General features: G+C 38.9%; 2 protein-coding genes and 1 pseudogene across 7 annotated transcripts; all 3 read left to right on the plus strand.

Moving 5' to 3' along the window:
• The first annotated feature begins 43,761 nt into the window (after window positions 1-43,761).
• On the plus strand, window positions 43,762-51,095 carry HMGN5 (high mobility group nucleosome binding domain 5). 4 transcript variants are annotated; one of them, XM_036439846.2, is made up of 6 exons: window positions 43,765-43,945; window positions 45,680-45,709; window positions 46,251-46,280; window positions 46,571-46,624; window positions 48,522-48,653; window positions 49,918-51,095. In XM_036439846.2, exons 1-6 carry the CDS (start codon window positions 43,931-43,933, stop codon window positions 50,578-50,580), a joined length of 924 nt encoding a protein of 307 aa, XP_036295739.1. In that variant the 5' UTR covers window positions 43,765-43,930; the 3' UTR covers window positions 50,581-51,095. The 4 variants fall into 4 exon arrangements, with proteins under 4 accessions (XP_045438329.1, XP_045438330.1, XP_045438328.1 ...); XM_045582373.1 differs by lacking the exon at window positions 46,571-46,624 and having other exon boundaries at window positions 43,762-43,945; XM_045582372.1 differs by lacking the exon at window positions 45,680-45,709 and having other exon boundaries at window positions 43,764-43,945.
• A 35,107-nt stretch (window positions 51,096-86,202) lies between these two features.
• LOC118719962 lies at window positions 86,203-87,262 on the plus strand (annotated as a pseudogene).
• A 17,733-nt stretch (window positions 87,263-104,995) lies between these two features.
• On the plus strand, window positions 104,996-240,118 carry BRWD3 (bromodomain and WD repeat domain containing 3). 3 transcript variants are annotated; one of them, XM_036439828.2, is made up of 41 exons: window positions 104,996-105,252; window positions 105,379-105,437; window positions 105,630-105,659; window positions 106,083-106,142; window positions 126,793-126,943; window positions 128,967-129,065; window positions 149,613-149,773; window positions 151,787-152,008; window positions 168,532-168,632; window positions 169,140-169,210; window positions 170,561-170,661; window positions 172,017-172,057; window positions 176,250-176,354; window positions 177,426-177,579; window positions 181,784-181,918; window positions 183,722-183,850; window positions 184,746-184,971; window positions 187,778-187,945; window positions 191,670-191,850; window positions 195,592-195,685; window positions 199,706-199,855; window positions 201,139-201,215; window positions 201,900-202,068; window positions 203,935-204,048; window positions 206,050-206,157; window positions 209,288-209,412; window positions 210,819-210,901; window positions 212,463-212,574; window positions 213,528-213,589; window positions 215,122-215,277; window positions 216,171-216,291; window positions 217,488-217,613; window positions 217,700-217,778; window positions 227,197-227,253; window positions 228,632-228,772; window positions 231,064-231,138; window positions 232,493-232,645; window positions 234,561-234,724; window positions 235,068-235,165; window positions 236,026-236,184; window positions 238,620-240,118. In XM_036439828.2, exons 1-41 carry the CDS (start codon window positions 105,222-105,224, stop codon window positions 239,372-239,374), a joined length of 5,403 nt encoding a protein of 1,800 aa, XP_036295721.1. In that variant the 5' UTR covers window positions 104,996-105,221; the 3' UTR covers window positions 239,375-240,118. The 3 variants fall into 3 exon arrangements, with proteins under 3 accessions (XP_036295721.1, XP_036295722.1, XP_045438332.1); XM_036439829.2 differs by having other exon boundaries at window positions 105,000-105,252; window positions 236,032-236,184; XM_045582376.1 differs by lacking the exons at window positions 231,064-231,138; window positions 232,493-232,645 and having other exon boundaries at window positions 105,000-105,252.
• The last annotated feature ends 12,391 nt before the right edge of the window (window positions 240,119-252,509 follow it).

The raw sequence follows: 252,509 nt of genomic DNA on the forward strand, positions 1-252,509 counted from the left end.
AATTGGAAAAGTGAAAGGCTAAACAACTGGCCAGCAAACTGGGCTAAGTGTACATTGTTGAGTTTACTGTACATAAAAGTAATAAAAATTACCCTTGAAATAAACAAAACAAAAAAAGAAAACTAAACTAGAACCATATTTTCAAAACTATCCTATCTAATAAAAGAGTAATATACAAATTGACCGTCACTCCAACACATAAGATGGTTGCCCCCATGTGGTCAAAGATAGCTGCCCTCATATGGACACAAGATGGCCACCACAAGATAGCTAGCAGGGGAGGGCAATTAGTAGGGATCAGGCCTGCAGAGGAGGGCAGTTGTAGGCAATTAGGCCAACAGGGAAGGGCAGTTGGGAGGGACCAGGCCTGCAAGAAAGGACAGTTGAAGGCAATCAAGCCTGTAGGGGAGGGCAGTTGGGGTGACCAGGCCAGCAGAAGAGGGAAGTTGAGGGCGACCAGACCTGCAGGGAAGGGCATTGTGGGGAGGGGACCCAGGCCTGCAGGGGAGGGCAGTTAGGGGTGACCAGGCCTATAGGGGAGGACAGTTAGGGGAAATCAGGCTGGCAGGAGAGCAGTTAGACATCAATTAGGCTGGCAGGGGAGTGGTTAGGGGGTGATTAAGCTGGCAGGCAGAAGTGATTAGGGGAAATCAGGAAAGCAGTACTAAATTGTGGAAGGGATGGCCTGCTGCCCACTTAAGCCTGATCCTGGTATCGGGCTTAAACAGGCAGCCTGACATCCCTTAAGGGGTCCCAGATTGGAGAGGGTGCAGGTTGGGCTGAGGGACATACACCCCGTGCATGAATTTCGTGCACCTGGCCTCTAGTATTTTATAAAACATTAGTTTGTTTGGAGTACTGTTGATAAGTAATGCACGGGCATACATGCAAATATACACAACCTTCACAATATAGGGTAGAGCAAAAGTACATTTGCAGTTTCAAGTATGCAAAACAGAGTTTATTCTTGTGCTATTATTTAGTAATCATTGTATTTTCCATATGAACAACCGTAAACATACTTTTGCCTGACCTTGTAGTTATGCTGACATTTGGAGAAACTACATACTATGTTTACTTATTGGAAATATGTAACACAATATAGTGTATTAAAACTCTGAAAAGTCCTACGGTGACTTTAAGTGAATACATGTAAAGACATATTTTTTAACTTTGCTTAATCTCCTGTGTCTTAGACTTATTTGGTCATAGAAATATATATATAATTTTGGCAGCAGTATCCTATTAGCATTCATTGTTCTGAAGGACACCAGTTTAGGTAACACTAGTATACTGGTCTAGCATAGTATATTATTAGTGAACCCATACTGACATTTAATAGTCTCCATTTTCATTTCAAAATACTTTTAAATGCATTTAGAATCTTCGTTAGAATTCCCTTTTATCATTCAAATAAATAACGTGTTCTCTAATCATCAGTTTTCTTTTATTTTTCTTATTAAGAGTGCCAATAATTATCAATTTCATTTAATAATATCCTCACTTCTCTAAGAAGTTGTTCTCTCATGCCTCATAGAGCCTGAGAATTAGGATAAAAGTACCATGTGTGGTAGCAAGTAAATATTTAGAATGATGTCACTTTCTACAATAAAGCATAGAATGCTACTCTTATTAAAAAAAAAAGCAGACTGCATAAAATAACAATTCTATTTTTAGACAATAAGAATGCAAATAAATACTTTTGGAGTGGTTCTTATATGCCAAGCATGTGTACAATCTATATGCACATTATTTCATCTAAATCTTCATAAAAAGCCTGTGAAATAGGCTTTCATTGCCCTATTTGTCAGAAGACAAAATTAAGGCACAGTATTTAATTAATTTGCTCATGGTCATGTAGAGAAGCGGTATTTCAAAAGTAGGTTTACTTAATTATATTCTTAACCACTATGCTATACTGCCTCCCTGAGGACAAAGACCGTATTTCACTCATATCTTAATACTTCAGAATGCCTAGCATAACAGTTGCTCAAAAAATATTTGCTGAATGAATGAATGAATAAACAAACAAAGAAACAAACAAAGAAATAAATTTCGGCTAGGAACTTTCATGCATTCAAAGAATCTGCCTGCTCTAGGAAAATATTTCCTCAGTCTTGGAACTTCAAGTCTCATTTATTAATGTTCTTCTGCCCCATAGTCTATAGCAGTCTGTCTAAATATATTTAATGACTTTCAAAATTAATTATTAAAATTATTACAACCTAAGCCAAAAGGAGATTTTAAAAACAGCTTAATAGATGTTTGTATACCCTTATGTGTGGGGTCTTCATAAATAAGTGCATCAGTGTAATGAACAAAGATTTCTTAAAGGTCTGTTTCTTATTTTCCACTAGTGAGACTCCATTATTTTACTAGAGAGTGATCATTTTACATATTATTAAGTATTGTGATAGTGTTTGCATAGTTTAACTTATAAATTATATAGCAATTATTTATAAATTGTCAAGGCCTCTCAGTTCATTATTTTAATTGAATACCTAATAAATCACTAAGAGTTCACCATCTGATAAAAACAAACAAAACTAAGTAAATAATTTTAATGTGATCTAGTGGCAAAATACAACAAAGAGGACAAAAGTAAGATGCTACAGGAAAATATTAATTAAGACAAGTTGGACCTGAAAAGAATTAATGGCAAATGTGAGGCATGGTGCACATTATGAAAGAGACAGAAATGCATTAACACAAGACTCCTACACTTAAGAAGTTCATAGATTTGTAGGAATGACTGACAAGAAAGAAAAATTATGGAAGTGACTAAGGAGTATTATAGAAAACTGCATTTAAAATAGTGTGGGAAAACAGTAAAAAACACACACAAAAAAAAAAAAACAAGAAACTAACTAAATCTGCTTGTATGAAATGTGCAAGACTTGTGGAGCAATTACCTTTTTTCTTTTAAAATACTTCTTATTTCTGTTGTTTCAGATAACATAATATATTCAAGTGATTCAAAATTAAAGCAATAACCAAGGTTTATAATCAGAAGTTCCATTTATATCCCTTCCCCTTCTGCATCTCTATTCCCTATATCCAACAACTAGTGCTTTTATTAAGTTTTGTGGATACTTCCAGTGTTTTTATATGTAAATAAAGAAAATGATGATATATGTGCCATTATCACTTCCATCCTTTATTCAAAAGGTATAACACTATAGATATTCTTCTTTTTCTAACTCTCTTTCACTTATTTATATATCCTAGAGATCTTCCCATATCAATATATACAGAGAGGATCCCCATTGTTTTTTATGTTGTTTCATTTTAATTTGTTGTTGTTTTTATTAATCCTCACCTGAAAATATTTTTCCATTGATTTTTGCAAGAGGGTGCAGGCTGAGCTAAGGAACCCCCTCCCCACTCCCTGTGCACACATTTTGTGCACCGGGCCTCTAGTCTAGTGGAAGAGAGAGGGAAACAGAGAGAAACATCAATGTGAGATAAACACATCAGGCAGGCAGAGGCAGTTAGGGGCTATCAGGTAGGCAGAGAGAGGCAATTAGGGGTGATCAGGCAGGCAGACGAGTGGTTAGAGCAATCAGGAAGGCAGGCAGATTGGTTAGGGGCAATCAGGAAGGCAGGCAAGCAGTTAGGGCATCAGGCAGGCAAGTGGTTAGGGGCGATCAGGCAGGCAGGTGAGCATTTAGGGTACAGGCAGGCAGGAAGAGTGGTTAGGGGAGATCAGGCAGATAGGCAGGCCAGCGGTTAGGAGCCAGAAGTACCAGATTGCAAGAGGGATGTCAGACTGCCGGTTTAGGCCTGATCCTGCAGGGGTCCAAGATTTCGAGAAGGTGAAGGCTGGGCTGAGGAATCCACCCCCCTCTGTGCACAAATTTCATGCACCAGGCCTCTAATCTATATATAGAAAAGCCTAAGCAACTGAACAACCAAATGACCAGTCAACCAGTCACTATGACGTGCACTTAACTTGGACAGTCAAAAAGAGAAACAGGCAATTTAGTCTATGAAAGATTGCAACAGGTGGGGCTAAGCTGCAGTTCACATTGGGAGGCTGGGCCATTGGCACAAATTTCATTGCTCCCCAGGTACAGCTCCAGACTGAAGGATAAAAGAAGGGAAAAAAGATATCATGAAATCCGTCCCTAGCTCCTGCCTCCTTCTATCAGACTGCAGCCATCCCAGGACTTGCAAAAAGGCACTTGAAGTGAGAGGCCTCACCATGCAGCTACCATGACTCCCCAGTCTTCCCTGAGTACCCCTCGGGCACTCACCCCACTCCTCTGAGCCTCAATCTGCACCCCTACTGAGGATACGGGAACTCCGCCCTAGGGACCCACTTCTCCATAGCTGGGTATGGCAGGCCAGGAGATGTGAGGGGTGGCAGTGAAAGATGGGGGGGGGGGGGGGGAAACAGTTGCTCAGCTGACCTGGATGAGCATGGGCAAGGATGAGTGGGAACAGCTCCTCTCCAGCCACTTTCTGCTTTGTGCACTTCTACATCCCTCGGGTGATGTCAGATACTGGTTGCAGCTTGATCCCCACAGGCCATGCTGAGGGACCCCACTGGCACATAATCCATGCACTGAGCCTCTAGTTATTAATATAAGAATAAACTCTTTGTTTCATGTACTCACATTTGTAAACATACTTTTTAGAAAAATTATTTATGATCTAAAGTATTACATATAATATTACATATATCCTTTTCCCCCCATTGATTCCTCCCCAGCCACCCCACTCCCCAGCACATGCCCTCACCCCCCTAGTATCTGTATCCATAGGTTATGTTTATAGGCACATATGAAAGTCCCTTGGTGGATCTCTTACCCCCAGTCTCCTGCCTTCCTTTTGAAGGTTAAAGGTCTGTTCAATGTCTCTCTGTCTCTGGGAATATTTTTGTTTATCAATTTATCTTTTTCTTTAATATTGGGAGTTTACTCTCTTGTTTAACTTGGATATTCAGGGTACATTGTGACCTTTTTTTGCATCTATTCTTTCCTTTGATTTTTGCTGGCATATTTTAAAGCAAATTTCAGGCATCATGTCTTTTTTTTTTAAATAAATCTTTATTGTTCATATTATTACAAATGTTCCTCATTTTTTTCCCCCTCCGTTGCTCCCCTCCAACAGGTTCCCACCCCACCCTCTGCCCTTTCCCCACCCCCCATTGTCCTCATCCATAGGTGCACAGTTTATGTTTAGTCTCTTCCCACACCCCCACTCCCCTTTCCCCGAAAAATGTCAGTTCACTCCCCTTCCATACCTATGATTCTATTATATTCACCAGTTAATATTGTTCATCAGGTTTTTTAATTCCCTTGGATTTTAGTTTCACTTGTTGATAGTTACGTATTTGTTGATCATAATTTTTATCTATATCTTCTTCCTTTTCCTAAAGAACCCCTTTCGGCAATTCATATAATTCTGGTTTGGCGGTGATGAACTCCTTTAGCTTTTTTTTTTTTTATTAGTGAAGCTCTTTATCTGGCCTTCGATTCTGAGTGATAGCTTTGCTGGGTAGAGTATTTTTGGCTGTAGGTTTTTGCTATTCATCACCTTGAATATTTCTTGCCATTCCCATGTGGCCTGCATGGCTTCTGTTGAGAAATCAGCTGACAATCGTATAGGTGTTCCTTTATAGGTAACTACCTGCTTTGCTCTTGCTGCTTTGAATATTCTCTCTTTGTCTTTTGCTCTTGGAATTTTAATTATGATGTGTCTTGGTGTGGTCCTCTTTGGATTCCTTTTGTTTGGGGTTCTGGACTTGTAAGTCTATTTCTTTCCCCAGTTGGGGGAAGTTTTCTGTCACTATTTCTTTCAGTATGTTTTCGATATCTTGCTCTCTCTCATCTTCTGGGACCCCCATAATTCTGATGTTGGTTTGCTTGAAGTTGTCCCAGAGGTTTCTTACACTATCTTCAACTTTCTGGATTCTCTTATCTTCTTGCTCCTGTGGAGGAGTGTCCTCTGACTCTTTGTGTTCCAAATCTTTGACTTGATTCTTGCGATCTTCCATTCTGTTTTTAGGACTCCGTATGATATTTTTTATTTCAGACAATGTATTCTTTATTTCTAGTTGATCCCTTTTCATATCCTCATAGGTCTCATTTATTTTATCGGCCTTTTCTAGGAAACTCTTGAAAAACCTTATAAGCGTGGTTTTGAACTCTATATCCAGTCACTTCCTGTCCTCCATTTCTTTTGTTTGTGATGTTTCCTTGTCTCCGCATTTTCACAGCTTCCCTGAGTTGGTAGGGTGGCTTTGTGTGTTAAGGTGTCCTATATTATTCAGTGGGTCAGCCTTCCAGTTACCTGAGGTGGACAGTCTTTGTGTAGCCCTTTGTGGGCTGTGTGTGCAGTCTTGTTGTTAAGCCTTGCTTGTTGTTGGTATCACTGGGAAGTGTTGATCTGCAAGCCAATTGGCTATGAGGATCAGAAGTGTCTCAGCTAGGAGGACTTCTGTGCTCCACTTGGATGGGGTAGAGTCTCGGGGTGGCACAGCCAAGCTTTGGTGAATCCCGTTGCAAGTGTGCGCACCTCTTTGGTATAGGCACAGACAAACTTTGGATTCCTGTCTGCCCCTCCCTAAGAGATTCCTATTTGCAGCAAACAAGAAAGCTAGCCACTGGAAGGGCTTCTGTGCTCCACTTGGGTGGGGCAGAGTCTCGAGGTGGTGCAAATAAGCTTTATTCAGCCCCTCCCTACAAGGGTCTTGTTTCTGAGTCCCGCAGTAATGGCTGCTGGCTTCACACACCTCCAAGAGATCTCTGCCCATTGCCTGACAGTCTGGCCTCTTTCTGTCTGGGGTCGTCTATCAGAGCAATAGGGTGATTCTGTTTTCCTCCAGAACAAGAAAGCCAGCCGCACATTAGCTGTCTGCCCTCTCCGCGCACAGGAAGTAAGCCAGCAGCGAACTCAGCCCGCCCTCTGTGTATTCCACAAGCAAGCCAGCAGCAAAGTCTGGCAGCAGCCTTTTCGTGCGCACAGTTCTCCACAACTTCACAGTTCCTGAGGTTCAGTGCATCTTCTCTCTCCTTCCCAGATGGTAGAGCCTCCTCTCAGCCAGCCATCCGGTGCTTCAGGATGATGTTTCCCCTGTTTTCCAGTTCTAAATTCAAATTTGTTGTTATAGGCTGCACTCAGGTGTCTACCCTATGCCGCCATCTTGGTTTCTCTTCAGGAATCATGTCTTTTCCCTCCCTAACCACTTCAAATCTAATTTATAGGGCTTATTTTTTTTTTTCATATTTACTGTCATGAAATTATTGATATTATACCTAACAAAATTAACAGTAATTCCTTAACACCATCCAATACCCAGGCTACATTAATTTCTTCCTGATTACCTTCAAGGTGTATTTTACAACCATTTATTTTTCTCTTATCACCATACAAATAAGATCTATGTGTTATATTTGACTGTTTGTTTTATTCTATATCCTTCTGTTTCCCCTCTATTATGTATATGCATTTAATGTGTAGAGAGAGGAGAACCAGAAGAATCGCAGTGTCACTCTTTAAAACTAGCTTTAGAGCCTCCTCAAAATGTTTCAAGAAAGAAATAGGATTTAAGCAAATAACATTTAGTTTTGCCCAGCATATTTAGTTTTATCAAGACATGTGATTCATAAAAAGTAATTTGCTTTTGATAAATCCAAACTTTACTAAATTAATGTAGAATTTTTCAAATAGTTCCTGTGAGCATACTTATCAGTTCTCATTTTATATATTTATTGTAATATTTGAAAAAAATTCAGTAATGTATCATAATTTGGGTACAGAATGCACAATGGCCTTGAAGCAGTGTGACCAGACTGTAATGAGCAAGGGTTTGAGTGACTTGAGATGAGGTGCAGAGAAAGAGGCTGATGTCAAACAATGCAAGGCTTTCTAGGGCCATAAGGATTTTGGTTTTTATCCTGAGAACAATAGAAAATCATTCAAAAATTTTAAAGTTTTATACCTTCAACTCAGGAATGTTCTGAATACTTCTATGTTGATTAATTATCTCATATAAAAATACATGAGGAAATGCAAACTGTTTAGTTTTCATCTACCAACATGAAAGTTAAAACTGAGTAAATTATTTTGTTAAGCTTGGAAATATGCCATTATGTTTCAGTTAACATTTCTACCAACTCCTGAAGTTTATGCAGAACTAGAACTGACCTTCTATCTGACATATAAGAATTTAATGTTGAAAAGTTTATACGTATAAAGAAAATAAATTATATTTGTGTAAAAAAAAATACCTTTTCAGCTATTACTTTATTGCCATTGATTTTTCTTTCCATTTGCCTAACTGTACGGGTGGTTTTTTCCCCTCTGTAATGAAAGCTGTAATTTCATCACTATTGGATGGCCATATATAAAATCCTATTCTCTTTTTCATTTTTTGTTGATGGCTTCTTTTACTGTGCAGAAGCTTTTCAGTTTGATGTAGTCCCATTTGTTTATTTTCTCCTTAGTTTCCATTGTCCTAGGAGATACATCGGTAAACTTACCTGTCCTATGGCTTCTGGGAGCAGCTATCTCCTCTCAAGAAAAATAGCCATTTTGGTTTGGGCACTTATGAAAAAACAAATACTCCTGGCTGTTGCTTTCCCATGTCTCCCTGCAATGTTCCTACCCCAGCTTCTCCTTAAGCACCTCAAGTCCAGGCCTCCCTTCCCCAAAGTCTCAGGTGAATAGCTGCAAATGAAAACTCCTGCATTCTGGTTTTAGAATAAAAAAAACAACAAAGTGCCAATTTTTTTCCAATCAGCTCTGGGCTATAGGATCCAGCCTCCACTGCAGCCAACAGCCCTGCCACCTTTCACTGCCGGATGTTACATAAGCCGCTCGTCTTGGCTCTGGTGTTCCAGGCTCTGGGTACCAGCCTGGGTTCTGGGCCTCTATCTTCTGATGGAACAGGCCCTGGTTTCTCAAACTGCCAGCCTGCTGCCCCTCGGCCCTAGAAGTTGGGTCAGCTCCTCTCGAGACCTCCCCCTTCTGACAAATATCCAGGTATTTTCTCTTTCCTTTATATAAATTTCCTTCTCAGCTGGACTTCAGTTGTTAATTCTAGGTGAATATTCTTTAATTTATTTGTATTTGCAATCTGACCCTGAGATGAGTTACATGACAGGTCTGCCTATTTGGCTGCCATTTACTTCCCCTGGTGATGGTTTCTTTTGTTGTGCAAAAGCTTTTCATTTTTATATAGCCTCATTTGTTTATTTTTTGTTTTAACATAATTAAAATGTCCATACTGCCCAAAGCAATCTACAGATTCAATGCAATCTCTATTGAAATACTAACATCATATTTCACAGATCTAAAACAAATATTTCAAAAATTTATTTGGAACCAAAAATACCCTGAGTAGCTGCAGCAATCTTGAGAAAGAAGAACAAAGTTAGAGGGATCATAATACCGGATATGAAGTTATACTACAAAATCACTGTAATCAAAACAGCCTCGTATTGTCATAAGAACAAGCATATAGACCAATGGAATAGAACAAAGAACCCAGAAATTGCCCCAAGCCATTACACTCAATTAATATTTGATAAAGGAAGCAAGAGCATACAATGGAGTCAAGACAGTCTCTTCAATAAATGATGTTGGGAAATTTGGACAGGTACTTGCAAAAAAAAAAATGAAACTAGATTACCAACTTACATGATACATAAGCATAAACTCAAAATGGATAAAAGACTTAAATGTAAGCCATCCTATATAATAAAATGGTAATATGCAAATTGACCCTAATGGCAGAACAACCAGTTGCTATGATGTGCATTGATTACCAGGGAGCAGATGTTCAACACTGGAGCTTCCCCCTGGTGGTCAGGGTACTTCCACAGGGGGAGCACCACTTAGCAGAAACTGGCTCATGGCTGGCCAACACAGTGGTGGTGACAGGAGCTTCTCCTGACTCCATGACAGTGCTAAGGATGTCCAACAAATGGCTTAGGCCTGCTCCTATTAGTCAGACATAACCTAAGGGCTCCCAGGCTGCTAGAGGGATGTCTGACTGCCAGCTTAGGCCCAATCCCCCAGGGAGCGGGCCTAAATCATCAGTCAGACATCCCCCAAGGGGTCCAGGACTGCGAGAGGGTGCAAGCTGGGCTGAAGGATTCCTCTCCACCCCCTCCCTGGTGCACAAATTTTCATGCACCAGGCCTCTAGTGACATTATAAAAAGCCTAGAAGAAACCATAGGCTGCAAAATTTTAGACATCTCTCATAGCAATGTGCTTGCTGATATATCTCTTAGGACAAGGGAAACAATAAAAAATATTTAATACACTCTTAATGATAAATTTTGGCTATTTGAGATTTATTAGCTTTTCTCAGTATATATTATCAGCTGATAGTCTCTCACTCATAACTAATGCATTTTATCATTGATATCTTTTTATTAATTTTTGAAGTATCATTTAATTCATTATTTATGCCTGTAGTGCATCCATGTATAAATTAGGCCATTAACATTACCAGAAAAACTGATTTTACCTCATTTTGCTTTATTTTCTTAATATACTAGTACAGGATTGGGCAAAAGCAGGTTTACAATTGTTCGTGTGGAAAATAATACAATAATTAATAACTAATAATACAAGAATAAACTGTTTCATATAATCAAAACTGTGAACCTACTTTTGTCCCCACCCTGTACTCAGTTTTTCTGTTATACATTTATTTTCTTACTAGAAATATAATATAATCATAAATGACTTTCGTTTCTCAGTCCACATTATCATGGATGTAAAATAGATTTATTCCAACAAATAGTTTCTATGACTCTGGATTTACTTACTTTAAAAAATGTAGTGCCTTCTCTACCTTACTCGTGGTCTTAGTGAAACACAAATAGTTTTGAGAGTCCTTAGGGTACATCTCTCAGATGCTCTGTGAATCAGTCAGTCCTTTGGCTGCTACTTAATGCCACCCATTTTCTTACTCTTTGCTGTGGTAATGCCTCATCCTTCTCCATTAAAAAAAAAAAAAAAAAAAAAAAAAAAAAAGCTATGGAATCCATTGCCTCTTAAGATACCACTCATTACGAATGGCTTTTGAAGGTTCTTGCTGCTGATGGTACTCTTGGAAAATTTTGCACTAAGGTTGCTGATACCTACTGCCTTTGCCTGAGAGGGATGTGGACTGAGATTGCCATCTCTCATCTAATGTTGCTCACGTTAATGCTCCTGATATCTCACTGTAAGGATTTAAAAATGTATTATGAAAAATGGCATAGCTCTAGTAAAACAGTTGTATAATTTTATATAATAGGCAAAATAGCTTGTGACATTTTTCATTCTTTTTCTGTTTGGGTACTGCTCTAGAACTGAAATGTGAATGCCCGTGAGTGACCTAAGTCAGTGACTAATCCAACTGAGTGACATATACCTGTACTGTAATTAAATCAATGTTTCTAATAGGGCTGGCACATCTTGAATTCTGTCACTTTTTGTTCTCTGAGGATGTTATTTTCCAATAGGTTCTTTGGGCCCTCAGGTAACTAGGTTCTTGGCACTGCTTTTCCACAAGTTCTCCAAGTATATGTAGACATGTCAAAACCTAAATGGAACAAAGCTTGGGTGCATTCTGAGACTCCCTACAATAAGCAAGTCAAACTCAAAGGCTAATATGGACCCAATAAACAAGGTTTAAGTTTATGTGAGCCGCAAAAAAAACAAAAGCTTTTCATAGAAATGCAGGTTTATTTCGATAGAGACATGCTGAATAGATAGGGCAGAAATAAATGAGTAATTGTTAACATAAAATAATAAAAATTAATATTTTTTTCTTGAACATTAACTTACCAGACACTGAATAATTGCACAAATCAATAAGCGTAACACAAATAAACTTATTTTCTTGTTCTCCGAAAGCGAAATATTTCCTATTGCACACACAAAACAAGTCCAAGACTAATGACATGGCAATCAGCTGCTAAAATATTCCCTGCTAGTATCAGTGGAGAGAAATGGTGCAACTGCACATAAGGCACGTAAGGGAAATGAATGCAACATGATTACAGTAATCAGTCATTAGCGAATTTTGTAGTTCATTATAAATAATATGTATAACAGGATATTGTAAAAATTAAGTTACAAAATTTTTATTAAAACATTTCTTACATGCCATTATATTGCCTGGGCCACGAAAATATTTGTTGTGGGCTGCATGTGGCCACAGGATGCGAGTTTGACATGCTTGACCTACAACTTCCTCTTCCTAGTCAAAACTTTGTAGTACAAGCTACCAGTATGAATCTTTATGCAAGAATTATCAAATCTTGCAAAAAAAAAAAAAAAAAAAAAAAAGGGAAAATAAGCAATCTTTTATCTTGACACTCAAAGATTGGTTCACATGCCCAGGCTTTCACATACCAAACAACCTTGGGGTTTTTTTGTCACAATTTCCCTTGGCACAACCAGAGTGATAGAATAAAGCTGGCCTATAATCCAGATTTCAAATTACCTCCGCTGTGAATTAATACTCTTTTACAAGATGAGCATTTTCCTTTCTGATTCTGATCCCTTTTCCCCTAGAGAAGTAAGCCTCCAGGCCCTTTGTGTTTTCTAGAACTTCGTGAGGCCTCTCTGAAGGAGCCTTATGCTAAAAAAAGAAAGAAAGAAAGAAAATCACCATCCATTAGAAAGTCTATGGGTATCGATAGTAGACTCTTTAGCTTATGATGACAACCACTCCAGACTCAACCTCGCATTCACTCTCTACCTCTCTTTCTCATGGAAGTCAAACACAAACTTTAATTTAAGTGAACTGTAAACTTTTCTTAAGCCAAGGACAGATAATTCATCTCCCTGCCTTGGTTCCCAAGTGCTGGGCATACTAATGTAGGAAAAGTATATTTCCCTAATTCATCTTCAGGTGATCGATAACGTTTATAGATTCCCCCTTTTTTGATCCATCCCATTTTATGCCAGCTCTTTTTACACAGGCCTCAAAATTTAATCCCACTAGATTGGGTGTAATGTTCACCTGTTATTCAATTTATACTGGACAGGGGTACCCAAAGTCTGTAACAGCACTCATTGCCTAACTTGGTATCTCTGGCACCAAACTTGAGCATTAACACCATTGCTATGAGCCACAGTGATTTTTCATCTGGGAATGTCCAGTTGTTCTTCATTTTATCTAGCCACATAATAGTGCAGGCTTATTCAATTGCCATTCTGAAAATCCACTACAAGTTAGGGGTTTGGGAAAAGGCAGGATTCTCTATAAATATATATTTTTAAAAAATGAAGGGCAAAGAAAGTGGCTTTTTAAAGAGTCTTTATAGTCAACATCTAAGAATGTCATATGTCAACCCTTTTTGCTCTGTTCACACTCCCTGTTTCCTGGCAAGTTCAGCAACGTCCAATCAAATATTTTAGTTTGTGAATTTCCTTGAGAATCATGATATTGTGTGTTTTTTTGTGTGGATTTTTATGTGCCCATCACCTGGACTACTTTGCATAATAGCCTAGAGCAGTAGTCATCAAATTCATTAGTCAACAGAGTCAAATATCAACAATACAATGATTGAAATTTCTTTTGAGAGCCAAATTTTTTAAACTTAAACTTCTTCTAAGGTCACTTCCTCAAAATAGACTCACCCAGGCTGTGGTCTTTTGTGGAAGAGCCACACTCAAGGGGCCAATGAGCCGAATGTGGCTTTCGAGCCGCAATTTGCCGACCACTGGCCTAGAGAGAGAGAAAAGCATTTCTTCCACAAAACCTAAGCAACTATAATTAGATCCCTTTAATTTGGGGCATGATGGGTAAAAAATATATAAATTTTCCAAGAGTTTGCTGCTCCCAAAATTTTGTTATCTGGTTTAAAAACAAGATATCTTTATTCATTAACACTATGAGTTTGTCATTATGGATTGTTTCCAGAGAGGCTGCCAAATTTGGACATATTTTGCCTCGTGCAGCAGTTTCATAGTGTATGTACTTAATGTCTTCACTCACTCTTGGCAAACAAAACAAATAAAAATTCAGTTCCAGGGAGGATCCAAGATGGCTGCTCGGGTAGACATCTAACCGCAGCAGCATACAACAATTTCAATGGAATACAACTAAAATGTAGAGTGGACATTGCCCAGAGCTACAAGTAGTTGACTGACTGAAAACTCTACAATAGGAAGGAGGGAGAAAACCAGAAGGAAAATCAGAGGAGCTGAAAAAAAGCCTACGGTATGGAGAGATGCTGCACGCTCGCACGCACGCGCAAGCGGAAAGGTCGCAGCCGGAGAGGAGGAGAGGGCTGGGTGCTGCCTGGCGTTCCCTAGCAGGAAGGAAATAGAACCCCCAGCATGGGCTGAACCCCCGAACCGGCAGCGCTGAGCCCCAGTTATGGGCCAGACCCTGGGGACCCAGGTTCCGGCAGGAGGAGACAGGGCTGTGAGGCGGAATCCCGGGGGAGCAGCGAAAGGCAGGGCCCCCGGAGTCGCACGCACATTGTGCACAGAGGACTGAATGTTAACTCTGATGCTGGATTACCCTAGCAGGAAGAAACAAAGTCTCAGGTGGCACGGAGCCTCAGTCCAGACCGCCCCGATCTCCAGGTCTGGGCCAGTCCCTGGGGACCCAAGCTCAAGCAGAGGAAGACGGGGCTGTGAGGTGGAGTCCTGGGAGAGCGGCGAAAGGCCGAGCCCCCGGAGTCACGCACACTGCACGCAGAGGACAGTCTGTTGACTCTGATCCTGGAATCCCCTAGTGGGAGGGAGAAAGAAAGCTCCAGACTGGAGGAACACGACGAGGAGCAGGAGCCCCTGCCGGACACCGGCCAGCTGGGCACCAGCAAGGAGCCGGGCGACGGGGCCCCCAGGTGGGGGGTGCCCCTGAGCCTTCGACCTCTGAGCGCGGGCAACGGAGCCAAGGCCAGGAGCTGCTTCCTGGGCGGCGCCGACCCCGGCAACAGGCTGAAGCAGCGCAGGAGCCCGCGGAGAACTAAGGGGTGCCACAGGCCAACCTGCTGAGCTCCCAGGACAAGGAGGAAGAAACCAAAGAAGTTCTCAATGTGAAGAAATCAAGTGAGAGCAAAAGATAGTAAAATTACTTAAGAAAGAATACAAATAAGATCTTGAAAAATCAAAGATTAAGTCAGAACTCAACTCACCAGCCAACATTGCAACATAAATGAGTTTTTTTAAAAAAAGAAAAAGGGACAGAATGTTGGAACAGCAGCGGCCAGGCCTAGAGTGGCCAGGCACAAGGCAGTGGCAGCCGGACCCGGAGCAGCAGTGGCCAGGCCCCAGAGCAGCAGCGGCCAGAACCAGAGCATCAACGGCCAGCACTGGAGCAGCCAGACCTGGGGCAGTGGCAGCCAGGCCTGAGGCAGAGGCGGCCAAGACCAGGGTGGCCAGTCCAGGAACACCCAGACCCGGAGTGGCCGGGCCCAGAGCAGCCGGATTGGGAGCAGCCAGGCCCAGAACAGCAGTAGCCAAGCCCAAAGCATCCAGGCCGGGAGTGGCCAGGCTCGGAGCGGCCAGGCCCGGAGCAGCCGGGCCTGGTGCATCCAGGCCAGGAGCAGCGGCTGCCAGGCTGGGAGCAGCCAGGCCCGGAGCGTCCGGGCCTGGAGCAACTGGGCCCAGAGCAGCTGGGTCGGGTGCGGCCAGGCCTGGAGCAGCAACAGCCAAGTCCAGAGCAACTAGGTCGGGAGCGGCAGTGACCAGACCCGGAGCAGCTGGTTGTGGAACGAACCAGGGCAACAGAGGCCAGGCCCGGAGCAGCCAGGCCTGGAACAGCTCGCTCCTCGCCTGCCCCTCCCCCACAACTGCCTCTCAGACATGGCTGGAAACTTTTGCGGGAACTTGAGGGTCTGCTGAATCAAATGATGAAGGCTTAGATCTGGATGTGTTGAGTTAGTATAGCACTGGGGTGTTGATCTGTGAGTGCCTTGGGTGGGGCCTGGATGAGGCTGGTTGACCTATTTGGAAGTGTTTTTTGTGTGAAATGTATCATTGGGCATGTGGAGGTATTATTGATATGAGAAAGTGCTAAGTAACTGATTTACTATCTGAAAAGGGATTTACTATCAGGGAAAGGGAGGGAGAAAGAGACTGAACATAAACTGTGCACCTATGGATGAGGACAATGGGGTATGGGGAGGGGGCGGAGGGTGGGGTGGGAACCTGGTGGAGGGGGGAAGAAATGAGGAACCTTTGTAATAATATGAATAATAAAGATTGATTTAAAAAAATAAAATTAAATTAAATTAAATTAAATTAAAAAATTAAAAAAATAAATAAATAAAAAATTCAGTTCCAAACAGTTTTAGGGTCTTTTCTGTTTTAATGGCACAGTAATTGATAATAATATTATAAGTATATGCTGATATACTTCGAGGAAAACCAAATGTGTAAAATTAATCAAACGTTTCCATTTCCCTTGCACATACCAGTGCAAAAGTTGGTATAATACCTGATTGACTACTTCCAAATTATGTAATTCTTAAAGTAAAATATTAGTCACCCTAGAAAAATATTTTTCAAACTGCAGATCATAACCCATTATGTAGTGAAGTCAAGTCAGTGGGTTGCTAACAACATTTTTATAAAGTGAATTATAATAGGACAGAGTAAGAACTAAGAATGTATGGCATTTCAAAAAAATATTTTGTGAAACTTTTATTTCTGTTAAATATGTATGTGAATGTATATATATATATGTTTATAGAGACATAATATTTAATACTGTGGATAGTAGTTGGAAAAAATTGAAATGTATTTTCATAGTCACCAGTCCTATTGATTTGGAAGGCTTTTTTTCTCTTAGTTCTTAATGCTCTGTATCTATCCTTTACCACATAAATTGAGACAGCTACTACAGATTTTGTCTGGAGGCAGATATAAATTATCAGACATGTTTGCTAAAACAGAGTACCATATACTTTGGGAATTCCAAATAGACCCAATTTCCTTCTTGGGAATAGTTTCTATTTTCTATAGATTGAGTACCTAAAATGGCATATCTTTTCTGCTAAACCTATCCCTATAGCATAGGTTAAAGCCTTTAAATTTTAAGCTGGAAAATCTACCCCTCACATATGCCTTGTCACATCTAATTTGAAAATGTTATTCAATACCTTCTGCAATACAAGCAAGATGTCAGGGACAGTGGAGACCAAGGCATAATATGGCATCCTAGGAATTTGTTCCAGCAATAATACAGAAATGATTATTGGGATCTTGTTGCTCATGCAACTGGTTAGTTGTGGCCAAAAATGTATAAGCCTTTGCTTCAACTTACCTGAGGTTCTTTGTCTGATTCCCTCTTTAATAGTATCTTGACATAATATTTTCTAGAGGTCTATTCAAATTGGCTGTAGTCGGGGGGCTTGGGACATTAAATAGCCGACATCCATGTCCTTTTAGTGTCCTGTTAATGGCAATGCTGTCATTTAGAACTCCCAATACTTCTAGATAGTTTATGTAATCCATTACCTTTCAATTTGGTGTTTTGAGGTGGCAAAAACTATTGTTTTTCTCTAAAGTAGCGTCTTAAACTGATCTATACTATCAATAATAAAAGAGTAAGATGCAAATTGACCATAGCTTCACTATGCCCACCAGCCAATCAGGAGTGAGTATGAAAATTAACCAAACAAAGATGGCTGGTTAATTGCATACGCAGGTGCTGAGTGGCGGAGGCAGGGCCTCTGGGCAGCATGGGAAGGAGGAAAAGCGGTCAAAAGGTGCTAGCAGCCAGGGGAAGGAAGGCCCATTCTTGCACGAGTCTTCATGTATCGGGACTCTGTAAAGATATATTTTCTCTGCATCAATTATTAAAATTTTATCTTTCTTTTTTTTTTCTTTTTTAAAAAATATATTTTTATTGATTTTTCACAGAGAGGAAGAAAGATGGATAGAGAGTTAGAAACATGGATGAGAGAGAAACATCCATCGGCTGCCTCTTGCACACACTCCACTGGGGATGTGCCCGCAACTAAGGTACATGCCCTTGACCGGAATCAAACCTAGGGCCCTTCAGTCCGCAGGCTGATGCTTTATTAAAATTTTATCTTTCATACAAATATAATTGAGTAATTTTATTAGCTTCCTAATAAGCCATTCTATACATCTTGTATCTTGTCATATTGCCTGTGAGTATGATAATCATGCCCATTCAAAAATGTTCAGATTTTGTCTCATTACCACAACAGTAAGGTGTATGTACAGAATGCATTGGTAATAAAGTTCTTTATTATGATTTCTCAGGTTATTAACCTCCAGTAAAGCAATCTTCTTAGATCAATGGCTATAAAACTGGGGCAATTTTTGCTATCCGGGTTATTTCACAACACCTGAGGACATTTTGGTTGTCAAAACTTTGGGGGAAGTGTGCTAGGCATACGGCTAAACATAACACAATGCACAAGGCAGCCCTCTCACCCCAATGCACGCACAGAATTATTTTATCCAAAACGTCAATAGTGCTGATGCTGATGTTAAAAACTCCTGTCCTGACCCTGAAGTTTAACCTTAATATTTCCTTGAATCATTCAAAGATAAGTTGATCTATTCCCTTAAGCAACTATCATTTATATAGAGACTATACCATGTCCCTAACCCTGCTACTCCTTCTCAACCTCTTATTCTATGTCTCAAAACTGGACTATATCTCAAACTCAAAATTAAATTAGCTCAGATCTTAAACAATGAATGTTCTAGGATTTTAACCAGCAGGAATAAATAGAGATTGAAAGTTGGTTTTGTTTTCATTTATCTCTAATTCTGGTGAACTAGTGTGTATAAAGTAAGTAAAGGGAGTTTGTTATGGATATATTATCTGCCACTGGAAATAATATTTTAGGACGTAAAAAGGCTAAAATTAGGCTCAATCAATGTCATTTACACTACAGAAGGTTTGATTTAACTCATCTTAATGGGAGAAGATAATGAATTCAATTTGGAATATGATGAGATTGAGATGCCTGTAAATTAATTCAAGTAGAGTTGTAAAGCAGGTAATTGAACATATGAAATTGTTGGTAAAAATTAAAATGTGGGCATCATCAGCTATATATGGCAAACGAAGTATTGGGAGTGGATGATAACAGCTGAGAAAATAATATAGATTTAGAAGAGAAAGTAGACCACAACTGAACTCTTATGTAACTCCAACATTTTTTAAAAAATATATTTTTATTGATTTTTTACAGAGAGGAAGAGAGAGGGATAGAGAGTTAGAAACATCAATGAGAGAGAATCATCCATCAGCTGCCTCTTGCACACCCCCTACTGGGGATGTGCCCGCAACCAAGATACATGTCCTTGATAGGAATCGAACCCAGGACCTTTCAGTCTGCAGGCTGATGATCTATCCACTGAGCCAAACCGGTTTTGGCGGTAACTCCAACATTTGATGTCAAATAAAGGATCAATTCAGATTCAATATCTTTCTACTATATCAGTCTGTCTCCTAGACAGAAGGGGAATTGCATTTAATCATTCAATAAAATTTTATATTTATCACCTATTATATGCCAGAAACTATTGTAAGTACTTGGATATATTAGTAAACCAAACTGACAAAAACACCAGACCTTAGGTAAGCTTATGCATAGCAAGCTCCTTTATCATAAAACAGGGGTTTCAGAGGTGTTCCCTGTTCTAAATCCTCTGGTTTTCTGAAAACCTCAATTCCCACCTTCAATATTAAAGAGAAATTTTCATGCAATTCTATTCACCCTTTCTCCCCACTTCAGTATCTTTGTTCAATATTACATGTGACTTTATAGGTTTCTTATAAATTTGCTGGTTGCTTTAAATAAGTTACATGGATAATACAGCGATACAGAAATTAGACAAAAGCAAAGAGAAAAAAAGTTACATAAAAAGAATGAGAGGCCTTCATAATGAAATAAATTACATTATAAATACAAGTTAAGAAATGTAGACAAAGAAATCTCAATTTCAAGTGTGAGAAAATATAACAAAGATGGGACAACATAGCTACACAGTATTGGAGGGAGTTAGGGTAAAGGGGTGGGCCTGGTTTGAAAATGCATTAGGAAAAGAATATTTAGAGAAAACAGAGATAAACTCAAACAATCATCTTTCTGATTTTGTATCTTTGCTCTTGTTTATCTCAGACTGAGTTTTACTCCCATCAAGCAACAAATGGATGAGTCAGACCACATAATGAATGCATTAAACTACAATTTTATGATAATACTTTAGACTTTCTCGGCACTTTTGAAATAGTCCTGTTATTGTAGGGGAGGGGAAATCACTCACTGATAGAAAAAAAAAAGTTATTATTATTTTTTTCATTTAAGGCTTGTATGTTTATTTGACTATGAAATTATAGTTTAGAAACACATTTATTTTATTTTATATTTTATTTTATTTTATTTTATTTTATTTTATTTTTAATCACCTATCATCTCCCCTACACCCTCTTTCACATCCACCCCTCACCCCTCCCACAATCACCACACTTGTTGTCCTTGATCATGAGTTCTTCCTCTTTTTTTTCATTTTTGATCAATCCTTCCATCCTCCCCAATAGCTTTCCCCCTCCCCCGATCACCAGAACTATCTTCCTGCTCTCCATGAATCTGTCTCTGTTTTGCTTGCTATTTTCATTTGTTCATTAAATTCTACATATGAGTTAGATCATATAGTACTTGTATTTCTCTGACTGGCTTATTTCACTTAGCATACTGTTCTCCAGGTCCATCCATGCTGTCACAAAGGGTAAAATTTTCTTCCTTTTTCAGCCAAGTGTATTCCATTAATACCATATCTATTTTATCCACTTATCTACTGATGGACACTCACAGCCCAGTACTTAATGACAGCTTTTCTACTTCACCTTTAAATAACCTTATTACTACTGTGAGTCCCCTTTCTACTTTTGTATACCCCTGAAATTATATATCAATGAAAGGGCCATGCTTAGAAAAATATTAAACTTCAGAGTCTTATGTTGCATCTCAAAGACACTTTAAAAAATTTTTTATTGATTTCAGAGAGAGAGAAAAAAAAGAGTGATTTGTTGTTCACCCACTTATGCATTCATTGGTTTCTTCTTGTATGTGCCTTAACTGGGTATCAAAACCAAAACCCTGGTATAATAGGGCAATACTTTAACCAACAGAGATACCTGGCCAAGGCAACTCAAGGACACTTGTAAAATAATTTCAGTTCCTAATGATTCCCTTTGTCTTTTTCAATGCCTCTGACTGCTGAAAAATTGACAATTGCTAATATTCCCCTGAGACCTACCCATTATCTTGTCTCAGGTCTCAGGGGCATATTAGTGTATCAATCATAGAAGCTCAAATGGAGAAAACATAAGAATTTCCAGGATTTAGGGGCTTTTTTGCACTACATATTTCCTCTTATTACCCCCTATAGATTATAATATATACTTCCTATCCTTATACTTAAATACCACTGTTTTAGTGAAACACTGTTACTTATGAGAATGGGATTCATTCTTTATGTGTGTTACGAGATTAGAAAGGTTAGTGGACTGACCAGTTTGATATATTTAATATAATCCACAGATATATCTCTCATACAAACTCCTAATCTAGCCAAAACCGGTTTGGCTCAGTGGATAGAGCATCGGCCTGAGGACTAAAAGGTCCCAGGTTTGATTCCTGTCAAGGGCATGTACCTTGGTTGTGGGCACATCCCCTATATTAAAAAAATAATAATCATAATCTAAGCAACAATGAGTTTTCTGTACTATTCAGGTTAAATTTTTAAAAATGCAGGTTCAGCCTTAGTCACTTTGGCTCAGTGGATAAAGTGTAGGCCTGAGGACTGAAGGGTCCCAGGTTTGATTCCATTCAAGGGCTTGTAGATTGCAGATTTTTCCCCGGCCTGAGCCCTGATCTGGGCACATGCAAGAGGCAACCAATTGATCTGTCTTTCTCACAACAATATTTCTCTCAGTCATTATCTCTCTCTTCCATTGTCTCTAAAAATCAATGGAAAAATATCCTCAGATGAGTATATATATCTTATCTAATGAAAGAGTAATATGCAAATTGGCCATACCTCCACTACACCCACAAGCCATGCCCACCAGCCAATCAGAGCAAGTATACAAATAAACTTAACCAAGATGGCTACGGCCACAGAGAGCAGGAGGGAGGCATGGGTTTCCCCGGCAACAGAGGAAGCCAAGCTTTCTGTCTGCCCTTGTAGGCCTAGGCCTCCACTCAATGCTCAAAGTTTCAATTATAGAAGGTAAACAAATTCCAACAGAAATGGCTGCAGCCCTGGAGCAAGCAGGAGGCTTGGCTCCGCTCCAGGCTACAAAGTTTTAATTGTAGAAGATACATAAATTCTAGATACCAGGGCCTCTGCTTGGGTCAATAGGGGGCGGGCCTGCCTGCAAACCACCACAGGCCCCTCACCCAGGCCACCCCACACCCCAAGGGAATGCCCACCCTGATCCAGGATACCCTTCAGGACAAACCAGCCGGCCCGCACCCATGCACTAGGCCTCTATCCTATCTAATAAAAGAGTAATATGCAGATTGACCATCACTCTAACACGCAAGATGGCTGCCCTCATGTGGTCAAAGATCTTGCCCCCATGTGAACACAAGATGGCCACCACAAGATGGCCAGCAGGGGAGGGCAGTTGAGAGGGACCAGGCCTGCAAAGGAGGGCAGTTGTGGGCAATCAGGCCAGCAGGGGAGAGCAGTTGGGAAGGACCAAACCTGCAGTGGAGAACAGTTGGGGGCAATCAAGCCTGCAGGGGAGGGCAGTTAGGGGTGACCAGGCTGGCAGAGGAGGGAAGTTGGGGGTGACTGGGCCTACAGGGAAGGGCAGTTGGGCGGGACCCAGGCCTACAGGGGAGAGCAGTTGCAGGGGGACCAAGCCTGCAGAGGATGGCAGTTAGGGGTGACCAGGCCTGTAAGGGAGGGCAGTTAGGGGCAAACAGGCCGGCAGGGGAGCAGTTAGGCATCAATCAAGCTGGCAGCAGAGTGGTTAGGGTGTGATCAGGCTGGCAGGCAGAAGTGGTTAGGGGCAATTAGAAAGGCAGGAAGAAGAGCAGTTGGGAGCCAGCAGTCCTGGATTGTGAGATGGATGTCCTACTGCCTATTTAGGCCCAATCCCACCAGGATCAGGCCTAAATGGACAGTCGGACATCCCTTGAGGTGTCCCAGATTGGAGAGGGTGTAGTCTGGGCTAAGGGACACCCCCCTTCCGAGCATGAATTTCGTGCACCGGGCCTAGTATATATACATACTAGAGGCCCAGTGCATGAAACACGAAATTTGTGCATGGGAGAGGAGGATCCCCTCAGCCCAGCCTGCACCCTCTCCAATCTGGGACCCCTTGGAGGATATCTGACTGCCGGTTTAGGCCCAATCCCCAGACCACCCTCTCACAATCTTGGGTTGCTGGCTTCTAATTGCTCAGTTCCCTGCCTGCCTGGTCACCCCTAACTTCCCCCCTACTAGCCTGGTCACCTCTTACTGCTCCCCCCCTGCCAGCCTGGTCACCCCTAACTGCCCCCCCTACTGGCCTGATCACCCCCAACTGCCCCCCCCCCCCTGCTTGCCTGGTCATCCCCAACTGCCCTCATGCCAAACTGGTCACTCCTCATGGCTCCCCTGCCAGCCTAGTCACCCCATTCAGCTGCTGTTCAGTTGTTTGATCGTCCCTCACTAACCCCCCTGCCAGCCTGGTTGCCCCATGCAGCCTGCTTGTTCAGTCATTTGTTCATCCCTCACTAACCCCCCTGCCAGCCTGATCATAGGCAGCCATCTTGTGAGGGTGTGAGAGTTAATTTACATATTACCTCTTTATTATGTAGGATATATATATAAAAGGGTAATATGCTAATTATACCAGATGTCTTCCAGACATCCATCTGGACATCCTTCCAGACAAAGCAACGGTGGGCAGGGGCCAAGGCAGAGGCAGTTAAGGGTGACCAGGCCAGCAGGGGAGGGCAGTTAGGGGCCACCTGGCCAGCAGCGGAGGGTGGTTAGGGGCAACCAGGCCTGCAGGGGAGGATAGTTAAGGGTGATCAGGCCAGCAAGGGAGCAGTTAGGGGTGATCAGGCTGGCAGGTAGTTGAGTGGTTAGGAGCCAGTGGTCCCAGATTGTGAGAGAGATGTCTAACTGCCATCCCCTGAGGAGTCCCAAATTGGAAAGGGTGCAGGCTGGGCTGAGGGACACCCCCCACACCTTGCATGAATTTATTTATTTTATATATATATATATATATATATACATACATACATACATACATACATATATATATTAGAAGCCTGGTGCACAACATTGTGCACTGGGTGGGGGCGGAGGGGGGGCGGAGGGCGCAGGTTCCCTTAGCCCGGACTACTCCTTCTCGCAGTCTGAGAGCCTTAGAAGATTTTCAACTAATGGTTTAGGCCTGCTCCCTGCCAGGCCTAAGCTATCAGTCAGACATCCTTAGTACTGCTGCAGAGGCTGGAGAGGCTCCTGCCACCACCACTGTGCTCACCAGCTGTGAGCCTGGCTTCTGTATGAGTGATGCTCCTCCTGTGATAGTGCAATGACCAACAGGGGACAGCTCCTGTGTTAAACACCTGCCCCTCGGTGGTCAATGAGTGTCATAGCAACTGGTCATTCTGCCGTTCAGTCTATTTGCATATTTATTATATAGGATAATGGGTTACAGCCTTTTATTATATAGTATAATGGGTTACAGTTACTTGGAAAATTTGGGGAAGGTTATTATAAGAATTTGAATCTGAGGGGAGAAACCAAGATGGCGACATAGGTAAACGCCTAACTGCAGCCTCACACAACAATTTCAAAAAATACAACTAAAATATAAAGTGGACATCATCCAGAACTACAGGAAAGTTGACTGAGTGGAAATTCTACAACTAGAAGGAAAGAGAAAACCAGAAGGAAAATCAGAGGAGCTGTAAATGCCTAAGGTACAGAGACACGGTGCACACGTGGGGAGAGGATGGAGCCAGAGAGGAAGGGGAGGCTGAGTGCCTGGATGGCGTTCCCTAGCGGGAAGAAGACAAAAGCTCTGGACTGTGCTGAACTCCAGTTCTGACTACACTGAACCCCAGTTCTAGACCCTGACCCTGGGGACCCAAGCTCATATGGAGGGAGGACGGACTGTTGACTGTGCTGCTGGATTGCCCTGGCAGGAAGTAGACAAAAGCTCCGGACTGCACTGAACCCCACTTCCAACTGCATTGAAGCCCAGTTCCGGGCTCATTGGGGAAGAGACTAGACTGTCTGGTAGTGGGCAAAACTTGAGGGCACCTTTCTCTCAGAGTATGTTGTTCATTATAATCTACAAATGAGTGAGATCATGTGATATTTATCCTTCTCTGAGGGGCTTATTTTGCTTAGCATAACACTCTCCGGGTCCATCCATGCTTTGCAAACGATAAAAGTTCTTTCTTTCTTACAGTAGTATAGCATTCCACCCTGTAGATGTACCACAGTTTTCTAACCCATTAGCTAATGGGTATTTTGCTCAATTGATATTTATAGAGTGAATATGCTTGCAAATCTTAGAAATTGTAAATTGTACTGCTATGAAAATAGGAATGCATTTTTTTTTCTGATTGGTGGTTCTTATTTCTTGTGATATATTCCTAAGAGTGGAATACTGGGTCAAATGGGAATTCCATTTTTAGTTTTTTGAGGGAACTCCATACTGTTTTCCACAGAGGCTTCACCAGTTTGCATTCCCACCAGCAGTGTATGAGAGTTCCCTTTTCTTCACATCCTCACCAGCACTTGTCCTTTGTTGATTTGTTGATGATAGCCATTCTGACAGTTGTGAGATGGTATCTCATTTTTTTAAATTTAAATATTGAAGAGAATTCACAACAAAAACAAAATCAAATTTATTAAATTAAAAATATAATAGTTTTAATTTTTCATCTGTCAGTCCAATTATAAGCTATACATGTCATATGTTTGCTAGCCTTGTCAAGTTCACATCTTATACAAGGAGGCTGACCTTTTCCACAAATCAGTGGGCTGTTTTACACCAGCTCCTGTTTCCTAAAGTGGCAGCTGGTCAATATAAAATTTTCTGTTTTGGCTGTGCACAATCATATTTCTCCTGAATTCCAGCACAGTTCTTTGTGAGGGTTTACCTGTCTCTATTCAAGGCAGAGTTCTACTTTTATCTAGTGAAGCAAGAAAAAAGAAATGTTACCTATTCAGCACTGCCTGAGAAATACCAGATGCTCATTGAATTGTCTAATTACATTTAAAAAATCAGGCAGTTGCACTGAGTCCTGGGAACATTGCCAGTACCTCTAATAAAAGGATGCTTCTCAAGGTGTGAACATACAACCACAGGTGCTCCACAAGATAATTTGAGGAGGGGGGATAAATGGATAAATTGGCAAGTTTTCTGATACATATGTATTTGTTATTATGTCTATTACAACAATAAGTAACTAGCATAAGTTGGTATTTTAACAACTATTATTTCTTTAGAATGAATAAAAGTGTCTATAATTATTTTTTACTTGAAATGCCCATTTCTCTTCTTTTGTTTTTTTATCTTCAGTAAAATCTTTCTTGACCTCCTCACTTTCAGACAGTGTTAGTTGCTTCTTACTCTGATTCCTATACTTTTTGCACATATATTGGTTACATCACATCTCAGATTTCACTGCAATTTTATTAGGCCCTCCTACCTCTGTACTAGATTATGAGTTCCTTAAAAACCAGAGTCATATATTTGTATTCTCAGTGCCTAATGCAATAGCTAGGCTACCCTGGGAAATGCTTGATAATATTTATGGGCTGAATAAATGTGAATTATAATTTTGGCAACAATAATTATATTTATAAGCATAGATCTAGTATTACAGTTGGAGGGTTGGAGGCAAGATGACATCTTGTCTGTCCAAGGAGAACTGAAAATATAAAACTGCAAGACAGGAAATCAAACATAATTCTCTAATTAATTACATTAGCACTTTCAATTTTTTTTACTTGTAATAATAGATTTTTGAACTAAAATTCAAAAGCAAAATTACTGGATAAAATAAAAACGTATTTTTATGCTCATTACATGTTGGAAGAACTGAAATGTAATTTTAAAAGTCCAGTTGCCTTATCTTACTCCCATTCTCACCTCAATCCTTTTCATGATAACATTGTGATCATTACTTTTCAAATTATGCCAAGCTCCAGTCTAAAACACAGCAGGTCTCTCTCCCTGAAGTTTCTGGTATAGATGTTCCAATATAAGGAAATAAATCATTTTTTAATTCACACTTTCCTGGTAGCAAACAGATAATTGTTTATAATTAAAAAGTTTTTTTCATTCAATTTCTACTGTGTTAGACTAAATCACAGTATTGTCAAGCCAGGAAAGTACTTAATTAAACAGAGAAGGTCACAATGAATCGGTGCAATTTGCTGGAAAAGGTTGAAGTAGAAAACCTGATTTCTATTCTCAACTTTACTAATAGCTTATTTAGAAATACTAATATTAGGTGAGTTGTTTCATTTTTCTAGGCGTCAACTTCACCACTTATATATATTAGATTTATCAGAGACAACTGACTCATTCTTAGAAAAAGATTAAAGCTACATATTCTCTTGTGCCTTAAAGAAATAAAGCCCAGAGGACTTAAAAATATTTAACTATAAAAAGTAAACTATATAATTTCTAAACAGAAGTATGGATGGTTATTTTTATAATTTTTTAATATATTTCTTTTTAATATATTTTATTGATTTTTTATAGAGAGGAATAGAGTTAGAAACATCGATCAGCTGTTTCCTGCACACCCCCTTCTGGATATGTGCCCACACCCATGGCACATGCTCTTGACCAGAACTGAACCTGGGACCCTTCAGTCTGCAAGCCAACACTCTATCCACTAAGCCAAAAACAGTTAGGGCTATTTTTATAATTTTGAAATGGGCAAATTCTTCTAAAAGAAACAGAATCAAGATATCATAAAGAAAGATGACTGCAGGCAGGACGGAGGTGAAGGAGAGGGTGTGAGTGAGTGAGGGGGTGAAAGAAAGGTGTGGATGTGTGGTGTGTGTGAGAGAGAATGAGGGACAGTTAAATCTGGCAGGAGTAGCAGGAGCTGTCAGACCAGGCTCTCCTAGACAGGGATCATCTACCACCTCTGCGGGGACTCCCTGGGCTGTGGGGCTAGGCACAGAGTCCACGCCATCTTGAAGGGGAGAGCAGCCTTTTCTAGGAATTCATCAACACCACCACCCAGACAGGCCTTGGACACTGCCTGTGACACTGTAGCTACTCCATCCAAAACCCTGCTGCCCTACCTACAGACCTGCAGAGCCTAGGACCTCCACCTCCAAGGGTGCACACTCCCGCAGCAGTAAGTGCGACTCCCTCCTCCCCAGCAGCTGACCACCACAGCTGTGCTTTTCCGGTGCCACAGTCTTGCTTTTCAAACACACAGGCCTCCTGAGCTCACCACCCCACAGGCCACTTTGGGTGCTGCCACTAGGCACGCTCCTATCCAAACAAGGTATCACTGCCCCTGTAGTAGAAATTCTGAATTCCCTCTTCCTGGATACCTGCCCACAGACACCTGGGTCACTCGGCTTCTGTGCCAGGGCCCCTCTGAATGCATGAGCTTGCCAGCACAGGGCTCCAGAGAACCCAACCAAGGGCACAAGGCCCCAGGCAGTAGAAATTCGGACTTTTCCACCTCCTGGTTACCTGCCCACAGACACCTCAGTCATGCAGCTTCAAAATGCAAGGACCATGCTGAGTGCACCACCCTAGCAAATGGCTCCCTGGTGCCTCTGTGAGCCACCATTGGGTACACGCAAATCCAACCCAAGATATAAGGCCCCGGCAGCAAAAACTGAGTTTTCCCACTCCACATCTGCCAACCTCTGAACACCGTAAGTCACACCTTTCTGGAGCGTAGACCTCCTGAGACCCACCATGCTGAGAGATGGCTCCTGGGTGCCTCCTTGAGCCCTGGCTGGGCATGCTCATGTCAAAACAAGGGCACACAGCCCAGACAGTAGAAATCTGGACTCCCACCCTCCCAGCTGCCTACCCAAAGACACCACAGTCTTGTGGTTTGCGCATGCAGGCCCCCAGAGGACACCACCCCAGCAGGCAACTCCTCAGTGCGTCTGTGAGCTGCCCCTAGGCTCACTCATTTCCAACCAAGGGTGCAAGGCCCTGGCAGCAAAAACTTGGACTTCCCTGTCATCAACTGCCAAACTCTGGTCACTGCAGTCGCACTGATTCAGTGCACAAGCCCCCTGAGCCTGCTGGCCTGGCAGGTGGCCCCTGGGTGCTTCTCTGAATTACCGCAAGGCACAACCTCATCCACTGGCATCCAGTCCCCCCCCCCCATAGTACTGCTCTGGCACAAGAGCCCCCTAAGCCCACTGCTCCAGCAGAGGGCTTCAGGGCGCCTCTGTAAGCAGCCATTGGGCATGCATAGCCAACCAAGGGGGCACATCCTCTGAAGCAGAAACTGGGACTTCTCCCTCCACAGGGCGGTGGCACACCACAATTGCTCTGATCCAGCCTGTGGGCCCTATGAGCACACACTCCTTGCAGACAGCTCCTGGGCCCCTCTGTGTGCTGCCACTGGGTGTGTGCCTCTCCAACCAAGGGCTCATGGCTGCCCCAGCAGGATCTACAGCATCCCTCTCCCAGTTGCCTACCTCTGGACAGCCTGGTGAGTTACTGAGGACTTACCTCCATGGACAAGGTCACATTGTTTCAGCCACAGACCCCGAGATTCCCCACATCCCAGCTGCTGGATCCTGAACACCCTCGTGATTCAGAGAAAAATCACTTTGGCCAAAGTCCCATTGCCTCAACCAATGACTATGAGACACCCATCCCCTACTGTCATGGGCTCTGGGCACCTCATAGTGAGTTGCAGAGCAACACTAATCCAGCAGGAGTCACACCACACTATCCAAAGTCACAGTACCTGAGCCTCAAGGGCCAAGACTCCTTCCTCCCAGACTGTAAATTCTGGAAACCCACAGTGATAACACACCAGCAAGACCTCAAACAACCTTTGCCACAAGAGCCAGAACCACAATGAAATCCAAAACAGTTTGCACAATGAAGCCAGGGGTGAATCACATTGCCAATCCAAGATGAGAATTCATCTGTGAATAAGAAACTAACATTCGCCAAAACCGGTTTGGCTCAGTGGTAGAGCGTCTGCCTGCAGACTGAAAGGTCCCGGGTTCAATTCCGGTCAAGGGCAGGTACCTTGGTTGCGGGCATGTCCCCGGCGGGGGGTGTGCAGGAGGCAGCTGATCGATGACTCTCTCTCATCGATGTTTCTAACTCTGTATCTCTCTCCCTTCCTCTCTGTACAAAATCAATAAAATATATTTAAAAAAAGAAAAAAGAAACTAACATTCAAGATCCAACTACATTAAGAGAACCCAGATAGCTCAAGTAGGGAACTCCGCTGGATCACCAAGCCCAGGAGACCTTAGAGACCCCACCTTCAGCACCCCACTCCCCAAAAGAACTTGGGTAGCAAAGCAGTTGGATCTAAGAAACAGAAACAAAACTTTACAGCAAAGAATGGGAGAGAGGGGGAAAAAATCCCCAAAGGAAAGAAAAGGAGGAAGTAAAACAAATCCTTCTCAGACATTTCTAAAAAATTCAAGAGGAAGGCACACTTCCAAATTCTTTCTATGAAGCTAGCATAGCCCTAATCACAAAACCATATAAAGATACCACAAACAAAGAGAATTACAGACCAATATCCCTGATGAATATAGATGCTAAAATCCTCAAAAAAATTCTAGCAAATAAAATTCAGCATTACATTAGAAAGATCATACACCATGAAACAAGTGGGATTTATTCCAGAAATAAAAAGGCTGGTACAATATCTGCAAATCAATAAACGTAATACATCACATAAGCAAACTGAGAGACAAAAATCACACTATCATATCAATTGATGCAGGAAAGACATTTGACAAAGTCCAACACCATTTTCTGCTAAAAACGTTCAGCAAAATGGAAATGGAGGGATCATACTTCAACATAATAAAATTCTTTATAACAAACCTACAGCTGAAATCATACTCAATGGACAAAAACTAAGATTAATTCCCATAAGAACAGGAACAAGACAGGGCTGCCTGCTTTTACACTGGAAGTGCTAACCACACCTATTAGACAAGAAGAAAAATTAAAAGGCATCCAAATTGGAAAAGAAGAAATAAAGTTGTGATCATTCACAGATGACATGATACTGTACATAGAAAAACCTAAAGACTCCATAAAAATTATTTGGCTTAATGAATGAATTCGGCAATGTAGCAGGATACAAAATTAACACCAAGAAATATATGGCATATTTATACACAGATAGTGAACTTAAAGAGAGATTAAAGAAACAATCCCATTTACCATTGCACCAAAAAAATTAAGATACCTAAGAATAAACTTAAGTAATGATGTAAAAGACATGTTCTCGCAAAACTATAAGACACTGAAAAAAGATAGAAGAAGACACAAACAAATGGATTGGTAGGATCAACATCATTAAAATGTTTATGCTACCCAGAACAATCTATAGATTCAATGCACTCCCCATTAAAATACCAATGGCAAATTTCACAGACCTAGAACCAACTCTCCAAAAATTCATTTGGAATAAAAAAAGACCCCGAATAGCTGCAGCGAACCTGAGAATGAGGGACAAAGTAGGAGGGATCTCAATCCAAGATATCTGGCTATATTACAAAGCCACTGTTCTCAAAACTGCCTGGTACTGGCACAAGAACAGACATATAGACCAATGGAATAGAATGAAGAACCCAGAAATCGCCCCAAATCACCATGCACAATTATTATTTGACAAAAAAGGCAAGAGCATACAATGGAGTCAAGACAGTCTCTTCAATAAATGGTGTTGGGAAAATTGGACAGATACATGCAAAAAAATGAAACTACACCACAAACTTACAACATACACACAAAAAAATCTCAAAATGGCAAAAGGACTTAAACATAAGATGGGAAATCATAAAAATATTAGAGGGATCCAAAGGCAGCAAAATCTCATGCATATGTCGAAACAATATCTTCACAGATACAGCTCCTAGAAACTAAAGAGAAAATAAACAAATGGGACTACATCAAAATAAAAAGCTTCTGCACAGCAAAAGAAACCATCCACAAAACAAGAAAGCCCATTGCATGGGAGAACATATTTGCCAATGTTATCTCCAATAAGCATTTAATCTCCAACATTTACAGGGAACTCTTACAACTTAACAAAAGGAAGGTAAACAACCCAATCCAAAAAAAAATGGAAAAGGACTTAAATAGATACTTTTTGAAAGAGGACATAAGAAAGGTCAAGAGACCTATGAAAACATGCTCAGAGTCCCTAATCATCTAAGAGATGCAAATCAAAACAGCAATGAGGTACCATCTCACACCTTTCAGAATAGCTATCATCAACAAGTCTACAAATGACAAGTGCTGGCCAGGATGTGGAGAAAAAAGAACCCTCGTACACTGCTGGTGAGAATGCAGACTGGTGGGTGCAGCCACTGTGGAGAATTATATGGAGTTTCCTCAAAAAATTAAAAATGGAACTCCCATTTGACCCAGTGATCCCAATTCTAGGAATATATCCCAAGAAATCAGAAACACCAATCAGAAAGAATGTGTGCAGCCCTATGTTCATAGCAGCATAATTTACCATAGCTAATATTTGCAAACAGCCTATATGCCTATCAGCAGATGAGTGGATTAGAAAACCGTGGTACATCTACACAATGGAATACTATGCTGCTGTGAAAAGGAGGGAACTCCTACCATTTTCAACAGCATAATGGAGCATTATGCTAAGTGAAATAAGTCAGTCTGAGAAAGATAAATATCACAAGATCTCACCCATTTGTGGATTATAATGAACAACATAAACTGATGAACAAAAACAGATCCAGAGACAGAGAAGCATATATCAGATTTTCAAACCTCAGAGGGAAGGTAGGGGAGTAAGGAGTAGAGGTCAACCAAAAGATTTGTATGCATGAATGTAAACAAAACCAATGGACATAGACACTATGGGGGGAAGGGCATTAATGGGAGAGCAGTGGAGGGTAATCAGGGGATAAGGACACATATGCAATACTTTAATCAATAAAATAATTATCAATAAGACAAATAAAAACTTTGAAAACGTTTTTTTTTAAAAAAGATGTCATAAAAAAAAGTGATGAGATTACTTAAAACTTAAATCTTCTGTCTGAAAAAATATACCAGTAAAAAAAAAAAAAAACTTCAAAAGATGAAAGAGAACATCAAGTAGGAAAGTAAAACATACAGTCAAATAACTAACAGGAAATAAAAGCAAAACAAAAACAAATGGCCATCATTATAAAAAGACTAGAGGCCCAGTGCACGAAACTTATGCACAGGGGTGTGTGTCCCGCAGCCCAGCCTGTACCCACTTCAATCTGGGACCCCTTGAGGGATGTCCGACTGCCCTTTTAGGCTCGATCCTGGTAGGATCTGGCCTAAACGGGCAGGCGGACATCGCTCTCACAATCCAGGACTGCTGGCTCCCAACTGCTCGCCTGCCTGCCTTCCTGATGGCCCCTAACTGCTTCTGCTTGCCAATATGATCACCCCCTAACCACTCCCCTGCCAGTCTGATTGCCCCTAACTGCCCTCCCTTGCAGGCCTGGTCACCCCTAACTGCCTACCACTCAAAGTCAAATCTTCTGCCACCACTGCCGCACTTGTCAGATGTGAGCCCAGCTTCTGGCACAGAGGTACTCCCTCTGTGGGAATGCACTGACCACCAGGAGGCAGCTCCTGCATTGAGCATCTGCCCCCTGGTGGTCAGTGTGCATCATAGCAACTGGTCATCCATTGTTCGGTCAATTTGCATATTTTACCTTTATTATATAGGATATGAGTGAAATCATATGTTATGGTTCTTAACCTTTCCTATCTGACTTATTTTGCTTAACATAATATTCTTAAAGCCATCCATGTTGTAGCAAATGTCAGTATTTTTCCTTTTTCTATGTCTGAGTAGTATTCATTACATATATGTACCACACCTTTTTTTAAATATATTTTTATTGATTTAAGAAATGAAAGAAGGGTGGAAAGATAGAAATATCAATGAAGAGAGAGTCTCATTGATTGGCTGCCTCCTGCACACCCCCAACTGGGGATTGAGCCCACAACCTGGGCATGTGCCCTGACCGGGAATTGAACCTTGACCTCCTAGTTCATAGGTAGATGTTTAACCACTGAGACACGTTCAATTGGAAGGGATGTACCACATATTCTTTATCCAGTCATCTATCAAAGCACACTTGGGTTGTTTCCATGTCTTGCCCACTATGAATAATGCTGCTATGAACAATGGAGTGGATATATATTTTCCAATATACATTTTCAAAATTTTGGGGTAAATCCCCAGAAGAGCGGTTGCTGGGTCATATGGTAACTCTATTCTTAATTTGTTGAGGCCTCTCCATACAGTTTTCCATAGTGGCTGTACCAGTGTACATTCCCACCAGCAGTGAATGAGGGCTCCTTTTTCTCCACAACCTCTCCAACACTAATTATTATTTGTCTTATTGATAACTAGAGGCTCAGTTCACAAATTTGTGCATGGTTGGAGTCCGGCCAGACTGGCTCCAATTGGGGCAGATCAAGGCTGGGCCTGTCAGAAGGAGACAGAGGGAGGTTAGTGGCTGGCCTGCCCCATTTGGGACCAATCAGGGCTGAGCTAGCTGTGGGGAAGGGCTGTGGGCTATTGGCCAGCAGGCCCCAGCCCCAATTGGGATAGGGGGGCCGATCAGCAACAGGGAGAGGAGCCATGGGAGGCTTGCCAGCCAGCCCCACCCCTGATTGGTGTGGGGAGGCAATTGGGGGCAGAGCTGGCTGGGGGGGCTATGGGCTGATTGGGATGTTGGGGGCCCATCAGAGATGGGGACAGTTGGGGGGAGGAGCTACAGGAGGTTGGCTGGTTGGCCATGCCCCCTATTGGGGTAAGGGTGTGATTAGGGGTAAGGCTAGCAGGAGGGGCTATGGACTGATCAGGATGGTGGGGCCCCATTGGGGAGGGGCTGGCCAGGGAGAGGGGCTTCAGGCAGTTGGCCGGGCAGCCCTGTTCCTGATCAGGGGTGGGGCCAGGTGGAGGAGAGGCTGCAGGAGTTTGGCCTGCCGGCCCTGACCCCTATTGGAATAGGGGGTCGATCAGGGATGGGACTGGCTGAGGGTAGGGGCTGCAGGACAATTGAGGTGGGGTCCCATTGCAGCTGGAGAATCTGGGTGGGAGAGGCTGTGGGAGGTTGGCTGGCCAGCCCCACCCCCAGATTGGGCCAGTTTGGTGGCCTCAATGGGAGTCATAGCAATCAGTCGTTCTGGTCATTACAGCGTACCTATCTCTGGCTTTTTATATATATATATAGATAGTCATTTTAACAGGTGTAAAGTGATATGTTGTTATAGTTTTGATTTGCATTTCCTTAATAGCTAGTGAAGTTGAGGATTTTTTTTCCATAAATCTGTTGGCCATTCTTGAGAGAAATGTCTATTCATGTCCTCTGCTCATTTTTCAATTGAATCATTTGTTTGGTATTGAGTTGGAGGAGTTCTTTATATATTTTAGATATTAATCCCGTCAGAGTTGTTGTTTAAAATCCCAATGACATTTTCTAAAGAAATAGAACAAAAAAATCATCAGATCTACATGGAATCTAAAAAAAAAAAACCCGAATCGACAAAGCAATCCTGAATGCATGAATGATCACAGAGGCAGCACATCCACACAGTTCAATTTATACTACGAAGTTATAATAATTAAAATAGCATGGTGTTGGCAGAAAAACAAACATACAGACCAATAGGACAGAAATGAGAGTCCAGAAATAAAACCACATGTATATGGGGAAATAATTTTTTATAAAGGATCCAAAAGCATACAATGGAGAAAAGGAAACCTATTTAATACATGGTGTTGGGAAAATTGGAAAGCTACATGCAAAAGAATGAAATTAGACTAATTATATATACACTAGAGGCCCGGTGCATGGATTCTTACACTTGGGGGGGGGGTGGCCTATGGGGATTGACCTGCTCTGTGAGCGTTGCTCATCGCAATCAGCCAACCGGGTGTGGATCAGTCCTCTGAGTGGCTGTTGAATGAAGAAATTAGTCTGAGCTGATATTTCAGGGTAATTTCTTGGGTAAAGGCATGTTCTGTGTCCCAGAGGAACCTGGTGGAGAGCTTTGCACCCCAAAGCCGCTTGGTAAATGTCCTTGATGTGTGATGCCAGGTTGGTGACACCATCAGGGATGTTCAGAGAGCTGTGAACAGCAGCTCCAGAATCCAGTACAGCCTCCCCATGGGGTCCACAGTCACGTCCCCTCTTGCCATACACCTATGCCAGCTCCCCACACTCTTTCTTTCTAGAACATACCTTAAAGGGCCTGCATCAGCTGCTGAGTCAGATCAGAGTATGGATTATCTTAGGTTTAGATAGGTGCAGAGACTCGACCTCACCCTGGGCCTGCTAGTGGCTTCTCCTTTTGTAGGAGAAGCCACTCATCCCAATCAGCCCAGTGGCACACCAACTATGGAAACACACTGACCACCAGAAGCCAGCTCCTCCATTAAGCATCTGCCCCCTGGTGGTCAGTGTGCATCATAGTGACTGGTCGACTGGTTGTTCTGGTCATTTTGCTATTTGGTTTCTGGGCTTTTATATAAATGCTAGAGGCCTGATGCACAAAATTTGTGCACTGGGGAGTGTGCCTCAGCCCAGCCTGCACCCTCTCCAATCTGGGAACCCTCTGGGGATCAGGCCTAAACCAGCAGTCTGACATCCCTCTCACAACCCGGGAACACTGGCTCCTAACCACTTGCCTGCCTAATTGCCCCTAACTGCTTCTTCCTGCCAGCCTGATTGCCCCCTAACTGCTCCCCTGCAGGCCTGATTGATGCCTAACTGCTCACCTGCTGGCCCAATCACCACCAACTGCCCTCTCCTGCCAGCCTGATTGCCCCCAACTGCCCTCCCCTACTGGTCTGATCTTGCCCCCAATTGCCCTCCCCTGTGGACCTGATCTCACTTTGGCCTGGTCACCCCCAACTGTCCTCTCCTGCAGACCTGGTTTTTCCCAACTGTCCTCCCCTGATGGACCAATCACCCCCAACTGCCCTCCCCTGCTGGCCTGTTCACCTCAAACTGCCCTCCCCTGCTGGCCATCTTGTGATGGCCATCTTGTGATTTTGTGGAAGCCAACTTGTGTCACCCAACTTGTGATGACATGGGGGTGGCCATCTTGTGACGACATGGGGTGGCCATCTTGTGATGACGTGAGGGCATCATGCAAGGGTGCAAGGGCCACCTAGACTTTTATTAGTATAAATAGATGTGAATCTCTGAGAAATTTTAGGAAGGTTTGCAGCATGGGATGGAGCTGCCTGGCCAATTGGGAAGATTAGCTCCTAAAAGAGGTTTGGTCTTGTGTGGGTTTTGTGTGGCAGGGTTCAGAGAATTACCAGGGGTAGGTGAAAGGTGTTAGGTTGGTGGAGACTCAGATACAGTGCCCACCTGTGCCTACAAGAGGAGGGTGCAGCAAAGGAACCATGGCACCTCCTGAAGAAAGCTGCCCTGCTGCCCGCAGCCCTTGCCCTGAAGCCAGACAATGCAGTTTCTCCCTGTATGTCCTTGGTGATTTTTTTTAAAATATATTTTATTGATTTTTTACAGAGAGGAAGGGAGAGAGATAGAGAGCTAGAAATGTTGATGAGTGAGAAACATCGACCAGCTGCCTCTTGCACACCCCTACTGGGGATGTGCCCGCAACCAATGCACATGCCCTTGACCGGAATCGAACCTGGGACCTTTCAGTCCGTAGACCGACGCTCTACCACTAAGCCAAACCGGCTCCGGCTGTCCTTGGTGATTTTAAGCTGATGTCCCTTTACTGGATCTTGAAGCGAATGTTTTTAAGAGCCCTTTAAGATGACACCTGGGATTCCAGACTTGTGCTCTGGACTGAGGAGCCAGGTGTGTGACTGGAACCTCTCACTCCTCAGGGGGAACATCCACAGTCAATATATACTTCCTGTTTCTTAACTGCCACACGTGGGTGAAGGACCAGCCAATTCTGCTCCTTCTACTAGTTTCAATGTGGCTTCTTTTTATCCTTAGTTATAGGTCTTCTTGTTCAACTAGTCCTCAGGTGGCTCTCAAGAATAATTTTTCTATAATTCAGTTGTAATTTTGATGTGGTCATAGGAGGAGGTGAGCATAACATTTACCTACTCAACTATCTCCTAAATATGACCCTTAAGTGATAATTTATTAATGACTAGAGGCCCGGTGCATGGGGTGAGGGGGTGTCCCTCAGCCCAGCCTGCACCCTCTCCAATCTGGGACCCCTTGAGGGATGTTAAACTGCCCACCGGTATCGGGTCTAAACGGGCAGTCGGACATCCCTCTCCCAATCCAGGACTGCTGGCTCCCAACTGCTCACCTGCCTGCCTTCCTGATTGCCCCTAACAGCTTCTGCCTGCCAGCCTGATCACCCCCTAACCACTCCCCTGCCAGCCTGATTAATGCCTAACTGCTCCCCTGCCAGCATGTTTGCCCCCAACTTCCCTCCTCTGCTGGCCTAGTCACCCCTAACTGCCTTCTCCTGAAGGGTTGATAGCCTCCAATTGCCCTTCCTTGCAGGCCTGGTGCCTCCAACTGCCCTCCCCTGCTGGCCATCTTGTGGTGACCATCTTGTGTCCACATGGGGGCAGGATTTTGGCCACATGGGGGCAGCCATCTTGTGTGTTGGAGTGATGGTCAATCTGTATATTACTCTTTTATTAGATAGGATAGAGGCCTGGTGCATGGGCAGTAGCCAGCTGGTTTGCCCTGAAGGGTGTTCCGGGTCAGGGTGGGGGTTCCCTTGGGACATGGGACTGCCTGAGCAAGGGGCCTGTGATGGTTAGCAGGCCAGCCACACCCCCTGGCAACCCAAGTGGAGGCCCTGGTATCTGGGATTTATTTACCTTCTACAATTGAAACTTTGTAGCCTGGAGTGGAGCCTAGGCCCGGCTAGGGCAGGCAGAAAGCTTGGCTTCTTCCGTTGCCTGGGAAACCCAAGTCTCCCTCCTGCTCTCTGTGGCTGTAGCCATCTTGGTTGGGTTTATTTGCATACTTGCTCTGATTGGCTGGTGAGCATGGCTTGTGAGTATAGTGGAGTGATAGTTAATTTGCATATTACTCTTTTATTAGGTAGGATGATTACTTTAAGAGTAGGTAAAAATTTTCCAGTTAAAAACGTAAAATTGTATTATATTCCTTTTCCCCCTTAAAAACATACTTTCCAGATCCTTCATATCAGAGGCCACTCATTAATTCAATATTTTATTAGTCTCAGGCCTGCTATGAATAAACATAGAATATGGGAGGCTTTGAGTCCCAAGGTTATATTTTTTCCAGAGTTTCAGCTAAGTGCTGTCATCAATCTAAGCAAATTCCTCAAACAAATCTTAAACAAAGCTCAAAAATAAGTACATTGATAAAAAAATAATTAAAAAATAAGTACATTGATATATTTGGCTCATTATACTGAACCAGTATTGATACATTTATTTTGCCTGCTAAAACCAACAACTAACAATACAGGGTATGCACAGTTTGAATAATTATAAAAATAGTGTTCATTAAAATACATTTCATTTTCATAATGTAATAGAACAGCTGTTGGAGTATACAACATTTTTTGGGACACTCTACATATTTAAAATATAGTATTTTAATTATATGGTTGAAGTCTTACATTATTATTTCCTAACAATAGTAAATAGATTTTTTTATATTTTCCATTTTTTGTTAATATAATAAGGATAATAATGGTAATGAATGAGGCCAAAATTAAAGATAATTTAATAAGGAAAAGAAAATATTTATTATTATCAATCAGTATTTTTGAGATCCCATTTCATGCAAAGCAGTTTTAAATATTAAAAACTTTTAATATGCATTATTAATATATTTTAAACTATGATTACACAGAAAACTTGAAGATCTCATTTATCTTTACTATCTAGCATCTTTTTATTAATAAACACATATTTTCTTTTGGATTTTCTGTCTCAAGCATGATAATGTTAATGGTGTCTTTCCTCTATAATATTTTAAATCATCCCATGTCACTTCTCAATGGTTAGTAAAATAGACATGCTCCTATAAGTTTTCAGTGTGGAAGTAGGCATACTTAATGCCCAGTAAAAATTAGAGGGTCCTGCAGAGAAGTGTCTGGCAATCAACTTTCATAGTCATTAAAAAATATTCTAAAAAGATAAACAAACTGATGTAATTTTAGGGAGAAAATGAACCAATAAAAAGGCTCACTTCAACAATTGTACAAAAGTAAAAAACTTTACTAAGAAATAATTTATAAAGTTAAAAAAATAGTTTTTAAAGTTAGTAAATTCTATAGGATGTATATAGTGTGATGTACTGAGAAAATATTCAAACAAGAGAAAGTAAGTATATAAAATTTCAACTAATGTCAAGTAGGACTGAGTTGTAGGGGAGGTAGTGGAAAATATCAAGTTTTCTTGTATCATATAAGTGGTACAATCTAAATTCTATAGTATAACAATAAGGTAGGATCTTTTAGTGCTAAGATTATTGGAGAAGGCTTTTTTTTTTTTTTTCCTCAGAGGTAATATTTGACTGGGGTATGCACAGTTTGGTAGATATTTGATATAAGAGAATGGGACTTCAGTGGATAGTAATAATATAGCAAAAGCAAAGAGCCTAGGGCAGGTTGAGTTGTACAAAAGACCACCTGGTTAATGGTAGAAAAGAAGAACATGGAGGGTGGAGGTCAAGAATTAAAGAAATGCTTCACACAGAAAAATTTCTTATGCATGCATGACTATTTTTGCATTCTGATAAGACATAAATCACAGTTGCAACAGGTAGACTGCATGGAAGAAAAACTGACTAAAAAAGAAAATTGCTGACAAACTTAGGAATCTTAGAGCTCAGTGACCTGAAACATTTTGCTTTGCCTCCAAACTGTTTTATCTCCCAAAGCTCCTCATAATCATTTGTTTCAACTCACTTTGGGCAAGGCATTCTGTTCTCTGAATAAGAACAAACTTTTCCTACCTCTGCATTTGATATAATATAACAATCTACTCAACAATTCAGAGCAAATTGTACTTACATTGCACAACTTACAAGCAACCTCAATTTATAAATATGTATGCATCTGTTTGCTCTATCCTACAAACATAAAAAGCATTGAAGTCAGAAACCACGCAATGCAAGTTTTCATGCCCCAGGGTTTTATGTTTTCTTAGACTAGCCTACAAAATCAAAATCCAACTCACAAAATAATGCTAAATACATATTTGTTGAATAAATGTGTTTCAATATTGATACTGTTTTCACTCCCTTCATGTTCTTTATATTTCTCTTTATCCTTATGAGGCAATCCTTATATTGAACCCAACTTTTATGTTTACCTTCTAGCTCTTAGAAAATAAAATGATTAAAACATAGCTAGTCTCATCCATTAATGCTTTCACCATAAAGGTAAAAAGAAGCATCTAAGGTATCTAGATATGAGCCTAATAATGATGGGCAAAGGAAAGAATTTCAAATGTCTTTCTGATTTACCTACTGGAATTAGAATGCAATATGAAGTTGGAGGAGGGAAATTGAGCTGAACTCAAATAGTGTTATACTTCCTTATCTGTTTAATTACACACTGTAGGTGCTGCAGAATAATGAGTAAAAATAAAAATAATGTTTCTTTTTTTTTGGTAGGCTGTATTTTATTTTATTTTTAAAATATATTTTTATTGATTTCAGAGAGGGAGAGGAAGAGAGAGAGAAACATCAATTATGAGATAGAATCATTGATTGGCTGACTCCTGCACTCCCCACAATGGGGATCAAGCCCACAACCTGGGTATAAGCCCTGACTGGGAATCAAAACATGACCTCCTGATTCATAGGTCAACTCTCAACCACTGAGCCACACTGGCTGGGCAGTTAGAGTGTATTTTAATTTGAAGGGATGGTTTGGTATTCTGTAACAGCTGTGAATATTTGTTTTTATACTCACAATTCCAATTTTATTGAATCCACCTGAATAGAATGAAATTTTTCTCTTAAATAATGTTCAAAAGGTTTATTTCCTTTAAACACACACACACACACACACACACACACACACACACACACACACACAGAAAAAACCTTCCAGAATAAAGATTTGAGCTGTTATTGGAGCACTTTTAAGTCCAATTAGCTGTTACAACAACCAAAGCAAGGCACTGTGACAAAGAGCTTCAAAGACTTGTATTCTATGTTTTACACATAATTATATTCAAGTACCTTATTTGCCAATTCCCTCCCCCACTCCAACGACCTTTAGGTCTCAGAAAATAACTTTGAAAGGCAGATAGAAGCCTCCTTTACAGTAGAAATCCACTTAAATGGCTAGGACTAGGCAGATGAGTCGAGGGAAGCCCTCTCCTTGGGCACAAACTATAAAGGGTTCCCCAAAACTCAATAATGAAGATAAATTTTAATACACTAGTTTAAAGATGTAAATTAATGTAGAGTCCATGATGGACAAAATATCAAATTTTAAATAATCACAGGATCCTACCCTGCACTTGCATGGCTTACCTCGGTGGTCAGCAAACTGTGGCTCGCGAGCCACATGCGGCTCTTTGGCTCTTTGAGTGTGGCTCTTCCACAAAATACCACGGTCTGGGCAAGTCTATTTTGAAGAAGTGGCATTAGGAGAAGTTTAAGTTTAAAAAAATGTGGCTCTCAAAAATAATTTCAATCGTTGTACTGTTGATATTTGGCTCTTGACTAATGAGTTTGCCGACCAGTGGCTTACCTCAATCACTTCACTTTCGTCTCCTGCGTTTGGGGGCATCCTTAATTTTGCGCCAGAGGTGAGTGCCTTATACACTTAATCCTAGTCTAGAATTGAGTCCTAAACACTTTCATATGTGGGCCTTCCTTTGGATTCAAAATACATTGCATCAGCACTTTTCCTTTGGATAGACCTCTGTTATTACAAACCTCACGCGGGATCCTGTTGAATTCTCGGTGGACTCCCACCAAGTGGGATAATAGTACTTTTCAGGTGTCCCTGCCTTCAGGCACCTCCTGCTCTTCCAGCTCCCAGTTTTGTTGCTCCTCTCCACTGGCAGAAGACAGGCCATTTGGGCGCTTTCCTAGAGTAGGGGCCACAATTCTGCTTTGGCGGAAAGTACTCACCACCAGAGAAACAACTTCACTCTTTTCTACTTTTTAAGGAGCGCTCAGTTCATCTCAGCAAAGGTAGAATGCAAATACTGGTGCCTACAGTCAACCAGTTGTCAAAAGCACCTCCCAAGCCCCGCCCCCGGGAAGAAGTAAAAGTGGAGGTTTTGGAGACGGTGGAGAAAACTGCAGTGACTTCCGCCTGTCATTACAACATAAAGGGGGGGGGGGGGGAGGGATGATCTAGGCAGCTCCGGCTTTCCCACTGGTTTTATGCTTTAGCACTTTGCGTCTTCCAAGTCCACGCGCTCCTCTCCCCCACCCGCGGGCCAAGCTGGTAGCACAGGAGTGCTCAGGGCGAGTCCGTGGACCACGCCTCCTAGGCTGGTCACCTCCCCTCATTGGCCTGACGACCTGTCACTCCAACTGGCTCCCACTCCAGCTAACCATTCAGGTAGTTCGGTTTTCGTCTTGGTGTGTTTAATGTTGCCAATAACGAGAGATTTTTTTTTTTTTTTTTTTTTTTTGGAGGAAGGGGGGAGGAGGGGAACGGGGAAGGAGGCGAGGCGAGTACAGGTCGTGCCGCAATTAGTTCATTGAAAACTCAGTTGCTCTCGGAGCGGTCGAGCGGAGAGTGCTTTCAGCTTTTTTTTTTCTGCCGACTGTTAAAATCTCCTGTAGAGAACTGCAACAATGCCCAAAAGAAAGGTAAGTTAAAAGGAAAGATAGGAGGTGGATTAGCTACTAAAATACATATTTCCTAATTGGCAAATATTTTTAAAAAAACAAACACATTCGGCTTCTAGTTCAATTTTGTGAATGGAAGGGGAGGGAAGGGCAGAGAATGGTCGGTGTAACGTTTAGGCTCGTCTCACCTGCAACTAGTAGTTCACTTTTGGCTTGTTTTGTTCAAGGGAAAGAATTGCCTAAGAAGTGTCTCCATGCTGAATTACAAACAGCCATAGCGCTGTGCTGTCGCTTCCTACCCCACCCCCCTTCCTCCGCTTACCCTATTGGAGAACGCTTCTCCCAACCATTCTTCCCGGCACCCGTGTCCTCCTCAGCCTCCAGTTTTTCTCAGAGAACCGTCCTGTGGGGGAGTAAGAAAGCCGTGGCTTTCTCCCATATTTGTCTTTGTTCTTCCCGTTTTCTTTTTCCATTTTTCCCCTTCCCTCCTCCACTTCTTGTCATGCCAGATGGCTATGCAATGTTAATCCTGTGCCATTAGGCGGCGCAGACTTCAAACTGTCCGAGCGGAGGGAGAGATTCGCCGCTGTAATTAGCAACTTCAGGGCTGAGAGATCTGGAGCTCTCCAAGTTCTCTCTCTCTCTCTGAAGGTAGAAAGATAAAAGAGAACTGCATCAGATAAACAGCTGTAGATGTTGAGATAGCATCGATTTGTTCACATAAGTCATGCAGGATTGATCTGAGCTACTCAAGGTCTACAGGTCTCCTGAAAACCCTCACTTCAAAATCCGTGGCTCCTCTCTTGGACAGGAAAAAAATTATGCTTGGTGTTTGTTCCTTTTAGGAGGAGGGGTCCCTTAGAAGTGAAATCGAACGCAGTTTCATGCTTGGTAAAATTGTAAAACACTGTCCTAACACAAGGCATTGTGATTTTTTAAATATTATTTCTACTTATCCATCTGCTTTCCGTTTCTGTAACCTAGGAATAAAATCGAAATCCCCCTGGGCTCTGGGACTGTGGTGTGAATCTTGCAATAGCTTGATAATTCCCAGGCTAGAGCGCTGCTCAGGCACAGGAAGCAATGGTTTGTAATCACCACCCCCTTTTCTGAGATCCCCGCCGCTGCACTTTCCTAGGCCTGAATGGGTCTTGCTATTTTACAGAGCTGACAGCAACCTTGTCCAGCAGGTAGTGGCGGGAAGTTTTAAAAATGCGGCTGGCTCCTCAGAAAAACGCATTGACGTGGTAACAAAGAGCCCCCCCGCTCCAAAGCATTGTGGGGGTTGTAGTTCTTGTATGCAGAACTTGGAGAGGAGGATAATCCAGCCTTTGGAGAGGTTCAGATAAGTAATTACATCTCAAATATAAGGCAAAACAGGGAAATTGTATGAAGCTTCATCTTCATTCTGACTGCCCCCACACTTTTTTGGTTTTAACACTGGCTACAGCAGGTGGATATTAAAATTTAAAATATTTGTTTCTTAGGAAATAAAATATACACAAAAAGATGAAATTGATTATCATTTGTGTAAACTTAAGTCTTGTGAATGCATTCGCATCTTGGTGCACATTTGCACATTTATGCACAGAAGTATGTAGCATGCTACTAGGAAATAACACGCAGCTACTTGAGCAGAAATCCAGGAAAAAATCATAAACAGTTATGTTGCAATTGTAATCCATAAGTAATGTTTTCTCATCTACATGTTTATATCGATGACCTTATTTCTGTATGGTTTTCTCCTCTCATTAGGCTGGAGGTCAAGGTGATATGAGGCAGGAGGTAAGTTTCTTTAGTTTTGGAATCTATGAAAAAATACACTCGTTTTGAAACTTGAGGCTCATAAGCAGCTAACCAAATAGATGCTGGTTAGTATATTTTACCATAAGAGTACTTATGGAATGTCAGTGAGCTCCCTCAAAAATATAGTAGATATTGAAAACTCCAAACTTCTTGGGATTTACAGCATTATTATGCTTGTCAATATCTGGAGGGAGCTTCTTCCTTTTAAGCAAAACAATTGCTTTGTCAGTTTACAAAAAGGGACTATATTGTCATTTCTAAATACGCTCCTTGTTACTAGTGATTGTGTCCATTTAGCCTAGCAATTGAAGTTTAATTTGGGATTTTTCCCCCCACTTAGCTATATGAAGAGTCTACAGGAGGGAGAAATCAAAACATATATATTTCTACTATGACATTTTATAATCAACTTCATAACTGCTTCTGTAATGACAATATTTATGTATTTTCTCTGCAATATAAATAATTCTAATTTTATGTATCCATAATTCTCTAAACTGATATTTTTTTTTACTCATAGCCAAAGAGAAGATCAGCCAGACTGTCTGCTGTAAGTAGTCTTTTTAAAAAGCTGCCCACATATTATGAAATATAATTTTAAAATTAAGGCAATCCTGAACAATATTATATTTAATACAAGATTTATTTTTAATGTTTTAAGAAAAAACTCTCACACTAAGGAATTTTCCCTGGTGCTCATTTTGAACTCTCCCATTTTTTTTAAATTAAGAAATTGGATTTTATTGTTAGTGATCATTCTTTAATTCTGATTTCTTCCATCCTGCCCCTCGCCCCAGTCCGTGACTTGTGTTTTTTGTGTTGTGTTTTTCCCCCCTGCAGTTGCCTGTGCCCATTATACCAGAGTTGAAGCCAAAAAGAACACCAACTCCAAGGGTAACTATTCAACATGCAATGTTGAGGAAAAATCGCTTTTCTTCAGAAATAAATTTTTGGAAAAGCATACAGCTGATCATTTTGTTTTCTTTGTTTTCTGCCCATTTAATAATATATTACTTTAAACCATATGGTATTTGTTCATGTTCTGTAAATGTGGTTGTCCACTGTGTTTTGGCAGTTTCATTAGGAAAAAAACAAAACAAAATTTTAGTTTGGTAGACTCATAATATGTATATGCCTTTGGCTTCATATAGTTACAATTCCTTTATTCCTGGAAAAACAAAAGGTGTAAACTATAGTAACCAAAGTAATGCTTTTTTAATTGTTGTAGTAACTAATATTTGATAGTAATTTTCAGTTTTCAAAGTGCTTTCAGGTACTTTATTTTTAAATGGGCACAGTTGATTTAATATAGGCTTCTAAATTTGTTGTGGCTAAAGACACTGGAAAAGGAATAACCTCAATATTAAGTTCACTTTCGTCCCTTTTATTTATATTTGTTTAGCTGAAAGTGTGTGAATATAATTCAATTTTATTTATTTTGTTAACTGTTTTTATTGAGATCATTGATTAAAGATTAGTTGAATTGTTAGAGTAATATGAGAATATTAGAGTTATGTAATCCCATTGTTTTGTAGTTGAAGAAAGTGTGTTGTAGTCATATTTGTAAAATGCTTTGATATTGTTGATTTAAAAATATTGTTAAAACTAAAGCAAGTGAAGTTTTAATATTAATAGTGACAACAGAAAAGAAATTTTCTTTTATTTTTTTCTATTTCACATTTGAAGGTCACTATTGTCTAAAATTAGGTACTTACTTTATAGATTATGAAAATAGCTAACACTATATATTTCCTTTAAAAATATAAGATATTGCTAGAATAAAACAAGTTACATTTAATCATGGACTTTAAAATATACTTCTTGGCCCTCGATTTCAATGTTAAAATCCTGTCTATATTGTATTTTACAGTTTCTAAAACAATTTCACATACATTTTATCATTTTCTCCTTATAACATTTCTATGTGGTATCATGACTTTATTTTACATAGGAATGAATAAGCTCAGAAATCTATGCTTTTGCCCAAGGTCACATCAATTAAGTAGCAGATCCAGAATTTAAACACAGATTTTTCTGGCCCCTTTACCCAGTGCTTTTTCTACTACATACATACGTGGGCAAAGAGCTTTCTTGGTAAAGCAATCATGATTCAAGCTATTCTAAAAACTTGTAGACATAAAAATGGAATCCACTTTGTCCCCAGATGATCTCTTTCAAATATATCTAAATTGATAATCTCACTAGTATTTCTACGTCTAACCTGATGCTGTCAGTTGGCCTTGAGTGTTCATCATTTAACTTGTTGTTTCACCTTGAAAAGAAAATTTATTTGATTTGTACCAGAAGAACATTATTCATTTTTAATATATATAAAGGGACTTATTTATTTATCTTTAATTTTAATTTTTCAGTTATAGTTGACATTCTATATTATATTAGTTTCATGTATATAGCTTAGTAGTTACACATTTATATAATTTATGAAGTGATTTCCCCCCTTAAGTTTAGTACCGATCTGATACCATACATAGTAATTTTAATATTATTGACTATATTCTCTATGTTGTACTTTACATTCCCATTAATGTTTTGTACTTCTTAATCCCTTCACCTTTTTCACCCAGCCCCCCAATCCCTCTTTTTTGATACTGCATCAGTTTACAATGAAAGTGAATGTATCTAGTGATAATTATATTGATAAAAAGTTTGTATGGGTATTTTAAACATTTTTCACAAATTATTACAACAACTGATAGAATAACTTGGGCCATTTAATCAATATACCAGGTAAATTTTATATTTATTTTTAATGTTGTGTGTTACTGGACAGAAAATGAAAAAAGATGATATGATGGAAAATAACGCAGATACAAGTGCCCAAACAATAGCTGAAACCAAACAAGAAGTTATTAAAGAAGAATACAAGGAAAATGCTGAAAATGGAGAAGGCAAAATTATAAAGGTATCTTACAATATTAACAGATTTGTCTTTAAAAGTTTAATAATTGGTATGACTGAAAGAAATCTTATTGTGTTGTAGTTTAAAAGGAAAATTTGAGACACGTTAATTGAGTAGTGGTTCTATAGAGTCATAATCCATTCAGGTTGCTATAACAAAATACCACAAACTGGGTGGTTTATAAACAACAGAAATTTGTTTTTCACTGTCTGGAAGCTGGGAAGTTCAAGATCAAGGCTACAGCATTTTTGGTGTCTGGTGAGGACCTCCTTCCTGATTTTTAGGTGGCAGTCTTTTCTCTATGTCCCGACATGATAGAAGAGATAATCAGATAGCTCTCTAGGGACTCTGTTATACAGACACTGATTCCATTCATGAGGGCTCTTCCCTTATAACCTAATCACCTCCAATACCACCAAATGGGTGATTAGATTTTTATCATATTAATTTTGGGGGATACAAACATTCACTCTATAGCAAGTAGTATAATAGTATAATAGTATCTAAAGGGAAAATAAAGAAAATGAATTTAAATGTGAGATTTACAGGCATGGATAGTAGGAGCAGTGGCTTAGCATGATCATGATTCAGTAATATAACAACTCTCTTATTAAATTCAAGCTAATTTTCTATTCCTTTTATCAGCACATTGTATTATTTGTAAATCATTTTCCCAGATCAGGATTCTTTGCTCCCCTATAGAAATTATTGTGTAATGTTTCTAATAGCTCTTGTGTTGCATATTTAATGCATACCATATTTTTAGATATTAGTAAAACATTGAAAATGGAATAAAGTGCCAAATTTACAAACCAAACCTAGACATAGAGGGAACGTATTTTTATAAGTGATCCTATGATATAAGGTAAAAAAATCTATATCTATTATAGAAACAAAACATACTATTTCTTTAAGGAATGTATTTTATTTACAGGTATGCTACTTATTAAGAACAGCTGATAAAAATATGCCATTTTAAAATATGTATTTTTTGTTCATATTTTAATGAAATTATTTATTTGAATATTTTTTCCCAAAGTTATATGCCAAATGTGTTTGTATATGTTTGTGTGGAGATATAGTTAATCCTATTTCTTAGAATGTTTTCCTTGTGTGATATTTAGGAGGCCTTTCCTCAGGAAAATTACCTTTTTGTAAATGAAGTGTTATTATTTTTATAAAATATATACAATTTTATCTAAATATTTAGGGGAAACAATTCTAAATTTATAAATATAATCGTGATTTTTTTCTCTTACACATATAGGCACCAGCTCCTGAAAAAGAACCTGAGGAAATAAAAGAAAAAAAAATGGAAGATGTTGGAAAAGAAGGATTAGAAAAGAAAGAAGCAGTGCCATCAGGAGAAAATAAAAATGAGAAAAAAGATAAGGAAGGAGATGGAAAAGAACAAAACAAGGAAGAAGAGAAAAGAGAAGGTGGAAAAGAGGATGAAAATGGAAAAGTGGAAGAAGACCAGAAAGACAAAGGAGATGAAAAAGCAGGTGAAGATGGAAAAGGGAAAGAAAATGGCAAAGAGGAAGAAGATGAAAAAGAGGGTAAAAATGGGAAGGGGAAAGTAGAAGATGGCAAAGAATGTGAAAATGAAAAAGATAAAGGTAAAGATGAAAAACAAAAAGACAGAAAAGAGGAAGAAGATAAAAAATATGATGAAGATGAGAAAGGTGATAAAGTTGGAATAAAGGGTAAAGATGGAAAAGAGAGTGAAGATGGGAATGAGGATGAAGGTGGAAATGATGAGAAAGATGGAAAAGAGAAAGGAGAAGCTGAGAAAGAGGATGGAGAAAAAGAGGAGGAAAATGGAAATGGAAATGGGAAAGATGGAAAGGAAAAGGAAAATAAGGCTGAAGTTGAAAAAGAAATAGCTGAAAAAGATGTCAAAAAAGAAGCGTCTCAGAGTATTGTTTAAAGCTGCCCTATGTAGTTTCATAATTTGGTAATATGTACCTTCATGTTGTAATGTTAATAGAGATAAATATTTTTATCAAATATTTTATAAATGTGGTTTTTCTTTAGTATTTTCTGAATTTCAGAATATATTCATATTGATCATTAGCCACAAATTTCCTAACATGAAAACTTTATAAATCTTGTGATTGTAATAGGGGAATATATAAAAAAAAAAAAAGCTTGAAACTTTGTCGGTAAATTTCCTTTTGGGTAAGTTATATGTTAAATCTTTGAATTTTACTTCTGTATGTGATAATTTCATAAAGAGAGATCTCAAAAGAAAAATAGTATGTGGTTCTCTAAGTTGCTTTTATGAAGAAGGTGACCTATTTTCACGTAATGCTGATGAGTTAGAATTATCTTTTCCCAATGTGACTTTAGTTTTAGTTTGGGAAAAAATAAAATTGTAATTTCATTTTAAAAGAAATGAAAATGTTTCTTTCAGAAGGGCAGTTCTGATTATATGTGTATACACAAAAATTTACTGGATTTATCAATAAAAACTTTTTTCAAAGATTACTGTAGTTTGTTATATATACAAAATAATAGTTAATGAAATATAATGCTTGACTTTTTTCTATTGCTATATTCATAAAATCATTAAACTGTTAACCGGGGAGTTCCCTTTTTAATTATGCAACCTGTAACGGGCGCGTACTCTTTCACTAGGACGTATCAGTACATCACACCTGGAGGACGTATTTTCATATTATTATTATTTTTTATTTATACTTAATTAAAATAAATGAAATATATTTTTTTCCATTTATTTATATATAAAGCACAAAGGAAAATATAAAATTACAAACAAATAGAAAAGAATACAAAAAAAATTATAAATTTTACAAACAATTATAAAGATTACAAAAAATATATACTGTCCCTCTCAGGGCGCAACATATATTTCAAGGACGTATTCATATGTCCTACCCGTTCCCGATATTGTTTATGTTTGACGTATTTATAGGTCCCACTCAGTTAACAGGTTAAAATTTTTTTTCACTTAGATAAAATTAACAACATAAAAGTCAACACTTTAATTTTTTCAAAGTGTGCAATTCAGTGGTTTTTAGTATATTCACAATGTTGTACAACCATTACCACAACTCCACACCCACTGTTCCCTGGCAACCACTAATTTATTTTCCATCTCTATAGATTTGCCTATTCTAGATATTTCATATAAATGGAATCACGTAATATATGCCAATTTGTGAATATTGTACAATCTGCATTCCTGGGATAAATCCTACTTGGTCATGGTGTATGGCCTTTCTCATGTACTACTGGATCCTCAACAAAATTGCTAGAATTTTCTTGAGGATTTCGGCATCTTGAGGAAATAGGACTGTAATTCTCTTTCACTGTGTTGTCTTTATCTGGTTTTGTTATTAGGGTGAAGCTGGCTTCATAAAAGGAGCTTGGAAGTGTTCCTTTCTCTTGAATTGTTTGGAACAGTCTGAGGAGGATAGGTTTTATTTATTCACTGAATGTTTGATAAAGCTCCTCTGTGAAGCGGTATGGTCCTAGGCTTTTGTTTACTGGAAGCTTTTTAATGATTGCTTTCATTTTCCTCATAGTTATTGGCCTATTGAGCTGTTTGGATTCTTCCTGATTGAGTTTTGGAAGGTTATATTTTTCTCAGAATATATCCATTTCCTCCAGGTTGTCCAGTTTGTTGGAATAGAGTTATTCATAGTATTTTTAACAATCCTCTGTATTTTGATGAGGGCTGTTGTTATTTCACCACTTTCATTTCTGATTTTGTTTATTTGGGTCCTCTCTATTTGCTTCTCGGTGAGCCTGGCTAGAGGTTCATCAATCTTGTTTATCATTTCAAAGAACCAGCTCTTGGTTTTGTTAATTTTTTTATTTGTTTCTTTGGTCTCTATGTTGTTTATCTCTCCTCTGATCTTTATTATTTCCTTCCTTCTGCTTACACTTGGCTTTTATTGTTGCTCTCTTTCTAACTCTTTGAATTGTAGGGATAGGTAATTTATTACCATTGTTTCTTGTTTGTTTGTTTGTTTGTTTGCATTAGGCTTGTAGAGCTATGAAATTATGAAATTCCCTCTCAGGACTGCTTTCGCTGTGTCCCGTAGATTTTGGATTGTTGTGTTTTCATTATCATTTGTTGCCAAGATGTTTTTTATTTCTTCCTTAATCTCTCTGGTAAACCAGTCATTAGCATGCTGTTTAGTCTCCATATGTTTGATTCTTTTGGATTATTTTCATTGTACTTGATTTCCAGTTTTATACCACAGTGATCTGAGAAGATTCTTAATATGATTTCTATCTTCTTGAATTTGAAGAGACTTTGCCTATGACCCCAACATCTGGTCTATCTTTGAAAATGACCCGTGTGCATTTGAGAAGTATGTATATTCTGTGGCTTTGGGGTGAAATGTTCTGAAGAAGTCAATTAATTCCATCTGGTCTAGTGAGTCATTTAAGATTGATGTTTCTTTGCTTATTTTTTGTTTAGAGGATTTGTCCAATGATGATAGTGGTGTATTAAAGTCTCCTACTATGACTGTACTGTTGTCAATCTCTCCGTTGATATCATCCATTTTGGGGTTTTTTGCTTTTGTTTTTGTTTTATGTATTTGGGTGCTCCTGTATTTGGGTGTGTATATGTTTACCATAGTTATTTCTTCTTGTTAGATTGTTCCCTTTAGTATTATGATGTGGCCTTTCTTATCTCTTATTATGTCCTTTACTTTGCGATATAATTATTAGTCAGATGTAAGTATTGCTAGCCCAGCTTTTCTTTTTCATTTCATTTCACCTGAAAAACCTTTTTCCATACTTTCATCCTCAGTCTCTGTGAGTGCTTTTTTCTGAGGTGGGTTTCTTATAGACAGCAGATATATGGGTCATGTTTTCTTATCCAATCCTATGTCTTTTGATTGCGGCATTTAATCCATTTACATTTAAAGTTATTATTGACAGGCACTTATTTGTCACCATTTTTATTATTTACCCCTCTTTTCCTTCTTTGTTTCCTATTTCTTTTTTTCGTTTTTTTTACAGCAGACCCTTTAGCATTTCTTGCATTTTTGATTTGGTAGTAATAAAATCCCTTAGTTCTTTTTTGTCTGTGAAGCTCCTGATTTCACTTTCAATTCTGATTAATAGCCTTGCTGGGTACAGTATTCTTGAATTCAGATATTCCTTTGCATGACTTTGTATATTTCATTCCATTCCCTTCTGGCCTGATGAGTTTTTGTTGAGAAATCAGTTGCTAATTTGATGGGGGTTCTTTGTATGTAACTTTCTGTCTCATTCTGGCCACTTTTAAGATTCTTACTTTGTCATTGATGTTTGCAAATTTAATTATAATGTGCATTTGATTTGTTTTTTTGGGGTTCATTTTTTTTTTTTTTTTTTTTTTTTTTTTTTTTTTTTTTTTTTAGAAAATAGGAATAGTAACATATTTATTTTCATGCTGTTTACCACAACGGAGAAATCCAATATCCAATTGATTCCTGGATTTGGAGAAGGAATATGAGTTCAATCCAAATAATTGAGGGGGAAATAATTAAATATAAACCGTCAATATGTGGCTATCACAAACCATCTCTGCTCACACAGCAGTGCAGTATCCCAATGGGCAGACCCCAAATTCTGAGGGATGCTGAAATGAAAGAAGCAAGCGCTTCCACAGGAAAAGCAAATCCTACATCCGGAAGGGGGGGACTGGCACTCTTTTGTGAGGTGATTCACTGGCCTTGGTACTTCCATGTGAGAAGCAATGAAAAAGTTTAGTTTTGCCCAAGAATGCCTCTCTTTCAGAAAACTTAAAATTGACGATTCTGGCTTTAGATAAAAGAAAAGAATGAGACAAGGTGAGTAAAGTATGGCCAGTGAGCCAAATTCTACCTGTGGTCTGGGACTGTTGGTGTAAAGAACATTTAATTAGAACACAGCCTCACTGGGTCATATATATATGTTTTCCATGGCTGTAATAAGGGTAAAGTTTATTAACTGTAGAAGAGTATATGATTCTTTACAGAAAATGAGTGCCGATCCCTACCTTGGGATATCAAGTACAAGAGCGAAACCTGCATCATCAAAGACATCTGAAAAGCTCTGAACTAACAAGCCTTGGCAAGGCTTACTATGTACAGATCTTGACTTTAGAACTGAATCATTAGATTCTGAGAAACTCAATTCCTGGATGACCTCATAGTGAATCCGAGCTTACCCCACCAGGTACCAGAAAGTCCCCTTGCTTTTTTTTCTACTGTAGATCAGGTATTTCTTGCTATTGCTGTTTCTACTTAAATCCATTTGAATTAGGGGAAAGGCTATTATTCTGGAAATTATATTAGTTTGGGGTTCATTTTGCTTGGAACTCTGTGAGTTTCTTGGATTTGTGTGGTCTTTTTTTTTTTTCCTATATCAGGGGAAGTTTTCTGCCATTATTTCTTCAAAGAGGATTTCTATTCCTTCCTCAGTTTCATCTCCTTCTGGAACCCCTATTATGTGGATGTTGTTTTGTTTCGTGTTGTCCCAAAGTTCCCTTATGCTCTCCTCCTGCTTTTTAATTTTTTTCTGGAAAATGCCATACTTGGGTATTATTTCTACCTTGTCTTCTAGCTCACTGATGCAGTCCTCTGCTTCTTCTAGTCTATGCTTGATGCTTTCTATTGTGTTCTTTACAGCAGTGATGTCATTTTTCATTTCTTTTTAATTCTTCTTCATTTCCTCTTGGTTCTTACTCATATTGTTCAAATTTCTATTTCATTCTTTTTAGACACCTTATGACCATTTATCTGAATTCTTTTTTTGACAGTTTTCTTGCCTCCATTTTGTTAACTTCTTTTTCTGATTATGCCTGTTTTTCTTTCATTTGTGGGCTGTTCCTTTGTCTCCCCATGTTTTCTCTTCTCCTGGTATCTGGTTATGTAGTTCTTTCTCTCCTGCATTGATTTAAAGGCACAGAATACAACACAACCAAGTACATTACACAAGGCACTAAACACTAATGTATTCATGATATTAATAACCCCAAATAAAAGTCATCACCAGAGAAAGCAAAATTAGGGGATAGGAGAGAAAGAAGAGAGAGAGAGGAAAAAAAGTAAGGAGTGCCAAGATGAAATTGAGAAAAAGGAAAAAAAAGTAAGAGACAGCCGGGACCGGTTTGGCTCAATGGATAGAGCGTCGGCTTGGGGACTGAAGGGTCCCGGGTTCGATTCCTGTCAAGGGCATGTACCTTGGTTGTGGGCATATCTCCAGTAGGGGGTGTGCAAGAGGCAGCTTATTGATGACTCTCTCATCGATGTTTCTAACTCTCTATCCCTCTCCCTTCCTCTCTGTATAAAATCAATAAAAAATATATTTAAAAAAAAGAAAAAAAAGTAAGAGACAAAGAAAGAGAATAAGAAAGAAAAAGGGAACAAATTTTATATATATATATATATATATATATATATATATATATATATATATATGGAGAAAACTCTAATAGAAGAGCCACTAATCCCAAAAAATGCCAGCATAAAGTACCTGGATATTAATATAAACTACAAACAACAACTAATATCAAGCAAGGCAAGGGAAAACAGAAGCAAAGAAACAAACAAAAACAAAGCAAACAGCCGAAACCGGTTTGGCTCAATGGATAGAGCGTCGGCTTGGGGACTGAAAGGTCCCGGGTTCAATTCCGGTCAAGGGCATGTACCTTGGTTGCAGGCATATCCCCAGTAGGGGGTGTGCAAGAGGCAGCTGATCGATGACTCTCTCTCATCGATGTTTCTAGCTCTCTATCTCTCTCCCTTTCTCTCTGTACAAAATCAATAAAATATATTTTAAAAAAAAGCAAACAAAACAAAAGTATAAGCAAAACAATCTCACAAAAAAGCATAAAAATTGATATAATCAACATTCAAGCAAACAACAACAAAAGGACAGAGAGAAAAACAATTTTTTGGTATGGACTTGGAGCATGGGATTGGAAATTAGATATATAAGTAGGGTAAAATTTTAACAGCAGAAAAGAAAAGAATAGTGAAAATCTAAAGCAGGAAAAGAGTAAGAGAAACAGGACAACAAAATGGGGAAAATTAGGAAGAGAGTGATGGCATAAAGGTAGAATTAAAATAGAATAAAAAGATGCTAAAGAAAAGATGAAAATAGAATGTAGAACACTAATCCCCAAAGTAAAATAAAGTGAAAATAAAATGACACTTTATTTTTATAAAAAAGGTACAATAGTAGTAGTAATAATACTGATTGAAAATTAAAATGTAATAATTAAAAAGGTAAAATCAAGTGAGGAAAAAAGAAAACAATTAGTTTCTTAAGAAAACAATGAAAAAAATTTAAAAATAAAGTAAAAAAATAAAATGTGCAGTAGTGAAGGTCATTCACTTCCTTTGTTGTTCTGTTTGGCACACCTATTTCCCAGTCAGGACAGTATTGCACTTCCCTTCATTCCACTGATCCTCAGTGTTGTAAGCCATTCCTGATTTTTAAGCAGGCATTGTGTCTTAATTTCTTATATTCCTTTATTTGTGATTACACAAGAGTCAATTTGTGATTTAATCCCCGGGTGGCAGTGTTTCTGAATTGACCTCGGGTCTATAGGTGCTCTCTAGCCTGTGCTTAGATCCTGCTTTCCCTGTGGCACTCAATACCAGTTTGTGGGAGTGGGCTGCCCCAGAGTTGGTTCTCCGATGATCACTCCCTGTTCTGATCCCCAGGTTCCAGAAAAACAACTTTCACCTGCAATCTCTGTCCCCAACTGGGTGATCCTATGTATTGGGCTTAGTAATCAGAAGCAAGGATTTGAAGAGGAAAAAGCACAAGTGTGTAAACTCTAGTGCTGCACGCAAGTTTGCACAGTCCCTTTTCCCTTGGGTCTATGCAGTTGGCACACTTTTAAAATTTTTAGGCTGTTCTTTTGCATAAGATCAAAATGGGTTGCTTTTTAGATATCCCTTCTGTTATCAGCTCTGAGAAACATTCACGGATCACACTAGCCCCAACAGCCATGGATTTTTCTAGGCACATAATTCCCTCAGTCCTCCAGCTCCCACAATGTGCACGTTTGTCTCTCCTGCTGGGACCAGAGACCTCACCTTATCCCAGGCGAAAGCTGACCTTTCCATGGTGTAGTGTAGAGCCCCTCCTGAGTCTGCCTGTTTACGCCAATTGGGACCAGTGTTCTGGGGTTTGCAGATGTTTGATGAGTGCTGCAGTTGTAGATTTTCAGTCTTCCAATAACATCCACTTTCGCCTTCAAGATGGTGCAGTCTCTGCGTACAAGCCGGTGACTCTGGGAGGGATTCCAGAAGCAGTGAGGGCTGCCCAGTCAGGGAACCCCCATCAGCAGTCCTTCACATTCTCCTAGAGTATAGCTATCTCTTAACTCACCAACAAACACTCCCCGTGCAACTCTCAGCTATTCTTTATATCTGCTCTAGGACAAGGCTTGGGACACTGTTTATTCTGCCACCATTTTTTTCTCTCCTCCCCATGCCACAATATTTTGAATTTAATTTAAAAAAAATAATTTTGCAATAAAAATACATATATTACAATTCGGATATTCTTGAAAATTTTTAGTTGAAAATTATCACGAAAAAATTATTTTAAAGCACCTATAGATGTTTTTGGTGTATAAAGTGTTAAGGAAGCATCCAACTTTTGATTTATAATATGGTAAATATTAGCAGTTATATTCCTCGGAGTCCCCAATACATTTGAAAAATATAAAAATTTTTGAGACATAGACAAGACAAAAGAAACAAAAACCCTCTGAGATATACTTCTTTATAATAAAACAACTCTTGGCTTTGAGAAACAAATGGAAGCCCAAATTCCTGTTTATCTGAAGCTATTTCTCTGAAGAACAGTTTCAAACATTTATAGTAACTATAATTTTTAACCAAAGTAATTTTTGTTTCACAAGTATAACTGAAGGGTAGTTAATTGAAATTGTCTGTCACACCAGCATTTAGCAGACTAGCAGAACTCATGAATACACATAATCAAGCGCTTACAATCATACAGTCTCTCAAAGTGGCAAAAATGAACATTTTTCCATAATCCAGAGCTATAACTTTGTAAATAAAAATCAGAAGCAGAATCCTGAGGGGCAGCAAAGGGGTGGCAGAGTCTCCTGTTGTCAGAGTGCAGAATATTATTAAATGACAAAAATAAAGAATGTTGGGGAAGACAAAATGGCGGTCAAATAAGCAGACGTGTTCTGAGACTCTTCCCAGAGCATATAGAATGAGCATCTAAATAGAATAACATCCACCTAAAATTGGTGAGGTAGACACAGCTGGTGAGACAATTTGCAGCCCAGAAGGGCAGAGGTCACCTGGAGAATGATACGATGGGGGATCTGAGCTGGAAAGAGTTGTGAGATCTCTGAGCCAAGATTGTCAGAAGGAAGCTGCATGGCACCAAGTCTGCCTCCCTTGGAAAGAGGCATAACATCGAACTGTGGAAAGGAGGTCCACAGAGCTGCTGGCAGCAGGGGATTCTAGATCTAAGTACACAGCTGTGAGAGGCTAAACCCAGAGGGGGTGGCCTGAAGAACTGCCCAAGCCATGCAGTGCCTGGAGAAGAGAAACTTATAGGGGTGCAGTTGTTTCCTCTCTTTTTGGTCTTTGTTTTATTTGTTAAACCCAGTTCATAGAATCTTAATTATACAAACACTCACCTGTGGCTGATGTGCAGGTGGAGGTTCTGACTTCTGAGTCTGGAGAGAGACTGTGGAGAAGAGCAGGTCAGGAAAAAATGACTGGGAGTTCAGCACTGGGACATTCCTGACACTCCAGACCTAACCAGCCATTTTCTCCTAAAGAGTTAGCTCCTCCAAGCAGCTTCAAGACAATTAATAGAGCCAAACACAGACTGTACCCTGAGTGGTACAAAGAACACAAAAAATTTTAATAGCCTCCAAGAGCCCTCAGGGAGTGGGTTGAAGAGAGGTTGTGGAGTCCCAGAAAGCAATACAGCAACCTCCGTAAGTATAAGCCTGTCAGAAACAGCTGCTTGAAAGAATAAGATTGACAATGGGCAGACAGGCTAAGTCGGCAGATTGGTCCTGCCTACTGGCGTTCAAGGTGGTGAAGATAGACACAAACAGGAGCAGTGGATCACATGGAACTCAACATGGTGCTGACAGGAGACTGAGAAATGGAAGACAGTACTGAAGAGTGGGATCTTAAACCAGCCTCCATGGGGCATTAGAACTCAGCTGAAACAAACACTTCACTTATTTATTTTATTTTTTTATCTTTTATTTAATATTTTTATTTTCTTTGTGTGTTTTTTTGTTTGTTTTTTGTTTTTGTTTTTTCACATTATTTTTTCTTTATTCTATTTTTATTTTTTATTATTATTTTATCTTATTTTTATATTTTAATTTTTAAATATTTTTGACTTTATCTTTTCTTATTATCCACCCATCCTCTTCATACCTCCTCTTTACTGAGCCAAGGCCTCTCCATATTCATTCAATTCCTTAACCTTACTTTCTGTCTATAAACTCTGCTGATACAGATTCTGCCCTCATGCTCTCTTCTGGGTGTTTGTTGTCCTCCCACTCTCCTCTTTTTTGTTTTTTGGTTTGTTTTGTTTTGTTTATCTGTTTGTTCTGCGATGTATTCTCCATATATATTTCTTTTTTCTTCCTTTTTATTCTTTTGATTTTCTCTCACCATTTTTTTTTTTTTTTTTTTTTTTTTTTTTTGTCCTTGATATCATTTTTACTCTCTTTTCTCTCTCCTAATTCTCTTTTCTATGGTGGTCACTTCTATTGGGGTTATTGGTATCATGAGTACATTTGTGTTTTGTTCTCTTTGTGCCATGCCTTATCAAGTTGTATTTGGTTCTGATTGGTCAACGTTGTAGAGAGCAAGCCACAAAACCAGACGCCCTGAAAGGAGACTCTATCTACAAATGGGGCAATAATACTCAAGACCCTACTATACCAAGAGAACACACACATCCCAAGTAGGGAGCATCCCTAGATTGCCCAGCCCAGAATACCAGAGAGATTGCACCACTGGGTCCCATAAAACATTTACTATATAACACAAACTCAAGAAATTTGGGTGGCAAATCATTTGATCTAATATGTAGAAACAATCACAAATGAACAGCAAAAATGGAAAGACAAAGAAACAAACCTCATTCAAAAGAAAAGGAGGAATCACCAGAAAAGATAATAAATGAAATGGAGACAAACCATTTGTCAGGGAAGGAATTCAGAGGAATGGTTATAAGGACACTGAAAAAGATGGAAGACAAATTCAACAACATGTGTAAGAATCAAGAGGAAATGCTGGGGAGGGAGGGCATGTATGGGGCAGCAATGGTAAGATATGTACAGATATAATACCTTAATTAAAAAAATACAAAAAAAAATAGGAAATGAAGAAGAGTCAAGTGGAAGGAAAAAAATGACATAGCTACAATAAAGAATACAATGGAAAGTTTCAATAGTACACTAGGAGAAGCTGAGGACCACATCAGTGAGTTAGAACATAAAGTAGGAAAAAAAACAACCAAGCACAGCAGCAACTGGAAAGAAAACATAAAAAGCATGAGGGGACCCTAAGGGAGCTTTTGGACACAGGAAACGAAGCAACATTCATGTAATAGGGGTTAAAGAAGGAGAATGTGTGTAACAAGGAATAGAAAACATGTTTGAAGAAATAATGACAGAAAACTTCCCTGAAGTTGGGAAGTAAAAAGCTACACAAGACCAAGAAGCACATAGTTCCAAACAACATGAATCCAAAAATACTGACACCAAGACATATCATAATTAAATAGGCAAATAGCAACATCATGTAATAATCTTAAAGGCTGCCACAGAGAGACAGAAAGTTACCTAGGGAGATCAAAGATGGCACCAGACAAGATGGCAGTCAGCAAGATAGTATGAGTGAGTGAGAGAGCAAAAGGAGAGTGTGTGGATGTGTGAGGAGTGTATTTGTAACTGAGGGACAGTCATGTTCCACAGGTGTGTCAGGGACTGGCAGACCAGGCTCCCGTGGCCAGGTAGCCTTTACTACTGCTGAAATCTATCCTGGGGCAGCCGGCTCTGCCATAGAGACCACACCCACTTGAAGGGGAGAGTGGCTGTGATGGGAAGCCCAGACTTATCTTCACCTAAGGAGACCTCAGGTACCTTCTGGGACCCTATGCCCACATTGCCCAAGGACCAGCTGCCTCGGATATGAACCCACAAACACCAAGACTTCAGCCTCCCCAGCCATGGGTGCCTAAAAAGTTTGTCCAGGGGGAGACAAGGTAACGGCTGAATAGATGGACCAGTCCTGTGCCTTCTCACAGAGCAGATAGAAGAAACAGCTGAATAGAATGAAATCCACCTGGAACTGGCAAATGAAACACAGTTGGTGAGGCAGTCAATGGACAGAAAGGTCAGATTGCCTGGAGAGGGGTGGGATTGGGGATCTGGGCTGGAGGGAGAAATGCATACAGTGGGGACTAGAGTCTCAGAGGGAGACTGTGCCGTACCAAATCCATGGCCCTTGGGTTTAGTGTAGTCCTCAAATGTGAAAGGGGGCCAAAAGGGCTGCTGGCAGTGGGGGACTCTAGATCTAAGCCCACAGCCATGGGGGACTGCACCCAGAAAGGCAGTCTGAAGTTATATACCGGCCACCCAGTGCCGGGGGAATAAAGAAGTGAGGTGTCATTATTGCTTTGTCTTTAAAACTTCCTTGCTTTTACTTGCCAAACCCAGTGCATAGAATCAATTAAAAACACCGAGACTTCAGGGGAAGGTGGTTTTTGTGGAAACTGGGGAGCAGACTAGGGAGAGACAAGCAGGAAGCCAGCTCTGAGACAGTCTGTCCCTCGAACCCTTAACAGACCTTTTTCTCCTGAAGATGAGGCTTCTTGTAGGAGCACAGCCACAGCCAGTCTTGAGCATGGCAGGGAAAGGAAGATTCTAAATAGAATCCCTGGGGGCCTGGCTTGAGGGTCCATTTGGTCCCAGAAACTAATACAGAAATACCACCACCTAGGGGCCATGTCAGAAATAGATGCTAATGTAAATACAACTGAAAGCAGGCAAAAAAAAAAAGAGGACAGAAGGCTCCTACCTGCTTGAAACCAAGGTTGCGGCTCATGAGACAGGAGTGGTGGATTGCTGAGAACTTCAACACTGTGCTGACTACCTGACAGGAAAGTGAAATGTGCCAGGCAGAACAGTGAAGAAGGGTCTTAAACCAGCATCCATGGGTCACTGAAGCTCTACTGAAGTGAACTAACTTCACTACATTTTTTAATTTTTTATCTTTTACTTAAGAAAATAAATTTTTTTTCTCACTTTATTTTATTTATTATTATTTCTTAACCACTTTTTAAAGTTTTATTTTATTTTTTATTTTTTGGATTAGTGTTCTACATTCTGTTTTTATTTTTTATCATTATTTTACGCTATCTCCATTTTTCCTTTATGCCAACATTTTCTTCCTCACTTTTCCCCATTTTTATCCTATTTCTCTTCCCCTGTTCCTGCTTTAGTTTTTTCCTCTATCCTTTCTTTTTCTTCGTATTAAAAATTGATCTTACTCATATATCTAATTTCCTCTCCCCTGCTCCAAGTCCATGCACACTTTTCTTTTCTCTTTCTTCACTAGCCAAATATTTTTTCTTTCTTTCTTTCTTATTGTTCTTTGTTTGTTTGTCAGGATTTTTCTAGTTTTGTTTTTTTCTTTTATACTTCTGTTTTTCCTCTCCTTGCTTGTTCTTCTTCTACTACCGTGTTTCCCCGAAAATAAGACCTAACGCATGGAAAGATAAGACATCCCCTGAAAATAAGACCTAGCGCAACTTTGGGAAAAAAATTAATATAAGACACTGTCTTATTTTCGGGGAAACAGGGTAATAGCTTAATTCATTTCAATCACCAACTCAGGGCTTTTGGCTCTATATTCTAATTTTTTAAAAATAGATGAATATATAGGTAAATAGGTTTTTAAAGGAAATTTTCATATATATATACACACACACACACACACACATATATATATATATATATATATATATATATATATATATTTAAATTTTCATTTATAGGTATTTTAAAACTATTTTTTTTTTTTAGTATTTTTGCTTTTTTTTAGTATTCTTTTTATTATACACTCATTCTCCTTCTACCTCCTCTATACTTAATCATGGCCATTTCAACATTCATTCAATTCCTTGACCTTACCTTCTGGAAATAAGCACTGCCTCTTTAGAATCAGCTTCTCTACTTCTTTCCTGGGTGATTGTTGTTTGCATTTTTTGGATTAGTTGTTGGTTTTTTGGAGTTTTATCCTGATATACAAATATTTTTCCCTTTATTTTTTTCTTTTTTGTCTTTCTATTTTTTCATTTTCTCAATATAATTTTTTTGCTCTTTTATCTCCCCTAATTTTCTTTTCTCTGGTGGTCACCTTTATTTGGAGTTATTGTTATTGTGAATACATTCATGTTTGGTGCCCTCTGTGTTGTTTCTTGTGGAGTTTCATTTTGTGCCCTTAAGTCAATGTGGTAGAGAGTGAACTTCATAACCAGACACCCTGAGAGGAGCAAAAATGGGGAGACAAAAAAACTGCCCCCATTCAAAAGAAAAGGAGGAATCGCCAGAAAGAAAGCAAATGAAGTGGAGGCAAGAAATTTGTCAGAAAAAGATTTCAGAGCAATGGTTATAAGGATGTTGAAAAGGATGGAAGACAAATTCAACAACATGTGTACGAACCAAGAGGAAATTAAGAACCAAGAAGAAATGAAGAATGACATAGATGCAATAAAAAACACAATAGAAAGCATCAATAGTAGACTAGAAGAAACTGAAGGCAGCATCAGTGAGCTAGAAGACAAGGTAGGAAAAATTCCCAAGCAGAGCAGCTACTAGAAAAAAAACTACCCCAGCTTTCTTGTGGTGGCCATCTTGTGTCCACATGGGGGCAAGATCTTTGACCACATGGGGGCAGCCATCTTATGTGTTAGAATGATGGTCAATCTGCATATTACTCTTTTATTAGATAGGATAGAGGCCTGGTGCAAGGGTGGGGGCCAATTGGTTTGCCCTGAAGGGTGTCCTGGATCAGAGTGGAGGTTCCCTTGGGGAATGGGGTATCTTGGGCGAGGGGCTTGGTGTAGTTTGCAGGCCAGCCATGCCCCCTGGAGAATCAAGCAGAGGACCTGGTATCTGGAATTTATTTATCTTCTACAACTGAAACTTTGTAGCCTGGAGCAGAGCCAAGCCTCCATCTCACTCCATGAAGGCAGCCATTTCTGTTGGAATTTATGTATCTTCTATAATTGAAACTTTGTACCCTGGAGTGGAGGCCTAGGCTGGCCAGAGCTGCAGAAACTTGGCTTCCACCATCACCTGGGGCAACCCTAGCCTCCTGCTCTTCCAGCTCAGTGGCTGCCACCATTTATGTTGGAATTTATTTACCTTCTATAATTGAAACTTTGTACCCTTGAGTGGAGGCCAGGGCCCACCAGGGTATGTGGAAAGCTTGGCTTCCTCCATTGCCAGGGAAACCCAAGCCTCCCTCTGGCTCTCTGAGGCTGCAGCCATCTTGGTTGGTGTTAATTTGCATACTCACTCTGATTGGATGGTGGGCGTGGCTTGTGGGTGTAGCAGAGTGATGGTTAATTTGCATATTACTCTTTTATTAGATAGGCGATATATATATATATATATATATAGAGAGAGAGAGAGAGAGAGAGAGAGAGAGAGAGAGAGAGATTTTACAGAGAGGAAGGAAGAGGGATAGAGTGTTAGAAACGTTGATGAGAAACATCAATCAATCAACTGCCTCCTGCCATTGCTGTTTGCTCCACCCTGAGACTCCACCCCACCCAAGCTTTGCACACAGGCTTTTGCATATGAATGGCCTGGTACCTTGAATTCTAAACTTACCTATCAAACTGCAGCTGAATCAGAGAGACCCAGAACCTCCAAGAGAAGGCCCAAGGCCCCATAGTAGCTTGCATTGCTTCACACTGGGGCCTCATCTGGGCACCTCCAAAACCCATACAAAGAAAAGGAATCTGCAGATTTCCCTATAGCTCCTGCTGGGTGGCCTCAGGCAGAGGCTAAATTAGCACCTCTCTGGAGATCGAAGAGCCAGTGTACCCAGGGGTCAAATCAAGACCATCCAGATTACAACTCCTCAGATCCATAAAGGACACACTCAGGGGGCAGACTCAGTGAGCACCAGAGACCCACTGAAACAAGTCTTACATTAGGGAGTAATGAAAGGGTGTCTCCAGCACAGAAGTTCTCCCATCATAGACACAGCAGATTCTCACAGCCAATTGGCCTGGAAATCAATTCCTCCCAGTGATACCAAAAACAATAAAGACTTAACTACAACAAGACTGCACAAAGCCCACAAAGGGGTGCAGCAAAAGTTTTCACCACAGGTAAATGGGGAAGCTGAGTCGCTGGTCCCTATAGAACACCTAGTACACAAAGCCACTCTATCAACTAAGGGAAGAAGCAAAAATGCAAAGACAAAGAAACATATCACAAATGAAAGAAATGGAGGAAAGCAAATGACTGTATATACTATATGTATATAGGGGTGTCGAACTCAATCAGAGAAGGGGCCAAAATCTAAAATCCAGCCTAAATCGCGGGCCGAATGGTTTACTGAACAGTCATAAACTGTCATTGTGATGGAAACACAGTGGAGTGCAGTGATGACAGCGCGGTGCAGGCCACATTGCAAGGCCTGGCGGGACGGATTTGGCCCGCGGGCCTTGTGTTTGACACATGTGGTATATAGAGTTCAAAACCACAGTTATAAGGTTTTTCAAGAATTTTCTAGAAAAGAAAGGTAAATTTAGTGAGACCCTCGAGGATATGAAAAAGGACCAACTATAAATTAAGCATACACTGACTGAAATAAAGAATAATATACAGAGTGAGAAACCAAGATGGCAGGTAAACACCTAAACTGCTGCTTCACACAACAATTTCAAAACTACAACTAAAAGACAAAATGAACATCATCCAGAACCACAAGAAAGCAGGCTGAGTAGAAATTCTACAACTAGAAGGAAAGAGGAAAGCACACGGAGAATCAGAGGAGCTGCAAAAGCTTGAGGTACAGAGACACGTGCGTGGGCGGCTGAGTGCCTGGCTGGCTTTCTCTAGCAGGAAGGAGACAAGAGTTCCAAAATGCACTAAACCCCAGTTCTGATTGCACTGAACCCCAGTTATGAGTGAAACCCTGAGGACCATGGGTTATACAGGGTTGGGGGAAATCTGGACTGTCAGGCAGAAACTTCATGGAGCCACAAAAGGCTGAGGTCTGGAGATCCCGCAAGTGTGCGAAGAGTGGACTAACTGGAGAATGTGCTGCTGGCTTTCTCTAATGGGTGGGAAATGAAAGCTCCCACTGCACTGGACTACAGTTCTGGGCAAGAATCTGGGAATCCAGTTTCATTGAGGGAGAAACTGGACTGTCTTGCAGTGGGTGAAACTTGAGGGATGCTTACTCTTAGAGGTGCTTGCAGTGATCACCAAGAGACACTGAGATCCAGGGATCTATTAAGGTAGGGCTGACAAGAGAGCCTAGGTTGTCTGCTCAGCCCTTAGACTCTGCCCCATCCAACATGAGCACAGAGGCTTTTATAATTTTGCAAGACTTGTCTCATAAGGGTGTCTCCAGCACAGAAGTTCTCCTGGTGTAGACACAGCTGATCCTCACAGCCAATTGACCTGGAGGTCAATTCCTCCCAGTGATACCAAAAAAAAAGAAGACTTAACTACAACAAGACTGTACACACAGTCCACAAGGGGTGCACCAAGAGTGTCCACCTCAGGTAACTGGGGAGGCTGAGCCACTGGGCCATATAGGACACCTAGCACACAAAGCTACCCTAAGAACTCAGGGAAGCAGCAAAAATTCGGAGACAAAGAAACAGATAAAAAATGAAAAAAAATGGAGGAAAACAAACAATTGGATATATAGTTCAAAACTACAGTTATAAGGTTTTTCAAGGATTTCCAAGAAAAGGCTGATAAATTTAGTGAGATTCTCAAGGATATGAAAAAGGACTAACTAGAAATTAAACATACACTTACTGAAATAAAAAATATTATACAGAGACCCAACAGCAGTCTAGAGGACCACAAGAATCAAGTCAAAGTTTTGAAATACAAAGAAGCAAAAAACACTCAACTATAAAAGCAAAAAGAAAAGAGAATCCAAAAATTTGAAGATAGTGTAAGAAGTCTGGGACATTGCAAGCGTACCAACATCAGAATAATAAGGGTGCCAGAAGAAGAGAGAGAAGGAGATACTGAAAACCTATTTGAAGAAACAATGACTGAAAACTTCCCCCACTGGTGAAAGAAATAGACTTACAAGTCCAGGAAGTGCAGAGAACACCCCCCCCAAAAAAAAAAATCCAAAAAGGACCACACCAAGTGCAGAGAACACCCCCCCCCAAAAAAAAAAAAAATCCAAAGAGGACCACACCAAGACATATCATAATTAAAATGCCAATAGCAAAATACAAAGAGAGAATATTAAAAGCAGCAAGAAAAGAACAGTTAATTACCTACAAGGGAGCACCTATACAATTGTCAGCTGATTTCTCAAGAGAAACTATGCAGACCAGACAGGAGTGGCAAGAAATAGTCAAAGTGATGAATAGCAATAATCTACAACCAAGATTATTCTACCCAGCAAAGCTATCATTCAGAATTGAAGAGCAGATAAAGAGCTTCACAGATTAGAAAAAGCTAAAGGAGTTCAATACCAAACCAATATTATATGAAATGTTGAAAGAAGAGGAAGAAGAAAAAGGTAAAGATAAAAATTATGAACAACAAATACATATCTATCAACAAGTGAATATGAAAATCAAGTGAATAAAAAATTTGATGAACAGAATAATCTGGTGAATATAATAGAATCAGGGCCATAGAAAGGGAGTGGACTGACAATCCTCAGTGGGAAAGGAGTTTTGGGGGTGCGGGGAGTAAGGGCATGGGGTTGGGTGGGAACTGGGTGGAGGGGAGCTATGCGGGGGGGGGGGGGGTAAGTGGAACAACTGTAAAAATCTAAACAATAAAGATTTTTAAAATAGGAATTTGAATAAATAAACAAGTTTGTAAAAAAGAAAAAAGAAACCCTCCTTTACTGCTGGTGGGAATGGAGGCTGGTGCAGCCACTGTGGAAAACAATATGGAGCTTCCAAAAATTAAAAAATAAAAATGGAATTGCATTTGACCCAGTAAAATCACTTCTAGAAATATATTCCATGAAAACAGACACACCTATCAGAAAGGATATATGCAACCCTATGTTCATAGTAGCACAATTTACAATAGCTAAGATCTAAAAATAGCCTAAATGCCCATCAGTAGATGAGTGGATTAGAAAACTGTGGTATATCTACACAGTGGAACACTATGCTGCTATAAATAAGAAGGAATTTTTACCATTTGCAACAACATGGATGGAACTGGAGAGCATTATGCTAAGTTAAATGAGCCAGTCAATGACAGATAAATACCACATGATCTCACTCATTTGTGGAATATAAAGAACATTATAAACTTTTGAACAAAAATATATACAGAGGCAAAGAAACGTCAAACAGACTGCCAAACTATAGCAGAAAGACAGTGAAGGGTTGGGAGGGGGTAAGAGATTAACTGGAGGACTTGTATGCATGCATATAAGCACAACCAATGGATGGAAGATACTGAGGGGAGGGGGAGAGCAAGTACTAAGGGGTAGAGGAGTCCGGACGGGGGAGAGGGTAATGGGGGGGGGGGGAGATTTATGTACATCTCTTTGTAATACCTTAAACAATAAAATAAAAAATATATAAAATTAAAAAAATATACTGTATTTTTCGGACCATAAGACGCTCCGGACCATAAGACGCACCAGTTTTTAGAGAAAGGAAATGAAGAAAAAAAGATTCTGAAACAAATAGTGTCCTAAAATATTTTATGTGCATTAAAACCCAACATCACAGTCATAAACACATGTAATCAACCCTGTAAAGTAAACAGCAGCATTTAGAACCATTTTAGAGCCGGGCAAGCACACAGAGACCACACAGAGCCGGGCAAGTAAAAAAGCTTTTTTTTTTTAAGTATATGTGTAGGCTATATTTGGACCATAAGACGCAGGGACTTTTTCCCCCCACTTCTGGGGGGAAAAAAGTGCGTCTTATGGTCCGAAAAATACGGTATATCGTCCTTTAAAAAAAAATACTGTTGTTGAAAGAATTACTTATGTCCCCTTTTTTTCTCCCACCAACCCCTTATAGCCCACCCCCATCCCAGACCTCCACCACTCTATTATCTGTTTCCATGGGTTATGCATATTAGTATATACATACAAGTACTTTGGGTGATCTCTTCTCACCCAACCACCCAATTACCACACTTTCCCTCCGAGATTCCAGTCTTTTCTATGCTTCTATGTCTCTGGATCAAAACACAATTGTAGTTGGAAACCTTAATAGTTCATTGACAGCTCTTGACAGAACAACCAAAAAAAAAACCAATAAAGATATATCAGCCTTGCCGAAACCGGTTTGGCTCAGAGCATTGGCCTGCAGACTGAAGGGTCCCGGATTTTATTCCAGTCAAGGGCATGTACCTTGGTTGCGGGCATATCCCCAGTAGGGAGTGTGCAAGAGGCAGCTGATCGATGATTCTCTCTCATCAATGTTTCTAACTCTCTATCCCTCTCTCTTACTATCTGTAAAAAAATCAATAAAATATATTTTTTAAAAGATTTATCAGCCTTAAATGAAACACTAGAACAAATGGACATAACTGACATTACAGAACCTTTTCATCCCAGAACATACAATTGTACTGGTACATTCTTCCCCAGTACACATTGTTCTGGGCTGCAAACATTGTACAGCTCTTCTGTTGCCTGAAGGCAGGATGCCTTGGGGCAGAGGGAGGTAGAGTAGGTCACTGAACAATGGGTTGGTTGGAGTTTAGAGGGAGATGGAGGTTCAAGCTCTGGCCAAGCGTGCCCAGGCGTTGCACCTGTGCCCTGAGTTCCTTGGAAACGGCTGAAATCACTTTTGTAGCCTTTGGGTTGTCATTGTAACTGTCCTAACTCTCTCTTGTGGATTCTGAGTATAAATTTGCTGTAACACCTGTGGTCTGCACTGCAGTTCGTCCTTTACCACGGTGAAGTGCTACAACTGTAGTTGCTAGCCAGCTTAATGAAGGCTCGTAAATTTTTATCTCTGTCCCTGGTGGTCATCTCTTGCGGGTTGTCCCATAACAAAATGGAACATTTTCAAGGATAGATAATGCATTAGGTCACAAAACCAACATCAACAAATTCAAGATTGAAATTATACCAAGCATATTTTCCAACCATGATGCCTTGACATTAGAAATCAAAAAGGAAGTAAAGGAAGCCACAAATACATGGAGATTAAGCAACATACTACTTTAAAATAACTGGGTCAAAGAATAAATAAAATATGAAATCAAAAGATATAGAGAGAAATGAGAATGACAATATAATATATCAACATTTCTGAGAAGCAGCAAAAACAGTAGTAAGAGGGAAGTTTATCATCACAGGGCTATCTCAAGAAACAAGAGAAATCCCAAGTAAACTACCTAACATCACATCATAAAGTAGAAAAAAATAAGAACAAAATCAACCCAAAGTCAACAGAAGAAAGGAAACAAACAAAAAAATTAGAGCTGAATTTAATGAAATAGAGAACAAGAATACTATACAAAAAAATTAATAAGGAGAGACAAAATGGTGTTAGAATAGATGGTCGTGTCCCAAGTCTTGTCCCACAGCAAATAGAATGAGCAGCTGAAATGAATAACATCCAACCCGAATTGGTGAAGGAAACTTAGCTGGTGAGACAGTTTGCAGTCAGAAAGGGCAGAGAACCCTCACAGACTGCAGGGGAGGAGAGTTTGCCAGACCTCTGAGCCCAGTGGGTCAGAGGGAATCCACACAGCACCGAACCCTGTCCCTGGGGACAAACACAGTGTCTGACTGTGGAAAGAAGGTCCACAGGACTGCTGGAGGCAGGGGATTCTAGATCTGGGTACACAGTCACGAAAAACTTAGCCCAGAGGGTGCAGCCTTAAGGGATGACCAGATCTCACAGTGCAGGCAGGAGAGGAGCTCAAAAAGGTGCAGTCTTTCCCCTCTCTATGGCCTGTGATTTTCCTCATGGAACCTATTTCATAGGACCTTTTGGATATAGACACTTACCCATGGCTGAGGTGAGGGAGAAGGTGAGGACTTGTGGAATCTGGGGAGAGAAGGGGATTCAGGAGAAGTGGCAGTGAATCTGGTGCTGAGTCATACTTGAGGCCAGGACCTGGATAGCCATTTTGTCCTGAAAAGAGAGCCCCTCCCTCCAGTCTCCAGGCAACCAATACAGCCACACCCAAATTCCACCCTGAATGGTACAAAGGATTAAAAAACTCTGAATAGTCTTGGAGAGTCCAAAGGGACTAGCCTAACGAGAGCTCTTCAGTACCAGCAACAGAAAACTGAGAAACAGTACAGTATAGAAGACTGGGATCTTAAGCCAGCCAAAGAAATGACACTTCACTTTTTCATTTTTATTGTTTTTATTGTTATTTTGTTATCTATTTCTTCTTTTTTCTTTGTTTCCATTTTTGTTTGTTGCTTTAATTTCTATTTCTTTTCGCATTATTTTTCCATCACTCTATTTTATTTTTATACAATTTTTAAATCAATTTTTTGTAAATTTATTATTATTATTATTATTATTATTATTATTATTATTTTCTTATTGTTCTCTTTCTTCTTATCCACCCATCCCCTTTCTACTTCCTCTATACTGAATGGAGGTTTTCATAATATTCATCCAATTCTTAACCTTATTTTCTGTATATAAGCTCAGCCTCTACAGATTCTGCCCCCACCCTCTTTTGCCCCCACCTTCATTGCTGGGTGTTTGGTATTTGTATTTTTTATTTATTTATCTATTGGTTCTATAGTGTTCTCCATATATATATATATATATATTCTCCTGTTGCTTCTTTTTTCTTTGCTCTCTTATCTTTTTCTCTCTCTTCAATATCATTTGTGCTCTCTTTTCTCCCCCCTAATTCTCTATTCTCAGGTGATCACTTATATTGGGTTTATTGGCATCATAAGTACATTTGTGCTTTGTTCCTTTTGTGTTGTGTCTTGTCAAGGTGAATTTTATCCTGTCTAGACAAAGTGCTAGAGAGTGAGCCACATAACCAGATACCAGGAGAGGAAACTCGATCCAAAAATGGTCAATAACACCTCAGACCCAACTACAGAGACAGGAAGAAGGCAGAAGTGAAAGAGAGAGCATGAGTGAGGAAGGGAGCAAAAGAGGAGTGTGTGGTTGGGTGGGGTGTGTGCGTTTGTGAGTGAGGCACAGTTAGATCCCACAGGACTTTCAGGGGCAGGCTAACTGAGCTTGCCTAACTAGGCAGCCTCTGCTACTATTGCAAAGAGTTCCAGGAGGCTGGCTCTTCCTCAGAGGCCTCAACTTTTCGAAGAGGAGAGCTGCTGGAACTGGGAGCCCAGCCTCCCCTACACCTCAGAGAATACCTGGGACTCTATAGCCACCCCTGTCAGGGACCTGATACCTCAGCTGTGGTGTCACAGTCAATGAGTCTCCAGCCGCCCTGGGCACAGGATACTGTGAGTTCTGAAGCACACTCCCCTCTGACCTGTCCAATACTGTATAGCCCAGGGTACTGCAAACATGTGAGCAGCAGACATGTGAGCAGCAGACATGTTAGCAACCCGCTCCTGTCCAAGCTGCAGCAACACTGTGAGCTTCCCATGCCTAAGAGCAGCAGCCTCATGTTGCCTTCCCCTATCCAAGGAGCAGCAGCTGTGTGAGTGGACTGCTCCTCTGTCTGAGGAACAGCAACAATGCAAGCAGCCTGCCCTGTCCAAGGAACAGCAGCCACATGAGCAGCCTGCTCACAACTGAGGAGCATCAGCCCCACAAAGCCCACCTCTGTCTGAAGAGCAAAAACTGTGCACAGCCTGCACCCTACACCTGTCCAAGCTGCAGCAGATGAGCGAGCAACCTGCCCCTATCCAAGGAGCAGCAGCTGCACAAGCATCCAGCACCCTTCTGAGAAGCAACAGCTTGCCCCTGTCCAAGGAGTAGAAGCTCTGTGAGCAGCCTTCCCCCATACAAGGAGCAGCAGCTGTGTGAACAGCCAATCCCCATATGAGAAGCAGAAGTTGTGTGAGTAGCTAGCCCCTTTCAGAGGAGGAGTACCCGCACAAGCAGCCTGCCCCTATCTGAGGAGCAACAACTGTGTGAGATGTCCACCCCCGTATAAGAAACAGTAGCGCCGTGAGCAGCCTGCTCACATTCGAGGAGCAGGAGCAGCCTGACCAACTCGGCCCAGTCTGAGGAGCAGCAGCCACACACAGTCTTCACCTGTCTAGTGAGTAGCAGCTGGGTGAGTTGCCAGACCCCATCCAAGGAACATCAGCTGCAACAGAGGACTGACTTCTGAGTGCAAGACTAACTTTCTCAAGTGGGAGGGAGACAAGATCCTGACTGCACTGAACTCCAGTTCTGGATAAGACTCTGGGAACTCAGGCTCATTTGGGGAGCAACTGGACTGTCTGGCAGCACGTGAAACTCTACGGCAGCTTTCTCTCAGAGGTGCTTGCATTGAATACCAAGGGACACTGAGACCCAGGTGCCTATTAGGGTAGGGCTGATGGGAAGCCTAGGCTGTCTGCTCCGCCCTGAGACTCTGCCCCATCTAATGTGAGCACAGAGGCTTTTGCAATTTTGCAAGTTTTCTCTCATAAGGGTGTCTTCAGCACAGAAGTTCTCCCATTATAGACACAGTGGATTCACACATCCAATTGGCCTGGATGTCAGTTCCTCCCAGTGATACCAACAACAATCAAGACTTAACTACAACAAGGCTGTGCACACAGTCCACAAAGGGGTGCACCAAGTGTGTAACTTGGGGAGGCTGAGCCACTGGACCATATAGGACACTTAGCACACAAAGCTACCCTACTAACTCAGGGAAACCGCCAAAATGTGGAGACAAAGAAACAGATCACAAATGAAAAGAATGGAGGAAAACAAAAGACTGGTTATAGTGTTCAAAACCATGGTTATAATGTTTTTCAAGAATTTCCTAGAAAAGGTCGATAAATTTAGCAAGACTCTCAAGGATATGAAAAAGGACCAACTAGAAATTAAAATACACTTACTGAAATAAAAAATATTATAGAGACCTAACAGCAGACTAGAGGACCACAAGAATCAAGTCAAAGATTTGAAATACAAAGAAGCAAAAAACTCTCAACCTGAAAAGAAAAAAGAAAAAAAGAATCCAAAAATGTGAAGATAGTCTAAGGAGCCTCTTGGACAACTTCAAGCATACCAACGTCAGAATAATGGGGGTGCCAAAAGAAGAGACCGAGCAAGATTCTGAAAAACTATTTGAAGAAACAGTGACTGAAAAGTTCCCTCCCCTAGTGAAAGAAATAGACTTACAAGTCCAGGAAGCACCCAGAACCCCAAACAAAAGGAATCCAAAGAGGACCTCACCAAGACACATCATAATTAAAATGCCAAGAGCAAAAGACAAAGAGAATATTAAAAGCAGCAAGAGAAAAACAGTTAATTACCTACAAGGGAGCACCCATACAATTATCAGCTGATTTCTCAACAGAAACTATGCAGGCCAGAAGGGAGTGGCAAGAAATATTCAACGTGATGAACAGCAAGAACCTACAGCCAAGATTACTCTACCCAGCAAAGCTATCATTCAGAATTGAAGGGCAGATAAAGAGCTTCACAGATAAGAAAAAGCTAAAGGAGTTCATCAACACCAAACCAATATTATATGAAATGCTGAAAGGTATTCCTCTTTAAGAAGAGGAAGAAGAAGTAAAAGGTAAATATAAAAATTATAAACAACAAATACATATCTATCAACAAGTGAATCTAAAAATCAAGTGAATAAAAAAATCTGATGAACAGAATAAACTGGTGAATATAATAGAATCAGGTGCATAGAAAGGAGTGCACTCACAATTCTCAGGGGGGAAATGGTGTTGGGTATGCTGGAAGAGACTGGACAATAATTGTACATCTACGGATGAGTATAGTGGGAGGAGTTAAGGACAGAGGGTGGGTTGAGAACCAGGTGAAGGGGAGCTATGAAGGAAAAAAGGGAACAATTGTAATAATCTGAACAATAAAGATTTATTAAATTTATTAAATTTTTTAAAAAGAAAGAAAGAAAGAAGGAAGGAAGGAAGGAAGGAAGGAAGGAAGGAAGGAAGGAAGGAAGGAAGGAAGGAAGGAAAAAATATAGTGTCTTTAATAAATGGTGTTGGAAAAATTTGACAGAAACATGCAAAAAAAATGAAACTAGACCACCAATTTACACCATACACAAAAATATACTCAAAATGGATAAAGAACTTAAACGTAAGATGGGAAACCATAAAAATACTAGAGGAATCCACAGGCAGAGAAATCTCAGACATATGCATAATTTCTGATTGGTCCTTTTTCATATCCTTGAGGTTCTCACTAAATTTCTTGGAAGTTTCTAACTGATTACTTTTTAAAAATATATATGCTAAGTGAAAATAAGCCAGCCAGGGAAAGATAAATATCACATGATCTCACTCATTTATGGAATATAATGAACAACATAAACTAATGAACAAAACAAATCCACAGACAGAGAAACATTGATCAGAATGTGAAACCTCATAGGGAAGGTAGGGGAAGATGGGGGAAGGCGGACAGATCAACCAAAGGACTTGTATGCATGCAAATAAGCCTAACCAATGGACACAGACAACAGAGGGATAAGGGCAAGAGTGCGGGGGGTGGGGGGACAGAGAATGGTGGTAATAGAGTCATAAGGAAAACACTAAAAAATATATTGTAATAACTTTTCATGGTGACAGATGGTTACTAGACTTAGTGTGGTATGCATATAGTAAGGTATATAAATGGTGAATCACTATGTTGTATACCTCAAACTAATATTGTATGCCAACTATGTTTTAATAAAAATGTTTTAAAACAAAGTAAATAAAATTAATAAAAACCTATGAACATAAAAAAAATATATTACTTGACTCCAAATAAAACCCAAGTAGGAGGACTGTTTAGTAATTTATAAATACTCTGAAAATTTCCTTATATTGCTGAAATATATGGACCTACAAGGCTGCTGAATATTACACTAGCACTGCATAAACTATGTAAACTTGAATAGAGCAGATTTGAAATGAGTAAAAAGAGCAAATATCATTGGCTTTTTAAAGAAAATCTTACTTTTTGACAAAACAGGATACAAACTCCAAAAATCATGTTTGGAAAAATTGGATCTATTCCTCCTGGATTACATTTCTATATTGGAATCAGAGAATTTATCCATTGAAATTTTAGAGACATATCAGCACCTAACTCAGTTTCAAGTTAGTGGATAAGTAAATCAACCAATGGCAATTGAAGCTTCTAATAGCAAACTGCACACATTTTAAGGAATAAACTATCCTTGAATTTTAAGCTCAAGTGGTACCCTTAGTTACTGAGAGGTAAAATAGTATTTAATAAAATTAAGTTCAAAGTTTTCTGATTTTGAAATATTTACAGTATGAATTTAACATAATCATTATCTTAAAGCTTTATTTTTCATAAGAACATTTCAACATTTTTATTAAAATGTGCACCAGTTAAATATATTATACTAGAGGCCCAGTGCATGAAATTCGTGCATGGGGTGGGAGGGGTGAGGGGGGGGGTGTCCTTCAGCCCAGCCTGCACTCTTTCCAATCTGGGACATCCCTCTCACAATCCAGGACTTTTGGCTCCCAACTGTTCGCCTGCCTGCCTTCCTGATTGCCCCTGACTGCTTCTGTCTGCCAGCCTGATCACCCCATAACCACTCCCCTGCCAGGCTGATTGACACCTAACTGCTCCACTGCCAGCCTTTTTGCCCCTAACTGCCCTCCTCTGCAGACCTGGATCCCCTCAACTGCTCTCCCCTGCAGGCCTGGGTCCTTCCCAAATGCCCACTCCTGCTGGCCATCTTGTGGTGGCCATCTTTTGTCCACATGGGGGCAGGATCTTATGTCCATATGGGGGTGGCCATCTTCTGTGTTGGAGTGATGGTGAATCTGCATATTACTTTTTTAGATAGGATAGAGGCCTGGTGCACAGGTGGGGGCCAGCTGATTTTCCCTGAAGGATGCCCCAGATCAGGGTGGGGGTTCTCTTTGGGCATGGGGTGGCCTGGGCGAGGGCCCTGTGGTGGTTTGCAGGCCTCACACGCTTCCCAGTGATCCAAGTAGAGGCCCTCGTTTTTTGGGTTTATTTTTCTTCTACAACTGAAACTTTGTAGCATGGAGCAGAGCCAAGCCTTCTGCTTGATCCATGGCTGCAACCATTTCTGTTGGGATTTATGCATCTTCTATAATTGAAACTTCGTAGCATGAAGCAAAGGCCTGGGCTGGCCAGGGTGTGTGGAAAGCTTGGCTTCTTCCATCTGTGAGGGCAACCTTAGCCTCCTGCTCTTTCCAGCTCTGTGGCTGCCGCCATTTCTGTTTGGATTTATGTATCTTTTACCATTGAAAATTTGTAGCCTTGAGTGGAGACCTAGGCAGGCAATGGCAGGTGGAAAACTTGGCTTCCTCCATTGCTGGGGAAACCCAAGCCTCCTTCTTGCTCTCCTTCTTGCTGTCCTCCTTCTTATAGGCATCTTGGTTGGGTTTATTTGCATATTTGCTCCTGATTGTTGGTCGTGGCTTGTGGGTATAGCAGAGTGATGGTTAATTTGCGTATTACTCTTTTTTAAAAAAATTATATTTTCTTGATTTTTTACAGAGAGGAAGGGAGAGGAAGAGAGAGGTAGAAACATCGATGAGAGAGAAACATCGACCAGCTGCCTCTTGCACACCCCCTACCAGGGATGTGCCCACAACCAATGTACATGCCCTTGACCGGAATCGAATCCAGGACCTTTCGGTCCGCAGGCCTACGCTCTATCCATTGAGCTAAACTGGTTTTGGATGCATATTACTCTTTTGTTAGATAGGATGTTTTTCATAATTTACACTCACAAATACTTTTTACTAGAGTCCAGTATACAAGTTCCCTCAGGGTGGCCTGTAGAGAGTTGGCCCCAGCTCGCTCCCAGAGCCTTGGCAGCCCCAGCTGGCACCCCCAGCCTCATAGCCCCACAGCCCTGCCTGGTACCCCACTTTGGTCTTCCACTGCCCCCTCACCTGCTCCACTATCCCACCTGTAGGATGATTGCTGTCTGCAGGGTAATCGGTAGGGTGATAGGAACCTGCACACCCGCCTTGGCCTGTCACCACCCATTCACCTGCTCCACCATCCCACTGTGGTCCTACTCTCATCAGAGCCCATCAGGGCTGGCAGTGACTCCAATGCTGCCCACTGTCAGAGCCGCCAACACCTGACATGTTCTGCACCACCCCTGGTGGTCACCACACATTATAGCAATTTGAATTTCCGGTGTCCAGTCAAACTCTTGGTAAAACGACTGCCTGAGGGGACAATTTGCATATTAGGCTTTTATTATATGAGATATTCTGAACATTTTTAATTTATGGATATTTTAATGGATGTATTAGTGGTTATTAACCAATTTGATAGCTTTTGAAAAATCATTTTGCATTAATTACAATGGATATTGTCAGTTATTCCTAATACAGTATGACAATTATAGGTCTAAAAACTATTCATCTGAATAAACTAAATTAAAAGTTTCTAGGTTCTTTTGATATACTGCTCTTTAATTACATATTAGTCTTATTTTCTCCTCAAAATAAAACTTTAATTCTGTATAAAAAATTCCCACATAAATAAAATCAGAAATGAGAGAGGAAAAGTCATCAGAGAAATCACAGGCATACAAAGAATCACACTAGAATGTTATGAGGGAGTATATACCACAAAATTCAATAACCTAGAAGAAATGGATAAGTTCCTAGAAATATAACTTTGTGAGACTAAAGCATGAATAATTGGAAGGTCTAAACATAATGATACACAGTGAAGAAATTGAAACAGCCATCAAAAATCTCCCAAATAATAAAAGCCCAGGACCAGATGGCTCACCAGTGAATTCTGCCAAATGATCAAAGATTTAAACCCTATCCTTCTCAAACTCTTCCCAAACAAAAATGAATAAGAGGCAATACTTTCTACATTTCATGAGGCCAATATAACCCTGATATTAAAACCTAGCAAGAATAACACAAAAAAAGAAAACTAGAGACCAATATCTCTGATGAATACATATGCAAATATTCTAAACAAAATACTAGCAACTCAATTACAATAGTACATCCAAAAAAATAATACATCACGATCAAGTGGGGTTCATTCCAGGGGCACAAGGATGGTTCAAAGTATGCAAATCAATCAATGTAATACAGCACAAATTACATTAACAAAAGAAATGATAAAAATTATATGATCTTACCTCTACATGAAGAAAAGCATTTGATAAGATACAACATTCATTTATGATTAAAATACTCAATAAAATAGGAATGTAAGGAAAGTACCTCAACATAACAAATGCTACCTATGATAAATGCTCAGCTAAAGTCATACTCAATGGTGAAAAACTGAAAGCTTTTCTTCTATGATCAGGAACAAGACAAGGATGTCCACTCTCACCACACATACTCAAAATAGTGCTGGAAGTTCTAGCAATAGCAGTAAGGCAAGAAAAATAAATAAAAGGCATCCAAATAGGGAAGGGAGAAATAATATTATCACTTTTTGCAAACAACATATTCTGTATATAGAAAAACCCTAAAGACTCCACACACAAAAAAAAACTATTAGTAACAATAAACAGATATAGTAAAGTTGCAGGATACAAGATCAATGTGCAAAATCCATTCCCTTCCAGTATACTAACAACAGAACTTCAGAAAAAGAAATGGAAAAAAAAAAACAAACTTCACACAATTCTTTTTGCAATTTCAACCAAAAGAACAAAATACCTAGGAATAAACTTACCAAAGAATGTGAACGACCTATATACTGAAAACTTCAAGGGATTATGAAAAGAGATTAAAAAAGACATAACAGAATGAAAACAATATCCCTGATCATGGATTGGAAGAATCAAGATAGGTGAAATGGCCATATTAATCAAAGCAATATATAGATTTAATGCAATCCCCATCAAAACTTCAATGCTATTTTTTAAAGAAATAGAATAAGAAATCATCCGATTTGTATGGAACCACAAAAGACCACACACTGCCAAAGAAATCCTGAGGAAAAAAAATTAATGAAATTGGAGGTATCAGCTATCTGAGTTCAAATTATACCACAGAGCTACAATAATCAAAACAACATGGTATTGGCAGAGTAACAGACACACACTTCAATGCAACAGAATAGAGAGCCTAGCTATAAAACTACATGTATACGGACAGATAATTTTTGACAAAGGAGCCAGATACACACAATGGAGTAAAAATAGTCTCTTCAATGAATGGTGTTGGGAAAACTGGAAAGCCACATGTAAACAATTGAAACTGTATTACAATTTGTCCCCATATACAAAATTTAATTCAAAATGGATCAACAACCTAAATAAAAGACCTGAAATAATAAGTTACATAGAAGAAAATATAGGTACCAAACGAATGGACCTCGATCATAGAGTACATTTTATGAACTTGTCCCCAAAATCAAGGTAAATAAATACAAAAATAAATAAATGGGACTATATAAACTAAAATTCTTCTGCACAGCAAAAGAAACTGACAAGAAAGTATTAAAAATAGCAGCAGAGTAAGTGGTTGCTGCAAGAACATGTTCCCAGGAACAAACAGGTATTACAACTAAAATACAGGAAAACTTCCTGAATAATCAATGGAAAACTCCCAGGAGAGACCCCTGATACCTGAGGACCAAAAGTGGGGACTGCATAGTAGGGTAGGAGGGGCAGAGGTGAGAAAAGGCTTGCTGGGTGCCCACAGACAGCAACTGAAGTCCAGGAGAGATATCTCAGCTGCTGGGGGTGCCACTGAGAAATCTGGGATCTAATCCCCCAGCTGGGCTTCCCAGCAGAGAGCACCAAAATTTAGGAGGGTACTCACATAGAATCTGGCTGTGTAAAGCAGAAGGGTGCTGTCTGCCAGGTAGTAACAGCTGAAAATTCAGGCACCCCATTAAAGCGACAATGCACAAAATTCCCTATGGAGCCATCACCTTGTGCTCTGGCAGAAGTAGGTTGAAATGGACTGGAACTGTGAGAGCAGAAGCTAGGAATGGGACTCAGGGGATAGAGCTCAGAAGGCAGACACCCCAAGTCTCCTGGGCTGAGTCATTCCCTCACATAGGAGGACATCTTTCCTACATAGACATTTGCCTTGCCCAGGGGGAAGACAGTTGGCACACTCTATTGGAAAACACCTTGCCCTGAGGAAACTTAAGAGATTAAAAATAACAATTAGCTTCAGGCAGAAGCAACTGCACCACTCGGTTGAAAATAACTCTCACCATACCAGAAGACAATTGCCTGGGGAGCAATTCAAGTCTGAATCTTATCAGTCTGTAAGCAGAGGCAGGTCTCTGTAGGCTTTGAGTCTCTGCATGATCTAATTTGTCATAAATAGCCTTTAACACTGTCCTGCACTAGAGATTCAAAGTTTTAGAGGATCTACCTAATACATAGTGACAAACCTAAAGAGAAAGCCCAAATGAGGAGATGAAGAAACAACCCCCAAATGAAAGAACTAGAGAATTCTCTAGAAGAAGAGGTAAATGAAGCAGAGATAAGAATTTTATCTGTAACAGAGTTCAGAGTAATGATGTTAAAGATGTTCAACAGCATTAAAAAAAGATATAGTAACTATGAAAAAAGGACAGTGTGAGATGAAGAATTATATAACACAAATAAAGAACACATTGGAAGGAATACACAATACAAATCAGATTAGGGGAATCTGAAGGTAGAATCACTGAATTAGAAGACAGAGTTGAAAATATTACTCAATCATAGAACCAAAAGAAAAAAAAAAACACAATTGAAAAACAGGAGGACAGTTTAAGGGAGCTGTGGGTCAATGTGAAATGTAACAATATTAGAATATCAGGTGTGCCAGAGGAGACAGAAAGGGAGAAAGGAATAGAGAAGGTGTTTGAAGAAATAATGGTAGAAAACTTCCCTAACCCGATAAAGGAGAAAGTTGCACAAGTTCAAAAGGCACACAGAACCCCAAACAAGAAGAACCCAAACAGACACATATCCAGACATATCATAATTAAAAGGCCAAAAAATAAAGACATAGTGGGAATCTTAAAGGCAGCAAGAAAAAAGAAAACTGTTACCTACACAAGAGTTCCCATAAGGTTGACACCAGATTTCTCATCAGAAACTCTATAGGCCAGAAGGGAATGGCATGAAGTGCTCAAGGTAATAGAAAGCAAGAATCTGAGACCAAGATTACTATGTCCCTGGCTTAGTGGATAGAGCATCAGCCTGCGGACTGAAAGGTCATGGGTTCGATTCCGGTCAAGCACATGTACCTTGGTTGTGGGCACATCCCCAGTAGGGGACATGCAAGAGGCAGCTGATCGGTGACTCTCTCTCATCGATGTTTCTAATTCTCTATCTCTTTCCCTTCCTCTCTGTAAAAAAATAAATAATATATATATATATATATATATATATATATATATATATATATGAAGCAAGACAAAAAAAAAAAAGATTATTATGTCCAGCAAGGCTATCATTCAAAATAGACAGTCAAATAAAGTGCTTCCCAGACCAACATGTCTAAAGGAGTACACCACCACCAAACTGGCATTATAAGAAATGCTAAGGGGATGTTGAAATGAGAAGAAACACAGAGAGAAACCTAGGCATACAGAATTAAAATGGCAATCAACAAGTACCTATCCTACCTAATAAAAGAGTAATATGCAAATTAACCATCACTCCACTATACTCATAAGCTAAGACCACCAGCCACACCCTCCAGCCAATCAAAGCAAGTATGCAAATAAACTCAACCAAAATGGCTACAGAGAGCAGGAGGGAGGCTTGGGTTTCCCAAGCAACAGGAGAAGCCAAGCTTTCCACCTGCCCTTGCTGGCTTAAGCCTCCACTGAAGGCTAAAAGTTTCAATAATAGAAGGTAAATAAATCCAAACAGAAATGGCGGCAGCCACAGAGCAAGCAGAAGGCTTGGCTCACTCCAGGCTACACAGTTTCAATTGCACAAGAAAAATAAACCCCAAATACCAGGGCCTCCGCTTGGGTTGCTAAGGGGCGTGGCTGGCCTGCAAACCACCATAGGCCCCTTGCCCAGGCCACCCCATGCCCCAAGGGAACTCCCACCCTGATCCAGGACACCCTTCAGGGCAAACCAGCTGGCTACCACCCATGCACCAGGCCTCTATCCTGTCTAATAAAAGAGTAATATGCAGATTGGCAATCACTCCAACACACAATATGGCTGCCCCCATGTGGTCAAAGATCCTGCCCCTATGTGGACACAAGATAGCCACCACAAGATGGCCAGCAGGGGAGGGTAGTAGGGAGCACCAGAACTGCAAGGTAGGGCAGTTGTGGGTGATCAACCCTGCAGGGGAGGGCAATGAGGGGTGACCAGGCCTGCAGAGGAGGGAAGTTGGGGGCAAACAGATTTTATAATCTCCATCAAAACTGGGGAGCAGTTAGGCATCAATCAGTCTGGCAGGGGAGTGGTTAGGGGGTGATTAGGCTGGCAGGCAGAAGCAGTTAGGGGCAATCAGGAAGGCAGGCAGGCGAGCAGTTGGGAGCCAGCAGTCCTAGATTGTGAGAGGGATGTCCAACTGCCCGTCTAGGCCTGATCCCACCAGGCAGTCAGACATCCCTCGAGGGGTCCCAGATTGGAGAGGGTGCAGGCTGGGCTGAGGGAAACCCCCATCCATGCACAAATTTCATGCACTGGGCCTCTAGTAAATAATAAAACTAAATATAATTGATTAAATGCTCCAATCAAAAGGCATAGGGTAGCTGAATGGATACAAAAACATGATCCAACTATACGCTGACTACAAGAGACCCATCTCAAAACAAAATACACACAGGATGATAGTGAATAGATGGGGAATTTTTTTCCATGCAAATGGGGGGGCGAGGAAAGCTGGAGTAGCAATATTCATATCTGAAAATAGACTTTAAAATGAAGGCCATAACAAGAGACAACAAAGGCCACTATAGAATACTAAAGGGATTGATCCAACAAGAGGATATAACCATTGGAAACATATATGCATCCAATATAGAAGCACCTACATATATATAAAAACTTTTAGAGGACTAAATGAAAAGATTAAATACAGTCATAGTAGGAATTTTAACAGCCTACTGATTTCACTGAGTCCCAATTTCATTATCAAACAGCTCCTTATGTGTCCATGTCAGCAATGATATTTCAGTTCTGGATGGTGGACAAATGGTGGTAACGCAGGTCTGACTCTCTCTGATTTGGTCCTGGGCAACCTGCAGTGATGCACAGCTGCTGACTGCTAGCATGGCAAGGCACCGTTAGCATCTTCCCTCTCTAGACTGTTTCTCTTCTGTCTTAGTAGCTGGAGCAGTCCTGTTAATTCCTCTCTGTTGCAGGAATCTGTATGGCATTGGAGTTGACTTATGAAAATATACAAACATATTCTTGACCAAAAGTTAATGAAGGAATATTTTCTATAAATTTGACTTGGGATCCTTTTTTTTTGCCCAAACGATTTTCCTTTGACTTGTTTTGACACCATGTGTTTTTTTATGGGTGTGTTGCTGTTACAAATGAAAGTTAATTTTCTAAATTTTCTAGATGTAATTTACTTACAGAATATTTTTCTTTACATGATATTCTTCTACTAACCCCCTTTTTATTTAAATTGCATAACATGTAATGAACCTAAAGCAGTCATATTTTAGTGCAAAAAATAAATAAAATTTAAAAGCTACCAAGACTACATTATAAAATTTCCAAAAGCCTCCTCATAGTTAAATCAAACACAAAAACTTTCAATCCGCAGGCCAATGCTCTATCCACTGAGCCAAACCCGCTAAGGCTTGTTTTTTATTTTTTTATTATCATTTTATTCTTTATTGATTAGAGTATTACATATGCACTTTATCTCCTCATTGCTCCCCCTCCCTCCCCTGACTTCCCTCTGAGATTTGACACTCTGATCATGCTTCTCTGTCTCTGGATCTGTTTTTGTTCATCAGTTTATGTTGTTCATTATCTTCCACAAATGAATGAGATAATGTAATTTATTTTTAAGACCTAAATAATATATATGATTTGCTTAAGATCACACCATTAATGAAGGATTTGGAATTAGTGCAAAATTTTGGTGATGCTCACACAATTCATTCTTTTTTCTACTGCATCATACTGGAAAGAAATATTTTGAGAGAAGTAAAACCACTAGCAAATTAGTCTGAATTTCAAAGGACACACATTGAAAATATATAAAATAAAAAATAAAATAAATAAAATGCATGTTGACCTTTCTCCCTCCCCAAACCCACCCCTACAGCCATGGCCGCCATCGCTGCTGCCCTCGGTCCAGGTGCTCCCCTGCCCCCGGACAAATTGCTTCAGAAAGGCTATTCGGAGAAGACTGAGGAGGAGCTGGAAGAGGATGACTACAACAAGCCAGATGAGACCCTCTCTGAGAGACTCTGGGGTCTGACGGAGAAGTTTCTGTAGAGGATCGGGTCCAAGGCTGGAGCCACTTTTGATCTCTCTCTCTTTGTGATTCAAAAAAATGTACAAGTTTTCCAGGGCAGCTTGTGGATTGGGACAACTTCCTTTATGATCCTGGTTCTTCTGTTGTCTTTGAGATTGAGAAGTTGCTAATGGAGCAACAGCAGCAACTGCAGCAGCGACAGATACTCTTAGGGCCTAACACAAGGCTGTAAGGAGGAATGCCAGGGGCTTTACCTTCATCCACTTCCTGGAAAGATCTATACCGTTACTGCTATATTCAACCTGTCTTGGTGGAAGAAGTTTGAAAATTCAATAGTATTTGAACTGCTGATTTTTTTTTTTCTTTTTGGCACCAAAAAATCCTAGTTGGGAAAATTTCCCCTTCATTGTCTCTTGGAGAGGTTCCCAACTTGCAACTGTGCCCCCCAAGCTTTCCTGACTGATTTCTCTCCTCACTCTGACACCAGAGTGCATCCATGCAGATGGTCACTCCAACTCCAGCCATCCCACCTCTCACTAAATTACTCCTAACCAGAAGATCTTTTTAGTGTCTGATTGTGGATTAGGAACTGATGCCATTGGGGAAGGTTGTACCCCTGACCATTAACGAGTGTTTTGTTTTGACATGCATACTATATGAAATACAGAATGCATTACAGCTGTAGTGTAAAAACAGCCACTGTGAACTTCTATGTATGTTGGAAAAGAGGGAGGGCCGGCAGCAGTTTTAACCACAGGATAGGTGCTGTGGAGGGCAGAGCAGGAACTCACTTCCTCTGCACATTTTGGCCATTAGACCTGTGTGTAAAAGAGAAAAAAAAAAGTTAGTGCTCACTTTTGTAATTAAATATTTAAAATAATTTTTAAAAATGCATGCTGATGTTAGCTCAGGTGAAAAGCCAGTTTACTCACACTAAGAAATTCCCATCAGTCATTTTTGCAAGGGGTTTTTGTTTGTAGCAGACTTTAAAGGAAAAGTGGATATTTTAGGACTAGGTGATTTAACTTCATATGTACTATTTAAAAAATGTGAAACAATATACTGAATGGGAAATATGGACTTTAATATATTTTATTGATTTTTACAGAGAGGAAGAGATAGTTAGAAACATCGATGAGAGAGAATCATCGATCAGCTGCCTCTTGCACACCCCCTACTGGGGATGTGCCCGCAACCAAGGTACATGCCCTAGACCGGAATCAAACCCGGGACCTTTCAGTCCGCAGGCCGACGCTCTATCCACTGAGCCAAACCGGTCCCGGCAGAGAAATATGGACTTTAATACATCTAAAACTTAGTTATAGTAAAATTTTTATTTTAATCAGTGAGCTGAGGGAATGAGGAATTATGGTTTATACTACCTAATTAATTCCAAAAATTTACTGTGAAAAATATTTCTTACATTATAAGAATGCTAAAATAAGAATGCTAAAATCAACAATATTTCCTTGAAGACTACATATTCTGTAGTGGGCTCTTGGATTATTCCTGTGTTTAGTGAAATATCATTCTACAGACTCATAACATATACAGAGTTTGGACTGTATATGTCCTGATCCTCAGATATTCTTTAAAATGTAAAACAAAATTTTTCTTTAACATTTTTGCTGAGTAAATGGTGTTATAAATATTTTTTTAATATAATGAAGGTTCTCAATTAGTTGGCTAGGAATGTGACTTTAGTATATCTTGTTCTATTTGTATTTGTAGACATCAAGTAATAGTTACACAATTTTTAATTTTAACTTAAGAGGGACATCCTTAAATTGTGACTATTAAATTTGTGAATGATGCTATATAATTTTTTCTAAAGTAAAGGAAAAAATAGCCAAAATTCAAAAAAGAAAACATCTACTTCAGAGATGAAAAACTGGCAGTCATAGACCAGATCCAGCTCTCAGATGCTGTGGGACTTTGTGTTTATTTAGTTTTTGGTTTTTTTTCAGTTGTCCATATGGGGTTTGTTTTTTTGTTAGTTCTCATCAAAGACTTTTTTTCCACTGATATTTAAAGAGTGGGAGGGAAAAGGAAGGAGAAAGAGAGAGAGAGAAATATGAGAGAGACACACAGATTGGTTTAGATTGGTTGGTTGCCTGAAAGTGCCCCGTGGCTAGAGATCACACCTGCAACCCAGGTACCTGCCCTTGACTAAAGATTGAAACCAGTCAAAACCGGTTTGGCTCAGTGGTAGAGCATCGGTCTGCAGACTGAAAGGTCCCAGGTTCAATTCCAGTCAAGGGCATGTACATTGGTTGCGGGCACATCCCCGGTAGGGGGTGTGCAAGAGGCAGCTGGTCGGTGTTTCTCTCTCATCGACGTTTCTAACTCTCTCTCTCCCTCTCCCTTCCTCTCTGTAAAAAAAAAAAAAAAAAAAATCAATAAAATGTTTTAAAAAAAAAGATTGAAACCATAAGCCTTGTGTGCAGGCAATGCTCTAACCACTGACCCACACCAGCCAGGGCAGCCCAAATCAGTTTTTAAAACAATTAGAATTAGTTCTGGCTGGTTGCAGGTTCTATTTCCAGTCAGGGTACCCATACCAATGTTTTGGCTTCAATTCCCAGTTGGGGTGCATACAGGAGGCAAACAATGGACGATTCTCTCTCACATCTATGTTTCTCTCACCCCCTCTCAAAAATAAATAAATAAATAAATAAATATCCTCAAATGATGAATATATATAACTAGATGGCAGCATTTAAAACCTGATAGATTTAGCATAAATTTATGGCTTTTCAAAAAATTAGATCTGGCCACACTGGCTCTATAGTCCCACTTTACAACAATCAGCTGGCACTGAACTATTTCATTTGCCACAGTCCCAGCACTTTATTTGGAGTTAAAACCTCCATGCTTTTTATAATCATTTGAGTTTAGAACCCTCACAACAGACAAACCTTATTCACAAATACAGGCACAAAAATACTAATTCAACAATACATTAAAATACTAATAGGACATCTACAGATGATGTTTAATACAAAAATGGAAGGGTTGTTTTGTATTAGGAAATCTATTAATATAATACATGATATCTATATTATTCATACAGTATCACATTCAAGAAAGTCTTTAATGTGGCTCAAAAGAATACATAAAATACAGCTGTTATTATACAAAGAGTGAGTAGTAAAAAGAGTAAAACCAGAAATATAAAATGAAATCAACATGATTATTTTAATAAGTACTAAAAAGTTATCCTATAGCCGAAACCGGTTTGGCTCAGTGGATAGAGCGTACGCCTGCAGACTGAAGGGTCTCGGGTTCGATTCCGGTCAAGGGCATGTACGTGAGTTGCGGGCACATCCCCAGTGGGGGGTGTGCAAGAGGCAGCTGATCAATGACTCTCTCTCATCGATGTTTCTAACTCTCTCACCCTTTTTCTCTGTAAAAAAATTCAATAAAATATATATTTTTAAAAGTTATCTGATCTAATAATCCTACCTAATAAAAGAATAATATGCAAATTAACCATCACACCACTATGCCCACAAGCCACGCCGACAAGCCAATCAGGAGTGAATAAGCAAATAAACCCAACCAAGATGGCTAGGCCACAGAGAGCAGGAAGGAGGCTTGGGTTTCCCCAGCAATGGAGGAAGTCAAGCTTTCTGCCTGCCCTTGCTGGCCTAGGCCTCCACTCAAGGCTACAAAGTTTCAATGATAGAAGATACATAAATCCAAACAGAAATGGCTGCAACCATGGAACAAGCAGAAGGCTTGGCTCCGCTCCAGGCTAAAAGTTTCAATTGCAGAAGAGAAATAAACCCCCCAGATACCAGGGCCTCCACTTGGGTTGCCAAGGTGGGGGGGGGGCATGGCTCACCTGAAAACCACCACAGGCCCCTTGCCCAGGCCACCCCATGCCCCAAGGGAACTCCCACCTTAATCTGGGACATCCTTTAGGGCAAACCAGCTGGCCCTGCACCAAGCCTCTATCCTATCTAATAAAAGAGTAATATGCAAATTGACCATCACTCTAACACACAAGATGGCTGCCCCCATGTGGACACAAGATGGCTGCCACAGATGGCCAGTAGAGGAGGGCAGTTGGGAGGGACCAGGCCTGCAAGGGAGGGCAGTTAGGGGTGACCAAGCCAGCAAAAAAGGAAGTTGGGGGCGACCAGGCCTGCAGGGAAAGGCAGTTGGGAGGGACCCCAGCCTGCAGGGGAGAGCTGTTAGGGGGGATCAGGCCTGCAGGGGAGGGCAGTTAGGGGCAAACAGGCTGGCAGGGGAGCAGTTAGTTATCAATTAGGCTGGCAGGGGAGTGGTTAGGGGGTGATCAGGCTGGCAGGCAGAAGCGATTAGGGGCAATCAGGAAGGCAGGCAGGCGAGCAGTTGGGAGCCAGCAGTCCTGGATTGTGAGAGGGATGTCCCAAATTGGAGAGGGTGCAGGCTGAGCTGAGGAACACCCTCCTCCCGTGTGTGTGCACCAGGCCTCTAGTATAATAAAAAATGAATGAAAAACCAAAATATTTTTGTAGGAATAGCTTGGATTAAATGAACTACCTCTCATTAATGCATATTGATGGAGAGCCTCCAAGAAAATTTTTTTGTTTGGATGCCTTGAATTTACTAAGGATTGTCCTTTATCAGGATAAAATGATATCAAGCCACTCTTGCCATAAAATTTAGAATATTTTGACATAGTCCCATAAGCAAGTGAAGCCTTGAATATATATAAATATGCATGAGAAATTAACCTATAAAATTTTATTTTAAAATTACATTTTATCCTAGCCTGCCTGGCTCAGTGGATAGAGCGTCAAACCTCAGACTAAATGAAGGGTCCTGGGTTTGATTCTGGTCAAGAGCATGTACCTTGACTGGTCCTGGTGGGGTGCCTGTGGGAGGAAACCAATTGATGTTTCTATCTCACATTGATGTTTCTCTCTCTCTGTCTCTCCCCCTCCCTTTCACTCTCTCTAAAAATCAATGAAAAAATATCCTAGGGTGATGATTAACAACAACAACAAAATTACTTTTCATGATGTCTTCTGGGTTCATTCCTATTATTGTTTAGAACAGTGGTCGACAAACAATGGCTCAAAATCCACATGTCGCTCACGAGCCGCAATTTGCCGCTCTGTTGACTAATGAGTTTGCCGACCATTACATAAGGCATTACCCTTATCCAGGAGTTCTGACTTCAGGCTAAAGACATTAGTGCATTATTAAAATGGTTTTTAAGTGTTTTTCCCTAGCATGGTCAGAAAACTCATTAGTCAACAGAGAAGAAAACCGTGGCTTACTAGCCTCATGTGGCTCATGAGCTGCAGTTTGCAGAACATAAGTAAACATATGTTACTGAGAGACTTAAGAATATAGTAAAGAAACAATACTGATAAAAATGTCAGCAACAGCGAATGAAAACATCCTATATAATAAAAGGCTAATATGCAAATTGTTCCCTCGACCAGGAGTTTGACCAGAGGGTGGGGCTGGCCCAACAAATGCCTGGGGCTCCTCTCCCCAGCCAGACCTGCCCCCACATCAGTCCCACCCCACCCTGATCAGGGGTGGGCCAGCAGGCCAACCACCCTCGGCCCCTCCCCTGGGCCAGCCCTGCCCCAAATTGGCCTCTACCACCCCAATTGGGAGCAGGGCTGGCCACTCAACCTCTGGCATCCTCTTTCCCCTGACTGGCCAGCTCATTGGCCCCGACTGGGTTGGCCAGCCAGATCCCACCAGTGCACAAACTTGTGTACCGGGCCACTATTTTAAACAAAAACCTCTTGGAAAAAAGTTATTTTTTTATTGTTGACAGTATTACAGGTGTCTCCTATTGTCTCCCATTCCCGCCCCCCTCCACCCAACCCCTGCTTTCCCACCAGCAGTGTACTAGGTTTCTCTTTTCTTCACATCCTTGCCAGCAATTGTTTCTTGATTTACTGAATAGTGGCCTGCTGCACGGATTCTTGCACCAGTGGGGTCCGTCAGCCTGGCCTCTGGGAATCGGGCTGAAACCAGTGTTCCAACATCCCCCAAGGGGTCCCAGATTGTGAGAGGGTGCATACCAGGCTGAGGGACCTCACTGGTGCAGAATCAGGGCTGGGAGAGAAGGTGAGAAGGTGAGAAGGCTCCTGACTAGCCCAGTCCCCATTGGCCAGTCCCCAGCAGCAAGCTAACCTACCAGTTAGAGCATCTGCCCCCTGGTGGTCAGTGTGTATCATAGCAACTTGTCATTCAAACATGGGACACTTAGCATATTAGGTTTTTTTGTTTGTTTGTTTCTTTGTTTTAATATATTTTATTGAATTTTTACAGAGAAGAAGGGAGAGGGATAGAGAGCTAGAAACATCAATGAGAGGAGAGAGAAACATTGACCAGCTGCCTCCTGCACACCCCCTACTGGGGATGTGCCCGCAACCAAGGTACATGCCCTGGACCTGAATCAAACCTGGGACCTTTCAGTCTGCAGGCCGATGCTCTATCCACTGAGCCAAACCGGTTTCAGCCAACACCCATTTTTCAGTAAATCTCTCAGGAAAGTGGGAAGAGATGGATAATACTTCAACTTCAACATAATAAAGGTCACATATGACAATTCTACAGCTAACATTATATTCAGGGGACAAAAATTAAAACCATTTCCCATAACAACAGAAACAAGACAGTGATACTCACTTTCAGCACTCTTATTCAACATAATACTAGAAGTCTTAGCCATAGCAATCAGACAAAAATAAATAAATAAATAAATAAATAAATAGCTGCCAAACTGGAAAGGAGGATATAAAACTGTCATTATTTGTGGATGACATGATATTGAACATAGAAAGCCCTAAGGACTCCACTACAAAACTATTAAATTTAATAAATTCTTTTGGCAGGATACAAAATTAACACTGAGGAATTGATAATATTTTTATACACCAACAATGAATTCTCAGAAAGAGAAACAAAACAATTCAATATATTATTGCCACAAAAATGTTAAAATACTTAGGAATAAACTTAACACAGGAGGTAAAAGATCTGTCTCAGAAAACTTCATGTTGAAAAAAGAGATAGAGGAAGATATAAACAAGTGGAAAAATATACTGTGTTCATGGATTGATAGAAATAACATCATTAAAATGTCCATACTCCCCAAGGCAATCTATAGATTCATTGCAATCCCTGTTAAAATACCAATGGCAGCCGAAAGTGGTTTGCCTCAGTGGATAGAGCATTGGTCTGCAGACTGAAAGGTCCCAGGTTCAATTCCAGTTGCAGGCATGTACATTGGTTGCAGGCACATCCGCAGTAGGGGGTGTGCAGGAGGCGGCTGGTCAATGTTTCTCTCTCATCGATGTTTCTGACTCTCTATCCCTCTCCCTTCCTCTCTGTGAAAAATAAATTAAATATATCTTTAAAAAAAATACCAATGGCATAGTTCACAGATTTATAACAAATACTCCACAAATTTGTATGGAATAATAATAATAAATTTAAAAAAGCTCAAATACCCCCAGCAATCTTGAGGAAGAACAAAGCTGGAGGTATCACAATACCAGATATCAAGTTATACTTCAAAGTCACTGTAATCAAAATATTTAATAGCTTGGTACTGGCATAAGAATAAGCAAGTAGATCAAGGGAAAAAAATACAAAATCCAGATATTGAACTAAGACACTATGTGCAATTCATATTTGACAAAGGAGGCAATAGTACACAATGGAGTAAAGACAGTTCACTTCAATAAATGGTGTTGGGAAAATTGGACAGGTACATGCAAAAAAATGAAACTAGCCCACCAACTTACACCAGTCACAAGAATAAACTCAAAAAGGATAAAAGACTTAAATGTAAGTTATGAAACCATAAAAATCATAGAATAAAATGTAGGCAGCTAAATCTCAGATATTTCTTATAGCAATACGTTTGCTGATACATATTCTAGGACAAAGGTAACAAAGGAGAAAATAAAGGGGACTACATGAAAATAAAAAGCTTCTGTACAGCAAGAGAAACCACTGACAAAATGAAAAGGGAGTCCACTGTATGGGAGAACATATTTGCTTATGATATATCTGATAAGGGGTTAATATCCAAAGTATATAACTTAACAAAAGGAAGACAAACAATCAAATTTAAAACTGGGCAAAAACAAATAGACATTTCTCCAAAGTGGACATAGAGATGGCAAAGAGACATGTGAAAAAAAAAATGCTCAAGTCACTAATCATCAGAGAGTTGCAACTTAAAATGACAATGAGGTATCACCCCACAGCAGCCAGAATGACTACCATCAACAATTCAAGAAATGACAATGCTGGCGAGGATGTGGAGAAAAGGGAACCCTAGTACTCTGCTGGTGGGAATATGGACTGCTGCAGCCACAGTAGAAAATAGTATGAAGTTTCATCAAAAAATTAAATATAGATCTGCCATTTGACCCAGTGATTCCCCGCCCCAGGAATATATCTTAAGAAACCCCAAACATGAATCAGAAAGAATATATGTAGCCCTATGTTGATTGTAAATAGCAGCACAATTTACAATAGCTAATAACTGGCAACAGTCCAAGTGCCTATCAGTAAATGAGTGGATAAGAAAGCTGCAGTACATTTATACCATGGAATTCTACGTAGCTGTATAAAAAGAAGGCTCTCTTTTTCTTTGAGATAGTATGGAGGGACCTGGAGAGTATTATGTACGTTAAATAAAATAAGCCAGACAGAGAAAAACATGTATTGCATTATCTCACTCATTATGTGGCACTGAATGAACAAAATAATCTGAAAAACAAAATAGATCTAGAGACAAAGAAGTATTGATCGGTGTGATGAATTTAAGAGGGAAGGCAGGAGTGGTTGGGTGAGTGGGGAGAGATTAACCAAAGAACTTATATGCATATATGCATAGTAGAGGCCCAGTGTACAAAATCTGTGCACGGGTAGGGTCCCTAGGCCTGGCCGGTGATCAGGGCTGATCAGGGCATTCTGGCTGCCCACCAGGGCCTCCCTTCCCCCGTTGCCAGCTGCTGGTCAAGGCCTTATTTTGTTCTGCGCAACCCCCTCACAGATCATGGCAAGTGATGGAACTCAGGTCTCCTGGTCGAACTCCCAAGGGGACAATTTGAATATTAGACTTTTATATTTATACTATGATCCAGACCATAGTGTGTTGAAGGCCTGGGGTAGGGGCTGTGGGTGTGGGGGAGACAGGGTCAATAGGGGAAAAAAAGGTGATATCTGTAATATTTTCAATAATAAAGATAAATTAAAAAAACAACAACAAACAAAAGAACCACACTATATTGAATTGACTACAGCTTTGAAAATAAAAGACTAGTGCCGAAGCCAGTTTGGCTCAGTGGTAGAGCGTTGGTCTGCAGACTGAAAGGTCCCGGGTTTGATTTCAGTCAAGGGCATGTACCTTGGTTGTGGGCACATCCCCGGTGGGGGGTGTGCAGGAGGCAGCTGGTCGATGTTTCTCTCTCATCGACGTTTCTAGCTCTTTATCTCTCCCTGCCTCTCTGTAAAAAAATCAATAAAATATATATTAAAAAATTTTTAAATTATATTAAAAAAGAAAATAAAAGACTAGTGACCTTAAAGTCATAGCAAAGGAAATTGTACAATGTAAAATATGGACAAAATTTAAAGAAAAAAACTGTCATGAACATCCTTCACCATATATGGTTACAATTTTTTTCTTCTGTTAAGAACTTTTAAGATTTACTTCCTTACCAACTTGCAAATATACAGTGCAGTACAATAACTATAATAACCGTGCTGTACATCACATCCCCAAGACTTATCTTGTAAGTGGAAATTTGTACCTTTTGACCCTTTTCACCCATTTTCTAGCCACCACTTCTAGAAACCCAACCATCTGTTCTCCACATTGATGAGCTCATTTTTATTATTTTTTAGATTCCACATATAAGTGAGATCATTTTTCTGTCTGATTTCTTTACCTTAGATTTATGTCTTTAAGGTCCATCTGTCTTGTCACAAATGACAATATTTCATTTTTTAAAATTTATTTCAGAGAGGAAGAGAGAGGGAGAGATAGATAGAAACATCAATGATGAGAAAGAATCATTGATCAGCTGCCTCCTGCACATCCCCCCCCCCCCCAATGGGGACTGAATCACAACCCGAGCATGCACCCTTGACCGGAATCGAACCTGGGACCCTTCAGTCCACAGGTTGACACTCTATCCACTGAGAAAACCAGCTAGGGCAATATTTCACATTTTCTAGCTGAACAATATACCATGGTAAAAGTACACAACACATTTTCTTTATCCATCCTTCCATTGGTGGACACTTAGTTGTTTTCATGTGTTGATTATTGTTAAGTAATGCTGCAATGAACATGGGAGTGCAAAAAGCTTTTTGAAAATATCTTTTTTAGTTTTCTTTGTGCAGTATTTTTTAGTTTTTCCCTGTGCCCGGCTTCTGTGGTGCATGGTTGATGCTGGTAGTACCCAGCAGCTTCCCCTAGCTCCCTTCCTCTAGTAAACTGGTGAGAAACTTAACTGTGAACATATTTCCCAGGCACCCTAGAGGGCTACTTCCAGAAGGTAGGTCTGGAAAGTTCCAGATAGCAGAGGTCTAGTACTCTTGTTTTCAAGATATCACAGCATTTTTTAAAAAAAGATATCACAGCATCTTTCCTACCATTGAATTAATCTCAGCTGGTTCTGTCCTCTACCCCCAGGTCTAGATCTTAACCATGGGTGGGGAGTAGGGATTGAGAATACTCTCAGTTCTACTGGTAGTGACTATTATGTCTGCTATTCCTATTATCTTTAGAATTCTATTTACTCCTTAATAGATAATCACTCATTATTCCAATATAATGTTACTAGAGGCTCAGTGCATAAAATTTGTGCACGGGGGGGGGAGGGGGAGGGAGGGCGGGGTTGTCCCTCAGCCCAGCCTGCTCCCTCTTCAATCTGGGACCCCTTAAGGGATGTCCCACTGCCCATTTAGGGCAGTCGGACATCCCTCTCACAATCCAGGACTGCTGGCTCTCAACTGCTCGCCTGCCTGCCTTCCTGATTGCCCCTAACCACTTCTGCCTGCCAGCCTGATCACCCCCTAACCACTGCCCTGCCAGTCTGATTGATGTCTAACTGCTCCCCTACCAGCCTGGTGCCTCCAACTTCCCTCCTCTGCCGGCCTGGTCACCCTAACTGCCCTCCCCTGCTGGCTTGATTGCCCCAACTGCCCTCGCTTGCAGGCCATCTTATGGTGGTCATCATATGCCCACATGGGGGCAGGATCTTTGACCACATGGGAGCAGCTATCTTGATCTTGTGTGTTGGAGTGATGGTCAATCTGCATATTACTCTTTTATTAGATAGGATAGAGGCCTGGTGCATGGGTGGCAGCCAGCTGGTTTGCCCTGAAGGGTGTCCCAGATCAGGATAGGGGTTCCCTTGGGGTGTGGGGTGGCCTGAGTGAGAGACCTGTGGTAGTTTGCAGGCCAGCCATGCCCCCCAGCGACCCAAGCAGAGGCCCTGGTAGCTGGGATATATTTATCTTCTACAATTAAAACTCTGTAGCCTGGAATAGAGGTTTAGGCTGGCAAGGGCAGGTGGAAAGCTTGGCTTCCTCCATCGCCGGGAGAAACCGTAGCATGCTCTCTTCAGCTCTGTGGCTGCCACCATTTTTCTTGGGATTTATCTTCTATAATTGAAACTTTGTGTCCTTGAGTGGAGGCCATGGCTGGCCAGGGTATGTGGAAAGCTTGGCTTCCTCCATTGCCAGGGAAACCCAAGCCTCCCTCCTGGTCTCTGTGGTGGCAGCCATCTTGGTTGGAGTTAATTTGCATATTTGCTCTAATTGGCTGGTGGGTCTAGCGGAGTGATGGTTAATTTGCATATTACTCTTTTATTAGGTAGGATCATTAATCATTCTGTATCTTAAACTTTCTGTATTCAAAATACTGTGTGCCTTTTTTATCTTGATTATACTCATACTGATACTGATCACTGGAATAACAATGATCTATTAAGTTTGATATATGGCACAAAAAAATTCATGACTTTTACAGCAATTCCTGTGTAGTGGACATAGCACATAGTATTACTCACATTTTATAGATGAGGAATAAAGTTTACATAATATGAGTTTTCCAAAGTCATATAGTCATTTTTATCATTTGTAAAATGGGAATAACAATAAAACCTACCTCTTAGGTTTATTACAAAGACTGAAGGAGATAAAGTATATAAAGTATATCATGCCACAACCTATTAATACAGCTTCTCATTTTGTGGTGACCCCCAACCATAAAATTATTTTCATTGCTACTTCATAACTGTAATTTTGCTACATGGTCTTAGGCTCTACAGCAGCAGTTTTTAATTTTCCAATGGTCTTAAGCTCTACAGCAGGACTTCTCAACTTGTGCATCACAACCCACAGGTTGTGAATCGCTAGCAGGGCTGCCTAAGACCATTGGAAAACACAGATATGTACATTGTGATTCATAACAGTAGCAAAATTACAGTTAGGAAGTAGGAACGAAAATAATTTTATGGTTGGGGGTCACCACAACATGAGGAACTGTATTAAAGGTAAGGTGACTAGATTTTAACATTGGTAAAGCGGGACACCATTGACCAGGGATGGGGGTTCTTGATTAAAAATTTGGTCTATATTATATTATTTTATAAATTATTACATACATATTGCATAAAAACACAGTAAGTAGGTACATAATTACATGAACATATTTTATTGTTAGTTTATAAATTAAATTAATTTGTTATAAAGTAACTATATTTTAAAAATTATTTTAATTTTAATCCTATATTTATTTCTAAATAATAATAATACTAACTTGTATTATTTTTCCTCCTAATTTGCCATAACGTAAGTCATAAGTGTCACTTTCAAGGCTGGCGCTAGACTTTTTGCTGCCACTATAAAATATAAATAATACAAGTACTGTCTGCTAAATTCAAGAAAATTTATGTATTTATGAAATAAATAAATTACTTACCTAAATTATCTGACTAGCTGATTTGTAATGACATCACTTGTTTAACTAGCTTACTAGCACGCATTACGATGTGTATCATCTGAAAGATAGTTACAAAATATTTTCGTCGTTGCCAATCCCAAAAAATGCCATTGTTCATTAAGTCCAAACAATGGTGGTCGAATTCTAACAACTGATCGACAATGCAAACTTTGATAAGCAGTTCTTGATAATCAGTTCTCAACAATTATTTGTTATTATTAAAGTTTAACATTATAAAATTAACAAAAATAATATAAAACTTATATCCTGGCTAAATAGCCACATGGCCACCGCAAACCGCATATTCCCTTCCCCTTCTCCCACTGTTCCCTAGCTTGTCATGTATTCTTTCAAAAAATGGGGACTTTTTTAAAACACCGTGGGATGCGGGACAAATTGTTAAAAATCAGGACTGTCCTGTCAAAAGTGGGACGTCTGGTCACCTTAAAGGGGTCGCAGCATTAGAAAAGTTGAGAACCACAGGCTTAAAACATGGTAATGGCTTGATGTTATCGATAAGTGTACACTGAGTGGCCACATTATTATGACCACCTGACATTTGTAGGCAAATTAGCTGTACACTGCATCAGATGGGATATGGAAGCCGAAGGCCTGTTCGAACACCTTTGCTGTCTGCAGTTACCAAAATAAAACATTTTTAGTTCACATAAGAACAAAAGGATTGGGCAGTTGAGCATTGGAAAAAAGTCAAGTAGTCCGGAGAAGAAGAGAGAAAACCAAGATGGTGGCATAGGTAAACACCTAACTGCAGTCTCACACAACAATTTCAAAAAAATACAACTAAAATACAAAATGGACACCCAGAACTACAGGAAAGTTGACTGACTGGAAATTCTACAACTAGAAGGAAAGAGAAAACCAGAAGGAAAATCAGAGGAGCTGTAAAAGCCCTACGTACGGAGACAAGGTGTGCATGGGGAAAGGAAGGAGCCAGAGAGGAGGGGGAGGCTAAGTGCCTGGCTGGCGTTCCCTAGTCTGAAGGAGATAAAAGCTCCGGACTGTGCTGTACCCCAGTTCCGACAGCACTGAACCTCAGTTCTGGGCGAGACCCTGGGGACCCAGGCTCATACAGAGGGAGTCTGGGCTGTAAGGCAGAAACTCAGGGGAGCGGCAAAAGGCAGTCCCGGAGGCAAAAGGGAGTCCTGGAGGCATGCACATTACAGGCAGAGGATGGACTGTTGACTCTGTTGCTAGATTGCCCTAGCGGGAAGGAGACAAAACCTTCAGACTGTATTGAGCCCCAGTTCCGACTGCACTGAACCTCAGGTTTAGGCCAGACCCTGGGGACCCAGGCTCATACAGAGGGAGTCTGGGCTGTAAGGCTGAAACTCCGGGGAGCGGCAAAAGGAAGTCCTGGAGGCGCGCACATTGCGTGCAGAGAATGGACTGTTGACTGTGCCACTGGATTACCCTAGCAGGAAGGAGACAAAAGCTCCAGACTGCTCTGAACCCCACATCCAACCCCACTTCCAACTGCACTGAACCCCAGTTCCGGCTCATTGGGGGAGAGCCTAGACTGTTTGGTAGCAGGCGATACTCGAGGGCACCTTTCTCTCAGAGGTGCTTGCAGTGAGTACCGAAGGACACTGAAGAGCACTGGGACTCAGGAACCTCATAGGGTGGGGCTGATGGGAAGCCAAGGCTGTAGGCTCCACCCAGAAACTCCATCCCATCCAAGCTGAGCACAGAGGCTTATGCAATTTTCCAAGTCTAGTTGAATAAGGCTGTCTCCCGGCATAGACACAGCTGATCCTCACAGCCAATTGGCCTGGAGGTCAGTTCCTCCCAGTGATACCAACAACAATGAAGACTTACCTACAACAAGGCTATAAACACAGTCCACAAAAGGGGGCACCAAGAGTGTCCACCTCAGGCAACTGGGAGACTGACCCACTGAACCATATAGGACACCTTAGCACACAAAGCCACCCTACCAACTCAGGGAAGCAGCGAAAATGCTGAGACAAAAAAACAGATCACATATGAAAGAAATGGAGGACAAAAAGCAACTGGATATAGAGTTCAAAACCACGCTTATAAGGTTTTTCAAGAATTTCTTAGAAAAGGCCGATAAAATAAATGAGATCTATGAGGATATGAAAAGGGATCAACTAGAAATAAAAAGAGATCAACTAGAAATAAAGAATACATTGTATGAAATAGAAAATATTATACAGAGTCCTAAAAACAGAATGGAAGATCGCAAGAATCAAGTCAAAGATTTGGAACATAAAGAGCCAGAGGACACTCCTCCGCAGAAACAAGAAGACAAGAGAATCCTGAAAGTTGAAGATAATGTAAGAAACCTCTGGGACAACTTCAAGCGAAGTAACATCAGAATTATGGGGGTCCCAGAAGAAGAGAGAGAGCAAGATACCGAAAGAATACTAGAAGAAATAGTGACAGAAAACTTCCCCCACCTGGGGAAAGAATTAAACTTACAAGTCCAGGAAGCACACAGAACCCCAAACAAAAGGAATCCAAAGAGGACCACACCAAGACACATCATAATTAAAATGCCAAGAGCAAAAGACAAAGAGAGAATATTAAAAGCAGCAAGAGCAAAGCAGGTAGTTACCTATAAAGGAGCACCCATACGTTTGTCAGCTGATTTCTCAACAGAAACCATGCAAGCCAGACAGGAATGGCAAGAAATATTCAAGGTGATGAATAGCAAGAACCTACAGCCAAAAATACTCTACCCAGCAAAGCTATCACTCAGAATCGAAAGCCAGATAAAGAGCTTTACAAATTAAAAAAACCTAAAGGAGTTCATCACCGCCAAACCAGAATTACATAAATTGCTGAAGGGTTCTTTAGGAAGAGAAAGAAAACAAAGATAAAAATTATGAACAACAAATACATAACTATCAACAAGTGAATGTAAAAACCAAGGGTATTAAAAAATCTGATGAACAGCCGAGACCGGTTTGGCTCAATGGATAGAGCGTCAGCTTGGGGATTGAAGGGACCCGGGTTCGATTCTGGTCAAGGGCATGTACCTTGGTTGTGGGCATATCCCCAGTAGAGGGTGTGCAAGAGGCAGCTGATCGATGATTCTCTCTCATCGATGTTTCTAACTCTCTATCTCTCTCCCTTCCTTTCTGTATAAAATCAATAAAATATATATTTTTAAAAATCTGATGAACAGTATTAACTGGTGAATATAATAGAATCAGAGGTATGGAAGGGGAGTGAACTGATGATTCTCGGGGGAAAGGGGAGTGGGGGGGTGAGGGAAGAGACTGAACATAAACTGTGTACCTATGGATGAGGACAATGGGATGTGGGGAAAGGGCAGAGGGTGGGGTGGGAACCTGGTGGAGGGGAGCAATGGAGGGGGGAAAACGAGGAACATTTGTAATAGTATGAACAATAAAGATTTATTTAAGAAAATCAAGTAGACTGATGAATCATGTTTCCAGTTGCATCATGCAGATAGCAGAGTGAGAATTTCGTGGAAACAGCATGAAAGCATGCACCCCACATGTACGAATACAACTCTTCAAGGTGGTGGGGTCAGTGTTATGGTTTGGGGCAGGTATTCCTGGAATGATTTGTGCCCTTTAATTCGTGTGGAACAACGTCTGACTAGCACAACATACCTAGGTATCATTGCTGATCAACTTCATCCTATCATGTTGATGGCGTATCCCAGTGGAGATGGCTTCTTCCAACAAGACAATGCGCCATGCCACGGTGCTCGTATTGTGCAGGGTTGGTTTCAAGAACATGAGGGAGCCAAGACCGGTTTGGCTCAATGGATAGAGCGTCGGCTTGGGGACTGAAGGGTCCCGGGTTTGATTCTGGTCAAGGGCATGCACCTTAGTTGCGGGCATATCCCCAGTAGGGGGTCTGCAAGAGGCAGCTGATCAATGACTCTCTCTCATCGATGTTTCTAACTATCTCTCTCCTTTCCTCTCTGTACAAAATCAATAAAATATATTTAAAAAATATATATGTTTAAAAAGAAAAAAAGAACACGAGGGAGACTTTACCTTGCTTAGGTGGCCCCACAATCAACAGATCTCAATCCAATTGAGCATTTGTGGGACAGACTTAAGAGGCATCAGGCAGCTGGTTCCACAACCATCAATTCACACAAAACTGTACAGTGCTATTCATCAGGCATGGTGTCAGAGTCCTCGCATCACTTTTCAACAACTTGTGGAGTCAATGCCAAGAAGAATTGCCACAGTATTGAAGGCAAAAAGTGGCCCAATGAAGTAATGATGGGGTGGTCATAATAATCTGGCAATTCAGTGTATATATTATCCTTAAACTATAAAAAATATTTACTCTGTTGTTTTGCTAAACTGCTTGTAATGAGGTGTCTAGAATTTTGTATCTTTCCAAGATCTTTTTTTTCAGTTATTGGCGTTTTAAAAACCAAATACTATAGCATAATTACCTTGGGGGTTGGTTACTTCTTTCTGAGGGTTAAAAAAGTGACTAGAGAGACAATTAATCAATCTATGTTAAGTTTATGTCAGCATAATGCAATTCTAGGTTCACTATAGTCAAATTTGAATATTTTAATGTAAATAGTGCATGCAGCTTAAACAGTATTTCTGGTCCCATCAGGTTCAGCTTCTGTTAATTAGTACTTGTGGACAAAGCTTGAGGTGGGAACAGAATATTAAGGGAAAGTGGGGAAGGAGCCCCAGTTCACTATGTATGTCAATTACAGTACAAATCATTTGATCACTTAAAATTTCAGTAAAACGAATATTGCAAGTTGGTGCTGTACTAAGAGTTTGGGGTTATATATTAACTAACATTGCCCTCAAACTGTAGGAAACTACCTTGCATATACTAAAATGCATTGTTAATGTAAAATGCTTTGCCAGTATTTGAAAATTATCCTAGAGGAATGGGAGGATATGGCACACGTAAAACTTTCATTAGGGGATAAAATAAAATGCTTCGTGTCTGACAACTAACTCATTCTGCAATCTTTGTCAGAATGGGGGACATTTTCAGAACTGGTCTTCCTCTGTGTGAGCCCTGCACTTGGACTGGTCAGTACAGCATTTTCATCTGGTACAGAAATCATTTTCAAGAGAAATGAGTGACGAGGACAAAGTAGGCGCTCCTTTTCCTTCCTCGGTTACAAGATCGTTTAGCGGGTAGCTAGCTTCCTTTTAGAGGGGAAAAGGCAAAACAACCACCCAATAAAAAACAAAAAACAAAAAAAACAACACCCCAAAAACAAGCCTCATGGGAGGAAAATGAAAAAAGCAGCTGGGTCAAGTCAGCGCCTCACTTGTTTCTCACGATCAAGCCGGAGGGCTGGCTCCTCAACCAGAAAGGGTCCGACAGCCCTCACCGGAAGGGAAACCGACCATAGAGATTGTGTACGAGGACGCCACCATAGAGTTCTACAGAGGCAGCCAGAGCGTCGCCTCGTCTAGCACCTCCCCCCTTTTCCGGGAGCCGTAGCTAGGCAACCAGGGGTTCTCTGGGCGAGCAAAGACCTGGCTGCAGCCGCAGCGCCTCTGGCGGCGAGCAACGTGTAATGCAAGCTCCTCTCAGTTTTTACCTTCCATTTCTCCACCCCCTTTGCACCCGCCCACCCGTCGGCCCCTTGGACTCCTCCCTCTTCTTCTCTCGCTCGCTCTCCTTCCTCCTCCGCCTCCTCAGCTCTAGGGCTAGAATATCTATGGGTCGAAACGTGATGCGATGAATCCGAGAGAGACCGAAACTGGGACGACGAGTGCGGCGGAAACGGCGGGACTCCGGGGCATGGGGGCTTCACCACAATAGAGGCAGCGCCCTCACCCGCCGCCACTAGCCCCTCCGGATCGAAGCGCCCTCGTGAAAAGGATGGCGGCGGCACCTACCCAGATAGAAGCCGGTGGGTAGCTGTGTCTGGGGGCCGCGGGGCTGGGGGCTGAGCGCGACCGATGTCAGTTTCCTTTGGAAAAAGCCCCCGTTTCTCTTCGTTGCCTCCCTCTCAACCTCTTTTTCACCTCTTTCTTAGAACTGTATTACCTGATCGCTAGATTCTTGCAGTCCGGACCCTGCAACAAATCCGCTCAGGTGAGAGGGAGAAGGAGGTCTGGGAACCGCGGGGACAGTACCGAAGGGGAAGTCGAGGCAGCGGAGTGCGCGGTTCCGCTGAAGGAATGGCCGGCCTTGACTAGTCCTACCTACCGTCCGCGGCTGAGGGGAGGGAGGAATGGGTTGATGGCCCGAGCTGCTTCTCATAATCTGTATTTTCCTTTTGCTCAGGTGCTAGTACAGGAGCTTGAGGAGCATCAGGTACGGAGCCCCTTCGGGGAGAGGGGGAGGGTTGGGGGGAGACGGGAGAGAGGGAGGGCCAGTCCGGGGCGAAGGGCTGGGGCCCTGTGGGAGGCTGCGATCCGGGCGCTGATAGCTGTCGTCATAGGGGTGAACCGGCTCCTTCCCTCAAAAGGGGCGGACAGCGCTGGGGTCCCCACTCACCCCTCTTTATGCCCGAGGGAGGCGGCTTTTCAGGGTTTCCCCTCCGTCGGCCTCCTCTCCTCCCGCCACCCCCTTTCGCCTCCCCTCCCCACCAGTCTAGCTCTGGGGCCACAGTACAAGGCCTGGAGAAATAAAGACGCCCAAGGGTTGTGGACCGGGACCCGGGCTGGTTGGGGTTGACGGGGAGCCGGGGCTTGGCCTTGATCGGTGTTCCTTCCCCCCCTTTTCTCCGGCCCCTAGCTGATCCCGCGCCGCTTAGACTGGGAGGGGAAGGAGCATCGAAGAAGCTTTGAGGATCTGGTGAGTAAAGTTTTCATTTCAACTTACCCCAACTCTCTCACGGCTCCCTCCCCACCCCGTTCCCCCAGCCCGCCTCCGGGGGACCCCCCAGCCTACGAGGTTCCCGAGCTCGGCGTTGAGCCGGAGAACGGCTGCCCCTTCCCCCCGCCTCCCGAGCCGGAGAAGGGCTGTCCTGCCCTCCCCTCGGCCACCCGCAAACTTTGAAGAACGTGAGCTGGTTATCGGAGATGCGTATTGTGGGTGATGAATGTGTTACAGACGTCGGGAGAGACCCATTGTAGGGGGGAAAGGGAGAGAAACCAGAGGGTTATCTTGGGGCACGTACCGCGGACTGACGCCGGCCAATGGCAGCCCCGGTAACAGCGCCGAGTTCCGGATCAGGGGAAGAAAAGCGGCTCCTGGTTGGTCCTGGCTGGAAACACGGGAACTGAGGCCAGACTCGGTCTTTTTGGGGGGTGGGGGACGAGGGAGGGGGCTCCGGAGGGGAGTTGACGGACCCGGATTGAGAAAAACGACAATTAAAAATAGGGAGCATCGAGCGCATTCCGAAATTTCGAGCCCCGAATAAAAGCACAGTCGTTGTGCAGCTCGGGTTTGAGAAAAGAGCTAATCCAATCATTACTCAATCGAATTTGTGCACATTACTACGGAACAACTATGGATTATGACCTTTTTGAGAACTGAAACACGGTTTGGGGGTTTACAAGTAGACAACAATGGCCATATTCTAAAATAGAATATACTTTCGTAAAGGACCCAAGGCATTATTGACCGCCGTTTCTCCTACAAATGTAATTCATGGTATAAATGTACCTTCTGTTTAGCTCTGATACACACAAAAAGGTGACCCTTTTTATTTTGGGGAGGCTGCTCCCTTGCATTAGCCACTGGGCACAGTGAATTGGAAGGAAATGAAAAAAAGAAAGAAAGGGCGATGTTACTAAAATCTAAATTGAGCCATCTTTGACATAAAATCCAAATGGAGAAAAATGGGACAAAGTTTAAGAAAGTTGAAGGGATATGGTAGACTCTAAATAGAAATAAGATGATTTAAAAATTGTTTGCAAGAAGACAATATTTAAATTGCTTTGATGTTCATTTGATATTTCTCTTTGTATTAAATTACAATAAGGCCACATTAATTATTACTAAGTCTACTATTTTTCTTATTTTTTGCAAATCACAGAAAATGGTTTAAGGATTGTGATAAGGATAACCACCATCTGTATTGTTAATGGTAAAGAATTAGCAGGTGGATAAAAATCATTTTTTGGAAAACTGCATCTATTAGTTTATTTAATTAGTAGTCAGACATTTTGGTGCACTTTAAGTCCTGCCAAAAGGAGGACAGAATAACAATGCCTACCAATATATGTTTTAACACTTTATGACTAATATGCTTTTGAAGATAGTTTTTTACTGAGGCATATTTAAAATATTTTCTTTTACTTTTGTCTTTAAGTGGGACCATTTTAAGTAGAAAAGAATTAAAAGGAAAAAGCTGTTTAAACATTAACTTGACAGTAATGCAAAGTAAATGAACACCAAAATAATTAAAAATACAGGTCCTTTAACTGCACACACACAAAACAGCCTATCAGACTTTCTTTTCTTATATTGTAAAGGCATATTTTTAAGTAGTTGTAATTGATGTCCATATTATGCTTTATATTTTCTTACTGAAAACTTACACATATGCTTATCTGTATTTGACTACTCATTATTATTTTAATGCCAAGAAAAGATTCAGTTGTATTTGATCTCTTATGATTAGAACTTAGCTTCTAGTAAAGCACTTTAGTTACTTCCAGTTTTTCACTGATATCTTTGCATAGTTAAGTAATCTTTTTGCTGTTTTCTTTTTGAGTTCTTTTCCTCGGCTGTATTCCTAAAGTGGAGTTATCAGGTCAGAGGATCTCATTAGTTTTTATGTATTGTAAAATTGCTTTTCAGAAAACTGTACTAATTTATAGTGCCACCATCTAGGTACTTAGAGTGACTTTTTAAAATTTTTTTTACATCTTTTGATGGATTTAAATGGTGAAAGTATTTCCTAGTTGAATTAACTAGCTTTTTTTCCATTGTTACTGAAGCTTAAACTTTAACCAGTTAATTTTTAATTGTTAATCCATATGTATATTCCTACATATATTTGAGTTTCACATTTATCCTTTTAATTTGTTTTTACATTTATATCTATATATTTATTTTTATATACACAGAATTTCTATTGTTTGAACATTATATAATGTTTAGATAGTCTGTCTTTTTTGTTTTTAATTTAATTTTTATATTTTACACTTAGGTTTTTACTTTTCCAGACTGGGATCCAATTTTTCTAGGGCTATTACATTTTGATAGTATGGTCTTATTTCAATTCAAATGTCTGCTCTCTACTTATAGATTTCTTTTTAAGGGAAGAGGAGACAGGGCTGAGTGAGACTGAACCGGAGGAAAAGAAGTGTAGTGGCTGAGAACTGAGTGGGCAGTGTTAGACTGATTCTAAGTTCAGCAGTTGTATTGTTTATTAAAATTATTACACATTTGATCTCTGATTTTGAATAGCTTCATTGTGGAAGAGATGGATTTTTTTTTTCCCCTTAGGGTAGGGTTTTGTTTTTTGTGGAGAATTTTTATGAGTTTATTTGAGCCAATCTAATGACATATGCTGGGAAGCAAGATCTCAAATGCTCCTTGGGACAGGTATTTTTTAAAGTACTATTAGAACAATGGATTTTGATCTTTGATTTTGCTACATGTTTTGGATTGGAATTTAAGGCAAAGTCTTAATTAGTTGTAAAACCTTATGTACTTATAGTATTAAATAGTATAATCTGATATGTTAATTCTATAACAATACTTCAAATTAAGATGTACTGGGGTATAGGAAGGAAAGAATACAAATGCATAATGAAGAGGTAAAATATAAACAAAGATATCAAAATACTGAATAGGAGTTGCATATCCATATATATACTATATATTAGAAAAAATTCCTGCCTTTCTGTTCATATGTATACTTTTGCTTATATTGTACTGCTTAACTTGATTTATCCAGAAGAATATTAAGATAATAAGTTGATTACTACTGTACCTATTGAATATTCTAGAAATTCCCCCTTTTTATTTTTTAAATCTAATTTAATGTTTTAATTCAAGTTTGGAACATAAGAGAAGGTGCTTTTTTTTTTTTTTTAAAGCTGCTGATAGGCAAGTATTGACATACCCAGATCTGAAGTGTCTTTAAAAAATGTCTGTACATGAAATGTTGTCAGTTTATGTTGAACTGTATGATTTTTGAATATGACATTCAAAAATAAAACATTCTAAATTATTTTTAGAATGTTAAGTAACAAAAGGGAGAATTTTGAAGTCATGATGATTGTTTCTGAAGTTTAATCTGTGCCTTATGTATGCTTGACTTATTTACAACATCATACAATTAGACTTGCTTCTTATAGTTCATTTTAAGGTAGGTAATTTAAATAATTACAGATGTTCTTTCATTTGTGGTGACCCTATTGAAATGTTGGCTATTTTATTGCTTCCTTCATGGAGCTTTATTGAGGATGAGGAACAAAGTAATGAGGGGGACATGTGTGTTTACCTGAATAGTTTTTGTTAATCTTCCTTCACATTTATATATTGAGATGGTGACTTAAAAAACTTTTTCAAAGGCAATTTTAAGAATTTTGAATCATGTTAAGGGGACTCATATGATAATACTGAACCAAAGGCACAATTATCTTTAGGTGTGGTATATATTTTTACATTTATTCAGTATTTTTATTCATAGAATTGAGAGTACCAATTAATGTTTACATTTGGAGTTAGGTCAGTTGTATTGCCTTCTTCTTTTTTTTTTTTAAATTTACTGATTTTAGAAAGAGAAACATTGATTTGTTGTTCCACTTATTTATGCATTCATTGGTTGATTCTTGTATGTGCCCTGACCCAGGATCAAACCTGCAACCTTGGCTTATTGGAATGAAGCTCTAACCAACTGAACTATTCACCCCGGGTTCTATTACCTTCATTTTTTTAAAATGTTTTAATATGTTTTTATTGATTTTAGAGAGATGAAGGGAGAGGGAGAGAGAGACAGAAACACCAATGATGAGAGGGAATCATTAATTAGTTGCCTCTTGCACTCCCCCCCAAATGGGGATCGAGCCCTGACTGGGAATCAAACCCCTGACCTCTTGGTTCATGAGTGGACACTCAACCACTGAGCCACACCGGGCGGTTATTACCTTCATTTTACATACAAAAGACTTGCAGCAATTTTATGCTCTTAAAAAACTTTTTATCAAGATTGTATGTTCACTATCTTTAAAAATAATACATCTACCAGTATCTCTGATGATTTGTCATTATAGAACTTACACTTGCATATAACATATTAAAGTTTAAAAGTGTTTTCACATTTCATTTGATTCTCACCAACTACTTTAAAAGACTATTTGAATTCCAGACATACCTGTATTTTTTTCTTACCCAGCTCTTTTTCTCTAATTATTACTAATAGCTTAAATTGTCTGTTACAACAGTATCTTTGAGTGCAGGCAGCATCCCTCAGTGTGGAAGCAATTTATAAGCATGTGTGATTTATTAACTGCTGTGTAGATACAGACATGCAGCCATAGCCAAGAACAGAATGCATCTTGGGAAACCAGAAAGCATGTTCTGCTCAACCCTAGTGGATATAATGCTAACTCCCAGGTATGATGGCAGAGAGCAATGAATGTCTGAAAACTAGTATACTTCACTACTGATTTGCTTGAGCCATGTGTTTATTTTTGCTTTCTGTAATATGTTGGCTTTAGCTATTTGTCTGCATTCATCTTTGGCTTTTTTTCACATGTGGCCTCTGGTAATATACTTTGGATGATTAAATCCTTTTGGAGATTTATCATTAGTTCTAGAAAAACTGGTATCTCACTACAAATGAGATGGTATTGAGAAAGTGATGAGAATTGCTGTTAGGGTGAATGTTCCCTTATAAAATTTGGTCCTTAAATCACTTTTGCCAAATTTGAAATTAATATAGTTTGTGTGTTTTCTTGTTTTACTGATGTTGATTAACTGATTGGTTAATACATATATTTTTGGTAGAGAGCAAAAGAGTAACTTAAAGGCAGTATAGTGTTTGTGTCATTTTTATTTGTTTGTTTCATATTTTTGAGATCCCCTTGTTTGACATTTCTGACATAACATTTTGTGTGTAGTATGAAAAGATCATGAGATTTAGTCTGGAAGATAGGCTTTACTTGCTGAGTGACCCTGGGAAAGTGATTTAACTTCTTAGGGATTCAGTTTTCTTATTTATAAAATAAAAACCTATACTTGTTTTACATGGTTGTTGTGTGAACCAAAAGAGTTAAATATGAAAAACAATGTATTTTGTTATTTGAGAACACTGTGCAGATCAATTGATTACTACATTTTAAAAATAGGACAGAGAGGTTGAATTGCTAGTGTAGAAATCTGGACAACTGTGACTGCAGAATTTATATTTTTTAGCTAGGTAATTATTACCATCTAATTTCCCTAATTATTTTTATAAGGTGAAAGGCATATAAAACATGCTATTAATAGTATTTAAAAAATGAGTGTCAGAATTGAACTCCAAATGTGTGTTTGCAGGTGCATCTGTGTTAAACAGTAAATCATTAGTTCAAAAGATACTTAGTGTTATTTGTATTTTTATGAATTACAGAAAAGTAATTCAGTATGATATTGGTGGTGTATTCACTCTTTTAAGAATATGTCTTTCCATTCTCTTTTTGTAGTGATTCGAAGTCCTTCTGATTGATCTTTTTATCCTGTTATTTTCTATACATTATTGATAATTAATTTCGTGTATTTTAAATTACATTGTTGAAGTTTTTTTTTATGCCCTTTAGTATCTACCATGGTGCTTTATACGATTTGCTGGCCCTCTGTTATTATTTGATCAGTTTTCTTTACTGTTTTAAGAAGTATTTCATTATCCTATATAATGAAGATGTAATATGCAAATGATCATTACACCGTGAAGCGCAACGACCAACCACGTAACGATCAGCTCACAGATCAGCAGGAGGGTGGGGCAGTGAGCTACAAGCCGGCACTGGAGGGCTATAGGAGGGGGCAGAACAACAAACTATCTGGGGGAGTGGGGGACAGAGGGAGCTATAGGAGGGCAGAGCAGTGGGCGGAGAGCTGCTGGAGGGCGGCAGCGAGCTACTGGTGAGCTACAGGTGCACAGATTTGTGCGCAGGGCTACTAATATATACATGTACTAGAGGCCTGGTGCATGAAAATTCATGCACTGGAGGGGGGTGCCTCAGCCCAGCCTGCCCCCTTGCACAGTCCGGGAGCCCTCAGGGGTGGGAGTTGACTTGGCGATCAGAGGAAAGTGGTGCTCCCATCACACCTCTGCTGCTGCCACTGTCAGCAGCGCAAGCCTCTGATGGCCCTGGTTACCTGGACCTCGGGCAGCCCTGGGTGGCTGGGAAGCCACCATTCGAGGCCTGTCTGTGCTTTGGGTGTCAGCTGGGCAGTCAACATCTGAGGCTTGCCTGCACCTTGGATAGGCCCTGGGCGGCTGGGGGGCTGAGGGGACTGGGGGACTCTGAAGATAGGCATGTGAAGTAGCTGGACCTGCCTGCAGGTGGACCCAGCTGTGTTGCATGCCTGCTGCCCTGGCAGGCCTGAGGGGACTGGGTGCTGCCATCTTTGAGGGCCTGGCAGTCAATTAGCATATGTCCTCCTTATTGGCTGTGGACACTACCATCTTTGTGACGGTGTAATGGTCAATTAGCATATTCCCCCTTTATTAGATAGGATATACATATGTATGTATTTTAAGGCTTTTGTAATCTGCTAGGTGTTTCTGAATTCTTTTATTGGACCTTGCTTTACTGAGAAACTTCTAAAATGTGGGTTGATCCCTTATCTTTATCTTGATACTAGGGGCCTGATGCATGAAATTCGTGCGTGGGGTTTGGCAGGGGGTGTCTCTCAGCCTGGTCTTGGCCTGCAAAGATGCCAGCATCCCTCACCTGGCCCCTAGCCAGAGGTTCCTCTCCTCCTTCCGCACAGCCTCTGGGAAGATGCTTGTCCTGGTGTCTCCTCAGGGTCCCGGCCCATGACACCCTGCAGCTCAGGTACTTGGGTGCTTCCTTGTCTGACTGTGCATCAGCTGCCATGGGAGCCTTGCCTCAGGAGTCACCCCCTTGGACCATACTACTTGCAAGTGTGTGGAGGGGCGGCCTCGGCAGCAGTGATTTGATGTCTGTAGCGTGCCCGCCTGACACCACCCTACCCCTCACTGCAGTGTGATGCTGGTCCTATCTGGACTGTTGGCAGGGGGCTTCCAGTCTGTGACTGAGGCTGCTGGGCTGCGACTGGGGGCTGCATGTGGAGGACCCTGGTGCTCATAGAGCTCTGTCAGCATCGCAACCCCACAGGTTCCTCCCCTCCTGCCGCAGAGCCTTGGCACTGACGCTGGGCCCAAGGCCCCACAGGCCTCTTCATTCCCGTAGTATGGCAGGCCAGGGCATGGACTCTGGGCTCAGGACCCCACAGACTTCTTACTTCTCTTAGCAAGCCTGGCAGGCCAGGGCACGACCTCTGGGCTCATGGCCCCAGAGGTGCCTTCCCTCCCGTAGCACAGCCATGGCTTGGATGCTGATGCAAGCTCAATGTCTAGCTCCCAGTTCTCTGGCCAGAGACCCCTTCCCTCCCTCCACGGCCAAGGAGCAGATACTGAGTTCCTGTTGCCTGGGCGATGCCTTCAGCATCTGCTATGGGCGCTGCCATTTTTGTCACGGAGTGAAGGCTAATTTACGTATTACTCTTTTATTATATAGGATCATATACTTTCAAGGTTATAGTACCTGTAGTGCTTTTTTGAGGCAGTGTAACCCAGGGAATACTTGAGCCTAGGTGGATGGATCTGGTGATCTCATTCCTGAGGCTATCTTAAAACTAATAAAAAGAAATGCTGTGCTGATCGATGTTTCTCTCTCATTGAAGTTTCTAACTCTCTACCCCTTTCCCTACCTCTCTGTGAAAAAATGAATTATATATATATATATATATATATATATATATATACACACACATATATATATACACACACACATATATGTATATATATATATATACATACATACATATATATACACACACACACACATATATATATATATATAAAAAGAGAGAGAGAGAGAGGGAAATGCTGTGGGTGATGGTTAGCATTTTCAAAGGAAAGTGATAGGAAATCGTAACACTTTGTATTCCACCCTTTGGATTGTAGTGATACCAAAGGCCTTTATTTCCCCTTTTACATATTCCCCCCCCTCCTTCAAATCAGCAAACAGTAAAACTCAACACTTACATTATAAAGCTATAATATCAGATTATTACAGATATTTCTATTTTACTGAAAAGTATCAAGAAGAAAATATTATTATTTTTAATGTTTTCTTCCAGTCTTTTATTTTTTTGTACATGTATTATTAAAAATCAGATAATCCTCTGGAGAGAGTTTTTTTTTTAATATATTTTTTATTGATTTCAGAGAGGAAAGGAAAGAGCGAGATAGAAATGTCAATGATGAGAGAGAATCATTGGTTGGCTGCCTCGTACATGCCCTCAACTGGGGTTCGAGCCTGCAACACGCTTGTGCCCTGACCAGGAATCTAACCGTGACCTCTTGGTTCGTAGGTTGATGCTCAACCACTAGAGTTATGCTGGCCAGGCTAAATTAATTTTTTTCATTGATTTTAGAGAGAGTGGAAGGGAGAAGGAGAGGAAGAAAAAAACATTGATTTATTGTTTTCACTTATTTATGCCTTCATTGGTTGCTTTTTGTATGTACCCTGACCAGAGATCCAACCTACAACCTTGACATAACCAATTGAGCTACCCAATCAGGGCCCTGCATTTTTTCTTTTTTAACTTAATCTTGTGGAGCATCTAAAATTTTGAGATAGTGTGTGCTAGTCACCATCCAGTGAGTTTACTGGATGGGGGTGTATTTTTCTCTGCCTGGAATGCCCTCTCTTTCCTTTGTCTGTCTTGTAGACATTTTCTTAGCCTTCAAGTGTGAAATTAGACATGAACTAAGTCCTACTTCCAGGCCCAAATTAGTACTGTGCTCCTTTGCTTCCTTAGCTCTAGGTGCTAACTTCTGGGCATGTAGCTTTGGTTTGTTTCTATTTGTTTCCCCCACTGGGACTGTGGGTCCCCTTAATTCAGGAGTTTAATCTTTCATTGCATGCCTATACTTTATGACTGAATAAATGAGTGCCTGAGTAAATGATTATGTTTTCATTTTTATCAAATCATATGAGGTGGTTATTATTACTCCCTGTTTTACAGATGAGGAAGCTTAGGCTCAGAGACTGAGTAATGTTACAGACCACATATATAGGAAATGGGGATGCTGTAATAATTCACAAAGTCCTTCCTACTGTACCACACTACTAGAAGGCATCACAGCTAGTAAAGTTTAGAACCTAAATAATCTAGGTTCTCAGACTTCAAAGCACCATGCTAGTGTACTTTCATTGATATATTTAAATTGCTGTGTTTTTCCAAAATCTGTTTTGTTTTCTGTCCCTAAATGGAAAAAAAAGTGCATGTGACTAATTTGTTACATCTTCTATTCCCTCCCCAACTCCACAGCTAAATAACAATCTCAGATAAATGTTGCATTTCATTTCCTGAGCATATGATCCCAATTTGATTTTTCTTTTTACTTGTGTAGTCATGATCTTAGTTAGAAAATAAAACACACAAACAGTTCTGTTTTATTTGTTTTTTAGAGTTGCTGATCTGATCCTATTATTTCTAAAAGCCAATGTAAAATATCATTCACAACTGAAAATTAGTATTTCAAATGCAGCCTTTGATGCAGATATTAGGTAGGCACCATTTGCATTTTATTCAGTGCCCAGTTGGATTCCTGTTAACTAAGTATGATGAGTAGGATCATCTCAGTGCATTCTGTGATCCTCTCAGTTGTCATAATGATTTTGAAAGGTGGTGATTCAGTTGTTGGATTTGCTCTTTAGGTCAGGCAATCTTCCTATTTCGAAGGTTTATAATTTAGGCTTCATTTAATTTTCAGTTTATTGAAATTTATAGTTTTATTGATTTATTTTTTAATTTTTTAATTTTTAATTTTTTTATTGATATTTTACAGAGAGGAGGAAGGGAGAGAGAGAGAGAGCCATAAATGTCGATGAGAGAGAAACATCGACCAGCTGCCTCTTGCACACCCTCTACCGCAGGTGTGCCTGCAACCAATGTACATGCCCTTGACCGGAATTGAACCTGGGACCCCTCAGTCCGCAGACCAATGCTCTACCACTGAGCCAAACCGGTTTTGGCTATAGTTTTATTTTTTTACAGCCTTCATGTTCATAATTTTTTAAATGACTCAATAGGACAGTAGAAAGAGCAGTAGACAGAGAGACCAGAGTTCTGATCACTCGTTGAGACCAGAGTTACTGATCACTCATTGGACTTCACTTCTCTGGATCTGTTTTTCCTACCGTAAGATGTGGAGTTAGTTTGATTATGTATAAAGGATAAGTCCAGTTCAAAGATTCTATAATTTAACTCCTTAGAGCTGTTTTATAGAATAATATAGAAGTTTGTATTATACTTTTGAAATTTGCTTTTAGAGAATTCTTCAGATCTCAAAATGCTTGTTGTGTTACCTGTTGGCCATTATATTCCAGAGAGGAATGTGGTTACATAATGAAATTAGAATATTTGAGCTTCCATAGAAAAAAGTTGCTTAATTTATATTAAGCCATAAATTTCATAGAATATTTTAGTCCATATTTTAATATATTTTATTTTATATTACATTATATCTCTAATTCTAATGACGGTAATTAAGTGTTCTTATGCCTTAAAAGATCACCTTTAAAACATTCCAGTTTTAATTAAAACAAATGAATTAAAGTTAACATTAACTACCACTTATAAGTCCTGAAGTTTGATTTAGAAGAAACTATTATTATAAGAACTGTGTTGATATAGTTTGGAAGCTTACTATTATTTTTTTAAAGGAGAAACAAGTTCGAAATCAAAAGTATTGTTTTTGTCATTGATTATAGAATCTATATTTTTATAGTACTGTTTTATAATCAAATTTTTATTGATATTAGAGGAATATACTTAAAATGGGACTACTTAGAAATTGATCAGTTTTCTGTTGTATAGGGTGAAAATCAAACTTGTGAAATTTATTTAATGGTTTATAATACAAATCTTCAAGGATGAGAATTTCGTTGTAGAAAAACCTTGTTTTGCTTAACTAATGTTTATGTGTTTTTAAAACATCATTGTTTCTATAAAGTGAAGAAATCAGTACTTAAGATGTCAGTTTGATATAATTCTAACAGGTTTTTATTTAATAAGAGGTAATTCTAAAAATTCCTATTAGAGAATTTCCATTTTCTGGATTACATATTTCTAGATATATTGTAATTTCTAGAGTACTTAGTTAGATTTTTATAACCTTAGTAACTTGAGATGGGATAAGGAAAAGAGAATTTGTAAAACATAAAATGCCATTAAAGCCCTAATTCAGGGTATGGCAAAAGTAGGTTTACAGTTGTTCATATGGAAAATAATACAATAATTAATAAATAATAATATAAGAATTAACTGTGTTTCACATACTCACAATTGTAAACTTACTTTTGCCCCATGCTCTATAGCAGTTACTTGATGGAAAAGTAATCTCTGATATTAGAAACCGTTTATTCAAGGCAGTATTGGGTCGGGGAGAAAAGCATAAGCTATTATAGATGTTAATATTCAGTATTTTAAGGCATCTATATAATAAAAGCCTAAGCAACAATTAAGGTGGAATGACCAGAATGACTGGTCACTGTAATGTGCAATGACCACCAGGGGACAGACACTCAACACAGGAGCTTTCCCCTGGTGGTAAGTGCACTCCCACAGGGGGAGCAGTGAGCCAAGCAGTAAGGAGCAGTGAGTAGGTGAGTGGTAAGGAGCGAAGGATCCTGGACTGGGAGAGGGATGTCCAACTGCCAGCTTAGGCCTGCTCCCCACGGGGATTCCTGGACTGCGAGAGGGTGCAAGCCGGGTTGAGGATACCCCCAGTGCACTAATTTTGTGCACTGGGCCTCTAGTACACACACACACACATATTTATATACCTTTAATATATGTGTGTGTGTGTGGGTGTGTGGGTGTGTGGGTGTGTGTGTATTTTTTAAGGGTGCTAACTATGTTTGCATGTAGGCATATTTAGGGAATCCCCTAATATTGAAGGAATGAATTACAAATTAGTATTTTAGGACATCTGTGTCTATAAATAACAAGAAATTGTTTTTAGCTGCTTTTACTTTATTACCTATATGTTTTACTGATAGTCCTATATAGTTTTTGCTTAGGAAACAACTAGAGATGTGAGAAATTAATGAAAGATTTTTTTTCCCCTTAATCCTCACCTGAGGATATTTTTCCATTGATTTTTTTTGTGTGTGTATGTGTTTTATTTATTTATTTTATATAATCTTTATTGTTCAGATTATTACAGGTGTTCTTCTTTTTTTCCCACCCATAGCTGCCCTCCACCTGATTCCCCACCCCATCCCATGTCCTTACCCCCTGCCACTGTCTTCATCCATAGGTGTAAGATTTTTATCCAATCTCTTCTCACACCCCTCAGACTCTCTTCCCCCTCAGAATTATCAGTCCACTCCCTTTCTATGCTCCTGATTCTATTATATTCACCAGTCCTTTCTGTCCTTCAGATTTTTTATTCACTTGATTTTTAGATTCATTTGTTGGTAGGTATGAATTTGATGTCTTTTTGTTGTTCATAGTTTTTACCTTTACCATTTTCTTCTTCTTCCTCTTTATAAGGAATACCCTTCAGCATTTCATATAATACTGGTTTGGCGGTGATGAACTCCTTTAACTTTTTCTTGTCTGTGAAGCTCTTTATCTGACCTTCAATTCTGAATGATAGCTTTGCTGGGTAGAGTAATCTTGGTTGTAGGTTCTTGTTGTTCATCACTTTGAATATTTCTTGCCACTCCCTTCTGACCTTCATAGTTTCTGTTGAGAAACTATGGGTACTCCCTTGTAGGTAACTAACTTTTTTTCTCTTGCTGCTTGTAAGATTCTCTCTTTGTCTTTTGCCCTTGGCATTTTAATTATGATGTGTCTTGGTGTAGTCCTCTTTGGATTTCTCTTGTTTGGGGTTCTGTGCATTTCCTGGACTTGTAAGTCTGTTTCTTTCACCATGTAGGAAAAGTTTTCTGTCATTATTTTTTCAATAGGCCTTCAATATCCTGCTCTCTCTCTTCTTCTGGCACCCCAAAAATCTGGATGTTGGTACGCTTAAAGCCATCCCCAGGGGCTCCTTACACTATCCTCACACTTTTGGATTCTTCTTTCTTTCTGCCTCTCTGGTTGGGTGTTTTTTGTTTCCTCATTACAGATCTTTGGTTTGACTCTTGGGGTACTTTGATCTACAGTTGAGTTTCTATATATTCTTTATTTCAGACATTGTATGCTTAATCTCTGACTGGTCCTTTTCCATTTTTTTGGTATTCTCATTAAGGTCCTTGGAGGTCTCATTAAGTTTCTCAAAGGTTTTTAGAAGATTCTTGAGTAACCTTATAAATGTGATTCTGAACTCTGTGTCATCCAGTAGTTTACTTTCCTCCATCTCTCCCATTTGTGATATGCTTCTGTGTCTCCGCATTTTGGTTGCTTCCCTGTGTTGATGGAGTGGCTTTTTGTGGTAGGTGACCTATAGGGGCCAGTAGCTCAGCTTCCCCTATCACCGAGGTGGTTGCTCTTGGTACACCCCTTTGTGGGTTGAGTGCAAAGTCTTGGTGTAGTTAAGCCTTGATTGCTGTTGGTACACTGGGAGGAATTGACCTCCAGGCCAATTAGCTGTGAAGACCTGCTGTGTCTATAATGGAAGAACTGCTGCGCTAGAGACATGCTTATGGTGCAGGCCTTGATTCAGTGGGACCTTGGTGCTCACTGAGTCCGCCTCCCGAATGTGTCACTTATGGATGTGAGGAGTTGAAGTCTGGTGTCTCATACTGACCATTAGGTATACTGGCTTCTGGATCTCCAATGGAGTGCAGTGCAGCTACTGTCTGAGGCCACAGGAGTTATGATGAGAACCACAGTCCTCTCCTCCCTGCTTGGAGCTTTGAGGCTTTGGAGCTGTCTACCAGGTTGCAAGTTTGCTCGATTAAACTGCAATAGAGAAGACCATTCATATGCAAAAGCAGCTGCTTGGAGCTTGGGTGTGTTTGTAGATTGTGCGAGGTGGAGTCTCAGGGCGTCACTAGGCTAGGGCGTGGCAAACAGCGATGGCTGCCAGTCAGCCATCTCTGCCTCTCTGACTGCTTCCCTGCGTCTTGCGCCCCAGCACAGCAAACAATTATTCTTGAGCGCAGCTCTGCAAGCAAGCCACCTTCACTTTCTGACCCGATGGCAGACAGTCCAGCTTCTTTCCAGAAACTGGATTTCAGAGAGATTGGGGGCTTGTCTCTCTTTGGGTTGAAGAAAGCAACGCCCTCCACCAGCCGGGATCCACCACCAACCCGTATCGCGCGCACCCCAACCTCAGTTTTTCAGCACTTGTGCCCTGATTGCTTCTTTCTCTTTCAGTCTAGTTGTAGAGCTTCCACTTAGCCAGCTTTCCCGTGGTTCTGGGTGATAGACGTTTTGTCTTTTAGTTGTAGTTTTGAAATTGTTGTGCATGGCAGCAGTTTAGGTGTGTTTACCTAAGCCACCATCTTGGATATTAATTAAAGAATTTGCTTGATACTTTGCTCAATCTAGAAACTAAACCTTGTAAATTCACATCTATCTATAATAATCTATAATAATAAAAGTGTAATATGCTAACTAGACCGGGTATCCTTCTGTCATTCTGGACAAAACCGGGGCTGTGAGGGAAGCCCAGAGTCCTTGGTGCCTGCTGGTGTCTGGAGGGAAGCCTGGGGTCCTGGGTGCCAGAGGGAAGCTGGTGCTGGCAGCTGGTGGAAGGAAGGCCTACTTGCAGGAATTTTGTACATCAGGCCTCTAGTTTAAAATAATCAGATTAAGTAGCCATTCTTTTCTAAGAATCATGACCTATAGCCTAAGCCCCAATTATTTTGGTAGATTAAAATTGGTTTTTGAAGGTACTTACAAAGATAATGGTCAGGAAATAATTTTTTAAAATCACAACAGAATCATTTATTCCAAGAGTTCTGAATACATGTTGGATTGTACATCTTTGGCCTGTTTTTTAAGAAAAGAAAAAGGCACCCTGATATAAGAACCTGTGGTTTTTCTTTTATGAATTCATATGATATTGCTTAAAGATATACTTTGGCAGACATTACTTTGGTTTTTATTCATTTATTGATTCACTGAGCAAATATTGCTCAAACATACATAATCTCTTGCCTCACGGTGATCATTAGCGATGATTTACAAAATTATTTTTTTATCTTGTGGTGGTAATATGTCAATGTGTGTACTATGTAATGGTAGACATGTACATTTTTATTTTCATTTATACTAGAGGCCTGGTACATGAAATTCATGCATGGCGGGGGGGGGGGGAGGATCCCTCAGCCCGGCCTGCACCCTCTCCATTCTGGGACCCCTCAGGGGATGTCCAACTGCATATTTAGGCCCGATAACTCCATCCGGAACCACTGGCTCTTAATCACTCACCTGCCGCCTTTTGCCTGATTGCCCCTAACCACTCTGCCTGTCTGCCAGGTCACTCCTAACCTCTCTGCCTCCGGGATCAGGCCTAAACCAGCAATTGGACATACTTCTCTCAATCCGGGACTGCTGGCTCCTAATCGCTGCCTGCCTGCCTGATTGCCTCTAACTGCTCTTCCCTGCCATCCTGATTGCCCCTAACTGCTCCCCTGCCAGCCTGATCACCCCTAACCATCTCTGTCTCAGCTTCTGCCACCATGGTTTGTCCAGAAGGATGACCGGAAGATGTACCGTTGACCCAGTGTAATTAGCATGTTACGCTTTTATTAGTATAGATTAGTCAGCTCAGACAGCGATAATAAAAATATCATAAATTTGTGTGCTTTAAACAACAGAAATATATTTTTCTCACAGTTCTGGAGGGTATAATTTGGGGTCAGGGTACCAGCATAGCATTGTCCCATATACCAGAAAGTGGTAGATTTATTGCCAGTCAGGGCACATATCTAGGTTGCAGATTCAATACTCAGTCTAGTGAGTGCAGGAAACAATGGAACAATGTTTCTCCCTTCTTTTCTCTGAGATCAATTAAAGTGAATGATAAATAAATAATGTTCTCTAATTATGGTTTTAACAGGAAAGATATTAGTGATCCATGGAGTGAAAAATTCATTACAACACATATATTCAGCATGACCCCATTAAAAAAAATATTGATTTCAGAGGAAGGGAAAAGGATAGATAGAAACATCAATGATAAGAATCATTGGTCAGCTGCCTTCTGCATACCCCTCCTGAGGATCAAGCCTGAAATTTGACCAGGAATCATATCATGACCTCCTGTTTCATAGATTGATGCCCAATCACTGAGCCCCACCAGCCGAGCCCCATTTTTATCCATAACAGGCACATGAGGTACATTGGCAAGATCTCACTCCTAGATGAAAGTCTGAAATTGCCCAAATTCCTTTGCAGCTAGGTTTCTGGCTATGAATTCGTTTCTGCCAATCAGATGTGCTTGCACAGTATTTGGAAGGCAGAAGTGGGGCAGAGGCATCTCCCCGCAGTTTGGGTTGTTTGCTGCTGGTGACCATGTTAGCAGATATGTGGAGGTTTTCTGCAGCGGAATCCAGGCTGTTCACAGACAGTTGTGGCAGAGGCAGTGCCCAGTGACCTGTTTTGTGGGAGCTGGAGGGGACTTGCAGGGGCAGTAGTTTCCTGATCCCGGGTCACAGCTATTCCAGAGTGTCCCTAGAATTCAGTTGTGGCAGAGGGGGCAACTTCTCCCGCTGGGCAAGGAATCTTTCCTGGGGGCCCAGTCTATTACCCTCTCCTCCAGCTTTCTGATGATTTCCCAAGCACCAATTCCCAATGCTAAATTCTTTCTTGCCTAAAATAGCAAAGATCTAAAAACATTTTGAATCTTTTTCTTTCAACACAAACAATGCTGCACAGGGTCAGGTCTGAGAAGTGGGTGGCAGAAGGCTCCCTTCTTTGAGTCTCAGTTTCCTCTTTTGTAGAACTGAGACCAGAGATTATCTGTTCACTGAAGGCCCTGGAGGTGGGGTCTCTCAGCCCATCCTGCCCTCTCACAGTCCAGGAGCTCTCAGGGGCGGGAGGCGACATGGCAATCAAGGGAAGGCAACGTCCCCATTACACCTCTGCTGCTTCCACTTCTGGCAGCGCCAGCCTTGACCAGCCCTGGTTGCCTGAGTCTCAGGCCGCCCTGGGTGGCTGGGCAGCTGCCATCTGAGGTTTGCCTGTGCCCCGGGCCAGTCCTGGGCGGCTGGGGAGATGAGGAGGGGACTGGGTAGGGGACTCTGGAGGGAGGCACGCAGAGTGGCTGGGCCTACCTCAGGGTGAGCCTGGCCTTGCCACACACCTGCCACCCTGTTGGAGCTGAGGGGACTGGGCAACACGATCTTGTGACTATGGGCACTGCCATCTTTGAGAGCGTGGCATTCAATTAGCATATTCCCTCCTTATTGTCTATGGGCACCACCATCTTTGCAATGGCATGAGGGTCAATTAGCATATTCCCTCTTTATTAGATAGGATAGTTACTAAAGACCATGGCAGCTGTGTTTCCTGAAGATGGCCACAACATTTCCTATCCCTTCTGTGGCCTTGCCACTTTCTGCCACTCCTCTCTATTGAAGTAGTGCTGATCTCTGAATTCCAAGGCCAAGGTTGAAAAGGCACAAGGTTGCAGCCCTGCCCACCCCACCAGGGTTTCCAGCTCTGGCCCTGCCCACGCTGCTTGGGGCTCTGTCTGGCATGGGGCCTTGCCCTCCTGGTTCACTTCCCCTCCTGTTGGTGGCTCAGCACCTTGCTGCACATCATGGCTCACCTACTGGTGCTGCTGTAAGAATCCACATCTGGCCTTGCACCTCCTGGGTTCTGTGCCACTGCCCCCTGTGCCCCAGGGTCCCTATTCATTGTCTCTTTTATGGCCTTCATGTTGAAGTTTCTTTGTCAGATTTGAGTATTGCTACCCGTTTTTTTGTTTTGTTTGTTTGTTTTTCATTTGCCTAGGATTGTTTTTTTCATCCCTTTGCTTTCATTCTCTGTGAGTCTTTTTTACTGAGATGGGTCTGTTGTGGATAGCAAGTATATGATTAATGTTTTCTTTTTCTTCTTTTTTTTAAATATATATTTTATTGATTTTGTACAGAGAGGAAGGGAGAGAGATAGAGAGTTAGAAACATCGATGAGAGAGAGTCATCGATCAGCTGCCTCTTGCACACCCCCTACTGGGGATATGCCCGCAACCAAGATACGTGCCCTTGACCGGAATCGAACCCGGGTCCCTTCAGTCCCCAAGCCGACGCTCAATCCATTGAGCCAAACCGGTTTCGGCTGATTAATGTTTTCTTATCCATTCAGCTACCTGATGTCTTTGGATGGAAGTATTTAAGCCATTTGCATTTAAGGTTATATTTTTAAAATATATTTTATTGATTTTTTTTGCAGAGGAAAGGAAAGGGATAGAAACTTAGAAACATCACTGAGAGAGAAACATCGATCAGCTGCCTCCTGCACACTCCCCACTGGGGATGTTCCCACAACCAAGGTACATGCCCTTGACCGGAATTGAACCTGGGACACTTAAGTCCGCAGCCGATGCTCTATCCACTGAGCCAAATCAGTCAGGGTTAAAGTTATTATTCCCCGCCCCCCCTTCCCCGCCCCAAGGTTATTTTTGATAGGTACTTATTTGTTGTTATTTTTATTCTGTATGCCTATGTTCCTCCCTCTTCTCTCTATTTCTTCTTCTTACAATAGTCCTTTTTGCACTGCTGGTTTGGTCTAATAAAGTCATTTAGTTTTTTGTTTTTGCCTGTGAACCTCATTATTTCACCTTTAATTTTGAATGATATCCTTGCTAAATAGAGTAGTCTTGGCCTAAGTCCCTTGCTTTTCATTATTTTGTATATGTACTGCCACTTCCTGGTTGTCTAATGTGTTTATATTGAGGAATCAGTTGACAATCTAATGGGAAATACTTTCTATCTCTCTTATGGCCTTTAAGATTCTTTCTCCTTAACGTTTGCATTTAATTATAATGTGTCTTGTGGTGTGTCTTTTGGGGTTCATCTTGTTTGGGACTCTGTGTTGTTTGTGCTTGTATGACTTTTTTTCTACCAGGTCATGTTTTCTGTCATCATTTCTTCAAACAAGTTCTCTATTCCTTACTCAGACTCTTCTCCTTCTGGCATCCTTATGATGTGGATGTCATGAGGGTTCATGTTATACCATGGCTCCCTTAAACTTTCCTGCTTGCTAATTCCCCCCCCCCCCCCCCATTTGCTGTTCTGAATGGGTGTTTTTTCTTACCTTGTCTTCTAAAATGTTGATTTGGTTCTTAGCTTCTTCTAGTCTACTGTTGAATCCTTCCAGTGTATTTTTTATTTCAGCTCTGTCATTCTTCATTTTTTTTTTAAAAAATATATATTTTATTGATTTTTTTACAGAGAGAAAGGGAGAGGGATAGAGTTATGAACATCGATGAGAGAGAAACATTGATCAGCTGCCTTCTGCACACCCCTTACTGGGGATGTGCCCACAACCAAGGTACATACCCTTGACCAGAATCGAACCTGGGACCTTTCAGTCTGCGGGGTGACGCTCTATCCACCAAGCCAAACCAGTTTCAGCTCTTCATTTCTAATTGATTGTGATTCAGGGTTTCAACATCATTTTTCATACTGTTTTTTTTTTTTTTAACTTCTTTATAGATCTCATTAATTTCCTTGTAGTTATCTCTAAGTTGTTTGAGCATCCTAATTAACATTACTTTGATTATTTATCTCACAAATTGCTTATATCAATTTCATTTAGTTCCTTTTGTGGGATCTCTGGTCACCAAGGAGGCAGGCTCATGTGTCTTGGTGGGGAGGGCCCGGTCATGGCTTCTGGCTGGTTGCCAGATGGCAGTGCCATTTATCCAGAGGCACTGGGCCAGGCACAATGTTTAGTGGTGGTAGGCCTGTGCATCTTGGGGTGTTGGATCCCAATGGCAGAACTTGTTGCATTACCTTAAGGCACCAGTCATTCAGGGCATGCTGGGTCAGTGGCAATTCCCCTCACCCCATTTCTGCCCTCTGCCATGTTGGTTTTCCTTCAAAGTAATACCTTTTGTTTTCATTCTTATCATTTAAATAGAATCTATATCCTCTGATTATTGAACAGTTCATTACTACTGGATAAATCAAGTACTAGAGTGCCGTGTCCTTTAAATTATACTATTTAAAATTTTGTGGCTGTTTCTTATATTTTGTTGACATCTTAAATATTCAAAATATTATTCTTAAAATTTAATGTACTTAAAATTGGACTTTGTTTTATGATAGAACAGTTTGGTAATGGAATAGATTAATGTTTTGTTTTCCTGTATTTTATTTATGGTTTTTAGGTGGCAGCCAATGCACACATTCCTCCAGACTACCTCCTTAAAATTTGTGAGCGGATTGGTCCCATACTAGATAAGGAGATCCCTCAGAGTGTTCCTGGGGTACAGACATTGCTTGGTGTTGGTCGGCAGTCTCTGTTACGGGATGCCAAAGGTAAGATTTTCTGTTTTCTGAGTTGTGAGTGGAGAATAGCATATTTTTAAGTTAAGTAAATGTTTGCATGCTTTTCTAAGTACCAAATTTTTTTAGTACAAATAAGTGTTTAGAGACCTAAAAGGAGTCCTTTTTGTAAAGCACTAGAGGTAAAGGATATAAAATCTCTGGAATAGAGATATTAAAAGATTGCTGCTCTGATTAGTATAGTATAAACTATACTTCAATGTTTTTAATATTTATGAGTCTTGATATCATCCTAATCACATAGAATATTTTATAACAAGTCAATGAAAATTATATTATATAAAATTATAATTAAAATATTTATTTTTTAAAATTATTATTTTTAAAGTATTTTTAAAATTTACTTTTTGAAAGAGAAAAAACAAATACTGCTGTGAGAGGGAATCATCGATCTGCTGCCTCCTGCACACCCCCTACTGGGGACTGAGTCTGCAGCCCGGTCATTTACCCTGACCGGAAATCAAACTGGTAACCTTTCATTGCATGGGTCAATGCCCATCCATCTGAGCAACACCAACCAGGGCAATTTTTAAAATTACTTTTTAATTTTAGCAGTTCCTTTCTGTAGGTCCATTGTTTTATTAATTGTTTATTTTTTTTCATATTATTTGGCTATTTCTGGAATTAACTTTTTATTTTCTGAGAGTTGATAAATATATACTTCAAACACATTACTATTATTGATTTTTAGAAAGAGAGCAGGTGGGGAAAAAGAGAAATAAATAAATTTGTTGTTTCAAATATTTACATAATTATTGGTTGATTTGGACCCCAGATCAAACCCATAACCTTGGCATATCAGGACAATACTCTAACCAACTGATCTACAGGGCCAGAGGTTGTTAATTGTTTAAATAATCAAAAAGTGCTAGAGGGCTTAAGGGGTTTTATTCCTCAGCTTTATTGAGGTATAAAAATTGACAAATAATATTGTATATTTAAAAAATACAATTAAGCATATCAATTTATCAGTACCTATTCAATACAGTTTCTCTCCCACTTTTTCCCCCCAGTATTTTACATATTTTTCCTAAATTTTTACATGAAACCCTAATATATAATATATAAAATAGTGTTTTATGAACATAGACATATGAAATTACATGTTAAGGATACCTCTTAGTGTGATAAATACTTCAGGTCTAGCAACCAATTTATTTCTGTTTTGTATTATTATCATAATTTTTTTAAGATCCTAATATACAAGTATAAATAGTTGCATAAATTATACCAGTGTTTAAACATCTTATTTTATAATTTAAGGAAATTCTTCAATAAAGTTAATTTGAGGCTTTTAAGAGAGTAGTAGAATATTTTGTTTCAAAGTTGAATTAGAAATATTTATTATGTGCTTTGGTCTTTTGATATAAGCATAAAAGGCAGACAGAAAACACAACTATTTATAATCAATTATCATGTGATATGCATTTACCTATTATGGCACAAATGGAAGACACTGCATAACATGAGCATTCACTGAGAACAAATGTTTCCGAATTTAATCTGGCATACGTGTATGTAGTTTTATCCTTACTTATATTGTTTTGTATAAGTAGGTATGTATAAACTTAAAGGCAAGAAGGACCAATGTAAACTTAAAACCTTATTAATCTCATGATATTTACATGAGATTCAAATATATGTGTAATAAAAACTTCAGCTCTAGATCTGCACAGAATAAAATATCCTGATGATATATTAAGGTACTTGTATTCACTAGTCATAATGCATATGGTTTAAAACATAATTAAATACATGCATTATATTTTTATTTTGGCTTTAGCAATTACAAAGTCTATTTTCCAAAATTTATCTTTATTGTTGAAAGTATTACAGATGTCCCCTTTTCCCCCCATTCACCCCTTTCACCTTAGGAAGAAATATATTTTAACAAATTAAATTGAAATTAGACATTTGCCTCAGAAGTGCAGTTAAAACAAAAAACAACAACAACACTGTTCTACTCCGTGACTAACCTTTGAATCTTTTTGTATAGACTGTAAGAGTACACTATGGAATGGGTCCGCTTTTGCAGCTCTACACAGAGGCAGACCTCCAGAACTACCTGTAAATTATATGAAACCTCCAAATGTGGGTAAGTAATGTCCATGTGAGTTATAAATATATTTTTGATTTGTTCCTTCCTGAACTTATTATAAAGCCAATAATAGGTATGAGAATTAAATTTGAAGTATAAACAAACTATTTACATTCTTGAATTTTATGGTGGTTCCACATTTTTAAAATCATTTTTACCTAAAGCAAATTTAATCATAGTTTTGTAAAAGGTTAGCTCATGTTTTCCATTCTTTCTTGCCTTCCTTCCTTTCTTCCTTCCCTCCTTCCCTCCCTCCCTCCCTTCTCTCTCTCTCTCCTTCCTCCCTTCCTTCCTTCCTTCCTTTTTTCCTTCTTCTCTTCCCTCTCTCTATCCCCCCATTCCCCCGTTCCTCCCTCCCTTATACCCTCCTTTCTAACAGAAGCATTTTTATATCTTTAGGTGTTTTTAACCATGTGGATGACTATTTACATATCTATCTGTTGAACTCAACAATTTTATCGGGATCTATGTAAATTTAGCTTTCAGAAGGTAATAAAAGTTTCCTGAAAGTCACATGTCCTATTTAGAATATTTCTGAGTTTTCTCTGGTAACTACTCTGAATAAATATTAGTAGTAGTTCCCAAGGTAGTCTAGCTATAGAACCATTTATAATAAAGTTAAATTTTAAAGAATGTGTAAAACAAAGCAGCTGGGTGAGTAACTGTCACTCTTTTTCCCTATTTTCTCTCTTCAAAAAAATTATTTCATACAGTGCCTAGAGAATAGTTCTTAAATTCAAGTTGAAAAATAAGAATATTTTTTAAAAGTTATATTAGCTTTTAGAACTTATTTACCCTAAGAGATTAAATAAATTTAGGCTAGAGATAATTTTAAAATATATTTAGACAAATCATTGATAAAGATTCATAAGGTTTATTAAAGTAAATTGGATACTTTGATGTATATTGCTAATAATTTTTTTAGCCTGGATATTACTGGGAAAAGTAGAAAATTGGGTTGGGTCTAATTGGACCTAGTGTGTTAAATATATATATTTTTAATTTTCCTAGGCAGGCTTTTACCCTCCGTGTTTCCCAGTATTCACTTTTATTCATAATTAAGTTATTAAATTTAATTGGAATATATTTTATTATTCATTTATTTTTGTTCAAAAGTTATATTTTAGTCACAATATCAACATTTTTAGTCATCACATGTGAAGCACTAAAGAGTAACATCTTCCTTTCCTTTTTAAGAATTTTTTTAAAAAAAATTTTCTTTATTGATTAAGGTGTTACATATGTGTCCTTATCGCCCTGTTGCTCCCCTCCCCACTCATGCCCTCACACCCCTGTTGTCTGTGTCCATTGATCACACTTATGTGTATGCATACAAGTTCTTTGGTTGATCTCTCCTCCTTACCCCCACCCTCCCCTACCTTCTCTCTGAAGTTTGATGGTATGATCGATGCTTCTCTGTCTTTGGATCTGTTTTTGTTCATCACTTTATGTTGTTCATTATATTCCACAAATGAGCGAGATCATGTCCTATTTATCTTTCCCTGACTGGCTTATTTCATTTAGCATAATGCTCTGCAGTTCCATCCATGCTGTTGCAAATGGTAAGAAGTCCTTCTTTTTTACTGCAGCATAGTATTCAATTGTGTGGATGTACCACAGTTTTTTAATCCACTCATCTGCTGATGGGCACTTAGGCTGTTTTCAAATCTTACCTATGGTAAATTGTGCCACTATGAACATAAGGGTACATATATTCTTTCTGATTGGTGTTTCTAGTTTCTTGGGATATATTCCTAGAAGTGGGATCACTGGGTCAAATGGGAGTTCCATTTTTAATTTTTTGAGGAAACTCCATACTGTTCTCCACAGTGGCTGCACCAGTCTGCATTCCCACCAGCAGTGCAGGAGGATTCCTTTTTCTTCACATCCTGGCCAGCACTTGTCATTTATTGATTTGTTCCTTGATAGCCATTCTGACAGGTGTGAGATGGTACTACATTGTCTTTTTGATTTGCACCTCTCAGATGATTAGTGACTTTGAGCATGTTTTCTTATGTCTCTTGGCTTTTCTTAAGTCCTCTTTCAAAAGTGTCTATTTAAGTCCATTTTTTGATTGGGTTGTTTATCTTCCTTTTGTTAAGTTGTATGAGTTCCCTGTAAATATTGGTGATTAAACCCTTATCAGTGATAACATTGGCAAATATGTTCTCCCATGCAGTGGGCTTTCTTATTGTTTTGTTGATGATGTGCAAAAGCTTTTTATTTTCATGTTGTCCCATTTGTTTATTTTCTCTTTAGTTTCCATTGCCCTAAGAGTGGAATCGTTGAAGAAATTGCTTTGGCATATGTCTGAGATTTTGTTGGCTGTAGATTCCTCTAGTATTTTTATGGTTTCCTGTCTTATGTTTAAGTCCTTTATCCATTTTGTTAAGAATTCTTTTAACTACTCATATGCCAGGGTTCTTTTCCCAGCCTTATAAAGGGTTCAGCATTCTGGAGAAAGGGGCTGATGTGTAGATGATTAGAGTCCAGAGATGAAAGTTAATTTTGAAAGGCATTGGGGGTTAGAGGAGCTTCAGCTGAAAGGAACTGAAAGACTCTTACCTTGACCAAGGACCTTTGCTTTTATTCTAACACAATTTGTCCTAAGGCAAGGTGGAAATATACATTTCAAAGGGTAAGGTATCAAAGGATAGGGTACAGAAGCATTATCAGTTTGGGGAATAGCCTGCAGCTGTTCAGGTGTTTGGCCAACAGGAGGCAATAAAATGCCCTGAGCTGTCTGGCAGCTAACTATCCCATTCAGGTTTGGGGAAAGTGCCTTTTAGTCTTCCTGCTGTTTTTCTGTTGAATTCTTATATGGATATATGGAATACTCAGTGCCAGCTGGAAGTAGATCATCACCCTTACTGTTATCAGCAAAGGGGTTGAAAGAGTGGAGGTTCTGGATAGTGGACATACATAGGATTCCTTTTTCTGGGCAGAAGCAGCCTGCAGAAAGAAGGCTGAGGCTCAGAACATCAAGCTAGGGGGGCTTATGGGAGGTTACTGATCCTCAGTGGCAGACCAGTGACTGGGGTCTAAATTTTTTCTTTTTATTAAATTTATTGGGGTGAGATTGGATAATAAGGTTGTACTATTGAAGTGCTAGTGCCTCAAGTACAATGGTGATTTGAAGTGGTGAGACTGGACATCTTTGCCTTGTTCTTGATCTTTGGGGTAAAGCAAATACTCTTTCACCATTCATTATGATTAGATGTCCTTTATCAGTTTGAGGATGTGTCCTTTTATTCCTACTTAGCATCCATATTTTAAAACAAATAGATATGTCTCATTTATTTTATCCAGTATATTTGGAATTATATGTTATTTCTTGGGGCTCATTTTAACTGTATTTTATGTAGAATAGTGCTACCCACTAGAACTTCGTGATAATGGAAATGTTCTATTCTAATGGTATCCAAAACAGTAGTCTCTAGCCACATGTGGCTATGGTATCTGAGAAATTAAAATTTTTAATTTTTGGAAGTTTTGAGTAATTTAGTATGCAATAACCACATATGTCTAATGGTTACTGTATTGGATAGTGTAGATCCAGAACAATACAGGAACCAGTAAGCAGCTCTCTGGATAGAAGTATAATTGGGTAATAATCTATTGACTAATGATTCATTTTATAAATTTAACTTAGACTGTTTCCAATTTTTGTACTTAGACACTACATTTACATTTTTATATTTTGATTTTGTAACTTACTTTAAAAATCACATTGTGATACTTCCTTCCAATGAAAGTTTTACAATTGTCTTTCATCAAAAACAATATAATTCTAAGCTTGTCTGGACTCTCCACTATATTAGACTATTTATTCAAATGTTGCCATTCTTTATGCATTTAATCAGCAATGTTTTTTAGTCATTAAATGAAATGGAGGTGAGGGAGCATGGGGATGAAATTTGGGAGTTCAGTCCTAGATTCCATTCTCTAGACCAGTGTTTCCCAACCTTCTCTCATGATGAGAATCACCTGGTGGAGTTGTTAAAACACAGATTCCCGAATCCCAACTAAGAAGTGCTAAACTAGAATTTTTGAGAACATATAGGTAAAATTGCATACCTAACTTAGTGCTCTGTATATAAAATCTGTCTTAGAGCACTAGTTAAGTATACAATTTTACCTATATGTTCCCAAAAATTCTAGTTTAGCACTTCTTAGTTGGGATCCGGGAATCTGTGTTTTAACAACTCCACCAGGTGATTCTCATCATGAGAGAAGGTTGGGAAACACTGCAGTCTAGACTAACTACCGTAATACTTTAAATATATGTATACTTAAGTTTTCCAAGGTTGAATTTCCAAGTTCCTATAGGGTAAGAGCAAAGATGTCTATTAACATCATTACAGGTCTAAGCTCCAGTCATGCCATTTCATTAGCTGTTTGCTTGACTAAGCACATTGATTTTTTTTTAAATTATTTTTTAATTTTTATTTATTTTTTAAAATATATTTTATTGATTTTTTACAGAGAGGAAGGGAGAGAGATAGAGAGCCTGAAACATCGATGAGAAAGAAACATCGACCAGCTGCCTCTTGCACACCCCCTACCGGGGATGTGCCCACAACCAAGGAATCGAACCCGGGACCTTTCAGTCTACCACTGTGCCAAAATTAAATCAAGAAGAAAATGAACCACATTCTAAATAATATTAATATGTAATGCCACTCAAAAGAAATTCCGGAGCATATGTAATTAATATTTGTAGTATTGTTTGAGATCTTGGACTACAATCACTAAATAATGTTATTTTGTTAATCCCTTTAAATATTAGTATTTGTTTTGGAAACCTTGGAGTAGTTACTAAAATTTCACACAGACACAACTCTTCTCTTGAGCTAGTTTAGTACCCTGTTTCCCCAAAAATAAAAGTGTCTTATATTAATTTTTTCTCCCAAAGTTGCGCTAGGTCTTATTTTCAGGGGATGTCTTATCTTTCCATGCGCTAGGTCTTATTTTCAGAGGATGTCTTATTTTCGGGGAAACACGGTAGCTTGTTAGTATAGAAGTGATTTTAAAACTGTTTCATATTTGTTTGAAATGAATATTTGCAAGAACTAGTATAATAGTTCTTAATCCATCATGATAGAAGTATCCTAATTCTAAATACTTTTCATGAAATTATCCAAAGGAATGGCATCACAATGGCTTATTCATTTTAGTTTGGGACTGACATTATACCCAAGGAAGAAATATTCATTCTTATTTTTTCTAAGCTTAGTCAAGGGCCTAATGTGATAAGACTGTTTTTAAAGCTTTTTTCCCTTTATCTTTAGGATATTTGACATATAGCAACATCTTATAGTTTACATTTTAGGTCTATAATTGACACTGCATATAGCTCAGGAGGCTTGCATTACCTCTGTAGCCAAATTAATATTTTTGTGTTCCCATAAACTTCTACTTAGCATTGATTGGCTCTTGATTTATTGCCCATTGTATGCTTTATATGTCACACTTAAATCCAGAATTCACTTGGAGGTGGGAAACTTGCCTCTTGATGGTATGTAAATATAAATTGAAATAATGTAATTTAATTTAAACTTTTATTTGGTTGAGGTGACTTTTTGGTTGAGGTATTTTTGCCAGGAATACTTGTCACCCTCCCTCTTTCATTTTATCTAGTTCTTATCTTTCGCCCAGGGTTCGCTTTGTATTGCCTGCTTCCCTTTACTTACCACCTTCCTCCTTTTTGTATTCACATAATTGTCATGAAACAAGCTGCATCTAAAGCCTTTACTTTTATGTATTTGTAGAGGAACAAGGGATTCTTATCAAACCTGCAAGTAATTAAACCTGGAATATAAACTGAATCTTTTGTCTGTGCTACATTAATGAGAGCTCACTAAATATTAAATGAATGTAATTGCTATAATTGCTGCCACATCCCTTTTAAAGGCATTTGTTATGGTTTTATACAGCTCATGAATTTCTAGCTCTTTTTATCCATTTCTAGAATCAGTATTGTATTAATATCCTATATAATAAAAGCCTAATATGCAAATTATTCCCTCAGGCAGTCCTTTGACCAGGAGTTTGACTGCTCACTATGACATGCACTGACCACCAGGGGGTTGGTGTGGAACATGGTGGGCATCAGCAGTGTGCCTCGATCTCTTGCTGGCTACCTGGGAGTGGGGGTGGAAGGGGCAGAGGTGTGAGAATGCAGGATGTCCACTGAGCTTGCTCTCATTCCCCCTGCTACCCTCCCCTAGGATGCCAGGGCTAGCGCGCAGGGGAAGCCCCTGCACTCAGGTGCCAAACACCCACGAAGAGCCCGTCCCGCACCTGCGTGGCCTCTTCTGAGTGAGCCCGGCTGTAGCCACCAGAACCACAAAGAGCTGCTGGGAGAGAGTGTGTTGCCTGCCCAGCTTCTGTGTGGTGCTGCTGGGTGGCCTAGAGGCTCACACTGCACCCCGGCCCTCAGCATCTGGCCACACTCACCACATCATATATATATATACACTGAGTGGCCAGATTATTAAGTATGCATTCAGAGATCATAATAATCTGGACACTCAATGTATAAAGACTATTATTTTGTTAGCAGTGATTGGCTCAGCCTGGTACGTTTCCGATTCAATCTTAAGCTTCTGCTGAAAGCACCCCTGCTTCATTCTTCATCCTACCCCCACATTCCGAAGTTTATCTTTGAGGTAGGGGTTTAGCTACTGGTTCTTAGAAGTTGATAACTTTGCTTTATTGTTTTGAAGTTGTTTAGTGGATTTAAAAATATATATTTTATTGATTTTTTACAGAGAGGAAGGGAGAGAGATAGAGAGCTAGAAACGTCGATGAGCAAGAAACATCGAGCAGCTGCCTCTTGCAAGCCCCCTACCGGGGATGTGCCCGCAACCAACATACATGCCCCTGTCCGAAATCGAACCTGGGACCTTTCAGTCCGCAGACCGATGCTCTACCACTGAGCCAAACTGGTTTCAGCATGTTTAGTGGATTTTAAAACATTTCATATTGGCCCGATAGGATCATATTGGAACATGATTTTAGTAATAATGTCTTTTGTCTTTCATTACCTTTACTAGGCAGGTCTAGAAAAGTTGTGTTGAGTTATCCTTTAAAATAGCTGGACATGCTATTTTCCAAAGCTTATTGGTAATGAGGTACTTTTAAATTCTCTAGGTTGCTTAATGGCCTCTATGAATATGAAGTTAGTTTGATCTATGGTTAAAACAATTCATTTTATCTTTCAATGCCATTTACAGAAGAATTGGAGCTGTTCTACTTTTAGATAATCTATATTAAAGTTTAAAAATTAAAAGTTAGAAAATCACACAAGGATTTGTGAACACTATGTATAGCATATTATTAGAATATGGGTGATAGATAAAATTGCTCGAGTTATGTGACTCATTTTTATTAAAAATCAGATAATTTGTATACTTTTGGTTTTATCTGTAGTTTGATGCCAAGTTGATGATATGCTCTTTGTCTCAGTAGATATAGTAGTTATCTGGCTTTGGTTAAATACTATATCTTTTAGCATCATTGATCAGATGTTTTCTGTGATATATTCAGCAGAATTCTGTGAGTTTTATGTTTCTTAGCAGTGAAAATCTCTTGTGTTTAGTGATTTTATAGTTTAGGCTAAGAAGTTGTTTCTTTTTTGGGGAGGTAAGAGGGGCATTTGTCAGTCTTAAATTGCTGGGTCGGTAGAGTAGTTTAGTTTCCTTGTTAAAGCTTCATCAACCAGAGACCACCAGGAATTGATTCATAGTGAGGGAGTATACTCCTGAGGAAACTTGGAAGTGCCTTCTTTTTTAAATGATAACTTCTTTTTAAAGAATATATATATTTTTTATTGATTTTTTACAGAGAGAAAGGGAGAGGGATAGAGAGCTAGAAACATCGATGAGAAAGAAACATCAACCAGCTGCCTCCTGCACACCCCCCACCAGGGATGTGCCCGCAACCAAGGTACATGCCCTTGACCGGAATAGAACCTGGGACCTTTCAGTCCGCAGACCGACGCTCTATCCACTGAGCCAAACTGGTTTCGGCAATGATTACTTCTTATTTATTGAAAGACATCTAGTTGAGAAATAGAGAAATAACTGTTAGCATTTATGACAAATGGTTATGATTAAGTTTCACTAATTCATATTTCTGAATTATACTTTCTGCTAATTCTAGAGCATTATATTCATGCAGCAGTGGTAGAAAAGTATTTAAATGCCCATCCTCTTGATGAAGCAATGCAAATTTGGCTCCCCAATGGAGAATTCTGAGGAGGATTTGAAGGAAGCCTGGATTAGTTTTGAATTGGTTTTTCTGAAGCAGATTGAGAGAAGTGGGGATTAACTAGGGGTTGGGTGCAGCATTATGTAAGGTGGTTTAGGAATTGAGTATCTTTCTCCAGTAATAAATGAAAACAATAAAGCAAGCTGGAGGGTATTATTGGTAACAAAGCAGTAATCACTGGAAGACAGTGTAGTTATGATGTTTTACAACTACTTCATGACCTTGGGAAAAACAGTTTCCTGTTAACTTTAGAACCAGCTTTATCTTGTCTGTCCTCAGGCTTGATTAATTGCAAGGCTGCTTTTTTTTTCTTTTTCAGTCCTGGCTGGTATTCACTATTTCAATCCAGGAGAGATTTTGATTCTTTTAACAAGTTGTCTTATAAATTTTTTAAAAGCACGTGGCTAGCATACAGCAATTTGTTATTAAGGGCTTTTCTGGATGTTCTTAGTCTGTTTTGTTTTAGCTTAGAAACATTTTCTGACATCAGTTCAAAGTTCCATATAGAGTAAAATACTTTAATACAAACATGTTTTTCCACTGTAAATAGAGAATGCATGGAGTAGACTTGTTGTCTACTAACAATTCAGGTGTGGCCATTTTAGAATACTCTTTAAATCTTTGTAAACTTTGCAGTAAAACCCAATTTAGTAAAACCCAGAGTCCCTAACTGACTGTTCAGTGTCTTGTAGGTAGAGGAAAGACTGAGGGTTATATGTTGCTTTTTATTTTTATTTATTTATTTATTTATTTATTAAATATATTTTATTGATTTTTTTTACAGAGAGGAAGGGAGAGAGATAGTTAGAAACATTGATGAGAGAGAAACATCGATCAGCTGCCTCTTGCACGCCCCCACTGGGGATGTGCCTGAAACCAAGGTACATGCCCTTGACTGGAATCGAACCCCGGAGCCTTCAGTCCACAGGCTGATGCTCTATCAACTAAGCCAAACTGGTTTCGGCTGCTTTTTATTTTTAAAATTATTTACTATTTCAGACTTATAGCAGATTTTCTGTAATGCCATTAGAGAGCATTGAAAAGTGGGAAGACTATTGAACTATAATAAGGAGACCTGGATTCAATCTATGCTCTGCCATTTATTGGCTCTGTAATGTTAGGCAAGACATGTAGTTTCTTTGGGCTTTAATTTACTCATTTACAAATTGAAGTAAATACTCGCCTTCAGATCTCACAAGATTTCTGTGAACTCATATGAGAAGTCTGCAGAATTACTTTATAAGCTTTAAGTGTTACATAAATATAATTTATAATTATGATACTGGGTCATTGATACAGATAATAATGACTCATAGATTAGAGATCTAGTATTTGAGTTAACTTCATGAAAAGATTATATAACTCACATGCAACCCTTGTAGTTGCATATCTGAACTTAAGTCTCACACCTGTCATTTGGCTTCAAATCCAGTGCTCCTCTCACAAAATTCCTAGCAAACTGAATAATATGTATTTCCTACATTCCATAATAGAACGTCTTGTTGACCATTCTATGTGCTCTGAGATATTTATAAGGCTCATTTGCTATTAATTTCCAAAATAGTTTCTAGAGAATGGTTTATGTTTAGAATCAGTTTTCACATTTGTTGTGTGTGTTTTAAATAAGACATTTGATAATAAGGTGGGAATTGGTAAATACTATAATTTTATTCAATATACGTTGAGATCCAATTTATCAAGTACAGCCTCTTGAAAAATTAATAGTGGCTTTATTCAGAAGATAATTGTCTGTTTGCTATATTATAAAAGCCTAGAGTTTGTGTTGGGAAATGAGATTGGAAAAAAAAGATATGGACCAATTATTTTGAACCCTCCATGCTAAGAGTATGGATTTTTTGGATAAAGGGTTAGATAGTAAAAGTTTTTGGCTTTCTGGGTCATTTGGTCTCTGTTGCAACTACTCATCTCTGTGGTAGTGTGAAAGCAGCCAGTAATGGGTGCATGATGCAGTGTGCAGATGATATTTTGTTAAATTATACACATAAAATCTGTATGTTTTTATGAACCAATGTTACCCCAATAAACTCAATTAAAAAAAAAGCATTCACAGGTTATCCTATATAATAAGAGGTAGTATGCAAATTGACCCTCACACCCTCACGTCACAAGATGGCTGCCCCCACATCATCACAAGATGGCCACTCCATGTTGTCACAGATGGCCAACCCTATGTTATCACCTGATGGCTGTGACAAGATAGTCTCTCCCACTTTGTCACAAGATGGCTGCCACAAGATGGCCACCCCCACGTCATCACAAGATGGCTGCCTCAAGATGGCCACCCCCACATCGTTACAAGATGGCCACCACAAGATGGCTGTGCCCATGTCTAACTGATGGCTTAGGCCTGCAAGCCGTCAGTTGGACATCCTACAAGGGCTCCCTGACTGCAAGAGGGTGCAGGCTGGGCTGAGGAACCCCTCTGAGTGCACAAATGTTGTGCACTGGGCCTCTAGTAAGTATATAACTAAGCATGCTGTTTTCCAGTAAAAATATATTTACAAAAATATGTGATGGGCCGAAACCGGTTTTGCTCAATGGATAGAGCGTCAGCTTGGGGACTGAAAGGTCCCGGGTTCGATTCCGGTCAAGGGCATGTACCTTGGTTACGGGCATATCCCCAGTAGGGGGTGTGCAAGAGGCAGCTGATCGATGACTCTCTCTCATCGATGTTTCTAACTCTCTAACTCTCTCCCTTCCTCTCTGTACAAAATCAATAAAATATATTTTTTAAAAATATATGTGATGGGCTGAATTTGGCCCATGGACTTCATTTTGCCAATCCCTGTTCTGTACCATACTAATGTAGTATGAACCAATGGATACTCTTTTGTTGTTAATCCTTACTGGAGGATGTTTGAGAGATGGTAGAAGGAGGGGGGTGGAGAGAGAGAGAAACAATAATGTGAGAGAACCACATCAATCAGTTGCCTCAAACATGCACCCCAACAGAAGCAGGGAACCTGCAACCCAGGTACTTGTTCTTGACCAGAATCAAACTTGGGACCCTTTGGTTCATGTGCCGGTGCTCTAACCACAGAGCCGTGCCAGTCAGGGCTATTGTATACTTTCGAATAGAAAAATTATATAATCAGAGTTTTATTTTGAAAAGATAACTCAAGTTGCAAACTGTAGGATAAATAAATTGGAGAGGAGAAAAACTGGAAGAGATACAGAGAAATCAGAGAGAATGCTATTACTGTAGATGTAGACAGGAGATGAAGAGTGTGAGGGAAAGGTAAAAGGTTAGAGATAAAGATTGGCAATATTTCATATGGGAGTAGGTAAGATTGCAGTGATAGGGTGAAGACAAATAAGAGAGCACGAGATAGAATTTGAATGAATTATCAGTATTTCATCAAGGGTAAATCAGAGTAGAAAAAATAATATACTGGTAAAAAAACAAGACATCAAGGTTCATAAAGGCCAGGAGGAGCATAGAGGATTTTTAGGGGAATGAAACTACACTACCTATGGATGCCTCATTGCTTCAGCAACATATGTTGAAATGACTATTCTTCCTCTATAGAATTTGATTTGTAGTTTTTTTCAAATACTATTTAAATATATTTATGTAGATAGTCTGGCTGGTGTGGCTCAATGGTTGAGCATGGACCTATGAATCAGGAGGTCATGGTCGATTCCCGGTCAGGGCACATGCCTAAGTTGTGGGCTCAGTCCCCAGTGGGGGGGCGGGGGGCATGCAAGAAGTGGCCTGTCAGTGAATTTCTCTCATCATTGATGTTTCTATCTCTCTCCCTTCCCCTCTGAAATCAGTAAAAATATATTTTAAAATATTTATGTGGATCTGTTTCTTGGTCCTTTCTTCTCTTTAATTATCTATGTGTTTTATCTCACCAGTAGCATTTTGTTTTGATTACTGTAGCTACATAGTAAGCTTAACATTGGAAAGAGCAATCCCTCCCATTCTCTTCTTTGTCAAGATTTTTCAATATTCTAGGGTCAGTTCCATCTCTCTCTCTCTCTCTCTCTCTCTCTCTCTCTCTCTCTCTCTCTCTCTCTCTCTATATATATATATATATATATATATATATATATATATATATAGCTAAGTTACCGACTGTACGTCTGTCTGACAGTCTGACTGTCTAACCTAGGGGTGTCGAACTCAATCAGAGAAGGGGCCAAAATCTAAAATCCAGCCTAAATCGAGGGCCGAATGGTTTACTGAACAGTCATAAACGGTCATTGTGATGGAAACGCAGCGGAGTGCAGTGATGACACCGCGGTGCGGGCCACATTGCAGGGCCTGGCGGGATGGATTTGGCCCGCGGGCCTTGTGTTTGACACATGTGGTCTAACCAGTCGGTACATATGATGCACACTGGCAATTTAAAAATAAACATTGACTCACACATGCACAATACATGTAAAGCTTTTGCTGGCACCAATCACATGCATGTGTTTTGATCTGTCATTGTTGATCATGAATTTGGTTGGTACTTCTATTATAGAAAAAGGGCGAATAGCGATATTAAAATATTTCTTCCAATTAATTTCCTTTCAATGTGCATGAATCCATGCACTGGGCCATGAGGTTTAAAATAAGCTTGTCAGTGTTTGCAAAAGTGTTTTGAAAGGAATTTCAGTGAGCCTATAAATCAATTTGGGAGAATTGACTTGCTTACTAACATTAAGCATTCTAACCCATGAACATGGTATGTTAACATTTATTGAGGTATTTGATTTCTTTCATTAGCATTTTGTGATTAATATTGTATGTGTTAAGTGTATATGTAAGAATTCAGTTTTTGTTAATATATTTTTATTGATTTCAAAGAGGAAAGGAGGAGAGGGAGAGGAAGAGATATAAACATCAATAATGAGAGAGGATCATTGATCGGCTGCCTCCTGCATGCTCCCTTTATATTATGGTTTTATAATTGAATAATTTGGCAGCATTAGTTATGTTCTGGGTTGGTTTGGGCTAGATTTATAGATTGGGGTAAAACCTGTTGTAGTGACTATAGCATAATTTACATATTAAGACATTATAATTTTGTTTCATTTTTTATTGATTGATTTTATAGATAGAGGGGGAGGGAGAAAGAGAAAGAAACATTGATTTGTTGTTCTACTTACTTATATATTCATTGATTGCTTCTTTTTTTTTTTAAATAAATCTTTATTGTTCATATTATTACAAATGTTCCTCATTTTTTCCCCTCCATTGCTCCCCTCCACCAGGTTCCCACCCCACCTTCTGCCCTTTCCCCACCCCCCATTGTCCTCATCCATAGGTGCACAGTTTATGTTCAGTCTCTTCCCACTCCCCCCACTCCCCTTTTCCCCGAGAATCGTCAGTTCACTCCCCATCCATACCTCTGATTCTACTATGTTCACCAGTTAATATTGTTCATCAGGATTTTTAATTCCCTTGGTTTTTAGTTTCACTTGTTGATAGTTACATATTTGTTGTTCATAATTTTTATCTTTATCTTCTTCCTCTTCCTAAAGAACCCCTTTCAGCAATTCATATAATTCTGGTTTGGCGGTGATGAACTCCTTTAGCTTTTTTTATTTTTTATTAGTGAAGCTTTTTATCTGGCCTTTGATTATGAGTGATAGCTTTGCTGGGTAGATTATTTTTGGCTGTAGGTTCTTGCTATTCATCACCTTGAATATTTCTTGCCATTCCCGTCTGGCCTGCATGGTTTCTGTTGAAAAACAGCTGACAATCGTATGGGTGCTGCTTTGCTCTTGCTGCTTTGAATATTCTCTCTTTGTCTTTTGCTCTTGGAATTTTAATTATGATGTGTCTTGATGTGGTCCTCTTTGGATTCCTTTTGTTTGGGGTTCTGTGTGCTTCCTGGACTTATAAGTTTAATTCTTTCCCCAGGTGGGGGAAGTTTTCTGTCACTATTTCTTCTAGTATTCTTTCGGTATCTTGCTCTCTCTCTTCTTCTGGGACCCCCATAATTCTGATGTTGGTTCATTTGAAATTGTCCCAAAGGTTTCTTACACTATCTTCAACTTTCTGGATTCTCTTATCTTCTTGCTTCTGTGGAGGAGTGTCCTCTGGCTCTTTGTGTTCCAAATCTTTGACTTGATTCTTGCGATCTTCCATTCTGTTTTTAGGGCTGTGTATAATATTTTTTATTTCATACAATGTATTCTTTATTTCTAGTTGATCCCTTTTCATATCCTCGTAGATCTTGTTTATTTTATCAGCCTTTTCTAGGAAATTCTTGAAAAACCTTATAAGCGTAGTTTTGAACTCTATATCCAGTTGCTTCTTTTCCTCCATTTCTTTTGTTTGTGATCTATTTCCTTGTCTTGGCATTTTCACAGCTTCCCTGAGTTGGTAGGGTGGCTTTGTGTGCTAAGGTGTCCAATATGGTTCAGTGAGTCAGCCTCCCAGTTACCTGAGGTGGACAGACTTGATGTAGCCCTTTGTGGACTGTGTGTGCAGTGTTGTTGTTAAGCCTTGCTTGTTGTTGGTATCACTGGGAAGTGTTGATCTCCAAGCCAATTGGCTATGAGGATCAGAAGTGTCTCAGCTAGGAGGGTTTCTGTATTCCACTTGGATGGGGCGGAGTCTCGGGGTGGCACTGACAAGCTTTGTTGAATCCCGCACAATTGATTGCAGGCGCACGCACCTCTTTGGTATAGGCGCAGACAAGCTTTAGATTCCTGTCTGTCACTTCCTAGGAGAGTCCCATTCACTGGGAATGAGAAAGCTAGCCACTGGAAAGGCTTCTGTGCTCTGCTTGGATGGGGCAGAGTCTTGGGTGGTGCAGACAAGCTTTATTCAGCCCCTCCCTACAAGAGTCTGGTTTCTGAGTCCCGCAGTAATGGCCGTTGGTTTCACATACCTCCAAGAGATCTCTGTCCACTGCCTGATAGTCTGGCCTCTTTCTGTTTGGGGCCGTCTATCAGCACATTAGGGTGGTTTTGTTTTCCTCCAGAACAAGAAAGCCAGCCGCGCATTAGCTGTTCTCCCTCTCCGTGTGTTGGGAGTAAGCCAGCAGCGAACTCAGCCTGCCCTCTCCTCACTCCACAAGCAGCAAAGTCGGGCGGCCGCCTTTTCACGCGCACAGTTCTCTGTACCTTCACAGTTCTTGAGCTTCAGCGTGCCTTCTCTCTCCTTCCCAGATGGTAGAGCTTCCTCTCAGCCAGCCGTCAGGCGCTTCATAGAGATGTTTCCCCTGTTTTTCAGTTCTAAATTCAAATTTGTTGTGGTAGGCTGCATTCGAGTGTCTACCCTATGCCGCCATCTTGGTTTCTCTCCATTGATTGCTTCTTATATGTGCCTTGATCCTTGATTGAACTCACAGCCTTGGTGTATTGGGACAGTGCTCTATAATTTTTATTTTTCTCTCATTTTGAGAAATGCTTTTATGGAATATTGGTTAAGAGATCAGCCTCTGAAGCCAGATTGCTTGGCTTGAATATTGGCTCTGCCACTTAGTAGTTTGGGGTCTTGTATAAATTGTTTAACCCCTCTATGCCTCAGTTTGCATGCCCTAAAAGGAGGATATTAATAGTATTGACTTCATATGGTTAAATAAATTAAACATGAAGTGATTAGCACAGTGCCTGGCACAAAAAGAGTGTTTATTATATAACAGATTTTTTGTCAAGTATAGTCAGCAAATTATGTAATATTCACTTATGCGTAATCATTTTCTCTAATATAGAGATCACTACCATCAGAGTCCAATTTAATATGAAACTTCTCCCATTTCCCCCCCACCCCATCTATTTTGGAATGTGAGAACACTGAGATCCCAAAGGGGAGAGGAATAGATAGGACTGTTTCACAGGAACTAAGCCTACTGTGCTATAGTATAATATGTTCTACAAAATTGACCTTACTTAATTGTGAAGATAAGAGGTATCATGCCTATGTTATAGATTTTATAGATGATGAAGAAGCTAGGCCATTTTTTTTCTCATGCTATATTGCCTTTTACTGTCATTTTGTCAAACTGGTGGTGGGGGGGGGGGTGGAGATTGGTAAAGCCAGAGCCAACTCTTCTAATACCTGTTGAGCTTTTTGCCTGGCTCTTTGATTTTCCCACGGGGTTACTATGTATTATGTCTTTTGTCCCTACTCCCTCCACCAAAACACATGTCCCCATGGTTTACCCTTTTGTATGAAATAACAACTTGGTACCCACAAAAACAAGGGGGAAAATTCACAGCATTAGACCCATCAATATCTTTTATTTGGTATACAGTATGTGTCTCTTTCTATATAGTACCAGACTGTTTTTATTATTATAGTTTTATAGCTTAAAATCAGGAAGTGTGATGACGTCAGGTTTTGTTCTTTCTCAGGATTGTTTTGCTTATTTAGTGTCTTTTCTTATTTAGTGCTTTTTTCTATTTTTGTGAATTATTGGAATTTTAATCATTGGAATTTTGATAGGGATTGTATTGAATGTATAAACTATTGGTAAAAATAACATTGTAATTTTGAATTATAATTTTCTAATTTTGTTTTTTTCCCTTTACCACACTGTTGTGTGCTTTCTTATGTTTTAGCTTATTGGTGTCTTTTGAATTCAGCTTCAAGAATCCACAGTAGTTTTTACAAGGCAGCTTTTTTAAACACATAAACTTTTTGAAAATCAGGAAGTGTGATAACGTTAGGTTTTGTTCTTTCTCAGGATTGTTTTGCTTATTTAGTGTCTTTTCTTATTTAGTGCTTTTTCTATTTTTGTGAATTATTGGAATTTTAATCATTGAAATTTTGATAGGGATTGTATTGAATGTATAAACTATTGGTAAAAATAACATTGTAATTTTGAATTATAATTTTCTAATTTTGTCTTTTTTCCCTTTACCACACTGTTGTGTGCTTTCTTATGTTTTAGCTTATTGGTGTCTTTTGAATTCAGCTTCAGGAATCCACAGTAGTTTTTACAAGGCAGCTTTTTTAAACACATAAACTTTTTGAAAATCAGGAAGTGTGATAACGTTAGGTTTTGTTCTTTCTCAGGATTGTTTTGCTTAGTGTCTTTTCTTATTTAGTGCTTTTTCTATTTCTGTGAATTATTGGAATTTTAATCATTGAAATTTTGATAGGGATTGTGTTCAATGTATAGACTATTGGTAAAAATACCATTTTAATATTGAATTATAATTTTCTAATTTTGTCTGTTTTCACCTTTACCACTCTCTTGTGTGCTTTCTTATGTTTTCCTGTAGCTTATTGGTGTTTTTTGAATTCAGCTTCAAGAATTCACAGTTTTTTTTTTACAAGGCAGCTTTTGTTTGTCTGGGATAGCCTTATTTTCCTTTGTATTTGGTGAATAAAGTATTCCTAGTTGGCAGTTTTTTAAAATCTTTCAATACTTTCTCCTTTTTTGGTGAATGCATGTATGTATTTATATAAGTCATATAGTCTCATTTACATTTTATATAATATCTTTGGCTTATCTCTTCTCATCCATTCAACCCCACATCCAGGTATGTCAGTCTGTTCCATGCCTCCATATTTTAGGTCTTATTTTATTTCAGTGACTTAGATTATTATTTGTATTTCCTATATTGTGACTTATTTGTTAATTTCCTTAACCCACTAATTTATCAGAGCTTGATGGTGTTCTTATGGGTGCTTAGTTTTATGTGTTTTAAAAAATTAAGACTTTGTCATATTTGTTGTAAATGTTTTCATTTTTTTTTCTTTTAAAGTAGTTATTATTTTTCTCTGTAAAGGAGTTTTAAAAAGTGAAAATGTTTTTTCTCCTTTTTTTTTCCCATTATCATTTATTCCCTGTAGACTCTTCTAAGTGAAATAAGCTAGTTAGAGAAAGAAAACTAATATGATTTCACACATATGTGGAATTTTTTGAATAGACTGTAATCTTAATTTTTGTATACTATAAAGATACATAAAAATTTTAGTAACTTTCTGAATTAACAGTTTGGGCTTGAGGTACTAACTCTTTTGGGGTGCAGTATATTTTGTTCTTATGATTGTGTTCCTTTGGCTATCTAGAAACGCAGTATTTGCTGGACAAATGACTGCATTTCTGATAGGTATTTATCTCTCCTCTTTCACTGGTTTTCTTTCTATCTCCAGTCCTCTTCTCAAAAATTTTTTTTTAATTTATTTTTTCTTTCTGTTGAAGTTGTTTTTATTTTTATGCTTCAAGCAGTGGTTTTCAACCAGAGACAGTTTCCTCTCCTCCCTAGGAGTAATTTGGCGATGCCTGGAGATATATTTGCTTTGTCACAACTTGGTGGTAGTGGGTGTTACTAACAACTAGTGGGTAGAGGCCAGCGATGCTGCTGAACACTCTGAAATATAGATATAGTCTTTGATCATGAAAAATCATATGCCCAAGGTGTCAGTAGTAATGAAGTAATTGAGAAACCCTGCTTTAAAGTAACATGTCTTTTCCTCTAAATACTTGCAAAATATGTATAGAAAAAAGCAAAGCAGAAGTAATTAATGCTTGATTGTTTCAAAGAACTCCAAGCAGTAAAGAATGTTTGTTTGATTAAAGAAGGAAGTTTACCGGAGTCCCAAAGTTATGGTGCATGCTCTTCCAAATGTAGAATTGTAGAAATTTTTAGAGCTTGGGAGCTGTCAAAAAACAATTCTTTAGAGCTGCAAATAAATAAATAAATAAATAAATAAATAAATAAAATTCTCTTACCTGTTACAAATGCTTATGGCTTTTCTACCATTATTTATTCAGCATCTCTTAATGTTACATAAATACTCAGTTCTCTGTCTTATAATATACATGCAAAATTTTGTTTATTTTGCTATTCATCATTCATTTTTTTGTCATTTCATCAGTTTAAAATGGCCAATGGATCTACCTTTCCCTGAAAAAAGACTTCTTTGCTCTTAAGATTGAGACATTGAAAGGTTTCATGTTTTTTATTATGGCATGGTTCTGATTGTACTAATCCTGCTACAACTCAGTTCTTGCCTTTTGTCTTGCTTTAACATAAAGCTATTATCATTTGTCCTATATTATTTATACACTATGGCAAAATGTCACCTTGCTTCAAGGTAACTTTGAGCTTATAGGGATCTTATATTTTGATTAAAATATAATGTGTGAGATTTTAAATATTTTCAGTCTATAATGGAAGATTTGAGGAATCAGTGCAATTGAGTGCTTGTAAATCCTTATATAGGGATCAAGACATTTGAGGGAAGTGAAAAGAATACAGGCAGTATGTGAAAGAGAATTGTGCAGACATGTGTTTCCTTCTGGCTCCTTTTAAATAAAATTAACTACAAGGCAAAAAACAAATAAACAAACCAACAAAATGGAGATAGGATCTAAGATGAGCTCATAGGAGAGGAAGCCTCAAAGTTCATTGGTAACTAGAGAGAGACCCTACAGTTTCAGAAACCAAAAAGACGAGAACCTATATACAAGCCTAAAAAGAATTTTTACTGAGAACCTATGTGGTTTCATGGCTTCCTTTATCTTTTCACTATATAAATCCTCTTATATTACTATTGAAGTTTTAGGGACAGCTATAGATGGGGTGGATGGGTGTGAGGACAGGAAAAATTATAAATTATATAATTTTTAAGATGTATTATATTTAACAAAAAATAATACTTTTATTCTAAAACTAGAGACCCGGTGCACAAAATCCATGTGTTGGGGGTGGGTTCCTCAGCTTGGCCTGCACCCTCTCACAATCTGGTACCGCTGGCTCCTAACTGCTCACCTGCCTGCCTGATCACCCCTAACCACTCTGCATACCTGTCTCATTGCCCTTAACCACTCACCTGCTGACCTCATCACCCATAACCGGTCACTTGCCTGCCTGATTGCCTCTAACCGCCTTTATCTGTCTGCCTCAGCCCCCACCGTCATGGCTTTGTCTGAAATGACGTACGGAAGGTTGTTTGGCTATCCTGTCTAATTAGCATATTGTGCCTTTATTATTATAGATACCTTCATTTTATAGAAAGATTTACATATATATTTAAAGTAACAGTCTCCTTGACTATTGTGTACAAAGAAAGGCAAAATGGGAATGTACTTGAGAAACAATGTAAAGCAAACAAAAGTCAGACTTCTGGGATTTAAAAGAATGAATGTTCTTAATGCTTTGCAGTAGTGAACTTGAGTTCATAAAATCGTGAAATGTATAATTAAATTTAGACTTCTCGCAGGGTAGAATTGCTGTGGTATGTGTACCCTGTTTTATCTCATCTTAATATTAATGATTTAACTTCCTAAAATAGGTTTCACTTGTAGGTTTTAAGAAGTGAATCTTCTATTTTATATTTTCCAGTGAATATCACCTCTGCCAGGCAATTAACAGGATGCAGTCGCTTCAGCCATATTTTTCCTTCATCTGCTTACCAGCACATTAAGATGCATAAGAGAATTCTGGGGCACTTGTCATCTGTCTACTGTGTAGCATTTGACCGAAGTGGGAGAAGAATTTTTACAGTGAGTTTAAAATTTGTAATACTGTACCATATTAGAAATTAACAACAATTGAAGCTAGGCTTATGGGATTGAATTATGTTTTTTGCAGTTTCTTTTTAGATACATGAATGTAAGGAAAGATGAATGGAAATTGAAAATCTTTTTCTCATTCCATATAAGTAAATTAATGTGAACTATAATGTCCCCTACCTTTCAGAAGGCATTATAGTCTAGAGGTGGTTAATTTATATGAAACAAATTTTGTCTACTCAATTTTATTTACATTTTAGCAAATATTTATTTAATATGCATTTTCCATCTGTCATTTAGTGTAACTGTTGCCAGTTCTGCTTAATTAATGATGACATTATCCTTATGGCTGAATAGTTGAACTATATTACACAGTTAGTAATGAAGATTAGAGTTGTGCATATCTTTCTTTGATTTTAGTATTGGTTATATTTAAAGTTGGGTTTTCATTAACCAGAGTATACTGTGTGATTTTGAGCACAATATTGTAGCATACTAATATTCCCAAGAAAAGGCTATTAGACTCATTATTTTAGTACTAAGTTAACACAAAACTGTAGGTAATGGCCTAATTTTATTTTATTTTATTTTTTTTGTTTTGTTAATTTTTACCTGAGGATATTCCCCCCACCCACCCCATTGATTTTTAGAGAGTGGAAGGGAGGGAGGAAGGAGAGAGAAACAGGGAGAGAGAGGAATATTAATTGGTTGCCTCCAGAGGTCAGGGATCCAACCTGCAACCCAGATATGCACCCTTGATGGGAATTGAAACCATCACCATATGGTATGCAGGTGATGATCTGACCACTGAGCCAGACCAGTGAGGGCTGGCCTAATTTTCTTTTTAAATTTCTATGTGACAGCTAAGGAAGTGGTTTGTATTTTGATAAGGTGTAATTCCTTGGAGTTCATTACAAAGTCTTTCTTTTTCTTTTTTTTAAAATATATTTTATTGATTTTACACAGAGAGGAATTGAGAGGGACAGAGAGTTAGAAACGTCGATGAGAGAAACATCAACCAGCCGCCTTTTGCACACCCCCCACAGGGGATGTGCCCGCAACCAAGGTACATGCCCTTGACCTGAATCGAACCCGGGACCTTTCAGTCCGCAGACCGACGCTGTATCCACTGAGCCAAACCGGTCCCTGCTCATTACAAATTCTTTCATGGATATTTGTATGACTCCAAATGCATCATATAAGTATTTGCTTATTAATGATTACAATGAGGATGATGATTGCCATCTTGCTATAAATAGATAATTATTAAATAACTTATAATAATAAAAGCATACTATGCTAATTAGACCGGAAATCCTCTGGACAAAGCCTGGGCTGCAAGGGAAGCCCGATTCCAGGTGCCTGTCAGTTCCCAGGTGCCTGCAGGCAGCCAGAGAGAAGCCTGGGTCCTGAGTCCTGAGTGCTAGAGGGAAGCCAGTGCTGGCAGCCAGGGGAAGGAAGGCCTACACTTGCATGAATTTCATGCATCGGGCCTCTATTTTCCATAATGGGGTAGAATTGCTTTTTACTATTTTTAAAGCTCTTTAGAAATGATCAATAAGAAGTTAAAAATGCTTTCACCATTTATTATCAAGAAAAAGCCTCATGTTTACTGAGAAATGCATGTAGACTTTGGGTTAAATTTTTAAGTATTTGTAGAATAAATATTCAAGCAATTAAGAAGAAAAAAAAAGGCTGTCAGGCCTAAGGAAAGAAAGAATGACAGGTACTTAATCCTAACATTTTTTTGAGTTGTCAGGGATTGATAGTAGTCTTGAGGAGCTCTCACAAATACCATTGTCAGTTTGGACAATGCTTTGTCAGTGCTATCATTTGAACATCATTTTATATTTGCTACTGGATCCATATTACCTGGAGAGCGGAGACTAAAATGTAAAGGCTTATAAGTGACTTAATAAAATCTTCCCTTTGTTTCTCCTGCTTTTTGGGGAAAGGGAAATACCTGCTTCATTGTAAATATTCTGTTCTTTCTTGTCACCATAGGGTTCAGATGACTGTTTGGTGAAAATTTGGGCAACAGATGATGGACGCCTCCTTGCTACACTTCGAGGACACTCTGCAGAAATATCTGACATGGCTGTAAACTATGAAAACACTCTTATTGCTGCAGGCAGCTGTGATAAGGTTGTAAGAGTGTGGTGTCTTCGAACTTGTGCACCGGTAGCAGTCCTTCAGGGGCATTCAGCTTCTATTACTTCCATACAGGTGAGAAAATGAAAAGATGACTTCTAACATGTATCATAAGGATGATAATTCTTTTGTTTTTGTTATATTGTCTTGATAATATTATAAAGAATGGCCAACAGAAAAATGACCTCTTATGAGCTTTGTTCCTACCCTGTAGACATGTATTTTTTAAAGTTCTTGCTTCATATAAATCCATTCCCTTTAGAAATCAATAAAAAGGGAACTGAAAAGGTTTTTTAAATATAGTATGAGGCATCTTATTTGCCTTGCTCATATTTATAAAGAAGGGAGAAGCTTGTAAATGCTTTGAGGAGTAATACTAATAATACCTGTTAGTCAGGATCTAAACAGGTTCTAACTTGAATATTGGCACACTTTGTGTTAACATTTAATCCAAGATGCTTTTTAGTCAGATTTAGAAAGAGAAGTTTCATGTTAGAAAAAATTTTATTCTTAGTTTCAGCTTGATATTTCACATATAGTACATTGGCTTCTTTTAAATACTTGATCATATAATGTTTTTACCAGATGTTAGTAGTGGAAGTTTTGGATACCCCCTAAAGAACTTTTATTTAATCAAACTAAGCTGAACTGTTGTCCTCTTGTGTTAAGAGCAAAATAGAGCACTCTTTCTGAAAAGGTCTTTTATTCTTTGGTCAAGGAGATCACTTTTGTGGATGAGATAATTATTCCAATTTACTTATTCGTTAGTTGCTAATAAGTATGACGATCATTTTGTGTGTCATTTAAATAATGTATTATCTCTTTATGAGGAGCTAGCAATGATTGGGTTCAATATAGCATATTGAATTTGAAAAACTATGTCAAATTTTTGATCAGTTGGAATTATTTCATGGATTTTGTTTTGAGAGATTTTCAGGTACCTTTGTTCCCACCATTCTATCTGACAGTATTATTTCTGAAATTTGGAGGTACTCTTCTATAACATAAAAAATGACTTTACTTATACTGAAAACAAGTTTGATACTGCTTGATTCCTTCATAATTTCATTTGCTAGTTTCTATCTCATTTTGTTTACTTGTGGGAGTTCCCTAGAGATCCATGGGACCTCTTCTCTATCACATCTTTTTCATAGTTTTGAATTTCATCTTTAGGCTGATGACTCTCAAATTTATATTTCCATCTTGGGACCTATCATTTAGCTCCATACTTGTATATTCAACTGCTCATGTATGAATGTCTCCTACACATCTCAAAGTCAATATATTTACATTGAACCCCTTTCTTCCTTCCTTAGATCTGATCCTCACAAAGCTTTCCACATCTAAACAAATGGCAGTTTAATCCTTCCAATTGCTCAGAGTAGTCATCCCAGACCTTTTCTTTATCTTATATCCCATGTCTAACTTGTTAGCAAATTATGTTGGCTCTACCCTCAGAATGTGTATAGAATCTGACAAATTCCTATGACCTCTGTCAAGCTACCCTATTTCAATTATCTCTGATGGGATTGAAATAGACTTCTAACTGATCTTCTTATTTCTTCTCTTCCCTCTCTCTTACCCCAGTGTAGACTCTGCATAACAGACTAAGTGATTTTGAAATGGAAGTTAAATCATGTAACTGCTACTCAGAACCTTCAATAGTTTTCAGACTCAGAGTTAAAGCCAACAAAAGTCTGTTTTTTAAATCATTTTTCAATTATAGTTAATATACAATATTATATTAATTTTAGGTATGCCCTCCAGTGATTAGACATTATATAACTTACCAAGTGAGCATGCTGTTATATATCATACTCACCTAACATCATACATAGTTATTAAAATATTATTGACTATATTCCTTATGCTGTACTTTACATCTCCCTGATTATTCTGTAATACCAATTTATACTGCTTAATCCCTTCACCTTTTTTACCCATCCCTTCAACCCCCTCCCATCTGGCAACTGTCAAAATGTTCTCTGTATCAATGAGTCTCTTTCTGTTCCACTTGTTTATTTTGTTTTTAGATGCAATTATCCCATATAATAAAATCCTAATATGCAAATAGACCGAACTGCAGAACCACTGGTTGGTATGACACTCACTAACCACCAGGGGCAGATGCTCAATGCAGAAGCTGCCCCCCAGAGGGAGACGATTGGTGGTGGCGATCGGGGGGGCAGGGCTGGCCAGCAGGCAGTACCATGCCACCAACCAAGACGGGTGCTAGTGGGAGGTGCCCCCCAATCACCCCGCCTGCCAGCCACCCTGCAGAGGTAGGTGACCAATGGGGTGGAGGGGCAGAAAATGGGTGGCGCCAGACCACCAGCCAAGGTGGGTGCCAGCAGAAGCCCCCTAATCACCCTGCCTGCCGGTCGCCCCCACAGATTGGCTCTGATCACTGGCCAGGCCTAGGGACCCTCCCCTATATATTGGGAACAGTCTCTTAGATTTAAAAATCAAAACCTTGCCGAAACCGGTTTGGCTCAGTGGATAGAGCGTTGGTCAGCAGACTGAAAGGTCCCAGGTTCGATTCTGACCAAGGGCATGTACATTGGTTGTGGGCACATCCCTAATGGGGGGTGTGCAAGAGGCAACTGGTCAATCTATCTCTCTCATTGATGTTTCTAACTCTCTATCCCTCTCCCTTCCTCTCTGTGAAAAATCAATAAAATATATTAAGAAAAACAAACAAACAAACAAAAAAAACCTGGCAAGGCTACCCTAACATTGATTGAAAAAAACAAAACAAAACAGGATGATACAGCAATGATATGCATGGACTCTGACTTACACATTTTGTGGTCAGCCCTGATTCTGACACTAATAACTGTGTGACAAAGCCAGTTACTTAACTTCTCTCTGCTTCAGTTTTTCCACTCATAGGATGAGGAAAATGATACTACTGCCTTAAAAGGATCATGTTATGTACTACTTTTTATAATCAGGGCAAAAAATGTAGCTGCCCATACAACCGCAAGATGCCTTTCACCTGTATGAAAAGTATGGCCACTGGTACATGAAGCATCCCAGATTGCGACAGGGATGTCCAACTGCCAATTTAGGCCCAACATTCCCCCAAGGAGTCTCATTACGAGAGAATGCAGGCTGAATTCCGTGCACTGGACCTCTAGTAGATAGATATGTATTAACTACCATTTTATTGTTCATATTTTTTTAAATGTTTTTTTTTTTTAAAAAATCCTCACCTGAGGATATTTATTCCATTGCTTTTTAGAGAGAGTGAAAAGGAGGTGGCGGGGAACAGAGAGAGAGAAACATCAATGTGAGAGAGACACATCAATTGGTTGCCTCCTGTACACAAGGGATTAATTAAGCCTGAAATCGAGGTACATGCCCTTGACTGGAACTTGGGACTCTTCAGTCCAAGGGCCAATACTCTTATCCTCCAAGCCAAAGCAGCTAAGACTATTATTGGCTAGGGCTATTGTTCATATTTTTTATCTTTTTATTTTCCTCTTAAACAAAGACCCTTCTATTTATTTATTTATTTATTTATTTATTTTTTATTGAGTTTTTACAGAGAGGAAGGGAGAGGGATAGAGAGCTAGAAACGTCGATGAGAGAGAAACATTGACCAGCTGCCTCTTGCACACCCCCCACCGGGGATGTGCCCACAACCAATGTACATGCCCTTGACCGGAATCGAACCTGGGACCTTTCAGTCCACAGACCGACGCTCTACCACTGAGCCAAACCGGTTTCGGCTAACATTTCATATAATACTTGTTTGGTGGTGATGAGCTTCTTTATCTATTTCTTACCTGGGGAGATCTTGTTATGTCCTTCAATTTGAAAATGATACTTTGTTGAGTAGAATAATTTGGTTGTAGGTCTTTGCTTTTCACTACTTTGAATATCTCTTGCCAGTCTTTTCTTATGCTGTGTCTAAGATTATCTCCCTGTCTATAAACTTTTGCATTTTAATTATGATGTGTCTTGGTGTGGGCCTTTTTGGGTTTATCTTATTTGGGACTCTGTGCTTCCTGGACTTGTATGTCTATTTGCTTCAACAGGTTAGGGAAGTTTTTTGTCATTATTCCTTCAAATAGGTTTTCATTTCATTGCTTTCTTTCTTCTTCAGGAAGCCCCATGATGTGAATGTTGGTATGCCTGAAGTTGTACCAGAGGCTCCTTATACTATCCTCATTTTTTAAAATTCATTTTTCTTTTCTTTAAATTTATTTTTAAATGGCCTCTGCCAGAATCATTAATTGGCTGCCTCCTGCATGCCCTCTATTGGGGATCAAGCCCACAACCTGGGCATGTGCTCTGATGGGGAATCAAACTATGACCTTGTTCATAGGTTGATGCTCAACCACCGAGCCATGCCAATTGGGCTAATTGCTTTTGTTTTTCTGTTAATATTGTCTTTTGCTTTCTTATATTCCAAATTGCTAATTTGATCCTCAGCTTCATCTTCTCTACTGTTGATTCCCTGTAAATTTTTCTTCAGTACAATTAGTTTATCCTTTATTTTAATATTGTCTTTTGCTTTCTTATATTCCAAATTGCTAATTTGATCCTCAGCTTCATCTTCTCTACTGTTGATTCCCTGTAAATTTTTCTTCAGTACAATTAGTTTAAAGTTCTTTTTTATGGTTTCCACGTCCAATTTTTATGCTGTTAAAATTCTCATTAAGTCCATCTACTAAGCATAGTAGAAGAGCATCCTTAAACCAGTGTTTTGAACTCTGAATCTATTAGATTGTGTATCTTATTCTTTTTCTAGAGTTTTGTTCTGTTCTTTTATTTGGGACATGTTTCTTTACCTCCTCATTTTGGCAGCCTTCCTGTGTTTGTTTCCATAATTAGGTAGAGCTGTTATGTCTCCCCAGCTTGGTAAAGTGGCTTTATGTAGTAGGTCTTATAGGGTATAGGGGCACAGCCTCCCCATTCACCCGAGCTGGGTACTCCAGGCATAATTTCCACCCCGCACCCTTGCTGTGTAGGCTGTGTATATCCTCCTGTTGTAGTTGAGCCTTGATTGCTATTGGCATGTCAATGGGAGAGATCTACCATGAGGGCGATTGGCTACAAGGACTGGCCACAACCAACTTGAAAGATTAATTGTCAAGGGTCCCACCCCATGGAGTAGGGGTGGGACCCTTGACAATTAATTTACAACAGCAGTGTTCTCGTGCCCACTAAGTCTGCTTCTTGAGGTTTTTCTCTTATGGAGGAGGTTGGGTGGTGCTTCGACATGATCTAAAACTGTCTATCTTGGTACACTGGCTCTCAGGATCCTGACAGGAACAGGCCAAGGTCAGCTGCCAACTGTGCTATATTCAGGGCTTCTCAACATGAGCTATAGATGGCTGCTACTGTGCTGGGCTTGGTGGTACCTACCTAAGGCCAAGCTTTGAACTAAGGTTGGTTGTTGCTTGTGAAGGGACTGGGGTAATATAGGAAGAAGTGTGGGGCATGCCAAGGCCAAATGATACCTGTTTGAGAGAATTTTGGAAAGTCTGAATCTTGAACCAAGACAGTCCATTCTTATGGAAAACTAGAAACAACTTGGGTGGGCCCACAAGCTGGGTGGGGCAGGATATCGGAATCACCAGAATGGAACAAATAGTGATAGCCAGGTTGATGGAGACTCAGAAATGGTGCCCATCTGCAGGCTCTGTGAGGGGCTCAGAAAAGGAACAATGGCCTCTGCCAGCACTTCTGTCTAGTAGAAGGATGCCAGGAAGAAAGCTGTCCCCTTTCCGTAGCTCTGGTCCTGATGCCCAACATTTTAGTTCCTCCTTGTATGTCCTGGGTACCTTTTCAAGCTGCTGCTTGTTCCCCCAGCAGCCTTTCATTACACTCAATCACAATCCTTGTGGTTTTATTGTTTGTTTTAATTTCTTTTTATTGAATTAAAGGGTTGTTATCATAGATAATAAAGAGCTAATATGCTAATTAGACCAAAAGACGGAATGACCATCCAGATGACCTTTTTCAAATGTTAATTGAGCATAGTGGTTGTTTTGGTCGATATCGGTATTATGTATTCTATTTTTTTAAAATATTTTTTATTGACTTTTCACAGAGAGGAAGGGAGAGGGATAGAGAGCTAGAAACGTCGATGAGAGAGAAACATCGACCAGTTGCCTCTTGCACACCCTCTACTGGGGATGTGCCCGCAACCAAGGTACATGCCCTTGACCGTAATCGAACCTGGGACCTTTTAGTCCGCAGACCGACGCTCTATCCACTGAGCCAAACCGGTTTCGGCAATATTATATATTCTATTCCATTGGTCTATATGTCTGTTCTTGTGCCAGTACCAGGCTGTTTTAAGAACTTTGTAATACAGTTTGATATCTGGTATTGAGATCCCACCTACTTTATTCTTCTTTCTCAGGATTGCTGTGGCGATTCAGGGTATTTTTTTTTTATATATAGATGAATTTTTGGAGAGTTCTTTCTAGGTTTGTGAAATATGCTGTTGGTATTTTAATGGGGAGTGCACTGAATCTATAGATTGCTTTGGGTAATATGGACATTTTAATGATGTTGATTCTACCAATCCATGAACATGGTACGTTTTTCCATCTGTTTGTCTTCCTCTATTTCTTTTATCAGTGTTATGTAGTTTTTCGTATATAAGTCTTTTACCTACTTAGTTAAGTTTATTTCTAGGTATCTTAATTTTTTTGGTGTGATGGTAAATGAGATTGCTTTTTTAGTCTCCCTTTCTCTAAGTTAACTATTGGTGTGTAGAAATGCAATAGATTTCTTGGTGTTAATTATATCCTGCTGCATTACCAAATTCATTTGTTAAGTCTAATAGTTTTTTTGATTGAGTCTTTAGGCTGTTTTTATGTACAATATAATGTCATGGGTAAATAAAGACAGCTTTTCTTCTTTTCCAATTTGGATGCCTTTTATTTCTTCTTCTTGTCTAATTGCAATGGCTAATACTTCTAGTAGTATGTTGAATATCAGTGGTGAAAGCGGGCATCCCTGTCTTGTTCCTGTTCTTAGGGGAAATGGTTTTAGTTTTTGCCCATTGAGTATGATGTTAACTGTGGGTTTATCATATATAGCTTTTATGATGTTGAGGTATGATCCTTCTTTTCCCACCTTGTTGAGAGTATTTATCAAGAAAGGCTTTTGGATTTTGTCAGATGCTTTTTCTGCATCAATTGATATGACTATGTGATTTTTATCTCAGTTTGTTTATGTGATTATCACGTTTATTGATTTGTGAATATTGTACCATCTTTGCATTCCTGGGATAAATCCTAACTGGTCATGGTGTGTGATCTTTCTGATGTACTGCTGGATCCTATTTGCTAGAATTTTGACATCATGTTGATGAGGGATATTGGCCTGTAATTCTCTTTCATTGTGTTGTCTTTATCTGGTTTTGGTGTTAGGGTATGCTGGCTTCATAGAAGGAGCTTGGAAGTATTCCTTCCTCTTGAATTTTTTGGAATAGTCTGAGGAGGATAGGTTTGATTTCTTCCTTGAATGTTTGTTAAAACTCCCTGTGAAGCTGTCTGGCCCCAGGCTTTTTTTTGCTGGAAGCTTTTTTGATGTCTGTTTAAATTTCTTCCATAGTTATTGGCCTATTGAGATGTTTAGATTCTTCCTGATTGGGTTTTGGAATGTTATTTTTTTCTAGTAATTTATCAATTTCCTCCAGGTTGTCCTTGTTTGTTGGAATAGAGTTGTTTGTAGTATTTTTTTTTTTTAACAATCCTTTGTATTTTGGTGGGGTCTGTTATTATTTCACGTCTTTCATTTCTGATTTTGTTTATTTGGGTCTTCTGTATTTGCTTCTCGGTGAGCCTGGCTAGAGATTCTTCAATCTTTTTTATCCTTTCAAAGAACCAGCTCTTGGTTTTGTTTATCTTTACAAAAGTGTCTTTGGTCTCTATGTCGTTTATCTCTGCTCTGATCTTTATTATTTCCTTCCTTCTGCTTATACTGGGCTTTTCCTGTTCCTCTCTTTCTAACTCTTTGAGTTGTAGGGGTAGGTAATTTATTACCATTGTTTCTTGTTTTTTGCAGGAGGCTTGTAGAGCTTTGAACTTCCCTCTCAAGACTTTTACTGTGTCTCATAGATTTTAGACTGTTGTGATTTCATTGTCATTTGTTTCCATTATTTTTTATTTCTTCCTTGATCTCTGTGGTAACCCAGTCATTGTTTAATAGCATGCTGTTTAGTCTCCATGTATTTGATTTGGGGGGGGGATTGTTTTTATTGTAGTTGATTTCCAGTTTTATGCCACTGTGATCTGGGAATTTGCTTGATATGATTTCTATCTTCTTGAATTTGAAGAGACTTTGCCTGTGACCTAACATATGGTCTATCTTTGAAAATGATCCATATGCATTTGAGAAGAATGTATATTCTGTGACTTTGGGGTGAGATGTTCTGAAGATGTCAATTAATTCCATCTGGTCTAGAGAGTCATTTAGGGTTGTTGTTTCTTTGCTGATTCTTTGTTTAGAGAATTTGTCCAATGGTGATAGTGGGGTATTAAAGTCTCCTATTGTGATTTGTGATTGTGTTGCTGTCCTTCTCTCCCTTGATATTCTCTATGAGGTTGTTTGTTTGTTTGTTTGTTTGTTTTTTATATATTTGGGTGTTCCTGTATTAGGTGCATATATGTTCACCAGAGTTATTTCTTCTTGTTGGATTGTTCCCTTTAGTATTACAAAGTCACCTTCCTTTATCACTTGTTATGTCCTTCACTTTGATATCTAATTTCTCAGATATAAGTATTGCTACCCCAGCTTATTATTCATCCCATTTGCTTGAAAAACCTTTTCCATCCCTTCACCCTCATTCTGTATGCGTCTTTTTTTCTGAGGTGGTTTCTTGTAGACAGAAGATATATGGGTGTTGTTTTCTTATGCAATCCATTACCCTGTATCTTTTGATTGGGGCGTTTAATCAATTTATATTTAAAGTTATTGATAGGTACTTATTTGTTGCCATTTTTATTCTTTATGCCTGTGTTCCTTCTTTGCTTACTATTTCTCTCCCCCCCCCCCTTTTTTTTCCAGCAAACCCTTTAGCATTTCTTGCATTGCAGGTTTGGTGGTAATAAATTTATTTAGTCCTTTTTAGTTTATGAAGCTCCTGACTTCACCTTCAATTTTGATTGATAGCCTTGCTGGTTGCAGTGTTCTTGGATTCAGACCTTTTCTTTTCATGACTTTGTATATTTCATTCCATTTCCTCTGGCCTGATGATTTACTGTTGAGAAATCAGTCGCTAGTCTGATGGGGGTTCCGTTGTATGTAACTTTCTGTCTCTGGCCACTTTTAAGATTTTTACTTTGTTGTTGTTGTTTGCCAATTTAATTATAACATGCCTTGGTGTCGGTCTCTTGTGGTTCATTTTACTTGAGACTCTGTTAGCTTCTTGGATTTGTGTGGGGTTTTTCTTCCCTTTTTCAGGGAAGTTTTCTGCTATTATTTCTTCAAACAGATTTTCTATTCCTTGCTCAGTTTCCTCTCCTTCTGGAACCCCTATTATGCAGTTATTGTTTTGTTTTGTATTGTTCCCACAGTTCCTTTAGGCTCTCCTCCTGCTTTTTAGTTTTCTTTCTAGAAGCTGCTCTACTTGGGCATTTTTTCCCCACCTTGTCTTCTAGCTCAGTGATGTCCTCTGCTTCTTCTAGTCTACTCTTGATGCTTTCTACTGAGTTCTTTACAGCAGTGACTTCATTTTTCATTTCTCCTTGGTTCTTCTTTATTTCTCTCTTGGTTCTTATTCATATGTTGAATTTGTCTTCCATTCTTTTTATCCACTTTATGACCACTCCTCTGAATTCTTTCTCTGACAGGTTGCTTACCTCCATTTCGTTTACTTCCTTTTCTGGTGATGCCTGCTTTTCTTTCATATGTGGGCTGTTTCTTTGTCTCCCCATGGTCTCTCTTCTCCAGATGTCTGGTTTTGTAGTTCTCTCTCTCCTGTGTTGATTTAAAGGCTCAAAATATAACACAACCAGGCACAGCACACAAGGCACTGAACAGAAATGTATTCACAATATTAATAACTCCAAATAAACGTGACCACCTGGAAAAAGCAAATTAGGGGATAGGAGAGAAAGAAGAAAAGGGGGAAAAAGGAGTGCCAAAATGAAACTGGGAAAAGGAAAAAAAAAAAGATAAGACAGAAAAGAAAGAAAATAAGAAAGAAAAAGGGAACAAACTATATATATGAGAGAAAACTCCAAGAGAACAGCCACTAATCCCAGCAAATGCCAGCAACAAGTACCTGGAGATGGGGGAAAACAGAAGCAAAAAGGAAATCAAACAAAAAACAAAACAAAACAAAAAGAAGTAGCAAAACAATCTCACATAAAAGCATAAAAATAGATATAATCAACATTCAAGCAAACAGCAACAAAATGACAGAGACAAAAACAATTTTTTTTGATAGTTAAGACAGAAGAGATAGGTGTGTATGGACTTGGAGCAGAGTATTTTAAATTAGATATATAAGTGGGGTGAAATTTTAACAGGGAGTAAAAAGAAAGAATAAGGAAAATGTAAAGCAGAAAAAGGGTTAGAGAAATAGCACACCAAAAGGGGAAAAGTTAGGAAGAGAATGATGGCACAAAGGTACAGTTGAGATAGAGTAAAAAGTTGTTAAAGGAAAGATGAAAATAGAATGTAGAACACTAATCCCAAAGTAAAATAAAGAGAAAATACAATGACACTTAAAGAAAAAAGAAAGGTAAAATGGTAGAAGTAATAATACTGATTGAAAATAAAAATGTAACAATTAAAAAGGTAAAATCAAGTGAGGAACCAAAAAAAAAAAATTATTTTCTTAAGTAAAAGATGAAAAATATAAAAATCCTGTTTCCCACTCAGGACAGTATTTTTTTTTTTTTTTTTTAAACCATACTTCAATTTATTGGCATTGTCAATCTATGAACAGGACAGGTATGTTCCCCCACTCATGAAGTGAGATCGTTATCTCCCCTTTCACCCCCCCTCCCTTTCTTCCTTCTTTCTTTTTAAATAAGCAGAACTCTGTTGGGGCTTTGGAGAGTTTACAATTTTCTCTTCGTTTTTGAATGTATTCGGGTGACACTGGTTAACAAAATAGTATAGGTTTCAGGTGCACAATTCCACAACACTTCATCTGTACACCGTATTGTATATTCACCACCTCAGGTCTCAAGTCAAGTCTCCATCCACCACCATTTATGCCTCCTATATCCTGCTCCACCTCCCTCTACATCCCCACCCCCACGATTACCATGCTGTTGTCTATTTCCTTGAGGGTTTTTTTTTTTTCATCTTTTTGCTCAACCTCTCTATCACCCCCATCCAGCCCACCACCCACCTCCACCCAGCTGTCAGCCTCCTCTCTGAGTCTGTCACTATTTTGCTATTTTCTCGTTAGTTAATTTTGCTCATTAGACCCCACATACGAATGAAATCATATAGTACTTGTCTTTCTTTTACTGGCTTATTTCACTTAGCATAATCCTCTCCAGGTCCATCCATGCTGTCACAAAGGGTAAGATTTCCTTCTTTTTCACAGCCAAGTAGTATTTCATTATGTAAATGTACCACATCTTTTTTATCCACTCACCCACTGATGGGCACTTGGGTCGTTTTCAATCTGCCATAATATGTGTTCACATATCTTTTTTTTTTTAATCTAATTTTTATTTATTTATTTACTTTTTTAAAAAATTAAATTATTATCTGTGTACATGTTTTAACAGTGCTCCCCCCCTCCCATTCAGACCCTCCCTCCCCAGAGTTTTGTGTCCATTGGTTGTACTTATATGCATGTATACAAGTCCTTCAGTTGATCTCTTATCTCCCCCAGGTCTCCCTACCCTCCCCGCTGAAATTTGACAGTCTGCTTGTTGCTTTACTGTCTCTATATCTATCTTTTGGTTCATCAGTTTATAATGTTCTTTATTATCCATAAATGAGTGAGGTCATGTGGTATTTCTCTTTCATTGACTGGCTTATTTCACTCGGCATGTTGTTCTCCAATTCTATCCAGGTTGCTGCAAATGATGAGAATTCCTTCTTTTTTATGGCAGCATAGTATTCCATTTTGTAGATGTACCATAGTTTTCTGATCCAATCATCTGCTGACGGGCACCTAGACTGTTTCCAGATTCTAGCTATTGTAGATTGTGCTGCTATGAACATAGGGGTGCATATATCCTTTCTGATTGGTGTTTCTAGTTTCTTGGGATATATTCCTAGGAGTGGGATTACTGGGTCAAATGGGAGTTCCATTTTCAGTTTTTTGAAGAAACTCCATACTGTTCTCCACAGTGGTTGCACCAGTCTGCATTCCCACCAGCAGTGCACGAGGGTTCCTTTTTCTTTGCATCCTCGCCAACACTTGTCGTTTGTTGATTTGTTGATTTTGGCTATTTTGACAGGTGTGAGATGGTACTGCATTGTTGTTTTGATTTGCATCTCTCTCAGGACAGTAATGTAGTTCTCTGCTTTTCATTGCTTCTCAGTGTTGTAAGCCAGTCCTGATTTTTAAGCAGGGAGTGTCTTAATTTCTTGTATTCCCTTATTTGTGATTATACAAGAGTCAACTTGTGACTGAGCCCCTGTGTGGTAGTGTTTCTGGCTTGACCTCTGGGTCTATAGGTCCTCTCTAGTCTGTGCTTAAATCCTGCTTTCCCTGTGGCACTCAATACTGGTTTGTGGGAGTGGGCTGCCCCAGAGCTCGTTCTCTGATGGTCACTCCCTGCTCTGAACCCCAGTTTCCAGAAAAGCAACTTTCCCCTGCAGTCTCCCAGGGTGTCCCCAACTGGGTGATCCTATGTATCGGGCTTAGTAATCAGAAGCAAGGATTTGAAGAGGAAAAAGCCCAAATGTGCGAAGAAAGGGTCTGCACGCTAGTCTGCACAGTCTCCTTTTCCCCTTGGGTCTAAGCAGCTGGCACACTTAAAATTTTTAGGCAATCCTTTTGCAGCAGATCAAAATGGGTTGATTTTTAGAGATCCCTTTTGTTAGCAGCTGTGAGGACCCCCTTCCACATTCACCGACCACGCCAGCCCCAACAGCCGCAGATTGTTCTATGTGCAGACTTCTCCCGGTCCTCCAGCTCCTGCAATGCATGCATTTCTGTTTCCTGCCGGTGCCAGAGACCTCACCTTATCCCAGGCTAAATCTGACCTTTCTGTGCTGGAGTGTAGAGCTCCTCTGCATCTGCGTGTTTGCGCCAATTGGGGCCGGTGTTCTGGGGTTTGCAGCTGTTTGGTGGGTGCCAAAGTTGTAGATTTTCAGGCTTCCGATAACATCCACTTTCCCTTTCAAGATGGCATGGTCTCCACCTCTGAACCGGTGGCTCTGGGAGGGAACCCCATGCCAGTGGAGGCTGCCCTAGTTAGGGCAACACCATCCAGCAGTCCCCCACCTTCTCCTGGAGTATAGCTGTCCCTTAACTCGCCAACAAACACTCCCTGTGCAACCCTCAGCTGTTCTTTCTTTCTGCTCCGGGTCAATGCTCAGGACATGTCTGTCTATTCTGCCACCATTCCCCCCCCCCCCCCATGATTGATTTCAGAGTGGGGAGAGGGAGGGAGGGAGGGAGAGAGGGGGAGAGAGAGAGAGAGAGAGAGAGAGAGAGAGAGAGAGAGAGAGAGAGAGAGAAAGAGAGAGAGACATCTATGATGAGGGTGTATCAATGATAGACTCCCTGCCTCCTATAGGCCCTCTACTGGGGATCGAGCCTGACACATGGGCATGTGCCCTGACCAGGAATCGAACCGTGACCTTCTGGTTCATAGTTCGATGCTCAATCACTGAGCCATGCCAGCTGGGCAAAGCCAAAGTCTTTATAGTCACCCACAACACCTTACTTACATTCTTAGCTCCTTGCTATTTGACCTACTTCACCTCTTTTCTCCTTGTTTCCTCTTTTCATTCTGCTTTATCTGCTACCCTCTCTGCTTTTTTTTTTTTCTTTCCTCACCTGAGGATATTTTCCCAATGATTTTTAGAGAGAGTAGAAGAGGGAGGGAAAGACAGAGAAATATCGATGTGTTCACATCGATTTGGCTGCCCCCTGCACATTCCCTGACCAAGGCCTTGGCCGGAGAGGAGATTGCACCCAAGGTACGTACCCTTGACCGGAATCAAACCTGGGACCCCTTGTCCTTAGTCCGATGCTTTATCTACTGAGCCAACCCAGCTAGGGCTCCTCTCTGCTTTTTATTGATAGACTTCTCTAGCTACGCTCCTGCCTTTGTTTTACTCTTCATGGCTCTGGAATAGTCTTGAATGAATATTCAAACATGGCTTGTTCCTTCAATATGTAAGCTCTTTGTGCAAATGTTTTGTTGTTAGAGATATCTTCTCTGACCACCTTACTACTCTGAAATTTTAAATTGTCACCCCCCCCCCCATTGTGTATCACCACATAGTTTCATTTTTGTCCGTACTAATGATCAACATTTAGCATGCATTCTATATGCTTTATTGATTCTTTTCTAATTGTCTCTGTTAACATTATGCTGTATTATCCTTCCAGTTTCTTTTTCTAAAAAATGTAAATACCTAAAATGGTATGATGTTAGTAGTGGTTGTTTCTAGGTGATGGGATTATAATTAGCTTTTATTCTGTTTTTCTATATTTCCTAAATTTTCATCTATCACTATGTATTTGTATTCAGAAACAAACATATAAGTGTCTTATTTGTATAATCTCTAACATGATTTATCATTTAAAAACAATCCAGTTAAGGTACATTAATGGACTACATCACCCTTTGTGTTTTATGAAGCAGTTTAAATAATGGGAATAATAAATTTTTTAGTGTTTCTTGAAACTTAATAAAATTATACTTTTTCATACTTAATTGTCTCTTACCTATATATCAGAGATCAGCAAATTTATTGTCAATTAATAAATATTTTAGGCTTTGCAGGGCATATTATCTCTGTTGCAATTAAATTGTTGTTGGGGTGAAAAAACAGCCATAGACACTGTAAGTTGATGTATTCCAATAAAACTTCATTTACAGAAACAGACATCAATTTTAATTTGGTGTGTGGGCTGTAATTTATAGATTCCTGTTAAACACTGTGGATTAAGGGTTGGGGGACAATGGTAAGATATGTATACATATAATACCTTAATAAAAAAAATAAAAACAGAAAACAAACAAGCAAAATAAACACTGTGGATTAAGCTTTCTAATAGAAGCTTTTCTATCTCAGAAGTGAAGATATAAACATGCTACTTCGGTATTGGTTTCTTTAACGGTGCATCAACTGTTAATGGATAATGTTATTGGTAATTTTTATTTGGTTTAAACTCTAGTCATTTGAAGTTCTATGCTTCCAAAAGAGAAAACTAAAGAAATGATTTCTAATATCTATAATGATCATTTTTTAATATTTGAATTCAGGATTTATTTAAACTCTATGCATGTTGATCCTTAGTTGTCATTTCAGTGTAAGGTGTATATTTATATCTGTTTGGGATTTTAAAAACTCACAGGCATTCTAGAGATTGTAGTTTGATTTTTTAACTTTTTCCCTGTGTTCCAGACATCATGAAACTGGTGGTTCTTCTCTTTGTGGTTTTTTTTTTGTTGTTTTTTTTTTGAGGTCATGTAAAATACTGAGAATTAGAGCTTGAGAATTCTACATGAATTCCACCTAGGGTAGAAGCCATACTTTAAATAGGCAACTTAAATATATTGTTTAATCTATTTTCCCCACAGTGATATGAACACAAATTTCATCTAGTTTACATTATCCATAAAAAAATAGAAATGATTTAAATTTAAAAAGGACTAAATTGACATTGTACTTCATTGAAGTAAATGTTTAAACAAACTATTAAAAAAATACTCAAATATTTGGATGTTAGCTACCTAATCATTGATTATAGATTTACTTCTGATGCCCTATTCATATGGAACTAAAAGTTTCATAATTATTGCTCTATAAGCATATATTTAGAAGATTTGTAATGTTTAACTAGTAATGACTTTGAGTTTTTTTCTCCAATGAAAGTATTGAAGTAGCCCTAACTGGGTGGCTCAGGTTGTTCGAGCATCATGCCATACACCATAAGGCGTTTCGATTCCTTGTCAGGACACATACCAAGGTTGCAGTTTAGATTCCAGGTTGAGGAATGGGTGGGAGGCAATATCTCTCTCTCTCTGTCTCTCTCCTCCCCCCCACCTTGTCTCACCCTCTCCCTCCCCCCTCTCTCTCTCCCTCTCTTTCCCCGTCTCTCCCTCTCTTTCCCCCTTTTCCTCTAAAATCAGTTTAACAAAAAATATATCTTTGGGTGAGAATTTTAAAAAAGTATTGAAGTAATAAACTTAAAGAGTGATGTTAAATAATTTTTAAATAATTATTTTTAGATCTAAAATTATCCTAAATTCAATGACTGGTTTTTTTCTTCAACTTTTTTTTTGTTGCATTTTTGTAAGGTATGCATTCATGTATGACATTTAAATAATTTATTGAAACTGAAATTCTCATGAATTTATTTAAAGTAATTTGTTAAAGTAGTTACAATTTTAGAACATACTGTGTTTAAAAAAAAGTTTGAAGATGAAAGCTTTTTAATTGAATTAAAATTTGTTGGTTTTTTTTAGTTTTGTCCATCAACTAAAGGCACAACTAGATACCTCACTTCTACTGGTGCTGATGGAACAATCTGTTTCTGGCAATGGCATGTAAAAACAATGAAATTTAGGTAAGTTCACATTTGGATTACAAATTTGGTAAAAAGTCAAGTGCTTTCATTTTTATTACCTTGAAAGATTCTTAGTAGTTCATCTATTTAAGTATATAAATATATGCGTGAATGTGTGTGTATACACATTCACACTTACTTCAGGTGGATGTTAGAAATTTTAGAATAAAATTCTTATGAATTCAATATTGAGGCAACTATTTTATACATAAAAATGACTTTCATTTCTTATTTGGTTAAGAAGAGTTTGAAATTGTAATTGTAATGGTAATAGTAAGTAATACGGTAATATATTTGTAAAGCTATGATAGTAATACTGGTATCATAAAGTGTATTTATAAGGTTAAATGCATTTTTAACCTGAATGACTAGTGCTTATCAACTACTTCTATTTTGTGGTTTCAATAATATTAATGCTAAATCTGTCAGTATCCAATGTGCTAAGATTCTTGCACATTAAATGAACATGATGAAAAACAAAACCAAAACGTCTTTCTTTTCTCTTAGAGATCGCCCAGTTAAATTTACTGAGAGATCCAGACCTGGAGTTCAGATATCTTGTTCATCTTTCAGTTCTGGTATGCATGAAAATTGAATGTTTTAGATACCCAAAATATTAAATGATTCACTTAGGAAAGATATATTTTTCAATTTTGTTCAGAAAAAATGCATGTGTTTGAGTGTTAATATAGTCAAGCCAAAAATGTGAACCATATTTCTTAATTGGTGGACCCTTATGGACTCTTAACATGTGATACCTTTGGAGTTTTTTTTCTTAGTTGTAAGTGATAAGTTTTTATATAATGCAAAACTTAGTTGGTAAAAACAAACCCTTTTTACCCCCAAATTCATACTAAAATCCTGCCCAGACTTTTCAGAAAACATATACTGTAGCTCCATATAAAAGACACTTTTACAGTCTATAGACAGTGCTTATCTACTGCTAATAATTGTAAGCTAGTTAACCTTTTTCTCATTGTGATAAAATATAATGTAAAATTTACCAATTTAATACCCATTATACAGTTCTATGGCATTAAGTATACTCACATTATATTGTATGCATGACCACCATCATCTATCTCCAAAAGTTTTTCATCATCTGAAAATTGTTTGAGTTTTTGCACTTGACACCACTGTGGCCACTATACTATTATATTAATATAAAGAGAATTGTAGATACTATAGTATCTAATGAATACTTTTATGTTTATGTTAAATATAAAGAATTCTTTGAGGCTGTGACCTTTTATGTATATGATCCAAAGTCCTTTATTTAGTGTACAGTTGGTGGATTTAAAAAAAAAAAATGTTCTGCCTTAGCTGGTTTGGTTCAGTGGATAGAGCATTGCGCTAGTTCCTAGGTTGATTCCGGTCAAGTGCATATGCCCGGGTTTCGGGCTCTATCCCCAGTAGGGGGCAACCGATCAATGATTCTCTCTCATCATTGATATTTCTATCTCTCTCTCCCCCGCTCCTCTCTGAAATTAATTAAAATATATATGTTCTTATTGATTTCAGAGAGGGGGAGAGGGAGAGAGAGATAGAAACATCAATGATCAGAATAATTGATAGGCTGCTTCCTGCACACCATGTAGTGTGGTTCGAGCTTGCAACCATGCTACCATGAGCAGGAATAGAACCGTGACCTCGTGGTTCATAGGTTGATGCTCAACTGCTGAGCCGGCTGGGCAAGTTGGTAGATTTTTTAATTTAGTTAATGGTATAGTTGTATTTTAAATATTTTAAATATTTCTCTGTTTTTTGAATTTTATTTATTTTTCTCTGAAACATTACTATGTCTTTAACCATTAGGAGATAACCTTATGTTGAAGCCATTTCATTATTGTAAATTAGCATATAAATAAGAAAGCAATCAGAGGGTTTTTTAAGTTCTTTGGTATAATATTTGTTTTTTAATCCTCCAGGTGGTATGTTCATTACAACAGGTAGTACTGACCATGTGATCAGAATATATTATTTGGGTTCTGAGATTCCTGAGAAAATTGCTGAGTTAGAGTCACATACGGTAAGAAAACAATGAAAAACTATGTTGCTTTCTTTTTTTAGCAACCCTAGAAAGTTGGTTTTATTTCTTTTCTAGTCTGTACTCTAATATAGATTGGTGCTTAAATCTATATGGTAAGATGTCCCTTCAATAATGAAGATCAATGTGAAAATTTGGATTTAGTATGGTTATAATATTTAATATAATTTTTATTTGACTATAAGAAAAAAGAAAAAATATATATTGCAATGATAATTTATGAAAACACTCATTTCACCTGCTGTGTTTTATTAACTATAAGCTGTTTGTTACTTTAATGTCTACATACTTACTAAAAGACATTAAATATTACTTAGAAAAAAATACTTTTTAGTGATTTTATCGATAGCTTCTTGATTGTTTTCCAAATGCTAGAAAGAGGTAGTAAATGAATCGGGGTGGGGGGAAGAGAAGAAGAAAAATTATTTTTGCAGGGACCCAGCTCAGAAAAAAAGTTAGAAAATGTAAAGCATTCTCTGTTGAAATTAGTGGTGGCTGTTAGTCATTGGAAAAAGATGTCTTTCTTTTCAAAACATCTAAGGTTAATTATTACAGCTGGTAGTGATAATCCAGAATCTGAGAGATAAATACTACAGTGAAGTCATGGAACAGTGTGAATCACAGATACCTCTGAACATAGAAAGACAATTTAATAATTTTTAAAAATAATGAAATATAAAGGTATTTACTATCTGAACTTTTTAACAATTTAGTTCGAATGAATGGTTTTTGAAAATGTGTACAATATTTGAGGGTACATTTTAACTTTATCATCAAGGAATAAAGAGATGGAAAACAAATGGTTTGGTTTATACTTTTTAATCTTCTCACCTCAATACACATTATATCCAAAGAAGATTCAAATAGCAATATGTAAACTATAATACCTAAAGGCTGTCATGCAACTCCATTGTAAAATAATTAAACTGTGTGAGAAATAGGAAATGACTGATATGTTTTCTGAAACTTAAGAAAGAGTCAAGTGGGAAATTTCATTCAACTACTATTATATTAGTTACTTTAAGGTGGTATTTTCAATTAGTGTGCTGTTTTATTATGGGGGGCATAATAAACTTAATACCTAGTCAGAACTATCTGTCTCTTGAGATTATTGTTTAGAAACATATTTGAATATGTCTGGTTTGTCTCAAATTACTACTCTGTAGTTAATGCATTGTTTTAGCCTTTTAAGTAAAATTTGAGTTAAGAAAATTATGGCATTAAAAAATCTACTCCCTGATGCTTTTGATTGTGAATTTGAAGGGAAGAGTGTTTTATGCATGTTATAAATAAATTAGTTCTAATAGAAATTTGTTTTTTGTTTTTTTATGTCTTAGGACAAAGTTGTTGCTGTTCAATTCTGTAACAATGGAGACAGGTAACTATCTTTGTAAACAGTTGTTTGATATATTTTGTCTCCATTCATTCAGAATTAGCTACTTCAACTTCTTATTTCTGTACTTTATTTCTGACCAATCACTTAGGCTGAAAGCCTTTGTTTATCTCTGATGACATCCTTATCCCATCTCTTCTAAACTCCTATTCAAGTAGTCATCATAGGCTATCATTGCTTTCTTTCTGAATTATTTATCTTTGTTTATTTCTCTTTCCATTTGTGTTTTCCCCTGCCTTAGTCAGGATTTTATTATTTGATTTTTTACCATTGGTTTTCTTCTCCCTTCTATATACATCCTGTCCATTTCTGCCAGATGAGCATTGATGTTCTCAGAAAATTTTAGTGTTACTTCTTGGTCTATAAAATAGAGTTCAGTGTCTTAGCCTGGCATTCAGAACTCTCTACAACTGCACTTAGACCTACATTCTTAATTCATCTCTTATTCTAACTAGTAAAGAGGAAATATACTAATTGACCCTCATACCATCACAAAGATGGTGGCACCCACAGCCACAAGACGGAGGCACCCAGTCCCCACAGCCCTGTCGGGGCAACAGGTGCATGGCAAGCCTCCGGAATCCCCCAGCTCCCCAGCTGCCCAGGGCCTGCCCGAGGTGCAGGTAAGCCTCAGATGGTGACTACCCAGCTGTCCAGGACCGGCCCAAGGCACAGGCAAGCCTCGGTTGGTGGCTGCCCAGCCGCCCAGGGTTGGCCCGAGGCCCAGGTAACCAGGGCCGGCTGAGGCTTTCGCTGCAGGCAGTGGCAGCAGCAGAGGTGTAATGGGGCATCTCCTTCTCCTGATCGCTGGGTTGCTTCCTGCTCTGAGGGCTCCCACACCTTGAGAGAGGGTAGGCCAGGCTGAGGGAATTCCTCTCCAGTACATGAATTTACATGCACTGGACTTCTAATTCCCATATAAGTTTTTAAATCTCCTTAATTGATTTAAACATTGTTCTTATTATATCCCACATATATTTCATCATCCATTGTTTCTTTATATTTTACAATACCTCACACCATTCTTACCCAGAATTATCATTTACCTCCACTTCACTTCTCCTACCCTCCTACATCCATCATCTCCCTTCCATTCTCCTTACCTCTTTCCCCTTCTCTCTCCTGTTTCTTCTTCTTTAAGTTTTGTTTTTCTTTTAAGATTCATGCCCTACCTGAAACCCTTCTTGACTTCTCCAGATTTTAACTTACTCATGTCCTGCTGAATATATGTGTCACTAATTGTATCTACTATTCATATGTTAAATATTTTCTGTCTTTAAACTCAGAAATTATGTACAGGTATTTGTGTACCCTTTCAAATGTCTGATCCTGAAAAGATGATAATCTTCCCTGGACTAAAAATTGACTGACAATAGATTAAAAAATATAGTCACTTAACATAACTTGTATCCCTATATTTCTCTAAGGACATTTTGTGGATCACCATGTTTTATTTTTAACTGTTTTTGGACAGTAGGTGATTATTATTATCTTGAAAATTGTTAAATGTAAGAGTAAATAATGATGGTTTACAAAGAAGGACACCTATAGAGTATTAGCAATGAAAAAAACATTCAAATGATTTCTTAGGTTGGTTTAGCACACTATATTTAGTTATACACTTGAAGAATTGTTTTATTATAACTTTTTCATGCTAAAAGAATCTGAATTTTTAAATTCCTTGCATTTTATCTTAAAGGAAAAACTCTCTTTTTTTTAATTTCTTTATTGATTAAGGTATTACATATGTGTTCTCATCTCCCCTATTGACACCTCCCACCTCCCCACTCATGCCCTCACCCCCCCCCCCCCCCCCCCCCCGTTGTCTGTGTCCATTGCTTAGGCTTATAAGCATGCATACAAGTCCTTTGGTTGATCTCTCCCCCTTACCTCACCCTTTCCTACCTTCCCCCTGAGGTTTGAGCATCTGATCATTGCTTCTCTGAATCTAGAATCTGCTTTTGTTCATCGGTTTATGTTGTTCATTATACTATCTAATAAAAGAGCAATATGCAAATTAGCCATCGCTCTGCTACACCCACAACCCACACCCATTAGCCAATCAGGAGCGAGTATGCAAATTAACCCAACCAAGATGGCTGCAGTCATGAAGAGAGCAGGAGGGTGGCTTGGGTTTCCCTGGTGATGGAGGAAACCAAGCTTTCCGCACACCCTGGCCGACCCAGGCCTCCACTTAAGGCTACAAAGTTATAATTATAGAAGATAAATAATTCCCAACAGAAATTGCTGCAGACACAGAGCAAGCAGAAGGCTTGGCTCTGCTCCAGGCTACAAAGTTTCAATTATAGAAGATAAATAAATCCTAGATAGCAGGGCCTCTTCTTAGGTTACCAGGGGGTGTAGTTGGCCTGCAAACCATCACAGGACCCTCGCCAAGGCCACCCCACACTCCAAAGGAACCCCCCCACCCTGATCCAGTACACCCTTCAAGGCAAACAGGCTGGCCCCCCGCCCATGCACCAGGCCTCTATCCTATCTAATAAAAGACTTATATGCAAATTAACCATCTCTCCAATACACAAGATGGCTGCCCCCATGTGGTCAAAGATGGCTGACCCCAGGTGGACACAAGATGGCCACCACAAGATGGCCAGCAGGGGAAAGCAGTTGGGAGGGACCAGGCCTGCAAGGGAAGACAGTTGTAGGTGATCAGGCCAGCAGAAGAGAGCAGTTGGGAGGGACCAGGCCTTCAATGAAGGGGAATTGAGGGTGATCTCAGAATGGCTACATGTCAGAATGGCTATCATTAACCAATGACTAGTGCTGGGGAAGATTTGGAGAAAAAGGAACCCTTGCTTACTGCTGGTGGGAATGCAGACTGGTGCAGTCACTGTGGAAAACAGTATGAAGATGGAGTTTCCTCAAAAAACTAAAAATGGAACTCCCAGTTGACCCAGTGATCCCAATTCTAGGAATATATCCCAAGAAAGTAGAAACACCAATCAGAAAGGTTATAAGCACCCCTAAGTTCATAGCAGCACAATTTACAATAGCTAAGATTTGAAAACAGCCTAAGTGCCCATCAGCAGATGAGTAGATTAAAAAACTGTGGTACATCTACACAATCGAATGCTATGCTGCATTAAAAAAAGAAGGAATTCTTACCATTTGCAACAGCATGGATGGAACTAGAGAGCATTATGCTAAGCGAAATAAGGCAGTCAGGGAAAGATAAATAGGACATGATCTCGCTCATTGATGTAGTACTAGAGGCCCAGTGCAGGTCCTTCAGCCCAGGCTGCACCCTCTCCAATTTGGGATCTCTCTCTCACAATCCAGGACTGTTGGCTCCTAATTTCTCGCCTGCCTGCCTTCCTGATTGCCTCTAACCACTTCTGCCTGCCAGTCTGATCACTCCCTAACCACTCCCCTGCCAGCCTCATTGGTGCCTAACTGCTCCTCTGCCAGCCTGTTTGCCCCTAACTGCCCTCCCCTGCAGGTCTGGGTCCCCTCAACCGCCCTCCCCTGTAGGCCTGGTCATTCCTAACTGCCCTCCCCTGCAGGCTTGATCTACATAAAATAAAATTCAATGGTTTTTAGTATATTCATAGAATTGTGCAACAGTCAACATAATCAATTTTAGAACATTTTGCCTCAAAAAGAAGTCTCAGAACTTTTAGCTTTCAATCTACAATCCATTTATACCCCTACTCTCAGCTCTGGTCAACCATTATTTACTTTTTGTCTCTAGATTTGCCCATTCTGGATATTTCATAAGGGGAATATTGTGTGACTGACTTTTCACTTAGCATAATGTTTTCAATATTCATCCATGTTACAGCATTTATCATTATTTCTTTCCTTTTTATTGATGAATATTATTTGAATGTTTGGATATACCACAATTGATCCATTTATCAGTTGATGGACATTTGGGTTGGTGCCACTTCTTGGCCTGTTATGAATAATGCCACAAATATTTGTGGGCTGTTTTCATTTCCTTTGGATATATACCTGGGGGTAGACTTGCTAGTTCATGCAGTCACTTGTTTATCCTTTTTGAGGAACTACCAACTTGTGTTGTTTTTTTTAAGTACACCATTTTTGTTCTCCCCAGTAGTATATGTGGATGAAAATATTACTTTTATGATTAGCAAAAAAAGTGATTTCCTTTTTGCAGGGAAGTAATAATGGTATTTTTACTGTTTCTTTGCAGTTTAAGATTTGTTAGTGGTAGCAGAGATGGAACAGCAAGAATTTGGCAATATCAGCAACAAGAATGGAAGAGTATAGTGCTAGATATGGCTACTAAAATGACTGGGTAAGTTTGGATGTGAGATATTACATTAGTTTTCAGAAGGCATAATATCTTACATTATTGAATTATACTTAATAATGAAAGTAAAATATCTTTTTTAGATTAGTAAATAGTTTAGAGTTATTTGGTAGGTGTGAAATTTACATCTATACTTTGTTTCTAAATAAATTGCCTTTTGCTTTTGATTAACATACTGGATGATAGAAATATTGTTAACTCGTTTAAAATTCTGAACTCTTGTGATCACTATGACCTGCTAATGCCCATGGAGTCATTCTTTGCCTTAGTTTTCTATACAGGGTGTCCCCCCAAAAATGTGTGTTGAAGGCAGTGTTTATAAAAATACATTTCATTTTCAAAGTATAAGCGAATCTACAGCTATCAGCTGTTAAAGTATGTATACAATTTGAGGTTATCCCTATTGTATGTCATCATATATTTATTTCCTTAACTTACTAAGGATACCTTTAGAATTTTTCTTGTTAGCATTCCTACTCAACATTATAATTACACTTAATCAGCATCTTTTTCCTTATATTCACTATTGATTGAAAGATATATATTTACCTCTGTAGTATATGACTGAAATTATATTTTCCATTCATAACAGTATAGAACTGACTATATAGTTATAGCCAGCTACTGATAATGTCACATTCAATTAAACCAAAAATTCCAAAATCTCTTTCTGCTCTTGTATATGATCTATTATTTTTACAAAATTTAATATTTAAGGGAATAGTGTCCATATATGTTTTCTTTATATTCTCTAGTATCTAGTATTTTATTTTTTAAGGCGTTTGTAGATTTCTTTTTAATTTCACTGTTTTGTTGTTATGTAACTACATGCAAAATTTTTGCCACTTGTGTCCTTTTTTCCTCCCTAAAATAAGCTATTGATATTGGCCTATGTAGGTATTTTTATTTTATTTCATCAGTACTTAAATGTATGTTTTATAATTTATATCCAAAAATTTGCATACTCCTGGAGATATTTTTTGATATATTTACTATGTTAGTTGCACTTTTGTTAAAAATTTACAATGTTTGAATACTGCAAATTATTTTGTTTAGGAATAACTTGCCTTCTGGGGAAGACAAGGTCACTAAACTTAAGGTGACTATGGTAGCCTGGGATCGCTATGACACGACAATTATTACTGCAGTGAACAATTTCCTTTTGAAAGTATGGAATTCTTTCACAGGGCAACTTCTTCATACATTATCCGTAAGTATTCTATTTTTAGAATAATTAAAATGGTCAAAAAGGGCATTCTAGAAGACAGGGAATTTATGTTCCAGTTTACTTTCTATGACTTACTATCCATTAGAGAAGTAATTATGTGAGGTACCTATGTTTACATATCTGCAAAATAGTGATGACATATGGTCTAGCTGTTCAAAGCAGTTATGAAAATTTTCGAGATCCTTTCCAGATCTGGTATTTATTTATCTGTTATGTTATTGTAGGCAGCCAAGGATATATAATTTATTTTGTTTCTGGCATACATTGGAACTTTTTATTGTTACTATCTTAGGGGTAGAACTAACTTTATTTTGACAAGGATATCTTATGTATTTTACCTTCATGGATTAGTTTATGTAAGAAATGGAGGTAAGAGGAAGTTGGAGAAAAATGTGTCTTTTCCTCTTTCTTTTTTCTTTGTTAATCCTTATCCAAAGATACTTTTACCCATTGAATTTTAGAGAGAGTGGAAGGGAGAGGGAGACAAGAGATAAGTATTTTAAGAGGAAGGGCCAAGTGTTTGTCCTATGGTTTATATCAGCGATTTTCAACCTGTGTGCTGCAGCACGTGCTGTTGGTGTGCCGCAAGAATTTTCAAAGCCTGATTTTTAGTCCGGATCACTGACCTCTTTCCCCTTAGATTGTCAAATTAAAAAATGATAACACAACAATAGCCATACAATGTGAATGAATCAAAGTTATATCTATTTTTTGTCAGATCAGCAAAAAGTATAATGTCTTTTTTGGTGTGCCTTATCGAATCCTTTTTTTTAATTTTTAAAAAATATATTTTATTGATTTTTTTATGGAGAGGAAGAGAGAGGGATAGAGAGTTAGAAACATCGATGAGAGAGAATCATCGATCAGCTGCCTCTTGTACACCCCCTAATGGGGATGTGCCCGCAACCAAAGTACATGCCCTTGACCGGAACTGAACCTGGGACCTTTCAGTCTGCAGGCCGATGCTCTATCCACTGAGCCAAACTGGTTTCGGCGAATCCTTTTTGAGATAATCTTATCTAATGCCTATTAGCTTTCCAAATATTTGTTTAATTTTGGGTAGATTTCCAGTTTATCTTTCATATACCTCCCAAGTTCTCTTTCCTAAATAAAACCTTAACACTATTAAGAAATTAGGGGAATTTCTTCCTTGTATCTATAAGCCAATACTTATCTCATTCTGGCTTTCTCTATTCCCTAAGTTTCTATTAAGATGTATGGAAAATCTTTTACTGTTTGCTTGATTATTTTTTAAATATGTTTTTTTGTTAATTTCAGAGAGAGGAAGGGAGGGAGAGAGGGATAGAAAAATCAGTGATAAGAGAGAACCATTGATCAGCTGCCTCCTGTATGCCAGGGATCAAGCTGGCAACCCAGGCAGATGTCCTGACCAGGAATTGAACTGTGACCTCATGGTTCATGAGTTGATGCTCAACTACTGAGCTACATCAGCCAGGATGCTTACTTGATTCTTTATTAGGAAATGTTTGTCTAATGAGCCACATATGTAATATTAATTTTTCTAGCAGCACACAATAAAAAGAAAAAGTGTAGCAGGTGAAATTAATTTTAATAATATACTAGAGGCCCAGTGCACAAAATTCGTGTAGTTGTGGGGGGGGGGATCCCTCAGCCTGACCTGCGCCCTCTCACAGTCTCAGAGTCCTTGCGGGATGTCCGACTGATGGCTTAGCGCTGCTTCAGAGGCAGGAGAAACTCCCACCACCACCGGCTCAGGGCTTCTGGCTGAGCGGTGCTCTCCCTGTGGGAGCGCACTGACCACCAGGGGGCAGTTCCTGTGTTGAGCATCTGTCCCATGATGGTCAGTGCACATCATAGAGACTGGTCATTCCACTGTTAGGTCGATTTGCATATTAGCCTTTTATTATATAGGATTTTATTTAACCTAGTATATTCAAACTACTGTGTTTCCCCGAAAATAAGACATCCTCCGAAAATAAGACCTACTTACAGGTTTCCTTCTGAGTGAAATATAAGGCATCCCCTGAAAATAAGTCCCCCCCCTAGACTAAACATGAGAGATTTGGTCCACTGATTCTGAAAGAAGTGGAGTCACAAGAAATTCACCAGGAAATTCAGGAATTGGATTGTTATGATGATGTTCCAGAAGATGATGACATGATTGTCATTGAATAAATGAGTAAATTCTTGATACTGTAGGATTCACAGTTTGTCTGGTTTGTGTTGACAACTACCGTACTACTGTACTGTATACAGGTAATAAATTTCCTTTATTTTCATTTAACAATGAATGTGTACTGTATTCTTCTTCATGGAAAAATAAGACATCCCCTGAAAATAAGACCTAGCGCATCTTTGGGAGCAAAAATTAATATAAGACACTGTCCTATTTTCAGGGAAACAGGGTAGTAGCATTTCAACATATAAGTAATATAAAATTATTAATGAAATATATATTTTTAAATATATTTTTATTGGTTTCAGATAGGAAGAGAGAGGGAGAGATAGAAACATCAATAATGAGAATCATTGATTAGCTGCCTCCTGCACACCCCATACTAAGGATCAAGTCTTCAACCCTGGTATGTGCCCCGACACGGCAATCGAACCGTGACCTCCTGGGTCATAGGTCAGCACTAACCATTGAACCACTCCAGCTGGGCTTAATAAAATATTTTGCATTCTTTTTTTCACATTAAATCTTTGAATTAACTGTGTGGTTTTACACTTAGAGAATATCTCAATTTAGACTAGCCATATTGCAAATGCTTAATAGCCATATGTGACTAAAACTATATTATTAGACTGCACAAGTCTATAATATATCTCTAAATTTCAAAGGCCATGTTAAAGCCATTGATTTTATACATCCATGTAAAATTCTGTCTTGATAAGTACCTTAATTTAGAGTTCTGTTTAGTTGTACTCTTACCATAGGCTGACTCAGGTTATCTGTTTTCTGTGAATTTTACTGAAGAAATTTTAGAATAGATTACTTTCAGTCCTTATAACAGTCAAATTTAGTTTTTGTAAAGAGCTTTATTTTCTGTGTTAACAGTTTTTAATCAGTGTCTTAGTGGAGTATAAAGTTCTTCCATTCAGCAAATACTTACTGAGCATCTCCTATGTGCCAACCACTGAGTTAGGTGTTAGTAATAAATGAGTTGATAGTCTGAGAGAAAAAATTAATCAAATAAATGCTAAAAAAAGAGAGGTGCAAAATAAAATGCAAGTTTCTAATAAGTTGACGGAACCTGATCTGGGAGGTTAAGAGCAAGTTTCCTGAGGAAGTTAAGATTTGAAAGATAGATAGAAATTACCCAGGTCTTAGCCTAAGTGTCACCTCCTTGACAAGGCCTTCCCTGATCTAACAATCTGGATTGACCTCTGCTTACTTTATTTTAATCATAGTGTTTATCACTTTCTGATATTTATCTTGTTTACTTTATTTCTCAACATGGTAAGAGATCAATAAATACTTGATAAATTACATATGTGAAGAGGTTCGAGGTCCTTACAGAGGAGGGAAAAGCATGTACAAATGTCCTGAGGTAGAAAAGAAAGCCAATTTTTGACTGGAGCACAGAAAGCATAAATAGAATGTCACTAGATAGAAATTAAGAAATGGACAGGGGTCAAACCATTCAAGGTCTTGTGAGATCGCCCCAAAGACTATTTTGGAATCATTAAATAATTTAAAAGCAAAAGTATTAATATGAATTATTACTTTTGAAAAATATCATAGAAGTCTGGTGACAATAGATTGGATTGGAGATAAGAATGACTTTGGGTATACAGTAGGAGTCAATGAAGAACAATGAACGTTTGTCCGTTATCACTGAGGCATAACTGAGTATTGACGAATGATTCTGTTTGTTACATTTCCTATGGCCTTTTAAATAACAGAGTCCTAGAAATACTAATTCCACTTCAGGGCCCTGGTTAATGAGCTGTAACTGTTTTGAACTATATATTAAATACTTTTTCAGTTATTTTGTCTATTGAATACCTTATGAAATCAGCCCTAAAACGTATAAGGAAATCTTACTTAAGTATTCATTGTAGTGTCCATGTAGTAAATGCTGCTAAATTGATGGGGATAAATTAATCTGAATCAGATTGATAGCATACTCTGGAGATCTTTTGACCAAATAAACCAGACGCTTAGGGTTGCTGTTCATATTTAATATTGATTTTATCACAGGGACACGATGATGAAGTATTTGTTTTAGAAGCACATCCATTTGATCAAAGGATCATACTTTCAGCGGGTCATGATGGGAATATTTTCATTTGGGACCTTGACCGGGGAACCAAAATTCGGAATTATTTTAACATGGTAAGAAAAAATTGTGCTTATTTCATATTACAACAGGTTTCTCTTTTATGACAACTTGATAATTAAAGTATATTTAGTACCAAAGAACCTCATGTGACTTGTTTTAAATCCACAGAAAATCATTCAAGACCTAAGTGTAAGGCCAGTAGAGAATTATACCTTTCAGGGTGACTCTGTTTTCATGGTGACCACTGGTCCCCAGCCCTAAACTCTTGAAACTCAAATATAATGATTTTTTGGAGCTGACACCAACCAAACTCACAAAAAGGTTAATGCTTAAGCTATAATCCTAATTTACTAATCACAACAGTTGACTATATTTAATATGCTTCTGTTGAACCCCCTATGGCTTAGGTAGTATTCAGGGAGTTGTTTGGCAAATGTAGCATTGGAGATATGAATTCTCTTAATATATATATATTTTGCACAAATCTTGTTAAAATCTGGTGACCTATCTCTTCTCCCAATAGAACGAACACCTTCCTGTGGTTATGGGACTACTCATATCCTACATATTCAGTGTCCTTCTCTAAAGAAGCATTGTGCTTAAACATTTCTAATTGTTACCCTTTGAGCTCCCTTTTATAGGCTTTAAACAAATCCAGGGCATTGATAATAGCATGTCTTTTATTAATAAAACTAGTGGCCCGGACATCCCTCTCACAATCCGGGACTGCTGGCTCCAGCTGCTCACCTACCTGCCTGTCTAATTGCCCCTAACCACTCTGCCTGCCCCTAACCAACTGCCCCCTGCTGCCGGCCTGCTTGACCCCCCTCCCAGCCTGCTCACCCCCCAACTGCCCCCCTGCTGGCCTGCTCACTCCAACCCCCCCCCCCCACTATCCTGATCACCTCCAACTGACCCCCACTGACAGCCTGCTCACCCCCAACTGGCCCCCCTGCTGGTCTGCTTACCCCCAATGGCCCCTGCCATCCCATCCTGGCCTGATCACACGCCAGCGACCTGAGGTCCCAGCCCCTCCTTTTTTTTCTTTTTCTTTTTTTTTCTTCAGCGCCTCCTTGAGCAGAGGCCAGGGCTGGCTGGAAGCAAGTATCTAGGATTTATTTATCTTCCTTAATTGAAACTTTTTAGCCTTGAGTGGAGGCCAGAGTGGGTGAAAAGCTTGGCTTCATCTCTCGCCAGGGGCAACCCAAGCCTCCTGTTCAGCTCCAGCTCTGTGGCTGCTGCCATTTTTGTAGAGATTTATTTATCTTCTGTAATTGAAACTTTGTAGCCTTAAGCAGAGGCCAGAGTAGACTGGAAGCTTGGCTTTCTCAATTGCTCCAGCTCCATGGAGAGTTGCCATCTTTGGTTGGGTTAATTTGCATAATCATTCCTGATTGGCTGGTGGGTGTGGCTTGTGGGTATAGTGGAGTGATGGTCAATTTGTATGTTTCTCTTTTAATAGTGTAGATTGATTTGTGTGCTTTAATTTTAGGATGGTTATTTTAAGACTTGCATTACAATTTAAGATGTAAAGGTAATATTTTAACTTTGCTGAGATATTACCTTTGTCAATGTGGTTGTGTTTAGATGTTTTTAGTCCCTTCAGTCACTCATTTAGTACTATTTGAAATATGGCATTGCTAATCATATTTGATACCACACACTGTATTTTTATTCTCCCTAATTTCCTTTAGAGCTTACTGTTTCCATTAGGATTCTGGCTACAGAAGCCAGAGAGTACATTGTAATGTTGATGCATCACAGAATTCAATATATTAGCAAGCAAAAGCTATTGCCTACTTATTATTTGAAAATTACCTCTTAAGATGATTGAAAATTACTCCTCTAAATTTCAGATTGAAGGCCAAGGCCATGGTGCAGTGTTTGATTGTAAATTTTCACCAGATGGAAACCATTTTGCCTGCACAGATTCTCATGGGCATTTGCTGCTTTTTGGTTTTGGATGCAGTAAATACTACGAAAAGGTTAGTATATTTGAGTTTTGTTAAAGACTTCAGTTTTAGCTTGTATCATTTATAAATTTTCTTTGAAGTCTTCATTTAATAAGCATCATTGTGTGTTAATAGATATAAAATAACTAAGTTACCTTTCTTGGTAAAACATAAGACTTAATAGTGATTAAGATATATACAGGGTGATGAAGATATAAAAATTCATTAGAAAAATCCTTTCACTTAAAACATATTCTCTGTACTACCTTTCAGGTGAGGACAACTGTATAAGATTGCATCCTGTATTTATCATAAATTGGGGATAAACAGCTGGTGATAAAACATTTATTTTCTTGCTTGGCTACTTTATTATTGATCTTGTTAAAATACTTTAGAAACTGACTTTATCAGTTCCTTATATTTTATTAGCTGTGAATTTGAAATAGATTTTAGAATCTTGGAGTTGGAAGGTAATTCAGAATCACTGAGTTCAGCTCAACACTTGTATCACATTTTAGTGTCTTTAGGAAATTGAGATCTACTGCCTCACTGTTTATATTGCACTTCATCCTTATTTGAATAAAAATAAGAAAAATAGTCATAAAGGTTAATATGTTTTTTACAACTTAAGTAAAAATATCTAATTTTATATACTGTGATTTTGCTTTACTTCTTTTTATCCTAATAAGAGAAATATGATATAGGCTCAGAAAGTAATACAGATTGCAGGATTTTGTGGAGAAAATATGGGATTACAATCTAGTTGAATCACTTCTACCTATAGGAAACATATGGCAATAAAAGAATATACAAGTAAGAGAATGCAAAAATTGTCTGATTTGAAAAATGCATGTGCTCTAGGAGTGAAAATAAGTGCTTATATCTGTAAACTTCCTGTGCACATAAATACTAAGCATCTGTTATAAAGATTCCAGACCAGATGTTCTTCCACACGGATTATCGACCTCTTATCCGCGATGCCAACAACTATGTATTAGATGAACAAACCCAGCAAGCTCCTCACCTCATGCCTCCCCCATTCTTGGTGGATGTTGATGGAAATCCTCATCCTACAAAATTCCAAAGGCTGGTACCAGGACGAGAAAATTGTAAAGATGAACAACTTATACCACAGCTGGGATATGTGGCTAATGGTATGTTATCTCTAAAATTAAATTTAAAACATTTTGCAAAATGTTATACTTGCTGCTGTTCTCTCTATAATATATGCATCCTGTGAAACTCTGTGTCAGATTATAATATATGAGAGGCCTGATACATGAAAATTCATGCACTAGAGGGGGTGTCCCTCAGCCCGGCCTGTACCCTCTCCAAGCCAGGATCCGTTGAGTGATGTCTAACTGCCTCTCAAAATCTGGGACCACTGGCTCCTAACCGTTCATCTGTCTGATCACCCCTAATCCCTCTGCCTGCCTTCCTGATCACCCCTAACCACCTCTGCCTGTCTGATCACCCCTAACCACTTCTGCCTACATGCCTGATTGCCTCTGACTGCTCCCCTGCTGACCTGATCACCTCCAACCACCTCTGTCTTGCTCTGCACCCGGGACCCAGGATTCCCTCCTCCTGCCGGTCACAGGCATCCAGGACCTAGGTGTCCCTCCCCCTGGCTGGCTGCAGGCACCCAGGAACCGGGCCGGCTTTACCTGGGCCAGCTGTAGCTGGAGGGGACCATGGGTAGGCAGCTTTGCCCGGGCTACAGCTGCAGGCGCTGGCACCTGGTACTGTGGGGCAGGTGGCTTGTCCATTTTCTAGGACACAGCCACAGTTGCAGGCGCTGGCACCCGGGACCTTGGAGCAGGTGTCTGGGACCATGGGGCAGGCAGCTTGTCCATCTGTCCCTCTCCCGGGTCGCAGGTTCAGGTGCAGCCATTGGCTCCCAGGACCGTGGGGCGGGCAGCTTGTCCCTCTCCCAGGCTGCTGGTGCCCAGGACTGTGGAGACCCCGGGGCATGCGGTTTATTCATCTGGGCCGCAGGCGCAGGCGCAGCTGCTGACACCCAGTACCATGGGGTGGGAGGCTTGTTCCTCTACCGGACTGCAGCCCCAGCTGCGGCCCTTGGCACCTTGTCTCAGCAGGCGGCTTGTCCCGCTCCTAGGCCACAGGTGCTGGTGTCTGGGACCACGGGGCAGGCAGCTTGTCCCTCTCCTGGGCCACAGGCGCAGCCACTGGTGCCTGGGACTGCAGGGAGAATGTCTTGTCCCGCTCCTGAGCCATAAGCGCTGGTGCCTGGGACCTTCGGGCGGGCAGCTTGTCCCTCTCCTGGGCTACAGCCCCAGCCGCTGGCACCCAGGACCATGGGGCATGCAGCTTGTCCCTCTCCTGGGCCACTGCGTAGCTGTCCCCATTCCTCTCTCACAAAATCATTTGTGCCTGGCTGGTCACCATTCCTCTCTCCCCAGGGTTGAGTGTCTGAGCAGTTACTTTGTGATGGGGTGACAGCCATTTGAATATTAGCTCTTTATTATATAGGATTTTAGCTTTAGTAAGTTTCAGTTGCATAGTACTTTTTATCTTGCTCCAGAGTACTTTTACATTGCTTATTTCACCTGGACTCAGATAAATGAATTAGGGCAAGAATATACTCAAGCAGAGAATGACCTGCTTTCTTAATGTCCTGAACATATGTGTGATCTTGTTGTTTATATCATTAACTTTTAGTAATGATTGCCTGTGCTGACTTTAATGTCTCAAGCTTTTATAATAGATGAAATTCCTCTGCTCATAGTATTGGTATTTTAATTTGAGAGTCCATAGTTAATGGACCTACGAAGAGTAAATTTCAAAACCAAAAGCTGAGAAGTGGCTATTTACCTATCCTCATGTTTGAAAAGACAAAAAGTATTGTTTGGGAAGAGGGGATTGTAAGTGCTTAAATAATAAACAATCTTGGAGGATATTGAAACAGCGGTGATGCATAATGGGAGCATAGTAGAATAAGACATTGAAATAACCTTTTCTCTATCAAAGCAGCTCTTCTGGTTAGCATATTTCCCATGTGTGTACTGCCTCTTCCACACCACCCCCACACCTGAATGCTTTCATATATTTGTTATATGTAGGTATGACCTAGTAAGTTATTGACTTGCAAATAACTTTTTACTAGGAATTTTAGACTTGACCTTTATAGAGTGAAATGTTGCACATTTTTTATGATCTTTCTTGTAAAAATTTATAAAGCAATGAAAAGGTGTTACTAAGTATTGATGATTACTTTGATTATATACAATTTTTAAACAAAGGTTTGAAAAGCATGAATATTAAGTAGGAGATAAAATTAAAACATCTGAATTAAAAAATTTGTAATTCATCACACATGATTTCCTGATCACTTGGCTACTCTATTAGATACCATTTAATTTGAATAGAGGATAAGATGAAAAACTGGTCAAAGATGTAGTTGAGAAAGAAAAAGGTCATAGAAATAAAGTTTTTATTCAGAAGTAATAATTGAATTTCAGTGTATCATAAGAATGTTTTTCCTAATCATCAATATATTGAGATATTATCAAAAGAGAACATTTAAAAGTGGCATGGCAAGCATCATTTGGTTTCTTTTAGAAAGGAAATTCTCATGAAAGTAAAATGCAAAATATTTTCATTATCTGTGTTTTAACTTGTTAAAACCTTACTCAAACCTCTACTTTCAACTTTTAGGGCATGTAAGAAAGAATTCATCTTTAAATTAATAAATTTAATAATTTTTTTAAGATAAGAAAGCCCTCATAATGTTTCATTTTGGGATATTGGTTAAGTCAGGCTGACATGCCAAAATTTTTTTTTAAGTTCTTTTAAAAGTATATTGTTTGATATATGCTTTGTTTTCATTTTCATTCTTTTTAAAAAATCTAGAAATGTATTAAGTTTTTTTTTTTTTACTCTCTTTAGGGAATACTAAAACATAATTAACAGTGGCCTTTTATCTTTGGTCTCATTAAGGTGATGGTGAAGTGGTAGAACAGGTAATTGGGCAACAAACCAATGACCAAGATGAGAGCATTCTTGATGGAATAATCAGGGAGCTACAGAGAGAACAAGATCTGAGACTAATTAACGAAGGAGATGTTCCACATTTTCCAGTTAATAGATCATATTCTGCTAATGGTGGTAAGTGTGTGTGTAAACGGTATGATAAATGTGTTTTAATTATTTTACTTACAGTAATTGCATGTGAGAAACATTTTAGGTTATAAATAAAAACATTTGGGTTGGGGTTGTGTTTTTTTATTTTTTGTACCAGATTTTAAATTTTTTAAAATGTGCCTTTATTATTGATCTTTTGAGAGAGAGAGAGAGAGAGAGAGAGAGAGAGAGAGGTGTGAGTGACAAACATTGATTGGTTGCTTCCTGTATATGCCCCAACCAGGTATCAAACCTGCTACCTCGGTATGTGACCTCATTTCCCTCCCCCTCCTTATCTGCATAGGATACGTTTCAAGATCCCCAGTGGATGCCTGAAACTGCAGGTAGTACCAAACCCTATATGTACTACCTGTGATAAATTTTATTTTTATTTTTTATTATTTTTTTAATAAACCTTTATTGTTCATATTATTACAAAAGTTCCTCATTTTTCCCTCTTCCACCAGGTTCCTACCCCACCCTCTGCCCTTTCCCCACCCCCCATTGTCCTCATCCATAGGTGCACAGTTTATGTTCAGTCTCTTCCCGCACCCCCCACTCCTCTTTTCCCTGAGAATCATCAGTCCACTCCCCTTCCATACCTATGATATTCAATAGTTAATATTGTTCATCAGGTTTTTTAATTCCCTTGGTTTTTAGATTCACTTGTTGATAGTTATGTATTTGTTGTTCATAATTTTTATCTTTATTTTCTTTCTCTTCCTAAAGAACTCCCTTCAGCAATTCATATAATTCTGGTTTGGTGGTGATGAACTCCTTTAGCTTTTTTTTTTTTAATTAGTGAAGCTCTTTATCTGGCCTTAGATTATGAGTGATAGTTTTGCTGGGTAGAGTATTTTTGGCTGTAGTTTCTTGCTATTCATCACCTTGAATATTTCTTGCCATTCCCATCTGGCCTGCATGGTTTCTGTTGAGAAATCAGCTGACAATCGGATGGGTGTTCCTTTATAGGTAACTACCCTTTTCTCTCTTGCTGCTTTTAATATTTCCTCTTTGTCTTTTGCTCTTGGAATTTTAATTATGATGTGTCTTGGTGTGGTCCTCTTTGGATTCCTTTTATTTGGGGTTCTGTGCCCTTCCTGGACTTGTAGGTCTAATTCTTTCACCAGGTGGGGGAAGTTTTCTGTCACTATTTCTTTCAGTATGTTTTCAGTATCTTGCTCTCTCTCTTCTTCTGGGACCCCCATAATTCTGATGTTGGTTCGCTTGAAGTTGTCCCAGAGGTTTCTTACACTATCTTCAACTTTCTGGATTTTCTTATCTTCTTGCTTCTGTGGAGGAGTGTCCTCTGGCTCTTTGTGTTCCAAATCTTTGTCTTGATTCTTGCGATCTTCCATTCTGTTTTTAGGACTCTGTATAATATTTTTTATTTCAGACAATGTATTCTTTATTTCTTGTTGATCCCTTATTATTTCTTGTTGATCCCTTATTATTTCTAGTTGATACCTTTTCATATCCTCATAGGTCTTATCGACCTTTTCTAGGAAATTCTTGAAAAACCTTATAAGCGTGGTTTTGAACTCTATATCCAGTCGCTTTTTGTCCTCCACTTCTTTCTTTTGTGATCTGTTTCCTTGTCTCTACATTTTTGCAGCTTTCCTGTCTTCAGCTTGGATGGGGCGTAGTTTCAGGGTGGAGCCTACAGCTTTGGCTTCCGTCAGCCACACCCTATGAGGCTCCTGAGTCTCAGTATTCCTCAGGGTCCTTCAGTACTTGTTGCAAGCACCTCTGAGAGAAAGGTGCCTTCGAATTTCGCCTGCTACCAAACAGTCTAGGCTCTCCCCCAATGAGCTCGGAACTTCAGTTCAGTTGGAAGTAGGGTTGGAAGTGGGGTTCAGAGCAGTCTGGAGTTTTCGTCTCCTTCCCGCTAGGGCAATCCAGCGGCACAGTCAACAGTCCTTTCTCTGCGCACAATGTGGACACCTCTGGGGGCACTGCCTTTCACCGCTCCCCTGAGATTCCACCTAACAGCCCAGGCTCCCTCTGTTTGAGCCTGGGTCCCCAGGGTCTGGCCTAGAACTGGGGTTCAGTACTGTCGGAACTGGGGTTCAGCACAGTCCGGAGCTTTTATCTCCTTCCCGCTAGGGAACGCCAGCCAGGCACTCAGCCACCTGTCCTCTCCGGCTCTGTCCTCTCCGCGCGCACATCATGTCTACGTACCTAGGGCTTTTATAGCTCCTCTGATTTTCCTTCTGGTTTTCTCTTTCCTTCTTGTAGAATTTCCAGTCAGTCGACTTTCCTGTAGTTCTGGGTAATGTCCACTTTATATTTTATTTGTATTTTATTGAAATTGTTGTGTGAGGCTGCAGTTAGGTGTTACCTATGCCACCATCTTGGATTCTCCCATAAATGATGATGTGATAAATTTTAATTCATAAATTAGGCACAATAAGATATTAATAACAATAGCTAATAATAAAATAGAATAATTATAACAATATAGCATAATAAAAGAACATGATTGTGATCTCTCTCACTCTCTCTGATAAGTGATCTCTCTCTCTGATAACTAAGCTCCCTCATAACTGAAAAGTAAGTGACTGGTGGGAGCATATACAGTATGGTACTTTGGACAAAGTGAGGATTCCTCTCCCACGGGGACAGAGTGGGACAGTTCAAGATTTTACCACACTGCAGAATGGAGTTCATTTCAAAACTTATGAGTTATTTATTTCTGGAATTTTCTATTTAGTATTTTCAGGCCTCAGTTAACCCTAGGTAACTAAAACTGATAATGAGGGAAAGTGTATTAGGTTTCTTTTAACAGATTTAAAATGTCATTAGTCAAAGGGATCCTGTCTAGTTCTATTTGTAATGTTCCTTTGTTTTGAGTATTCTCTGGTGCTTATTTTAAGTTGACTTTCAGTTTTCATTTTTTCGTTTATTTGCAAATACGACAAAAATAAACTAATAGGGACCTTTCTAGAGGATTAAAAATAAAAATATAATTTTTACTACTTTTCCCCTTTTTTATTTCTTATCAAAATTTTTTAAAATATATTTTATTGATTTTTTACAGAGAGGAAGAGAGATGGATAGAGAGTTAGAAACATTGATGAGAGAGAATCATTGATCCCCTGCCTCTTGCACACCTCCTGGGGATGTGCCCGCAACCAAGGTACATGCCCTTGACTGGAATCAAACCTGGGACCTTTCAGTCTGCAGGCTGATGCTCTATCCACTGAGCCAAACTGGTTTTGGCTGCTTATCAATTTTGAAAATGAAATTTTGAATATTAAATTTTTTTCTAATTTATACTTTTTCTCTTACTAATTTTGAAAGCCTTGTTGAAGCTTTATTCACAGTCCTCTTGATAGTCTAAATACAGATAGAATTTAAATTTAAAAAGCTGCTTTCTTTGCTAGTACTAAAATACATTTGTGAATCTACTGAGTCATGCTATAAATATACTTTTTTTGTATTTACTGAGCAGTTAGTAGATGAGAGATATAAAAGTGTTTTGAAAAAAATTGAAAGGGCTATGGAAACTTTAAACATTTACTTAGTTTTGGCTTCGTTCATAATACTAATAAAAGCCATCAAAGGGATGTATTAAAAATGTAGAACCAAGGGATATTGATGTTGTCCAATATTATTACTTTGAATTTCCTATTTTATTTAGAACTCTGACTGGAAAAATTTGGTGCCTTTGCTCAGAAAGAGGTATCTTTCTTTGTTTTTGTTTTAGCTCTAAGAAGTCCAAATATGGACATATCTTCTCCAAATATTGGGCTCCGACGTAATGGTCAAATTGAAGGTGTCCGACAAATGCATAATAATGCTCTTCGTAGCCAAATGGCCACTGAACGAGATCTCATGGCATGGAGCAGAAGGGTGGTGGTAAATGAACTAAGTCATGGGGTTAGTAGGTGAGTCAATAAGGTAACATTTATAAGAAAACTGAGTGAGTTGTTAAAATGTTCTCTGTTAGTCTAATAACAAGTATTTTTTAAATCCACTAATTTGTGCATTAGTTTTTTTTTCCACTTTATTTCAGTTACATCATTCCATAACAGTTTAATGATTATCTTCAATTTTCTTAGCTTTGTGTTAAATATTTAAAAATGAAAATTAAGATCTTTCTCCTCCATATGTTTTTAGTTTAGATTAGAAGATAAGAATACAGATAATATAAAGTAAAAACATGAGAATATGTGGATAAATACTAGTTGTAGTGATTAATAATGCGGATTTTTTCAATAGATATAGTTTACCCATATGTATATGTGTGTATATATATATATATATATATATATATATATATGTAAATATGTGATTTGATATGTATGCTGTTTTGTTGTATTAACAGCAAGCTTCAAAACTTATGTCAAATTTGTTGAAGGTGTTAACATCATAGATATTTTTACTCTTAAAAATGTCGAATTTTGTGCCAACAAAAAGCATTTGCAGGAAGATTTAATTCATTACTTTATTTTGAAGTAAAGCGCTGCTGAAAGCTTTGGGAAGCTTATGGTGAACATGCTCCATCTCAAGATACTCGTGAACACTGTTTAAAATACTTTAAAAGTGATGATTTCAATGTGAAAGACAAAGAACTTCCAGGTCAACCGAAAAAGTTTGAAGACCAACAATTACAAGCATTATTGGCTGAAGATGCATGCCAAACTCAAAAACTACTTGCAGAAGGATTAAATATTGCTCAGCAAACAAATTCTGATCATTTATAAGCAATGGGAAAATTTTGAAAGGAAGGAAAATGGGTGCCACATCAACTGAACGAAAGACAAATGAAAAACCGAAAAGTCGTCAGTAAAATTGTTGCTTCAACAGCATGAAAGAAAGTCTTTTTTTTTTTGCATTGAATTGTGACTGGTAATGAAAAGTGGATTTATTTCTAGAATCCCAAATGCACAAAATCATGGATTGATCCAGGTCAACCAACTATCAACATGGACTGCAAGGCCAAATCACTTCGAAGAAAATGCTCTGCGTTTGGGGGGATCAGGAAGGTGTGGTGTATTTTGAGCTTCTAAAACCAGGTGAAACCATTAATACTGATCGCTACTGACAACAAGTAATCAATTTGAACCATGCTTTGATCGTGAAACAACCAGAATGTGCCAGAAGACACGGCAAAGTAATTTTACTTTATGATAACGCACCATTACACACTTCAAAACCAGTTAAAGACACGTTAATAGATCTTGCCTGGGAAGTATTAATCCACCCATGGTATTCACCAGACCTTGCTCCTTCAGATTATCAATCGTTCCAATCGATGGCACACACACTTTCTGAGCAGCACTTCAAAACATAAGAAGAAGTGGAAAATTGGGTCTCTGAATGGTTTGCCTCAAAACAAGAAAAGTTCTATTGGTATGATATCCATAAATTACCTGAAAGATGGGGGAAATGTGTAGCTAGCGATGGACATTATTTTGAATAAAACACTTTTGATTCTTCTCTTGAAATTATCATGTTTTCTTTGATTACAAAATCCGCATTGTTAACCAGTACACCTAGTATGTCAATTATATATGAACCTAAACTTCAACAGTGGTTCTTAGAAGCTTATCAACTAGTGCAGTTTGGGAGTACAATATAGATATATAGTAGATTCAGTGCTTAAGGTGTATTTAAATGTTATTTAAGTGAACTTACTTGGAGTATAAAAGGATTTTGTTAGGATAAATTTTAAACTTAGAATCTCTATTGTTTATATTCATTAGAATTCCAAATGCAATGAAATCCTATGGTATTTGTCTTTCTCTGACTGGCTTATTTCACTTAGCATAATACTTTCCAGGTCGATCCATATTGTCACTAAAGGTAAGATTTCATTCTTTTGTAAAGCTGAGTAACATTCCATTGTGTAATTGTACCACAGTTTTTTATCCACTCATCTGCTGATAGGCACTTGGGCTGTTTCCAAATCTTAGCTATTGTAAATTATGCTGCTATGAACATAGAGGTTCATATATTCTTTCTGATTGGTGTTTCAGGCTTCTTAGGGTATAGTCCTAAAAGTAGGAATCCTGGGTCAAAGGCAGTTGTATTTATTTATTTATTTGAGGAAACTTCACACCGTTTTCTGCAATGGCTTCACCAATTTGCAAAAAAAAAAAAATTTTTTTTAAATATATTTTTACTGATTTCAGAGAGGAAGGGTGAGGAAGAGAGAAACATCAATGATGATAATCATGGATTGGCTGCCTCCTTCATTCCCCCTACTAGGGATCGAACCTGCAACAAGGGCATGTGCCCTGACTGGGAATCAAACCATGACCTCCTGGTGGCTCAACCTCTGATCCATACCAGCTGGGCTGCATAAAAAATTTTTCAAAAAAGTATCTCTATCCTTTATGTCAATGATGGGGAACCCTTTTTCTGCCAACAGTCATTTGGATATTTATAACATCATTCAAGGGCCATACAAAATTATCCACTTAAAAATTAGTCTAGCCAAAGCCGGTTTGGCTCAGTGGATAGAGTGTCAGCCTGCAGACCAAAGGGTCCCAGGTTCGATTCCAGTCAAGGGCATGTACTTTGGTTGTGGGCACATCCCCGGTGGGGGGTGTGCAGGAGGCAGCTAATCGATGTTTCTCTCTCATCGATGTTTCTAACTCTCTATCCCTATCTCTTCTTCTCTGAAAAAAATCAATTTTAAAAAATTAGTCTAATTTTGGTCGAATATTTTAGTTAGCTCACCCCAAAATTCCTTTTGTAGACCAAATGATTTTGGGGGCCAGACATTCCCTACCCCTGCTTTATGTGAACCCTAATGTTTGCTATAATATCAACTCCAAATATTCCACAGCAACTGGAAATAGATTTATAAAAGAGAAAGGATAATGATAGAGAACATATAAAATTTATTTTAATCATGTTAGCTCCCTAATCAAGCCTTTCAGCAGCTTAGCCAACAAGTGGGAAAATTAAATTGATACTGCCTTTTCTTTCTTCAGTAGTAATAAGAAAAAAAGGAGACATAGCTAATTTATGAACTGAATGCCACTCTCTGGCAATAGATCAGTTTGAAATATTCTTTGCTCAAAATGTTAAAATAGGAATTGAAAGCAAGGCCTGAAATAGATACCATATGCCAGTGTTCTTAGCGGCATTTATTCCTAATAACTGAACTGTATAAATAACTCAAATGTCTATTAACAGATGAATGGGTAAGCAAAATATAATACATACACACAGTGGAATATTATTCAGCCATAAAAAAGAAATAGAGTTCTAATAGCCCGCTACCACATTAAAGACATGAAGCTAAGTGAAATAAGCCAGACATAAGAGGACAAATGTCATATTATTCAACTTATATGAAATACCTAAAATAGGCAAATTCGTATATACATGAAGAACATTAGAGTATAATAGGCATTTGAAAGGAAAAATAGAGAGTTATTGCTTAATGGTTCAAAGTTTAGATTTGGAGTGATGAAAAAGATTTAGAAATAGTGGTGATGATTACAGAACATTGTAAATTTTGTTAATACCACTGAATTGTATATGTAAAAATGGTTAAAATAAACATCTTGAAGTATTTTTATCTGACTTTTAAAACATCGGTTTGCTTTTCTGATGATTTTCTGTTATTTTGACCTTTGCCTTTTTTTTTATTTTTTTTTATTTTTAATCAGGGTTCAGGAAGACTGTAGAACTGCGAAAGGTGACATAGAAATCAGTCTCTATACAGTTGAAAAGAAGAAAAAACCATCTTATGCTACCCAAAGTGTGAGTTTAGTTTGACAATACTTTGGGACACACTATTTGCAGATACCAGGTTTTTGAAAGATGCAGTTATGTATTAAGGGACTGTTTTGATAGGTGTCTGTACTTAGGGAACCTAATTTTTGAACCCCAAATTGAGATATATGGTTATTAATAAGGATAAAGTTATACAAAGTCAAGACCATGCCCCAAAATCTAGGACATATAATCATTGTAGGTATAGACTATTTGTATTAAAATACCATTTTTGTATAGTATTTAGTCCATGGGCTAAATCTGCTCTACTGCCTATTCTTGTTAGTTTTATTAGGACCCAGCCAGTTATTCTTTTATACTGTATATTGTCTATAGCCGTTTTCACACTATACAAATGCTGGTAGTTGCAACAGAAATCATATGACCTGCAAAGCCAAAAATATTACATTCTGGGCCTTTACAAAAACGTTTGCTAACTCCTGCCCTATGCATACTCGGGCTACCTAATCACACAGTAGTAAAATGATTTATATATTGGGAAAATTCATATTCTCAGTAAAAACTGCAAAACAGGGAATAGGATTCCTGAACTCTATTAGGTATATGGTAAGCTCCTTACTAGAACTCTGAAGTGAACAAACTAGTGACATAAAGAACAGTTTCCTTCTTGGATGTAACCATAAATTTTAAAATATTATAGCTTCTGGAAGTCTAGGATGATTCTAAGTTTATTAAAGAAATCTAATCAGTGTACAGTGAATTTTAAATGTGTTATTTTTTCTGTATTGATAAAGACGGTTTTAATTAACTATTATAAGGTTATCTCTAGCTCTGGCTCAGTTGGTTGAGCATCATCCCATGCACCTGGGGGTCACTGGTTTGATTCCTGGTTGGGACTCGATCTCCAATAGGGGGCATGCAGGCAGTAGCCAATTGATGTTTCTCTCTCCCTCTCCCTTTCTCTCTCAATCTAAAATCAATAAAAACGTTTTTTTTAAATATATATTTTATTGATTTTCCACAGAGAGGAAGGGAGAGGGATAGAGAGCTAGAAATGTCAATGAGAGAGAAACATCAACCAGCTGCCTCCTGCACAATCCCCACCGGGGATGCATCCACAACCAATGTACATGCCCTTGACCGGAATCGAACCTGGGACTCTTCAGTCCAAAGACCAATGCTCCATCCACTGAGCCAAACCGGTTTCCGCAATAAAAACATGTTTTAAAAGAATATCTCTAGTCTTAGATCATTTTGCTGTGCTATTTCTTCATTTCTGTTGAGATTTTGTTAGCTTATTTGATGTTCTCTGATAAGATTATTTTATTAGAGATTTGGAAGGAATCATATCTATGATTTATATTCTTTTTTCTTACTAAGCTGATTTGTCAAACATCAGACCTGCCTAATAGTGTAGTTGGGACTAAAATAAATTTTTATTTATAGAAAATGAGGAATATTTAAATGTAAGAAACTGGCCCTTTTATACTGATCAGACTTTTAAACTTATTTACTCCTGATGACAGTAGCGTTGTAGCTTTGACATGACATATCAGTAATCTACACTAATAAAATAGAAATATGCAAATTGACCATACCTCCATGACACACTAGTCAATCAAGAGTGTGTATGCAAATCAACTGAACAACAATGGTGGGTTAATTTGCATATGCAGTTAAGGAGCAAAGACTGAAGACTCTGGCCCAAACAAAGACTGAAGACTGAAGAGGCTTGGCCTCTCCGCTGCAGATGGAGCGGAGAAACCTTGAGGCTTGGTTTCTCCACTGTGTATATAACCATAAATTTTAGAGTATTGTAGCTTCTGGTATAATAAAATTAGAATCATGTGGGTCCTGGGTGCTAGAGGAAAACCAGTGCTGGAAGCCAGGGGATGGAAAGCCTATTGCACTAATATTTGTGTAACGGGCCTCTAGAATTTTATATTTGTAAAGGCTAGAATAAAATAGGTTTCACTTTACATTTTGGCTATTAAAAATTAATTCTTTATTTTGAACTGTTTACTAAATGTAGTTTTTATAGAACTAAAGCAGTACATATTATATTAAAACATATATACCCTACAGGCCCGGTGCACGAAATTTGTGCATGGGGGTGTGTGTGTGTCCCTCAGCCCAGTCTGGACCCTCTCCAATCTGGGACCGCTCTAGGGATATCAGACTGCCCGTTTAGGCCTGATCCTACTGGGACCAGGCCTAAACAGGCAGTCTGACATCCCTCTCACAATCCAGGACTGCTGGCTCCCAGCTGCTCGCCTGATTGCCTTTCTAATTGCCCCTAACCACTTCTGCCTGCCAGCCTGATCACACCCTAACCACTCCCCTGCCAGCCTCTTTGCCCCTAACTGCTTTCCCCTGCAGACTTGATCGCCCCCAACTTCCCTCCCCTGCTGGCCATCTTGTGGTTTCTTTCTCCACTTGGACCTCCACATGGGTTCCTGGGGGGGCATGGCCGGGGACAATGGGGGCAGGATATTTGACCACATGGGGGCAGCCATCTTGTGTATTGGAGTGATGGTCAATCTGAATATTACTCTTTTATTAGATAGGATAGAGGCCTGGTGCATGGGTGGGGGACAGCTGGTTTGCCCTGAAGAGTGTCCTGGATCAGGGTGGAGGTTCCCTTGGGGTGTGGGGCAGCCTGGGCAAGGGGCCTGTGGTGGTTTGCAGGCCAGCCACACCCCCCAGTGACCCAAGTGGAGACGCTGGTATCTGGGATTTATTTATCTTCTACAGTTGAAGCTTTGTAGTCTGGAGTGGAGACAAACCTCCTGCTTGGTATGTTGGGATTTATGTGTCTTCTATAATTGAAACTTTAGCCTGAAGCGAAGGCCAAGGCAGTCAGGGCTTCGGAAGCTTGGCTTCCTTCATTGCCGGGGGAAACCCTAGCCTCTTGCTCTTTCCAGCTCCATGGCTGCTGCCATTTCTGTTTGGGTTCATTTATCAGCTATCATTGAAACTTTGTAGCCTTGAGTGGAGGCCTAGGCCCGCAAGCAGAGACAGAAAGCTTGGCTTCCTTCATTGCCTGGGAAAGCAAAGCCTCCCTCCTGCTCTCTGTGGCCACAGACATCTTGGTTTGGTTTATTTGCATATTCACTTCTGTTTGGCTTGTAGGTGTAGTGGTGGTATGGTCAATTTGCATATTAGATAGTATAGATGCCTGGTGCATGGGTGGGGTCCAGCTGGTTTGCCCTGAAGGGTTTCCTGGATCAGGGTGGGGGTTCCTTTGGGGCATGGGGCAGCCTGGGCAGGCCAGCCATGCTCTTTCCCCCAACCCCCTGGGATCCAAGCAGAGGCCAGGGCTGGCTGAAAGCAGGTATCTGGGATTGATTTGTCTTCTTTAATTAAAACTGTAGCCTTGATTGGAGGCCAGGGCAGGCAAGAAGCTTTGCTTCCTCCATTGCTGGGGGCAACCCAAACCTCCTGCTTGCTCCAGCTCTGTGGCCACTGCCATCTTTGTTGGGATTTATTTATCTTCTGTAATTGAAACTTTGTAACCTTGAGTAGAGTCCAGGGCTGGCCAGGGCAAGCGGGAAGCTTGGCTTCCTCCATTGCCGGGGGTAACCCAAATCTCCTGCTTGCTCCAGCTCCATGGCTGCTCCATCTTAGTTGGGTTAATTTGCATACTCGCTCTGATTGGCTGGTGGGCATAGCAGAGTGATGGTCATTTTTGCATGTTTCTCTTTTATTAGATAGGGTAGCTATGGCATAGATACCTTGTGTCATCCTGTAATAAATTGTGAATAATATAATGATATGTAAATTCTAATTGGGTAGATTTTTGCAGCCCAGACTTTAAGCACTGTTTTTAGTTTACAAAGTTTTCAAAATAGGAAAGCAATTAATATTAATGGAAGGTGAATTATATATATAGGTAGGTCTTAGATTTTCTTTTAGGGGATTTATTTCTATCCCTTACCTTTATTCTCACCTCACCCCCACCCAATTTATTTGTATTTTATATGTCTTTTAATATATATTCACTGAGACTTTCATTTTTAAAAAGTGTGTTTTACTTCTGTTTTACAGAATGACTACCAGCCTAGTTGTGGAAGGTCTCTAAGAAGGACACAACGTAAGCGTCAGCATACTTACCAAACCCGGTCCAACATTGAGCATAATTCGCAAGCACTGTGTCAAAGTTCAGGTGTACAGGAAGATTCAGACAGCTCCTCAGAGGTTAGATATCTGATGTTACTTATTCAATGTAATTTTTTTTTTAGTTAGTATCATCACTTTGCCTTTACTTTGAAAGGCTACTTCTTTAACACAAAATTATTTTAATGATTTTTATATAAGAGAATTATTAATAAGGCATTTAATAGCAAATTTGAGTATTATCTTAAATTTAGCTATCTCTTCTTTTAGCTATCTTTTCTGACTTGTACCTAAGATACTGTCTTGGTTGAGGGTATCAAACATGGAAGCAAAAGTTTGGGGTTGGGAAAATGAGAAAAAGGTGACATGAAATCTGCCTAGAAATGGAAAGAAGTGGATACTAGTTATACAGTGAATACTAGTTATACAGTCCCAGAACTGGTTGACTCTATAATCAGCTGAATGTACACATATTCTCTTATTTTTTACTTGACTTCACTGACTGTGAACATTAGTGAGTGATGATTTTTCTCCAACCTACCTTATTCATGGAATAAAGAGTATAATAATCCTTGTCTTGATACTGTTCTCTTCTCCTGTCCTTTCCTTTTTGTGCTCTCTACTGTAGTTATTAAGGAAATAATGAAGGTTTAATTATGCATTGACAATGTATGGAACCTCATCTCTCACTACTTATAACTTGTTCATTCTTATCAGTGATGTCCTTCTTGTCCCCACCCATGAAAATCATGATCTGAAAAGATGACCAAGTATAAAGTAATTGATGTTATCTTTTAATGCTATAATAGTATTGTGCTTCTGTTTTTAAAAAGAACCCCCCCCCCTATCTTTTTAAAAAATATATTTTATTGATTTTTTTACAGAGAAGAAGGGAGAGGGACAGAGAGCTAGAAACATCGATGAGAGAGAAACATCAATCAGCTGCCTCCTGCACACCTCCCACTGGGGATGTGCCCGCAAGCAAGGTACATGCCCTTGACCAGAATCAAACTTGGGACATTTCAGTCCACAGGCTGACACTCTATTCACTGAGCCAAACCAATTAGGGCAAAGAATCCCTAGCTTAATATATATTTATAGTTAAAATGCTTTTTTGGTCCAGATTCAGTTTAAAATAATTTCTGGGATATGACACAGTTGTTTAGGATATAGATATGCAGTGAGTTATTATCTAAACTTGAGATTGTATACATGGGTTATCTATTCCCTTTACTTTGGTTATGTCCTTTTTAACTAGAACATTTGGGGGGATACAGAAACAGTTATAAAACAAATAGTGTGTGCTAATTAACAATATTCTATGTAAAAACCTTATATCTCAATTGCTGGCTCTTTTGTTTCAGGAGGATGAAACAGTTGGTACAAGTGATGCTTCTGTAGAGGATCCTGTCATTGAATGGCAAAGTGAAAGTTCTTCCAGGTAGTTTTAATGGTTTTGATTTGGTCATAATTATTTGATGATTTCGATGTTTAATTATGTTTTTATAAGAATTTGGTAAGTCTAGAGTTAAAATGTAGTTTTATAGTAGAAGGAATACAGTACTGGCCTGGAAGGCAAGAGATCTGCTATTTTATTCTGGCTCTGCCGATATCTTTTTGAGCTTTGATTCCCTCATCTTTATAAATCTAAGATTCTACATCTTGGCAGGCTCTGTGTATTTATTTCAGTTTTAAAATAACTATTTTAAACTATTTTTTAGCAAAAAGAAGCATCTTTAATTAAAGCAGTTTTTGTGACTTAGACTTTAATTTTCAATTCTGTTATGGGAAACTAAGAGCCAGCAATTGAGATATAAGGTTTTTACATAGCATATTGTTAATTAGCACACACTATTTGTTTTATAACTATTTCTGTATACATGTTTTATAACTATTTCTGTATACATTTATAACTATACTTTATACATGTAGCATTTCACTAAAATCACTTGGGTACTATCAAAATTCTATATTAATATGCTTGCTTTTTTTTCTCTTCGGTTAGAATAAAATCAAACTATGCCATTTATAATGCTGTTTGATTATAAAATGATTATCTATCAATTCTGAGGCAAACCTGTTTTTTTTTTTTCTAAGCTTAATCATAATTTTGATTTACTTACAGTGATTCATCAAGTGAATATTCTGACTGGACAGCAGATGCCGGAATAAATTTGCAACCTCCAAAAAGACAAACTAGACAGGCAACACGGAAAATATGCAGCAGCTCTGAAGAGGAGAATTCTAAGTCACTAGAAGAGAGGCAAAGGAAACCTAAACAGACTAGAAAGAAGGTTTGTAAGTTTACAGGGGTTTATTGTGTGTGTTTTTACCTTTAGTATTGAACTATTTAACATTAACACTTGCCTTTCTGTAAAGGAAATATTCCACCTGACAAACTAAGGAAAATGATTTTAAATAAGTTTAAAATAGAAAGAATTTTTGAAATTTTTCTGTTATCAATAGTAGAGGCCTAAAATATTCTCATTATTATTTTAATTGTTATTAAATTAAAGCATTCACAATTGTTTGTTAAAATGTAATAAAGCTTTAAATAATAAGCCACTATAGTTTAAAGGTGTTATTCTTTTTTTAAATATATTTTTAATGATTTCTGAGAGGAAGGGAGAGGGAAAGAGAGATAGAAACATCATGATAAGAGAGAATCATTGATACACTGCCTCCTGCACACCCCACACTGGGTATTGACCCACAACCCAAGCATGTGCCCTGATCAGGAATCAAACCATGACTTCCTGGCTCACAGGTCGACACCCAATCACTGAGCCACACTGGCCGAGCTAAAGGTGTTAGTCTTGCCATGACACCAGGCATTGTTTTTTCTATACATTTTTGACTTGTGAAATGAAAAGGTATGATAAGCTTTAGAGGGTTCTTCAATTTTTTAAAGACTTTTAATTGATTCTTAGAGAGAGAGGAAGGGAAAAGGAGAGAGAGAGAAACATCCATCAGCTGCTTCCTATATTCTCTACAAGGGATTGAAGCTGCAACCCAGAAATGGGCCCTTACCAGGAATCAACTGGCAAGAATGACACCCAACCAACTGAGCTACACTGGCCAGAGCTCTTCAATTGTTTAATATAGTTTTACGCAAGGCCCGGTGCATGAAATTTGTGCACTGGGGGCGGGGGGAGGGGGGGAGAGGGTAGGGCCCCTCAGCTGGGCCTGTGCCCTCTCACATTCTGGGAAGCCCTGGGGTTCAGCGGAAGCGGGGGGGGGGGGGGGGGGGGGCGGGGGGGGGGCGGGGGGGGGGAGACTCCTTCCACCACCGCTGCACTTGCCAGCTGTGAGCCTGGCTTGTGGCTGAGCAGTGCTCCCCCTGTGGGAGCACACTGACTACCAGTGGGAAGCTCCTGCTTTGAACATCTGCCCCCTGGTGGTCAGTGCTCATCATAGTGATCAGTTGTTCCTCTATTCAGTCAAGTTGCATATTAGCTTTTTATTATATAGGAAGGATTTTACCTCAATGATGGTTTCTCTTTCCCATTATCATTTCATTTGGATGATATGTAAACTTAATCCATGTAGTTCTTTTAACATTAATTTAAAACATATATATTTTATAGCCTGTTCCTTTAGTAGACAGAATTAACTTCTTTATTATAACCATTTTATTGGTAAAAAGTTATTGTGACTTATATTTGAATTCATGTGATATTCTAGAGACTTGTAAAATTTGGTTTTTAGATACTATATAGTCTCATTTAAAAAAAAAATACATTTTATTGATTTTTTACAGAGAGGAAGGGAGAGAAAGAGTTAGAAATATCGATGAGAGAGAAACATCAATTAGCTGCCTCCTGCACAACCCCTACTGGGGATATGCCCGCAACCAAGGTACATGCCCTTGACTGGAATCAAACCTGGGACCTTTCAGTTGCAGGCTGACACTCTATCCACTGAGCCAAGCCGGTTTTGGTTAGTGCCTCATTTTTTTCCAGACAAAATTTAGCAACATATTAAAAACTCAATTATTTTATAGGCATACAAGTTGTGCATGATTAATTAGTAAAGGAAAATGTTTAAAATTTGTATATTTTAGTTTTGGTTATCAACTAATGTTTTTAACATTCTCTACTTATAATCTTTATGCTGCTGTTCTACATTTATTGCTTACATATTTGTGAACTATATTTTAGAGAGGAGGGCTGGTTTCTATGGCAGGAGAGCCCAATGAAGAATGGTTTGCCCCTCAGTGGATCTTGGATACTATTCCACGAAGATCTCCATTTGTCCCACAAATGGGAGATGAGGTAATTGTTACCTGTTTGAACCCTTTTCTTTTAGAACCTCTAGATCACTCACTTTAATCAGTCTTATGGCATTTATATTTTCAATTCTATTATAGTTATGTATACAGTCTTGCTCTGTTCAATTATACATTTCTTGTGGACAGTGACTGAATCTTAATCTTTGTATAATCTTTGTATCCTTTGTAGGACCTGTGAACATTAAGAAAAATTGATTGTGACATCATGAAAATAATTGTCTTTATTTTTATCTTAATTGCCACTTAGCATAATTATAGTGGAATGTTTAGTCCTAATTCAAATTCTAATATTGTGGTTTTTTTTTTTTTAAAGAAGTCCATGCTCTAACTGATAGAAATTATAGGAGAGAATAATTAACTCCATTTTGATGACTAGTGGGATGTCATTTCACAAACAAGGCCTTCTTGCCAAGCCTATGATTAAATAATATAGCCATAGTTATGGTTTGGTCATCAAAAATTGAGTTAAATTCTATTATGATGAAAATGTGGGTTTTTTTTTTTTTTCATTTTCTTAGGAAAATTATGGTAACATTGTAATATATGAGCTCTAGTTGTAAGTGACGTGGGTGTTTTTATAGTCTGATATTGACTAATCACTTTTGAGTGATTAAATGCTTACACACAGTTTTCAATTTAAGACTAATATTAAGAAGTAATGTTTTCATTGTAATAAAAGAAACAAAACCTTACATATGTTTTCTAAAAATCTTGCGACCAATAAAAATTTCACTAAATCTTCCTATGATTGCCTATTATTTATATGTATAGAGATAGCTATCAAATAGTTTTATGAATAAGCAATTGCTTGTTGATTATCTTGATATTATTAAAATGTATTTTTCATAAGTATATCTTATAACTTAGATTTTTGAGCAATGCTTGCTTGTATGGTTATTTTAGTAGAATATACTTTGTTGAATGCTGCATTAAAAAAAACAAAAAAAAACAAACGCATTTCCAGAGTCATGATTTCTTATATTTATTGCCTGCCTTATGGAGGCTTAAAAGGGATAATTTAGAAGACTTTATAGAACAAGATAAGGATCTGTACACTATAATCTTATGAGACTACTGCTATTTGTTGAGTATAGGAATAAATACATAATAAAGGATATCTGGAAAATGTACTTAATATTGACTTTTTACTCCCATTTTTAACCTTAATAGTTATCTTTATATACTAATATTTAAATCTTTTTCATTCTCTACTTATATTTTTAGCTGTTAGAAATTCTGACTTAAACATTTTTGATTGGTAGAGTGTGTCAGTGTAATTTAGAAAAATCATAGTATGATTTTTTTATGTTCTATTTTACCACCTCCTTAAAATTACTATGGGAAAAAAACTTATTTAATGAATCAGAATATCATAGTGAATCCTGTCTTAGGATGTAAAGGGTCTTACCAAGAACTTGGATTCATTTTCCTTCCATAAAATGCCAGTTCTGATGTTGATTCTTGTAAAATAAAATTGAAAAAAATTTCTGGAAATTGCTATTTAGTAGCTCATCTCTCTCTCTTTTTCTCCCTCTCTTTCTCTCTCTCTCTCTCTCTCTCTCTCTCTCTCTCTCTCTCTCTCTCTCTCTCTCTCTCTCATAGGCTGACTATTAAAATGTTGAAACTTAGACTGTCACAATTTGAAGTACAGCATAATACTTTAAAATATGAATAAATATTAAATATTTAAAAATAAGATAGGGGCTTTATGTACATTTGTCAAATCTGTTTCCTCAGAAATTTATGAAGCTGCTGAGGGATAGGGACTGTGTGTACAGTTTTATTATACAGTACTTGGGCTGTACATGGGCATGAGTACTCAGTGAACATTATTTGATGGTGACAGGTACATTTATTGTACATATTTTTCAAAATTATAATTATGTTTGTGTAAACAGAAGAGGACATTTGTAGGAATATATGTTGTAACATATAGTATTGTTAAATAGGACTGCTGTTTAATATGTCATGTTCTTTGTTTTAGCTTATCTATTTTAGGCAAGGACATGAAGCTTATGTGCGAGCTGTAAGGAAATCAAAAATATATAGCGTTAATTTACAAAAACAACCATGGAATAAAATGGATCTCAGGGTAAGTTTGCCAAATTCATTAGCTATGAAATTAAAGTAGCTTTGGTATTGAAGTACAGTAGGTCCTTGGGTTACGTAGGAGATCTGTTCCTATGGCGTGACATAACATGATTTTTGCTGTAAGTTGGAACCCACCTACATAAGCACCTACATCACTCACATGGAGCACATACACAGCAGTAATGAAGTGAAACAGTTAAAAAAAAATCAAAAGAAAGATAACAATTCCTGACCTCTACTTGTAAATAAATAATAAAAAAACACATATGTACATTCGTCAAAATAACGGAACTTTTTTTTTTTTTTTTTTTTTTTTTTACAATTAAATGGGAGATGGCGACATAACCACGAAAAAATGACGTAACCCAAGGACTGCCTTACTTGGCTGTAGGCTTTTTCTCAATTTTATGCACATCTCACTGTTGGTTGTGTGTCTGAGAAAAGATAATTACCAACCTATATAATAAAAAACTAATATGCAAACTAACTGTCACACCCTCACACAAGATGACCACCCCCAAGTGGTCAAAAGATGGTCGCCACAAGATGGCCAGCAGGGGAGGGCAGTTGTGGGAGATCAGGCCAGTAGGGGAGGGCATTTGTGGGTGACTAGGTCAGCAGGGGAGGGCAGTTGTGGGAAACCAGGACTGCATGGGAGGGCAGTTGTGGGGGCCAGGCTGGCAGGGGAGGGCAGTTAGGGGCAACCAGGCCAGCAGGGGAGGGAAGTTGGGGGCAGCCAGGCCTGCAGGGGAGGGTAATTAGGGCAACCAGACCTGCAGGAGAGTGGTTAGAGGGTGGTCAGGTTGGCAGGCAGAAGCAGTTAGGGGCAATCAGGCAGGCAGGCAGACAAGCGGTTGGGAGCCAGCAGTCCCAGATTGTGAGAGGGAAGTTCGACTGCCTGTGGGTTGGGTCTAAACTGGCTGTCGGACATTCCCCCAGGGGTCCCAGATTGGAGAGGTGCAAGCTGGGCTGAGAGACACCCCCCCCCAAGTGCACGAATTTTGTTCACCAGGCCTTTATTCCTATATAATAAAAGTCTAATATGCTAAGTGTCCAGTCATTCAGTCAGCCGCTCAACCAATCAAAGCATAATATCTAAATGATATGCTAAGGCAGCTCAACTGCTCACTATGATGTGCACTGCCCACCAGGAGGCAGACAGTTGACCGGTCAACCAGTTGGTATGATATGTACTGACCATCACGGGGTAGACGCTTCGACTGGTACGTTAGTTTGCTTTTGGGGTCAGGCCAGTTGGGACTGAGCGAGATGGGCCAGACATGCCATGGAGCCCTCCCACAGTCCTTCCCCAGCTGGCCAACCTCCCCTGTCCCTCCCCGGCCCCAATTGTGCACCAGTGGGTCCCTCAGCCTGGCCTGCACCCTCTCGCAATCCAGGTCCCCTCGGGGGGATGTTGGAGAGCCTATTTCCGCCTGATGGATGAACAACTGCTCACTGTAACACCCACTGGCCACCCAGGAGCTGACCCTGGTGGTCAGCGTGCTCCCACAGAGGGAGCACGGCTTAGCCAGAAGCCAGGCTCACAGTTAGCAAGCACAGTGGCCCATGGGGAGTGAGCCTATGCTGACTGTCAGACTTCCCCTGAGGGCTCCTGGACTGCGAGAATGTGCAAGCTGGTCTGAGGCACCCTTGCCCCCCCGCCCCTCCGAATGCACGGATTTTGTTCACCGGGCCTCTAGTACTCTTATAAAGCTGAGTGTCAAGGTTTAGATTTTGTTTCCCAGAATTTGTATGCCACCTATTATCTTGATTATTCGACCTAATTTCCTTCAAGTTTAGGTCCTACAGTATATGCTATTCTATAATAAGAGCAAAGCAGTAGTTCCCTCATGTAAATATTTTCCTCAAAATTTTGTATATTCTGGAGGCTCTATAAACTGACTATGTGTGTGGACTACAAACACCCTGGAAGTTCTGGCTGCTTTAGGATATAGTAAATATCACAAATCCTAAGAAGCACAGAACTTTTTTGTGCTTTATGAATTATTTCATAGTACCTATGTAGCTTCATTGTATTGAGTAAAATAGGTATGTATTTTTTTAGAGAAGGGTTTTCTAACTATAAGTACATGTTCATTTATTTATACATACATACACACAAATAGGCATAGTGATATATACACCATCATTTCTGCATAGGTTTATATACATGTGTTTTGTTATTTTGTGGGGTGTTTTTACTTGAAAAAGAAGTTAAAAGAGCAATTTTACAATGTTTTTCCAGGTAAGTGAAGGATTTATGTGTGAGGATGCTTAGCAGGAAGGATACAAATGTGTATATTTACTGAAGTAAAGATTTAAATACTTGTAAAAACTGTATTAAGTTTGTGAGATGCTAAAGTATCTTATCAAGTAAGCTTTACATAATCATCTCCTGGGAGATAGGGATGCTACTGTCTATTCTGAATCAGATTAAAGTTGAGTTTTTGTTTGGTTGTTTTAGAATCAGGGGAATAAATAAAACTGATTTCTTATTTTAGATTCTAACCCTATGGTTCTAGGAAATTATAGGAGTTAGCATATGTGTGGTGCAAAAGCCTAGGCTTTGGAATAAGACCCGAATTTCAGTCCTAGCTCTGCTGTTTAATAATGTAGAACTGGCAAGCAAATCACTGTACCCATGAGGCTCAGCTTTGTCAGTTTTTTAGAGTGACTGATAACCAATCTATAAGAGTGGTACTGTAAAATAATATTATAGGTGCTAAGAAGTGTATCTCATTTCCCAGACGTACACATACATGTCCACGTGCATTATTTACATACTCTATTTCTGCCAGATGAGTGATTCTAACTAGGCAGAGTATCATAGTTCCCTGAGAATTTATTTTCTTTAAATATATATGATTGAGTTGTACCCTAGACCTACTGAATTATTCTATTCTATAGGAATAGAATTTAGGAACAGGAATTTTAAAGTTTCCCAAGGGAATTCTCTTGCTTATCCTTGGTTTAGAGCCATGTACTAAACTACAGTCTGTTAATAAGGGTCAAGAGTATTTGTTGGTTATTCAGATAATTTTTAAATTGTTCTAATAATGATAAAATAATATGTAAATGTTAGAAAGGTATTTATATTTAAAGTAATAGTTTATTGATATTCTCATAAATAGGAACAAGAGTTTGTTAAGATTGTAGGAATCAAATATGAGGTTGGACCACCTACACTATGCTGCTTGAAGCTTGCATTTCTGGACCCCATTTCAGGCAAAATGACCGGAGAGTCTTTTTCCATTAAGTGAGTAGCTCTGTGTATTTGTGTGTGTGTGTTGTGTTTGTTGATCCCTATTTTGTATTCTGCAAAGTACAAGACTTGATATGAGAGAAAACACTACAGTATTACAGGCTTGGAGTTTTAAAGAACAAGGTTTAATGTTTAATTCTTGGTTTATATTTTTACTTAAACAGCTATATATATATGGCTATTAAAGAGTATATATATATATATATATATATATATATATATATATATAATGTAAATATCTTTTTTTAAAATATATTTATTGATTTTGTACAGAGAGGAAGGGAGAGAGATAGAGAGCTAGAAACATCGATGAGAGAGAGTCATCGACCAGCTGCCTCTTGCACACCCCCTACTGGGGATATGCCCGCAACCAAGGTACATGCCCTTGACCAGAATCGAACCCGGGACCTTTCAGTCCCCAAGCTGACGCTCTATCCATTGAGCCAAACCGGTCTCGGCAAAATGTATATATCTTTATGAGTAAGTTACTTCTCTGAATTCATGCCTTTCTTTATAAAATGGAAATGTTAATATCTTCCTTAGGATATTTGAGCGGAATAAAGGAAAAACCTTTTATAAGTACCTAGCAGTATACTTGGAACACCCTAGTTGCTTTTATTTCTGTTAAAAATAGGAATAATTAGTCAATGGCACATTCCTTAAAGTTAATTTTGAAATCTAAGGAGACAAAATAACATGAATTCATATTTTTGTGTTATGTTAATCCTCACTCAAGTATATTTTTCCATTGACTTTTAGAGAGAGTGGAAGGGAGAGAGGTGGGGAGAGAAACATCAGTATGAGAGAGACACAATGATTATCTCCCACCAAACCTGAGACCCTTTAGTGTGCAGGCTGACATTCTGCAGAGCCACCCTGGCCACGGTCAGACTTTTCTTAAAAAGCCCTTAGTAGCCGAAACCGGCTTGGCTCAGTGGATAGAGCATTGACCTGTGGACTGAAAGGTCCCAGGTTCGATTCCAGTCAAGCGCATGTACATTGGTTGCGGGCACATCCCCAGTGCGGGGGTGTGCACGAGACAGCTGATGATTGATGTTTCTCTCCCATCGATGTTTCTAACTTTCTATCCCTCTCTCTTCCTCTCTGTAAAAAATCAATAAAATATATTTTTTAAAAAGCCCTTAGTAAAAATAACTTATATGAAACTTTAATAACCTTCTTTGACATCTTCATATCATTGAAGTGATATAGCAATAGACAGGGTGCTCGCAAACAAAGCAAAACAGATGGAGTTTAAGTAAAGACTTTTGTAGGAACCTTGAGGTTTACAACATTTTGCTTAGTGGCTACACTTTAAACATATATCCTTGGATAGTTAGTAAGTAACATGTACTATTATATCTGTATATTAGTTCATAGGTGCTTTAATTTTTGTACAGGTATCATGATATGCCAGATGTCATTGACTTCCTTGTGCTACATCAGTTTTATAATGAAGCCAAAGAAAGGAACTGGCAGATTGGTAAGTATAGAATTCTCACTTAATGACTATTAAGTTTGAGATAAAGTAACTTTAATTCTGATTTAACAGAAACTAGTTTAACCTGTAAGCTGGAGAAACCTGTTAGCCAAATTAGGAAAATTAAATTAAAGATATTTTCTCAATTATGTTTAGTGATTTTATGTACATTGCATATCTATAAATAATAAAAGCACAATGTTAATTAAACCCAATGACCTTCCGGATGAAGCCAAGGCTGTGAGGGAAGCCTGGGCCCTGGGTACCAGAGGGCAGCTGATGCTAGCAACTGGGGGAAGGAAGGCCTGCTCTTGGATGAATTTCGTGCATCGGGCCTCTAGTATCATATAACCTCTAAACCTTCTGCAGTTTTCCAATCTGTTAGAATACGAGTCTGAATTTAAAAGAAAATTATCAAATGTTAGTTGTCCTAAAATAGAGTACTTAATATTTGGGCTCTTAAACAGAACATTACTGATTGTGATTTTCTTTCTTTTTCTCTTCCACCACAGCTTGCTCCTTCCATCTCTCTTTCAACCCCTCCCTCCTTTTCTCCCTCTCATGCCTTCTCCTACTTCTTTCCCTCCCCCTCATTAGCTTTTGATCTTGGGCAAGTTTTTAACTTCTCTGTGCCTCACTTCCATTATCTTTAAAATAGGAATCACATGACACCACACTATAAGATTGATGTGAGCAATAAATTAGTTAATATATAGAAAGCAATTGAAATGGTACCAGACGCAGAGTAAAGACTATGCAAATGTTTGCTGTTAGTACGTTTAAGTTATCTTTTATTTGGAAAGAACTTTATTTTCTACAATGATTTGGTTTTGTAATCCTTAGCCATTTAGAACAGAATACTAGCATGAAGTGATTTTAAAGGCAAAAAGCAAAAAAGAGAAGAAACAAATGGTATAACAGGTACAGTGCAAGAAGTAGAGTGCCTAATGATTTCAGGTGATTGATAAAAGTTAAATTATATGTGGTGGCATTTATTTGAAACAACATGGAAATATGTGATGGATTTATTTTAAAAAGATAGCTAGTACCTGGAAATCAAAATCCTTGAAGAAAGTAAAATGTACAATTCACTTATTTGCAAAACTCAGATTGAAACCTTAAACAACAGTTGTTACGATGCTATTTCTGGGTTCAACAAAATATCACAATTTAGCCAGTGTGGCCCAGTTGGTTAGAGTGTCCTCCTGTGCACCAAAAGGTGGCAGGTTTGATTTCCCATTAGGGTACATACCCAGGTTATGGGTTTGATCCCTGGTCAGGGCACTTACAGGAGGCAACCAATTGATGTTTCTTTTCTCTCTCTCTCTCTCTCTCTCCCTCCCTCTCTCTCCCTCCCTCTTTCCCTCCCTCTCTCCCTCTCTCTCTCTCTCTCTCTCTCTCTCTCTCTCTCTCTCTCTCTCTCCCCCCCCCCCTCCACCTCCAACTTCTAAAATCAATTTAAAAAATATTTGGGTGAGGGTTTTAATTGAAAATGTAAATTTAGAGTGGGAACAGAGCTTTATTCTCAAGAGCACCATTGTAAGAATTTCTAAAAACATTGCAGGTGATAGATTCCGCAGTATAATAGATGATGCCTGGTGGTTTGGGACTGTGGAGAGTCAGCAGCCTTTTCAACCAGAGTATCCTGATAGTTCTTTCCAGTGTTACAGTGTTCAGTAAGTACAGTTATGGTCTTTTATGGCCGATATAATACTGAAGTACTATATAGATTTTTCTATAAACCTTACCAGGAATAATTTTACCTTACTAAACTAATCTTACAAGACCTATAACTGTAAGAAAATAATAACAATGCCTATGGGATTTGATGATAAAACAGGTACACGTTACTGCTAAAACAAAGCAGAAACTGAATGAAGGCTTACCTCTATCTCCCTTATGTCCAGATTTTCTTGTAAGTAACTGTATTTTAGACAGGATTTACTATTATTTCATGAAGAGTACTGAAATTAATTCAGTGTTTAAAATAATTGTTGCAGCTGGAATATAGCAATGAATATTAGTACCTAGACTTTTATTTGACAGTGTGAATTCTAGGCAGAAATGACTGTATTATGTTTGGATGTGGTTTTGACTACAACATTTACTTTAGTTCTTCATGATATATCCCTAATTATAATATTCCTAATAAAGTTTTTTGTCAAATATGATAGAACATGTTTATTCTGTGAATATTAATCTTTCACTCCATATTGTATATCAAAGGGGAATAATAAAATTTTGGAGATGTTATAATATTTTAGCTGTTATGATAATGTAGATTTATCTCACAGAAATTAGTGATTTATTGAATCACCTTTTCAACATGAAAGGAATTTTCCAGGGAAATATTTTATTCTGAATGCTGGATTAACGTTGAATATGTCCTTGATTGGAATAAAAAGGAAAGCCAAGTAAAACTAAGAATAAACTTACTGCTTTCTAAGTTTCATATTGGTAGATCATGTTTTTTCTATTAGAAGTTTATTATTTATATGTAAGCAAAATTGTACTTGAAGGAAAATTGTATTGCCCTTTTCCAAATCTCATCCCAAATAAGTCATAGAAATTATGCTAGTATATAAAAGAATCATATAAAATTGAATTGTGTCTTGTTATTTTTTAATAGCTGGGACAATAATGAAAGAGAAAAGATGAGCCCCTGGGATATGGAGCCAATTCCAGAAGGAAGTAAATATGCTTTTTTAAAATTATTGTTTGAAATATTACAAATAGTAGTACATATGTCTCCTTTTTTATCCCATTGACTTCCCCCCAGCCTCCCCTACCTCCCAGTACATGCCCTCATCTGTCTCCCCACCCCTACAGTGTCTTGTATCCATTGGTTATGCTTATATGCATGCTTACAAGTCCTTCAGTTGATCTCTTACAGCCCCCTCCCCCCAACCTTCCCTGCCTTCCCGCTGTAGTTTGACCATCTGTTCAATGCTTCTTTGCCTCTGTATCTATTTTTCCTCCATTTCTTTCCTTTAAAAAATCTTGCCTCTGCAGACTAGAAATAATCTTATAATAACAAAAAATGTTTGAGTCCCAATTTCATTGTCCAACAGTTCTGTGTCCCCGTTTCAATGTCAAACAGTTCCTATGTGTACATGTCAGCAATGCTATCTGGATGGTGGGCACATGGTGGCAATGCAGGTCCGACCCTCTCTGGTTTGGTCCTAGGCAACCTACAGTGAAGCACAGCTGCTGACTGCTAGCATGGCTAGGCGGCTAGGCGTTGTCAGCGTCTTTCATCTCTGGACTGTTTCTCCTCTTGTCTTGGTGGTTGGAGCAGACCTGTCAATTCCTCTCTGTTGTAGGCATCCACATGGTCTTGGAGTTGTTTTCTGAAAATATACAAACATATTCTCGACCAAAAGTTAATAAAGGAATCTTTTCTATATAATTGATTTGGAATCCTTTCTATTTTTGCCCAAACGATTTTTCGTTGTCTTATTTAGACACCATGTGTGTTTTTCACGGGCATCTTGCTGTTAGCATTACAAATGAAAATTAATCTTGTAAAGTAAAAATTTTCTAAATGTAATTTACTTATAGGATATTTTTCCTTACATGATATTACCCTAATATCCCCCCTTTTTTGATTGATGGAGGCTTTTTGTAAATTTTATAATGCAGTCTTGATAACTTTACATTTTAATTTTTTGCACAAAAATATGACTGCTTTAGGTTCATTGCATGTTCAGGAATTTTACCATGAGATGAACTACCAATAGAAATTTTAGTTACTACTTTAGGAACAGCTTTTTGTCCAGTACAATTAAATTTTCTTAAATATTCACTTATTTCAATTAGCCTATTTAAATTAATATGAAAACTTGATTACTATTTTATTGTCAAATTTAATACTCTACCAACAATCTTAGTTTACCATGTAAATATTAGTGGAAAGGATTATTTGCATTCTTGAGTAGGCCCTGAGCATTCCTGGTGCTAGGCTGGATTTAGATATAGGGCAGCTGCTGTTGGCCAAGTCTCTGAGCTGGGCATGGGAAGCAAAGCAGCAATGGGGGCAGGAGACCTCCTGCAGAAGGGGTGAGGGTTCAGGCCTCTGCAAGATTGGGTGGGGTGAGGGTCTGTGCCCCACCTCTGTTGACCCCCAAGATGCTTTTAAAAATGAATTATAATTCTTCTAAAAGAAAAATGACAATGCCATGATACTGGATACTAATCATTTCTGTTTTTTCCTTTATACATAGCTGCCTTTCCAGATGAAGTTGGTGCTGGTGTTCCTGTGTCCCAGGAGGAACTGACTGCTTTGCTATACAAACCACAGGAAGGAGAGTGGGGAGCTCATTCCAGAGATGAGGAATGTGAACGGGTTATTCAGGGCATCAACCACCTTCTTTCTCTAGGTATGGTGAATCTGAAAGAATATTAGGAGGATGTGAAGAAACAAGGAAAACCAGCACAATTTTACCTTTTGCTCAAGGACATGCATTTTTTTCACTAGACACTTTTTAAAAAATATATATATATTTTATTGATTTTTTACAGAGAGGAAGAGAGAGGGATAGAGAGTTAGAAACATCGATGAGAGAGAATCATTGATCAGCTTGCCTCTTGCACACCCCCCCACTGGGGATGTGCCCACAACCAAGGTACATGCCCTTGACTGGAATCGAACCTGGGACCTTTCAGTCCGCAGGCCAACGCTCTATCCACTGAGCCAAACCAGTTTTGGCTTCACTAGACACTTTTAACTCAAGAGGCACAGTGGTTCTAGTTTTAATAACATTTTTATATGTTTGTCCCACTTATTTTTTATGTAATGACAAACTTTCAGTTTTCTGATGGCTTATAATAGTGAAGGCAGGTTAAAAGGTGTCTTTTACAATATTTTCAAGAGTCATTTTGGTTCTCTAGCTATTACTTGAGCCTGACTTTGGGTTCTTTGATAAAGATAATGTGTGAGTAATATATTTTACTGGCGTAACTAGTTATATTTTTTAAAACATATCACTTGAAACACTTGGCATTTTTCCAGAAAAATGTGAAATTAATCGCAGTCCTTTAATTTTGTCTCATTTCAACTGATTTGAACTGCTCTATTATGCATGAGTCTTAGATACTATGGCCAAATAAAAATAATAACATCATAACAGTATTTGCCTAGTATTTGCATAATTGAATCATCATTTTATTATGTGGTGTATTGCTCCCCTTCTTATTTATGTGGGCTTTGTTTGTTAACATGAAATGTTAATGTTCTTTATAACTACCTTTCTTGATTTGGATAATATTGTAGATTTTGCCAGCCCTTTTGCCGTTCCAGTGGATCTCAGTGCCTATCCCTTGTATTGTACTGTAGTTGCATATCCAACTGACCTCAACACCATCAGGCGGAGACTTGAAAATCGTTTTTACAGGTCTGTTTAGTTTTATCATAATTTACTATAAATGTCATAGCTTTATGTATTTTGCCTTTCTTTTTGTGTAATGATGCACCAAGATCTGTGTTTTTTGTTGTATAAATAATCATTCAAAAGAACCACTGCAAAATTTCTTCTAAAAATTTAGAGTACTAATTTTCCTTTATTCTGTAGATTCTCAGTCATCCAGTGTAAAAAGGAGTTTGAAGGGAATAAGTACAGGGAGAAAATTATAATTAATACAAATCACATGTGAAATAAAAATTAGTTAACTTTAGTTTATTTAAGGCAGATTAAGTGGTTTGTAGAATCATCATAATTAAGGTGCTACAGAGACTTTGAACATGTGTGTAAATCCCCTGTTGAGGAATTAAACAGCAGTTAATTAGGTTTAATTATTACCCTGAAATGTGTACAGAAAAAGAGCCAGGTGTTTTTTTGTGTTTTTTTTTTTTTTTTTTTTCCCCTCTTTGGTTTTAGTTCGGAGTGGAGTGATTATGGGAAAGCAGGTGAGGGCCAATTTTGGCACAGCTCTCACTTGAGACTCCTGTGTCTTAACTACCATTATTCCATGAACTGGTTATAACCAGTTGGGTGTATTTTATAATATTACATTTAATTTCATTCAATAATATATATTATAAAAATAGCTAGATAAAAATCTGTTCTTTTCTTTTATCTTCTCTTCCCCTGAAAACTAAACATCCTTTTAACTTTATCTCAACAGTTTGTTTTTATTTATTTGTATTTGGTCAAATCACTATCAATTATGACTTGGGTCAGTTCTTTTCCAAGTTTTAATATGTAGTCCAATAGTTATAAATTATTACTTGTGCTTCAAATACTGTAACTATATACATTTACTAGTGCACATTGATCACACTTATGAGTTACATACATACAGGGTGTCTCCAAAAAATGTATATATACTTTAACAGCTAATAGCTCACTTTTAGAAATGAAATGTTTTTTAGTAAACACTGCCTTTATAACTCTTCAGAGTGTGTGTATACATTTTTTGGAACACCCTATATATTGTAACACCTTTGACATATACTGATTAGTTACTTAGTTGTTCTATGCTGTATATTCCTAGAATAACTGAAGGTATTTTTTAAATTAAAAAAATTTTCAATTACAGTTTTCATTCAGTATTATTTTAGGTGTCACAGAAGGCATTTTTTATTTCATAGGAGAATATCAGCATTAATGTGGGAAGTTCGCTACATTGAACATAATGCCAGGACTTTCAATGAGCCAGACAGTCCTATAGTAAAAGCCGCCAAAATTGTAACTGATGTCTTACTTCGATTTATTGGGTAAGAAGTAGCTTTATTTCCATAGGAACTGACTTCTAATTTTGTAAAATGTATTGAAATATATTTTGATTTATCATATTTCTTAGGGACCAGAGCTGTACTGATATACTGGATACTTATAATAAAGTTAAAGCAGAAGAACTAAACAGTACTGATGCAGAGGAGGTAAGAATTGCAGCATTAGTGGGAATGTATTTTATGTTATTTGAAGTACTGTAAGTATTATATGTAGGTATTATAAGCAATGAAGCTAATTTCTACAAGTTGGCTAAACACATCTTTTTATATTAAACTATTTAACCTGTATTTAGATGGCATATACCAAAAATGTAGAACTATTACAGTATTCAGTCAGAGACAAGTAAGTGTCCAGTCATCCTATTGACTCAGTGGGTTTCAGTATGAGAAATCAAGACTTCATCTTCATATTAAAGTCCTTTAAAACAGGACAAAGCACTAAATATTTTATTTTATTTTATTTTTAAAATATATTTTATTGATTTTTTACAGAGAGGGATAGAGAGTTAGAAACATTGATGAGAGAGAAACATCCATCAGCTGCCTCTTGCACACCCCCTACTGGAGACGTGCCTGCAACCAAGGTACATGCCCTTGACCAGAATCGAACCCAGGACCTTTCAGTCCGCAGGTCGACGCTCTATCCACTGAGCCAAACCGGTTTCGACAAAGCACTAAATATTTTAAATGAATGATTAATTGAGGGAAATTTTAATAGGGATTCATTTTCTACACATGTAAAATATTAACATATTTAGAATTTTTTGTTTTAAAAAATCTACATTTTTCGTAGTTTCATGAAATTGCTAGTTGATTTCTTCTATAGAAATTTGCTAACAAACCAGTTTTTCTTAATTAAATAAAATTACTATTGCCAGCAAACCCTCACTTCTGATTTTCCCAGCCAGCCATATCCCTAATGTACATAAAGACATTTGTGACTGGAGACTATAATAAAGAGAAACAAAAACTAAGATAAGAGTGAAACAATAATGGAGAGTGATAATTCAAAAATCTATAGTGGAAGACAATCCATCCCATGAATGAGTGACTCAAATTTTCTAAATTCTGTTGAGTGGCTATTATACAGAGATATATCACCTGTTTATAGTCTCTACTCTTAATCTTCACAATGGTAAATTGGCATTGTTTTTAAATCTTTAATGAAAATGTATCTGACTATAAAATATTGTATTATTAGAGTTAAATGTTATTTACAGAATAGAAACTTAAATATGTGAATTAGGTGTTATCCTCCTAAAACTAATGAAAAATTTACCATTCTAAGTCCTGATATTTTCTCTGCCCTTTCACATAAGTACATTTTTATTACTATTATTATTTTTTATTAATGTATTGGGGTGACATTGGTCAACATGAACAAATAGGTTTCAGGCATGGGTTTCTATGTTATAAGATTTGTATATTGTACCCTGTGCCCTCCACCTGAAGTCCAATATTCTGTCACCATATATTAGGACCCCCTTTTTGCAGGCAACATGAGTCTAAATATGTAAACCCTAAAAACTCCACCAAAAACTATTAGAAACAATATACAAATACAGTAAAGTTGCAGTATACAAAATTAATGTAGAAAAATCCATTGCCTTCCTGTATATTAACAGGAAAAGAAATGAAAAAATTATTTGCAGTTGCGACCAAAAGAATAAAATAACTAGAATGAACTTTTAATGAAGAATGTAAAAGACCTGCAAACTGAAAATTAAAAGCATTATTAAAAGAGATTGGAAAAGATGGGAAAAATATCTCGTGTTCATGGATCAGAAGCATTAACAGAACTCAAATGGCCATATTATCCAAACAATAAACAGATTTAATACAATCCTCATCAGAATCCCAATGTCATTTTTTTTAAAGAAATAAAGTGAGAAATTATCAAATTTGTATGGAACCACAAAAGACCTCAAATAATCAAAGCAATCCCGAGAAAAAGAATTAAGGTGGAGGTAGAATGCTACCTGACTTCACATTATACATAAGTACATTTTGACTCAGGGTTTCATGTAGCAAGAATTTCTCCACAGAGTAATCGCTACTTGATTAAAATAGAAAATAAAAGTAGAATATAAATCAACAACTTTATCTTTTTTGATGAGAACATTTAAGTTCTACTTTCTTAGCAAATTTTAATTATACAATGCAGTCTTATTAATATAGTCACCATGTTTTTTTAGATCCTTAGACCTTATTCATCTTATAGCTGTAAGTTTGTACCCTTTTACCAATCTCTTCCTGTTTCCCCTACTATCCAATCCTTGGCACTATTTGTCTTTCTCTGTCATTCTTACTTTACTTAGCATAATGCCCTCGGGGTCCATTCACTTTGTCACAAATGGCAAGATTACCTTTTTTCTCAAAGATGAATTATATTCCATTTGGTGTGTGTGCATAACATATCAATCACACTTTCTTTTTTTAAGTTTGCATTCTTTTATTTTTCTGTCATAAACAATAGAACACAGACTACAGTGATGCTTTTATTGTTGTTTTATCTTTATTTATTTTTAATTTATCTTTATTGTAAAAGTATTGTGGCTGTCCCTTTGTTTCCCCTACATTGACCCTATCCACCCTGCTTCCGTCCCCTTTCCATGCATTCCCCACACTATTGTCAGTCCATGGGATATGCATATTAGTTCATCAGTTAACCTCTTCCCAAATCTTGTCCTTCCCTCTGAAATACAACACTTTGTTGCATACTTCAATGTCTCTGGATCTTTTTTTGTTCATCAATTCATTTTGCTCATTAGATTCCACATATAAGTGAGATCATGTGATAACTTGTCTTTCCCTGACTGGCTTATTACACTTAGCATAATACTCTCAAGGTCCTTCAATGCTGTCACAAAGAATAAAAGACCCTTTCTTTTTATCGCTGCATAGTATTCCATGGTATAAATGTACCACTTCTTTTTTTATCCAGTCTTCTACTGATGAGCACTTGAGTTGTTTTCAGATCTTAGCTATTGCAAATTGTGCTGCTATGAACATAGGGGTGCATATAATATTTCTGATATGTGATTTGGATTTCTTAGGATATATTCCTAGAAGTGGGATCACTAGGTCATATGGCAGTTCCACTTTTAAGTGTTTGAGGAAACTCCATAATCTTTTCCACAGTGGCTGCACCAATCTTCATTCCCACCAACAATACGCTAGGGTTCCATTTTTTCCACATCCTCAACAGTTCTTATTGCTTGTTGATTCATTGATGGTAGCCACTCTGACATGGGTGAGGTGTGGTCGTAATTTGCATCTCTCTGATGATTAGTGAAGTTGAACATATTTTCATAATGTCTCTTGGCTATCAGTGTGTCCTCTTAGGAGAACTGTCTATTTAGGTCCTTTGCCCATTTTAGATTGGACCCTTATCAGATATATCATTGTCAATATGCGTTCCCATTCAGTGGGTTCCTTTTTCTTTTTGTTGGTGGTTGTTGTTGTGTTTGTTTTTTTGTTTGTTTGTTCGTTTGTTTTGCTTTGTGAAAGCTTTTCATTTTGATGTAGTCCCATTTGTTGTGTTTTTCCTTTGTTTTCCTTGTCCAAGGAGATATATTGGCAAAGATATTGGTATGAGAGATGTCTGAGATTTTATTGCCTATGCTTCCTTCAAGGATTTTTATAGTTTTTTTGACTTACATTTAATGTTTTATGTGTTTGAGTTTATTCTTATGTGTGGTGTAAGTTGGTGGTCCAGTTTCATTTTTTTCACATGTATCTGTCCAATTTTCTCAACACCATTATTGAAGAGACTGCTTTTGTCCCTTATGTGTTCTTATCTCCTTTGTTGACCATAAAGACATGAATTTATTTCTGCGCTATCTATTATGTTCCAGATCTGTATGCCTGTACAGTACTGTATGCCAGTATGAGGCTGTTTTAATTATTATAGCCTTGTAATATATTTTGATATAGGTAGTATAATACCTCAAACTTTGTTTTTTGTTCTCAGTGTTGCTGAGGCTATTTGGGTTTTTTTTTTTTCTTTCCCTATAAATTTCTGGAATGTTTGTTGTTCATTATGTTCCAAATATGAGTGAGACCATGTGACATTTATCTTTCTCTACTTCACTTAGCATAATACTCTCCAGCTTCATCTATGCTGTTGCAAATGGTAGGAGTTCCTTCCTTTTTATTGTAGCATAGCATTCCATTGCATAGATGTACCATAGTTTTTTAATTCCCTCATCTGCTGATGAACACTTAGGCTGATTCTAAATCTTAACTATTGTGAATTGTGCTGCTATGAACATAGGGGTGCATATATCCTTTCTGATTGGGGTTTCTGGTTTCTTGAGATATATTCCTAGAAGTGGGACCACTGAGTCAAATGGGAGTTCCATTTTCAGTTTTTTGAGGAAACTCCATACTGTTCTCCACAGTGGCTGCACCAGTTTGCATTCCCACCAGCAGTGCAGCAGTGTTCCTTTTTCTCCACATCCTCCCCAGCACTTCACATTTTTTGATTTGTTGATGATTGCCATTCTTACAGGTGTGAGGTAGTATATCATTGCTGTTTTGATTCGCGTATCTCAGATAATTAGTCACTTTGAGCATATTTTTATATGTCTCTTGGCCTTCTGTATGTCCTCTTTCGGAAAGTGTCTATTTAGGTCCTTTGTCCATTTTTTGATTGGATAGTTTATCTTCCTTTTGTTAAGTTGTATGTGTTCCCTGTAAATTTTGGAGATTAAATCCTTATTGGAGATAACATTGGCAAATATGTCTCCCATGTACTAGGCTCTCTTATTGTTTTGTTTATGGTTTCTTTTGCTGTGCAGAAGCTTTTTATTTTGATGTAGTCCCACTTGTTTATTTTCTCCTTAGTTTCCATTGCCGTGGGAGCTGTATTGGTAAAGATTTTGCTACAACGTATTTCTGATGTTTTGCTACCTATGGATTCCTCTAAGATTTTTATTGTTTCCCACCTTATGTTTAAGTCCTTTATCCATTTTGAGTTTATTTTTGTGTATGGTGTAAGTAGGTGGTCTAGCTTCATTTTTGGCATGTATCTGTCTGATTTTCCCAGCACCATTTATTGAAGAGACTATTTTGACACCATTGTATCCTCTTGCCTCCTTTTAAATATTAATTGGGCATAATGGCTTGGGTCGACTTTTGGGTTTTCTGTTCCATTGGTCTATATGTCTGTTCTTGTGCCAGTACCCAGCAGTTTTGTGAACAGTGGCTTTATAATATAGCTTGATATCTGGTATTGTGATCCCTTTAACTTTGTTCTTCTTTCTCAGAATTGCTGTGGCTATTCAGAATATTTTTTTTATTCCAGATGAATTTTTGGGGAGTTTGTTCTATGTCTGTGAAATATTTTTTTAGTATCTGAATGGGGATTGCATTGAATCTATAGATTGCTTTGGGTAGTGTGGACATTTTAATGATGTTGATTTACCTATCCATGAACATAGTTTATTCTTCCATTTGTTTATGTCTTCCTCTATCTCTTTTCAATATCCTGTAATTTTCCCAGTATAGGTCTTCTGCCTCCTTCGTTAAGTATTTTCCTAGGTATCTTAATTTTTTTTTGTTCCAGTGGTAAATGGGGATTGCTGGTTTTTTTTGTTTGTTTGTTCGTTTTTGTTTTTGTTTTACTTCCTCTTTCTGGGAGTTCATTACTGGTAGATATAAAAACCATAGATTTCTGGGTATTAATTTTGTATCCTACAGCATTGCCAGATTAATTTATTAAGTCTAGTAGTTTTTTGATGGAGCCTTTGGGGTTTTCTATGTACAATACCATGTTACCTGCAAATAATGACAGTTTTACTTCTTTTCCAGTTTGGATGCCTTTTATTTCTTCTTCTTGTCTAATCGCTATGGGCAGTACTTCCAGTACAAGGGTGGTAAAAGTGGGCATTCCTTTCTTATTCCTGTTCTTAGGGGAAATGGTTTTAGTTTTTGCCTGTTGAGTATGATGTTGGCTGTAGATTGTTATACATGGCCTTTATCATGTTGAGATATGTTCCCTCTTTTCCTACTTTGCTGAGAGTTTTTATCAAAAATGCGTGTTGTGTTTTGTTGAATGCTTTTTCAGTGTCTATTAATATAATCATCTGTTTTGTCTTTTCAATTTGTTTATGTGATGTATCATGTGTATTGATTTGTGAATATTGTACCAGCCTTGCATCGCTGAAAAAAATCCCACTTGATCATGGTATATGATCTTTTTAATATATTACCGGATGCGATTTGCTAATATTTTGTTGAAGATTTTAGCACCTATGTTCATCAGTGATGTTGGACTGTAATTCTCTTCCTTTATTGGTTTTTTGAATTAGGATAATGCTGGCCTCATAAAAAGAGTTTGAAAGTGTTCCTTCCTCTGGGATTTTCTGAAATACTTTGAGGAGTAGTTGTTAGTTTTTCTTTGAATTTGTGGTACAACTTCCTGTGAAGCTGTCCAGACCTGGGCTTTTGTTTGGTGGGAGTTTACTGTTCTATTTCATCAGTTGTTATTGGCCTATTCAGGTTTTTTATTCTTCCTTATTCAGTTTTGGGAGATTTTATTTTTCTAGGAATTTGTCTATTTTATCCACATTGTTCAGCTTGTTGGCATATAATTGTTCATAGTATTTTCTTATAATCCAAACATTTCAGCATCTCCAACCTTACCAGCCTCTAGATGGCTTCTCTTGTAAATGCTTGGTTATTATAGATATTTAAGTTCATCCAGTCTTCAGTTGGTCATTCAGGTTGATTGCTCTATTTAGTTGTAAATGCAGTTTGACACCTACTCTGCAGCCATGTTGGAAACGCTTTATTTTATTGATGGTTTCTTTTGCTGTGTAGAAAAGCTTTTTAGTTTGATTTTGCCCCACCTGTTTATTTTTGCTTTGGTTGCCTTTTTCTTTGCCATGGTTGCCTTTTAATTTTTTGTCAAATACTAAAAATAATTTCTAAGATCTTTGTCAAGGAGCTTACCATGTGTGCTTTTAGGAGTTTTATGTCTTACATTAAAGTTTTTATTTTATTTTGAGCTGAGATTTATGTATGGTGTAAGAGAGGGTCTAATTTCTTTCTTTTTTTTGCATATGGATATCTCATTTTCGGAGCATAATTTATTGAAAAAATATTCTTTCCCCATTGTATACTCTTTCTCCCTTTGTTGTAAGCTAATTCACTATATTTGCATGGGCTTATTTCTGTGCTTTCTCTTCTATGTATCTATTTTTCTTTTGCCAGTACCATACTGTTTTGATTACTATAGCTTTGCAATATACTTTGAAATTAGGGAGTATGATGCCTACATCTTTTTTTTTTTTTTTTTTTTGGTCTCCAGATTGCTTTAGCTATTAGGAGTCTTTTATTGTGATTCATATATATTTTAGAAGTGCTTTCTTTTTCCTATTTCTGTGAAAAACGTCATTATAATTTGATAAGGTTGCATTGGATCTATAGATTATTTTTGGGTAGCATGGACATTTTAACAGTATTATTTCATATAATCTATGAGCAAAGTACCTTTCCATTTACTTGCATAGTCTTCAATTTCTTTTATCATTATTTTATACATTTCAGTATATAATCGATGTTTCAACGTTTTTAGGTATTCTATTGTTTTTCATGAAATTTTAGATGGGATTATTTTTTTAATTTCACTATTATTGTCTAGAAACACAACTTTGTATTATTTTGTATCCTGCAACTTAACTAATTTTGTTTTAGTTCTAATGATTTCTTGGTATAGTCTTTAGGGCTTATATATGTAACTAGAGGCCCAATGCACAAAATTTGTGCAAGGGGCTTGGGCCTTGGAGCCCCAGTTGCCTCGGCCCTCATAGCCTCACTTTGTCTGGAAGGTCATCCAGACGGTCATCCGGAAGGTTGTTCTGCTACTCGGTCTAATTAGAATATTAGCTCTTTATTATATAGGATATGTTATCTGCTAATAGAGATAGTTTTACTTTGACCTTTCTGATTTAGATGCCTTTGCTTTTTTGGCCTACTCACTCTAGCTAGGACTTTCAGTACTATCTTTATATATACCAGAAAAAACAACCGAACGACCAATTGCTATGACATGCACTGATCACCAGGGGGTAGACACTAGATGCAAGAGCTGCCCTCTAGTGGTCAGTGCACTTCCACAGGCAATCTCCCACATCCGGCTGGCCCCAATTGTGCAGAAATTCATGCACCGGACCTCTAGTGTTAAATAAAAGTAGCTAGAGTGGGCATCTTTATCATGTTTCTGATCTTCGAGGAAAAGCTTTTAGCTTTTCACTGCTGACCATGAGGTTAGCTGATGGCTTGTCATATATGGCCTTTATTATATTGAGGCTGGTTTCCTCCTCTATACCTATTTTTTTGAGAGGGTGTTTTTTTTTATGGATGAATATTACTCCTCAGAGTGATACTCCTTGGATTATGATAGAAAATTAAAGGTAACATGTAATTCAGCAACTTTATTTATTAGACTAGAGGGCCGGTACATGAAATTCATACATGTCCCTCAGCCTAGTCTGTACCCTCTCCAATCTGGGATCCCTCTCACAATCCAGGACTGCTGGCTCCCAACTGCTCGCCTACCTCCCTGCCTGATTGCCTCTAACCACTTCTGCCTGCCAGCCTGATCACCCCTTAAACACTCCCCTGCCAACCTGATCAATGCCTAACTGCTACCCTGCCAGCCCAATTGCTCCTAACTGCCTTCCCCTGCCAGCCTGGTCACCCCTAACTGTCCTCCCCTGTAGGTCTGGTTGCCTCCAACTGCCCTCCCAAGCTGGCCCAGTCACCCCTAACTGCCCTCCATTGTCAGCCTGGTTGCCCCTATCTGCCCTCCCCTGTAGGTCTGGTCCCTCCCAACTGCCCTCCCCGGCTGGCCCGCTTGCCTACAACTGTACTCTCCTGCCAGTCATCTTGTGGCAGCCATATTGTATCCACATGGGGACAGCCATCTTTGGTCACATGGGGGCAGCCATCTTGTGTGTTCGAGTGATGATCAATTTGCATATTACCTCTTTATTATATAGGATGAGAGTACCAGTAGCTCATTAGCTATTTTTTTTCCTCCTAGGCATTACCTATGTGGTTTAACATCACAAGGTGGTGTGTGGGCCTTGCCTCTGTGTACTAAAAAATTACCCCTCAGAAGGATACTTAACTGAATCTTAGGTTTTAATGCACATTCATATTTTCCCTGTAGGTAACAGATAGATTTCTTGATATATCAAAAGACTAATCATGAGTAATTCATTGTTATAGTATATTAATTTAGCATTTCATATAGAGTAAGTTTTGTTTAGATACTAACATTTAGGTACAAGTTCAGATACCAATCACCATATTTTTTTTCCTTATTTCATATTCTGATTTAAAGAAAAACCCTGCTTACTCTTCTAGTGTATTTTTCAGCTTATATACAACACATAGTCAGTATTTGGAGTCAATGTTCCTCCAGCCTTTGTTCTGCTGTCTGCTATAATGAGGGAGTTAATTATGATTGTATTTATTTCTTTGTAAGTGTTAATCTAATTTATAATATTTTGAATGTAACTTAGCATCTCTCTCTCTTCCTTTTTAATTTTAGGATACAGAAATGGTTGATTTAGATTCAGATGGCCCTGGTACTTCATCTGGCAGAAGGGTGAGTGAATAAATGATAAGAAATTTTTATGTTTCTTGTGTGAGGGATCCCTAAGGCCAATTCCAAATGTTTGAAAACTTTCTAGAAACACTCAAAGTACTCAGAGTGTGTGTGTGTGTGTGTGTGTGTGTGTGTGTGTGTTAGAAACCCGGTGCATTAATTGGTGCATGGGTGTGGTCCGGCCAGCCTGGCCAGGGAGAAGGGACATGGGTTGTTGGCCAGCATTCCTGCTGGTTGAACTCCTGGTCGGGGGACAATTTGCATATTTGCCTTTTATTATAGGATATACACTGATTGGCCATATTATTATATGTTCAGAGATCATAATAATCTGGCCACTCGGTGTATAGTTGTTACTCATTGCTGAGTTTTATTGCCGTGACTCATTAAGGATAGATAGCTGGATCACAGGGGAAAAGACATAGGCAAAGTCAGAAAAACCCATGTGCAGGGTTTTTTGTGCTCTCTTCCTTATTTAAGGGGCCACACAGAGCATAATCTTTCCTTAGCAATGAAAATGTAGCAGTGTGTGCCTGATTAAATAATCAGTCCATAAAGAATTTATTGAGAGCTGGTTGTTTAGGCACCATCTGACTAGTATGTGCCAAGATTCCAGAATTCCAGAAACCAAGAAAAGTTTCAGAAACCAGGTGTTCAACACAGATCACATTGTATAATGTAGATAGAGCAGACCACATTTATTATTTTGAAAACAGTTCAAGTGCCAAGTTCCCAGATGTCAGTCATGGGCCAAACTTATAAGCAAGCCATACTAATGATAGCAGCTTCAGGTCTGTTCTGTTAACTCTCTACTGCATACTTTTTCTCTATAATAATTAAATATTTGTTCTACATGAGGGGGAAATTTTCTTTGAAATACTAAAAAAGATCATATAAAGAAGGCATCAAATGGTAAAGGCTAGCATTTATCATGACCATAAATTATGTGTGTGTGTGTGTGTGTGTGTGTGTGTGTGTGTATTTTGAGAAGATTATGGGATTATGATGCCATAGTCAGGTACACTTAACTAACAGCAAATATTAAATATTTTTGGCCTTGTGGAAGAAAAATAATGTGTTCCCCTGTGTTTATTTGAGATACTAATTTTCTTAAAATAAAAATTCACAATAATGTAATTCTTGCTATTTTCATGGATATATCTACTTTTTAATTTGTTTATATTTTTCCAGTGAAAATTATGTCTAATTTAAACTTAGACTTACTTGTTATCAAAGATATAAGCACGAGAACTTCAATTAATTTTAAGTAGTTTAGCTGTTCCATCTTACATTGACATATTAACATTAGAAAAACAGGAGAAAATTAATGAAGAGTGAAGAAACGAGCTTTTAGTTATTATTCTATTAAAATCTACAGGTCAAATGCCGAGGCAGAAAACAGTCCTTAAAATCTAATCCGGATGCTTGGAGAAAACAATGCAAAGAACTTTTGAGCCTCATTTATGAACGTGAAGACTCAGAGCCATTTCGACAGCCAGCTGATCATCTTTCTCTCCCAGTAAGTGTGCAGTTTAAATAGTTGCCAATATGTAATTTCCCATAAATGTCTGCTAAGATCTAGTTAAGAGCCACTTTTCACCTTCCTTCCTACCATCTTTCTCCCACCTTGCTTGCTTCTCTTCCTTTTTTTACTTTTTTTATTCCTCCCTCCCTCCCTCCCTCTTTCCTTCTTTCTCTCCCTTCTTCCTTCCTTCCTTCTCTCCCTCTCTTCCTTCCCTCCCTTCCTCCCTCCCTCCGTCTCTTCCTTCCTTCCTTCCTTCCTTCCTTCCTGCCTTCCTTCCTTCCTTCCTTCCTTCTTTCCTTCCTTCCGCTTCCTTCTTTGTATATCTTTGAATTGTGAATGTGGGTGATGTGATTAGTCATGACTTGTTAAAATATCTGTCATATACTTTATATGTAAACCAAGGGCATAGTGCATGAATTCATGCACCTTGAAAGGAACTGTGGGCCATGAGGCTACAGTGGGCACAGGGGTGGGTCTTGGCACATCCTCCACACCCCCACCCTGCTCCTCCCACCGCAGCCCCTAATCCCCTCTCAGCTGACTGCGCTAGCCCTGCTTGTACCTGCTGACTGTATGGAGTAATTGGGGCCAGCGCCAGCAGTGGGTATGAGCGGGGCCAGCCCAATTGCTTGGCGCTATCAACAGGTGTGAGTGGTGGCTAATGCCCCAATCACCCCTCCAGAGCAGGGGGAGGTGGAGAAGCCCACAAGGGCAATGGCACTGGTGCCAGGCACTGGCAGTTGGTATAAGCAATGGCTCCATCATCAGCTGCAGGTACTAGTGGCGCCAGAGCTGGCAGTGGGGGCCAGTGGTGGCTCTGTCTCCAGTAGTGGGTGCGAGTGGGGCTGGCACCAGCAGCAGGTGCAGAGGCAGCTGCTGGCCCTGATCACCCCTCAGGAGCAGGGGGAGGTGGAGATGCCCTGATGGGTGATTGGGGATGGCAGCCGCTACCTACATCTGCTGACAACACTGAGCAATTGGGGCCTGCCCCAGGAGCTGGCAGCTAATGCAGGTTAGACTGGCACCAGCAACAGGTGCGAACGCGGGGTGGGACCACGGTGCATGGGAGCAAAGAATTTTTGGTAACCACCCTGATGACAGCGACCAGTTCCCCACCTTGGTCTGGCGCCCCTGCTCACCTGCTCTATTTTCCTGCCATGGCCGACACCTGCCATGTTCTGTGCTCTCCTGCCTGCCATGTTCCACATGCACCTCCTGGTGGTCAGTGCATGTCATAGCCAACAGTTGTTCTGTTGTTTCATTGTTCTGCCATTTTGTCTACTTGCATATTAGTGTTTTCTATAGAGAGATTATACATTTGTAAATCCAATTTTAATCTAAATATCTTTGCCAGTGATATGTTATAGAATTTTACACTTGACACATATAACCAATGTCACCTCAATAAATTTAAGTTAAAAAATAAAAAATATCTTTGCAATATCCTGCTTTTATTTTGGATATTTGTTTAATATGTTTTACTAACTTATAATACACTTCTACATACTGCAGACCTTTGGTTACATGTGTCAGCCTTAAGTGTTAATAATATATGTTATTTTACACTTAATTTATGTTAATAATTTAAATATGTTATCCAATATTTCACTTAGGTAACCAACATACCATATTAATTTTCATCAAAGATCTAAGCACAAGAACTTTAATTGTAGGATTTCTTTTCTAATAGTGTTATCTATTTATATATTGAATAACCTTTTAGTATTAATAGTAAATCTTATGAGGGAGGAAGAGACTGAACATAAACCGTGCACTTATGGATGAGGACAATGGGGAATGGGGAGGGGGCAGAGGGTGGGGTGGGAACCTGGTGGAGGGGGGAAGAAATGAGGAACCTTTGTAATAATATGAACAATAAAGATTGATTAAAAAAAATAGTAAATCTTATTTTAACATATTCAGAGAAAAGGTATAGCACTATTTCAGAAATACATCAGACCATCCTCTGAAATTAGTAAACATCAATAGTTTCTACAATACTATACAGATTTAAATTGGGAAAAATATTATTCCAATAGTAAACAAGATTATGTTTCATAAAGCTTTTTTGTTCTTTTGTATGGAGTTTGGGTAGAATAAATTAGTCTTGTGTTTTCATAGTAGAGGAACGTGATGAATGTAAACTTCCTTCATCTTAAAGTACAATCTGTAAAAACATTCTTCCTATTTATGGATCTTTGAACTTTAAATAATAATTGTATTCCAATTCTTAATGTTTTGTTGTGGTGGTCTAGAAACACAATATATGTTCTTTACCCTTATAGGGCCATCAAGAGCAAGAGGGAGAGCCCTCAGGGTCAAATGCTCTAGAAAGACAACAAGATCCATCTCTCTCTGAGGTAGGCCTAGTAATCTCTTTAAAGACACATACTGGTTATTTTTATGTAGTTTTACTTCTTAAAATATCCATACTATAAATAAAACTTTTATAATTTGCAAAGTTATTTTCCAACTCTGCCCACTCCCTTTTTATCCTTGATATTTTTAGTAGTTTATTTTTCTTTTAAATCAGCACGTGTTCTCAGGAGGGATCTTTGTATACTATCTGTATATGTGGTAGACGTTTACTTGTTTCTGTAGATCTAAAGCTACCGTAGCATAGTAGAAATCATCAACTGTACAATATAATTATGTCTGTATTGCAGCTGATTATTCCCACTGGAATTCATCATACTACACAAAGTTCCAATCTTTTTATTCTATTAAAATCTTTATATCTATAAGCCCTGCTGTGTTGTAGTACTTTTGATTTTTATGATTTAAGCCAACATTTTTAAAAAGACATATTAAGAGCAATTGTGGTTTCTCATACTTAGAAAAATATTTTTCATTTTTATATCTTTCCTCTGTCCCTTCTTCTGGTTCTCTGGTTATTTCTTCAAGAGAAATGTGGTGATTTAATTCTTAATGTTTCTAAATAGTATGAGGGATCTAATACCAACAATGGCTTTTACTCCAAAATATATTCTTTTATTAATGGTTGTGATCTGTTAGGTATATTACGTACATTGCAAGTGCACTTCCATAGGATAACTCTAGAAAGATCTTAACTGGACTTGAGAGATATAGGTTAAATAAAATCTTTTCCCTACTCTAAATAAAAATCAAACTAATTTTTAATATATGAAAATGAAGTTCTTAGATTAAGCAAAATCATCACATTTATTGAAATCAGAATGATAAAAGAGAGAATCACAGGCATGGCCAATTTAACTTTCACTTTCAACTAATGACATCTTAGAATGCCCTCATAGCTGGGAATGTCTTAGAAATATGTACTAGCTAATTGGTGACATGGAACTGTTTAATTGTATGAGAATTATCCCATCCTCTACTTTCATTGAGCAGTTTGCCAGGGGAGTGGGGTTATTTCAGCCTTTAAGGAAGAAATAAAATTTTATATTGTGGACTCTGTATGTAAACTTCCTTCATCCAGGGATGAAGCCAGTGGCTATGGATTTTCTTTTCTGCTTCTAGAGAGAGTCATATGGTTATGGATTGCACAGGGAGTGCTAAGACCCTCCCATACCCCCTACTGTTTTTGTGAGCCAACAGAAGAGTTGTTGAGGGTTGGCAGCAGGTTGAAAAACAGTCTATTTCATAGTGACTTGATGATGCAAATCTTAGTCCCATTGTATTATTATACATAGTATTGTTACTCAGCCTTTGTATTTAATAACGCATTCTTTGTAGGATTATCAAGGTGTTATAGACAATCCTATGGACTTCAGCACTGTGAAAGAAACTCTGGAAGCAGGAAACTATGGTAGTCCTCTGGAATTTTATAAGGATGTTCGCCAAATATTCAGCAACTCCAAAACTTATACCTCTAATAAAAAATCAAGGGTATGTAAAACCTCTTATTAGGTGGATTGATTCTCTAAGCATCTTGTTATATATAGCAAACAGCCTTTTCTTTCATCAGTTTTAAAATTGCTAAAAAAGTATATACCACAATTCTGACATCGCTACTAAAGTTTGGTTCTCAGTGTTTCCTGACAGTTTATTAGGCATGCATAAAGACACATTTAGCAGTCATTCTGGAATTAAGCACCTCTTTTTCTTTTTTCTCCTACCTGCCTCATCTTTGTTTTTTATTTAATATTTTATACCTTCCAGAGAGAGGTCAAGGGATGGAGAGCTAGTAATTAAGTACCCTTTAATATGTCCAATAAATAACTTTATAAATAAGAGGGGTTAACAGTTTTAATTTATATATTTGGATTAGTTCCAAATATTTATATTCTTTTTATTATAACAAACTAGAGGCCCAGTGCAGAAAATTCTATAGGATCAGGCCTAAATGGGCAGTTGGACATCCGTCTCACAATCCAGGACTGCTGGCTCCCAACTGCTAACCTGCCTGCCTTCCTAATTGCTCCTAACCTCTTCTGCCTGCCAGCCTGATCACTCCCTAACCACTCCCCTGCCAACCTGAATAATGCCTAACTGCCCTCCCTTGTAGGCCTGGTCACCCCTAACTGCCCTCCCCTGCATGCCTGGTCCCCCCAACTGCTCTCCCCTGCAGGCCTGGGTTCCCCCAACTGCCCTTCCCTGCAGGCCCAATCACCCCCAACTTTTCTCCTCTGCCAGCCTGGTCACCCCTAACTGCCCTCCCCTTTAGGCTTGATTGCCCCAACTGCCCTCCCTTGCAGGCCTGGTCCCTCCCAAATGCCCTCCTCTGCTGGCCATCTTGTGGCAGCCATCTTGTGACCACATGGGGGCAGCCATCTTGTGTGTTGGAATGATGGTCAATTTGCATATTACGCTTATTTGATAGGATGACCACTTGGAGCAGCCATCTTGTGTGTTGGGGTGGTGGTCAATTTGCATATTACTCTTTTATTTGATATGATAGTGAACCAAATTGGGAAGTTACAACTCTGTATTTGTACTCACATTTAGTACTTCTATGTTTTTTCAGAAATTAAATATTTTGAGAACAAAACAGTACTGCTAATAATTTTTGTGTTTTGTAATCACTGGTATATTATTAACTTTTAAATAAGTTCCACAATAGGTATATAACTTGCCTACTTTCAACTCATATAAAATGAATTTTCATCAATTTCTGTAGGCATAATTTTTTCACATTTGATTTTATTTCCTACACTTATTATATTCGCATATGCTTATATATTTAAAACAGATTTTATACTTTGAAACTTTTTAAAACATATATTATGAACCTTTTCCCATGTCATTATTATTCTTTAAAAACAGAAGTTTTAATGTCTCCATGGTATTTTATTATACGGTGGTTTTATGTTATTTCGCAAGCAACATAGTGCTAGAGATTTAGGTTGTTTCTAGTTTTTGACTTTAAATGAATAAAGTTGTGGATAACATATTTAACATACTTTAACATAATTATTTTGTATGTGTAATTCTCAGATATTTTATTAAAATAGATTCCCAGAAGTGAAGTTATTAGCCAAAAAATGTGTATATTTTTAAAGATTTTTTTATACCTATTACAAATTGTCCTTCAGAATTGTTCCTGTTAATAAAAATCCACTGGCAATGTATAGGAATCTTTTTTCTACCCTTCCCAACATTGGATGTTATCTTTTAAAAACCTTTATTAATTTTTGTTTAAAAATGGTATCTTGTTTTAATTATTCAGGAAGAATTTTTTCAAGTGTATGGAAAAATTTTGTACGAAAGAATGATGTTGATAATGGCCCAGGCATGTTTATACATTCTACTTTTTATATAATTGAAGTAGTTACTAAAACAAGACTAATTTCTACTTTTTCAGATCTATAGCATGACACTGAGGTTATCTGCCTTATTTGAAAGTCATATTAAAAACATCATCTCTGAATATAAATCAACAATCCAGAGTCAGAAGAGGAGAAGGCCACGGTACAGAAAACGTCTGAGAAGCAGCAGCAGTTCATTATCAAGTAGCAGAGCTCCTAGGTATATTGCAGTGATGTAGTATTTTACGTTTTCAAAGCATTTTGTGTACATTACCTCATTTCTTAAAGTTTATTGAATAGTTTGTGGGGATCCCAAGATCCAAGAGATTTTTTTAAAGAAATCTTGTACCTGTATAAACATGGAGTTGGTAACCCAAAGCTATGTTAGTATGGGTTTTGTTATACCAAAACCTTTTTGTTTTTTTAATGCTTTAAGTTTAACTTCGTTATATTACCAGTTTGAAGCATTTAACTTAAATTATTGGTCATTTTGTATTATACTGTCTTATCATAATATGATGCTAATAGAAATTTTTTTCACTGTTATATATTTTTACTTGTAGTCCAAAAGGGAAACAGAAACAAATGAAGTTGCAGCCTAAAAATGATCAGAATACCTCAGTGTCTTATGCAAGGACCAGCTCTCCTTTCTCGTCTCCTGGTAAGTGCCTTTAGTGTTGGTGTTATATATTTCAGTTTAATACTGATATTAATGACATAGAAAAGGCAGCATGATTTATACTAGTAGTACAAAGAGCAATGAATTTTTGTATGGCAAAGTTGTGTTTTATTTCCAATTCTTTTCTCTAGCTGTGTAATCTTAGGTTAGATATTAGGCCATAAGAGTAAGTGTCTTCATATTTTAAATGAAGGTGTTAAGACTAGATGAATTTTTAAGTTTCTTAGCTTTAAAGGTCTGTAATTTTATGATTTTTTTTCTATATATTTTATTGATCTTTTACAGAGAGGAAGAGAGAGGGATAGAGAGTTAGAAACATCGATGAGAGAGAAACATTGATCAGCTCCCTCTTGCACACCTCCTACTGGGGATGTGCCCGCAACCAAGGTACATGCCCTTGACCGGAATCGAACCCGGACCTTTCAGTCCACAGGCCAACGCTCCATCCACTGAGCCAAACTGGTTTTGGCTGTAATTTTATGATTTTTAACATCTATTATATCTCAGAGTACTGTCTACAATATATTTGCCAATGTAAGAATTGAGGATTCATTATATAAGGAAGTGTTTTCCTTAGACAACATCTTTAACAGCTTGAACTAAATATTTTGTGTGTGCAATTCTCTGATATTTTTTCCTTGGACAAGTTTTTCTGTTATTCCATCCTTGAAAGCATAATGATGTGATAAAACATTTATTCTCAAAATAGTCATATTTTCTCCAAACAATGCACAAGTTATTACAGTAGCCGAGTGAGATAAAGTTTTAAAAACAGCCTTTTTTTTATAACTTTATTGAAAACATGGTAATTATGTTAACATTACAATCTTTTTAAATGTAAGTTTCAGATACTGCTGAAGGGCTTTCACTATATTTACTTGATGATGAGATGGATGGACCATTTTCTTCGTCGAGCTTCAGTGGATATAGCCGAAGTGGAAATAGCCATGAACCAGGGAAAGCCAAATCATTTCGGAATCGAGTTTTGCCAATTAAACAAGGTAGGAAATAATGATGGACATAGTATTTATTCTTTGTTCCTTTATAATAGCAGATGAATAGTTTAAAAGCTGTTTTATTTAGGTTGTAAAAATTAGCTTGTCCTTATAGTTAGTATTTTAATATTGTCAAATTTGACTCAGACAGGGTTTCATAGTCACAACTAGGAAAAGCCTCTTAACAGATTTCCAAAACTTCCAAACATGTTTTAGTCTTTTAAAATAAAATGTAAAATTAGCCGGGACCGGTTTGGCTCAATGGATAGAGCGTCGGCTTGGGGACTGAAGGGTCCCGGGTTCGATTCCGGTCAAGGGCATGTACCTTGGTTGCGGGCATATCCCCAGTAGGGGGTGTGCAAGAGGCAGCTGATCGATGACTCTCTCTCATCGATGTTTCTAACTCTCTATCTCTCTCCCTTCCTCTCTGTACAAAATCAATAAAATATATTTAAAAAAATTTAAAAAAATAAAAATAAAAAATAAAATAAAATAAAATGTAAAATTAATAGGAACAACTGAATGAAGAGCTCCTTCTTCAATCACATAAAAACCAGAATCTTAGACACATTAAGGATTATTTGTATATTAAACCATATTAATAAAAATGGCAAAAACATCCAAAACCACCTTAAAATAAGTCTCATTTTTTAAAAGCCTACCCCAGTTTTTTAAAAAAGGATTTTGTTGACCAATGAGCCTTCTTTTAATCAACATCTACATCTACCACCTTATTCTGGTTTTCTAGTTACATATAACTAAGATATTCTCTCCCCTCAGAACCTGTTGTCTCAATAATTCAGTGGTTTTCAGACTGTTCTGCCTATTTTTTTCAGTAATCCACAGAGCTACTTCAGGAATTTTCAGAATAGCCTTCTCCGTTCAACCAGGGCACCTTATTATTATCCATGTAATGAGCTTCCATATAACTTTTATTTGTAGAAAAAAATTCACCAATTAAAAAGAAATCACTGACCCAATAATTCATTATCATGTACAATTTTTTTTGTACCATGTCAGGTGACATCATTTATAAACAGCTGAAGGTTATTGTTACGTAGACTTTCTTCTTATATTATACTTAGCCCTATGTTATGGACCTTGAACATGTTCAATGAAACTTCTAATGTGTTCATCTATTTGAATTTTGTGAAGAATAATTGCTATGTTTTTAGAAATACCTTTATAAGATGATGCTCCAACCAATTGAGTCACACTGCTCAGGGCCCACAGCACTCTTTTTAAAATGTAAATCAGATCCTGTCATTTTTCAACTATAAAACTCTTCACTGGCAGTAATCTATTAATCTTTTTTTTTCTCTTCCACTCTAGTTATACTGAGTTTCTATATCCTATGATGTAGTGTTCTTTCCCAGATCTAACTTCACTCAGTTCTTTTTTTTTTTTTTTTAATATATTTTATTGATTTTTTTTACAGAGAGGAAGGGAGAGGGATAGAGAACTAGAAATATCGATGAGAGAGAAACATCGACCAGCTGCCTCCTGCACACCCCTTACCGGGTATGTGCCCGTAACCAATGTACATGCTTATCTGGAATTGAACCTGGGACCCCTCAGTCCACAGACCGACGCTCTATCCATTGAGCCAAACCAGTTTTGGCCATTCAGTTATTTTCTCTTTTTTTTAAATATATTTTATTGATATTTTACAGAGAGGAAGGGAGAGATAGAAATGTCAATGAGAGAGAAACATCGACCAGCTGCCTCTTGCACACCCCCTACCGGGGATGTGCCCACAACCAATGTACATGCCCTTGACCGGAATCGAACCTGGGACCTTTCAGTCCACAGACTGACGCTCTACCACTGAGCCAAACCGGTTTTGGCCATTCAGATATTTTCATAGATACTACCTCTGCAGAAAAGTCTTTCCTATATAAAATATCCCTCAAACATTACATTCACAGTCTATTTTTACCTTCTTTTATTTATAACATGTATTATTAATAAAAATTTTATTATTTTAATTGTTCATTTCATTGTCTAGCAAGTTTTCCCTACTAAAATAAAAATTCAAAGAGCAAGGACTTTGTCTCATAATTGTCACATTTTAAGCTCCAAGCAATGCCTGAACCATAGTAGATAATCAGTAAATATTTATTCAGTGAATGAATGAAATTATTCTGATACACGTTTCCAGATAATTCTTTTTAGAGTTCAAGCCCTTAAAATTTCTGCCTAGCTACTTTATCCTTCCATATCTCCCCACCCTCCTCAGTAAAAGCAATCAGACAAAATCAGAACTTTATCATCTTCATTTCTAACAAATTTAAATTCATACTCCATCACTTCTATGCTTTTACCTCATCCATCTTTTGGTATAAATATTTTTTATAGATTGCTTATGTTACTTTTGAACCTAAATAACCATCTTACTAATGTCAAAGCTTAACTTTAAATAATCATTCATCTTCATTTAGATCACTCCCCTGACAGACCCGTTACAAATGGTGATGGCAGAGAGCCCCGGGCAGGAATGAAGAGAAAACTACTTAGTGCATCGGAAGAAGATGAAAGCATGGGAAGAGAAGACAAAGAAAAGAAAGAATCAAAAGAGAAATCACATTTATCCTCCTCAGAGAGTGGAGAGTTAGGATCCAGTTCGAGTTCTGAAAGTACCTGCGGTTCTGATTCTGATTCTGAATCAACTTCCAGAACAGATCAAGATTATGTAGATGGAGACCATGACTATAGCAAGTTTGTACAAACCAGGCCTAAAAGAAAACTCAGAAAGCAATATGCCAATGGAAAAAGAAACTGGAAAACAAGAGGCACGGGAGGAAGGGGCAGATGGGGGAGATGGGGGAGATGGAGCAGAGGAGGCAGAGGAAGAGGAGGCAGGGGACGAGGGGGGCGAGGAAGAGGGGGAGGTAGTACCAGAGGGAGAGGGAGAGGCAGAGGAGGGAGAGGGGCTTCTAGAGGAGCCACCAGAGCCAAACGTGCACGTATTGCTGATGACGAATTTGATACCATGTTTTCAGGACGTTTCAGTAGACTGCCTCGAATTAAAACAAGAAACCAAGGCAGGAGGACTGTTTTATATAATGATGATTCTGATAATGACAATTTTGTGTCCACTGAAGATCCTCTGAATCTTGGTACATCCAGATCAGGCAGAGTGCGTAAAATGACAGAAAAAGCCAGGGTTAGCCATCTCATGGGATGGAATTATTAACAGTTAAGGAATTTAGAATAATTTAAAAAAAATTCAATGGCCTTCTACTGCAGGGAATTTACCAGGATATCTACAAAGCAAGTTGTGTGGGGACTTATGCTTCCTTTCACATTGGTGCTTTTCCATTATGCCAGTACACATTTGTTTCAAGACTTTTGATCTCCACACCTAATTTGTTCAAACAAGCCTTATTCATTAGGCCTTAAAATTTAAAAAAATTACACACACACACACACACACACACACACACACACCACAGACACACTACAGATTTACTACATTAAAGGAGCGTTCTGCTTCTTAAGAGTAGCATGACATTTTTATCTCAGTAGAATATCCCTCTTTTGCTTTTGTATCACAGAAGTATAGCAGCTTCTTACAGAGTTTTATATAGTTTGTTTTTGCCATTTTGATTCCTGTACCCAGTAATAATAACTTTTGCACAATACACCAATCCTAAAGGCAGCTATTAAATGTTTACAGTTTCTATATTGTAAGAACGATCTGGATTATTTTACTCTTCCCAGGCCAAACTTTCAATAATTGTACTGAACTGAAGTATATATTTATACTACAGTTTTTTTTGGGGGGTGGAGGGATCTTGATATGCTTTTCACTGATTTGCTTAATTCGTGTTAAAGGTGAGAAAGGGTTGGTGCCTTGTAAATATGTAGCAAATCTTTGTGGTGTGTTCTGATGTGTGCATTAACTTTATTAAAAAAGAATACTTGAGGTATCAATCTAGACAAGGTGCCAAATGCAAAAGTTTCTTGCATCCATTTTCTTTTTACTATTATATTTTGTTGCATTAATAGAACTTGTGTAGTTTAAAGGATACCTTAAACATTTGAACAATCCTCATCCACAAAAAAATAACTTCTTTGAATAGTAGCTCAGCTACCTCTATTAACTACAACTACTGGAAACAATAAGGAAAAATAGATACAATTATTCATTGACTAAGGAGAAATAGAACAAGCTTGATGAAAATAAATATTCATAAGTTATAAGCTGAGAGGTTGTTAATCATATCGGCTCTCAAATTAATGGTTGTAATTAACAAACTTGTATAAGTATAGTATGCTCTATATTAGACTTTTCTTAGAACATATTTATGAAAGTAGACTTGGGCGACTGCATATATATATATATATATATATATATATATATATATATATATTTGCTGCCACTTATTATTTAACACCTGTGAGAGAATGGTTTTCATTTGAATTTCAAAGTGTAACAAAACACCTAGTTTGAGTTGGAATGTTTTGGCTAACTAATATTTTGAATCAATATACATAGGTTCTGCTCATACCATTCCAAAAGGTTCTTTTGTTATAATCTTCCAGAAAAGAACCTAATTGCACTGCATACTGATATTCTGAGTTTAGAGGTGAAAAATTTTTTTCAACCCTTTGGTTTTGTTTACAGCAGTAGAGTGCATAGTTCCATAAGTGAGTTTGAGTTCCAAGGTCATTTTTATTCCGTAAATTTGAGAGTTTGCAAATTTATTAGATACTTAGATTTTTGAGGTGGAAGGGAATATATTGATCTCTTTTTTTTTTTCTTTTTTTTTTTTTTGTAACAGCAGATTTGTTGCACTTAGAACAGATTTGTGGGTTAAAAGAAACTTCTTAATGTACGCCTAGTAATCCCAGGATATTTAAGCTAATGTATTTGTTTTATGCTTTCGATCATTTCATGCATCTGAAAAATCCTTAAGTGCAAAGGAAGGAGTACACACATAACTTTGCTTTTTTGGTTGGGTCAGGTGGGATTATTCTTGGACTAACATCTTTAAGCAATTTTCACTTGCAGTAGAATTGTTCAGGCTTTAAGAAAGTATTCTTGTGAATAGTTAATGGCACTAAATTCTGTTACTGGAGAGCAGATCAAGCTTATTTATTTTTTTGTAGTCATTTTTTTTCACTAAACCAAAACTACTCTGGTTGTAATTCAACTGCCACTTTTAACCATAGTATAGATTAAAAAATGTTCATATTTGAAACTCTACATTTGATTTTTGCTAAGACATGTTTTTTTAGTTTTTCATCTCTTGGGCATTTAGGCTAAATTTGTGCCTGTGTTTTCCTGGAATCAATAATACTTTGGCCTACCCTAATCAAAGTAATAGTTACTTAAATTCATGGGTATACCCAAATGAGTATCATGTGTATCGTTTTAGTGTGAAATCCTTTGTTAACATTCTTCTATGAAGAGCTTACCTCTTGAAATGTAGAAGAATGCCATCTATGATTTTAGCTCTCTGAAGCTTTATTTATAATTTATTTTAAAAAATAAAAATGTCACATTAATCCCCCCAAATATCAAGATTTTCTAGGTTTAGGTACTTAGAAAAACAAGGCTAAAGACATTTTAAGCATATTTTATATGTAGTGAAATACTGTGAAAATAGTAGTGACAGCATTTTGCTGTAACGTTGGTTTCAGTTATAAAGATTTAAAGAGTTAGTCACCAGGGTGTGTTAGATGAGTATAATCATTTATTACAAAACAAACAGATCATTTCTGTTTGCATGCAAATTATTTTAATAATTGTGAAAATAAAAGTTTGGAATATGTATTTTTACTTTTATATCTGGACACACACCCCCAATTTATACTTTGCTTATTTTGTAGCACTGCCTCCTGTGAATGTGATGTAATTTTTTATCACATTGACTATATTATTGCTTTAATTTTTTAGAGGCCCTTTAAACCTAATTAAGATCTGAGTTCAGTCATAGCAAAGCAAGTAGGAAATGAGCTAAGAAGGTTGAAGAAAAGCCTAAATCTTAAATGCATTGCTAAGAAAAATAAAACCACTGTTATATTTAGGTTCATGAGAGCATACAGATAGATATATAAGCCTAATCTTATGCTAGGTATTAGTAGTCAGTGAACTGTAATATTTCTCATGAATGCTAATAATGTTAATTCCCAGCTTTAAGATCTTAGCATGGTATATGTTTATGAAGACCGAATTGTGTGTGCTTTCTATGGCTTGCTGTGTGAATCTCTTCCAGATTCGGATGCTCTCTAAAATATTCACTAGCCTGTTAGCCTAGTGACTAAATTTGTTCATGTGTGTGTGTGTGTGTGTGTACGCGCGCATGTGTGCGCACGTGTATGTATGTAGATTTTGTCCAACTTGGCACAATTTATCTCAGACATAAAAAATATCACTGTCTACCAGTTCTTTGCCTGTTGTAAAGCGCTTAGCTTGTGTGTGTGTTTGTGTGTATACATATACATACATATATGTATGTATGTATATATATGTATACTATTATACATGATCACTCATTTCGTTATACCTTCTAGATAAACAATCTAGGTTTTGTTCTATACATGTGTCCTATATTTTCTTTTAATTTGCCCTGTCATTTGTTTCTTGTTTGTTGGTTTCCCTTACCAGAGATCAGGCTTGTACTAGAATTATCCCATTTAGCACATTGTTTCTCCCATAGTAAAATTCATAAATCTCATTCCCACGACTATGTGCTCAGATAGTTAACTCAGCTTCCCAATAATTTGAAATAAATATGAGTGATTAATCTTCTTTGCTGTATTTTTTTTTGTAATCCTATAGGTTGTCATCAGACAATAACAGTGATTTAAAGAGAAAGATGTGAATGCCACTTCTCACTTTCTGATTAAAAAAAAACTTTTTTGAGCATTTTTCAAAATTTGTATGTTTATGGTAGTGATAAATTAAACATCTTATATTAAACACACATATATATTGGAAATTATTTTATGCACATTTACCAACTGGTACTTATCTTTAAAGCTCGAATTTTCACATTCACAAAAAGGAGACTTAAATCCTGTGTAATTTTTAGTATATTTTGATGTCCAGTCTTTTAGTTCTGGGGGAAAGGAACAAAACTTGACATTTTAAAGTTCATTTTTTTAAATATTATCCCTATCCTCAACATTTTTCTGGTACATGAGGCTAAGTGAATCTTCTGTTGAAAATAGAATATTCTAAGATCACTTTTAAGGCTTGTTTTAAAAATTAGTATGAAAATATTTTCATGCTTGTTTGCTTTTCACCTCTTAGTGAAGTTTCTTTACCAGATTTTAATTACCAAGTTTACCAAGTTGTGATTAAATTCTAATATAAATTTTAATTTTTTTCAATGTGCTTCATTTTGTGGAATGCGGATTGCCCTCAATTTCTTGTAGCCTTACCCTTGATTATTTCCTTTTTCACCATTCCTCTCTTGTTTACTTTTATCCTCATTTCTCTTTCTGCATTGAAAATTTTACTTAATTTAGCACACTTCAAAAAGACTGGTAATTTATGATTCATTGGTGGGAGAAATACAGTAGAAAGGCCCTACAATTTAGACTTATGGTGTGTTTGTTTATTTATATGTATACCCACTTATTATTCTTACCTTAATTAAGTCTAGAGTATCAGACTTTGACGTATAACAGCATGATAAGTATTTTCTAAAAAATAAAACTATTGATACATATTAAAGTCGCCATTGGTAATTGACTGTTAAGTTCACATACAAAAAAATATTCAGAAACCCAGTTGGGAAATGTGTTTTTTACATGTCACCGGATACACGTTAGGCAGTACTACAAATGTTCTTTAAACAATACTGTGGTGATGGCAATCAGTAATTTATTTCTTTGTCCTGTAACTTATCATCCTTGTCTTTTGTAATCCTTTACAAAGTATTAACAAAGCTGTACCTTATGTTTGTTCTTAGTATGCATAAGTTTTAAGATGGAAAATCATTCAGTTAATAGTTGATGTGATGTATGTGGGCAAAATGTCCATTAAATGAAATTCAGTAAAGAAAGGTAAACTAGCCTGGCTTGGTTTATAAGAGATGTTTTGTTTGGCAGTTGTAAGTCATTATAAGCAATTATCTTCAAAGACAAAAAATACTGAACTAATTTGTTGCCATTCTTTATGGGATGTTTACAATAAAATTCCAAGTTGTTTGGAATCATTTGCTGTCTTGCTGCTTTGTGCCTTAGGTACTAGAGATAAATTAACAAGAAGAAACAAATGTGGAGTTCCTTTTCATTATCCAACTTCAGAGATTATACCATGTAGCTCTAAGTGATGAGGCCTTAGGAAGAGGGTTGGGAGGAGGCAAAGCCACATCAGTTGGAGCATTTTCAGACATAAGCTCTGTGCCCACCAGCCATGTGAACACACATGAGCCTCTCTCAGATTTTCCATCTGTCAGAGATGGTCCTGGGTACCAGGAAGCTCATTAGTAGAAAGAACAAGCATGGTTCCGAAGCTGAGGGAGTGGGAGTGGAAAGGATTGCAGAGTGACCAGTGGTTTGCAGTGACGGATGGAAGTCACCTCTGCACACTGGCCTCCCCAGTTGATGTAGCTGAATCTTCCTCTGGTTTACTCTCTGCCTTTTCTTTAAATCCTCAAAGGAGGATATTTTGTTTCTATGAATTTTAGAGAATTAAGAGAGAGAGAGAGAGAGAGAGAGAGAGAGAGAGAGAGAGAGAGAGATGATTTGTTGTCCTCAGCACATGCCCCAAACCCGGGCGGGTCATTGAACCATCAATTGAGATCTGTGCACTTGACCATGAATCAAACCTGAGACCCTTGGGTCCAAAAGGGAAAGTTTTATCCACTGAGTCAAACAGGCTAGGGCCACTTGAGTTCCATATGAATTAGAATCCCATGTGGTCAAGATGTCTGGTGCCTGGAGCTAAGCAGTGGACAGAAGGGAGCCTGAGTTGACAGGATGGTTGGTTTTGTCTCGCAATCATAAGCTGCAGGAATGCCCACTTTGACCTAGACACTGTCAGGCTCTCTGAACAGGTTCCTGGGGTTTCCCTTCTGTCCAAGCACCCTTCAGAGTGCAGTGCTCTGCTTGGCAGCTGAGGAAAGGAAGCTCTGGAGAAGTGAAGAACTTGACCCAGCCTAAAAGGAGACTGGGCTTCTTGGGTGTGGACTTCATCAGATTGTCAGGACAACCCTGGTCTTGGACAAATCGGTCTTATCCCACCATGGAGGCCCCCTCTACCTACCCCCTGCCCTGTCCCCAGGAACTAACCATTCTGTGTCTCCCTAGGTGCCTGCAGACCCCCTTGGAAAAATTTACCATAACACATTGCCAGAGCCTGACCCATTCAGACCTGACACACCTGTTCCAGTGCCCGAACCTCAGGCAGCTGAAGTCCCTGCGTCTGTATTGTGCCAGCCTTGCTGAATTTAGTCCTGAGCCCCTCCGAGCTCTGCTGGAGGCAGTGGCACCCACCCTCCAGGACCTGGGCCTCGATAACTGCGCCATGGTAGACTCCCAAGTCGAGGTCATCCTGCCTGTCCTGAGGCGCTGTCACCAGCTCATTTCCCTCACCTTCTCTGAGAACTGCCTCTCCTTGGCCACCGTGGGGAAGCTGCTGCATCACACAGCCGGGCTGCGCAGCTTAGAGCTGGAGCTGTACCCCGTCCCCCTGGAGTGTTACACGACCCAGGACACTGTCAGCCAGGACAGACTTGCCCTGGTCCGGGCTGAGCTGACGGAGATACTGAGGAAGTTAGGACAGCCCAGGACCATCCTGCTTGCTGCCAAGCACTGTGGCCACAGGGAGTTTTATGATGTGACATTTTCCTGACTGGGACCCCGTGCTGTGTCCCTGTAATGACCCTGCTCAGTGGGTGCACCTGAGCTTCTTTCTGAGCCTTTGGAAGCTGAAACCTTGGGCCGGGGTGCATTATACAGGGGCTACCAGAGTGTCAGGTTCATGCTCAGTGTGAATGGGGAAAGGGAGGGACACAGCCAGGCTACAGGATTGCAGGGCAAAGGATGGGGAGTTCATGGGACCTCAAAGGCAAAGTGTCCTACAACCGGAAACATGAATCTAATTTGCTTGGGGAGGGGGCAGAATTGGGGCTTAAGCTTCTTGTGTGGGAGTGAATCTTGGGGGGGATGATTGTAAAGGAATGATCAGAAATAAAGATAATTTCAAAGGCAACCTTCTCGTCCTCTTACATGTGTTCACCTGTCTCCCTAGTTGACACCTCGGGACCCTGTTGTAATTGATGGAAGAAAAAAATGAGAGAGAGAGAGAGAGAGAGAGAGAGAGAGAGAGAGAGAGAGAGAGAGAGAGAGAGAGAGAGAAAGGTGAGGAGGGCTCAGGACTAGAACCTGGAACTGCTGGGATGCAGTTCGGCTGCAGGGCTCAGCACCATTTTATCCCTCCCTCCAGGTCTTCTCTTCTCTCTGGGAATCTCTGACCGCCTTGTGGCCACTCAGTGGGTGGATACAATGGGACACATTAAGTGTTCCACCAACCCCTGAAGTGAAGGGGGCCTGGCTGCTGGCTCTGACCCTGGACATGAGTGTTCCCAGTAGTTCCCACCAAACTCAGAAATTCTGCTAAGAGGGGTCAGGGTGAAGGCAGGGCCCTCAGTTCTAGAAGGGCTTGTCCATACTGCAGAGGCACTGAGCCCTTGGGCCACCCAGTCCATGCCTGTCAGCCTGGTGCAGAGTAAGTAACCTGCTTGTGGACAGGAATATCATCCAGATTCCTCTGAGCAAAATACTATAGTTATTCAGGGACATAACACTTTTTCTGAGGATTTCTACAGCACATAAAGTATAACTCAGCATGGGGAGGAGAGGAAGGGGCAGGTCATGACCATGGGAAGTTGGCTTATTTCCATTAAACCTCCCAACTCTCTATGGAGCAAGACTAGAGAACATGTTTGAAATTTGTCAGAAAGGGGAACAGACACACTGCACAAATGAGTGAGCTTCTTCCACGTGATCAGTCGCTGTATTAGGCAGTATTCCCCGGAATAGCCAACAGGGACACAGGGACGCAGGTTGGAGATTTATAGGGATAAATCAGTCCCAATACCTGTTCTCTGCAAATTGGAGAACCTACAAAGCCAATGGTATAACCGAGGCCAAGTCCAAAGGCTTGAGAACCAGGGGAGCCCATATGGGAAACCCCAGTGTGAGGCCAAAGGCCTGAGAATAAAGGGCAGCTGGTGCACACCCAAGAGTTTGATATCCTGACAATCAGGAACCTATGGTCACCATCAGCTAAAAACAAAAAAGAGAGAATTTTTCCTTCCTTCCTCTTTCTATTCCACTTGGAGGAAATAACCTGCTTTAGGCCAGCTAAATCATCCAAAATCCTTTGACTAAAATACTACAGTTTCTCAGGGGCATCACACTTTTTCTTAGGATTTCTACACCACATAAAATATGACCCGGGCAGGTCATATCCATGGGGGGTGGCTTATGCCCATTACACCTCTGGTCTCACTATAGAGCAAGACTAGAGAATGTGTTCTGAAAGCCTGTCAGGATGGAGAGTAAACACACTGCACAAATGAGTGGGCTTCTTCCCTGTGCTTGATCACTCTATTAGGCAGTGTTCCCCAGAATAGCCAACAGGGACACATGGTGCAGGTTGGAGATTTATAAGAATAGGCTCATACCTTCAGTCTCAATAACTGTCCTCTATGAGTGGAGAACCTACAAAGCCAATGGTGTAACTCAGGCCAAGTCCAAAGGCCTGAGAACCAGGGACCCCATGGCATAGCCCCCAGTGTGAGGCCAAAGGCCTGAGAATAAAGGGCAGCTGGTGCACACCCTGGAATTGGATGCCCTGACAACCAGGAGCCTATGTTCACCATCAGCTAAAACCAAAGAAGAGAGATTCATCCTTCCTTCCTCTTTCTATTCCACTTGGGCCCCCAAGAATTTGGAGGAAGCCCAACTGCACTCTTAAGATCTCCTTACTCATCTAGTGAATCAAAAGCTAACCCCATCCATTCATACCAGAATGGTTTTACCAGCTACCTGGGAAACCCTTAGAGCTGTCAAGTTCAGTGGTTGTCAACTGGTGGTCTGTGTACCAATGGTGCTTTGTGAGTTTCAAAAGTTTGATGACTATTCAGGAACCAATTCCAGCATGTAATAATTAGAAGAGTTTCACCCAAAGGTTGGTGAAGCTTGGGCAGCTCAACGAAGGTGATCTCCACATGTAGCTTACCTGTTGGAAATGGCTAAATGGCACTTCCCTCAAAACCAAATATGATAATTGTTAACTGCCAGATAGCTCAGGGAATTTTATTGCTTCCTGTTAGCCAAAAACCTGAACAGCTGTAGCCTATTTCCTAAACTGATAGTGCTTCAGTATTCTACCCTTTGACACCCGACCCTTTGAAGTGTATATTTCCACCTTGCCTTAGGACTGTGGTCAGAAAACTATTGCTCTCGAGCCACATGTGACTCTTTAGCCCTTTGAGTGTGGCTCTTCCAAAAAATATCATGGCACCGGCAAGTCTATTTTGAAGAAGTGGCATTAGAAGTTTAAGTTTAAAAATTTTGGCTCTCAAAAGAAATTTCAATCGTTGTACTGTTGATATTTGGCTCTGTTGACTAATGAGTTTGCCGACCACTGCCTTAGGACAGATTGTGTTTAATTAATAGCACAGGGCCCTAGACAAGGAGAGGCTTTAGTTCCTTCAGCTGAAGCTCCTCTGACCCCCAATGCCTTTCAAAATTATCTTTCATCTTTAGACTCTTTAATCATCTATCCACAGCCCCTCTCTTCAGAATGCTGAACCCTTTGTAAGGCTGGGAAAAGAACCCCAACATGACCCCAGGTCAAGTTGCCACATAAAATTAACCCATCACAGTGACCCTAATACAAGGGCACCCGAAGACTCTACCTGCAGGGTTGGTGCTGTTGGGTGGAGGGACCTCAGACAAGAACCTCAGGTCTGATAACCTTGGGATCCAAATTCCACAGAATCCTGCTGCTCCCAGGAATTCCCGAATCTGCTGCCGGGTGCTAGGACTGGGATGGCACATACTGCCTGCTTCCTTTCAGTCCCTTGGTTTCAATAGCCTTCGTTTCCCTTGGGTGACCCGGAAGCTTAGATACTTAAATTCTTTCTGACAAATCGGTGCCTTTTTTCCTGGATATCCAATAACCTGTTTCAGTTAGTAGTCTCAGAAGGGCTAGTGTTCCCTCCCAGCACTGAGCTTGTGTGGAACTGGCCAATAGAAGTTCATCTACATACTGGAGTAGAACACACCCAATTCCTGTCCTGGGTATTGATACAGATCAGATGCTACTGCTCCACTAAAAAGAGTAGGAGAGTTCTTGAACCCTTGTGGCAGTCTGGTCCAGGTGAACTGCTTCTTGGCCCCTGTAGTTGGGTTTTCCCATTCGAAAGCAAAGAGAGGCTGACTGGAAGGCTCTAATAAATAAAGAGAAAAAGGCATCTTTCAGATCTAGGCATATAAACCATTCCGCCTCTGATGGGATGAGCCCCAGAAGAGTGTAGGGGTTCGGCAGTGCTGAATGCAGGGTTATGACAGCCTCATTAACAGCCCATAGGTCCCATAGTAGTTACTCCCACGCTTTAGGCAGGCAAGAGAGGTGTGTTCCATGGACAACTGCATGGTTTAACAAGTCCCCATTGAAGCAGCTGGTCTAAGTGGACTTGGATTCTTAGGTGTGCTTCCCTTGTAATTGGATATTGGAGGATTTTAACAGGCTGTGCTCTAGGCTTTAACTCAATTATTGCACCGAAGCCTGGTCCTTAGCCAGGACTGGAGGATTCCTTTCTGCCCAGACCAGTGGGAATTCCTTCTCTAATTCAGGTTCTAATGGTGAGGCCTTTGTTTGAGGGGTATAAAGTCTCCACTCTTCCTCTCTCGGCACCGCTAAGGACAGGATCATTGGAGAGGCCTCCTCACCTAGGCTAGGCTTTGATGAGCCATCTGGGACAAAAGTGATTTCTGCCCCCATTTTGGCTAAAAGCTCTCTACCCATTAGGCACTGGCCAGTCTGGAAAGTACAGGAATTAGTGAATTACTTGATGACTGCCTAGTTGGCATCAGCGAGGGCGGCAGAATGGCTGATGGGTCTGGTCCCCAGTAGCTCCAATAATGGTGACCCCCTTTCCTGAGAGAGGTGCTACTTTCTGAGTGACTACTGAGTGCTTAGCTCCAGTATTAACCATAAAGTCCGCAGTCTTTTCATTCTGACCATGGGCTTGTAGCTGGAATGAGACCGGTCTGTCCTAGTTGGAATCAGCCATTGCTAGCCCAGTAAGATCTGCTTCAGGTGGCTCTGATTGATAGCCACTGGATGGAAAAGGGGGCCCAGTCTTTTTACTTTGCCGTTTGGGACATTCATTCTTCCAGTGTCCTGTTTCCTTACAATAGGCACACTGGTCTCATCTCAGGCTCGCTCTTCCTTTGCCCCCTGTCTGTATCCTTGCTGATCTGTCAGGGAGCCTGAGCCTCTAAAAGCCATAGCTAGTATATTGGCCCTTGTTGGTATTCTCATTTCTTCCTCCTTCCTTGCTGTACTGTGTCCATTAATGAAAACTTTGTTAGCTATCTCTAGCAGTTCAGTAGCATTCTTTTCTGCAAACCCTTCCAGTTTCTGTAGTTTTTTTTCCTGATGTCAGGCTAGGTTTGGCATATAAAACGGCATTTACCATGATTTGATTGTCTGTGTGCTCAGGTCAAAGGGGTATAGATTGGTATGCCTCCCATAGTATCTCACAGAAAGCTGCTGGACTTTCATCAGGCTTCTGGAAAACCTAGAGATTTTAGCCATTTTGGTGGACTTCTTGGTTCCTACCCTGACCCCATGGAGGAAGGCCAGATGATGTCTTCTAGCCTGGTACTTCCATCTTCTGAGTTTGGGTTCCAATGGGGTTTCTCATCTGGGAAGGGCCTTCCTGGCCCATCTGTCTGTATCTAATATTTCTGCTGGGGGACTGGGTCTGAGTTCACTTCCGAGCCTCTGTTACTGTTCTCCTGTGCTCTTCAGTGTCAAAGAACGTTAAAAGGAGCTGTTGCAGTCCATCTTTGTGGGCTTCTGGGTCTGAAAGATCATTTCTAGGTCTATCATGGCCTGAGGCTTTTCAGAATAAGCTGGGGTGTGATGTTTCCAATTCAACATGTCACTGGTGGTAAAGGGCTGATAATAATAGACTGGCCCTCCCTCCTGCAAGGTCCCATCTCTACCAACTACTTTGGCACCCGAATCTCTTTTAGAGGCATCTTAAGTGCTGGTTGTGACCTGGGCCCTTGATCGGCTTAACACAAGCGCTGCCCAACTGGCTCTGGAGACCCTGGTTGAGGAGAAACGGAAGGGGGCAGTGTTTCTGGACTTCTCAGACCAGCTGGGGAAGCACTTGGTGCTGCCTGTGGCACATATGGAGATGGCAAAACTTGCGGGACTTCCTCAGGGGATCCTGGCAGAACAAGGGGTTGGGTTCCCTTCTGAGAGACCTGTTTCTTTTCTCCCTATTATGAACCTTACAGAACTGGACCCAAGCCAGCAAGGTGTGAGCAATTCTAACCAGCTGTCTATGTGAGGGAACGGATCTGGTTTTCCGGGCTCTGTCATGACTGCATTCCAGACTGCCCTGACTAAGTCTACATCTAAAGAGCCTTCCGGGGGCCAGCCGACCCCAAAGGCTGGCCTTCTAATTCACAGAATTTCCTTAGTTTTTTGGGGTTCATTTTAATACCAAAGTCCTCAATAAAACTCTTCAAATTTTCCAACATGCAATTTAGAACAGTGGGTTTACTTTGTCCCAACCCCAAGATGATCAGTGGTGACAGACAGACAAGTGCAGGGAGATTATTAAAAGCCTGGAGGGTCTCCTAAAGAAAAGGTCCTTAATCAGCACAGGCAGGGGCAGAAAAGTAAAATCTCTTACCCTGCGGAGCTGTGAGCCCCACCACAGAAAGTCCCCAGCCAGCCAAAAGAGACAAGAAAAAGGTGCAAATACCTTTAAATCTACCCCAGAATCCCAAAATTTCAACCTAACACAACAAAAATCTCAGACCAAACCAAAGCCCTTATTGCACAAACATAAAGACAGATTTTTATCAACTATCCCTCCATGATGGAGAGCAACGTCTCTGAGAAACCTAACTCAACAGCGCAGCTTGAGACATTTGCAGACCATTAGGGGTCCAGACTTCAGTAACGAAATGTTTTAATCAGATCAGCAAACAGAAAATCAAAGTAGCTTTTGCTTTCACACAGACCAGTTTAATCAGCAGATAATTATGTCAAGTCAGACAACCACTTGTACTCACATTATCTCAGTAGACTAGCCCAAACTAGAGCTGAG

Source organism: Pipistrellus kuhlii, unplaced genomic scaffold (assembly GCF_014108245.1).
Source record: "Pipistrellus kuhlii isolate mPipKuh1 unplaced genomic scaffold, mPipKuh1.p scaffold_m20_p_16, whole genome shotgun sequence".
NCBI classification, from domain to species: Eukaryota; Metazoa; Chordata; class Mammalia; order Chiroptera; family Vespertilionidae; genus Pipistrellus; species Pipistrellus kuhlii.

What these genes read in the sequence shown, in the direction of transcription:
- BRWD3 (XM_036439828.2), top strand. Translation starts at nt 105,222, where the DNA reads ATGGCGGCGGCACCTACCCAGATAGAAGCCG. An exon ending in TTGTTCATCTTTCAGTTCTG is followed by an intron (nt 169,211 to 170,560) that starts GTATGCATGAAA and finishes TTAATCCTCCAG; the next exon opens with GTGGTATGTTCATTACAACA. An exon ending in CTTGAAAATCGTTTTTACAG is followed by an intron (nt 216,292 to 217,487) that starts GTCTGTTTAGTT and finishes TTTATTTCATAG; the next exon opens with GAGAATATCAGCATTAATGT.
- HMGN5 (XM_036439846.2), top strand. An exon ending in AAGGTGATATGAGGCAGGAG is followed by an intron (nt 45,710 to 46,250) that starts GTAAGTTTCTTT and finishes TTTTACTCATAG; the next exon opens with CCAAAGAGAAGATCAGCCAG. An exon ending in AAAGAACACCAACTCCAAGG is followed by an intron (nt 46,625 to 48,521) that starts GTAACTATTCAA and finishes GTTACTGGACAG; the next exon opens with AAAATGAAAAAAGATGATAT.